Source organism: Haemaphysalis longicornis, unplaced genomic scaffold, assembly GCF_048455015.1.
Source record: "Haemaphysalis longicornis isolate Haplotype H1 unplaced genomic scaffold, Haemaphysalis longicornis Haplotype H1 scaffold_4, whole genome shotgun sequence".
Lineage (NCBI taxonomy): Eukaryota > Metazoa > Arthropoda > Arachnida > Ixodida > Ixodidae > Haemaphysalis > Haemaphysalis longicornis.
In genome coordinates, this window is record NW_027526361.1 from 139,699,911 (window position 1) to 139,988,268 (window position 288,358).

General features: G+C 46.5%; 1 protein-coding gene and 1 long non-coding RNA gene across 2 annotated transcripts; one reads left to right on the forward strand and one right to left on the reverse strand.

Moving 5' to 3' along the window:
• Window positions 1-28,435: 28,435 nt before the first annotated feature.
• LOC144179419 (uncharacterized) lies at window positions 28,436-160,553 on the reverse strand. Its single transcript, XM_077707774.1, has 3 exons — window positions 160,190-160,553; window positions 86,284-87,284; window positions 28,436-32,033 (listed from the first exon to the last, which is right to left on the reverse strand). Exons 1-3 carry the CDS (start codon window positions 160,267-160,269, stop codon window positions 31,441-31,443), a joined length of 1,674 nt encoding a protein of 557 aa, XP_077563900.1. The 5' UTR covers window positions 160,270-160,553; the 3' UTR covers window positions 28,436-31,440.
• Window positions 160,554-196,591: 36,038 nt separating this feature from the next.
• On the forward strand, window positions 196,592-200,593 carry LOC144180600 (uncharacterized). The gene is made up of 3 exons (XR_013324468.1): window positions 196,592-196,807; window positions 197,887-198,056; window positions 200,318-200,593. It is a non-coding gene; the product is annotated as an uncharacterized LOC144180600 (long non-coding RNA).
• Window positions 200,594-288,358: the final 87,765 nt, after the last annotated feature.

The following is a 288,358-nucleotide window of genomic DNA, read 5'->3' on the forward strand; positions in this document are numbered from 1 at the left end:
TCCGAGGTTTTCTTGACTGCCAACTCTTATTTATATATATATATATATATATATATATATATATTGTGAGCACCAGGGATGTGCATTGAGACTGTTCCCCGTGAACCTGGCATCATCATCATCCATTCTGGTCACCAAGGGGTATGCTCCTCAATCAGTCACAGCTAGCCGCCCATCGTGATTATCATCTGCGGATAATCATCATCGTGGGTTCGGCCTCCTCGGAACGGTCGGAGTCAGCAGCTAATAAACGCGGCCTCAAGGAACAACCCGTCTCTCTCAAGTGGTGGAGGGTGCTTTTCGTCCCGCTGTCTACCTCTCGAAGTCGCACCACTGGAGCTCCGTTCAGGTCGGAGGTTGCTTCTGCCCACCACCCCCATGCAGCACGAGAGCAGCCAGTCGGGTAGCACCGCTGCGGCCCCGGTCCAGCCAGTTTTTGCCCTCACCGGCCGTGAGCGCGAACCTCCGTTTTTCTCTGGTCTCCGCGGTGACGATGTTGAAGACTGGCTTGATCAGTTCAACCGGGTAAGCGCATTCAACCGATGGGACGACAGATTCAAACTTCAGATCGTCTCATTTTCTCTGATCGAAGCGGCGAAGACCTGGTTCCGCAATAATGAGAAAGACATGTCTGATTGGGCCTACTTTGTCTCAGAGCTGCGTCGTATTTTTGGGACGTCCTCGGAACGGTCGGATGAAGCCAAAAGGCAACTGGCGGTCCGTGTGCAGCTCCCGAACGAGGCGTACGCGTCGTACATCGAAGATGTCATCGCACTGTGCCGTCGGGCTGACAGTAACATGTCCGAAACAGACCAAGTGCAGCACATCATGAAAGGGATCGCCCCTTTCGCCTTTAATGCTCTGGTGGTTCAAAACCCTACCACCATTGCGGATGTACGCACGATCTGCCAGCGTTTGGACCACCTGCAGTCTATTCGCCTCCAACATGATTGTACGCGTTCTTGCTCCCTTCCGGATTCAGAACTCCGTACTCTAATCCGAACAATCATACGAGAGGAGCTACAGCAGCGTGACACTACCTGCTCCCAGAACACTCCCGTACAAGCCCGTGGGCTGCGTGACTTAATAAAAGAGGAGCTAGCGTGCATGACCGACGTTCCACAGCCTTGTTGTCCTGCTCCTACGCACGTCCATTCGTACTCCGAAGCTGTTACGAGACCATCCCAGCCCATGGAGCGAATTTCCCCTCCTACTACTCATGGCCACTTGACGGCTATTTCTGCGCCTTCGCCGTCGCCCCCTCCATTCCCAGCGTGGCGACCACCGCGTCCAGCAAGCGAGCGGCCAGTGTGTTATTACTGTGGCATCAGAGGGCACATTTCGCGGTTTTGTCGGCGACGCCAGCTGGACGAACGCCGGGGCTACGCACCGTATGAGCGCGACGCCTACTTTGGATACGCCCCTCGTCAGCGTCTGTACTCGCCACCTCCGCGCCAACCTTCGCCCGTTCATGACGTCAGAAGCTTCCCTCGCGATTCCCGCCCGACACGACGTCGTTCCCTTCACCCTTCCGTCGTGCTCTGTCGCCTCTCCGTCCTGTCTCTAACTCAAATGTCCCCAACCAACACCAGGAAAACTAGACGATGCAGTTTTTGGAGGGAAAACTGCATTTTGTGGACCGACTACAACTCTTCCCGAACTTCCGTGTAACCTGTTATCTGTTCTCGTTGAAGGAATTGAAGTGGAAGCGTTGGTGGATACTGGAGCTAGTATTTCTGTGATTGATGCTGATCTGTGTTCCCGTCTGCGAAAGGTCAAGACTCCGTATGGCGGTCCCTATTTACATGGCGCAAATAACCAGGACATCAGGCCCTCCGCTTATTGTACCGTGCGCGTATTAATTGGAGAACTCCGCCATTCTATTCAATGTGCTGTTCTTTCACCATGTGCTCACCAGCTTATCCTCGGATGGGACTTTCTTTCCTCTGCCTCTGCCGTTATTTCCTGCCGTGAACCCGCCATCAGTATTGACGACACTGAAAATTCCAGTTGCCTAGATTCGCCACAGCACACACTCAAGCTGAAATGTGATCATGTTTTGGAAGCTGGTTGTGAGGGAATTCTGTCGGTCTCCTCGGACGAAATTAACGCTGGTGATGTTGTGGTGGTGCCCTCTACCCGGTTCTTACACCAGGGAATCGCCATCCCAACCTGCCTTGTTCGGTTTGCGCGCGGGTGTGCGGTGCTTGCTGCACTGAACACTACGAATGAGGCGATATTACTGGCCGAAGGAACCACTATAGCTTCAGTTGCCGACCATGCCCCTGCGTCAGTAGTTTCCGGTGACGTGCCCCCTTCCAGTCAGAACTTATTTGGCCCGCTTGGTAATAATTCGGCTCTTGCGTCCACTATCAGTCAAGACCTGACGCCTAATCAGAGAAAGTCATTACTGGACGTCCTAACGAAACACCAAGCGTCTTTCGACGCACACTCATGTAGCCTCCCACAAACATCTGCAGCCGAGCACAGAATTAAAACGGATGGTTCAGCTGTGATCCGCCGCAGCCCATATCGCGTCTCCTCGTCTGAACGGGAAATCATCGAAGACAACGTCGCTGACATGCTCAAGCGCAATATTATTCGGCCGTCGACTAGCTCCTGGTCTTCCCCAGTGGTACTCGTCGAGAAGAAAGACGGTTCTGTACGGTTCTGCGTCGACTACAGGGCACTCAATAAGATCACGCAGAAAGACGTCTACCCTATGCCCCGCATAGACGATGCCTTAGATTGTCTACAGGGGTCCGAGGACTTCTCTAGTCTGGACCTTCGGTCGGGGTACTGGCAAATCCCGATGCATGAATCTGACAAAGAAAAAACCGCATTTACCACCCCCGATGGTCTTTATGAATTTAATGTAATGCCATTTGGACTATGCAATGCCCCGGCTACATTCGAACGGATGATGGACACTGTGCTTCGTGGCCTAAAATGGAAAACTTGCTTATGCTATCTGGACGATGTTGTTATCTTTTCGTCCACATTTTCACAGCACCTTGAGCGCCTTGACGAGGTACTTACTTGCCTGTCCAACGCGGGACTTCAACTTAACACAAAAAAATGCCATTTTGCGAGCAAGAGTATTAAGGTGCTGGGACACGTCGTCTCCAGAGATGGAATACGCCCGGATCCGGACAAAACAGCTGCCGTTATTAATTTCCCTCGACCCCTTCAACAAAAAGATCTGCGAAGCTTCCTTGGCCTGGCATCATATTTTCGGCGTTTTATACGCAACTTTGCCACCCTTGCGTCTCCCCTGCATCAGCTCTTGCGCGTCAACGTGCCCTTTATATGGACGGATGATTGCCAAGCCGCATTTGAAGCTCTGAAAGATTCACTTACCTCTGACCCCGTCCTGTGTCATTTTGACGACTCAGCGCCTACTATATTACACACTGATGCCAGTGGGTGTGGCATTGGTTCCGTTCTTCTCCAGCGCGATGCTCAGCTTCGAGAAAGAGTCATAGCGTATGCCAGTCGTTCACTGACGCCCGCTGAGAAGAATTACACCATCACGGAACAGGAATGCCTCGCCGTCGTCTGGTCTATACAAAAGTTTCGCCCGTACCTCTATGGTCGTCATTTCACCATCGTTACGGATCACCATGCCCTCTGTTGGCTATCCACGATGAAAAACTTATCTGGGCGCCTCGGCCGATGGATACTGCGCTTGCAGCAGTTTGACTTCACGGTTACATTCAAGTCCGGCAAAAAGCATTCGGATGCGGATGGCCTTTCGCGATGCCCGTTATCCTCCCCGTCGCAAGCTGCGTCTTCCGGGCCACGGCCGCCACGTTTACCCATGGCACCCCTCAACCATGCTGCAGTAGAGACGGCCACCGAGCTGCCTTCGCTTCAGCGGGCCGATACATACTGCCGAACTTTAATGGACCGCCTGAGTGGCTTGGCGCGACCACCCAATAGCCGGCTGCGACGCCAACTGAACAACTTTCGGGTTATTGATGGCGTGCTCTACCGCGCCAATCATCATCCTTCCGGTCATAAATGGGTGCCTGTCGTTCCTCGTCAGCTCCGCCTTCGCATACTCGAGGCTCTTCACGATGACGCAACAGCTGGGCACCTTGGCTTCCAGAAGACTTATGACCGTGTTCGGAGTCGATTTTTCTGGCCAGGCCTCTCCACAAGCGTCGCCAAGTACGTCGCCTCTTGCGCGTTGTGTCAACAGCGCAAGCGACAAACGACACCTCCTGCCGGTTTTCTGCAGCCGGTTCCTTGCCCTTCTGTTCCATTCGACACAGTAGGCATAGACCTGTACGGGCCGTTACCTGTAACATCGACTGGATGCCGCTGGATCGTGACTGCTGTCGATCACTTGACCAGGTACGCAGAGACCGCTCCTTTACAGTCCGGGTGTGCTCACGAAGTCGCCGACTTCCTCCTGCGCAACATTATCCTGCGACATGGAGCACCTCGAGTTTTGCTCAGTGACCGCGGCAAGACGTTTCTTTCACAAATTGTTGCAGAAGTTCTTCGCGCTGCCAGTACCATCCACAAAACTTGTTCTAGCTACCATCCGCAGACGAATGGACTTACTGAACGGTTCCACCGCACGCTCTCTGATATGATCTCCATGTACGTCAGCCCCGACCACCGAAATTGGGACATCATTCTTCCCTTCGTTACATTTGCCTATAATACCGCTGTCCAGCGCACCACCGCTTACTCGCCCTTCTTTCTCGTTTTCGGCCGCCTCCCCTCTTTTGCGCTCGACACCGTTTTTTTCTCTGCCCCAGTCTCCGCTACTTCGCCACTTCATGAACAGTTCATCGATCGGATCGCCCATTATCGACGTATGGCGAAAGAAAACACAGATGCGAGCCAGCAAGAACGAAAGGGCAGATATGACGACACCCATCGCTCCGTTAAGTTCTCGAAAGGTGAAGAGGTCCTGCTTTGGACACCTGTTAGAAAACCGGGACTTTGCGAGAAGTTCCTGCACCGGTACATGGGTCCATACGTCGTCATCGACCAGACTTCTCCAGTCAATTATTGCGTGTCACCAGTTAACCCTTCTTCAGACCGTCGCTGTCGTGGGACAGAGATAGTGCATGTCTCCCGCTTGAAACCGTTCAACCGTCGCCAAACGTAACCTTCTGCGGGCAGGCGCCCGCTTTCAGCCGCGGGGGGAAAAGTGTGAGCCCCAGGGATGTGCATTGAGACTGTTCCCCGTGAACCTGGCATCATTATCATCCATTCTGGTCACCAAGGGGTATGCCCCTCAATCAGTCACAGCTAGCCGCCCATCGTGATTATCATCTGCGGATAATCATCATCGTGGGTTCGGCCTCCTCGGAACGGTCGGAGTCAGCAGCTAATAAACGCGGCCTCAAGGAACAACCCGTCTCTCTCAATATATATATATATATATATATATATATATATATATATATATATATATATATATATATATATATATATATATATATATATATATATATATATATATATATATATATATATATATATATATATATATATATATATATATGTGTGTGTGTACGTGCGGGGTATAAAACATCTATTCGGTGATCATGCACAGCGGCTACAGCGTTAACCGTTGACTTAAACGTGCCTAACTACGTGCATAAAAAGCATATTTACGTGCTTGTGCACGCTGCCACTAATGTTTGCATTTATGCAGGTAGATTTGGTAAAAATCTAGCCTGCAGCAGCTCCATCGTAAAAATTGCAGGCCTCGATACGTTTCATGTAGAATGGTGGAGCCTGCACCGACTTGCTATGAACTGGCGCAAAGGTGCATGTTTAGTCGTGCGTACCCTGACCTTTGAGTAAAAAAACGTTATTTGCGGGCCAGAGGCATCCGCTCTGCCCAGGAACTGGGAAATTTGTTTGCTCTCCTTTGGGTGGACACTGAAAATAAGGAGTTCCAACAGAGGCCCGGCGATAGGCACGCTCTTCGTTGTGTGCTCGTCCGGCCCCCGTTTACTCCCCAACAGCACCAAACAACGTCTACACTGGGAAACGGTGAGTTCCGAGGAGTGCTTTCCCGGGGGCTGTTAGCTATGCCCAGCGCGAACATGGGGAACTAACTGGTCCGCTGAGGCAAGACTTTTCGGCCGCTCGGCGGTGGACAAACAAGATAAGTGAGTAGGACGAGAACAAAGAGGACGAGTGACGCTACGTCGTTTCCATCGGGTTACAAACGGCCGGAATGCGGTTTCAAGGTGAGACAGGATCCATATATATGAAAAAAAGAGTGCGAACGTCTTATGGAGCCCAGTCAATAAAATGCGGTGTACCTGACCTAAATACATGTCCGCCATTGCCTGAAATAGCACATGAGTCAGAGGGAATTGCTACGTTTAAAGAACGTTTAAAAGCCCTATTGCTGAGTTTTTAGTAATTCAGATTCAGAGCAAGAAATGATTTTATTAGGCAATTGATAAATTACACAATTGTTGTATACAGGAGGAGGTCCCATAGTCAGAGACTGTATCGGGACCTCCTATATTAGTGAACATAAAAATCTATTTGAAACAGTCAGTGTGTCGAACCGAAAAAAATACCGGTTTGGTTACTGTTCTGGTTCAGCCGAAATCATTCCCTTCCGTTTCAGCTCCGGTTCGACAAAATCACGTAACGAACCGGTTCGCGAACCGGTTCGGGAGCTTGAACCGGTTCGCGAACCAGTTCGAAGATCTGAATTGTCACTGAAATTAGAAAAAAAAAACATTTAGTAGTTTAAAACGACAGTCAAATGAAAACACAACCAAAAATTCAAAATGCTGCTGTTCCCCAAGGGCAGTGGCGCAATGGCGAAGCAAACTTTAAACAATTACGAGGTATTAGAAAAACAGATGAAGTGTCGATGATTTACCACCTACTTTCTCGCCCAGACTTTATGTTGTCCTAGCGACTATTCATAAAGCCACCGCCAAGAGATATGACGGTGGAATATATTTTCTGCCCTTTCCTATTTGTTGAAATCGCAATCGTCACTATGAAACCTCCCATCACGCTAACCTTGAAGCCTTAAATTTAGGCCTGCGTACTGGCGCGTTTAAATACCAGCGCTTGATACCAATGGCGCACATTTTTTTATATTTGTAACAGAACAGAAAAATCCTACAACAGGCGCATAAATACTACCAATGAATTAGATTATTTGGTCACCCTGAATAATTTGTTAGCTGTCACCTTATCGAATGGGTTAGCCACAATGTTGTTGAAGTTTTGTGGAATCTTTAGTTAACGCTCAGTCACTGCATTATTGCTCTGATCACTGCAATTCCTTTTGCGATAGCTATACCGGATGTGTGCATTACAATCAGTATGTCATCGTACCGCCTGACCCCAGGTCATCGTTCCGTGTGCTACATTGCGGAATCTTATAACAGGTTATGCTGTTACAAAATGAAAGGGAAATTTGATGCGCGGAGCATGAGATGGGACTTTTTTGGATAGACGCTCTTTAATTAGTCCACAGCAGTACTCCCCTTCAGAACGAGTAGCAGTAGAAGTAATGTTGCGAGTTAGGCAGTCAGTACAAGTGCACCTTCAAAATAAAGCAGATCTGAAAGAGACAAAACTGCAGAAAAAGCAGAAAAGATGATCGCTGGGCGAATGGGGCAGTGTGAGGTACGGGCCTGCCTTTCTGCACGTGTCTTCTGCTGTAGCAATGTTTCTGCTTCCAAGACAACGTCGAGAGCTACAGCTTCTTGCCAAGGGTTTAAGTGCGCACCTTAACAGTTTTCCCTTTGTATCTGTAAAAAACGGAATTTGTCCACTGCACCGCCCTCAAAAACTGACCACAGAACCCACTTCTTTCGCATTGATGGGACGCTTGGTTGTGAAAGGCAGGACAAATAAAATTATAGAGCAATATCCACGTTTTGGTGCTTTTTTTTACTTATTCGGTTTTACTTAGTTTTTGCGCAATATTTTAAAACAGCGTGATTCGCCTTTTCTTTTTTGTTGTTTCCATGTAAACACATTTTTTTACAAAACTGGCGCATTTTATGCCCTGTGCCATATTTCTGCTCCGAGGCGCAGCTTATGTTGCAGGGCGGCAGACTTATTTTAACCAGGTGGGGATAATAAACGTGAATCAAAATCTCGATAAACGAGCGTTCTCGATTTCCATCTGCTTCAGAAAAATGGTCGTGAGAAAGGGAGATCGAGGCCACTTGTGGTCAGCAGCAAACGGCTTAGCCATTGAGCTCCAGGTGTCGGACCTTTTAAACAAATTATGAAATGCAAAACGTTTGCACACATCTAGTGTGGGTTTTTTCTGTTGCGCAATGGAGCACTCCTGCAGCCTGATTGCTCAAATGAAGTCGTAGTTAGAGAAGGAGGGAAACGCAAAGTCGTTTTACATCCCCTGCAAGCTGCCGAGAATGACATTTCGTTTGGTCAGTTTGCACTACGCTCGCGCTTCCAGCAGCAACAGAGCATTGCTATATTGGTGCTCCTTCATTTTCCCTGTTGTTACATAGAGCGTGATAATGTTCAATTGTCTGGAGAGGAAAGTGCGCGAGCGGGTACGAAGTTGATGGTACGTGAAAAGAAAAAAAGGCCTGAATTGCATTGACTGTGCAATATCAACAATGGAGGGTCGAACCGTTTCGGCATGAACCGGTAACCCTTGTTTCTTTTTTCGGTTCAGTTACGGTTCGGGTTCAGCGCGCTCAAAAGATAACGGTTCGAGTTCGGGTTCAGTTCCGGCAAAAATACAGGTTCAGATCCGGTTTTCGGTTTCGTTCGGTTCCGATTCGACACCCTGGAAGCAGCAAACAGTAGTAGCGAAAACAAATAATAAAATTCATCGTAAGCAAGGCAAGGTATTCGACAACAGGACAGCAAAAAGGAAAAAAAGCGAAAATTGTACAGCAAAAAAGAAAAAAAAGCAAGGGTGATTCGGGATTCCTAATTAATTGTGAGATTGTTACAAGTTGAAAAAATACAAAAATGAGAACGCAAAAAGAAACTACATTTATTTGCAGCAATATACAGCAGCCACCGATGAAGTGATTCATTGGCAGATGGTTGTGGAAAGTTTGGGGTGAAAGAGAGAGGGAGAAAAAGTATAAAGGGAAACAACGCGAAGAAAAGTGAAATCTAATCAAAATTATGCTGATGGTGGCATGTGTGTGAGGAAGGTTTTCAGTTCTTTTTTAATTTGCTAATTGATTGGGAAATTTTGATTTCCGGTGTATGGTTTTCCGTAGCCATTGTCATGTGTTTGCACATCCTGTCTGCTTTCAGTTTCTTATTCTGTTTCTTGTAGTTCCTTTAATGTGCAAATTTCCATCCTGTTCTTGAAGTATGCTTTGAAGTGGCTTGAACTGCGCAGTGTTCATCGCGTTCACTGCAACAATCTGTTATTTTATTCCAATAGTGCATAGCAGTGCAAAACATACAGGAAGAGAGGCCCTGACAGACGTCAGGTTGTTACCCTTAATAATAAGAATTATAGTCTTTATTTCCATCAATACAAGTGATGGAGGAGGTGGGAGTAAAAGCGAAAACAAAGAAATCACTGGACGAAGCTCTCACCACCCTTACCACCCTTTACATCGCTTACCATTCCAGCAGTGTGTATTTTCTGGTTAAATTTGGAATTTATTATGACTGAAAAGATTGTCCGCTAGAAATAATTTGAACTGTACTGAATTGAATTGAATTACACTTAATGCGACATGCTGTATTGAAAGTTCCAACTACCTGGTCCTCGAAACGCGATGCCCCACAAACCTGCAAAAGAATCGACATTGGTGCAAGCAAGTATTGGTTAAACATCAGGAACAGCGGCATAGTAGACGCAAGACAAGAGAAAAAATAAGACGGGACGACAGGACAACAGGAAGCTTAGTTCGGTTTTCTTTCTATCGTGTTACGTCTACTACGCTACCCTTCAAGTGTTTGCCCAAAGCTGGACTTGCGTCCAGGTGGCCGAAGTTAACGCGCGTTGCTTTGACTTCGGACTCCGCCATGATGATATCTTTGATGACATGAACTCAATTATTTGTATTCCATTAATTGTCAATGATACTAACAAGGCGTCGACAAGGCGCTCACTAAGAAAACAACACTGTAAATGTAGGAATTCAAGAAAGTGCATATATATTTGAGGGTGCATAAGTGCGTAGAAAGCGCCACAGTAATGGACCGTAATGGACATTACACAGCAAGTCCCTTGTAGCACATGCCATAGTGGCTGGCAAATGTTATGGCGCGAGGTTATCACTGAGCTTCAAGCCTACACCTGTACATAGGCACTAGGCTGTCTTAGCGGAAGCCTTTATTGCCGTCAACCGAGGACACACGCACACCGAGGAAGAAGGCCGGGCAGGCCTCCTCACTATAAAGTCTTGCAGGTTCCCTGGGATGGGCGAAAAGACGAGGTCACTAAATCTGTCGATCGTCGAAGAACGACTGCGGATGATGATTTTGCTCTCAGAAGAGATGCGGAACATTTACGCGGCTTTGATTCCCGCTCCTACACCGACAATGAGCAATCTTGCAACGCCTCTGAAGAAAAACAAAAACGGTCTAACGGAATCCTCAGGTCATTTGGAGTACCCGCTGTGCGCACACGTCAGCTTTTGTTTTCAATCGTTCCATTGACTTTGCGTATTCGTACCGTCTATTTGTTGATTTGTACTTTTATCTCCTCATAATGTCCTTCCTCTCCATTTTTTCGTTCGTGATTAGGTTCTCCCTTCTCCCTAATCCAGAATCGTGCGTATACCCCACTCCAGACCGCACGTCTCCGACGTCCCCACAGATAATTCAACTCTGCTACAAACGTCCGTACATACTGTCTGGCAGAGGTACTTTTTCATCAAAGTCACGTTAGGCTGTATTCGCTGCATGATTGCCTCTTAACGCTTGCGAAGACTACGTGGCATTCTGAAGGTACTGGCAGACAGAAGTGGGCACAGACGTCGATAGTTTTCTCATAGCGTCTTTCCATCTGCAGATTGTTTTGGCTTGCACGTGTGTATTAAAAATGCAAGCCATGTCTCACCGCAGCCAGTGAATGACATGAGATGTTAACACTCCAGTATCTATGGCAGGCGAATGCTTTGTGATCGGCTTTCATGTTTCAAACAGCATGCAGTACACAGATCGCCATGGACGCAAAGCGATACGCGAAGCGATGTGAAGTGTGCTATTTGAGCGTGCAGGGAATCTGTTTCTTGTGGAACTTGTTCACGCTGAAACGAGACGAGTTGTTCAAGCGACTAGGGACTACTCGGGACTACTCGGCTGGGACTAATAGGGACTACTCGGCTGGAAGTTGAGAAATTCGTTCGATTTATTTGCTAGAAAATTAAACAAAAATTACCGTGAACTGGCACAAATTTTATCACACAGCCTAAGATACGGTTTGTGGCATTACAGCGTTTTTTTTTTGTTTTATAGGCGACTCATGCAGATATTCTGTACACAGCAAATTATATTTTTTATACATTTTACGTCGGCACTCACTCGTTAACTGCGATGAACGCCCATGAGCGCAGATGGAGTAATAATAAAGAATTATATGTCTAAAAATACGGATGGAAATGTGGCCGGTGCATTGTGAAGCCCAGCTTCCAAAATGCACAATTTTAGCCAAGGATTGCCTAAGGCTTACTCCCCATTTTTGAAATAACCTTGAGGGATTTTAGGTGAGACCTTGAGCACATGTACATGTTCGCTATCATCTTCGCATATCTACTGGCTGGCTTGCAGCGGAGTGAAACATAAAAATTCCCCCGCATTTCCCCGAGGGGGAGAATGTGAAAGTGCGAATGCACGGTTGTCGGCCCGCTTGTGGCGCTTGCGCTCGGCCCCCGCAGCCCACCGCCTCGCCGCCTTCTCTTCCATCTCTTCCATCGGGTTTGTAGTATCACGTGTACACCACGCAGTTATCAAGCCGCTATAACGCCGCTGAGTCGCCAACGCACGCCGCTGACGACGTAGTTTGAATGCGTTAAAGATATAAGGCGCGTTACTAACACTGATATCGGCGTCGCGTCCGTGGCTTAGTCGGTAGAGCGTCGCGCTGCGGCCGTAAAGTCCTCGGATCGGAACCTGGCGCCGGATGCTGTTTTTTTTATATAGTGTAGTGGCCTGGCTGGCGCGCCGAGAGAGGGTGTTGCGAGCTGGAGAGTAGTAAAGGGGCTTTAGGCGAGTAGGCGAGGGGGGAGAGGAGGCCCTATGCGAGCGCCCTCACGCGTCGTAAATCCGGCGCCGTTGCTAGGCACGCTAGCTAGCTCCGTTGCTAGGCTGCGGACGGAGGACGGCGGTGGAAGCAGGAGTAGGCCCGACTAAGAAGTGCTTCGCACTTAAAATTAAATAGATGGGCAGTAGATGTGCCCAATTCCAAGACGGAGATATCTTAAAATAAATGCTTGGCAAGTTTGGAAGGGTGTGTGAATTGGCTAACGTTCATTACCTATGACTCAGAAAATAGTTTCTCAAAAGAATATTGGGGCTACATCGCGACGGTTAACCCATGAAATCCATACAATGAGTGTTTATCAGTAGTCTACAGCCTTGGGACATCTGTAATCAGTCGTAGAAAAAAAAAATCTCAAGTCTCACACTTGCGCACCCACTTATAACTAGCGAAAAGTTTGTATGACTTAGCTTTGCAAATACTATGCACACAGTGCTTTATTAAAATTCTTCTCTTGGACTATTAAATTCAGCCTGCCGCGTGCGTTGAAGCGCACGAGCAGACGGCCAAGCCGGGGCCCCATCCTTGGCAAGATTGAGCGACAAAGCGCCGGCGAAGCATCTGATAAACCTTCGCCTAGTCACGTGGTATCGAATCGGTCAGGCTCCGAGTGAGCGCGACTGCGATGCCTCCCCGCACCGTATCCCGTAGATGACGTCACACCAGACACACTTGTCCACCGGCACCTCGAGGTCATTGCGACGCGATGAATGACACTGCGAGACATGGCGTAGTAGACCTTGTGCTTTAAAAACCACTCGTTGTTTGCTGCTTTTCCACCCACTACTGAAAGGACGACCAACTAGTTAGCCAATTATTTTCATGCTGCCAGCCTTGAAAATTGTGGTTTTAACTCATTGCATGGTGAAAAACGACTTTTTGTGTGTTCACGCGTAGGTTGTACAGCATCTAACCTGTCAGAGAATCGGCTTGGATAAACGGGCGAGGGAAGCGGCTTTTTAAAATTCGTGTAAATAAGGCGGGCAAACCTTTCCCATATATTACGCATTCACGTCTTTTGTATTGTAAAGTGATTAGACAAAGTTTGCAACTCACTTCTGTATCCCTGCAACAGAACTGAATACAAAAAGAAAAAAGCTACAAGAAACACCTCGAAGAGCGCTGGTTTCATAAAGATTCATCTTTTATTAGTCCTAAAAAATAAGGTGGGCGGCCACAGGAATACTGGAAGCTGTAGGATAAGGCGGGGGCGATTAGTTCCCTCCACCTTTTCTGCGATGATAGGGCAGATCGTATACCGCAAGTGATTAATTTTTTTAACCATTTGAATATTTCTATGCAAAAAGAGACTGCGGGTAGTTTTCAAGCTGCATGCAGTGCAGCTGATGCTACGCGCTTCTTTACAATCGGCCCACATCAGCGTGTTTATTTCACCCTGACATTTTACGGTGGTCAGCGGAAGAAAAGGGCAAATGTCGTCGGGGGCATTACGTTTCGCCTGCCAAGTGGGGGATGGAACAGTCTTTTCATGGCCTCAACGGCAGTTGTCGCTTTTGTTCAGCCTCCCACCGTATACGTTGAGTTGCATGCGCCGTCGTTAGGGACCATGTAGCATTTTTGAAAGCAGAAATTTGACAGCGTAGAGTTTGGCAGAAAGGTGAGCTTTTAATTTTTTGTAAACATATTAACTATTTTTGTTCAGTGTGGGCGCTGTCGTTTTTACGTTAGGAAATTTCGAAGCCGTACACTGATCGGGGTCTTTACATTCCAGGCAAGTGAGGTAAAGGCAAAAAGAAGACGAGGTAAACACACCTTGGCAGTGCTTAACGCATGCTGAAGCTGTATTATTTTTATCCGCCCAACAGGCAGCGGGCAACCCGCGGTGCTCTGTGGAAGAGGAAGGGAAATGGAGAGGGACATACGGGTTCGGGATGGGGTGAGTCTGAGGAAACGGGATATGTCCCCGCCGTGTTTGTCTGATCGACACGCTCTATGGAACCCCTTGCTCACAGATCACACGGCCGGAGGAATCTGCTGACCATTGGGGTTTAATCGCGTGTGTGGTGCGGCCTTAAATTACGTTACCCCGGGTCGAAGTCCAGGCGATAGGGAAGGAAAACCTCAGCGAGTGGGAGAGACGGATAGGGAAAGAGTAAAGTGGTAGAGAAGTCCGAGCTATATTTTTGGAAGCTGCGTGGTGGCACTGTTATTGTTGCTTTGTATTAAACCAATACTGGGGTTTCTACCTGAAGGCGCTTTTCACTGCGTAAACTCTGTAGAAAAAAAAAAAACAACTGAACCTGATTGAAGAAAAAAAAGCAGGTAGTATAATTTTCTCCATGCTAATTGTGGCTGCCTGTTAACAGTCAAGTTCGACTGCGCAGAAAATGCTTGTCACAAAAACGAAACAAAAATGAAGAAATGCAAAGAACATCCACGTGTGTGCGTGCTACTTAAGAATGGGTGGCAAGAGGGCGTGGCGGCGGGGTGTTGCAGGGTTAGTGCGAGAATGCGACAGTTTCCGCGTGGCGGATGTGACCACGGCGCAAGTAATTCGTAAAGTAATTTGCAACCTTGTGTAACGTAACGCTATTTTAAGAGTATAATCTCTAATCACGACACATTTTACATCCTTTCTGTAGATACTAGATGCCTCCCCTTGCTTTTTGAGAACCCAATGTCAATTGTGGCCTAGGTTTGCAGTTAGGTGACTAATGTTTGGCCTGGCATCAGTTCCGGAGGGAGGGGCGCTTTCGTGTGATGACGCCAGTTGCAGGCGCGGCTGATGACCGTGTCTGCCGGGCACCGTGGAACCATCGACGAGTGAGGAGAACAAATTTGCGCAGGTGATGCTGTTGCTTGCACCACTTGTCCAATCTTCTGCCTCTGCCTTGGTGTCATGTCACTTTTCTCCCTTGTGCACACGTTTTCGCTTGCCGGATTTCAGCTTCAGGCGAGCGCGTGTATCTGGCTGTCGTTGTAAAAGTTACACATTGGCAGTGATGACGTCCTTTCGTGGACGCTTGATGAGCACGGCTGATAGCGGACGTCTAGCGCCCAGGGCAAGCAGCTGAACCAGCCTAGTAACTCTCTCTCGTTAAAAGTGGCGCCAGAGAAACTTTCCCGAAAGCCTAAACTAATGCCCGAAGCTGTTCGTCCTACCCTTTTACGGAACCGAGCATAAAAGCAGTGTATAAAGAATGGTGAACAGCGGTGGGTGTTTATTAATTTTGCGGGAGATCGTCCAACTAAAGCCAGCTGAACTGCTATTGGCAGGTCTTCCTCGTATCGCGGTTTTACAGGAAATAGGCCCTGTTCAGGGACCTCATTGGGGTGAAAACTATGAACATTTGATTTGTTCCCAATGGTCTCTGCAACACTTACGATAAACGCCTTCACCTTTTCCTTAGGGAATGGAAGCGCAGTGAAAACTATAATTAGCGCCTGCGCAAAGCAGCACTGCGTGATTTGTTCGTCGCATCAGAACCGTTTTGTGTTTCGGCTTTGCATTTGTGGCTATTATTTTAAAGTGGCTACCGAATGCACTTCGTGCTCTAACAAAAGGAACCCGGCAAGCAAGGAAGCAAGCTTCAAGTTGTCTGATGAACATTGATCAGTAATTTTTTCTGAGGTACTTGGACCCATATTCTAAGACTGGATGTCTTTTTTTACTACAGTCTAAAATCCTTTGAGATTTAGAGAACATTTGAGAAATGTGTTGCGCGATGCCTTTAAAGAATCGGATGCCGTCACAGCCCATTTACCAACGAAACTGTATACTTTTCATGCATAATAGTCCGCTGTCTTTCTTCTTCATTTATTGATTTTCTAATCACCGTGCCCTGAAAGCCGTAAAGTTGCCAGGACGGGTTCAAAACGACTGACCCCGATCCCATGTTGGCAGCCACAGAAAGAGCGGCCAACATGGGTATTCCTTCGTATGTGCAAGCATGCAGACACTTTCATAAAAGATAACTGGAGCATCATAAGTGTCATCCACGGCAGTTGTGACATTGGCTAAAGGATTGCAAATCCTGGGGGGATATGACAAAACACTTTCTTCCCAACCTTTCCCGTGCCCCTTTTCATGTGGGTACCGAATTCGTGCCATCCCCACGGTGGCATCCACCGGAAATAATGACTGCCGCAGGGCTCGTATCGCTGCTGCGAAAATACTTCTAACTTGAAAAAGCCAATGAAGGAACCTTACTAATCAAGGGTGGTTTATTAATCCAATTCCTGGGTCCATAGCACTGCTCAGAGAAAAAAAAATAATCTGGGCTTCGTAAGACGACAGACATATTTTAACAGCCGAGAGAGCCGTAAAGGCACCGCCTTTTTATTAGCCTGACATCGAGCGGTGGACAAGAGTGGCAACTTCCGGGCTCCCCGCAAAAGCTGTACGCAGAGGAAATAGGGTCGTCGGTGCTTAGGCTTAGAGAACGGCCCACTCAGACCGTCAATCCAATTAGGCTGCCAGCGGCGACCACAGCATTAGTAACCGACCCCGGGTGCGTGGTGGTCTCCGCTAAGCGGGGAACATAGAGCGGCCGTCCTAGATTCATTAGGCTCAGAGGAGGAGCAGGTGGGCCGCCTCCGGCTGTCTGGGAGGAGCGCCGCCATTCTCATTGTGCTCCTTACACTGCATCCGTAAACGAGTACAGCAATTCTCATTTTGGGCGGGAATGTTTCTATTACTTATTTAACCAAATTGTTTCTCTTAGAGGCTGACATCGGGCGTAAGGAGGCAACGGTTACTGTAGTTTCGATGAATGCGAAACATAAAACGCGTGCGCATAAGACATGTTAGAGGGCGTTTAAGCAACTCTATGGTGGCCTAAATAATTTCGCTACTGTGGACGCCTCTATGAGCATTCGGATTGGCCTAGCCAAGATGTCTCCTCGCCGCGAACTTAAGTGGAACGTTTAAACATAAGCTTGCATTTTTAATTCTACCATCTGTGTTAATCACTGGGGCCGATAGCTCCCGTGGGACGGTTAATGTACCTCTCCAGGTCAGAATGCTGCCGAGCCGCGCTCGATTCCGGGAAGTTCAGGGGTATACACCTGTGAGTGCGACCTAAAGCGATTGAAGTCGTTACGCATGTCGTTCGGTGCTGCTGGAAAAATAAATGATGCAGTGAGCTAACAGTGTGGGAGAATGCGTGGCATTTAAGTGTGGCGTGCGATGAAATTTTTGTACCCTTAGATCACCTTGGCCTCACCGATACAAGTACTCAGCGCCCTCGTTCACCCAATTTCGTGGCATTCTCTGACGCCAGTGAAATCTTTTCCCTCTGTCGCCAAAGAAAAAGTACGGCACATAATTTACATAAGCACAGAATGTGGATTGGTTATCACTGTTCTTTGCGCAAAGTTGAACATGCGGGGTATGGCATAGGAAATATTTACTAATGCAAGCACTCCTGGGCGTTGCGACGCGCGTTTTGCAGTTGTTCATGGAGTATTTGTGACCCGTTGTAAATAATGTGTGTGTGACAGCGATTTCCGTTTGTAGTAGATAGTGGCCATGTTATTAGTTATGCGCTCTTGAACCTGCAGTGCCTGTAATACGGATTTAAGGAGGGCGAGTTGGTACATAACTGAGTTATAAAACAGCGCGTGAAACAGGACTCCAGGCGCGCTTGTCTGTCCCCTTTCTGTAGTCGTGTTTCACGCGCTGTTTTATAACTCAGTGCCTGGAATAGTCTGGACCATCTGCTTAGCCTAGTCGCAGATGCACTTCCTTCCCTGGAAATTTATTTGCAATACTGGCTAGACGCAATTGTCTGATGTGATTGCTTTCATGTCTTGAGTATGCTTGAAAGAAACGCTTTTTGGCGTTTATTTTTATTTTTTGTAGTTGGTTTGCCCATAGTAAGCGAACTCTGGGGTAGTTTCAGACGCCTAACTTGGTTTCGTCTCGCAGTCAGGGTGAATTCCGGTAGCCGCATGAACTCTGATAGAAGCCTTTTTGAAAACGTCCTGTGTATTTCAATTCATTCAAGCACTTGAAAAAGGCGGGGCCTGTGGCAGTCATCGGAGCCCCATCCTCGCTCTCCTGGCCGTTCAACGTTGAATTGGAGAGTGTTTTGTATGCTGCCCGCGTGATTTGGCAATCTGCCTGGAAAACACACGTATAATGAAATAATATAACAAAAAGGTCTATAAATCCGAAAAAAATTAGCGAGAACATTTCGACGAGTAGGTAGTGCAGCTCCGCCGGCAGATAAAGTCTTTGTGTGGCTACGGAGTTTTACGGGCCCTGAAAGTTGAAGAGATGCGTGTGAGAACCGCTGAAAATATGAGCCGCTGTTGTTACTCCCTAATCTTGTCACGTCCGCTGAAAGGACAGCTCAAATGTGTGCAAGAAATCAAGTCGAAAGCGTTCTACATTAGCAAATAGAGGGACTTTTTTTTAGTGGTGCGGATATTAAAACTGCAATACTTTTTCTTCGCCAAATATTTTGCTAAGCCTACACAGTTGAATGTTGGGACCTAAACAATCCCTTGCAAAAGCTTTCTAGGCAATATTTGAAGTAGCTCCTATCTAAACAAAAATTCCAAGCCATCCTATTGTCTGAAGGTGGATAACCAGCGAAGCTGAGGGATCACAAAATGTTGAACAAGTGTACGAACTCCTTTATTTTTTTATGAATGGTCATCGTTGTGAAAAGTGCGGCCGCGCACTTATTACCTGCTGCCGGCTCAAAAAGGCGGATGGAAGAAGACACGCGTGACGTTTCGACGTGCCCGCAGCCCGGCGGAAACTGCGCACCCTTGGTGTACGCACCGCTAGAGAGCAAGGACAAGAAACTAGGCATGCTTGGAACTACGTAAAGTGAGGGTGGTGCTGGCGTAGACATGGCCCACAGCGATCGCACATCGGCAAATCTTTGAGAATTCTTTCTCGATCAAACGACTATAGTTCATACCACAAGCTGCATGCAGCACTGTGGAGGCTACATTGCTGTCCATGAAGTGCCCACTGAGGGCACCTAACTCACCGTGAAGGGGGTTTTGAAAGGACCTTTCAGTTTCCCCTCTCGGCAGGTGGAACCGCAAGGCCCCGGCCGCTATTCTCGATTTTCTTTGCGGTAAGTTAGGCGCCCGCAGTGGTTGCTCCATCGACAACAAGGTAGCCTCCACAGTGCTGCATGCAGCTTGTAATATGAAATATAGGTGCCTAAGTAAAAGCAGGCAATCGAGGAAGCACATAAACGAACAAACAAACAAAAGACAAAGTCACTTTTATAATAGATGAATCAAACACGAAACGGCGTCGGCAGTGTAGGAATGGAGCAGTCGGGTAGACGTTGCTTCATAATGCGAGGGACCCAGGTTCGATTCCGCCCACTGCAAGCATTTTTGTAGCCTAAGCTACGCTGGCCGAGGTTCATCAGTTTCGCATGGACTTTGAATGGCCGTGCTGCGTTAGCGCGAGGAGCATAAGATTGGATTGGATTTGATTTGGATTGGAATAAATTGCATTGTACTATTGGATTGCAAAATCCAATCCAATTGGAGTACGGGGGCGTAGAGACTTGGGTCTGCACATTCGCCGGTCTGTGCATTCTAGAGGAGTGACGTCATAGCCGCGGCAGTCGCACTGAGACCGGCGCGTGCCCAGCTGTGCGCCTCCGCTGCGCAGTAGCAAAGTTTGACGCTGCGCCGGACCCGCTTGATAGCCGTTTCGGGAGGCTCCAGGAGAGTCGTGCTGCGCATGCGCGAGGAGCGGTGATTGGACTGGATTGGACTGGATTGGAAATCGTTTTAGCAGCAGTAAGCATGATAATCATCTAATCCTAGACAACCAGAAAACCTTAGAACAACCAGCTGAACATTAGCTCACGGTACGTATATCCAGGCATAGCCGAGCTAAGCCACTGCTAATTTTTTCTCTTGAGGCGCGTGATGTGGCTTCGCTTATCACCATCATTGTTTTGTGAAACCCACTGTGTAAAGTTGGCTTTCCTGCAGTGCGTTTTGGTGAAGGGACGGGCGCCATCAGTTCGGCCCCAGTCCTTTCACCAAAACACACTGTGAGGCATCAGTGAGGCATTAAAAGCTTCTGTTTAATAAACAAGCAAACAAAGCAAGCACTGGAGCCATGTGTCTTACAATCTGCAAAGGCCAGGTACCACTTGGCACCAGCATTAGCGGCGGCATGTTCCCGTTCTAAGATGCATTTCTCCTGTTAACTGGGCCTACTCGCGCTTGGTTTCCCGTGGTATCAGTGACCACCATGGATTATCTTCCACGAACGCATGCACAGATCGCAGGAAGTCGAAGAGATTGACCCCTGTACTGTCTGCTGCGCCTGCTCGGACTCGATACCACCATCAACGGGGACCATATAAGAACGCCCCAATGGCACAGCCTTCGCTTTGCAGCAGCAGTTGCCACGGCATGTTCACGTTCTCAGACGCATTTCTTCTGCCAGAAGGTTGGTTGGTTACTTCTGTACTCTTATTTGAAATTTATGGTGTCCGCAACTGCTGTCCAAACCCTTGTTTTGTAGCGAAAGATACACTACGCTACCTCAAGCAGTCATCACGGGGTGAGAAGTTTTGACCTTGAAAGCTATAGGTCAAACCACACCCCCTTCCTGAGGCGCCCGACATGGAGAAGCGGCCGGATGGTGTGGAAAGATAGGTGGCAGGGGAGAGATAGGTGAGGTGGGCACGTAGACGTGCGCGGTACCCGTGTCGCCACATGGCGGAGGAAGGCGGGGAGCCCACCGCCGCAGCAATAAGCTAGCGCCACGAAGGAAGGCCAGGAGGCTACGTTCGGCGCAGAGCCCTGTGCGATAGAGGAAGACGAACATTCAACTGCTGTCGCTCGTAGAGTGGCGAGGTTTAAACAGCGCCGTGAGGGGAAAAAATATTATGAATAAACAGTGTATTCATTGTCAACATGTCTGCGTATTATTGCGAAAACAATTCCTCGACCATACCTCGAGAATGGGCCTAGCCAGGACAGTGAAGCTTTCGCTATCAACTAGGGTTAACCAAAGCTAAACCGCAGCAATTTGTTTGAGCAGCATTATGCCTACTCTGGCGCGAATAGCGAAAAAATCGAATCTCTCGAAGAACTTTTGAATAAAGAGTTGGACTTACTGATTAGTGCTTTAATGTCTTAAGTTGACATCAAGTCGCAAGATCTTGGTCTGGGTGAGCATGCTTTACTTTGTGAAAGTGTTCGTTTCATGAGAAAAGAATTGGACGAAATGAAGCTGAGACAGGAAGAGCTGCTGGCCTCGAACAAAGCGCTCTTGGCACGAAATGAAGCACTCGAAAAAAAGAGTGGTGGATGTCGAGCAATATTCGAGGGTGAATAATGTTGAGATCAAGTGTGTTCCTTCATCGCAAGGTGAAAATTGCGGATCCAGTCTGACACGAATCGGCAATGCTGTCGAATGCCCCGTTTTACACGCCGATATCAATATGGTTCACAGAGTTAGTTCTAATACCAGCAAGAAGAGTATCATTGCTCATCTTTTTTCCCAGAAGTAAGGTTTAGTACACTTTCTTGTTTCATGGTCTTGATTACTCCGGAAAGTGTAAATTCTCAACTTACCGAAAGGAGGCGTTCCCTAATTTACTTCAATGCTCGTAGCCTTCGTAAAAATATAGATGAGATTACTAACTCTATTTCCTCAGTTGATACTGCCTTCTCTTTCAACTAGATATCAGAGACTTCGCATTTTGAAGCTATGAAGCATCAGCGGTTTGCCATCTTATCAAGCTGAATATTGCCATCGATAAACTGACAGTCATAGGGGGGCCGCAATTTTTCTTTTCCAGGATGTCGCTTAGACGCGCAGGTGTAACCTTGCATTCAGTGTGAATCATTGCGAGTCAGTGTGGGTAGAGGTTGACCACTCGTTCCTTAATAATGAACAAATTTAATTTTTAGTTGCGTATATCGCTCACCATCGTCTTTCCTTACCGATTTTTTGCATCGTCTCAGTAAAGTATTATCTAAGCTTAGTTTTGAAAAAAAAAACATAGTGATTGTAGGTGATGTTACTATTAACTTGCTTGACACTGAAAGTACTTCTCATGCAAATTACAGTGATTGTTTCACTAGACTTGGTTTCGAATCGCTTGTACAGGGCCGAGCTAGAGGAGCATCTCACGGGACCGGTACACTCATTGATCACGTATTATCCAACATGGCGCCGCCACTTTGTGCAAGGTTTTTGACACTCATATTACCGACCATTTTTTTTATTTTTCTTGCATTGAAAAACTTAACCCACACACGCAATACCAGCTATTTTACCTCTGTATTTAGTTCCGATTACTTTGTTGAGGCTATCAGTAAAACTGATGGGGTGCCAATTATGTCTGTCGGATTCCGATGCAGCCTTACGAAAAGTTTGCTCATCGTTTTTACTCGTTGTCCAATTTAAAAAGAAATACAAGTATCCGCACAACCTATGTATGATAACTGGTGTTCTAATAAGTTTAAGGAAGAAAAAACACGTATAAGAAATAAGCGTCAGCCCTTTAACATGAGTCTGGCTAAACGATACAAGCCCTACTGCAGTCTAATAAATACCTTGTCCAAGCAAGCGAAGAAAGGTACTACGAAAACGAATTCGACAAGAATTGGAATAACCCCAAAAAGCAGTGGCAGCTCAGCAAGTTCTTCTTTAAAAAGTCGTCTGCTCATGTCCCTCTAACCAAAATCGACGACAATGAATCCACCCTCTCCGAACCCAAAGAAATTGTCAATGCTTTCTCAGAGTAATTTTTTTTCAGTTTGTACTTATCGCCGCCCCCATGCGCAGTCTCAGGGACGTACCACGCAGCCATTCTTCCTTTTCCCAACAGCACCACTTGAAGTCTTTTCCGCGATTGCCAATCTTAAAAATACAGAGCCTAGGATAGATGAAATTTGTGCAAGGCACTTAAAACTGGTTGCACATTTACTGTCCCACAAGATTTGTCATAATATAAACCAGGTGTTTAAACACGGTTTATTTCCTTCATTCTTAAAAAAAGCTCCAGTTTTTAAAAAAAGCGACAAACAGTTACCAACTACCGTCCAATGTTATTTCTTTCCTTCGTTAACAAACTACTCCAAAAATTGTTCTTTAACTGTCTGAATCCAAATTTAGGTTGCTTAAAAACAGCCACGTTGGTTTCTTCCAGAGTGGTTCTACTGATCTAGCTCTGCTGTCTCTGACTACATAAAGAAATGTATCGATTCGGGAAATTTAGTGGGATCCGTTTTTAGATCGCACTAAGGCCTTCGGCAGAGCAAATCACCAAGTCTTGTTTCATAAAGTTTAGTCCTATGATATCACTGGACATGCGCTGACATTTAAAAAAAAATACCTAATTGACGACGCGGCAAATACCTTCTCCGCAATAAAATCTTTTAACCAAGGTGTACCGCATGGCTGAGTTTTAGGTATTTTGCTTTTATTTTATATATCAATGATCTTCCAGGTGCTCTTATAACTGGCACGCGGCTCTTGTAACTGTGGTAACTGTGTTTTATACCAAGATGACACAACCATATCTTCATCTGAGAAAACTATTGGTGCCCTTATTTCAAAGTTTAATGTTGCTTTAAGTGTTATCATGAATTGGGGCAGCAGTAATCTCTTAGTTATTAATCCCACAACAACTAAATTTATGGTCTTTAAAAGCACTCAGAGGTCATTATCTGTTATTCCAATAATGCAACTTGGTATTCATTCCATTTTCGCATGTACTGATGTCGTCTTTCTTGGCATGCCTATGGACCCGAGCCTTATCTTTCATTGCCACTTCAGCCATCTTAAGCAGAAGGCTGTGTTTGGTATCCGTGCATTGGTGAAAGCTCGCCCTTTCTTTTACCGCGCAGCACTGCTGGCGTTGCATTTTGCTTTCATTCACAGTCATATTACTTACGGTATAGTCTCGTGGAGTAATACATATGCTTGTGACTTATCATCAATACAGCACATTCAAAATCAGTCAATACGCATTTTCGCTTCGAGTTATTCGCAGTCAAACACCTACACGTTACTCCTCTCTTACAATATCCTGCCTGTAAATGTTTTGTTTCAGTTGAATCTCGTCACCTTATTCCATAAATGGCTTCATAATCACCTTGCATTGCCATTTATTGCATCTTACCTTTTGCAGAATAATAATGCGACCAGATTTGTGGCTAATGAACATTTACTGTTTCCCCTCGCTCATACCAATTACGGGAAAAAACGCACCGCATTCAGTGCGATTTTCTTTTGGAAAGAGCTACCTTAAAGTATAAAGTCCTGCACTTCATTTCCATTGTTCAAAAGGTCTCTCAAAAATAATTTTCCAGAATAGCTGTACTTGTTATATTATAACTGTTTGACTTGTTTCTTCTTCGTTTCTTTTGATACCATAATGAGTGTTTTCGGCTTGATTTGTGATGTAAAAGTGTATTTGCATGTCCGTATGTTGTAATAATGTTTCAGTTGCTGTGTATAAATCTTACCGTCAAATTGTATCTACGAACCGAGGGTCCCACTAAAGTCTTTGGCTCTGGGACCCTCCTCTGTATACCCTTAATTTTGTAACTACATCTTTTTGGAAATAATAAAACCTGAAAATTGAAAATAAAGTCGAAAACCTCGTCATCTTTCGCCTCCTTTATTTTTTCGCTTTTTTGTATTCGGCTTTTAATATCAATGTGGCTCCCAGAGCCCATTCAAGTAAACAAAGACGTGAAACGACAACCTACGAACTTTAATTGCTACAAGTAATGCACCAAACCCCTCCTGAACGTGTCGACTTTCGTTGTGGAATTGGAATTCTCATGCCAACTTCGCGCATTTTTATTTGAGTCATGCGAGCGTCCAATGACGCCCGGACCTGCATACGACTACAATACTGTATTCCATGACGTCAATCTTTGGTCGTTTAGAGGAGGCCGAGCGGTAATTGTTGATATTTATTGCTTGTATGAGCTCATGTTGCACAGATTACTTAAAAGGATCAAGACCTGCAGGCGTCTCGCCGAGTCCGCTCACTGTTCACATCGCACCACCCGGACCTCGTTCACACCGTCCCCGCAGCGTGAGAGCTTTTGTTGGCATCTCCAGTGGCCCCCCGTTGCTCGGCCAACCGGTTTCAGTTAACCACCGCTGGGCTCGCGAACGCGAACGTAACACGAGAGCGGACGCATTCGGTCGGCTTCCCAGCAAGGACCCCGGAGTGTACCGTCATTAAACGTACTCCTTGAAACTAATTTTCCTTCAGCTTATCTTGTGTCGTTTGTAGGTGACCTCCAGAACACACGTCCTCAGTCACAGAAGCTCTCACGTTTAAAATTTTTGTACACTTATCGGGGCAATTGTTTTGTGGACGGACCGCAGTCAGCTTCCGGGTTGCTTATTTTGATGGCCCTTTTTGATTGGGGGTCTCAAAACTTGAACGGTTTACGTGAAATACCAGATGAATAAGCTGTCGCAAAGCTCTCGTTATGCTTACTTTTAGTTCAGTTCCTGAATTCTCCTTCTGCCTCCAAGGTCATTTGTCAGAGAACTGTTTGGGAGCGCGTATTCTAGACGTAAGACCTCCCGCTGTGACAGTTTCTCAGCCGCGGGGTGTGCGCTGCCCCGTTGTTGAGTTTTAATTACTGGCAGCGTTGCCCTGCGTTCGCGCCCCCAGTGAGCTTACTTCCACGTGAGCTTCTCAGGCGCTGTGCCGTTCGGAATCCAGGCGCACCGTTTTCTTCCAAGGCACTCTGTCGGCGTTGGTTTGTATAGTGCAGGTGCTTGCAAAAAAAAAAAAAAGACAAACAACAGTGGCCAGTCAGGACGTGCCAGGTGACGTGAGTCGCAGTTAGTTCTTCTCGTCCCGCTGTGTATGCGTCTTGAAGTAGCATTTGTAATTTTATTCGATGTTGCCAGTTAAGTAACAGTCAACTTTGTATTCGTCACATTAGAGTACTAAACGATTGCTGCGAGAGAAGCGAAAACTCTCCTCCCCATCAGTTGCCCGAGTTCTACTTTCAGGGTAGTGGTGAAATGCTTCGTCGGCAGGTGGCTTTCTTAACGCCCTGATAAATTTTAAGCTCTGCTTTTGATCGCGTTACCTTTAAATCTTGCTTATGAAAAGAAAAACCTTAACAATATCTCGCACATAGTGAAAAATTGGCAGTCTACCCTTCTACACACAAGGCCTACAAAACTAGGAAATTACCATGCAAGTTGGGCTATATATTTATACGTGGCAACCATTGGAACACACGCGAAATAACAGGCGTAGGAAACACTCGTCCGGGCATTTTTTCATGTTGGTGCTCCGAAAGAGGTCACGGTCGCCATCACCCTGGGGTTTACTTACCTGAAGTTCAGTCGCCGCTCCCTACGCTCTTTAGATATGGATGTGTCCGGGAACTCTACGGAGGACGCAGGAAAGGATATCGACGATACCACGCAATGTGGCAATGCTATGAAACGTCTTTCCAAAAACCTATGAACTGCCGTTATTGGAACGTCCCGCGACAGAGCGCATTCTGTCCCATTCATGTCAGAAAATTTTCAGCAAGGGCGTCTTCATTCTTAGCTGCGTAGTGTTCATCTTTCTACCATCGACACTTAGTTTTGCTATGTTGCGAGCAGCAACTTTTAGATTAACTCACAAAATGAGCACCCCCTACTTGTCGAAGAATCACAAAATTTTCGAATGGTTGTGGGAAATCAGGTATGTATGGCATATACGGCATGTATTAGGCATGTATGCGGCATAGGTTTTCCGTACACGAAAAAGGAATGACACTGCGCTTAACTTCACATGTCGGAAGCTTCTCTGCAGAAAGTCATCCACTTCAGGATGTGAGGCGCGAAGCAGCCTTTTCTCCCATGAAGTTCAATTTTGCAACTTCTAGTGGTGTAAATGCCACTTTTTCGTGCACCGCCTGCTCGGTGAATATTGCTGAACTTTGACTTCACTTGGAGTCTGAATGAGAGAAAAAGACGGGCCATCTCCACTAACGTAAAAACTAGGTGCGCCAAATATGCAGTGCATGAGTGTATTGAAATATTGTAAGCCTGGTGCTTACCACACGGCGCGCTCTAATTGGCCGCCGGAGAAGCGCCAGCGAGAGGAGTAATCGCGCGCTTGCTGAGGCTGTGGGGCCCTCTTTCGTGTTGAACCAGGTTTGCGCAACTTTATGCCTCATCTGCCCCAGTTTAGGGTAGTGGCAAGTCCCTTCTGCGGTGATCGGTGGGGCCCCGGCCCCAGGTAAGTATGCCTTGTCTTGCTTTGACCGACCACCCAACCCGATCAGGCATAGCGTCGAGGGCCAGTGGCTGCTGAAGTGTGACACAAATTATAACCCGTCTACATACAGCTTTTGCTCGTGCTTGCCGATTGCTAAAGCGGACAGGGAGCGTTCCACAAATCTTTAAAACACGCTAGTTTATTTTGAAGTGGTTTTATTGATTATACGCTCTTCTTTCTAGTACGCTGTGCGTTCTAACGCCAGGCCTTGGAAAACGAGTGCCCCGGTGTTATCGAACCGTCACTACAAGAGACGACAGGGGACGCCGACAGCCAGAGCCCCTAAAGTGTTTCGCCCCTAAAACGGTACTCGGCACGCATAATGCAAGACGCCGGCGCGAGCGACTCAGCCGTCTGAAAACAAAATAACAGAAGTAACGATTTGTTATGAAGTGCACAGTACTTTATGGGCTCACCTTGTCTTCGTAGCTCGCTAACGGTCGATGTCAACCGACTGCCGCAATCAGACGGCGCAGCGCGATAACGGAGCCCAGTAGAGTCTGGTGTACCGTCGTCAGGGAGTCACGTTGAAACTTCGAAAAGCACATGGTGAAACTGCAGTAAAACGGACGGCGTTTCGTTGTGCCGAAACACCATGTTGTGCCGAAACACTATGACATGCTCAAAAATTATTTTGACTCTCAGCAAATGTATCTGATTGAAGAAACTATTAAGGAGACCTACCAAGGAGCCGAGGGAGTCTTCCGCTAAATTTGTCGTCCTGTTGGTCTTTCACCAAACAGGAGCAATTGACTTACTTCATGCTCTCAAAAAATTACACGCCTTTGCAGTTAATTTACCGGCTGACCGACTGGTGTATGTTTAATCAGGAGGCTGTTTTCATTCGCTACTCCGATATTTTTACGTCAATTAGATAAAGGTTTTAGATTAGATTAGATAAAGGATTTTACTAACTTTATGAAATGGTAGGCTGGACCGTTGAAAATTAATCACTCTCGCAGTGGAGGTTACAGTTTTCAGCCTTTTTATTGAATGCATTCTTTTGGTACAAGGTGTTCTTGAAAGAACGCACAAGCATTGCGGTTCCACAAAATTGTTTTTTTATTGAAAGTTAGGAAAAATCACTTAACTGTTCCGACTGTTCCACGGAAATGCTTAAGATGGAAATGGATGATGTTTGTTGGCAAAAGCAAGAAAAATACTTATCACGGTACTACGATTACGCACTTAGCGAGAAAGGTGTGCGCGTGGTTTTATTTCTGGCAAGGGCAATGCCGTGTGGCCATATTTAGAGTACAAAGCACGTTTCAGGCCAGAAAACTTAGTGGCATTATGATTTTGACAACTATGTGACATTAATTGTTCCGGCAGTGTCAGTTCTCCAATATTATGGAAATAAATATCAGTTCTCTCCATCCGACTAGCGTAACACACCTCAAAACTCCACAAAGAAACAAATAGCAACATATTTTGTTAGTCTGACCGTACAGCACGGACCTCATGCAAAATGAATAGTTTTGGTGGGTTTTAGTTAGAGTAGGAGAGTCTATTTTGATGGGAAACATAATATCGGTGCTCTTGAATGACGTGATTATTGTTCTTTTAATCGGCAAGAATTTGTGCATCTTCTGACCAAGATATCAGCATCAATCCGTGCTTACCAATTTCATGTCAAACGTGAATGTATTTGTATTACTGTTGCTCTGAGTTTGCTCTGAATAAAATTAATGCTCGGTCGATGGATTTGTTGCGAACGCCTTTTCTGTTCATCGTATTACAGAAGCAGTCTTGAATTTGGTATCAGGTAACTTTTTCAACAGCAGTACAGCACCGATGTCGCCATTGTGGAACACTGTGTAATAAATTACGCTAACCAAAAAAAAAAAAGAAAATACACAGTGCTCACATTTCAATGAATTTTTTGCGGGTCAATGAGTCTTGTGACTCTGACGGCGTAGTATCGTAATCTTTGTTGACCTTTTTCTTTTTTTGAACGACCACATTCTTAAAGCGATCAATTCATTTTTCTCCTGAAAATATTAGCGCTTGCTAGATAACAAAGTTGTTGAATGTTGACCAGAACAATCAACCTAAAATTAGGCTAGAAAAACAATGAGGTTCACCTATGCCAACTGAAGAAAACAGCTTGGGGTATAGCCGAAAGATTTTAGTAGGGAATTTCACACGTGCTCTCATCGTTTTGTCACCCAACCGTCGCGATTTTTCACACAATTACGGAGTTCTTTGGAAACCAAGACATATAAACGACAACACTAAGATCCTAGCCCAAGAATGTGCCCAAATACAAATGCTGAGTGTCACGCACAGTAGTGGTGGGTCACGCAAGGCGTCGACTCACTTCAACATTTATCGGTTGTTGATTCATATGGATCGTCAGAGCCAACGAAAGCACGCAGCCCGACAGGCCCATAAAACACAAATGAATAAGGCCTAAAATGCTGAATGATACGATTGTGGTTAAGAAGTTTGGAGCTGTTCTGAACAAAGCAAAAATGTAAATGGGACGTGACTTTACACGAATATTGTGTTTGCGGCAAAACCAAGCTACGATATATGACGCAACTGTTTTCTACCCGAATTATAAAGTTTGTTTACGCACTAGGTTTTGGTAGCGCTACTACCACAACCTATTATTTCAATCATGTGGGTGCACCTCGAAACCACTACGTAAGTTTATCTATATAATAAAAAGCACACCATTTGGCAAGGAAAAGAAAAGAGGCTGAAGCTGCTACTTCATTAGTGCTTAAAACGCAGTGTTAGAGCGCAATATTATTTTTTGCCGCAGGCGAGCGCAATGATAGTGAATTGGGACAATGGTGCCAAGAAAGGTACGCAAGTTGAAAAAGGTTTTTGGAAGCTATGATTTATGTTCAAAATGAGATAGTGTAAGAGGCAGTGCCAAGGCCATCACACGCAACCGATGTTAAAATCCTTCATTGTAGCCGAGAAGAAAACTTTGTTAAATATGTACATAACAACTTAACATGCGAGTTCCACATTTCAGCTGCCATGCCAAAAAGTTAAAATATTCGAAATCTAACTGAAGGTTTGGCCAATATTTATACAGGAAACTCAAGACAAACATCTCTGGTTTTAAGCGGTCATCCTGTTAGTACCTGCTAATAAAATGTTACTTATCTTTCAAATCCGCATCAAGTTATGCTCTTACGTTTTAGATGTATAGGCGTAAAGCGAAGACTAGCTACCCGGACGTTAGAGACAAATCTTCCTGAGTGCAAATTAAATGCTGGAAGACCATGGAGTGTCTTCCGTAAAGTACAACACTTCAAGCTTCAGAATATTTGGGCCCGTGTTATGCCTGTATTGAAGCCTTGTGTTTTTCTGCAACCGGCTGAACAACTGGACGTGTCGCAATAGGATGAAGTGTTACTACTTTTAACCTTAGATGTTGCCCTAGCCGCCGCGTGCAGTTGGGAACCCTTACAATAATTTAGGAGCGCACTCTACACGACAGAAACTCGGACGTATACTGTTCTGAAAGTATATCGAAGTGTTTTTGTGACATCAATTCCAACCTTTCAGTAGGGCGCATTCATAATACGGTTGATTAAAAACGGCTGCACAACGTGTTTTGAAGCCGCTAGCAGTGCTGCGCTTCCATCTTTTTCAGAGCCGTCGCAGTAGATGGTATAGAGCATTACCCGATTTTGAACTCGGGCTGACGCCTCAACAAATCTTGCGGGTGCAGGCACACAGGGAAAACAACACATTCAACTTCGCACGTAACAAGCACTTCACTGAGGCAGCCTTCAACAGAGATCACAGTTGTGGAGACCCTGCTCATCACATTTCTTTTCTTTTTTCCCTCTTTGACTGTGCAGTCGGTATCCCAAGCTCCCCTCAATGCTCGAGATTACAGCAAGGGGGGCGTTGCAAGGGCAGGAGAAAAAATAAAATCACTCGGAAATACGCTTGCTGAAGGCGAGTATCCCGGGTTGCCCTCCTCGTTGCGAGCCTCAACTAACTGGATCACCTTGTCTTCAACAGGCCCAGCGCTATCACTGTGGCGAGGATGTGCGTCACGCGTGACGTAGAGGTGCTGGGAACGCCTCCTCCAGCAGTCATTCCGTTTGGACGGTGCTGCTGTTGTCGTGGTGGCTCTTTGCTCAGTGCCTTTTGCTGGCTCAACACGGCATCGACGTCGTTCGCTAGGGTCTGGTCGTCGTCGCGCTCATGGTCGTGCTTAGCCGAATCTGAACCATGCCCCGGCCGGAATACTGGCGGCATGGCAGAGCTCTCAACAATGTCTTCGCTGTGGGCGGTAAAGCTCGAATTTCCTCTGTTCCACAACTTAGTTGGTTCGGCATTAGCTGGTGACAATACTGAGGGCGGGGATGAAGAAACCTCATTGTGGATACGCGGGTGCTCGTAGTCCTCCTTGCAGCCGAGTTGCTTCAGACTAAGCCTGATGACTTTGGAGCTGCTGGCGCCGGACTTGCTGGTTGTGCCGGCGTCAAACTCGCACTTGACGTGGCGCAGCTCGCGGCGGAACTTGTCGCTTCGGGTGTTGTTCTCGAGGTACAGCATCCATGCAAGCCTGCAGTCGCAGCCGAACCGGTTCCCTGCGCCAGAAAGAAAAAAAAATGTTGCTCGTATTATTGGAATTGAATGCGAATTGATCAAGTCAGAGATGCGGTGTATTGAGGATAGCTGTGCTAAAGATTAAAACAAACCAGGCAGCCTAATGGCTTTTGTTTGCTTTACCATGGCCAAGGTAATTGCTGAGCAAATGAGGCATATCAGCAAAGTGAAGTCATTTCTGAATAACAGATGCGCTCTTCTGAAAAGGCAAATTGTTTAGATATTTGTACTTTTGTGGCCTCTGTGCGTTTTGTGGCCTCTGTGCGTTTACATCAACAGCATGTGCTAAGTATTCTGAGAATGCCAGTAAAGTCAGCGTAGCCGCTTGATAGTTAAAAAAATTTGCCTCTGCTGCTCTCTGTGAATAACAAAAAAATCAACGCATGCCCATTTCAACATTTTTTCCCCTTCTCATTTATTATTATCACACAAAGAGCTCGCGTACATGTTACCACGTTGATTCCTGTATGTGAACGCAGAACCGAAAAAAGCAGCTGGTATTTTTGAGGCCGGTAAGACCAAGGACAGTTTGAGTATTTTAGGATTTTTTGTAGCGTGTGATTCTGTAGTCACACTTTTCAGGTGCGTTGTATCACAGGGGCAGATTTGCCGACCACTTTTACAACCAAGACAATGCCAGTTATCTCTGAAAACACCTTTAAACACGCCTTGCATTCAAAGAATTTCAGCCCCAAATTGAGAGCGCATATTTCAAATTAGAGGCCTTACTTCCTTGCGTACTGCCTCATCACATGTACAGGTGCCGTAAAAAGTAATTGGAGCACGGGAGCTGTGGCCGAGCCGCATAGGAGCGCCGTGTAGCTGCATTGGCGGTAAACTACAGCAGCAGAACACGCATGCGTGCCGGCCGACGCAGATGGCCCTTCTATGAATCTCAACCCACTTCTTTTAACGCGGCTTCGAGCGTTGCTCACGACATACTGGTCTCAGCGTTGGCGCTGATAGCATACCCAGCTAAAAATATTAGAAAAAAAAATTGTCACTTCAGATCCTTTCGATTGCGACTCTTCTCCAGCAGCTCGCGTGCGCTGAAAGTGTGTGCGCGACGCTGCCAGATACCGCCTCTACTATCAGCGCCATCGCTGAGACCAGTATGCTGCGAACAACGCTCGAAGCCGCGTTAAAAGAAGTGGGTTGAGAAGTATAGAAAGGCTATCACCGTGAGCAGGCGCGCATGCGTGTTCTGCTCCTTTCGTTTACCGCCGGTGCAGCTACACGGCGCTCCTATGCAGTTCGGCCACAGCTCCCGTGCTCCAATTACTTATGACGGCACCTGTACTATCGATGAAACATAATGCTATAGTAAAATATGCGTGGTGACATTCCCGCCGTTTTTGACCTAAAGCTTTAAAGGAGAGCTAAGCAGATGGCTACGTGTACAAAATTATTACATGCTCGGTATCGCCGTGCTATTCCTGAAATAAATTAGTTTTCCTTCATGCTGCATACATGGTATGCAAATGTTTGTATTTTTAAGTATACCTTTATTACCCACGTACAATCTGTGGCTGTTTACAAAGTGTACCCAAGCTAACAGGAGTGATGTCCGAGGTAAAAGTGGTTGATGGATATTTACAGCTTTTGCGCTACACTTCAACTGTAGTAACTGCAGTCTGTGCACATAGTGACTCGTCAAGTCTGGAGCATTAGTGACGAGGGGCTATCACGCCCTTGAAGGCGGCATATATCTGAGCTATTTTGAAGTCCTCGATTGTTCAAGTACGACGAGACAACCTGTGATACAAACTTATGTTTCCTGATAGGTTGAAAGAAGTGGTAGCCATATTTTCCGGCATTGTACGCTACGAACACTGGTCTAAGGTTACCATTTATTTCATATAAAGTATTTGTATTACCGCACCATGCATAAACATTTGCTACAGGATAAGCTGTATGAAGGTGGGTACCAACTCAAATCTTCTTAAGAACTTTCCGAAGATTGCGAAATAGCAGGTTTCTTTCAAACAATGCCGGAAGAATGTGAATGTATGTAAAAAAATAAACCACGAAAGTCACTCGCAGAAAAAGTTACACCATCTTCCCGTAGGGGAACCCTGAGTAGTATGCGAGCAGCCATGGGGTCGACTGAATTTCCCATTAGTTTTCAGTTCGTCGTTTCCGTTGACGTTCAGCTTTGCGTGCCTTCATTGTATCAGTAGCTTCTTGACGTAGTTTGAATGAGTGAAGGACATAAGGCGCGTTCGTAGCACATGCTCCCGTCTATGTTTGTAGCGCAGTGGGAAGAGCGCCACGTGGCGTACATCCCGTTGCGGCCGGAGAGCCCTGGAATCGAAAGCGGGCGCCGCCTAATTATTTCTTTTTATAGTGGACTGCGTTGACATCAGCCCGAACGCTGACGGGGCTGAAGAGACGCGCATGCGCAGTAGAGTGCGGACGGTGGACAAGGGAGAGAAGGACACAGCCCCGAGCATGAGATGCTCCGCATCTAAAATGTTCGTGAGCTTTTTAGGTAAATAATGGACTGTTGAGGCAACTCCTACGTCTTCGTTGTTAGTACGTGGTTCTCTTTCCTCGTTGTGCCCGTCTGTAACGTGTCGTTCTGCTGCAGTCCCGTTTATCGCGCTATTAGGTCATGTCTTTTAGGTCATGTCTATTAGGTCATGTCTATTAGATCATTAGGTCGCGCTATTAGGTCATGTCTTTGCCGCGTGCTGCAGGATTGCGTCACCAAGTTATGTGTTATTTTTGTCATGGTTTATTGGCTGAAAGCTATTCTCTACTAAATGCCATCCCAGGCTAATCCTACGCGGCGCTATTTCGTTCTCGTCATCATGACCACCACCGTAAACTTCTGCAAAATATGTGACCATCGAACTACTTCAGTACTTTATAATCAGTTCTGAAGGCTACGTGGTGGGTTAAATTTTCAAATTTTTTCCCATTTCTTCGCAATATACATTCAGTGATGCATCTGATCACGGTCATGGAAGCTCTTGAACCATCGTTTCGAAGTTCTATCAAGAATTGAAGAACAAGGAGGCGACGTTCCTAAGTCTCAACTGGTTTAAAGAGACATTGCGGCACTGCCCATAAACACCTTTTCTCATGCCCGGAAGCTCTGCTATAGCTATTCGCCAGCACAGAGCGGCACTACGATCTACTCGCAGCAGCAAACACGTCTTCTAGTTTCTGTTTTGCTTTTGTTGTACGGTTAAGGGGCTATCGAATGCATTTTTTCCTGGAGATGAAAGTATGCTCGAGGGACGTCACTAACACACTGAGTGGAAGCGTTCAAGACAAGACACACAATAACAAATGTTCTGGTGGGTGGTTGGTGTCGCATCGGGAGTGTATTAATGCATGCCTTGGGTGCCAACTGTCTCTGAGAACAGGCGTGAGAGACGATGTGGCAGATTGTCAGCCAGCGGTTGGGGCTTGGGCCCCCTGAACTGATCTGGGACCTTTTTTTATTAGGTACGACCTTTATAATAACAGGCAAGGATGCACGAAAGCTGATATTGTTACGAATGCTTTTTCGCAGATGTAGGTAGTGATTGAGACGTTCAACGCGTGGGTTTTAGCAGAGTCCTTCAATGCTTTACATTGAAGGACTCTGGTTTTAGCCAAGACAAATTGTTTTAATCTGCTTTGTTTAGATTCGACGTACACAATTTCTTTTCGTTTTTGTCAATCGAGTTATTGGTCAAGGTTATTTTAAAATAAGAGTTGAGTTCGCAGTGTCAACGATGTGTATTGTAGCGCTTTCTTGGGTCCTGGTCCAACATTTGACTGTTGTAAATCTGCTATCTTACCAATGCTTGACACGCTCGTAACTTCTGTCTTGGGCAGCAGTGTGTAGATTTCAGAACGTCTTTTGTCTCACCTCACTGCAACTACTACTGTGGCTCTACATTTACACTGTACCGTAACCAGTTCTAGAGTTATCTTTGCCTTTCCGATGACTTGGAGATTAAGTGAGTTATGCTTCGCCTCTCTACGTTTTGTTTGGTTAAAAAAATAAACAGCAGAACTGACGGGACGTACAAGTGTTTAAACTGACAATTTACAGCACCGCCGACCCATTCTTTCAGGCCTAGTTTGCGACCGGTGACCGACACAACGGCTGGTGTGTTTACCCTTTAACCTGTTGTCCCTTCGGTGTGTTTCCCGCTGCATATGTGCGCTATCGAAGTTCTGCAGGTTAGTGCAGTTTTTATACTTCTTTTACGTGAAAGCTAACACAGTTACGACCATTTCTGTGCAAATATAATCGCATGTAGACGTAACGTGTAAGGTGAACTTTTATTTGCTGTCTTTATCCGGGGCCGCCAGTGCTTTTCATTTGATACCAGGTTCACAGACATGACGTGAGTAACTATAATTACTGCTGCGCATACTCTGAAGATTTAATCCTGACTGGACGGGAATTGGACTCAGGGGAAGTTGATATACCTAGGCGGAAAAATGTGCGGTCTGAATGCAACATGCTGTCTTCTCCAAGTTTCTACACGCTGTCTTCTCCAAGTTTCTAATGTACATGCAACTATAAAAAAGAGCTCTGTTAGTACCGCTAAATTTCGTTACTGTGTTTTTACGTCTACACAAGTTATTTTGGATGCTCAACGGTGATCAATAATGCGCTGACAACGTAGTCTCTGATCTTAATATCTTGCACAGCGCGACCTTGCTAGCGTGCAGGCGCATCAGTGCGGCAGTATAAAGTCGGTATAATGTCGGCGAAGTGTAATGTATATAATGTATAAAGTATATGTCGGTGAAGTATAATGCCGGTAAAACTGCCGTCGTTAGCTCGGCGACTGCCTTCAACACTCACAGAAGAGCACAATTATCGCGTTCTACATTTTTTAAGTGCGAATGCACTTTATAAGCGACCCTGAATTCCGTTGACCGCCGTCCGTCCACATAGCAACAGCTGCGGGTGCGCGCGCTCCTCGTCTTCCTTGGCAACGGGGGGAGATGGGCGACATGGCACATACCCACGTGGGGGATTGGCCAGGAATCTCCTCGTCTTCCTTGGCAACGGGGGGAGATGGGCGCGCGCTGCCTGGCCGCTGACATGGCACATACCCACGTGGGGGATTGGCCAGGAATCGGGCGTGAGAAGGGCTAATGCACCCGCTTAAAGGAGTACTGACACGAAATTTCAAAGCTGAGATCCGCTCTAGCAATCAAGTACAACGACAACACAAATAGGTGTCTGTGCATGGCACATACCCACGTGGGGGATTGGCCAGGAATCGGGCGTGAGAAGGGCTAATGCACCCGCTTAAAGGAGTACTGACACGAAATTTCAAAGCTGAGATCCGCTCTAGCAATCAAGTACAACGACAACACAAATAGGTGTCTGTGAATAAATGCATCTTTCTTTCTTTGTAGTTGTGTGTGTGTGTGTGTGTGTGATCTCTCTTTCGCGAACATTACCGAACCGCGCAAATTCAACTCCTGCATTCGCACTTTCACATTCTTCCCCTCGGGGAAATGCGGGGAAATTTTTTGTGTTACACATTGAGCTGCTTATTTTTATTGCCCCCTGGAAATGCTTGCACGTAACAGGGAGTATATAAGGCTTCCGTTACATCCATGGACTCCGCTACATCGTCGAAAAATGCTTTGCGCGAACGCAAGTAATCGGTTGAGGTTGAGGTGCGTTCAGCTTTAAGGCGAGCCTTTAAGTTTAGTGGCGCGCATAGTGCAGATTTCAATTCATCGCGATTCCACAGCTGGCTCAGATCGCTTTCCATCCCTTTTAATAACATTCACTCATCCTCGCCATGCGCAATGCCATACTCTTCTTAAACCCTCAAAATGATTCGCTCCCTAGCCTAACGTAACCTAACCTAATCTAATGCACCCAAAGGAATAATTTAAAAAGCGCAAATTAACCTAAGCCATCGAAACTGAAACAGAAGCTGCATCTACAAAAATAGAACTGGTAAGCCCCGGACTAGAATTACGGCCCTTCGGATTCCGGAGCTAAGATCAAACTTTGACACCACCATAACAAACGTTCCTATTCCTGCCAGCAAGCCTTACAAATTTTAATGCTGTCAGACGGCTCTCTAGCCATGCATAAGACACTGAGTTGGAGCCACGTCGGACGGCACTGGAGACACTGCGAAAATTTAAATGTTTAAAAATCCAACGTCTAGCGATGTTTTTAATTATCCAGATGGAACCCAACACGGAGAGAAAGTCTTTTTAGCGGTGGGCAAGAGATTCTGAGGCACGTGTCGGAAATGCTATAGCATCATCATTCCAGGTTCATTCTCGGTTGTGACAAGCTTGTCTGCCTCAGTGAACCCGGCCAAAGCCGAAGCGCTGCGCTGTCGCTTACAGCCCCAGAAAGTGAGAGCGCAGACGACAATTAACAAAGATGGTAACCCCGACACTGACTGCGAGAGCGACTAGCGGAAGCGCTGTGCCACTCAGAAACAGATGCTGCGCGCCCGGTTATAGCATCGGCGACCGAGTAAGGAAGGCGGGAACCGCCTGGAGGACATTTTCGGCGGCGGTGGAGCGTCGCGACCCGAGCGATCCGGGCGGAAGAGAATTTTGTATGCACCCGTGCGACAAAGGCTGGGAGCGCACCGCTTGTGTGGTTGACTCGAGATCTCGGGGCACGCGCGTGACTATTCGGCCCCTTTTGTGGTCGAGGCGAAACAGCTGCCGGTGGTCTGGAGTCGTGGCTATGCAAGTTGCCCGTCAAACTGTTCCGTGAGGGCTATGCATGAGATCCACTGGGCGTGCGGCATCGTAAAGCAACCGCCCGCTGAATAATGGCAAAGCAGTGAGCAATGACGCTCTGGGAACCATTTCGCGTTGATTTCATGTGTTCTGCGTAACGCGTGCGAGCATGACGCAAAGAACCCTAATGCGGAGTGCAGTTCGCGAGTACAACAAATTGCACCCATATGACGCTTTGCGAGATATCCATCTCGTGGCGTTGGTTAGACTAGAAGAGACTGTAACCGTGATTAAAAATAAAGAGCCAGGCTGGATTCTGCAGGCTTGAGCCAATGACTATTCACCAATGTTTGCTCGAAATATATTACTTTTCATGAAGTATGTGTGTACGTTTCAGTGTTGTGTAAAGACGTGGTACAAAATGTTGGTAAGGGGGATTCCTCGTATGATAAAACAATGTAAATATGCTCGTAAGACTGTCATTTTTTCAGGACATTTCTTTGAGTAGTCGGCAGTTGCCGAACAGCGAAGAGTTAAATTTAGGTAGCAGGAAAAAAGGCATGACGACGCTTTCGTTTCCACGTCCTGAGCTCTTGAGATTTTCGGGTTGTTTCCACAGCTACGCACACTGCAAACCTCAAGTATATCAGCCGCATATAACTTGCTGTGAAAAGGACTGACCATGCAGTTGTCCAGCCGGCCCCGAAACGCTATAAAGGAATGCTCACATTACTGTGTTAGGTGCCACAATAAATATGAGGTACGTAGTAATGGAGGTCGAATGGTGAGTTGGTATCACATTGGAACTTTTGCGGGCGCGGAAACTTTGAAGCCAAGACATATGTAGAGCCAGTGATGTTCTTCAGCTGAAAGGGCACCAATATTTACGTCGTTTGTAAGGGTGTGTGATGGTACGACACTTGTCGACGTTGAGTATCACGAATTTATTTTAAAATGAAAATATTCACAGCAAGATGTGTCGTTTCCACCATAATGAACTAAACGGCGTAGCGGCATTGATTTCACGACATGAGCACGTATTAATTGGACCCTTGGACTATTCCGATGGATCATCGGCCTAACCCCTGGAGGTCAAGACATCATCTGTGTTTTGGGCATAGATGCCAGCGGTTCTCAGTGCAAGTACGAACACCAGGTGCGAATAATGGTAAGGGGAGCAACCGTCCTCGATAAACAGGTAATGTTGTCCCACCTTAGACAGGACAGGACTCAACAATACGGCATACGACACCATGATACCTAAAGGTAACAATCAAAGAAACTAACACCAAAGCACCACCAATACTGTAAAGATGCTGCTCAGTGGAGCCATCTCATCTGGGTATATAAACAAGACGAAAACACAATGTATAATACGTTTTACTCTTAATAAACACCCAGCGTCAGTTCTAAGTTCAAGGCCTACTTAACACGTCCCACCCGTGTGGCGACTGCAACGTTTGTACTAGTTGACCGCGAGGGCCAGATAAACAGCAGACTCCACCCGAAATCAATTACAAAAATCAGGTCCCTTACACTCTGTGCAGACGAAAGCCAGCAAAGCTTCAACTATGGTAAGTTTTGCGATGTTGTGGTTTTTGTCTAGTAAATTTATATTTTTACGTTCTTGGCTCACATCAGCGTTCTACGGGGGTAAGTCGCCTTTCATTTGGCGGCATTCGCAGCTGCTCGGCGATGTACAACTTGAGGCGGCTACGGCGGTGGCTGCACTTTCAGCGGCAGCGGTTTTTCGTTGTTTTCGCGCCTGTTCGTGCTTCTGTGCACACCGATGATCCTTCAATTCCAACTTTTAGGTGCGGAGTACCTTAGGACCGCACAATGTCCGCGAGCCTCCTTGCGCATAGCATTTGCAATCGCAAAAATCACACAGGCAGCGGAAGGATTTGAGCTGTGTCTGGCAGACCAGACAAAGATAGTGTCAGTCGTCTTACCCATCGGGCTACGACCGTGAGTTAGTAAGCCATTTGACCGAGATTCAAATGGCTTACTCCCTTGCCCCTAACGGTGCGGAGTACCTCAAAACCTCCCAATGTCCGTCCGCGTCCATCCGTGCGCACACCTCCGTTAAGCGAAAATCAAGCGAAATTCGATTTGAGCCGTGAGGTGCAGTTCTTTTTAGGGCATAATCAAGGTGAAACGAACGGCTCAAATCGAATGACGGTTGGGGCGCAGATCTGATGTCACTTGGGGCGCAACTTTGATGTCATTTCGAGTCCCCGTACTCCGCACCCTCGCCATCATCCGCGGAGTAGAGATGCTGCCATTTTTTCTTCCTCCGAGCGACTGACATATGCGTCCGTGCCACAGTGAGTTAAAGTGCACCTGCTGGTAACAGGGTTGGCGTCGTTATCAGCCGATCTCGCAATTTTTGAAAGAGGCATCGGTGGTGGCGAGGAGTATAAAACATGTGAAAGACGTGTCAGGGTGGCGAGGAAAAGATAAAAGGCGGTGCCAAATAAATCGTCGCCTCCCGAAGAGAAACTGGGGATCATAGCTATATACAGCGTCGATGTGAAAAAACTTCATTTCTTCTACCGGTAATGTAGTGCCGTAAATATATTTTTGTTTTTCTGTACTGTCGTTTTAGTTAGACTAATCTTATTCATTGCTTATGATGATAAGAAAATGCGTATAACCCTCTACCAGTCATGCCTGCACCATCTACAAAGGACAGATTTTCGCGTATCCCATCGCACATCCCTCCATGAGTGGGCCCTTCCTGTCCACTGCAGTCTGACCGCACTGAACCTACAACGCTTTCTTTTCGGATCAAATTAAGCCGAAGCATGATGCTGGACATTATCATTGGTAGCTGTGCAGATTCCCAGTGCATAAAGGCCGGATGCTAAAACACGCCGAACGCAAAATGCTAGCCTGCAGTGTGTGCGACAAAGCGCAGGATGCCGAAAAGGCTGGAAGTGCGCACTGCAACACATCACAGACGGCGTCGACTGTGCTTAGCGTAACCGATGCTGGCGCAGCGTCTGTTCTAGCTTCGCATAATTTTAAATATGAATGGCAGTACACAAACCACTCTCGTTTTTATAAAAATTGTACTGAAAATCATTCTAGAATAAATTAAAAAGCGATTCGGTATATTTTAGATTGCTGGTCTAAAAGAGACTTGAAATGGTCGAATAATGCTCGCCTGGCGATTAATTTGTGTTTGCAGGAAGGTTGGGCAGTTGCAGCAAATGACGGCACGTTCAGTACCGCCAAGCAAGCAGTTCAGGGCAAGTCAACAAAACTACCGCAGTTAATGGCGACCTTGTTTTGCTTTGTCTGTAGCCTCGAGGACAAAACGGGAAATGAACATATGCAGTAACCCAAAACTTAGTGCCAGTGAGTGAAGCTAATGCTCATCCTGCTTACATTATTCAATCACCTTTGAAACTTAGAGGTACATAATAAAACGTGCAAACGTTATGTGATCTCTACGCTCACAGAACACATTAGCCGCACCACGGGCGAAATAAAAATAATCGCGGAATTTCTGAAGAGTAGCCTCATTCCCGGATCTAAAATGCTCCGCAGAAATGCAAAATTAGGGCAACCAGCAGTAGTCTAATTGCCAGACTCTATGTCTCACGGACGTGCAAGAATTTAAGCAAGAAAGAGGTCAACAGAACAGGGAAGAAGCAACTTAGTTTTCTCTCCTATTACGCATCTGGGAGGCAAATTAGACGCAAATTAGACGCAAATGAGAGGTCGAAGCCGACGTGGATAAAGCCGGTGCCGTTGTCATAACGAAGGCAGGGCAGAAGGTCGTTCCACGAATCAAATGGCCTGACTACTCCCACCTTCATATTCCAGACAATTCAGCTTGCGTAAGAACTGTAGTGACCATTACACCTAATAAAGCGCACTCTCTTTATCGTACGGCTGGTCGGAACATCACAACCTGGAAATGCGCCGCCTGGACCCCATTAATATGCGGCCTCTAATGCATCTGGGACATCCCAGCCCTCGGAGTTCATCGAAATTGCTATCTGAAGGTACTGGGCAGGCTACATCGCGGTTGCACTTTTATCGGGGCTTTCATCCTCGCAAAGCGCGACGACGTCGGACAACGCGTGTTGTTGGTGCTTGCCGTTACCCGAAAGCCTGGCAATATTGAGCACCTTAATTGCGTTTCGTTCCCATCGAGAGTCATCTGCATTCATCTGTTTTTATCCCACATCTTGTTTCTTGCACCAGGGCTCAGGTCAACACAAATAGGCTTCGCGAGTGGTCTCATCGCCTTCAGTCGATTACAATTTGCGAAGACGTTTGCGGTAGCCAAGAAATTGGTGAAAAATAACACCTGAAAACACTGAAACACAAAAAGGCGAGCACAAAGGCGTGCCGGACACTCGAAAATATCCAGCACGTTTCGGGGACAGGGTGTTTTTGACGGGCTAGAAATTAATTTAATTTAATTAGTCACGAACTCACTATCACTTGCGAAAGCATAGGGTCATAAATAATACATGCAGCGGCAAGTGACAAGCCAACGAAGTAGCTCTTGCTTCCTCAACCTTTCCGTTTTATGAAAACAATCTGGGGGGCAAGTTGGGGCAACGTATTTAAGTAGCAACGCGCTATGAACGGGACCAAGAGAACGGAAAGACGCACCACACATCGCGCAGTGATGTTTGTGTATGTTGCTGTGTGTGACGTGTCTCTCCTGTCGGTTCCATTCTTAGCGCACTAAATTCTCATCTCGTCATTTATGGTTATGTTCTGCTTATACCCTCCCGTTTCGTCAAAAGGTTTTTTTTTTACAAAATTTAGCCTGTCAAAAATCCCCAATTGTAAGGCGGGCGAAACATTTTTGCGATCTGTAGCACTGTTACTTGAGTTACAGTGCTAAAAAATGCTCTAAAAAGTGTGCAGTTAACACTGAGTGAACGTGAGAACTAAATGGTGGTCACTTAAGTGTTGTCCTTGCTAATATAATTTCCCCGCAAACACTCGGATTAAAAAAAACAAAAAGAAAAACACACTGAACCTTAATACGCACCGTAAAACAACAATATATGCCGAAGCCACAATACAGTTAATTCCAAAGGCCGTGCTTTGCTTTTTGAGGCTAGAGCAGGTTGCTTGCAAACTAAGAATTTTGTCGGAAAGTATACACAAAATGATGTGGTCTGCGTGGTCTGCGGAAAAGAAACAGAAACTATGCCGCACATAGTGTTAGAATGCAAGGGTATCCATTCAAATCTATACGACGGAAATATTCGGCTTCCAGAAGGCTTAAGATTTAAGGGTAGCACGGCGGGAGTTAACTTCAAGGCTGTCGAGCGACAAAAAGATTAGAATGCTGGTGGACGAGAAGCAGAGAGGAACATATTGCCTAGGACAACTACAACCTGTAACAGAAAAAACAAGTATTTTGTGCCTAATAACTTTCTTCTGCCTGCCCTAAGAGCAGCGCTAGTGTTAAACGAACAGTATAAACATAGAAATAGGGGTTGGCAGTCAAGAAAACATCGGAAAGCAAAGGGGAGGAAGTGGTGGGTCATTGAAACAGATAAAGAATTTGGAAAGACAGAAAGAAAGTGGAGAAAAAATGCCCGCCGGGTGGGATCCGAACCCACGACCTCCAGAATACCGGTCTGGTGTGATGACCACTACACTACCGGCGAGGCTATTTTCCCCTCCACTTTCTGGGAGATTTATGTTAAGGTATTTTTGTTTCCTGTGCTTGGGGGTGGTAGCCAGTGCCACTCCGACTTAACGGGGTGAAGGGGACCTTCTTTTTAACCCCCGGACCGTGACTAGAGTGTCTACGACATGTCGAGAGTGGTCGACCAGCGTTGCACCCTCTTAAGCTACCTTTGGCACCAAGACTGCAAGAACAGAGGCCCTCGCTATGCATGTAGCGAATCAGAATAGGAAATGAGGGGCTCGTTGAAATAAGACAGAAATAAGGGTTGGCAGTCAAGAAAACCTCGGAAAGCAAATGGGAGGATGTGGTAGGTCATTGAAACAGATAAAGAATTTGGAAAGACAGAAAGAAAGTGGAGAAAAAATGCGAGTCACGGCCCGGGGGTTAAAAGGAAGGTCCCCTTCACCCCGAGTAGTCCGAGTAGCGCTGGCTGCCACCCCCAAGGGCAGGAAACAAAAATTCCTTCACATAAATACCCCAGAAAGTGGAGGGCAAAATAGCTCCGCCGGTAGCGTAGTGGTTATCGCACCAGACCGGTATTCTGAAGTTTGTGGGTTCGGATCCCACCCGGGGGGCATTTTTTCTCCACTTCCTTTCTGTTTTTCCAAATTCTTCATCTGTTTCAATGACCTACCATATCCTCCCCTTTGCTTTCCGAGGTTTTCTTGACTGCCAACTTTTATTTCTGTATTATTTCAACGAGCCCCTCATTTCCTATTCTGAGTATAAAACATGTACATTAGCTTTCTGTTATAAGATGGCACGTCATCATCCCGCTACAAAGGGGATACCACTAGCAATCATCATCATCATCATCATCAGTAGCGTGGGATTAAACTGAACACAGCCGTTCGTTGTGAGATACAGAAAAACGAAAGCCAAATGTTGTGGAAATGCCTAAAAAAACCGTATTGCTCCCACGAACAGCCGCCATGGCGACAGTGCGTCGCATTTTGTTTCCGGCCGGGAGACGGCGGGAATTATTGAGGCGTTGCCGCTTGGCTCTCCTTTCTGCTTTCCCTGCTTTTCGTGCTCAGTTGTCCAGAACGAACATGTACAGATGGTGTAGAGGAATCGGACATCCGTTCGCTCGGTACAAGCCGTCACGCTCAAGAGGAAAAGAATCGGAGGAGCTGCCGGCGTGACGTGGCGTGAAGGAGGTAAATGGAGCAAGCAAAAAACGGGAGACTCTGATGCGAAGTTTAAAGATGACTCTAAAAAGTTCAGCAGAACAGCGACGTCGTGCTGCGGCCGCATCACTAACAAAAGTAAACGAAGGAACAAACTTTTCGAACTCAAAGCGTAGCGAAGTTTTCTCATTGTCGGCCATAGCGGAAGGAGTGAGTGAGTGAGTGAGTGAGTGAGTGAGTGAGTGAGTGAGTGAGTGAGTGAGTGAGTGAGTGAGTGAGTGAGTGAGTGAGTGAGTGAGTGAGTGAGTGAGTGAGTGAGTGAGTGAGTGACGGAGCAAGCGAGCTAACCAACGAAGGAAGCTGCATGGCATTGTTGGTATTATCCTTCTTGACGTTCTGCCATTTGCCGTGGCTGAATGTTCGTATAATGGAAAGTTAGGAGGTCTGGTGCAAAGAGACTGTTATGAGCTTTGCACAATCAAACTTACTTGCTTGAAAGACAACACCAATGGCGCCACGTGTAACTTAATGAATGGCTGGACCTTGTTGCTTTGCTGGGAAGGAACTGCTCCGAACTAGCAGCCTTCCTTTCCCTCCTTTCCGCGCTCATTTGTCCAGAACGAACATGTACAAATCGCGTAGAGGAATCGGAATCCGCTTTACCTTCGAAAAACTCTCCGTGAGAAAAAAAAAAAAATCCGATAACAGTTCTTTATTCACAAGGTTGTGATACCCTCTATTCACAGGGTTATCACAAGTACTTTTATGAGGAGGAATATAATGTTTATTTCGGGTCTTAGGAGAAGCCAGAAAGCCGTTTTCAACAAATCAGACAAATAGTAAGCGAACCCTTTGTTCCCTTTTAATGTACGCATGCTTAAACTCATAAGTTAGGAACTGAGCTTCCACGGAATAAATGTGCAAGCGTAAACATTACAACAACATGTCCTTTTCAACGGCGCATTTGATTTGCTACATCTTAAGCGCCCGACTATGCAAAAAAGCGGCAATGTTGTACGGTGCAGAAAAGAGACGTGCTGCAAAGAATAAAAAACACTAGAAATACATCAAAATTCGTGCCAAAGCAATTATGTGGGATAATTTCGAAATGGTGAATCAATTAGTCGGAATATAAATGGGGTGCATTGAATCTGTGGTACTGGTGGTCAGTTGTAAAGCCACAGGTGGGATCTCGCTGCATGAAACATCCCGGGCCTCCGCCACTTTAAGTGGGAGATGAGACGTTTAGTGTCACCGAAATTATTAGGCAATTGTAAAAGTGAAAGTAACATCTCTTTACAGCAGTGTTCGACAATTAAAATTCCTGTATTTGGTACTGGCACAATGGCTTGGGCAGATGGTGAAGAGTTTGATGCGGGTGCATTGTGAATAAATGGGTGTACCGGAGAGATAAATAAACGACTCGGTGTGTACATCCTGCGTATTGTGGAGGATGGAGTGTACAGAGACCGACATCCGCGTCGTAGTTTATTAAGGTGTCGATCCTTATTAATCCGTAGCATATTTTGCCGAATACCACACGAGCCAGGATTGTGTAAGGCCCCTCATTACCGGAAGCTTCACCCATAATCGTTATAATAACGTAATTGTAAATAACTGGTCGAAGGAAATTTAGAAAAACTAACAAAATAAGAAAAACAAAAAATACGAAAAATGGCGAGCCGTATAACGCCGTGCATTTCCACAATAATGCAGATTTTGCAGAAGTTCTGCCTGCAATCGTTATAATAGCGTAAATGTAGATAATTGGTCGAAAAAAGTTTTGAGAAACCAGAAAATAAAAAAATATAAAAAATTGTGGAAAGTGGTGAACCGGGTGACACCCTGCATGTCCACAATAATGCAGATTTCGCGGAAGTTCCTGCTGTAATCGTTAGAATAGTGTTAATGGAGATAATTATTTTGGTCAAAGGAAATTTTGAAAAACTAGAAAGTAAAAAAAATACAAAAAATCACAAAAAATTGCGAACCGAGTAAGGCCCTGCCTTTCCACAATTATTCAGATTTCTTGGAAGTCTCCCCTTTAATCATTATAATAGCGTAACCTGAGCTAATTTGTCGAAGGCAATTTTGAAAAAAAACTAGCAAATAGAAAAAAATGTAAAGAATTACGGAAAATGGCGAACCCTATAACGCCCTTCATCTCTAAAATAATGCAGATTTTGCAAAAGTTCCGCGTATAATCGTAATAATAGCGTAAATGTAGATAATTGGTCGAAGGAAATTTTGAAAACTCCCTGTATTTTTCCACAATAATGCAGATTTCGCGGACGTTCTACCTGTAATCGTTTTAATGGAGATAATTGGTCGGTACGGATTTACAAAACCAAAAAAAAAACTGGCTCTAAAAATACTGACACTCAAGACAAGCGGCATAAGAATGCTACGCATTAGTAGATAATTCTCTGGAGTGATGGATGCCACCATGTCCAGCTGAAGCTGTCGAGCCACTCCCGTCACGGCAAGACTTCCAGCACGGATCCACCCCACCCTACGGATATGTTCTGGGGCTCCATTCCAAGTGCGTGGTACTGAGTCGGATGGGCCAATTATCTGGAAGGTCTTTGATCCAATTTTTTGCCTTTCCGGCTGACGTAGGCGATCGCCGTTTCAGTTGAAAGAACATTTACATGCCCGGTCAATGTCTTTATATGTTCCACCAATACGTTAAGAGCGCTACCAGCGCGATAGGTCAAATTGATAACTCAGCGCATAAGCCGCAATCATCTATTGTGCCAAGGTTAGGTCAACTGCATAGGTCTGATGAAACTATGGGCGCATATCCGAGATGAAAGTCCCACAAGCGAAGGATTCAGTCATTTAATGAGCTTGTATTGAAGACGATAGTCTTTCTTGGGCTACTCAAACTCAGAAATTTTGGTCTGTCTGTATGTCTGTCTGCCTGTCTGCCTCTGTCTGTCCGTCTGTCTGTAACTCGATTCAGCCACCCGGCCAAAGCAAAATTTCTATTGCGCAATAGTCTTAATACTCACAGCCAAATGTAAACGGCTAAGCCCGGTTTATATGTTCATACTTGTCAACTTTGTTGAACAAGAACAAGACATTACCCAAATATAATACAAGAAATTAGTACACAATGGATACTTACAGTGTTCCTTTATTAAAACATTCATGGATGCTTGGTTTTTTGATAGCAAATGATATTCTACATCTACTGCAGAAAACAGCCGCCTCCTGGCGGCATATGAAAAAATTGGGCCCATCTCCCCGCGAGGGGGACTCGAGTAAATGCGTCGCATAGGGGGTGGGTGTATTTCGTTAACGTTTAGTGTTTGGGGAGTTGGTGGTAGTGAATGCGTTGTAACAGCAGCTTCTTGACGTAGTTTGAATGAGTCAAGGATATAAGGCGCGTTCGTAGCCTCCCATTCTGTGCCGTCTTTGTGGCGCAGTTGGTACAGCACCATGTACATTGCGTTCCGCCCGCAGGGTCGAGGGATCGAAACCAGGCGCCGGATAGTATTTTTTTTTATATAGTGTAGGGGGAGGGGTGCGGACTACGACTACGAACGTCAACGCGGGTGAAATCGTGAGTTACTGAAATGCTCGGCATTTAAAAATCACGCGGCAACAGCAACGAAAGGTTCAACTAGCTAGGTCCCACGTTCGGCTTGGAACGCACGTGGGGCACGGCCACGCGGTTCTATAAACCTTGAAGTCGGCCGCCTCCATTCACGCGCGTCTCCGCCGTACTGCAGCGCTGGCATCGAGGAACCCGGCCTGTAGCAGTGGAACGCGGTAAATTCAAATCGCCTTGCGCAAACCTTTAGTGTGTTTACTTTGGAGATGAGCGCGACGGTACAGGAACAGCATGAGGGGTGAGCGGGAAAGCAAGGGGGGGGGGGCATTTCTTTGGCAAATGTCTACAAAGACTATCCACTTGCAACGAAGGGAGCAGATACGCGGCCAATTTTTTTGGTATGAGTAAGGTAGGTAGGACCACGACCGGCTATATTTTGTACGACCTGCGCACGCCGCCGCCTCCAACAGCAGCGCGCGTCCCCAGTAATATCACGTGGTCTCGCTCTGGCGCCTGGCGCCCCCGTCAGGTGGCACTGTAATTGATCCTCAGCTTCGCTTGTTTACGCGCTGCCCGTCATGGTTTCCACACGGTCTGCGAAGTTCCACGTTTACAGATAACGTAAACATAGCGGAACTGGCGCGCGATTTTCGAAGTACATTATGGAATTATGCACCTAAGCCTCGTGCAAATGTATTTTTGCTGTGGAGCGCGCTGACAACAGCCTCACTCGTAACTGTGGCTACCGTATTTACTCGCGTAATGATCACACTTTTTTTTCCAAAAATATGATGCAAATTTAGGGGTGCGATCATTACGGGAGGTAAATTTCTCGCGAAAGAAGTTTCAGCGCAGAAAACGCAAGCAAGTGGGAGGTCAGAATTTTTACGGTAGGTCTCATGAACATAACAAAGGTAATCAATGAAAACCCAATAAAAACTTCACGGACCACCGCCAGCCGCGTTGCAAATTGGCTCAAAATGTCGTGTTTTCATGAATTAAATGCGCCGGAACGAGTTTTCTGCGAGGTGAGAACAGGTCGACCAATAAGTGGCTGTTGCTGTCACAGTGCGGGACACGGCTTCCAACGCAGCAAGCTGAGCGCGTTTTCATCTATGTCTTGTGAGTACATTATGTGCATTTAGTGCGAGTTTCTTCCGCACCAATAATGAACTCATGCGTGCCGATATCACTAATATCGGCAAGTCTGCGGCAGTGACGTAGCCACATCCGCTTTGAAAGAGGAGGAAACATAGGTAAGCACGACCATCGTCATTAAACTTGCCACACACACAGCATATGGCTGCGGCAAGTTCAGGGTGCGATCATTGCGCGGGAAATAAAAAAAAAGCGTAGTTTGACGATGAAGTTCAGGGGTGCAATCATTACGCGAGTGCAATCATTATGCGAGTAAATACGGTATATTCATGATAGACTTCAACTCCGTTTTTTTTATTTCAAGCTTATGAGAGAACATTCAGCTAAATTATAAGTTTACGTTCGGCTACTCTCTTTACGGAAGGAACGTTTCAGATATGAGTGAGCATAATTGCATCATAAATTTACGTTACGAAAACGTACACGGCATTATGCAGTAAAATGTTGCCTTCTCGAGAAAGTAGTAAAAAAGCGGCTCGGAACATTTACATTCAGATTAAAATGGTCTTCGGGAAAGTGTTTATTATTTAGTTGATAAATTGTTGGTCAACGGGAACTCGTGAAAGGAAATTCGTTTGGCGGAACGGATGCTCGATTTGCAGAACGCAGGGGTCGCGATCTCTTGAGGTGGAGGGCCGAGTTGCATAAATCCGACACGGCGGAGGGCGGAACGGCAAATCGGGGGGTCGGGGGTGCTTTGCAGGCAAAGAGAAAAAATTCAGCGAGTTGACAGTACTACTTGACAATAATCTGGCTAAATGGTAGGTCACAGGCTAAATGGTAGGTGGGGAAGCGGTCAATTCTCTGTTGTTGTCTCCCGCCTCTCACCCGGGGCATTTGAGGTGAAAACTGGCACGTCGCCCTTCAAATAAAAATTAAAAGCAGGGGCAGGGGCGTACGTACGGTCACAGAACAGGTACGCTTCTGACGACCGGGCCGCATGCTGCCCGAGGGCCGCACGCGGGTGGCTGACCCCTAACGGAACGCAGCAGTGCGCCATTGTCGACACGATGACGCGCTGCGGTATTCAAAAAAGCATTCTAAAAAAAAAAGTAGTGAAAATAAAGGTGTTGTCAAAAAGGTGAAATAACACGACCACGCACAATTCATACAGTGCGCGCGTGTTGCAATTGCAATTTATAGGCCGTCTACGCCCGGCGCGACACGGGAGACATGGCCCGAGCCCGACAAATTTATAAAATATGACCCTGCTCTGGCCCGAGCTTGACTGAATGTATATAATAAAAGAAGCCTAAGCCCGCCAGTCTGTTTGTAAATATCAGCCGTAGTCGGAAACATGAGCCCGAAAAAAATTTGCGGTCTTCTACCTAGGAATTATACGTAAGCATGCTGCAAGTATATTGGATTTAAATGTCTATTAAACTTGGACTGAGATTTGTACAACCAAACCAAAAATTCCTGACTGTATTTTGTATTTTCAAGAATCTGGGCGGATGTGCTTCACTTGCGACGTACTCTTCGAACTGAAGGTACTCCGGGGATCATTTAAAATATTTTGAGAAAAGGGGATAATCTTCCTTATTTACACATTTATTGAACAAATATTCTACCTTTCGTTGATTCATTCAAATCGTTCCACAGAGAAACTCTCCTTCAATATCCTTTTGAGGAGAAAAAAAAAGTTGTTCAAAAAGCGCTTTATATCAAATCAAACAGGCCTATCTTGCTTGCATGATATAGCCCGCCGCGCTGAAGTTCCGTTTGCTTTTGTTTTCATCCGCTTTTCTTTGTGTTCACTTCACCTAAAGGGTAAATGGGCAAACGTTTTGTTATCAACAATTTAAAATTCACGGGACGCGACTGCCGGGCTTCAGGCACTGCGACGGCTCGCGCCGGCACGACCAGAAAAAAATTTTGTCCAAGTTCGAGCCCGGCCTGAGCCCGACAAAATGCGTGCTACACCGTCCGAACCCGGCATGTAGTCAGAGCCGGGCTCGGGATTTCGGCAGTCCCGGGCCCGCGCAGTTCCCTAACACAATGGGGTAGCGAAGAAGATGCGACGACCGGCCGCGTCGGGACGGGGGTCAAAACAAACCCCCGCCCACTGCAGGATCGATGTGTATAAAGTCCTTTCCAGTCCAGTCCAGTCCTATGCGACTTGAGGATCAAACGCAGCGCCGTAGCTTGCAGTGGCGCTCCGGCGAACTTAAAAGAACAAGTCAAGCAAAAACAAATTGCGCGAGCTGGGGAGCGGCAGCGTGCGCAGGTCGTACAAAATATAGCCGGTCTTGTGTAGGACGAACATTTGAAGTTTGTCGGGACTTTATTGTTGAGTTCCGCAATCGGTTCAAGGAGCGTGAGTTTGAGAGCTTCTGGTATGGTGCCCTTCATCCACTGGCCATTACGACGTAACATCGCAACTTCAGTAGGGTCATTACACGGAATACGGGGATACTACCGGGAGCGCGAGCCGGGAGAGTTTTTTTTTTTTTTTTTTTGTTCGGACTGGTTTACAACTCTATATAACTGAACGGTTGTATCAAATTCGCGCCCGGTGCGTGCAATTAAGTGGTCCCTAGCGGAAGGAACGGAGTCGAGGACGTATGGAAAAATTAAGGTAATAATGAGGTGGTGCTATACGGCCGCTGGTGGATTCATCAGTTCGAGCGTATGAAAGAGCGTGGAGCGGCGTCTACCCCAGCCGGAATGTCCAGTATAAAAAAATTAAAAAAAAAACGCGGAATGGACGACGACAGAGAAACACACGAGACCGGACGAGCGCTCGTCCAGTCTACTATGTGTTTCTCTGTCCTCGTCCATTGCACGCTTCTTAATTTTTGTAGTCATGGACCAACTCACCCAGCAAAGAATTCTATTGAGTCCAGAGTTCATCCAGGTCATGATCTTGACTGGGGTTGGGGAAAGTTATTCTATAAATCGTGAGCCATTGGGTGTGGATATTTCCGGGTGTATATGAATTGACGGTGCAACTTAAGATCCTTATGTGCATTACCGATAGGCAGTGCTGCTTGCTACGAGTGGAGAGGAAGTGGTGTGGTGGGGAATGAGAGGGGGCTTAGGGGAAGCACGGGAGGCCAAGAGGGGCACTCCTTCTAAGCGCGCCTTCCCCGACTGTAGCGCAGTGAATTACCTGGGTGTCCACGCGATGCGTTTATCGGGTATCGGCCGCTAGGTCACCGGCTCGAACGAAGCGGAGGCGGTCAACCATTTCCCCCCGTTCCTTTCTGCCACCAAGGAGTACGGTATGAAGGAGCGCAGCTGCCGAGTGCAGACTCGGTAATGGACACGGGGAACACGGAAAGAAAGGAAGCCAAAAGAAGATCGGGCCCTCGGCTGATTGGAACCGACGGGGCGCAAGGGGTATTCGCTGGCCGAGAGCACGAGGCGGCGCGAAGATGAGGGCATCGGAGTTGGGACAGCTTTTACCGCCGACCCCTCGGAAGCACTTGCGATATATGTTCGATCTGAAGACTCCGCTTCAGCAACGATGTCTAACCTGTCGTGTTCAAGTATCGTCGATCGCAAAAAGTAATTGTGTGCGCGCGTAGGTACGCGTGCGTGCGTGATGTAGCCTTATTGAATAGTAGACACGCGCCACGAAACCTTATTACCAAGGTTATGGATACAAGCTCAGCGAAATGCTGGCCCACGGTTCTGGTCTCGTAATAGCAACGCGATCCTTAATTATTGCTTTTTAACTTTATTTCATGCTTTCACCCTTGCTCTACGCTCCAGGAAACGCTGCATATTTAACATGAATATTTTCTAGAGCCCTGAAGGAAAGAAATGTTGAGCCGAGCGAAGATAGGTGGGGCTAGGGAGACTATCAAAACTGATCTGCCGTGAATGTTTCAGGCTTCTATATCGATTAGGGTCCAAGTTCAGCCTGAACGTGCAAGCTGGTCGCCATTTTTGTATTTTATTTATTAGGCGTTTTTTTATTTTCTGAATAAGCAGGCAGGTGCCGCCCTTGTTGTTGGTTATAAACAGAATATAATAGAATAGAATAGAATAGAATAGACCAAGAGATGCGACCTTCGTGTAAAGGTTGGGTGCAAACAGAGCTGCAGTTTGCTCAGAAGAAAAAAATATAGACTGTTTTTTCGATGCAGCACCCTGTATTTGTTTTTGTAGGAGGAAAAAAAATGGTGACGGCAATATACAATTTTCTTTGTTGCTTTTCTTGAAACAGATAATACAATTATTTTTAACCAATACGCAACCGCAAGGCTGAAGTACATTTCCCATCTTAAGCAAGTTATAGACTATTAATTGGGCCCCCATAATATTCATTGTTTACAGTGAAAACGTACGTACACGCTCACTCGTTTAAATATTCAGACTACAAATAGGTTATTTCATGCAACGGTGGCCCATTTTCTCTTTTATCAAAACAAGCGGAAAAGTGTCATGACTATGCCGTGATATGTTTCATCGCGAACTGATCACCAAGAAAAGAACACGTTACGCACATTGGCACTAAACTACTTAGTGTGTGTTTTTACCAAAAACATCTTCATACACCCCACCTTACTGCTTTCAAAGTCAGCTGTAGAAGCTCGCTCTCATTTCGTATGAGCGGAATGGTGTTTTCATGATCGCTGATTTGTTTCAGCATTAACAGTGCATGCATCGCTGTTCCTCTTACAAAACTGCTTTGTGTAGGGTCCCCTATACATTTTTTAGTGCACACAATTTATACAACGTACCCCGAAGCGGATTACGCTGCATTTAGAGCCTTCGAAACAACTGTAAGTTTGGTTCGAACAGAGTTCTTTTAAGAAGTGTGATCCTGACTGCCATGTATTGCCAACTTTTATGCAGCATACAAGCTGACACGTTTTGATCGTAAGGCCACGTGAAGTCGTCCTGGGGCCAACATCGCCGGTACTGTTCTTCTAAGGCCATGACCTATCATGGATGATTATCAAACAACGATGAAGGTATTTGCCGAAAACCCAGTACGCACTGCGGTAACACCTAACCCAAACGACGCGGCTAGAGATAAGAATTTGCGCAAATTCCGCGTACTTCTTCACTTCCTATAACGGTTGTAATTCAGTCCTTAGGAATATGCGTACATATTCATATATTGAATTAGCTGTTCTTCGAAACGCGCGGGTTAGGAAGGGGGGGGGGGGGGGGGGGGGCTCTCTGGCGCAGTTGTCATGCTGGAACATAACTCGATCCTTCTACCGGACAGCATAAAGGTTACACCTACTGCACTGGTATTCAAAACCTGCACACCGCCGCACAGAGAATATTCAGGCGAAGCGGTACAGTAGCTTTCAGGGTACTCGCAAAACGCCCACTGCGCATATAAAATAGGATCTGACGCCAACAGCACTAATTTTTAGCTCTTTGTACATTCGTGAGAGTGTTGTTTGCAACCCAAAAATTGTTTAATTCATGAATTACGCTGGCTCTTCCTTCTGTCATTTATATTGGTTTTTGATTCCCGTGCTTAACTCAAATCTCGACCCGTTTTAACGGACACTGGAGTGCCACCTCACGCATTTGGCGCTAAACAAAGTTATGCACAGCAAACAGAAAACTGGGTGGAAATGTTTATGCTGACTCGATTTAGCCCGCGGATGCCACGTCGCCAGTCGGTCGTCTAAATGCGGATGTTTATCAGAGATGACACCCTGCCACTAGAAAGAGGAAACGTGCCATGCACAAACAAAGAGAAAAGGCCGACCCCACAAGACTGCTTTACGAGCACCCATTAACGCGGAGGGTGCCAGAAAAGAAAAGAAAAGCACAACGGAAGCTCGCACTGCGCACAATAATAAAAAAGAAACAAGCAAAGGCGCGCACTGCTGTGACAAACGTGTGTCTGCGCGAAATTCCTTGCCGCAAGTAGGCGGCCGCCCAGGAAGGCGCCGCAGCAATTAATTATATCTGTCCCCTTCCCTTTCCGCTGCTCCTCCCTCTTTATGTATAGCTTTTCTCGACGGCATGCTCCGGAAAAGAGCAATAAGACGCCGTTACCAAAATGAAACGGCGCGTGCCAAGCAATGAGGCAAACACGTCCGTAGGAGGAGCCAAAACCACTAAACAAAAAATGATTCACAGGCTAAATACTTCAAGACACCGCGTTGCTAGTCTTTTTCTTTCCGGAAACGCACCAAGCTCAGGAACGGCGTCATTAACTTGTAATGTGTGCGGCCCCGTATGTCTCCCGTTTTGGCTTCTAACAATGCTAGGGTAGACCGGCGAAATGCGGTCGGCCTGATTGTGGCGTAAATTTCTACAGTACTCTCGGTGATTACGTAGCAATAGGTTGCCGTTAATTGAGGATGCGAAATATCTCCCTCTCACGCAGAAAGACGGCGGAGCCGAGAACCACGAATTTCGCAGTCTTGAGTTTGATAGGAACATAGAAATGCTTTCAGAGTGAATTAGCAGCTTAGTGTAGCCACAAATTTAGGCACCAGTTTTGGAGAGAGTAATGTCGTGGTAATACGGTTTCCGTGTATGGTACTGCATGCTAGACGTGCTGACGCACTCCCGAATATTGATTTAAAGGGACTATTCAACACTTCCGATGAACGCTTTCACTCTTTCATTCCCGTGTGGAGGCACTGCGAAAGGTATAGTTATCGCCAGCACGGAGCGGCGCTGCGTGATATGCTCGTCGTAGAAGATACGCCTTCCGTTTCTGCTTTGCTTTTGTGGCTTTAGTTTTTGAAGTGGCTATCGAACGCGTTCATTGCTGCAACTGATGGAACGCCGGCCAATAGCCGCTACACCGCTGTAATGTAATTCCAGCGGTCAAAGAACGCCAAGACCGAAAAAGAGAGAAAAATCTTTTGTGCAACTTCCTAAATTATCTGATCCCCATGGGGCAGTAATTTTTGGCGAATGTACTTTGCCAGCCTTATTCTAAATACCCGATGTGTTGGCCGACTACGCTTTGCAAGCATTTAAGATTTCAAAAGAAGTTGAAAAGGGGTTGCAGGGTCTCTTTAAAAAACCCTACCTTAGGCCGGGTTCAGACTGTTGTCGCAACTGTAGTAACATCTTTAAATAATGACGTCATTTCACGTCTCAGCCAGCCGAACTGCGTGAAACACCGTTTTTTTTACGTCCATAGCGCGCATGATATGGCTGTTATGTCGGTAGTCTAAACGTAGCATTACTCGTTAGCGCGGCCGTTAAAAACAAAATTGTATTCTGGAACCGCCAAAGCGAAAGTTGTTTTTACCCTTGCGACGTGTTTTTCGACTGGCATTGTTCAGTACTATCCTACGCTTCTTCACACCTAAAATGCGATAGATGCGGCATAGCGCTCCTGATACTAAGCTGATAAGAACTAGCCCCATGGGGCTCAAATAAAGTTTCTCTCTCTCTCTCTCTCTCTCTCCTGATATTTGTGGCACAGGAGATAAAAAAAAGCTAACCTCGGACAGGGCTGTAAGTGCGTGTACGTTCCCTTACATCATTTAGTGTCTTTGCGAATTAATTCCTGCCGAGCAAACCAAAGTAAAACATCTGGCTCGGAGTTCGTAGCCAAGAATTGGGAACCAAGAAGCACGACTTTAGTAAGTAGTAAATTAATGCGAAGAAAATAATGTTTAGGTGTCTTTTGATTTCTGTATGTGTCTTCTAGTCATATAAAACAACGGGTCTATTGCACATCTACACGTCAGTAGCCACGCCGAGTTATGGTTTTTACTGAAACCTTAAATGTTCAGCGTTTTCGGTCACCACAACAGCCTCGTAAGGCTCAGCGTGATAGCAAAAAATATACGTTATTTTTAATTTAAATGTGGAGGGTATTGAACTCAGCGAAGCCACACCTGGCCGGCGTAGCAGGGGTCTATGGCATCAGTTGGACAAACTATACGGTTCTTTTACATGTGGTGAAATTCAAATTTTGTGTTCAACGCAGTGTTTCCTGCAGGATCCCATGAACGTGTAAATTGGTACACCTGTAGTCGCACAGGTCGAGGATAAAACTCGACAGATCAATTGCGGTGTTTTATTACACATGGTTCGGTATAACCACGCGCACATGGGACATGAACCTTCGTTTTTTACAAGGACCACTCGGCGTGGAAGTGACTTCACTCGACACCCGCTTTGGCAGTCTTCTGAAAACTCCGGTATCGAGTGGACAAACACCAACGTATTCATCCACCGAATAGAGATAATGAAGATAATGATAACCTCAGATTAATTCGTTCCAACTCACTCTCTGGATTCCTCAAGGAAGGTTACAGGGTTCATTACGCCAGTCCAGGTCACATCTGCCATCGCGTGGACGATGGAAAAACATGGATGAACATTCAGCCGTTCAGGGTGGTGCCATGGTTTCCTAAGGCACCCCCCGGCCACAGGAATATATCAGCAGGTGGTGTGCCAGTCGTGCATTGGGACATTCCGGCGACTTGAACTTGAGCTTTTAAGGAGAAAAATTGAACACGTGGCTAAGGGAGGTGCTTTTTGACTAAGCTATGCAATTTTCTACTAAAAACTGGTAAGCGACGAGGTTAAGGAGTAGTTTTTCCAAATATCCAACCAAGGAACGTGTTTTATATACCTCCAGGGCGCCGACAACCTAATACGGAAGGAATTACAGCACTATTCTTGTGTTCGCTGAAGGTAGCTTGAATGGAGTTGAATGGTGTTCACCTCCACGCAGGTAGCCAATTTTCACACGGCCAGAAACTTCCCATCTCATGAAGGAGAAGGAAAAGCTTTTATTGTTATAGAGAAAGACTTTGTTTTCTTCCTGAGGTGGTGGTTCTCATCGTCCAAGGTACCAGAATCTTGCGCCGTTTCTCTAGCAGTTGTGATCAGCATAAGGTGGTCGCTCAGGTCCGAGCTGGTGAGCGAGCGCACCGTTCAATTGCTCAGAGGATTGGTTGGGAATTTGGAGGGACGGATTGGCTGTTTTGGCAGCCCCACGTGGTGTGGCAGAGAAATGCGTATTTGTCGGTTCAGTGAGGTCACTTGTTTGAGGGGAACTGGGCCGGGTAGATGGCATGTAATATGCGAGTACGTGTTAGTCTGTAGACGTCGCCAGGTATTGGCCACTTCTACGCTGAGTTTTTTGTGTGCCAATAGAAGCTTCTGGCGTGAGGGACCGTAGTGCTGTAGGATTTCGCGGCACTGAGGTGGCAAGGTTTCGGGACTTCTTGGTCTAACTAACGCTGGAGCAACACCATGTGCTTGCTGATTTCCGCCGAAACCGTTGTGTCCCGGCGTCCATACAAGGCGCGTGGGTGGTAATAGGTGGCTTGGCTTGCTTTTGAGCATTCTACAAGCTGCGTGCGATATACGCCTCCTGCCAAAGTTACGGCATGCAGTTTGTGGAGCTGCGTGATGTCACTGGTGATTGCGCTCGCCACTATAGCTTGGACGCCCGGGTGGCTGGCTGCATCCGTGTAAATTGTATTGCAATATTTCCCATATTGTTCTTAGAGGCATTTTGCTCGTGCTTGTCTTCGGGGTGCAAGGTGTTCCGGATGCATAATGTCGAAAAAGACCTTCGTAGTGCTGTGAACATAATTAGTGCAATGAATGAATAATGGAATGAGTAAGATATTAATAAAAATATTGAACGAAAGAATTTAGCTAATGTGCTGCGAGCTCTATCTTCTACTGCTTTTTTTCTCTTAAGGGCAGCTGATGAGTCAATACAAAAGTGTCGGCAGGGCAGCATGCATATTACTACTTCGTGAAATGAAGATAGCAGTGAAATTCCCAATAGTTACAAAAAGTCTGGCGATTGTGAAGTCCCATTGCCGTAGAAATAAATTGGTGGATATAACCGAGGTCAGATAGTGCATGCAGCGAATTTCTGTATGGGATCTTCACCGCAAAGACAAATCTACGGAACCTTGTCTTGGAGGCCCCAGGCCCAGAAGCCTTGGGCTTTCGTAAAAAAGCGTATTATTAAATACCCTCTATACCTGCAGAGTGCATCGTAACAAATGTTACGGATGGTCGCACGGGCTGGCAGGTTTCAAGGAAGCGGTGGGAGACGCCTAACATGCTGAGACATAAAAAAATTTATGGAGGAAGATAAATGCAGAGGGAGGGATTGCGGCAGCTACAAAGCATCAAAGTTACGAAGACCCAGAGCACATTTCTACATGCTATGAAGATAACACCTTTCGGGGCTGTGATAACACATAACAACAAAAATGCTAACAGGGAAACACGGAAAATCGTTTCAGCAGCAAGAAGCTGTAACCGCAGCTGCGAAGGATAAGTTTTTCGATGGATTTTACAACACGGGCCGCTGGCTGGTATGTTTTTTTACGGCGTAATATAAACCAGCGGACCCGCCAGGCCAGCTGAGCATACGAGGAACACGCCCAGGCGGTGAAAGGGGAAACCTAAAAAAGTGTTTATTTCTTAGGCACGCTCGCTCGTCTCAGAGCGGTGCAGGCTCTCGCATGTGGCGTGCTGTGTACACGATATCTACCCTGATGCTTGCAAGAGGTTGAAGGACACTGAGAAAACAAAAAAAGCTAAGAAAAAGCATTTCAGAGCTGTTACGGAGCTCCCGCTGGGAATATTCTCGCGTAAAGAACCCGGACAACCTGACTACTGCTTACTGGTTTGATGAGTTGTTGGCTGCAGAATTGTAGTTCTGGGACGGATGTATCGGCCCGATCTGGTATAAATGCAGAGGCGGCATTTGGATCAGATCAGTTCGGTTGCCGCTTACGTACCTCACATAGGTATATCAACCTAATTTGATCGAGGAGTTTCCTCTTCTCATGGTGTTCTGCCGGAGGTTTTCACGTCTGTACCTTGGCGTCTTGGCTGGCGTAAAGAACTAGGAGTTGACGAAATCCAGGAATGGCGACGGTGGGGGTGTTACTTTTACCCCATTGGGGTTATTTTTTGTTTGCGCTGAGTGGGGAGGTGTTGGATTTCTTACCTACGGAGCAGCACAAGCGTCGGCGCGGAAACTCTGTGGGTCTGTACGTTTTATACAGGCTTGGATGGGTAGAGAGGGGCGTTTGCTGCTCTTATAGAGGTACCATGGGATTCATGTGTCCTTAGGGAAATTTTACACCGCCTCTCTCTCCTGCTCACACGCACACGTACACCGTACAAAAACGCACATACGCAGACGCGCACACCACACACACAGACACGCACAAACGCACATACTGACACAAACACGCACATGCAAGCACGCGTACACGTACCCACATAATTATATGTGTGTGCTATCGTGTTCTCAGATGCTATTGTTCATTCGCAGAGAAATACAGTTAAGCCTGGATGTAACGAACCTCTATGCAAAGAATTCCTGGATGTAACGAAGTTTTTCAATTCCTCATTGCCTCCGCCATAGTAGCCCATGTGTTTGCGACCTCTATGAAACGAACGCGTTGCGGCGGTTAACCTTGATGCAGCGAGCTCGCTCAGCTGACCAGCCATTGTTTCATCGACGATGATGATGATGAAAGGAGTGGCTAGCGCCGTCGTTTGGCTATCGTAGCATCAACTTGAGGTTTTGCTTGTGTAGCGCCACAACAGGTGGCAAGAGTAACTACACTTTTTTTGGACGACTTGCTTCGTATCTCATCTTGCTCTCCTCCTCTCTCTAATCCTTTTCTCCCCTTCCCCTTTCCTCCATCTTTACTTCAATAAAGTTTATTCCATCAGTCCATTTTTTTCGCCCGTACCGCTAACTACCATGCGTTTCAACGTGGGAGCGCGGTGTCGGTTCGAGGGTTACGTTTTGAGGGGCTAGCACTGCTTGTCGGCGTGTAGTTGCGTGTCTTCACTGCTATCTGTGGCGTCGGGTCGCCGGTAATGGGTTCTGTTTCCGGAAAACGAAACGTTCTCTCTTTTGCAAGACAAGCTCGCATTTTTAAATGCCGTCACCTCCAAGAGCACAGTACCCAGCTATCGTCCTCACAACAATTTTGAGTGGGAAAAGAGTGCCAAGTTTGCGAAAAGGCGCCCTTTCAGAATACGTTTGGCACTTGAAACGTGTTTGGAACCTACAAAGTGTCAAAGGGCAAACGCGATACTTAAGTTACGTTTGTGAATACGGGAGTAACTGATCCGGCTTCTTTGGAGCATCGTGTAGTGTTTAAGCTCGTGCGAAAGCAGTAGGCGCGAATACCGCAGTTTTTTTTTTTTCATTGTGAAATATACCCGTGAAGGGAGAGTTCACCTTCACTGATGAAGGGCATTGTTGTTTCGTTTCTGCTTCGTTCACGCTAACCTTAACTCGAAACGCGCATGTAACGAAAACCTGGAAGTAACGAAAAGTTGCTCACTTCTGTCAACTTCGTTGTATCGACGTTTAACTGCATACTAATTGTGTTTCTTGCCTGTTCTTTCTACCTAGCGCTCTAGTGAATGGGCATTCCTATACCTGCAGTTACAGTGCGGTGATATCCTTTCGTATACAGTTCAAGCCACACTTTCTGAACCTAATAGGCGACACCAGAAATCATCCGAGTTAGCCTCTAACATTCCACAGAAATTTGTGTAATTAACTGCAGTGGGCAATCATTCCCACGCGTTTATAACAAATTCCAGCGGATCAAGGGCCTTCAGACGTTGCACAGTTTGCAAAGCACGTTAAAACCAGTTCTTTGATTTCCGAAAGCCCCCACTTAAAACAATTATCACGCAGCCGTTCTCGCCGTAGTTCCGTCCCAAAAAACTACCTCAAGAAGTGTGCTTTTCACATGATATGATGCAGAAATCCTACTGAAAACTATGGCGTGAAATTGGAGCATCGTATCATTTTGTATGTACTTTTAAGATATTTCTCGTGTACTCACAATAATTTACGATTTTTATGCTGTTATTGTACTGATTATTCGAGAAAAAGGGCACTTCTTCTTCGCCGGGCTTGCAAAAATGTCTAGATTGTAAGGCACAGTTTCATCCTCATGGAACGCAATTTTACTGGAGGTAACCGCAACGGTGTGCTAAACTTCGCTCTCGGCTAAATGAAGATATAAAAGCGCCATACAGCACACTGAAATAACAAAGTGCCAAGACTGATGCTTGGCGTTTTGCGTTGACAGAAACTGACTTGTTTTGTTGACGAGTTGAGGAACTTCGTAAAAAGAAAAAAAAAACGTAAAGCCGTTTCAGTCAACGTGAAAGCTGTCGGAAGCGCTGAGCAGTGATTCGCCAAAAAGGGCTGTGGCGCCATTATCCTCTCCCTGTTACCACCCATCACGCTCTTCGCCTCCCTGTCTCACTCCTCTCTTTATGAATTAAAATTAGGTTTGTCCAATGCAATTCAGATTTCCCGCCTTCGCACTGCTCGCGCGCCCCCTGCCTGGAACAGCGCAACCGGGACATGACACGTGCCAGCGCCTTTTCGCGCAGTTTAGAGCGCGTCGTTCTGGCGGCCAATTTTTAGATGCAACGCTGAGAGCATCTCTTGTCGGCGGCCCTGTCCTTCCTGTGTGCGTCCGTCATCGGCGTCTGCACTCTCCTCCGCTCACCGCCTCTCCTCTCCGATAGCGAACACTCTCTCGCGAGGGGCATTGGATTGGATTGGATTGGATTGGATTGAATTGGATTGGCTTGGCTTGGTTTGGCTTGGCTTGGATTGAATTGGATTGGATTAAAGGGGATTGTGTTGGATTGTGTTGCGTCATAGCCGCGGCAGACGCACTGGCGCCGGCGCGTGCCCAGGTTAGAGCGAACACTCTCTCTCAACATCTGCGGGTGTGCGACCCAGCGCGCTCTCACTCCACCGGTTGGCGGCGCTGCGCGCGGTGCTGCGAATGTGCAGTACTCTCTCCGCGATCTCCTCTCCTTCGGGCGTGCTGCGCATATAACCGGTGTGCCGCTCTCCGGCGGCCTTTCGGTCAACGGTTGCTCTCCGCTTGCGCTTGAACCCCCCTCAGCGTCGCATCACACCAGGGTTCCCGCTAGGGGACGTGGGCGTAATTTTTCCGCTCACTATAGTAAAAAAAACAACAACTTAACGGGCGTTTCCAACTAAATGGATGCGGGGGCTGCTGGTTATTTACACAGATTTTGTCTCAAGTGTACCTGCCGTTTTCTTTGCGCTAAAAAACGGGGAGGTTTATGACAAATGTCAGCGGTTCAAGAGTTTCGAAACGTTGTAACTATATAGACCACTTGGTTTTCGAAGCCTCTGTGTTACGCCATTACGGTATTCCGTGGGGCTGAATTTGGCTTGGTTATCTCGCTGCACTGCCTGATTCCGGTAGTCGGGTGACATCAAGCATTACAGCGAGCTACGTCGACAACGCGAGCCCCTAAAGTGCTGTGCACTTTATATCCCTTAAATCCCGTACACTCCGGCACGAGCCATTTCCATGATATATGAGTCAACTAGCGAGCCTATATAATAAACAAGCTGCTAACCTTCACTGAAGTACTTTTGCCAGACAGGCGGAAACGGCACGAGTTTGCAGCGCTGTGCTGGTGCGCCAAGGAAAAAGTGCTTGTAATTTTTCTTAGCTGAATTCTCCAAAAGCGGTCTTGGAGCAACTTTTGCGTCCTCTTAGCGTGCTACCTGCCGCCTCGTAGGCCCATAAATATTCTGCATGTTCTTCGCGCTCGCCCGACTGCGCACGTCCTTGCATCAAATGGACCGCCCACTGCATCTGGGTGCCATTGCTTGCCTGTTTTGCCGTTCTCGTCTGCCCGGTCGTAAATATGCACGGCGGTCACAGCTGATGAACACCCAACCTGCTTACGCACTTAGGTTACTCTTTCAGGGGCGTCCTCATGGTACAAAATATTTTTAGCGCTGCCTAATTCATTTTGGCGCTATCCTACGGCTGAGTGGCCGCGCCTACATGTACATTTGCAGCGCAAGGATGAAACAAATCATAGCGTCGCCTGATGTTCAAAATCCTCACCCTCAGCAGTACGCTCTCATTTTGATTTGCTACCAAAAAAACGACATTTGTTTATTCTGTGTGCGTTTTACTTTCAAATGAACCTGGGTGAATTTCATGGTTAAGGGACTGCAGGTGCAAAATAGATAAGATTTTGCTGTTACGTCATTAATTTTGAATGATTCACGATTTCAACAGTTTCCGCGGTGGAACTGCCTTCGTCAGAGTTTACGTACAATAAGTGATTGCGATGCTATTATATAAATTTAAACCTCTTGTGCGGCTAGCTCTTTCCCGGACCCGCGAAAAAGAAGTTGCACGGAGCAAGCGAAAAAAACAAAAAAAAAACAAAAAAACTCACTCGTAAAAAAGAAGGAAAAGAATAACACCCCCCTCCTTCGAAGGCGCGAAGGAATGCAAGAATCGCGGTGGAACGAATCAAGTCGACCGGGAAAATGGCCAAAAGACTATTTGCTCCGAGGAACCTGCTGCGCGGAGCTTTTTATACAGTGTATTTTTAGTTACGAGGCTCGCCTCGTAGCAAGTTTCGCAAAGTTTTCTTCCTGCTTTAAACTTTGTTTTTACATTTTTTTTTCTTTCAAAGTGTGTGCAAACCCGAAAGGGGACCTTTCAGCGCCGTGGTTCCCGGCATGATTATTTATGACTGTGCCGGCTTGTTTGTGCAGCGTACAGCGTATACGGCAAAGTAGCGGTGCTAAGATGGTATTTAGCTTGTTTCGAAAAAAGAGCAAGCAATATTCTGAGATTTATTAGTATAACCAGTTGAATCAATGACCGTGCGAAAAGAAGATGCGCATTTAAATTTTTTTCTTTTGACAGAGACATGAAAGCGTCAGCCAAGTGAAAGAAATAGCTTTGTTCATAAAAACGTCTTCGACCAAGGACACATGACTGCTCATTCTGTGTGCTTGTGTATTTAATACCCTTAGTTACTTCAACGGCAAGCTAACAGCGATTACGAGTTTAATCAATTAGAGTAACCCTTCATTTAGCCGCAACAGTATGTATACTAGAGGACCATAATGCAAAATCGTTCATTTGTAAGGGAGCCTTACATATGATCCACGAGCACCGATCTATATGCAGTCGTGTTTTTTTAGGCTCCGCGCTATTACAGCTTGACGGTTGCCCTTTCAGTGAGTTTTTATTCAGAGGGAGAACTCAGCGGTGAAGTGATACCCAATGCGAAGCAGATGTGGAAACGGTGTGCGTGAGACGTGCGCTTTTCACATTAGCGCCGTTTTTCTGGTGGAGGCGAAAAGCAAAAATGCCCGTGTGTACGAGATTCCGGCGCACGTTAAAGATCCCCAGGTGGTCAAAATTAATCCGGAGCCCTCCACCACGGCACGCCTCATCGCCTGCGTTGCGTCAGCGCGGTAATCTTTACATTTGTCACCACTGGGTCAAATAGTAGCGTTTGGCTATAATGAGCAGGAACTTTTCATCGAGCACTTGAAGGGGCCCGGTATTTCGTCGTTGCTCGCCCACGGTCGCGGCTCAAGCCACCGTAGTCACGGCGTCATGCGCTCAAACAGAGGCCTGAAAAAGATTACTGCTTCCCCTGGTGGGTATTGAACCTGGGCCCCTCGCATTACGAAACAAATTTCAATCCCGTTGCGCCACAGACGCACAAGTTGCTCGTATGTGAAGTGTTGGGGGTGATCTTTGCGTGTTGGGGGTGATCTTTGCGCTGCGCCGCTGACACGGAGACTGCCGTTGCTAGGCGGCAAATGCGCACAGAATAATATGAAATGAGGAAATAATGTTGAATAATGCACTACTTCCCGCAAATTAATGAAAACTCAATCTAGTGTCTCTTAGTGTCTCATATTTTGATTTGAACATGTCATCTGCTGTGAACGCCTCTGTTGTGAACTCCAGAGCGCCAAGAGCCCTCGTCAGGAACTCAATGCCTTTAGCTCCTGCCCCTTCAACAGGAATTGTAACAACGTCTGCTGAAAAATAAAGTCTTCTTCTTCTTCTTCTTCTTCTTCTTCTTCTTCTTCTTGTTCTTCATTATATGCCTTTAAGGGGCTGCGGCGCCCTCTCCCCTACTTTCGGTGTCAACGCCAGGCTGATACTGAAACTCGTCAAGAGAGGGTGCCACATCCCCTCTGGCAAATCATTGCTCCTCGCTTCGACAGCTTTCACGTTGAGTGGAAATGCTTTATTTTTTAAGTGCGAATGCACTTTATAAGCGACCCTGAATTCCGTTGACCGCCGTCCGTCCACATAGCAACAGCTGCGGGTGCGCGCGCTCCTCGTCTTCCTTGGCAACGGGGGGAGATGGGCGCGCGCTGCCTGGCCGCTGACATGGCACATACCCACGTGGGGGATTGGCCAGGAATCGGGCGTGAGAAGGGCTAATGCACCCGCTTAAAGGAGCACTGACACGAAATTTCAAAGCTGAGATCCGCTCTAGCAATCAAGTACAGCGACAACACAAATAGGTGTCTGTGCATGGCACATACCCACGTGGGGGATTGGCCAGGAATCGGGCGCGAGAAGGGCTAATGCACCCGCTTAAAGGAGTACTGACACGAAATTTCAAAGCTGAGATCCGCTCTAGCAATCAAGTACAACGACAACACAAATAGGTGCCTGTGAATAAATGCATCTTTCTTTCTTTGTAGTTGTGTGTGTGTGTGTGATCTCTCTTTCGCGAACATTACCGAACCGCGCAAATTCAACTCCTGCATTCGCACTTTCACATTCTTCCCCTCGGGGAAATGCGGGGACACTTTTTTTACATGCAGGCAGTTACGCGTCTCTCATTACCTTGTTCTCTCTATTAAACGAGAGAGGATTGCTTGCCTGCCAGAAAATTCCTGCCGCAAAGCGCCAAACATTATCCGCACTGGTGACTGAGTGGTTAAGGCGTCCTGGTGCTGAGCCGAAGGACGCGGGTTCGACCCCGGCGTCGGTGGCTGCTTTTCTAATGGACGCAAAAGTCGGAAACGCCCGGGGGTCGATGTTTCGGCGCACGCTAATGATCCCCAGGTTGTCGAAACTAACCCGGAGTCCTTCACTGTGGTGCGCCTCACAGCCCGGGCTCAGCTACGGCGCGTTAAACCTTATAATTGATTAATTATTAGCGTTAAAAACCTATTGCTTCCTATCTTGTCGCTACTTGAAGGAACGACACCTTCATCGGGCCAAATTACCCCTGGAACTCCAGAGTATCATTGCATTAATTCATGGCCAAACCAAATACTCTTCGCACCCATAACCTGCTTTGTACCCGTGACACTAACCCTAAGGTTGGTCACCTTCAACTCTGTGCCCTTCCTTACACAAATTTTGGGGTTCGAAAGGGCTGGCACCACCATGCCAACAAAAAAAGGTACGCGCTCTTGACACCACGCAAAGAAGGGTAAAAAAAAAACGGCTTACCAATAAAACAACGCAGCTGTATTTGTTCCCAGCTTTTGAAACTGCGTATTGTGCCCCTTCATGCACGACAGAATGCGCCCTGACGCCCGGGCTTTGGCACTCCACTGTCAGAGCCTTTAATCTGTATCCTGCCTGCAGTCTCCTCAGCAAGCCGTTCTCCTCGGCACTTGAACGCGCTCCCGTGCCGTCGGCGTCTCGTACACCGCCAATATATTTCCGGAGCTGCCGTCGTAAATAGCCGTTACAAGCTCCAGCCGATGCTGTCAGGTGTCACGCCGCGCGGCCGGGCCGTCTCCGGGCCGCGTTGGTCCCCTTGCGGCTCGGGCCACTTCACTCAGCGCTGGTTTCTGCCCCAGTAGCTGTCCTGTGGGCGTTGGCAGGCTGTGGGAATGCATTCTTCAGGATGCTTTGCGGTTTTTTTTCCCAGAACGTGTACACCCTTAGGACACTGAAATTGGAGCTGCTATAACGAACCTCGAGAACAAACCGGCCCCTGGCCACCAGGGGGTCGCAAATTAGCTGCTAACGGTAGTTCCATAGCCGCAACGCGATGCATGAGCCAATCTTGGGAGAGCGGAAGATCCCACCGTCTTGAAAAGCAGCCAACATTTCCATGATCCCAAGCTGCAAAAATGAAGGACGCTCACACTACCACGTAGAAGTTGAAGGTAGCGAAGCTGTGTGCAACCTTCTAAACATTACGAAGGTTTAAGTCCCCGATTGCAGCCGATTTGCTTCTTCACTGCTTGCAGAACGACCTTTACTCCGTCATTGTTGCTATAAGTGTGAATCTTTGCATATCACCTTGGAGTGGCGTACTCAATGACATGTCTTTCTCGTTCCGAGCACGTGTTGCCCCAGTTACGACGAACGCTAGAGTTGCTCGTTCCGAACAAGCGTTGCCACGATTACTGCGAGCACTGGAGTTTTTTTTTTGCCAATCTTGGCCAATCTCCCTAAGGAGGTATGCTTGGCTTGACAAACGTGCGCCGGAGACGCTGCGTATTCACCGCGAGGCACGCACACACGAGAGCTCGGCATGTCCTTTTTTTTGAACTGCCGGGCGGTCGACTCAATGTTGGCCAATCTCCCTAACTGGGTATGCTTGGCTTGACAAACGTGCGTAGAACGCTGGGCAGTAGTCGGGAAGCACGAACTCACGAGCGCTAGGCATTATCTTGGTTTTGTTAACTGTCGGATGGTCGCCGCGAGGCCCACGCTCTCATGCGCGCGCTCCGAAATTTCTTTGTGTTTTTAACCGCGCACACGAAAAATTACGATCTGCTAAACAGCTTCGCTTCTAAAAAAATCGCAAGCTAGAGAACTTGCGTCTTGCATAGGGATGCTTGCAGCATACGTGGTGGGGAGTCGGCTTTATCAGCAAATATAGACAAACCGTTTGTTTTGCCACCAAATGCGCGGTTACAAACCCAATCTTTGAGACGCAAGATGTCACGCTTCGACTAACACATTGAGTTCTGGACAACCCGCAAGGTCTGGTCCTTGACACGAGGGTTATACTTGGACGACACTAAGGGTTTCACAACATTAGACAGGAGGCCATTTTACCGCATTATGGCGGCGATATAAATCGAACGCCGCACGTATATATCATAAGAACTATCGGTCTCATCGTACAAAACGTTTTACGGTATGGGTGGATTGCAATAGGAGCTCATAGATATAGGGAGCCAGGAAACGCGGCAGTGATCTGTACTGTCACCCTTCATATTCAAAGTTCCTATGATCAAAGTATAGATATACCTCCAATATTAGAGGGAAATCCAATCTTGGAGGCTATCCCGGAAACCAAAGACAGCCTCCGCGGAGATGGTATTACAATCTTGGCGACTGGAAACGATGACGTGACCTGAAAGACAGGGTGCAATCTTCTGAGGCGGTCCTTGGCTACACCACACCGAAAGGCCTGCCCTGCTCCCCTCAAAAGTCTGACCTCGTTTCCCACCCGATCTGACTCGCAAGTAGCGTTTTATTGAAGAGGGCCACACATATAATCTGTTGTAGTGGAAACACAAAATTGAAGATAAAAAATGATGCGAAATTACGATGTCCTAATTCTTGTTTTCTTTTTGTTTCAAATATTTCAACGAGTAGGCTATATATTTGGGGTCCATTTCAATAAAATACTAGGTGCGTGTCAGCGCTGTTCCTCTTCCCTTTTCCTGTGTGCTTCATCTGTTTGTGCTGTACGACCTCAACAGACCTTATCACTGTTAACGGTTTTCGCTCTAAGACATCGTCTGCGGTAGCGTGGAGGTTAATTAATTTCATTTGCAGGAATAAATATCAGTGTGATGTGAGCAGTGTCAACAGAGTTGTATTTGGTAAAATTACTGATGAATGCAAGTCGTGAAAACGCTGCTACATTGGCGTATACTAAGTTTTAAGAATTTTCGTTGAGCAGCTCCTGCAGCGATGTCTCCATTCATGAACGACCCTCCACTTGAAAACCGCTTACGCCACAAAAAGGTTCACCGCATAAAGTAGAGCAGAGTCGTCCCCGAGTTTTAAGGATGCCTGTAGTTTTCCTTGCATGAAATATCATGGCTACATCGGCGGTAATTTTACCTGCCATTAGCGCTTCCAACTGCTTATGAAATGAACTGAGCGTGGCTTAACCTGACGCACCGATAACGTGGAGGGCTCTCACGGTCCGCTGAGAACCACCCAGACCTTTCGCGAGAAGGTTAGTTGTCAACCGCACTCCCGTATAATCTAAATTTCATTGAATATGCAGATGAGGCGAGGTGAGCTGGAAGCGCGTTCTGAGCTTCGACCAATTGCCCTTTAGATTAGAAGTTTATGGAAGTGCAGGACCGGAGTCTTCAGTTCCGGCCTTGGCGTACTAAGCGACGCAACACAAGATGTCGCCACCGCTGAGCAGACAATGCTTAGCACAAGTCACTTCGCAAACAGCGCTGTTTTCTAACGAATACCCCGAACCTTGCCTCCAGGATGTTACTCTCCGACCCGCTATCTGTGTGCTGGCTGAGCAGGCACGGCTAACTTATAGTGGATGAGGCGAGCAGTGCATCTTGGCGGGACAATATTACCTGACAGGAGCTGAACAGTGATGTTCCGTACGGGGAATTTTCCCTTTTCTGGGGTATTTTCGGCTGTAATTTTAGGCAAAACGGGAAAAGGGCATGTTTAATAGATGCAGGAAATTTTAAGAGTCATTGAGTACAAGGAAAAAATAATGTCGGTGAACCGAACCTAGCATGATTTAGCATTTTGTTTTCTTTTAAACAGTTCGCTTAACACTTCGCGGGATTTATGTCCAAATATCTGCAGTCGTGATCCCGAACGCTAAAGCATCCAAGACCGCTTCCAATCCAGTTCATAAAACCGGAGGGAGCATAGAGAAAACAGTACTCCATTAGAATGAGCAAGTGAAGCGTGAAGCGGTGGCGGCTGAAGGGATGAAGCCTGTTCGCATGCATTCCTGCGCAATATGCAGATATATGTCGGGTGCGCCATAGTACGCGTTGTGTCAACAAGAGATCGCGCCAGTACTCCCGGTGCTGCGCTAAAATTATCCGAATTACCCAACAAACATTTTGTTCTTGTTCACACGGGTAGTTTTAACTTAGAGCATTAGCATGCAAAGTAAGCATGCTGTTTGCTACAAAATGTAAATGCATAGTCAAATGCTGGCAGATGTAGTCGATTTTAGTTCACGCTGAAACTCTAATTATCTGAATGGGGTCTGCGTCCCGAAGGCTACGTAAGGTAGACGTAGGTGGCGCTGTCTAACGTCCCAAGCCGATCTGGAATCCAAGTAAAATCTATCAGCTCCAAAAAGAGAAATAAGGGAAATTTTTAGGCAGTTCTCCAGAAACCGGTGGGAAAGAAATGCTAAAAATAAGGAATTGGGATTTTTTCTTCCCAGTACGGAAAATCACCGGCGCTGAATGAAGGATAAGTGTTGAGTATGTTGCGGGAGAATTGGATTATTACAGTCGCGCGTGGTAGCTAAATGACAATACAAAACACTAACATAAGATAAATGTTTCATTCCCATTAATGAATCTCTCTAACAAAACTGTCCAAGCTTGTTCGATAAGCCTGTGATTGTACAGCAACGCCAACAATCAGCGCTAATTGCTGTGCAAAATACGAATCTTACTTTGCACCATGTCTGAACCCTCAGTCTCCGAACCTTTGGCAATGCGACTAACATCTCAAACGTCTCCCTTTGACCCGATTCCTTTATTCCTTTTTTAGAAATTGCCTATATACAGCCCTGCATGGATTTCTACTTCTCTATTTTCGATTCTGCCGGCGGCCTGTGGCATCGGCCTTACCGTCGAGATATAGAAATTGTTTGTGATGGTTGGGGTGTGAAAATGCAAATGGGACTAGCCTTGATCGATTGCCAAAAATTGCACCAACGATGGCGTGGTCTAGAGAGAGAGAGAGAAAACCTTTTAATGAGCTCAAAAGTGAGAATGGTGGAACCCTAGTCCGGGAATCCATGCGTTCCCTAGCCATCTTGGCTCGTGTCACCAGGAGAACCTGGTCTGATTAGGAAACGAGTTATGACACTGAATTCATCAGTGACGTGTGTGAACCACTGGACCAGTAACTTTGGAACGTACGCGGACAAACGGCTGACCACAGCTTACACGGGAAAGGGGGGTACGGGTACAATAAAATTGCGTTTTGTGAGGATGGGTCGCGTGAAATATTGCGCAGTGAAGCTACGAATTCTTAGTCAATACGCGGGTGCCGGAGGGGTCGCTGGAGGTCGTTGAATTTCCATGAGGCCACACGGTTGGTATACGTATTGTCGTTTCATAGCTTGGAGCTTAAGGGACGCGACTTTGACGTACCGGCGATATCAGACACCTTTTGCTGTGAGGACTGTGGCTGTACCGCTTAGCAAAATAACTGCAGTCATTGTTCTGGTTTTTTTAGTACAGCAATCGTCATATGTACTGCCACGGAGAAATTAAATACGAACACGCAAATATGAACGTGAACACACAATTAGCGAAACTTATTTTCATGCATGTCAAATTGTCACACGGATATGAACGTAACGAAATTTAAAAACGTGACTTTCCACATATATACCAAAGCTGCGCCTTTGAAAGGGCTTCAGGAAATGTGCTCGTACATTAGGTGTGTTGTGGTTCGTATTTTCGGGTTCGCATTTCACTTGTCCATGTGTGCACGTGACAAAGGCTGGGAGACCACATACACGGAGTCTCCGAGCCACCTGAACCGCGTCGTTGCACGGGCCCACTTGTTCCTTGATATTCTCAGTTGCTGTATTTTAACAGACAATAATTTTCGGCGTTTCTTTCGCCTGGATTTTAGCGCGCACGGTATGCAACACAAATGTCATCACCTGGGCAGGGTAAGTACGCAATATTCCCTGTGAGATATTCAGCGCCCTTTCGACGAGTAGCAGATCTGATTGTGTCAACCTGCTCACACTGCATTTTCTGCAGCAGAGGATAAAGGTGAATGGCATTGTATCGACGCACTGAGCATAGGTTCCGCTATGCACTGTAAAGAAAATTGCTTGCTGCGGTAGCGCCCGAAGGGCTAAAGTGCCATGTTACGCAGCACTCCACTCATGGCGGCAGATGGCTATGCCAGTTTCTGGCTAGTAGTTACAAAGAAACGCACAAAAACACACCGCGTCTGTACCTCGGAGAAATATTTTGCGTAGCTAGCAATGAGGGCTTCTTTGTTCCGTAGCATCGACTATCCGCGGTAAGTGCTTGTCGCCAGAGGGGTATTCACAGCATGTGACGAGCACGACAAGCGCGCGTTCACGTGCCCGGAAGAATCTCGCTTATGCTCAGCGCACAATGTCCTCCGTAATAGCAGTTTAGCAGGGTACGAGCCGTGCTGCTGCGCTTTTCGCTGACGGAGCGATTGAGACGGAACTTGCACAAACGGCGAGGCACATTGAGCAACGCCCTTTTCCCGTATTCTACGCAGGAAAATGCAGCGATATGGCTGCTCGTTTTCGCCCCATAGAATGCGGGAAAACTTTCTTCCCGGAAAGACTGTATCGCGTCCCCGCTCTCGGACCCATAAAAGCATAACAGTCATGCCTGCCGTGTTGAAACGTTTTTTGCGCAAATTGCAAGCCGCACGCGCGCCACCCAAGCAAACAGGGTGACAACAGCGGATATGAAATGTTCCCGTGAGCACCCCGAAAGTCTGTCGGTTGGGAAGCCGTGGGGAGATCAGGGAACATTTGTGCTCTGCTGAACCCCCTGAATGACAGAGAGGCACAGGAAGTATCTCTGTGGTGCTCGGTGTTATTTCTCATTGGTCGGGAAAACGATTGGACGGCAGCGCGGACGACCAAATCACGTAATGGAATGTTAGGAAGGGAAGTGGAGAAAAGTTAGTGCCCTGTTGAATGCGAGCCCACGGTCCTGGCATGACGTGTCCGACACTTTAGCAGTTCAGCTAGTGTAGACGACTGCATTTCCTACCACTTTATGATGTGTTTATGCCAATTTTTGTCTATCGCGCGCTTAGGGGTTGTAGCCAGCGCCACTCCGACAACTTTGAAGAAGGAAACCTTGTTTATTAAAGCCATGGATTGCCTTGGATCGAGTATCTACGACCTGTAAAAAGCAGCCGACCGAAGGTGAACGCGTTTACGCTGCCTCTGGCATAAAAACTGTAATGCTTGGATTCTTCGGAGAATTCTTTGTGCACAGAGATGAATTTCAGGTATTTTTGGTAATCCACCAAAACGATGGAGAACAAACTCTTAAACTAATGAGGCCCGCAAACTATATTCGTCTGGCGATGACACTGCTTTCCGTAGCATGCTGTTCTTCCCCTTTTTTTCTCAATAAGTTCCGTTTGTACAGAGAGGATGCATAGTGTGATATACGCGGGTCCAATCTAATCTCAGAACGTGCAATCCAGAAATTGGACATCCGAACTCTGCAAATTTGCACGCCCTTACGTTCAAAGTAACGTTAATCGTGCATTCCTAATCATGCAACGGTGAGGCCTTGTGAGTACAAAGGATGGGCTCGCAGGGCCGGCTGGTGGATGACGTGGAAATTCAGTGCAGCCATATTGGCTTTGATCAGTTTGAACGACTTGAGAGCATGAAATAATGGCATGTTAAAATGCTTTCATCAGGAACAGTGAACGTATTTCTATGAGTGCAAATATTGCCGCGAACAATGTGTGGGTGTGTTTATTTATTGTTTGTTTTTACTGCCGGGCCACGCCCGGCTGTGTTATCTGCGTTCCAAACGAAGCGCGTCTTACATTCTTTACTTTTATGCCGCACGGGCTATCACATTCAGATAAGCACACTGTTTCGCCCTAACGTCACTAGCCCAGAATTATCTTCTGTGATCTACAATGTTCTGGATGTGAATCGACGTTTCCAGAAACACTTGCGCCGAAAGATAAAAGCCTGCAGAGCAGGCGCCGCGGCATTCATTCGACGACACTCGCCTGTGCTAGTCACTTTGTTGACCGCTGCTTCACCGCCTCTCTATTCTTTTGAGTTGTTGGGGGAGCACAAGTTCGCTCCAATAAACTTGTTTCTCCTTCAAGACAACTGCGTCATCCTTGGCTTCGTGACAATATCGTACCCGAGAAATACATGAATACCATGCAACCTATTTTCAGCAGTGATGCTTAATTTTGACGAAATGTGGGAGTTACGCGCCACTACTGGGACTAACAAAATTCCCTCACTGGTTACTTGCAAAAGTTACTACCCTGAGTTAGAAATTCATCACTATGCACTGGCCTCCGTCCATGGTACCTCCCTTTTAGGATGTGACTCGCTTTATAGCATGCCGCGCGAAATCACCGACCAACTACTACGAGCCAAAACTAAAGCGTCCACTTGGGGCGTGGTTTGTAGGCGCAACGCCAGCAATGACTGTACACATTAACGCTTTATTGTCGGTAAAACGCTAGACTATTACAGCAACTTCAATTTCAACTAGCCGCATCTGAAAACTGCCGGAACATACTCTTTACAAATATATTGGAGACAAAATGGGGCGGGCTTAGAGTTCAGAACGCCGCAGTACCTCCTTCAAATCCAGCCCAAACGAGGAAGGTTAAGGCGGAAAGTACGAAAAATGTGCTTTAGACAAGTGCTTCCCCGACTGGATGCGCGAGAGCTTTAGGAACCCTAAAGTGCAGAAACCATTATGAAGCAGACGAAGCCGTGCAAGAGCTCTGCATGCAAGAGAGCGCTAAAAATCCTGCTGTTGGTATTTTGCAAAGGACAGCAAAAAGTGAAATCGTTTAGCCTGAAAAGATTTTCCACCATGGGTCAGCCGCCAACAGCCGCCATTTTAAATCGCAAAACCCCGATTCCAATTGAAGCTGCCGATAAATTTAAAATGAGCCAAAAAGTAGGGCAGAGGACCAGGGGGAACGAGGTAGTGACGCGCACATGTTTCTTTCTCTTCCTTCTGAAATGACGCAACGTAAAGTGGGCGCGAGTTTTTGTTTCCGGTGTCATCAAACAAAGTGTTCACTCTGACGCAAGTAGCTGTTCAAGGGTGCAGACTGAGCTGCCAGTCGTGTTCTGTCGACGGCTTCCTTTGCCCAGAACTGATGATCCGCTCAGTGCGCAGTACGGGACCCGAGCAGCTCTCGCCTTCCGAAGGCTAAGACAGCTGGAGGTTGGGGCCCGTCGCGCCAACGTTACGGAAATAGAATTCGTGCCCTCCATCGCGCCTACACCCGTCCCTGTTCTCTCTGGCGTGTGGTGAAGTCGGATTGTGTCAAATCGAATACTGAGTGTAAATAAAGCATGTTAGGTCGGGCGGAATGCCATCGAAAGACGAGGACCTAAAAGTAGCATGTGTTGAGGACGTATATTGTAAAAGCGCTGACTGTTCTACTAGCGTACCGTGGTAGGTGTGAAGAACTAAGAGCTAGATACCAAGGCTGCAGCTGGGAGCGCTAGAAATATCTTCGATCGCCGTTTGAAAGCGGCGTTCGTTCTATCCTTCGCGAGGAATTCTGCCAGCTTTTGCTGGAAGAGTGCCTTCAGTATCGAACGACCAACTTTCCCGACTTCCCGGGTGCATTTGTCTTTCTAGCCGCTTCGCTGACGACAGCGAAGTCGTGGAGATGAAATAAGAGGATTGCGTATCCATGACAAAGGGAGGCACGTGCGCTGCGTTTGCACGTAAATAAAAGTGTAGTCCGCTTCGAAAGGGTGCTTCTTAAGTTTTGTTCGTGTGCGTTCTTCACGTTCTTCTTACGTAGTTGCATGGTTGTTCGTCTACGCTGACGTTCTCGCAGGAACATATTCGTAACATTAAATTATACAGGCACGGCTTATGACATCAAAATAGTACGTGTAAGATACAGACCTGATTTATTTTAATTCACGGAAACAAGCTACTGCTTACGATGAATGCTCTTTATCTAGTTTTTTAGATTAAGTGCACATTAGTTAACGGAATAGACTGGATAGAAACGTAATCACGAAATTGGCGCCTTCGATTTTACAGCCGAAGTGCTTATAATGGTTTGTGCCGCCAACCTTAGGTAGAAGTGCGCTTCTACAGAGGTAGGCTAAGTAGCAACTCTTTCCCCAGGAGGTGAGAGAGCGAGCTAATCAGTAGGCAGACAAGAGTGTCTCAGGGTTCATTTTTTTACGGTATTTTATACCAGGCATCCCCAAAACAAAACAGACCGCCAATATATATCACCATCGTGGGTTTGCAATTTGTTTATTCAACGTCTACGAAAAAAGTATATTCAGCTTCTTTTTTTAAATCTCAAGCGCCTTTACAAAATGCTCATTAACAGCGTCCATCTTTAGAATATCCTTCGACAAAGCACCTGGGCCAAACATTACTGCTCTCACCTGTCTTGCAAGTCGGAAACTTGCTCAAACAACTTTTCCTCCGCTTACGGCTTCCTTGAGAGTCTGTGAAGAATTTAGACGCTTATTAGACGTCAAAGAAGTAATATCGCCGCTGTTGGCCGGCTTTTGTCCAGCGGTAGCAATAAAGTTCGTTCTTCAGCCGACAGCATAAACGAAATCGCAACGAAACAAAATATCGGTATAAAAATGTCCGTTTGAGTAAGACTTTATGTATGTAATTTCATTTCGTTAGCTTCCTAAAATCCCGCTATGAGGACCTGTCCAATATTTGGGACATTACGTAACAAGGTAATACTCCTCTGACAAGAATTCGTCATCAGAAAAACGACGCTGTACATTAAATTGGACACCTGCTGGCGCCATCTAGGCAGCATTGGTAAAAATACATGGTCCACATTTCCGCAAAACTGTTCCAGAATGGCGGCATTCAGCAGCACGGCGTTCTACGGTGCCGGCCGAAGAAATTACTGTTTCTTTATTTCTACCAGATTCGAAGGCATATCTTTGGTTTCACAATAAACGTAATGCAACAGTGAACGTGCAGAATGAAAATTTCAATTGTTCGCGCGGTTAGTTTCTTCTGCACTTCTTTTATTTTTCGTGTCCAGTACGTTGGACGCCAGGACTCCACATGAACATTTTGACCGAGCCTTTGCGATGGCCTTGTTATGAGAAGCAAACGAGTGCTGTTAGTATTTAGCGGCTGGTGGGCAAAATCGCGCGCCTTTTTTTTTTCTTCGGGAGACTGGCCTTGCGTGTCTGATGAGACTGCTGAAGCAATTTTATGAAGTTTCATCAATCTGTTGCTGAGACCCTCGCGGCTCCACGGAGAAAGAAGGACAAAACGGAGAATGAGGACGAAGCCGAGTGGTATCTGTCATCAAAGAATGGCTCGAATATCTCCAGGAAAGCCCAATAAAAGAGCCCTAGCCACTTCCCAAAGTAGGCAGACACTGCTAAGGCTACCCGTTACAGACTGTATGGTTGCGACATAAAAGCAAAGTTATTTCGCCCCAAATGTAGACCTGTATTATCTCCATCACAAAAGAGGGAAGGTGTTTTGAAATTGGCACAGAACGTTAACACAAAAGCAAAATTTTCGTTGAGCAGAGGAATACTCTTTTCATGTCCATCCACTACGTTGCCTTTCGAGCTAAAGAAACATCTTTGGACATGAGTTTCAGGGCAAAGTCTCCTGTACGTCAATACATGCGCGACAGGAAAAAAAAACCTGGTAGCATCCCAGTGTCCAATATAATGTACATCTCGCTGACCTGAAACTGTGAGGGCTATTGAAATACGTCTTAACACACTATGTGGGCTATTGAAATAACCCTTACAACTTTTCACTGTCATAATTCTACACACTTATTCTGAAAGTTTAGAAAATATTTGTGCAGATAAATGTATCCTGGGTGTCAGGGGTTAAATAACTACTTTCATATCACTGTTTTGAGGAAAAATGTTCCAGTAGTTTATGAGATCACTTGTTTTCAGTAGAGCACTAACGGTGACGAATAATTCCGGATTTTTCTTCTGATGCACTCCCTCAAAGGCGCCTTTCACTATATTCCGCATAAATGGGATGTACAAGCGTGCACACGTTATTTTATATGTACGCCAAGAAACATTTTCATAAGAAGTGAAAACCTTTGGCAAAAGTTGCATTGTGCATGACTTCTGGAGCCTTAAGATTTCGTTGACAGAAACGCCCTCATGGATTCCGTCTGGTTGGAGTGTAAAGGCGGTGTTTGTCTTACTGGCAACAACCGCCGTCCGCAAGCAGCCTACCGAATGCTGTTGACTCGAGGTATGTGGTTTTCATTCAGGAATGTTTGCACAAAAGCTTCGAGGGTGTTGAAATCCCCTTGCGGCATAATTTTTCCTGATATAAGGTGGATTATAAAGGACAGTGAACAAAGCGAATCTCGCTTCTGCCTTATTTTTGTTCTTGCAAAAGCGTCAAACATGTTTTATGCATGCTTCCACATGTGGCCCATCCAGAGCGCTACCAAAAGCACTTATTTTCGGGACGCGCATCTGCAAATGAAAGCTCTTCGAGGCTGCTTGACTAAACTTACGCCGCCTGGGGCATAAAGAGCTCCTGCATTTGTTCAATGTGTCTGGTTTCAGTATAAACTTGCAAACCTTTTATGCGCGCATTTGTATTTCCTTTTACAAATTTACCGCGTTAACCGTGTGGTATATACTATAAATTCTTGAGGACATGTTTGAACGAATGAATGAGAATGCGCCCTTACGTCTATTTTCGTTGCTGTACAAAACTGCTTTTGTTTATATTCCTTTCTTCGTATTTATTTTCCCTCGATACTTGCAACTGGCACCTAGGCAAGGAACGTCCACGTCCCCAGCATCCCCATTGTCCTCTTACGCAGACATAAAGAACAAAGCCACGCCTCCTAAATCCGTGGCTCCTTCTAGCGGTGCTGAGGAGCAGTTGATGCGATATTGCCCTACCCGAAGAGAGAATCTATGCCTGCATGCTCATTGCATTTCATTCGTTGTTGCTTTGCTTCTTGGTATTTGCTAATGACGCTGTTTCATCACAAGTAGCAAGTGTGTAGGGAACAGGTTGGAGATTTTCAGTGACGAATATTCTTCCATCTTTTTATATGCCCGGAGAAGAATGTACCTCCCTTCGATGCCGGTACTGAAAAAAAAAAACAATTTGTAGGGCGGTTTACCCTACAACGATGACTTTGTAAGCGTTTACGAGTCGACAAGCCTTGGGATCTCCCAGCAGTACTTGTAATAGCGATGTAGCAGTTCCCGTTTTAAAAGAGCAGTCATCATCGCTTCGAGTGCCGCAAATTCAGTTAGATCCCCCTCTTTTGTTCCTATGGGTGTCGACGTCTGCACCTATCGGGTGCGCATCGGCAGGTTTTTTGCCTGTCGTTCGCTACAGTGCCTCTCTCATAGCCGTTTCGCCGCTGGAATGAATTTAATCAGCGTTCTCGGTCCGAGGCCCTCGACACTACTGCTGTCCTCGTGCTTGGCACTGCTCCTGCTTTGTGCAGGTGACGTCGAATCCAACCCAGGGCCTAAGATCGAGGACGTTTTAACTTTGTTAAAGAACTGCCATGAAGAAACAACGACTACTTTGAACGCAATCAAACAGCAAATCAGCACCATTGAGGCCCGTTTGACTGATATCGAAAAAACTGTGAACAATGTATCGGAATTCCAAAAAACTTTTGACGTAGTGGCTGATTCCGTGCAGGAAGTTAAGGCGAACGTTTGTAAAACAAATGAAGGTGTTGCGGATGTCGTTGATGACATGAACAACCGTATGAGGCGTAACAACCTTATCATTAAAGGCCTACCGGAAGAAGAAAATGAAGGATACGCAGAATCTGAACGCATTGTCAAAGAGTTTTTTTCAACCCACCTTGAAATCGAAGCTGGAGACATTGAGAGAGCCCATAGACTTGGGAAACCCCGGCCTGGCTTTCACCGTCCCATTATTGTTAAATTTCTTAACTTTAAATCAAAACTGGAAGCCCTAAGTAACGCCTCAAAGTTGAAAAATCTTGAAGAGCCCAAAGTCTGGCTAGAAGAAGATTTTTCACCCAAAGTACAGCTAGCCCGAAAAAAGCTGCGCGATTTCACGAAATCGAACAGAAAAAGCACCGAGAAATACACCGTGCGCTTTAACAAACTGCACATGCACAACTCCACTTTTTGTTATGAGGCTGCAAATGACTGCGTTGTCAAGGTGGCCTCAACGAAAGCGCCTTCCCCACAATGAACTTCTAAAGGGTCCCTTTACAAATCGAAGTCAAGCAAACCGTTATCCTTGCTCGTAGCAAATTTTCGTAGCATCTATAACAAAATTGACGCCCTAAAGGCTATTTTGTTCACGTGTTCGGCTGATATATTTGTAGGCACCGAAACATGGCTATCTGAAGATGTTCCAAACACTGACTTGACACTTCCCTCGTCATTTATGCTCTTTCGCAAAGATAGAGCGGGCTGCCGAGGGGGAGGAGTTATAATCGGTGTGAAATCTAGTTGTCACCCATCACGTATTTTCATTTCCTCTCCTCTTGAAATCGTTTGGGTTTCTTGCTATTTTGAACACGTTCATTGCGTCATCGGTGCCTGCTACCGGCCACCTGATAGCCGGCAGGATTTCGTAGAAATTCTTAACGATTCGATCGATACCATTTTCCCCAAGTTCCCGAGTTGTCTATTAATTCTTGCCGGTGACTTTAATTATCCTGACATTGACTGGGCCTCCCTAACCGTTCATGCTCAACGTAATCGCCATGAACAACTAAGCTTTCTGCGCTTACTTCATTATCATAATCTCAAACAACTCGTACATGAACCGACGCGTGGCGACCACATACTAGATCTTGTCCTCACAAATAACCCAAAGCTTGCTAAAACAAACGTACTGGACGAAATCAGTGACCATAACGCCGTACATTGCTCGTTGCTGTTACCACGTGCCGACAAATCTAAAGTTAAGAAACGTATCTTTAACTGCAGCCGAACCAACACTGAAAAACTAAACGGTTTGTTGCAGAGCTTCTCTGAAGACTTTGAACTCAACTTTGCAAATCGTTCAGTGCAGCAAAACTGGTGTTTGTTCCGCGATAAACTAAAGGAAGTAGAAGAATTGTGTGTACCTAAACTATCAATAAGCGAAAGAGTAAATGACCCTTGGTTTACTCGAGAAATAAAAAGAAGCTTAAACAAAAAGAAAAGAGCATACCAGAAAGCGACTAAAACGAGCGACCCCGACGACTGGCTTAAATACAAGAGTACATCCAGCGCGTGCGCGGATGCAATTCGCAAGGCCAAAAATGATTTCTATAATTGCAGGCTCCCAAACCTTTTAAAAACGGACCCTAAAAAATTTTGGAATGTTATTAATCCAAAGAACAAAAACTCTGCCCCACCCCTCACAAGTGAAGATTGCAAGACCTTGCCTGTTGCAGAATGTGCTGAAAAACTGAACACCTACTTCTCTCAAGTTTTCACTGTTGAGCGATCACTAGATAGCTCTCTCGATTTGCCGTCAGTAACCATTCCACACCCGTCCTCCGCTATCGTAATCACTACGCATGGTGTAGCCTGCGCAATAGATCGTTTGGCACTCAAGACTAGCCCCGGACCAGACGGAGTTAGCGCGAAACTTCTAAAATTAACAAGTTCCTTTTCGTGATATTTTCTTTCTTTGATTTTTCAACAATCACTTGATTCAGGATTCATACCAGAAGATTGGAAATCAGCGCATGTGACCCCAATTTTCAAATCGGGTGACAATACAATTCCCAATAACTACAGGCCAATTTCGCTAACATCAATCTGTTGTAAATTACTCGAACACATATTATTCACGCATATAATGAACCACCTTAACCTGAACAAACTGCTCTTAAATAACCAACATGGGTTTCGTAAAGATCTATCCTGCCAAACACAACTCTTCGAATTGGTAACCGACCTTCATTCCGCTCTAAACCTGTCCCGTCCTGTTGATGCAATTTTCATTGACTTCTCGAAAGCCTTTGATCGCGTCCCACATAAACGTCTGTTACTAAAAATTCGCCACCTCCAACTTGACCAAAACACAACACGATGGATAGAAGAATTTTTAACCAATCGTTTCCAGACAGTCAAATTAAACAATCATATTTCTAACCAAACACGTGTTTCATCTGGGGTCCCTCAGGGGTCTGTGTTAGGTCCTCTTTTATTCCTGATTTACATCAATGACATAGCATGCAGCCTAAAATCAGCAATTCGCCTGTTTGCGGATGATTGTGTAGTATATAGAGAAATATCTAATCCAGCCGATACAATTATCTTGCAATCTGATCTGATTAAGCTAGAGGAATGGTGTAGCCGCTGGCAAATGGAAATCAATGTAGAAAAAACCAAACATATAATGTTTAGTCCTACCCCCGAGGCAGTTCTTGCTAACTACAAAATAAATGATACTCCAATAGATTTAGTTCAATCGTTTAAATATTTAGGTGTGTTCTTCACGGCGAATTTAACGTGGACGTGCCACATAGAATACATAACTACTAAAGCCCTAAAAAAACTTGGCCTTCTCAAGAGGCGCCTACATTTAGCCACCAAGGAAACCAGGTTTCATGCGTATAATTGCCTTATCCGGCCCTCACTAGAATACGGTTCAATCATATGGCATCCTCAGGGCGCAAACTTAACTAACCTCTTGGAATCCGTCCAGAACAAGGCAACCCGGTTCATCACGTCCTCGTACTCGCGTTACCAAAGCGTATCTTCTTTAAAGGATTCACTTCATCTTCCCTCGCTTGCCACGCGCCGAAGGTTGGCTCGACTATCTTTTTTTCATTCGCTGTACCACAGTAGCACGCCGTTTTCCCAGCTTCATATCATTCCACCGCCTCATATCTCCGCCCGGGTAGACCACATTTTCAAAGTTAAACCAATTTTCGCTAAAAAAGAAAGATATAAAAACTCTCCTTTAGTCCTTGCAATCGCAGATTGGAACTCGTTACCTGCTCACATCGCAGAACTGTCCGATTCATCATCCTTTCAACATGCACTCAAAACCTTTCTTGAAGTTATTTGATGTCGCATAAATCTTTCTTGTGTTTTTTTTTCTCTGTATCTTTTTTGCCCCCAGTAGAGTGTACTGTTTGCGCTCTTTTGTTTTTGCTTACTGTTTTAAGTGTATTTCGCGTGAAGCCCTTTTTTTCATTCAATGTAATGTATTTTTGTTTGGCGTTGTTTCTGGATTGTACTTTGCAATAGTCATGTACACCATCTCTGCCTTCATTTATGTTCTGCTGGAAAAATGTACTGTACTTTTGATCATAACCCCACTGTATCCCCCCCTATGTAATGCCCATTCGGGCCTTTAGGGTATGTAAATAAATAAATAAATAAATAAATAAATAAATAAATAAATAGATAAACCAGTGTAAGACGAGCAATACCATGTAACTTAAACGTTCTCTAAAATTACTTGCTAAGATCAAAGTACGGCTTACTAAAATTCACCACACACAAGCCTTAATTGCAAGTTAGCATGAATCGTATCTGAGGTTATCATTATTCTTTATCATCATGGTGTATACGGAACTTTCGTAACCTTGACGGTGGGCTACTCAGCTTAAGGCTGTAGTCGCTGCTCGCGGTTTGTGACGTGTAGTTTTCACTGCCGCCATGTTCTGCAGAAATTGTGACTGTTCGCTGAGTAATTGCACTACGTCCTGTAACACGACCTCGCGTAGTCTTCACAGCACGGCGCACGTCGCCGTCGAGCCATTAATGTAGGATGCCGCCTTTTCCCCCTGCGGCAGCATTTGGCCCACACTGCGGGTAAAACAGCCATGTGTACTATTTGCTTCCCATTTTGTAGCTAATGTTTTTTTTCGGAATACGCCAACACATTGCAGCTAACTTTGTAAATCGTTCGCACACTGAGGCCACAGACCGGCCGTCTTATAGGGAAGAGACTGTGGCATGGCGAACGAGACTGGAGCTGTTTATACTATGAAGTTTTTTTCTGTCTCCCGTTTTATGAGACTGAAAAGTCGCCAAAATTTTATTTCTACTTTATGGCGTCACCCTGCACTCAACGTTACGGGATTGTCATGATAGGGCTGTTTCGGTTGGCAATTAGCAAAACAGTACTGCGCCAGTTAAAACTCTGGTGAGCAAGTGCAATTACAACTTGGGTGCGGGCTGCACCGATCACGGAATAATGGTTTGGTTAAGTGAGACAATGAAAACGTTACAGACTAATCATATTAAAAGCTGACTAAAAAGGGTTGGAGTAATGATGAAACAAAAAAATGGCATCAATATACTTTCAGCTGCGGTGCTCTCGTCTCTACAAAATTAAATTTCGACTGTAAACTCCGGAAGCCAACTCATCTTACCTGTTAGGCTCAAGTCAAAGGACGGCCCGTCAATCTTGCCGAGGTCCTGAAGCGTCCTCCAGGTTAGCGTGACAAGCTGGTTCTGCGATAAGTCCACGGTCAGAAGATTGGGTGCTCCAAGGAACATGTTTGCTGGCAGCACGCGAAGGCGATTGTAGGAGAGATACAGGATTGCCAGCCGCGGAAGCCCGTCAAACGCCAAAGGGTCCACTTCCACGATGGCGTTGTATTTGAGGTCCACCTCGACAAGCTCGGGAGCTCCAGCAAACACTCGCGCCTCCAGCCTCTGAATCTTGTTACGGAAGAGGTCCAGGCGGTTCAGTTGTCGGAGCCCCTTAAAGGTGCTTTCGGTGAGGTTTTCGATTAGGTTGTCGCTGAGTTCGATCTCTCGGACACTTCCCAGGTGAGCGAACACCATGTCTTCGATGCTCGATATCTGGTTCCTCTCCAGGAAGAGGTGCGTGAGGGAAGGGAGTTCCGTCAGGACGCCATCCGCCAACCTGGTCAAGTTGTTATCGGCGAGCTCTAGTTTGCGAAGCCTTGGGAGGTTCGAGATGGACTCCTTCTCTAGAGCAGTTATCTCGTTGGAGTCTATTGATAGCACTGTCAGCCTACTCATGTTGTAGAAGGCGCGCTTGCTCAACGCGCCCAGGCTCATCTGGGAGAACTTGACTTTCTCCAGTCGGGGCATCTGGCGAAGGGCGTTCGTGGGCACGAAGTTAATCCGGTGGGTGCTGGAGGCGTACGTGGTGAAGCTGACTGATTCCACGGATGGTGCGCCCTCGAACACTTTGAAGAAGGCGTCGTCCGCGGTCATTGGGGCAGTCACGAAGCACTGGACGTCGGTGGCCTCCTCTGCGTCACCCTCCTCGACGTCGCAGCGACAGTACATCGGTTGGTAGGTGGCGTCGCACAGCGTGGGCGAGGCACCTTTGGAAGCCTCAGTAGTTACTGCCGTGCAGAAGATGGCGGTAGCAATCAGTACGCATGCGGCAGGGAGCCTGGAAAGGAAGAGGAGATAAATAGGATTAACAAACAGATTGGCCGAGTTCCGTTAAAAACTCCTCCTCTATTAGCCAAGTTATTAAACCATAAAGCACATTGATGATATTTTAAATTTACAACATGTAATTGCGTCCAGCGAAATCTTGCTGTCCCAATACCTTACTTTAAACGAGAGAGACGTACCCATAGTAAACAAGCTGTAAACGCTATTGATATTTCATTTTATCCCGATAATACAGTCATCAGCCTTTATTGCGTGATACGTCTCGTGGGTCACATAAAACAACCCCTTTATTGGGCGCGTTGATTTAATTTGCTGCACTAATATGTTATTGTGTTAATGTAACAAGGCTGAAAAAACAAGTTGAAACTTCAGGTGAATCTATTCAATGAACCAAGGATATTAACGTAACGTACTATTATTGTGTGCTAATGGATAAGCAACATTCGAAATGAGTAACGCAAAGTCTAAATGCGAGCACGGATTGGATACATTGACAGGAACTGTCGACGTTGGATAAACATTTTGTTATTAAGATTGCCAGACCAGTCTACTGGTCAGTTAAATTGCCATTTGGTAGCAATCAATTGGGACCCCAGCAGCGGTCTCGTCCTGGATTTTTGCGTGAAACGGGTGCAGTCTTGTACACAATCAAAAAGACTCACGTTAACCCCAGATTGCTATTTTAAATATATTGGCGGGCTACGTATATACTCCCATTCACACAATTTTGGTTCTAGCGTAACTCAACAGCTGTGAAAGTTATTGAAGGCGATTGGAAAGACAGAATTCCTGGTGTGACCAATTTCTTTATTTTATTTACAAAATACTGCAGGCATAAAGCTGAAGCAGGAGTGGTAAGCGCAATAATGAACAGATAGGGCACACGTGAGGTTTAGCATAACACGAAAACAAACTTACAAAACGGGTTACAAAATGGACGGATTACAGTAAGAGAAAACTCAGAAAAAGGAGGGGGTGGCGAGGATCCTAACGCCGAAAGAAAACAATGCAACCAAACAATACACTAGTGAGGGGAATAATGGAAATCTTTATTGCGTCCCTAATAGAACATGCGCGTCAATAGGATCTGTCGACAGCAGGGCGGTGAATGGAAAATTGATCCACTCGGAGGATCTATTGAACCTAGACCCCCAAAATACCCTTGTCTTCGCTATGTTTTGTAAACGCCTCACCGTTTTTGACTGTGCGTGGGTGTGTACAAAATGTCGGCTGACATCATCATCATTATCATCATCAACAACAACAACAAGATCATCAGCCTACTCAAGTTCACTGCAAGACGAAGGCCAGCGTACACATTTTAAATGCCAGATTTCCGAGAAATCTTGCTTAATCGAGGTACAAAAACAGAAAACGCCTCATAGCGTCAATCTGACCTTAAGGATTCGCCAAGGTCAAGCCAGCGACTCGTATACGATATCACGTAGTGGAAGCGTCTAATCGTTTGTCCCTTCCATGGAGAGGGTGGTACAGCGGGGGATAGGGAAAAAGTAAGGTCGCGTGCCACCAGAAAATGATTGATTGATTGAGAACACGTTTATTTCATTTTATTGCACTTGGGCGCTGCTATGGATAAGGGTCGGTAGAGGATTGGTAGAGAAGGGGAAAGTGAAAAAGGATAATTATTCCACCATTTACTGCGTCAGCGGCCTGGACGCAACACTGTGGTCGCCTGGAGTCGCAGCCACTCTACTGTCCTGCGCGTCGGCGCAAAGTCGGTCACCAACGACTGGTGCTGCGGGGTCCAATAGAAAAAGCAGCTGGGCGCGACACAAGCTAGTAGCGTACTCAGCAGGAGCTCTAGGTGGCAGACAGGACCAAGACTGGACAGACGTGGGCCAGGGTCCAAGTCACACGTTGGTGAGGGCACGGTACCGAATACTGTAGTGGGGGCAGTCCCACACTAGATGTTGTAGGTCTTCCCTGGTATGGCAAGTGCTGCAGGTGCTCGGGACACTGGGAGCGGCCCCATGGTGATGAAAACGGCGGAGACAAACGGTGGGAGCAGTGTTTCCGTCTGAATCCGTTGGATGATCACAGTTTCCCGACGTGAGAACTCACGGGAAGGAACTGCAGGGATCTGGAGAGGGTTGGCCATGGCTACGAAGTAAGCTGTCTGGCGGGCTTGACTAAGCTGCCGTTCAGCCGTGAGATCGGCTTCTGCTTGAGGGACGGGCAAGGACCACGTAGCCACGAGTGAGGAGGGGCTCCGAGCTTGCACGGAGAGTAAATGCGCGCATGCTAGTCGGTACAATTTCTAATTTCCAGGGATGCCGCAGTCTGCTGGAACCCAGTAAATGACACCACGCACAGTTCAAGCTCATGACGCAAGTGGACTGGAATCGGCTGGAGACGTTTAACAGGGCCGTCATGCGCACCTCGCGTAAAGCCAATTCCAAAGCTCCCAGAAGAAACCCACTAAACACGCTAGATGAAACCATTCATCAGCCTCGTTCCGCACGCCTGCTGAAACGTGGACTGGGTCCAGAGGCAACAGCTCTCGCCCGGTACATGGGCCCGCCACCTGATACGATGCCAACCTTTTCCACCGCGAGGCCACCCCGGTTGTCCCCTCAGGTGGTGGAAAACAAGCCTCTGACCGGGCTACATGTCCGTACCTCCGGCCTTCAACAGCCCACAGACGTAGTCCTTGAGTTCCCTGACTGGGAGCTGCGACAGAAGCGCTGGTTGTATCCGGGCTTTTCTGGAATCCGTGGCCTACGACTGCTTCATCACCCCGGCCTTGACGTGTCCCTCTTACCCTTCCCTAAACCAAAGCTGCGCGTACGAGTCACTCCGTGGACCGCATAGCTTGCTAGCAGAATATAACCATTCGGGATGGTCTACCGGCGCATGTATTGACATTGACATTGACCAACGCAAACTCAAACAGAGGCAGGGTGATCATATCTAGTGCAAATAAAAAAAACTGGTTTGTCTTGAACACATTTTAAATTATGGAGGCTAAAAGCTGTAAATAGGTCCCGATATTTAAAAAAGTTGAGATAACACAATATTGTAATGGGCTAACAGGTCATCAATTATGACAAAGTTGTAGGTGTATGCTGCAAATAGTAAAGCCGATGCTAACATCGACTAGACGGCTACAAGCATGTCACAATGTTCTAGTCGCTGCCTTTAAGGCAAAGCTCCAATGGAGTTGGCACGACGAACACTGCTTTTATGCTGCCATTTATGAATGACATGATTCGCAATGGAAGTAGTACAAGGACCGCCCCAAAAGTAGAAACTTTTTTCTTAATAGCATATGCAGAAAGATACATCCCAGGACTTGTTGGGATCAAAGTGCAATCAGCGCGACCACCGGCCAGCCGCTCTAACTTCTGAGCCACAGGGCCATTCCAGCATACACTCGTAGACAGGGTTACTGTGATATTTATAGAGCACGCGAAGAATGCGAAGTGGGATCATAAATTATCCACGCCCGCGGGCAACGATCCACCAAGCACGTAGTGGAGCCCTGGTAATCAGCGTTATAGGAGCTTGACGAGCCGTGGGACGAGCCGCGGCGTCAAATAAAGTACCACGGCCAAGTGTGATTCATTTCGGCGTCCCAAGGTCTGGATCGTAAACGAGTTCGGGGAGAAGCTGCCGGCTTCGTAAACGGACACCGCAACACCCTTTCGAGACCCAGCAGTGGCTAAGACATTGTGCTAAGCGTTGTGTGGCTCAGTGGCTAAGTCGATGAGTGGCTGTCGCCAAGGGCAGGGGTTCGATCCCCGTCCCGCCCGTCTATTCAACGATGAAGACAATAAAGAAAAACGCTCGCCTGTCAATACTGCGAAGCACGTTTAAAGATACCCGTGTTGCCTGTATTAGTTAATTTAAAGCCATCCTCGGTGGCGCGACGCATGGCAGCGGTGTCGCTTCTGCGCTCAAACCACGTTTTGATTTGCGTTGACTCGAGCACCATTTTGTTCATCAGACCTGCTCAGTAAATATTGGAAGTCGCGCCAGTGGGGAAGGAGCGCGTTTCCGTTTCTCACTGTCCAAGATAACAGTGGCTATAACAGACGGCGAGCAGTGGTAAGTGCGGAAGCTGTCTCTAGCGTGCATTTATCTTTGTCCGCGCAGGCCTGTTATTGGATACGACGCTGAACACAACGCTGCTCGCACTTATCTGTTCTTTGTACGGCGCGCTGAGACACTGTCACTGGCCCATACCAATTCGCAGTCTCTTTCAGTGGAAACGATGCGACCATGCCTCATAGATGAGACTCCAAACAAGCATCCCGCTGCAATCGAGCGAAAGGGCCCGTAGAAGCGCGCCTGTGCGCCTCGTACAAGCATGAGGCTAACAGACAGACTGCGAGTTGGCGTTGGTCACAAGGCGGCGACCAGCAGGAAGTGAGGAATCGGCCTAATAGCGTAAATAACTTCATGCTGTCTTCATTGTCTTGACCGCAGAACAAATGACTTGCAAGAACGCCCATGCTGCTGCCATATGGGGGAATCGTGTGGAAGGTGAAAGGTTCTGAATTTATGTGATGCTTGCCTCTCGAGCAGCGGCCAAAAAGCTGGAACCGGTGCACCAGAAAAGGCGCGGTGATAATATAAGGAGAAGATGTACTATTTTCAAGAAACTTCTAAAGATTATTTACCGAATTTGTTGGCCTCCATGAGCCGAGTCAGGAGCAAGACTTCGGTAATGATGCCATTATGTTTTGGCATAAATAGAGCCAGCTTAATACTGCTGTGCGCCAAACTTATTGTCCTAGATCAGAGATACCCTTGGAGTGTGAGGCAGGCTGTAAAAAATAATGCGAGAGGCAAATCTTGTGGGGGTATATATAGAATGAAAGAACATCTGGATGTTTAGCAGCTGAAAATTTTTTATTTCACGACTGTAATGAAATGAGTAAATGATTGACAAGGTTCCATACTGGCTATGCAATAACAAAACATCCGCACTAAAATGGTTGGCGGTAATGATGCGTATCGCTTGATTTGGAAGTTGTTGGGCTCATTTTGACAGGCATTGGTTTTTCCACACGTGATGAGGTAAAATGTGTGTGGCTCTGTATAAAAGGGAAAAAAAATCTCATGTAATGTAGCTGATACACCTCGCTGGAGTACAAAAATATTTCTACAAGTGCTGTTAAAGTTATTTCGCTTAGTAGCTTTCAAAATAAAATCATAAGGTAAAGTATTACCTTCCTTGATTGTTCGATGTGAAAAAAAGCGTTTAGACGTAGTTGTCTCCACATTGTGTGACATAATATAGTCCATGTCGTTACTTTTGTATGAACGAGAATAAAAAAAATATGGCCTTTCAAAGTACCCTTTTGTTTTCAAAGTTCAAGTGATGTTTAAACATTCCACAGAAAAGGTGTTACCTGGAAATTTCGCGTCGCTGCGAAAGCAGTAACTCCTTTAAATTGCCTTCCATTCCAGTTACTGATTCTTTTCAGTACTTTTATATAATCAATATTGTCGCTCTAGCCTTTGAATTATTTCCATATGATCAGAACGACCTCTCATTTTGCCCACGAGTTGGCCCGCGTCAACGATGTGGTAAGTGGCGTCAACTTGAGTTAAAGGGGTGACATCTGCATCTAAATGGCAAACAAAGCAGATGAGCGGAGAACTACGCGTTATTGCACGCATTTTTTCTTTTTTGAAACCGACCGGGGAGCGCTCAGAAAGGTGGGTGAAGGCTACAGGAACGGCAAGGGAAAGGGGAAAAAAAGAGTGCGGAAATGCGCAGCACTCCGCACATGTGTTTGGTACTTAAAGGGACCCTGCAACACTTTTTTCAACTTTTTTTGAAATCTTAAATGCTTGCAGAACGTAGTCGACCTACACGTCCAGTACGTTAAATATGGTGCCGCGGAGTACCTCTGCTAAAATTACTGCTCTATGCCAATCAGATAACTTAGAAATTCGCTCAAAAGATTTTTCTCTCTTTCGCGGTATTGGCGTTCTTCCACCGCTAGAATTACGTCACTAAGGCCATGTAGCGCCTGTTGGGCAGTCTTACGTCAGTTGCAGCAATGAACGCATTCGATAGCCACTTAAAAAAAAAATGCCACAAAGCACAGCAGAAACGGAAGGCGTATCTGCTGCGACAAGCAGATCACGCAGTGCCTCTCCGTGCTGATGATAGCTAAAGCTTTCGTACTGCTTCCAGACGCGAAGGAAAGAGTGAAAGCGCTTATCGGAAGTGTAACAGAGGCCCTTTAAGAAACCCATCATCTTCGTGACGGTGCATGCTCGAGCAGCTGAAAAGTGTGGTCTCTCTAACCTCAAAGTATGCACAACCCTATTATTGCACAAGGCGGGCACTCATGCACACTGCGAGGAACCACCGCGGGTTCGAGCTAACTGAGCACGCTCACGATACTGAAACGCCGTCGCGCCAACTCAATACCGCCTCTATTGGGCAGGTGGAGTAGGGGCGACGAAGGAATATGCCCAGTGTAGTTCATCAGAAGAAGGCGTTTATTTGCGCCAACCCCTTCAGTTACATTTCAAAATCTCCGTGGGTGAAAAGGGGCGATGGGCGATCTGGCGCCACGCGCAAGTGTGCGCGTCATCGGCGCGCTGAACCGGTGGGCTCAACAATAAGGGCAAAATCTGGGGTACTGGCCGATGGGCTCGCAATAGAAAGACACTGTCCTCCCGTTCCCAGGCGCGTACCGCACGGCGTGATCGTCGAGTGTCAGGTACGGGTAATAGGTGGGCGAAGGGACTGAGGATCAACCGAAGGCACGGGCCGGCAGCCGGAAGGGCTTGCGGGCTTAGAGCCGGCGCAAAAGAGCTGCGAGCGGACGGTGAGGGAAATCGTTACGCACCTTCGGCTGTCGTCGTGAGCGTCTCCCCGAGTGGACCCCCGCGCAGGGCGCGCGTTTGCGTCCCGGCGAGAGTGGGGTTCGGGAATCGTTCAAACAGGCCAATTAGGTGAGGTTAGCTCCAACACCAGGGCGGAACGCCCGCTCTGTGACAGTGTTTTATCGCCGCAACGGTCGCTGCAGCCTTCACCTGAGGCCGGAGTTTCAGAAGACGGCTCGGCTCTACACCGTGGCGCCGAGACGAGCAGGCATTTCGAGGAGAGAGGGGGAAAAGCGCCGCGCAATGGCACAAACCTAGCGATCGCGCAATGGCTCGGGCGCCAGGATCCCCACAAAAGGCGCGAGCCAGACGTGAAAAGAGAACCGGACGTAGCATCGCATAGACTGACAAGGGAAATACAGTGGAGGGCGTGAACAATTTCTCCGATATGTGACGTGCTCGAACGGCGTTACTAATTCTTCAATTTCGTTTAGCGCCAGCAAATCACTTTAAAATTCCGTACTCCGAAAGTGCTGGAAAACGTTCAGCCGTCGAAAATGGCACCCGTACCAGGAGCAGCAGAACCGCACGCGCTGTTGCTCGTTTGGACAAATCTCCGCGCCGGCCTTATTGCTCCGATGCACGCTCTCTAAAGCACAACACCTTCCTTTTCGTTTGCGTTGTTCAGTACTCTCACCTCCCCACCTCCGTAATTGTGCTCATTATCTCCGCGCGAAATACAATTTACGTTCGCGGCAGCCTTCTTTCTTATCTTTTAAACGCTGCCCTTAATGGCACGCAATTTGTCCGCACAGATTGAAATGAGCATTCGCTGCGCTGTTTTCGCGCCGCTACAAGGTTACACGGTGTTTCGGCGAGCGAAGCGAAATCGATGGAGGAGGAGCTCTGGTCGGACATTTGCTCGCCGAGGGGAAGGAGGCAAGCGCCCCCCTCCTGCGCTCGTTTACCTTCACTTAGCACAGATGTACCCGCGTCAATCACCCCATCATCGTCCACGTGCGAAACTTACCGCTCTACGCGCTGATCGAGCACTTTCGAGGTGTAACACTGGTGGAACCGTGAGTACGACTTTTACGGCGGTGTTGATATTACATATTGACGCTTCAAGAAAACAACCTTTCTAACGCTTAGGCTCCGTACTGCCCTGTAGACGCGTGTAATGACCAGGCTCAAGTAATCAAATCGAATAAAATCAAATTAATTCAAAGTTTATTTCAACACTGGTTACAATGTTGCCGCCTCTCTGGCAAAAAAAAAAAAACTATAACAACGGCTTGCCAAGGCCAGATAGTCGTGACACTTAACCGATCAACAGCGCATGACGGCACTTTGATCTACCGTAAAAGTTTGCAGTGCAACAACAGAAAAAAGATTGCCTTCCGGTACATTGATCATATAAAGAACTACCCTACACAGGAAAGTACGTGATACTACATACAAATGAAGAAATGTAGTACAACTAATATATTGTCACGAAGCCAAAGATAAGGCAGTCGTCTTGAAGGAAAAGCACGTTTATTGGAGCGAACTTGTGCTCCCCTTACAACTCAAAAAGTACACAGGCGGCGAAGCAGCAGCCAACAAAGTGACGTTCTTGGGCGAGCGTCGGGTAGTAGAATGAATGCCGCGGCGTCTGCCCTGCTGGCTTTTATCCTTCGGCGCGAGCGAGTGTTTCCCGAAACGTCGATTTACATCCAGAACATTGTAGATCAAAGAAGATTATTCCAGACCAGTTGACGTTCGGGCGAAGCGCTCTCCTTATCCCAATGAGATATCCCGTGCGTGCGGCATAAAAATAAATAATGGAACATGCGCTTCGCTTGGGACACAGATAACAGAGCCGGGCGCAGCCGGGCAGTAAAAACAAACCATAAATAAACAAACCAAATGCATGGTTCGCGGATGTATATCGAAATATATGGAATATGTATATCGAAATATATGGAACAGAATTACAATACTATGAAAACACAATCTTCACGACCACTCTTGCCAAGTCGAAACAAAAAACAAACTACAAAAACAAAAATACAGACATACCAATTAACTTAATTGGTAGCTGAAGCAGAGGTTGCGAAATTCACCACGTGTGAGCCTGTCACATTGGGTTAATTGACATGTTTCTTTCAAAAATGGGGCACTCTACTGTAAAGGCTGTAAATGGTATTCTGTGCGGAGACAAGGGACGGTATATTGTTCGAATTCTGTGGTGCGCCCCCCCCCCCCCCCCCTAGCATGATTCAGCTTTACATTTGTCATTTCAACAAGCAGTTTAAATGGGAAAAACAGCCGAACAAGCTATTTTATGGCTGGAAACGTGCTCTAATATCCCCGTGCAGACACATAGACCTAAAGACACGGCATATTGAGCCTATGGGTGCGATTTTTTTTTTTTTTTGCGGCAGAAAAGAGGATTTTTAGCTGTGGAGCATAATTTACTGCCACACCTCGTAAGAGCCCCATTTTTTATCTTTACCGGCTATATAAGAACCTGCGAAGCTGTGGTTTACCGGCTATATCAGAACCTGCGAAGCTGCGAAGAACAAAATCTGGAGGCTGCGGTGATTCCGTGCCTTCCTGCGGTATTTCTTATATACTGGGTTACTAGCTCCGCGGATAGACGAAGCCTAACAAAGGTTTTCGAAGTCAACTCTTGCGATGCGACCAATACCAAACCATATTTGATTTACATTCAAGTTCATTTGTATACGTCTTAAGTGTTCTTACTGAAATGACGCTGGCACCGTCTGTCAGTGAGTATTGCTCACTTTCTGTGCCCTGAAAGGACAGCTGTGACCGGGATGCCCTGTTTGTGAACGACGGCCACCCAAGTCTCAACACCAATCAGCACCCGGTGGGCTTTAAAAATTTGGTTGATCCCTCTTTCATAGGAATCGGTAAAACACGAAAGTGAGATGTGCCTTCACAGGATCAGTTGAATGTTTATTCTACGTCGATATGAACTTGCACATCGGTATTTATATTTCGTCGGTATGGCACCGTCAGTCTTATCAACATCAGACACTGGACTGCACGCGCCGGAACTCTGCGTGAACCCGAACGAAACCACACGCGCTCGCAAACCATGCGAACGAAACCGAACGGAGTGCCAGCGAGTCGTTTGGTAACCTCACGTTCCGCTGCAGTGAAAGAGCATGATTTGCGGGGCTGTCTTGTGGGTGTGCTTGGCGAGCGACAGCCTGCTAACGCGTCGCTTTCGCAAATGTGCGACCACTGCGTCCCTGCTCCGTGGAGTGTGCGGCAGACGGTTGCGTTGCGACGAGCTCAGCTGGCGCCAACCTTGGGCGCTCATTAGCGCCGTGATGCACTACTTCACTTCACCTCTCTTAGGTGGCAGCATCATCGAAATAAAAGAGGTCACATGAAAGATATATGGCGCGTTCACACGGCTGTCTGCGCTTCAGCTCGTGGCGGAGTCGGTAAAGCGCCAGGCACCTCGAGTTGCGGCGACGGAACATCCAGCTAGAATCCTGGCACAGGTGCGTTTTTCTGGCCTTGTTATTTCCGTGAAGGATATGACGTCAGTCAGATCTTGGTGGATGCCGGCATAAAACACTTTTGTGTTTAAAAAAATAGCTTTCAATGTAGCAACAAATTGAAAAAGTAACCATGCGAGATGTAAGGCTATGAATTTATTTCGAACGCAATATGGTGTTGTTCCTTCAATAAACAGAGTCTGTGCGACATGGAGGGAATGAAGTACCTCTTCGAGGGCGTAGGCGCTGAAGAGCGAAGCGACATGACTAGAGCGATCTTGTTTTCACGAGCACCAACCAGTGAAGGGTTTGAGGCTATAGAGTTTCTTAGTAAGTATACTAGAGAGGAAACTGCAGCTGGTAATCCATGTCGTCGTGAGGGTTTATGGGAAGACCACCGCTTTTGGCTAGGGCTTGGCATGACAATTGTATTTTTAAGCGGTTTTTGGTATTTGATTTCATCACTATGCATTAACACGTGTACGAGTTACGAAGAAGCCTAAATCCTCCCTGTTCCGTGGTAACCGTGTTCGGCGAAAAGGCAGGCAGTGCATGATCGTACCTGACGTTGGTCATGCCGCAGTCGAAAGACGTATGACTGAACGGGTAATATGGCGCCGCGAATGCTGTAGCTGACGAAAAAAACCCGACGAAGACAAGATACGACAGATACGGGCGCCTGTATCTCTCCTATAATTCGTTCGCGACTGTTTAACGCCACGTTTTCTTTTTTCTTCGAGTATCGACCAACTCGCTCAGCAACAAGTTTTGTTATACTGTAGCTGACGGTCGGTGCACCGGTTCACCACGAAGACGACGTTTTCATAGGCACGCTCAAAAAGGTTTCCAAACTCTTCAAACAACTTATTATCTGAAATAATGGTAAAATTAAGAACATAGGAGTCCCTAACCAGTTTCCCGCAAAATATTCACATGGCTGTTATCTACCAGCTTGGCCTGCAGAATAGTAGGCATAACCGTTGCTGCAAAAATACGGTTTACTTTATTTTTGCCTAGCTTTAAAACAGCCTGTTTTATTTTCCCCATATAATAACACACCATTCTTTGCGTTGTTTGCGGCACTGCGTTCGAATATACGGCCACTAAAGCGCTTCAATCCAATCCAATGATGAAACTAAGGCAAGCGCATGATGTAATGGCTGTCCATAACTACACAGACGGCCTTGATGTGAGCCGCATAGACGCTAGCGCCAGCTTCCTCTCTAGTGTACATTTTAAGAAACACTATGTTTGAGGCCGCATGGCCAGGGAGGAAACCGTCAAACAGTACTGTTCCGCTGTTGCGCAGCTCGTAGCGATAAAGCCGCGTTTCACGTAGCCGGGACGTCAGCTGCGCCGCTCCTACGGGCGGAGCATAAAAGCTTAGTATTTTTTTAACCCTGTTAACCGTTTTTATCCTTCACTTCCCCCACAATCATTAATCATCATCGTCAGAGAAAGTTGGCTTTCCCGCAGAGCGTAGTATTGTACAAGGGCATTACAGAGGGCACCCAAGCTTCGCTTTAATATTGAGATTCTAGATTACCAGAAATTCAATTTGCCTAACCAATCTTTTTGAAGATGGCTGAAGTTGCGCCCGTTAACAAAGCCGGTAAGTTAAAGCCATGCCTCTGTACGTCTGGCTTCAGCCAAGAGTAATCGATTTCTGAAAAGCGATTGTGTATGTGAGTAGAAAATTCATAGCAAAATGTAAAGTACAATATTGTAACCCTCGGAGCTGTGCTGATATAGTTGACCACTGGTGAAACCAAAATATTGGGGAAACTCTTCCCGGTATAATAGTCCAGCCCCCTCACAGAATGTTTGACCAGTGTAGTTGTCATCTGCTGACATAGACCAAACTGGTTCCATTAACCCTGACTGAATTAATAGTGAGCCATGTCCTCCAACAGTCTAGTTCCCATTTATTTACGTGAATGAACCTTTTTGCGCCATAACAATACAATTGTGAAAGTCGGACAAATGACAGCAACCTTCGTAATTCTATACCCTAACTCACTGTTTGCACATCTCCACACAAGCAGGCAATCCCCGCAGTTCTGCGTCCCGACATAAAAACCAATTAGTGCCCTTACACTCTGTTAAGAAGCATGACCTGCGAAGCTATACGCAGTCGACGGTGTGCACGAAACAATACAAGTTTGTTTGTGATTTGCGGTAGAGGATAATTTCTAGCCAATGAAGTGAATGACATTTGGATTGACCCGAACTTTATTCTAGCGGACAAACATGGAGCTGAGTGTTTCGCTATACTGTGTTCAGACGCTATGTTCAGACTTCCGACGCGCAAACGCCATATCGTGGTCTATGGACGTATAAAAACGACGTGTAATGCAGTTCGGTGTGCCGAGACGTGAAATGACGTCATTCTTTAAAGTTATTACGACATTTGAGGCAGCAGTCTGAAGCTGGCCTCAGGCGTAATATACAACGGTGAAAATATCGCTCGGAAAGCCTTTCAAGCTGAAGAAAAATTATGGGCTCGCGTCGGCGTTCCAGCCGGCCAAGTTGATTTTCAACCGGGCGGGATTCGTCGAAGTGGAATTTGAGGTGGCAACGGCAGCGGCTGCATGCTGGGAAGCGGCGGCCTTCCTCCATTGGTTCTCCGCAATCACCTGATAATGGCGCTACCGCCGCTGTGAGCCTATTGCGGAACTTGTGAAAGAGGCATCGGTGGTGGCGGGTGGAATAAAAGTTGTTAAAGAGGGGTCGGCGATGGCGAGGAGGAGCCCCGGAGTGGCGCTGAGTAAATCGGCTTCACCGGAATGAAAATTGGAGACTAGACAAATAATGTTCCGCAGTAAAAGAGTTCCTTACTGCTGATTTTAAATTTACTGTAAACAAACTGCCCAAGTACCGCTTAACGAAAAACGACCGAGCAATGTACAAGTTATATATATAATAAAATAAAGTTTGGCGATAACTTGTTTTATTTCGCGAGCGCAAAAATGTGTGGGTGAGGGGTGCCGCAGGGCTCTACTCTTGGGCTCGTAAGTTTTTGTTCTACATCAGTCATTTATTGTATTTTCTAACCCGTTGAGAGTACCGATGTCCGCTGACACAGTCAAGTCTCGTTAATATGGACCTCGTTAATATGGACACTCCGCAATATAAACGAAAGTTCCGGCAACCGGTCTCTCGCCACACAATTCTGCCCCCGTCAATATAGGAACCCGCAGTACGACTATAGACGGGTATTTTGGGGACGAAACGTGTAAATACAGGCATATTTGTATCGTCAATATGAACACGGGTCCACAAAGAAAAAATAGAAAAATTGACTGCAGACTTCCAGAGGCCCCAGCGCGCATAAGGGAATCACTGCTGGCCGAAGCATACAAGGCCGAAGCATGCATTTATGTTGGAACGCTCTTCCTTCCAGTGCCATCGAATTAGATGGAGAACATTTGCGACCAACTCTGAGGTAGTGATGACAGGGTGACACCCCTTCCTTATCAAACAAGAGGCGGTCCTGACGCTCAAGACAAGATAACAGGATGGCAGTAGTTCGTTCCAATATTCGCTGCGCGTAAAGGGCAAGGCTGTACGCTTCTCTAGTCAGTTCGGCGGACTCATTGGCTGGTGCTAGGCGTAAACGGACCGAGCTTTCAGCTCAGCCGAAAAAAAAAAGCTATGCAATTCAAAAGTGAGACGGCTTCAGGATGTGTTCCTTGTTTGTGTTTTTTGCCTTCATTCGTTATTATAGACAACTCACATAATGAACTACTTTTCTGTGGCAAGAAGGCGTCCATATAAACTAGATATGATTGTTGTAGTTCTATTTTTTACAGGCGAGGCTATAGGTAAATATAAAGTTAGAAAGAGGAAAAAATTCCCAGAGTTTTAACCTTGCCTACAACAACCAGCTTAGAGACAATACAATTAATTCAACGCAAAGTGTTTCATGCCTAGCGAGAATAACTAGATTATGTGGGGATCCTGACGCCCAGGCCATTGCGCGATCACTGGGTTTGTGCCATCACGCGGCGCTTTTCCCCTCTCTCCTCCGAAATTCCGGCTCGTCTTGGCGCCTCTGTGTAGAGCCGAGCCGTCTCTCAAACTCTTGCGTGAGGTGAAGCCTGCAGAGACCGTTGCGGCGATAAAACACTGTCACGCAGCAGGCGCTCCGCCCTGGTAGCGGAGCTAACCTCACCTCATTGGTCCGTTTGAACGATGCCCGAACCCGACTCTCGCCGGGGACGCGAACGCGCTCCCTGCGCGGGGGTCCGTTCGGGGAGACGCTTCCAGGACGCCGAAGGCGTTGGCGGAAGGTATGTGACGCTTTCTTTACCAGCCGGCTGCAAGTCTGTTGCGCCGGCGAAAGCCCACCAGCCTTCCGGCTGCGGCCCGTGCCTAAGGCTGCTCCTGTTGCCCCTACGCTTGCATATAGTAAGGCCGTACCTACCACTCGACGATCACGCCGTGCAGTACGCGCCTGTGAGCGAATGGGCCCCGTCTCCCTCGCTGCTGCGAGCCGATCTGGCCAGCACGGCGATGCGCGCGCACAACGTGCGTGCACCCCGGAATTTGCCCTGACAGAAGAGCCCACTGGCTCTGCGCCGACGAAACGTGCGCACTTGCGCGTGGCGCCCCATCGCCCCTTTCACTTAACGGGAAGTACGTATACCTGTGCTGTAAATTGTGAAATTGGGACTGTAAAATATGTGACTAGAATGTTAGTATAAAATAAACGTCTTCCCTCCGTACCCTGGGCATATTCCTTTGTCGCCCCCTTCTCCACCTGCCCAACAGAGGCGGTGTTAGGTTGGCGCGACGGCGTTTCAGTATCGTGAGCGTGCTCAACTAGCCCGAACCCACGGTGGTTCCTCGCAGTGTGCATGAATGCCTGCCTTGTGCAATGCTAGGGTTATGCATATTGTGAGGTAGAGAGACCACAATTACAATCTCTTAAACATACAAATAGGCAGCAAAAGAATGAACGCGTTTCAAGCGACAAATAGTTGGGCTGCCGTTCACTGAAAAAAATTAGCAGTGGCTTAGCTCGGCTATGCCAGGATATATGTAGCCTGAGCTAAGGTTTAGCTGGTTACTCTTTGGTTTCCCGGTTGTCTAGGGTTACCTGATTATCATGCTTACTGCTGCTTAAACGATTTCCAATCCAATCCAATCCCATCCAATCCAATCTAATCCAAACCGATCCAGTCCAGTTCAGTTCAGTTCAGTCCGGTCCAGCCTAGTCCAGTCCAGTCACTGCTCCTCGCACATGCGCAGCACTGCTCTCCAGGAGCCACAAGAAACGGCTATCAAGCGGCTCCGGCGTAGCGTCAGACTTGGCTACTGCGCAACGGAGGCGCACAGCTGGAAACGCGCCGGCGCCATTGCGTCTGCCGCGGCTATGACGTCACTCCTCTGGAATTCGCAGACCGGCGAAGGTGCAGACCCAATTTTCTACACACCCGCACTCCAATTAAACTGGTTTTCCAATCCAATCCAATCCAATCTAAACCAATGCTCATCACGCTTGCGCAGCACGCCCTTCATGGTCCACGCGAAACTGCTCGACCTCGGCCATTGTAGTATACCCTACAAAACCCAATTAGAAAGTTGAGCTGCTCGTGCAGCGGGTGCCCGACCTCATCGACCTGGAGGGCACCGAGCGGGCCGCCCAGCTGGCTGCAGACCTTTTACACCTCGTGCTCCCGCCTGACAGCAGCCCAGGGGGCCTCAGACTACGCCTCCTGCTGATTCGACGCCCCTTGCTCACCGGCCATCCCATACGGATACGCGTGTATCCACACACCCGGCACCCGTGCGGCACAGACAGCCGTCCCGGCAGCTGTGGTCCGCCGTCCCAGAATCCTTCTGGCCGTATTAGCCTCCTGCGTGTGAAGGCTGTCTGGGCGGCGGAGGGGAAACAGCGCCTGAAGCTGTCTGTGTTTGCACGTTGAGCCCCTCACGAATCTTGCTACGTGTGTCCATAGTCTAGGTAGAAAGGTGGCGGTGCTCGGAGGAATCCTTCTCGTGTGTCGCTCTCGCCCGACAGGCAACGCAAGGGAGCGCGACGGAGCGTCGCTCTACGTCTCACTCAGCGGGACTCTACGGCGTACTCCGTTTTGAACCGGTAGCACAAGTTTCGTTGCTTGTCTCTTTTTTCTTTTTTCTTTGCTGCATGGATGTGTTCTTTTTGCTTTATTTTGCGCCTGTGAGCTGCGTTCATTGTTTTGGTAAGTATGCATTGTTCCTTCTCTTTTTCGAAATGTATCAGCCCGTACGTCTGTCTGACAATCCATCCGTCCAATCACGCGCGTGTGTTTCTATCTTTCCGTGCATCCGTCCGTCCGTCTGTGCGTCTGTCTGTCTATCTGCCTGTCTGGTAACCAGGCGGCCCATTACTCATAAATTCTCTTCAAGTGTATGCAGTCATTTGTATAACAGATCCATCAAAGATGCGCTCTATAGGTATTCGTGGGCCACACGGACCACACGAATGGCCGGTGTACATGCCGCATCCTTCCAGAGTGCGTTTAGGCACGTAACGGCAAGATCCTCGCACTTCGTGTGATGTTGTGGTGCAGTTTATGTGCTTGGCGGTCCGTTTGAGTGGTCCTTCCTATGAGAGAGCAGCTCGTAGATGAAGGGTGACTCCGCCAGGGTATGAAGTGCATGATGGTGCAGTTTATGTGCTTGGCGGTCCGTTTGAGTGGTCCTTCCTATGAGAGAGCAGCTCGTAGATGAAGGGTGACTCCGCCAGGGTATGAAGTGCATGATGGTGCAGTGTATGTGCTTGGCGGTCCGTTTGAGTGGTCCTTCCTATGAGAGAGCAGCTCGTAGATGAAGGGTGACTCCGCCAGGGTATGAAGTGCATGAGAGAAGTGGAGCAAACACTGCTCGATCACTATCTGAAAATTTTCATTTCTGCATCATTTTGGTAAATGTATTACGTTTTCGTGTATTTAAAGTAGTCCACGGTTTTTATGGGCACACTGATTCCAGTTTATATCCGTCTGACAACCCGATACATCTAAATAAACATTTACGGCAACATCCTTGCCCCATGATAGCGTTGTTTTCTCTTTCTATTTTATTTAAGTTTTGCCTAACTGATGAAACCTTGTTGGCATACTTTTCCTGCGTTCAAGAGTCTCTGCGTTCTCCATACCTGTAAACATTTTGGCCAGTAGGAGGAAATTGCAAAAGAGAAGAAGGGCGTATATCGCAGGGACTCACACAGGGCGTGCTTTTTCGGTGTTAGCCGGGAGGAAAGGGGTTGAATCGGGTGACAGAAAAACAGATAGTTTATCACGTTCATGTAACCAGAGAAAGACAATCGTGTTTAATAAAGTGAGGTTTCGAAATACGGCGAGATGTAGTTCATTTCAGCCTACGAAGGCCCATTGTTCTGTATGATGTTGCGAGCGGAAGCTGGTGCCCATCTGACCCTCACGTACCCGTCTGCAGAAACTTCATTCGGGCACCTCTCCAACGCCTAACTTCTCCTTCTCTGGCCCTTGTACGCGAACAGGGATTGACCTCGTTGAGACACGCGGAGTGTTCGGCCAATGTTGCGTGAGCGCCATCTACGCATTCCTTGAAATTCAGTTGCGGCATGTGCGGCCTAAGCTGCGTCCGAGTCTAAGTTCTCGAAACTGCGCGGCCGTGGTTACGTGAGGTACTGGATCACTGAGGGGCTAGAAGAACGGCGGGGGGACGTGAGAGCCATATCCGGGCAGCGGAAGGAAGAGGCTACCAGAGATCGTCCGCGTCACGGTTTGTTCCGTTGGTTTCGGAGCAACGAACATCAATTTTCCCTCGCCACCGGTCAGAAGTGTGGCGCCTTCCCGACAGTGGACAAGTCCGGAAAATGTAGGCGTTCATTTCGATTCGTAGGGCCGTTCTTTGAGTGGAAACAAGATGCCTTTCGAACACAATAATCTTAACAAAACTGTGATGCTTATGATTCCTGAGGACAAGCGGTCATGCAATATGTTTTAAAGCATCGGAATTAGAATCTATATTGGGGCTATGTACCGCAGCCCTACGCCCTCCAGCCGGGTTTTAGTTCCACGGCCTCCGTATATTGCAGCTTCATTTATAATTATACTGCAATGCGCAGGAGTACTCCTCTCTGCTCACACAATAAATAAACAAATTACTGACCCTTGCTGCCTGTGCCTGGCATGCAGAAATTTCTAAATCAAGGAAGTCTGGTAAAGACCAATAAAAAACGGCCGCCTGGCATTCCCCAACCACGTGTCGAGTATCACAATATCACAAATAACAAAATGAATATCACAAAATATTTTTTTACTGGCTTTATCACAGCTATCACAAGTATACAGGAACCTTTTGCTGTTAGGGAGGACTCCTTGAAACGCACACCAATGCAGCCAGGCAGTATCCGGAAGGAGAAATTCCTGTACATTCACGACACCGTGTTAAAATTACTTGTGACGGTACCTGTACGCGCTGGTAGTCAGTAGACATGGCAGGTGCAATCGGGCACTCGCATATTCCTTTTGACAGCGCTTGTTCCCCACGACGAAATGTGTCAATGAAACTGAAACTAGAAAAAAAGTCACGACCAGTTATAAGGCAGTCGATTTTGATTGATTGTGGGGGTTTAACGCGCCGACGCAGCGCAGGCGATGAGGCGCGCCGTAGTGGAGGGCTCCGGAATAATTTTGATCCCCTAGGGATCTTTATAGTGCACCGAAATCTCGTACACACGGGTGTTTTTGGTTTTCGCCTCTAGCAGAAAAGCGGCGGCCGCGGCCGGGAATCGAACCCGCGACCTCGTGCTCAGCAGCACAACGCCTTAGACACTGAGCCACCGCGGCGGGTACGGCAGTCTATTTTGATTACCTAATTGCTAAGTCTGGTACCTTTTATAAAATACCTGCGAAGGAGGTAGGTTTTTTTGACGTTTAGATTGCTTACATGTCAGTGTTGACTGAAATCCTGTTTCAGCGTTACACCCGCCGCGATAGCTCAGTGGTTAAGGCGTTGCGCTGCTGAGCACGAGGTCGCGGGTTCGATTCCCGGCGCGGCGGCCGCTTTTCTGATGGGGGTGAAAAGGAAAAACACCCGCGTGTACGAGATTTCGGCGCACGTTAAAGAACGTCAGGTGGTCAAAATTAATCGGGAGCCTTCCACTACGGCGCACCTCATCGCCTGCGTTGCGCCTGCGCGTTGAACTCTACAATCAATCAATGTCTCACCGCTCTAGATTTGTGACGTCACAAATCGTAGTGCTGAAATGTGGTCCGGGGGCCAATATTCGTGATCGCTTATTTGGCAGTTAATGGGTCAATAATTAACTGCAGTGCCGGCTATTCTTATATATAGCACTGCAATCTGCCGACGTGGGCGAAATGCTTTCAAATTTCAAAGTCCATTTAGTTTTGCCCCTTGACACTGGTGCAGTATTGGTGCTGACGCATTAATTACGAATTGCAACAATACTGAAAAACTACGCCGCAGAAGAACAGTGTAGAGAGGGGACCCTCCACGCACCGTTTCACGCTGACAGATTCAATTTGAGTGTGACCAACAGTTCCAGCACCGAGGGCGGAGACGTTGGCTATTATCTGCGGCGTGAAAAATGGCCGTTCCTGTGGCTGAATTATTAACGTGATAAATCGGGCTTGACGGTGACAAAGCTTCCTAGCCCGACGAACACGGGTGCGCTAGAAAGATCGATGTGCGTTAAAATTTAAAGCAACTCGTATCTATATATTTGTTCTTCCCTAGTCGTCCGCTGTGCGTCAGTTTTGTACAGGCGAACTTTTTCCAACAGAAGTTACGTGATACGATTTTTTTACAATTTTACGTTAGCGCCGATCCGCATGAATAACACAGGAGCACAGCAGTACAAGCGGTAATGGGTCAGGGAATAGCTATAAAAAACCAACATGCTCCAGACCATACAAAAATTATTACCCGTTGGAGCACCAATAAAAACGTGCGTGCCTAGATCTTTGGGACCATTTACCGGCCTATTTCTACGGACAGGCAACGCACGTTTAATATGCCGCAATACTGTTAATGGTATTGCGGCATATGGTATTGCGGCAATTGATGGTATTTGAATATTTTGATTTGAAACGGCAAGTTTAAATTCTGTTGAAAAAAATAAGAGACCCGTAACATAAGTAATAAGACATGTTCTGCATCGGAAATTTGTTCGTAGTAACATTTGTGATTTGATATACGTTCTGCGTCAGAGAATGTCTTCCCGCGGCAAGGCAATTTCTTGAGCAAAAGGTGAAGAAAGGTCGGCCTGGCTTCTTCTATTTCTAAACATCAATGTGTTCTGAATTTCGTAAGAAAAACGACGATTTTTAACGACCTGTATTTGTTTCAAAACGAACGTGATCGTTCCCCACAGATGAATACAAAGCACCACTGCACAGAGCGAGGAGACGAAAGGTCATTAGGGTCCTTCAGAAAAAAAAACGGCGCAGATGAAGATGAATCTACAAACAATTTAAGCGAGAACTCGACCCACTTTGTTCCATGCGCTCTACACTCGACGACAGAAGCGGCACAGCCTGTGCTGACCCTATTTTGTTCGCTGCACCACTTATCGACGTATCGATCCGCACTCTTGGCGCTGGCACCGAGGACACACAGCGCTCCTGGTCTTGTTTTCCATTTATATAAGATTTTCGCTACGCTGCCAACCAGCGAGATTCTTCGGCACAATCGGCCCGGTCTGGTGTCGGCACGACAAAGGGGGCGAGGGCGCCGTCAGAGCTTCATTATGCTTATAGGCAAGTTCTCATCTGTATAATCCAGCAGAATGCCATTTAAATCACGCCTATAAACAAAGAAAAAATGAGGGAAGCTCACACTAACGCGTAAGACGTGAAGGTAGCGAAGCTGCAGGACGCAACCTTCACGACTATCAGGACGAAGTCAACGATTGCAGCCGATTTGCTTCTTCTTCGCTGCCGCGGCGACCTTTACTCCATTATTGTTGCTCCAAGTGTTAACTTTATTTTTTTAAAGTAACAATGATTGCAAATCACCTTGGAGGGGCGTACGCAATGACGTGTCGTTCTCGTTCCGCCATGGTTACGACGAACGCTGGAGTCTTTCTCGGTCCGAGCAAGTGTTGCCAGGATTACGGAGAACGATGGAGTTTTTTCGCCAATCTTGGCCTATCTTTTAATGTGGGTATGCATGGCTTGACGAACGTGCGCAGGGGACGCTGGGCAGTTGGTGCGAGGCACGCGCACACGGGCGCTGTGCATTTTCTTGTTTTTTTTTTTTAACTGTCGGGCAGGAGCCGCAATCGTGGCGAATCTCCCTAAGTGTGTATGCTTGTCATGCCGAACGTGCGCAGGGGACGCTGGCCGGCTGTCGTGCGGAACGCACGCACTAGTGCTAGGCACTGCCTTGGTTTTGGTAAATGGCGGGCGGTCACCGCGAGATCCGCACTCACATGCGTGCGCTCGACAATTTCTTAGCTTTTTTTAACTGCGGACACAAAAAAATTACGATTTGCTAAACAGCTTCGCCGTTAAAAACACCCTGTTTTTGGCCTGGATTACCATACATAAACCTATGCGAAGTCGGAAAGCAGAGGCGTCGCTTGATCGAGACTAGGCATTGATAAAAGTTTCTCTAAATTGAAACTGTCAAGACGGTTTGCCCTGCTTAGTAAGTGTGAGCAGTTGAGCAGATTTCGGTCCAATCGATTTTTGCAGTTTATCGTCAGTACCCTGACAATTGTTGCCGTCATTTCTCATGTGTCAGCGGCACTGTCATTTGTTATCTATTTCCTATGGCGTTTCAAGCTCTGTATGGGATAAGTAAGGCGTTTGTAGGTCATATTTATGAAAACACCACGTAGGCGCCTTGGCATAAAACCGTTATATGAACTCACCCTTACGGGGCCGACAATCTCGAGGACAGTTTGTTTTGCTTACACCTCCCATAGCTCTGCATTTCCACATCATCTTGAAAAGCCACCATATACACCCCTGACTCGACCTCGACTGGAAGCCCAGGATACTATTTTCCAGTAATGCGCTAAACCTTGCCGCAGGTCACGAACTGAAGCTTTTATGTCTGAACTTGATACTTCATGTCTTGGGTGTCGACCCAGTAGGGCGGCAAGGAGAAACTGGTTTAGTAACTGAGTACGCGCATACAGATTTAGCGGCACTTAAAAGTGCCGATGCAGAACACACATGAAGCTTTTCAAGATGCGGGACGACCATTTATAATAGAAACGGCAAGTTATCTTGGCACAACAAATTTTGATTACTGGGAAGAAACTACAGCGGGAAAAGAAAATGACGAATATCACGGCGCCTTTCGAGACTGGTCACTCAGATGGTGTTTCCTTTCTTTCGGCAAGTGTTGCATCTTGCACCCTTCAGCGTGAAAAATATTTGCTGATATTTATAGAAGTATCTACCAACGGGCAGCATCCTTCTGCCGCTGGTGTTAAGTGTGAGTTCTTTACAGCCTGATTTGGCGATGAGTAGCCAAAGACTTTGGGTTATTCAGTTGTTTTCAAAGTTTTTTGTTCTGTTTCGCCGAAGACGTTAATTTATACTATTATAGCTGTTAAGTGCCATTGCTTCGCCATTTATGTATCTTCCCGCAGAAACAAGGCGTAGGGAATAGCTTCCGTTATTTCTTATCCGCATTTCCAATGTTTCCTTTCAATATTTTCGTGTTTACCCTTCGATTGTTGAAGAAGATGTATAACTTGCACGTTTTTCATTTCGTGAAATCCTTTTTGGAAAATTTTTACTCTTTCTATTTTACTCATTTTAAAAATTTTCGAAATTCGGTTAGACAAGTTATCTCCAGTTACGTTGTTAAAACGATTAAATGTGTTACTGGCGCCAGTTATACATGCTCATTTTCGCTATTTCTTTATTCGTATTACCAACGGCCTTTTCTGACATTTTCTTGTTCGTTCTTCGATTTTTGGAGAATGTGTATATGAAGAATATTTTGGATTTCGCAAAATAACTTTTTTCTATTTTGCTTGTTGTTTGGGGGGGGGTTCAGAATTCTCTTACATCAATTGTCTTCATTTGTGCGACTATAACTATTATGTGTATTACTTCAACCAATTCTTCCTTTCTGTGCGAATGAACGGCGTTACTAGGTCCAGGCTTGGGGGTGCTCGGCAAGGAATGCTATGCAATAAAATGAAAGCAGACAAATTCAACGGTGTCTTTCCGCACGTTGCGCCCCTTCGGCGCGTGGACGGCCGGAGGAGTGCGTAAAAGGTTAGCAATATCATCGAGGACTACGACGTTTGTGCTTACCAAATATCGGAAAGAAAAGAGAACGGAGACGCCGTCTCAGCAGCGCGCCACCAAAGAGGATCAGAGGGAACACGCCAGGGATGCGTCCTGAACGCGCCGATGAACGATTGCTTCTTGCGTTGCTTACAGCAATGCACATTTCGCCCAGTGAACCATCTCAAAGTGCCGACAATGCATTATGTGACCTACATCGACCTGATCTTTTGGGGGAGGCCTAGACGCGCACCCCAAAGTTTGGGTCTAAGTGTTCTGTTATAAGGCGTGTTTGTTGTGCATCCGAGAGCCTTTGCAGGGTTTGGTGGTTCGAATTGAATATGTGCGCATGGTATGCTTGAGAATTCGCACTGTCAGCTCTCTGTGTACACAAATTGGCCGAACAGCGTTAACGGAGTTGGAATATTTACCGAGTAACACCAAATCCTCGCAACTCCTGTTACCGTAACAAATCTCGATGATATATTTGTAGAAGCGCCGGTATCATCCCCGCGACAAAAATGTGGACGTTAATGAATACGATATCGTATAGTGGGATGGGGATGTAACCAGGAGATTTCTAAATAAGAGTTCCAAATCTCCAATATCCACACATCCACACACCCGAATGCGTTTCCGCACGCCTCGCGGCCACGTCCGGGCGAAACGGAGAGCAAATACCCTTGCCGGAAAATAGACTGCCGAGACGATACGTGCGCGCAAATGACCCCAGCGTCGTGCTTTTCGAAGAGCCATAATACCAGGAGATAAATTATCGACGTCGTCAAAGGTACGAGATCCTACCCCCATGCGGCAGAGTAATGCGCCATCACAAGCTTCGCACAAAGAAGCCTGACGTTAATTGAACAGCCGGGGATCAAAGCACCTTGCCGAAGCCGTACCAAAGCCTGTGAGCGGTAACCTAGGCCCCCACACGAAAGAATATCGCTACGCAAGGCACGCAAGTGACGCCTTTTCCAGAGCACCGCACGTGCCGGCGAAACGGTCGATATACTCAGCCCGGAAAACAAGAAATATGACACGAAAAGAAAAGCTAGAAATGTGGATGCGGAAGTGCCGCACAAAGCCGAGGAATGAAATCTCAGCTGCCAAGGCAACATCGGCAGGCGGAAGAAGCGAGAAACGGTCGAAGCGTCTGACACAGACGCGGAACGCCAATCCACGCCACCGAAGAAACGACATCGGGCGCCGGTAGGCAGGGAATAGCTTTATAAGGTGCCAGGCGTAGAAGCGCAAGGGTGAGAATCAACGGCGACGGAATAGCGCTGGTACGCTAGGTATGCGCGTAATGCGGATGCCCATGCCGCGTACGGAGTTAGGAAGCGAAGCGTAGGCTCGGCATTGCCAACACAATGACACTGGCACGAAGCCAACGGAAATGAACGAATAGCATTTTGAAGCGTAACATCAAACCGGTGAACGCTAATCACAGGCGAGTGAAGAAAACACTTTATTGAAGCTCTGCAAGAAGGCGCGGAACTGTAATCTGTACGTCGGGGTCAATATAGCGGCAAAACGATTACGGTGTGAACACCTTGCAGGAAATAAAGGTGTAAAAAACGGCGTAATGGTTATTAAACCTAAGACGTAATGTCAAGGGTATATGAGGCAATGTCTCCGTTGCCACAAAAGAAATCGGAAGCAGCGTGTAAGCATGACACGCGTGCGAGGTACGCGTAGATTGCCTAAGGGGCGGAATGAACGAAGCACAACTCTAAGAGACGCCTTAGGAAGCAGTGTTGGACACCTTAAGGAAAACGAGCGCTACAAACCAGGAAAGAAAAAAACGAAGAACCCTCCCAATAGAGGCAAGCGGGATTTCGGGAAAACACTGTGGTTTTACACATTCGTAAATAACCACCCAGCGAGTTGATATCTCCCACTCGTTTTTTCTCGAAAATCCTGCCCATTTAATTGCCCGAAAACCACTTTCAGGATTTTGTCCTAACATGCGGATAAGAAGGCCAGGAAGATTTTTTAATATGCATCGTTTTTGGACGTAAAACTCAGTGGAGTTTTCCCGCGTTCGCTTAGCGGTCGCTATCTGTTGACACCTTCGGCAACTACGCGTTTCCCGGAGGAGCCGGTGTCATATATCATAAATGTAAAAGAGAAGATGTACCAGTAAAAAGCGCAAAGGTTAGCCCTCGGCATCTGTTGGGACTCCCTGCAACCCCGCGCTCCCGGAGCCCACGTTACTTATGATAAAACTACTAACTGATTTATTCCATGGAAAAACAGGGATATGAGTAGCTTATCTATAAACACACAAACATACACAAAATAGATCTAGAAAGATACAATAAAAACAAAATAGCCACTGCTGAAGACTACAATCACACCTTTTTATCGCACGCTGTCTAGGATCCGGTACTCATTTGAAAACAGTGATAGCGATGCTTCATTGATACAGCCTGCTCTATTTTTCTGGATAAGAAACGCTTCGCGCAGTTCTCGCGCCACGGTGTCAAGACTCTTTCCTATAGTGATTGTTTAAGTCAGTCGCGGAAGGCATCCTTTGCCACACTCGCGGCAGTGATTAGGCCAATGCGACCCGGTGCCATTCTCTTCATGGAAAGATCATGTTCCCTGAGGCGGCAATTTACGCACCGGCCGGTTTGCCCGATGTAAGCCGAATTTGGTAAATGACGCCAATTTGGCAGTCCACGTATTGCGCATCGCGCTTCTTTTCGCAACCAGTTTTCGTTTTCTCCTCGTCGATGCGCTTACATAGGCTCGCCAACTTGCACGGTGCAGAGAACACAATAGGCACATCATATTTTTTGCCCACACGCTTCATATTATGGGCCACTTTGTGCATATGAGACCCCACCTCAGGTCGCTTTTTCTTTTTCCTGGTCACCTGACAATTCGAGTGCCGGTGTTTCATTTTCTTGAGTAGCCACTCAGACACAACTGACAGTAGACTGCGAGGATAACCCGCGTCCTCAAGTCGTGGCACCTGGGCATCCAAACTGGCCTGCATGCGATGAACGCATGATTTGGTGATGGCACACTCTAAGCACGTAAAAGCAATCGCTCGCTTCACGGTTTTTGAATAAGCGGATTCAAATGGAAGATGGAAGAATCCCTTTAGTCGCGCGTGGACAGTACATCCAGCAAACGGGTTTTTCTGCTACGCACACGTCTTTACCTAAAAATATAAGGTTCTGCCCTTTCTGAAGCTCATGAGTGAAACTGACGCTGCCTCCTAACTTCCTAAAAGACTCTAAAACCTGCGCAAAACTTTCGTGGTAGGTTGCAGATTCCCGCATTGTTAAAACAACCAGGTAGTCGTCGACGTATCTAAAAACATTAAGATCTATGTCATTTTTACCCCTGTCAAAATATTGTTCAAAATATTGATTTTATTCAAAATATCGTTCAAAATATTTTTACCTGTCCTAAATATTGATTAAATTACAAATACGGAATCTAATACGTCAGAACGTCAAATGTTGAACACGCTACGGAATCGGGTTGAGGAAACTACAACACGGCAACTGCTGATGTAGAGTATATGTCAAATTATGTATCATCTTGATGATACAGCGTAAAAAACGGGGACACTAGGAGAGAAAGACGACAGGACGACGCTGTCTCCTAGTATCCCCGTTTTTTACGCTGTTTCATCAAGATGATACATAACCAGTACCAACTCTCCCAAATGTTGATCCTTCTGCAGTATATGTCAAATGTTTTACTAGGCCACGCTAAATGTTCCTGGGCCACAAGTAATTCAGAGGGAATGCTTAGCCTTTAAATGTGACCAACCTAATTGATTACGTGGAGAACTGAGAGTGCTTGTGCCAACTTTGTCTCACTCGAGAAGAACGCTCGTACGTTGAATTCTCTGTGGTCTATAAACTTTGGCATGGCCCAGAAAATTATGACAAAGACTGTACAAACACCGTATCCGCGCCTCCATGCGGAAATCTTTCTCACTTTTACCTTTTTGCCGCCATCTCGAAAGCAGCCACCACTGCCGGCATCGCACCCGCGTCCTTGGGCTCAGAAGCACAACGCCTTAGCCACTGAGCCACCTCGGCGGGTACGCAGATGGCCTTGTTAACCTGAGCAGTTCTGGATATCCCGTTGGTGCAGGTCTGACACCGTAGTCGAGACTGAGACTGAGACTCAGACTGAGACACAGACTGAGGACCAAGACTGCGAACAAGAATTTTTCGCTGAGGCGACTTTTTACATCCCGGATATTTTATATCGCTTAAAGATTTCCTTGTGTGGGGTGATACATGCTGCTATTTATTTGCCTTGTTTTGGAGCTCCGCAAAATTGATTCGCTAACGGAAAAGGCACTGCGCGATTATCTCGCCGAAGCAGGAGCCATTTGTGTCTTAGCTTCACTGTAGCAAGTTTCTTTCAAGCTGCTGTCGAATGCCTTCACTTCTTCTACTACAAATCCAGCGAATAACCGCTATATTATTTTCGCAGCACCACATCAGCATCACGAGAATTCTCGCACATACCAAAGCGCAGGAAAGTTAAAAAAAAGCTCTTTCAAAAACTTCAAAGCTAACTGGACAGAGCAGAGCAGTTATTTTTGGCTGACATTTCGTGGGGACCTAATCTCTGGACAATACCCGCTTATGGACCGTTTTTCTAAAGCGCTTTCAATAGCTCAAACTTTGCAAGAATGCAATAGGAACTTTTTAAAAGAACGCGTCTCGATTCTTCTTCCACATTCAAATATAATCCGCTTTGCGAAAATCGGCCTATCTTTCACAATGACTCAAATTTGCTTGTACTGCCTGCCGTAAACGCATTTTTCTGTAGCGGTTTCTTGAGCCTCGAGCAACAGACTGGTTGGGAGCCTAACGAAGAAAAGCTGCTATGCGAGACAAGAGCGAGAAAAGCAACCTCCAGAGTTTACAAGGCACACAATAACTTACGCGTGGAGTTACGTCTCTTTTGAGTTAATAACATATTTGATTTTTTACTTGCGTCAGCTCCTTGATACTTCAAATGTTAAAAGCTTGCAAAAACTAGGTCTCCTTTTTTCAGCGTAGTTAGTAAGACCATGATTATGAACCAACCGAAGAGTCCACGCTGCAGAGCCACCCTGTCTCCAGGGCCTGTAGGAAAATAGCACACGTTGTCTGTGTGCCAAATGAATATTGAAGCGAGTGTAACCATCGGCGACTGTATTATTTTTCGCGGAAAGCGGACCCAGGAAAACGTCTCTCCCGCATTGCACTAAAGAAAAAAAAACACGCCATTCTTTCTAGTTGCCGCTGGGGATCCAGTATGGCACGTACTAAAATCGTGGATGTGACTGCCAGTATGGGTAACACGACTTTCATGTGGTGGAGAATAATATCCGCCTTAATTACCCCCCAAAAACACGACAAGAGAACTTTAGTAAGATATACAACCTTTTCAATACCAATTTGTGTCTTGACAAAATAAATTCATGCATCAAAGTATCCTTTTCTACCAAGAAAGTGCCGCATTGAACTAGTTCTAAGCAATTCTAAGCAAAAAAACGAAAGAAACAAATATAACAAATATAAGGATGTGACCTAAAAAAAAGATTCATGGGTGCCTGTGCTTCCTCCCTTTAGCACACAGATTACCAATCAGGAGATAGTTGACAGAGTTGCATAACTGCTGAGCAAGCATATACTGTTTATTCCCGTAAATGGTATTACTCGACCTGTCTGATCGTTTATCTATCCTGATATAACGAGTGTATTGGGCATAACAAGACACAGCTTATTTCCGCGCGCTTGAACGCCTCCACTGCTCTGCGATGACTTGTCGATCGTTTATCTGTCATGTTTGAAATAGCGAGTGTGTTTGGCATAACAAACCGCAGCTTATTTCCGCGCGCTTGAACGGCTAAGCTGCATTGCGATGAGTTGTCCCAACGTTAGTGTCAGTGTTTAGACACCACGTCACCGCCTACTGTCGTACCCAGTAGAACTGCAGTACATATAAAACGTCGAATAAAAATAAGTCCTACTTAGCCAACGTATTTAGATCCTTCAAGCGTGATAATTTTTCAAAGTTAGCTTCAATATAAACTACGAGTTCGAACCAGTGTGTGAGGTATTTTTTGCAGACAGGTTCCGGTTAGTACCAAAAAGCCCCAAAGGAAAAGCAAACTTAAGAGATATTAGGAGTAAAGGGAAAGTTTACAAAAAAATCATTAAGCAAAAACAGTATACGGTGGGACTTTTTCTTGACATCATGACGGAATTCGACTCCGTGAAGCACGATATATGATTTAACGAGATCGGTGTGTACGGTATAAGAGGAGATGGCCACAGATTTATCAAAAGCTATTTGACAGAAAGGAAACAGTTTGTGTTATTAGATGCCCCCTCCTCCGATTTCTTTCAATATCACTAGGAGCGCCCCAAGGCTCGATACTCGGTCCTCTGCTTTTCTTGCTTTATATTAGTGATATTCCCAACATTCCTCACACGCAAGAAATACTTTTGTAGGGAGACAACCCAAGCGTTTTGTTTTCCTGAAGTGACGTAATGAAATTCGAAATAGATGCCGACATTTGGCTAAGGGAAGCCTCTCACTGGTTTTCGGCGAATTAATTGCAGTTAAACATAAACAAAACAAAATACATCGTGTTCAGAACTCGCAATACACACCGGGCCGACAACTTTCGACTTTGCTTCCACAAAAACATAATACGACCGACCAGCAGTATTACATTTTCAGGGGTGTTTTCCAACAAATATTCATCCTGAAATGAACATATTGATAATATGAAACTAAAATTGTCACGAATAATAGGGGCACTGAGGAAGGTTAGAAATCGAATTCCTGCAAGGTTTAATATAGTATGTACTCTTCCATGATTCAGTCTCATTTGCAGCATTGTCTACTAATCTGGAGAACTACAACAGATTCCAATTTACGGGCACTGTTTTAACTACAAAAAGGATCTGTTAGAGTATTAGAAAACTTAACATATACGGATAGCGTTGCATATTTTTAAGTTAGATGTGCGTGAAATACGGTCTAGTCGATGTATATCAGCTCCACAAGTGCAACCTGGTGATGTGCCTGTATTCACAGATAAAGAAAAGTCGGGAGGACTTTGAACAAACACATCTTACAAAAAAACAGTTTTTCGAAATTAGCACTAGGAACTACAAAACCCCGAAGATCAAAACCAATTACGGCTTTCAAAGTTTACAGCACCTAATTCCTAGCCTCTTAAATAAAAACAGGGGCTTAATGAACAAAAATGATGTGTTCCCACCTCTTATTTGTTTTAAGAAAGCATTGACTTCGTTTGAGTTTCTGCATAACTTTTACTGCATATCTGTTTTTGGTGCAGCAGGGTAACCGCGTTTTTGTACTGCATATCCGCTTTTACAATTTTTATTAGCTATACATACCATGCGTACGTTTTTGCATGTGTTTATCCATTGTAATTATGCGAGTTTCTGTTTCCCGACATGCAGAATGCATGGGGTCAGGGACCCAGTCAGGTGAGGTTTTGTACCTTTTGTTCTTGATCCTTTAGTTTTCTGTAATGAAGAAACTAAGGATTTTGATAAAGAAAAAAATGAATGCCGTCCACTCATTGCTGCTAGTGACCCTTTGGGGTGACCGTTCTGGTACTGCCAATCTTCGGGCTATTGACATAAGCCTCTCGCAGTAATGAAAATACGACGCCCTTTTGACGGAAGCCAATACACTTCGTTTGTTCGGGCAGTTAATTTTATACATTTGTTTTTAAGGGATAAGCTCACCGCAGGTAAATTTGGGTGCTGACTGTGAACTATTATGGGCGTGTTCTTCAATCGTCCATCAAAAGAAACGGCAAATCTGCGATGATGCGGCGTACAGAGAAAGTCTTTCAAGCTGTATACCTCTGTATCCAAGCTGCATACCTCTACCCCCTACGGTTTGACCTCCATGGGAAAAAACGCCAAGTGCAGGCCGGGAATACACTTATACACTGCATGCTTCACCCCTCTCCAGGTTTCACGCTAATGGAGATGGCGCGGCATCCTCTGCGTGCGGATTTGCTTGGCATATATGAACATTGTTTTTTTTTACAACTCACCTATTCTGATGTCTTCATTCCCTTGACGAGCCAACACTTTTCACAATTCCCGTAGATTCCTATGAACTCTTCAAAGTAGACTGGGCGACTAACGTATGAATCAGTAACAATGAATGACTTAGCGAAGTAAGGAATATTTATTTTTATTTATTTACGAGAATTGCAGGAGACTACCGACCTACTGCCTATAAAACTTCAAACCATCCTTTAAATGACGTTCGTAATCAAATTACCAACAACGTAGGGGTATTCTTAGAGTGTGGGTGTTTTAGGTAAGCTACCTAGATACCTCAGAAGAGTCGAAGCTTGAGCCGGTTGGAACATAACTTTCAGAGTAGAGGGCAGCGCAATGAACGGGACGTAGCGAAGACGAGACAAACACAAGCGCTCGTGTTTGCCTCGTCTTCGCTTCGACCCGTTCATTGCTCTGCCCTCTTCTGTGAAAACTAACTAGGTCCCGACCTAATGCTGCTCCCAACTGACAACTTAATCGAATGGTCAACTACACTATTGCGTAATAAATGGCGGCAGCAGCAGGCACAAAAAAACTTGCTTGCTTCGTTCACCTTCAATGATACGTAATCTTCACTGTCATTTCACTTAACATTAAATCTGTATAAAAGAGCTAAAACTCTGACACTTACCGTCACAAAAACAAGTGTGATGCGTACTTCCAGCAATAAGTGCTATTAGATTCAGTAAAGGATGCATAGCAAATAATAAACAAATAAAAGAGAGGTGGTGCGACAATTATAGTGGAGGATGCCGGTAACGACATTGGACAGGAAGGGTATACAGACAAGCAATTTTTTCGAATACTTACCGCATTGTCTGAAACACTACAACCAAAATATACATATATTTGCAAATCCTCTGTTGTTGCATACGCATTTGCTATTGTCTTATTTAATACGTGACATTATCTTGTGGAATCCATTTTTGCTACCGTAGTTTGTTGTATAGTGTGCTTCCATTCGTAGTTCCGCTCGGAAGACTACGCACAGACATCAGCATCCGAAAGCTTACTTTGCTCTTGACAAGTTTCGTTTCGACAATATTTTACTTGGGAACCACAAATTTCATGATGTGTTTCCTTCATCCCACGTCCCGCCTTTAGGATAGTTATGTCATATACCATTTCAAAAAATTAAACACGCAAATTTTGCGCTTTATTTCCCACTTAAGCCCCCTCACGTCGGGCGAACCCCTTCAATATCTGTCTCTTACAGGCCTAATTTGGCTGCAAGGGAGTCTAGCTTTTGTAAATGTATGGTGAGATAAGTAAAAACTTTGGCAAAGCAAACAAAGCCAACTCGCCCATTGCTAGCAGCGGCTTCTGGCTAGGGGAGCTCGTGAAAAGATATCGTTTCGCCCCAACTTCTCAACAAACAGCTAATTCATCATTCCAAGCTTGCTGTCGGTTCTCAACACTTGATTGCGTGAAAGTAACGTCTAAAACGCCGGAATAATTGCCGTGTGGCGTATCTCATTTGTAGAATAATGACTCCTCCATGCGTCTGCATGTTTATTTGTTAGTTCCTGCGCCACCGCCGGCTGCTTGTGTTGAAGAAAGTATTAAGTGTTTCTGCCCGCGCAGCGCACTTCTACGGTGGTACTTGAAACTCACCCTCACCTGGGACATCAGTTGAGAAACAACTTGTTGAAACCATCGATAATGGTGAGTTCGATGTTGTAATGCAGTTGGGTCATTCAAGCCTACGCAAGAGGCGTTCTTGCGTCGCACATGCGAACAAAGCCAGAAGACTGATTGCGGCCTTTTTGTATGGCCACTTGTCTCCTTCCTAAGTGCAAAGTATGATCTCCATAGTGTCGCAATTCATTATCCCGACGTCGATAAACGTAGCCCGTGTACTAGTAATTTTTTCGCGATTGCTACACCGAAGACGACGTTGCAAGAGAATCGTGTGCATGCTTACGCAAGCACATGGTGCGCAAGCCCCGAAACATCAAGACGTATTTAGTTTTTGCTTGAAAACTTAAAAATAGCGTCTGGATAGTAACACCAAAGAGCATTCCCCAGCTTGCCTTTGAAAAGAAGGTTAAGGAGAACAAGTTAATGTTTTCTCCAAAATGTGTTCAGGTTTAACCCCAGGAGCCTATGTTCCACAGAAATACATTTCTTGTAACACGCGAATTCTGAATGATTGACTTTTAGATGCGACGCATCTCATTCACTCGCCTTGTCCCTGCATCCATCCGGCGTTGTCGGCGTTGTCGGCGTCCACCCCTCCCCCATTCTCCTCGCCGCGCCAGCTGCGCTCTCCGCCGCTCACCCCCTCTCCTCTCCGATAGCGAACGCTCGCTCGCGAGGGTCATTGGATTGGATTCAATTGGCTTGGCTTGGCTTGGCTTGGATTGGATTTGATTGGATTGGATTGGAACTCTGCAATGCTTCGCATCAGCTCAGGGTTCCCCTCGGGAAGATGGTGTAATTTTTTTATCAGTGATTTCTATTGTAGGAGTATTTAAGTAGCCCATACCATCATAACCCGCAGTCATTCTTTATGTGATGCAAGTACTATTTGCACATTTGACATCTTGCGTGTTTTTTCGCTCTTGAAGAGGGTTTTGCTATAAAATCTCTATCTTATGCAGACGTCATCATCTTTTCTGAACCATAGTTCAAACACTTCACGAGCATAGGATACCGAAGCTTCGCGTACACACAAAGAAGCCTTGAAGCCGAAATTACTTGTCTGCTTGTCTGTCTCTCCCTGAAAGGTGAAAAATCTCGAAACGAGCAGTTTATATAAGCAAAAGATTTTCAAAGCCATTATATGTGGAAATATACTTTATACTTGTCAACATTGCTGAGCAAAAAGAAAAACGTCAGGCATATTTGAGAAAAACCAAGAGTACATAACACCCAGTGTTCTTGTAATTGAAAATAGACGTTTGCTTGAATTTGTGCGATGGTGGAATAAAACACGTGTTTGAAACAATGCTTGACTCAAAAAATAAGAACAGGGCTCATGCGAGAGCCTAGGCCTCCTGACGACATTCAGAGTCCAGCAGTAAAAAAATTAAAGCCGTTCCACTCAATGTGAAAGCTGTCGGAAGTGCGGAGCAGTGATTTGCCATAATGAGCTGCAGCGCTGTTATCCACTCACTGCTACCACCCAATGCAATTCAAATTTCCCGCCTTCGCAGTGCTAGCGCTTCGCTTGCCTGAAACTGCGACAGTAGGAGTTTATTCTTTTTGTGCTTGCTTTTCCTCCCGCACGTGCCGGTGTTGGGGAGCCACTTTTTTTGCCTACTATCGTAAAAACCAATCCAACGAGCGTTCCTAACTAAATGAACGCGGGCGCTGCCGGTTAATTACGTATATTTTGCCTCAAATGTACCTAAAGTTTCCTTTGCGCTAAACCACGGGGGGATGTATGACAAGCGCCAGCGGTTCACGAGTTTCAAAGGCTTATGACCATATAAACCATTTGGCTTTTGAAGCCTCTGGGCTACGCCGCGACGAAAGCCGCTATGACGGAACGCCGTGTGGCTCTACGTGTGTCCAGCGAGCGAGCTACAACGATAAGGCGCGGCCCTAAAGTGCTGTGCACTTAAAAATGTTCATACCCACTTGGAGGTTTGATCAGCAGTCGGGAGCTTTGAGGGGCAACATTCGCCCTTTCCAAAAATCCCAAAGCTGCGAATTTAAAACGCCAATGTTGTAGAGTAGTTTGTGCCGCGTGTCACCGGAACGTGATGGCACGTGAGGAGAACATGCGCACACCAGCTGCGCCGAACACTGATTCCCAGCAAGCTAAGGCGTAGCGCTGGTCTGCTTGCTTACGTAAAAGCCGGTTGGGCAATTCGCGTCAAGAGACAAAGAAACGAAAGGGACAAAAGAGATGCAAATACGACGCAGAAGGGAACAAATATGCACCCCTCCGTCTAACGCCGACGATGGTTGGACGCGAAGCTTTCTCGTGATGGATTATCTGTTGGCCAATGGCTGACCAATCCCACACTGCGAGCATGTATTAATACGGAGGTGTGGACCACTTTCCTAGAATACCCACAGCAGCTGTCTGGTGTGCATTCCGGAGGCCTCACGTTGGAGGTTTGGGATGTACGGCGCGAATTGTTACCTGCTGCTCCTTCAGTGACCAATTTCTTGATTGGTTGTCTGTTTGAGTTCTTTAACCCCAAGATATGCCGTTAAACCTAACGTTCTAAACCGCAAAATGGGAAGTTAGGCCTAACAACTTGTGGCTGACAGCCTTACGGCACGCAGAGCCACGCCATTCTTCTCGTGACAGGTTCTTGGCTGTCGTCGGAGTTTGCTAAACCGCTTCGACCATGCCGACATGGAAAAAGTGCACAGACGCCGGCTTGATAACGCGAGGGACCTATAGATTCGATTCCGGTCCCTTCGCCTACAATCATTCGTCATCATCGTCAAAGCAAGTTGCCTTTCCTGCAGGGCGTACTGATGGTATCAGTGAGGACAATAAAGCTTCACTGCAAAATGTTGTTAATAAATATCACCGAGATTTTTCTGGAAATAGTTTGTGCTGTCCGCTTTCCTTCTAGTACCGAAATATTAGCATCGAACATTTCCGTGTTATTTTCGCAAATGCATCAACTACCCCAGCTTATTGACGAGAAGACCGTAGTCATAAACAATCGTTAAATGGTTCTGGAAGCCGCAAGAAATGAAGATGTTTGCGTGTTCCGGAACTTCGTTTGCCGACAATGATTCACTAAAGAAAGTCCTTCTGCTTTCAACTGAATTGCATCGGAAAATGAAAGGCGCCTGTCCGAAAGGGTTCGCTGATGTTTTATTTATCTTCTTGGAGGCGGCGATGTGACGCATCTCTCTTTTCCCAAGACACGCTGTCAGAGCAACGAACGGCGAAGACGGAAATGGCTGCCACGGCGGCACACGACTCGCCTTCCCCCATGCGCCCGAAGGCCAATTCAATAAGCGGTCGACGGCCGGCGAAAGTTGACAACTAGCGAGGCCCCGACATTCGCTGCGTGCCGCTCGGCGACAACCATATATATGGGCAGCCTTTCGACGCTTCGGCCGTTCCGTGCGATGACAGGCAATGAACACTTAAGCGGATGGCTGCAACAAACTGGACGGTTGCACATACCCCGAGCAAGGGGCACCTTTAACAAGGCCAGAAACAAAACAAACAGAAACTGGTTGACTTCTCCGGAGCAGCGTTTAAAGATCGCAGTAAAGAGGAAGTAAACGATAAGATGCGTTAAACATCCAGCTGCCCAAGAACTTTTTATTTCTTTGTCATGGAAGCGATCAGTTGAACAGACTGTGAAGCGCTTTTTCCTTGAGGCGATTAATGTTGGATTTGAACAAGGTAGAACTAAATTCACTTTCTATTTTTATATTCCATGGCAGTTTGCGGAGGGTTTGGAAACCCTTAGGAAAGTACCTTTTTTATGAGCTTCCAAAACAGCCCGCAAATTCTCGTTACTTAACATCAGCTGTTTGGCTGTATATTTCCAAGCGCAGACCGTAATGTGTTGCAGGATCATATTGAGTTCTCTATGGTGGCAATTGCACGGTTGGGAATGACAATATTGAACTTGCACTTCTGTGTTTGATGCTGCAGTCAATTTGTGTAAAGGGTTTTTCAGCAAGGGATAATTTAATGCGCTCTACATATATACACACTGTGCAGTAAAGAGATACGCAAATAATTTCAATAAAACTCTTTACGGATGCATACGCCAGTTGTGTGTGCATAGCGCGCGTAGACACCCATTGGCATGACCATTGCCCACTTGAAATAAGGAAAAAAGTTGCACCATTGTTACGCCATTTGTCAGGAAGAGCGTCCTTGTGCTGCAAAAACGAGCGCTTTAGAATTTAGAATTGATTTATGAAAGGTAGATATTTTTTATTATAGAAACCATGAAAACTGTTTCGCACGAAAACAGTGCGCTAATTATGACCCTAATTTCCTTTCCTCGAAGCTCACAGGAAGAATACACAGCAAGTTAAATATCGCAGAATGCGTTATTATCATTTTTGCTTTTAGCCAAAAACCCTGCACTGTATGCAGTTATGTACCATTAGGCCCGGAGGTGTAATTTCGTTCTTACCGCGGCGGCCATTTTTTTTATCGCAAAACAATGATTGTTTTCCGCATAATGGGAGCCTTCGCCTTAAAATACCCTTGATGAACAGACCGCGGCTATCTTACGTAGAAATCTGGTTTCCCCCTATCGACCCTTGGGTGGCTTACGGCTTGCTTGACGCCGACATGTCAGCGCCGAACCCTTGTACCCATGTCGCAAACCCTTACCCTTCCCACATCAAAGCTGTCAGGAATAACTCAATCGGCTTCCGTTGTCTGTAGACCACAACTGGGAAGTTTCTTAAAGAAATAAACAAGGATTTGAAGTTTTATTACCCTACATTTATATATGGAAACGAAAGCGGTGAAATAAAAAAGCTACTGAAATCTGATTCATTTGCAGGTCATTATCGTTCAGACACCTCAATTACTTGGCCAAACCTTTCAGCCCAAACTTTTGAACCGTTGCACTGTGATCAAAGGTTGGCTCAGCCCTTTTGGTTTTTCTTCCTGTCGCTGCAGGCCAGGAGAATGCGCCCTGATGGCTGCTAATGGGGATCGGAAAAGGCTGATGCTCGCGTCATATCATATTAGCATTCCTTACTTAAGAGCAGTGCCGCATCAAGGCCCTGGGTGTTTTGTCTCCCCTATTTCAGGTAAAAATGCTTTCTTATTCAAAGCGACGGTCCATGCTTTTAGGGTGTCCCACTTAGTTGTCTCACACAGATCATGAAACGATCTGATTCTTCGCGGAGATCTGCTCGCAGAGGTTTTAATCGCTGCTTTTCCCTCAGGACATACACATTGAACCATAGTCAAGATAATGACGTTGCCCCTGTTGTCACCACAGGCCTGGACGGAGGCGCACACAGGTACGTCGAAAAAAAAAACAAGTAACAATTATTTAAACATGTTTCTCCCGTTGAAATCAACTGAATGTGATCGCCACCACTAAATCACCGCCAACGAGTAATACTTTGAGCAACACAAACGAGAATGGTTTATCAGAGCTCCGTGTGGCGGACTTGCGTTAAACTCTGCTTCGCTGTTGAAGATCGTCAAACTGACGACTGCGGTGTTATTAAATAGAAAATAAATTATGTTTGCTGCCGAGGTTGTGAAATTTCACGGCTAGTGCGCCGTGCGACTTTGCCCAGCAGAGGCAATTCGACAGCCAGAGAAGGAAAGTCCGCACTGGCAAAACCGCGGTTATTCGACCATAACTAAGAGTGCTTTATTTCCCCTTGAAAGAAATTGTGATTTTTATGCCACGAAGTTTTGCCAGCTGGGTGACGACTGCAATAAAAATAGATGTTTTTTCTCTCTCACATTATCTACAAACTATTCATGCTTTGATGTGATAGCTGGGGGATTCACAGAAAATCCTCCAGAACAGAGGCAACCAACCAAGCCAGAAAAAAAATTGGCATCCTCCTAAAAACCAGGCAGCTAACCATAGATTCTCAATCAGGGGCACCTGAATGCTTTTAAATCGTTAAGCGCTTTGATCGTTTTGGTATATTTCGCTCATATGCCCATTATGTGAACAGGATATGTTTCAACCAGGTGTATTCACTGTTCAGTTCCGGAAAATAACAGCTCATACGTGTATTGTGTTCTCTGTCACGTGTTTTTTCATGTGTGATCGACGACAAAGCCTTCAAGTGACATTTAGTATAATGTTTTAGGCAAAACAGTCAAGACAGCATTGATGATGTTTGTCTGTTCCAAACTGTTTTATTTTTTCCTACTAAGCGGTGTGCTGTCCTAGGCAGTGGTGTACCAGGTGCTTCTGCTTTCAGAAACAAGGGGGAGTTGAGGTTTGGTGTCTTTCTCCACGAGGCTACAATTTTTTTCTGCAAGGTCTAAATGACACAGCTGCGCACAGAAAGCTGCTTCCTAGACTTTATTTCCACAGTACTCACCACTTCATTTCGGTCTTTGAATGTCGAGTTTAAAACATTTCTGTTTGCTCGCCCTCCACTTTACTTCTTATTACTTATCAGCGATCATCAATCGTGACCGCAATAGCTTAGGTCAGTGCTCCCCAACGTGTGACAGGCCAGCCATTATACAGATCATGTTGTGATTAGACAGTTCTTGAAATATTTTGCTTGATGCTCACGCTGAATGCCAGCGCCGTGTCACCAGCTGACTCACAACTACGACACAGATAATAGAAAAAGCAATGAAGAGCAGCGCAACTCGACAAAGGGTGTTCTGGGTTCCTGGGCACGAATGTATCATTCGAAATGGGCGCGCAAACACGCTCACCCGTGAACTGACTCCCGGGCACCAGTGGATGATCACTCGATGACAATGCCCTTCGCATGCAGCTGCTGTATGTTGTCGAAAGAGAAGCCCTTCGTTAGACCCCATTTCTTCGCACTCCTCACGTCACACACAAACTCCGGAAAATACAGGGTACCTCAGAATTTTACATCTGCAATCAATACCGGGACACCTACCACAAAATTTGGACTTGCGCCCACAATCCCGCCCTCCTGTGCATGCCTCACGCCGCCTTCGCCAAGTGGAAGGAGTGGCTGGCCGGCTGAAGCGCTCAAGGCCAGCTGGCCGAACGGGCTGAGCTAGCACCAAGCTCCATATCCGGAGTCCCGGGCTATGGGCACCTTCTGCTGACAAAGTTACTTCTCGCTCTCAGTAAACATTGAGGTCGGAAAAATTCAAGCCACAGGAGGACAGTCATACTGGCAAAAACTTGCTGGCGTGAATTTACGACATGCACACTTTGATATTGTCATTATTCCGCTTTCAGTCATAACACAAAACCTTATTGATAAATTCATAACATATGAACCGTTTGTTGTATCTGATGAACCCTCTCTTCCGATTTCGTGTGGCTGCGGCTCGAGCCATGCAGAAATTCACGTATTCAGAAAGAGCTCTCAAACAACTAGTAACGCCTGTCCTACATTTTTGTCTTTTACTTCTACTACTTTGCGGGGTATTTCGTTCACTTTGCTTTTTTGAAGTCATATCTTGCCCCTGTAGTAAGAAACTTATGCCATATTTAGCGGAAATTTATTCGGAAGAATAACAAATTCATGCCATAAATAAACCTCTCTTGTGGGTCGGGAAACGACAAGAACAGGAAAAGGCCTCTGCGTGTTTTAACATCGCCTCCTGTATTCCTTTAATGTCAAATGCATCGCCCGCTTTACAATTGGAGTGAGTGGTACGCCTAATTCGCCACATGCCGTAAGGTGGCGCCCCGAGATTAACCGAAATCCTCGGTCGTGTTCCAGAGCGTAACTGAATTCAAGAGCGGCTTGTGCCTGATTGCCAAGGCAACCGATGTTTGAGACCGTTGAAGTATAGGCATACAGTTTCTTGCAGTACACACTAGAGAGGAATCTGGCTCTAGCGTCTATGCGGCTCACATAAAGGCCGTCTGTGTCGTCATGGACCGCCATTATACATCGCGCTCGCCTTAGTTTCATTATTGGCTTGGATTGAAACGTGTTAGTGACTGCAAATTTAAACAAAGTGCCACAAAAACACGAAGAATAGTGTGCAATTATGTAAGTGGAAAATAAAAACAGGCTGTTTTAACACTAAGGAAAAAGGAAGTTAAGCGTATTTTTGCTGGAACGATTGTGCCTGCTTTTCCGCAGGCCAAGGTTGTAGTTACGAACAAGGTTAATGGGAGAAACTCATTAGAAACTCTGATTTTATTAATTTTACCATTATTGCAACTAATAAGTTGCTTGAAGAGTTTAGAAAGTTTTTCAGCGTGCCTATTAAAACGTTGCTGTCGTGGTGAACCGGTGCACCGACCGCCAACTAGTGTAACAAGAAAAACGGAAACATGGCGTTAAACAGTCGTGCACGGTGACAAGATAGGACACATACAAGCGCCCGTGGTCGTATCTTGTCTTCGTCGCAGTACGTGTTGTTTCTTTTCGTCGAATACAAATTTCGCGGTGGTATATTACCCGCTCAGTCAAGCGTCCTTCGACTGCGGTATGAGCAACGTCAGGTGCGATCACGCACTGCCTGCTGTTTCGACGAACACGGCTACCACAGAACAGGGAGGATTTCGGCTTCCTTGTAGCTCGTAAACGTGTAAATGCATAGTGAAGAAAGCAAATCCCAAAAACCGCTTAAGAATCCAATTGTCATGCCAAGCCCAAGACAAAAAGGGGGGTCTTCCCATTACCCCCACGACGACATGGCTTACAAGACGCAGTTTCCTCTCTAGTATACTTAATAAGAAACTCTATGAGTATAGGCACTCTGGCCAGCAATAGGAACCTCGGCGCTGCGGCCGGGCACGGTTTTTCCTACGTTGCCGCTTTCCAGCATACGTCGCCCTAAGATTAACCGGTCACGTGACTAGAGCACTGGGAAGGCTAGCAATTGGGGGTGGAATAGCCTGAGTAGAAGGAAATGGCTTGGTTGACCGCTTGGTGCTGATGCGTTTGGCATGGAAGAAATACAGGAGGCGATCGTTTCAAAAACTTTCCTCAGGGCGCCCTTATCGAAGGTACCCTTTTCGTAGCAACTTCGCCACCTTCAAACGAGGCTAGCGCCAATACACGTATGGTATGTTGGCAGGACCTTTGCTACAATAGAAAAGGATGCCACAGTGGCGCCGGCCTTGAAGCGTTCAGATCAGCCAGCTCCGTCCGCAAATTGACCCGGTAAGGAACTCTAGGCTTAACATCGCGGATGATATTCGATCGCCGCTTTCAATACTGCCGCGGATGACGATTACTTCCGCATTTTCTCCCACACTATCACCTCTTTATCGCACGTGTAACTTTGTTTCCGCATTTTCATTTAAGCGAGCGACGAAAAACTCTCTCCGCATTTATTTGCGTCGTTCCAAGCACGTAGCCTCGCGTTCCATGCGGGCTGGTGTGTGCACGGCAGCCTCAGGGCGGCTGGCTAGCGTGCGCGAATCGTTTTATTGTGCACAAACAATCAATGAATAATTCTGCTTTAATCTTAGTTTTAATTTTAAGCTTTACCAATTTCGTACGCAGGATGGGCGAGAACTGCAAAGTCCGCTACGCTATTGTCGTGGAGTGCAACCTTGGTCGTGAAAAGTCATGTGTTGAGGTAGGTATTGCGCCGGTAAGTTCACTAGAAGGCGCCCTTTCAGTATAAATTTGGTTCTTGAAACGTGCTAAGGTGCCGAGAAGTGTCGAAAGGCAGAACAAATACTAAAGTTAGGTTTGGCAATAGGGGGGTAATTTCAGTGAATGCTTTATGGTCGATATCATTTTTACTGGTATTGTATGTAAAAGGAACAGTGTTCATAGCATTCCCAAAGAGCAGGCATGAGCAAGAGATTACAGATATTTGATTAAAATGCTTTCTAACCGCGGTTTAGAGAGAGAGAGAGAGAGAGAGAGAGAGAGAGAGAGAGAGAAAGACTATGCAATGCCAGCAGAGGGGACCGGGCTACGCAGAGCAGCTCCCTCCCCCCAACGCGTTTACGCCGCCCTCGGGACTAGGCCCCGCCGGCGTTGGCGAGGGCGGCGCGCGAAAGGTACTCGGGAACTCGTCCCTTTCCCCTCCGTCGGCGCCTCTCTCCGCCTCTGCCTGGCCAGAGCAGCCTCGAGCTGCTGGACGGCGAAGGTTTGTGATGTCAGGTCCGGTGAGTTCACGGCACTGACGATGGTGTCCGGCAACCGGCCGTAGAGGTCGGCTGCTTCTACAGGATGCACTGCACAGTCCCACAGGATGTGGGCCAAAGTTGCGGGTTCCCGCTCACATACACTGCACACATCGCTGACGTAGACGTCCGGGCACACGTGGCGTGCGAGTGCCGGCGTGATTACCGACAGTCTGTAACTGGCGTAACAGCACTGCCTGCGAACGCGTGAGTCCCGGGTGGGGCGGTGGCGCGGTGCGGTGGCCGAGCCGGTACCACTCCAGCACCTCCCCGTAGGTGAGGAGGGGCTCCGGGTTCCACCCGTCGTCGTCGTCGTCGTCGTCTTAAGCTAAGATACCAGCTCTTCTTCCCGAATACATCTCATAAAGACTGCCTTGTAACTCCACTGAGTTTTCAGAATTTCTTCGCAAAGAGCATGTATTGTACATGAAATACCTTTTTCCTCGAGGAATTTAAAAACGCGTTTACGAGCATTGCACGTATAAAGAGGAAAATACCTTAGCGCATTCTGTTTTGTGATAGTTTCATACTACGGCTACGAAGGCCACGTCTTTTCGCCGCGTTGTCGTCAAGCCACTGAAGGAAGTCATTGGTCCCGCAGAGAGACCCTCGTTCCAGCCATTAGACTCATCATTAACTGACAAGATCCGGTGCCGCGACGTTTTTAGTTGCCGGTGCGAGGATTCCTTCTACTTCTATTGCACAACAGAAGAGGTTAGATCGCTCAGTCCTTTGGGCGAACAAAAACGACGACGAGTGGGTCAATGTTGTTATTAGTGCGGACAGCTGCGACCCGCCCTGTCGGATCAATCGTCATGTCCATTTTTCACTGTGTTTAATACTGTCGTCGCTAACTCTTGATCCTGCAATTTAACCCAAGGAATGCTGGAGTGCAGTTACGGCAGGGCTTATGTTACGACCGTACGTTCTTCAAGCGCCGCCAATAGAGTTTTTCGGGAAGTGACGCCAACTTAACCTAACCGAAAACTGCAGTTGCAAATGGAGGGAAAAATAAATAGTTGTTGTTAGTAATACAAATGTAGGAGTTCGTTGTTATACGTAAGCGTCGATAATTCGGCGTCCCTTTTTGACAGCGTAGTCTGCAGCAGTATTCATAGTTTCAGGCGAGGACATATTATAGTTTATATTTGTAGTAATCTCCAGTAACTTAACAATCTTTGTTAAATAAAAAAAACTGTGCTGAAACCCAAAAATAGCGGTTAAAACCCCCTCTGCACTACACTATAAAAAGTTTAAATGCTTATGTATTCCCGCAGTACTTTTCGCAGAATTTTTTGTAATTGTCGAGAACAAGTCCTAGAAGGGCCTGACGCTCACATAACGTGAACATAGCGAACATTCATCGACGCTGCATGACGCCGCCCATGCGCCTTTCATAGATTGGCATTACGCTAAAGCAGCGAATGGACCTTTAACACGTGCTTTATGCAGGACACTTCTACAATGCCATCTATTTGACTACGTCTATGGCCACAAGGTGACAGAGTGAGCAAGAATAAAACTAAAACACTAAGCTCTGCTTACATTAGTATTATGAAAGTGTCTGGCTTAACCAAACCCAGTGAAGCGCGGTGAGAGTACAGGGACTTAACAATTGTTATACATTCGCGCCAGACGTGCACGATTTTCCATGTTCATGTAAGCTGTTTATATGCTTTCAATACGAAAGCATTATGGCTTCACGTAGGGATAGTTCATTGATTTATATATGGCGCGTGTATCCTGGTGGTTCCATTAAGCTACCATATAAAGTTCGAGGATTCTTAGTACGCGGTTCCGAATTGACTGCTGTCGAGTGAGCAATGAAGATAATAAAAGGAGGAAAGCGAACAAGAAACAGCCCTTTATAAGTATCGCCAAGGGAATGCATATTTCTTTTGTTTTCAATGCACGCGAGGGACTGAACTGTCCTGAAGAATTGCTGTCTGCATAAAATTGCCACACAATATCTGCATGGACTAACTGCATCCCTTAATTTATAAAAAAAACTAGTTATGATGCAAGGGCCCATATTCTTCGTGCCTTTTTGTATTAATAAGCAGCACAATATAATATTTGTAGAGAAAATTCAATAATTTGTTTTGCATATATACAACCCAACGTGTCGAACCACGCTGAATTCAGCGCACTAGGATCTCCGAGACAACGTATATATGATCTATATTCGCTTCCCATTCCAACCATGTACTTGTGGTTTTACTAGGAGTGCGCATTCCTGTGCAGTGCGTAATGGAATCTACGACTTTTCGCCCTTGTCCGAGAGAGTTCCACGAGCCACACTTCAGACAGCATCACGAGCCACCATCGTGCGAAGAGATTGAGGATGTTGCTGTCACGTCTCGTGTACTGAAGACGCCTGGCAGCTACTACGACAATCCCATGAGAGGTGGCCCGAGTGAGGATAAACCAATCAGTGTGGGTGCCTTCCGTCTATTTTCTCTTTTTGCTCTGCATTCAGGGAGGCACAAATGTATGTATGTATGTATGTACGCATGTATGTATGTATGTATATATATATACCCAAAGTAAAAGTACGCTCTTCGGAGTCTTTATTTCAACGTTTCCACCTGAGTCAGGTCTGCTGATTCTTGAAGAAGGCCTGAAGACCAGTCTCAAGCCACGGCATATGTGGGGCTTTCCAGTGCGAAACTCTAGCAGCGTTCAGTGACGCCCGTGCGTCCCCAATAAAAGGGGCCACTGCTACTGCCACTTTTTGTGGGCGGCGATCACAGCCGAGCAATGCTTGGTCAAATTGGAGCAGCGTTGCTCGCGCTCGGCAGGAACTTGAAACAGCCAAAGGTCACTGCCTTTTTTGCACCTGAATAAAGTTTTGCTTCACTGAATACATTGTGCTTTGATTCCTCGCAGCTGTGCGGTAATAAAAGCTAAACTGATCTGGCTTTTTTCGAGTGTAGGCTTATATCGAAATGCCGCTTATAACGAAATTTTTCGCCGTCCCGCTGATTTTGTTGTAACAAGGGATTCAAGCAAGTAAGGAAAGCAAGTAAGGAAAGCAAGTTCTCTTTGCTGAAACGTAGGCCACAATCGTGCTTTTACCTTGTTCGAAGTTTTTCTTCTCTTATATATATATATATATATATATATATATATATATATATATATATATAACGTAAGTAGAGACAGCGACACACGAGAAAAACAAAAAATAAAAGTTTACTGATGTTTCAGGAAGAGGACGTCCTTTCTTCAGTTTCAGTCTTCTTCCTGAACCCTCAGTAAATTTTTATGTTTTGTTTTTCTCTTGTGTCGCTGTCTCTACTTACGTTATTTTCTCTTTTTTCTCTTGCTCTGTGTGAGTTTTTGTACTTCCAGACTATATATATATATATCTATATATATATATATATATATATATATATATATATATATATATATATATACACATACATACATACATACATACCTACATACATACATACATACATACACACCCACGCAATAGTAGGGGCATTTTTTTTACCTGAACTGGTGCAGATTAGTGCAGTGTCGTGCAGACCAGTGCAGAGTGCTACTGGGGATATCAATTAGTAAAAAAAATGAACATATGCTGCACTGCTTGCACCAGGTTGGACCAGTGCAGCCAGTTCAGGTAAAAAAAATGCCCCTACTACTACCGGCGCAACATCTAAATGACTAAACAAAATTATTTCACCTCAAGGACGACGTGCACGATTTTTTGCAGAGATAAAGCTGAAAAATGACAGCTTAGTACCCGCACACGTATTTTGTTTTGATGTGATAACCTTACATCCCGACGGGAGAAAGCTCACAAGGCTACTGGCGGCGCAACGATTGGTATGTTTCAGCTCGGAGAGACCGCAGCGGCTAAACAGAGACGCGATTGCGAATGCTTAATAACAAACATTGTCGGATGCAGCGTGGATTTCAAAGCAGTTGGATTCGAGTGGCGGCATCAGTTTGGGTTTTATTTTAGCTATAGGCTGCGTTTCTTCACAAAATCATAAAATCTTTATTTCATGAAGAAGTCATACGTTACAAAAAATACGTGGAAAGTAATTTGGATCTTTAACCCGCATGGCCGGTCATGAATCTATAACATAATATTCTTTAATAAAAAAAAACAATCCAAGAAAAATTAGAACAGGCTGAAATACAATGCACGTGAGAGAAACATGTGTATTTTTTAATTTGGTGAAGTATACTGCGTAAATATGACGGATGTTGTTATCGAATGAGTGCTTTTTGTGTTTTGTTTAATTTTGAGTGGGATATTCTTTGATGGTATGGGTCCCAAAAAATAAAAAGAGCGGCGATCATACATATAACGTACTCTGGTAGATTTAAGTTTCACTGGCGGCCTGTCTGGTGTCTAATTTAGGTTGTAGTAAATTGAATGAACGCTTAGGTACGTTTAGTGTTTTTTGAGCAAGTAATGCCGTTTTTTGGTCTCTTTCTGCATATATGGCATAGTGTTAAGCGCCGAAAAAGAACGGGGGTGATTGTGCAGTTGCAGGGGCAAAGGCCATTGCACTGATCACCCTTTGTGGGAGTTTGGCTATAACGGAACTGTATGATGGGTGTGCAAATTCTCAAGGCTATGAAGAGTAAGTGAAGTGACAGGGAAAAATACTGAAGTATAGAACTCTTAGTTTTAGTGTAAAAGTGTTTGGGCGCTTGAATGAATGTGTAGCCCTCAAACTACATTTTTCTTGTGTCTGAGGCGCCCAGTTAAGGAATTCATCAACGGTTACTTCTAACTATTTACGCTTTTCAACCCTTCTAAGTGGTATATTTTGTATAAATAATTTGCAGTCTTAAGTAATGCTTTTTGTTTGGAGGAAAAAAAGTATAAATCGTATTTTGGTAATGTGCAGAACAAATTGATTAGCTGTAAACTACTGTAACGTATTACGTAATCTAAGTTCACTGAAGTTTCGGGTTCTTTTAGCTTTTATGCGAGATGCGTAACGATAGTAATGCTGGCGTGTCTTAGGTAATTTGGGTATTCGCTGAAATATACAGAAAATAATATAGGATTGGGAACAGACACCTGAGGTACCCCAGCTTCGACAGTTTGTAAGTCAGATTTGCTTTCGGCCATGTGTATGAACTGTTTGCGGTAATCAGGTAACTTTCGAAAAAGTTAAAGGTTGACCCTAGAAATTCGTTACGATCAAGTTGTCGCAATATAAGGTTGTGGTAAACGGAATAGATAGCCTTTTTAATATCAAGAAAAATGCCTTGTGTAATCCGATTGCTATTCAGGGCATGGTTACTTCATTTACTGCCGTTGTCGGTGAGTAATTTTTGCGAAATCCATGTGCGTTTTTGTTAAGCTTTCATGTTTTATAATCAATTTTATTACAGTGTTCGCAATTAGCTTTTCAAACCAGATGTTATTTTTACGAATAGGGTGTTATACGCCTCGAGCACGGCCTGTAGGGGCGCCACTGAAATCCCCCTAGCGGCCCGTTTCGAAAGCAGGCGCGGGAGTGGGCGTCCGGCTCCCAAGGGCCGCCGCTGCTTTTGCGGAAAGTCCACGACTGAGTTTTACCCTGCGCGGGTGTTTGAAATCCATGTTTATGTGAAGCAGTCACTCTGTTCGCAACTGAGGCGTGTTTAAGAGAGTGTAAATGTTTCTGACGCGATCTTAGTGTGGTATATTCGGTCTGTATAAGCGCCAGGTATGTGTCACAGGCCAGCGGCGCGGAACCGGCGTGTGATGGAGCCGATTGTAGTTGCTCTGACTTGAGTTTACTAGCCGTGTCTCCGTAACCACTGGTTCCTCAGATGTTCATGCTACGGCTGTGCACAACGATTTAAATTGGTTTTGTGCGCTTACGTAATCAGCGGGGCACTCATACCTGACAGCACGTCGGTTACGTTTGCCAATATTATACCTCAGATATTGATCACCACCATTTACAAGCCAGTCTGTGTTAATTTCGGGAATATTCAACAAAAGTACAATGGACAATGAATAATTATACTCGGGGATCAGTACACGACAAAGTCGTCTTGTCGTGAGGTGAGCGCCCGCAAACATTCATCTGCTCCTCTGCGAGCAGCGTGGAGACGGGCTTAGAACATAATCCGCGTCCGCGACTAATGCTTCTTAGAAATATCGCCATATGACACAGGGAGCCAGCAGAATAAAGCATAAACTGAAATCAGAGGGCCTTATGACATACCATCAGATACCACTCTCTTCTTACGACACCTTTCATCGCTTGTTGAACAGCCTACCCTGTATACTTCCAAAAACGCGGCCGCCGTATGATCAGCTCTTCGTTGAAATAGAAAAACAAAAGGAAAGTGAACGCAAGATTTGTGTGTGTGGGATTACTAAAACGTTCATTGCTTGATTCCGCTCCGCATTTGTACACAGCGTCCCCCCCCCCCTACCGATGTCTCGCGAAATAGCAGTGCATTTCGCGTACAGTTGGTCTAGTGAACCCTACCTGGCTTTAGTTTCGACGAACGTCTTTAGCATGTCAGAAGCTGCACTGTTTTTTTTTATTTCCGTCAGAGAATTATGTTTCTTAATTCCGCACTTGCACAGCATTTATTTTTCCGTGGTTTCATTAACTTGCCTTGGTGTGTGGGCACATATTTAACGACGCACAGCTAGGCTTGGAATATACTTAACATTTTCGCATGGTTTATATGCTCATAAAAGGCATAAGTTATTGTCCGGGATTGGGTAATCACATCCCCGAAACAAAATTTTCTGCGACGTATATATTCGAAACGAAGCCGCGTTCGTTGTCCACGCTGCAAAATGAAGCCAACCTCTCATTGTGCCAGTATCAGGTCTAAACGAGGCGACAGTAGAATTCATTTGTGCCTGATGTTTTGGAGGTGACAGGGGTGATATGTTGCTACCGTCGCCAACGCCCGGAAGAGCGGCGACGAAGCGCGCAGCACCGCGTCTCCGGGTAGCTCTTGCAGGCGATCGCGTACTCTACGAAGACACAGCTGCTTTTTAAGTGACCTAAACGTACTCTTTGCCTATAGACGTCACCATAAGAAATTTTTTTCAGGGCGCGGAAAGGCGAAAGGAAGCGAAACAGAACCTAAACACTGCACGCGGCCCAATCAGCCACGCAGCGCAAATCCCGTCAACGCCGCGAAGGAGCGGCGGCAGGCGGCGCAGCTATCGCGAAGCTCGAGGCGTATAGGGCCGTAGCTTTTACTAAGGTAGGGTAACCTCATTTAAATACAGCCAGAACTCTTCGAAGATTTATCTGCTAGGGGTCAATTCCAGGCAAAAACGATTTATTAAATGTTTTTTTCTGTGGGTAGCACAAGGTGTTAATAATTTTCTCTAATATGTTAAGTGATATTTTGTCATAGCCCGCTACCTTGTTTGATTGCATCTGTCTAGCCAAGGCGATCATTTCTGCGTCCGTTATCTCTCTGAATGCGAAATTGTTAATATATGGCAGAGGTAGTATTGGGGTTTGTTCATTACAGGAGGCATTTGATAGGTTTCTATTTATATTAAAATAGGAGCCATTGAACTTCGTGACAAGTGTAGCGTGGTCATAGATTAGGACGCTCCAATTTGGGAGAATACTGAGCTTGAGCTCGTGCGACGACATTATAACCTAGTTTGTGATGCGTGAGATTTATTTTGTGTTTCCGCTGTTTTTAAGTATTAGTTTACAATCATAACCTTTTTCTTCTTGCGTATCAATGACAGCGATAGGTTACACATAGTTCCGTATCCGTATTTTTTCAGTAATTGTTATCTTTGTGTTGCTTCAATTTACTGAAGCAGCACAATGTTTCTTACCTATGTGGTTAGCGCAGTGAGTTAGAAAGCTGTCATGATCAGATATAGTTGATTATATTAGCCATGCAGAGTTGAGACAATTTGCTGACAAGCAGCAAAAATTAAGTATGCACGTATCATTCAACAACAATGGGGTGGCTGTAAATAGAGCTGGTGACTCATTCTTTTTTTTTTGTAAGCCAATTACAAAATTTACTGTCTCTAGTTCGAGATTTACAAAGGACAAATTTTTTCATAGGCAAATGACAGCTGGGTTTTGCGTGCAAAGCATCCTTAACTTGCAAATTTTTTCTATCTTGAACGCTTTGATATGTGTATAAAACAAAACGGTCTGTATTCAAATGATTGTGTCGAAAAATTCGAACTATTATTGGTATCAGTGAGCGTAAAAAGAGTTAGAACGCTTACAAATCAACCTGGAAGCGCAGGGATATCTAACAAAATAAAATAATTTTAATTTAAATATCCGTACGAGCAGGAATGTATTTACAGGCCCAGTTTACGCTCCAATGAGGGCTTCACTCAAAACAACGTCCGGCATACACGACACACCAAAATCTAGATTTTCATCGCATAATAACTTATTTCAACGTAACAGTTCTTTTTTTTAAAGCCATTGCTGATTAACACTATGGAAATGTAACTTTCCGGAAATCCAATTTACGTACTTATTTGAAAAATGTTATTATCGAAATGTGTACCAAGAATCACACTACTTTTCCTCCTCGATGTGCAAAAAAAAGGCGCCGAGAGATTTAAAAGGCCACGCAAAGCACCAGAAATAAGGGGCCGCTGTCGTAGTGGGCAAGAAGGTGGAACCTGTGGGAGATAACGCATTGCAATCGCTTACAAATTGCTGTTCCGCATATTTTTGAATGCGCGACGCACTATTCCCAGGAGTTGAGCTGAGAGCCGTCTTGCTAATAAGACGATAAGCTTTCTCCCCACTCTTCGATTCTTGTTTGATGCCCAGTACTTGTTGTAGTTGTGTACGGATTCCGTCCTGACAGGGTTTGCGTCGGAAAAAACCTGATCGTTATCTAATGCCCGCAATCTGGCCGACATCTGTACTGCAGCGGCTGGGGGCCACGCTTGCAAAGCAGTGCCTTTCGAATGACTCTCCTGTATCATGCAGGCGGCGCGAGAAGACATAGCGAAAATGGGTCGACCGCGAGCGGCGTTACGCGAAGCAGAGTCGTTAGAGCCGGTCTGCCATCTTGCTGCGTTAGCTTTGTGAATGCGTGCTCGTTAAGTAGCTAAGAAAATGGTGAGCGTCAGCGTAGTTGCGATCTTGAGGACGCATCCGGAATAACTTTTCTGACTTTTCTTAAGACGTGATAAAAAAAAAGATTGCTCAGTGAGAGAGTGAGCGTTTATGCAAAACATGAATTTGTGGGATATCTTTGCTGGCAGTGGTTCGATTAAGGTGAAGGACCTAGATTGTAAGCGTAATGGGAAGATTATGGAACGCACACGTTAGATGGACGTGGTTTGCATGACGATTTCATAAAAGTGCGTATAATCGATTTGCGTGATGCAGGTCATTGGGACGTAGTTAATTGTCTTGGGGGATGCTGAAATTGCGCTTAAAGAGGACTCATTTTTGTGGGCAGGGTGGGATATTTTGGTGTATGAACTTGTGCCAGTGAGTCGGAGAAATACTTTGTTTTCCGAGTTTTCCGTCCTTTTGCCAAACTTTTATGGAAAACTAAAACATTGCTAATCTTTCAATGGACTTGGCACTCACAAATACCACCGAGCCGTCACAGCACATTACCAAACAATCGCCTTTTTGTCAACAGCGACAGAGAAAAAGCAATTATACAGATACGTAGCTAACAATCCAGGCATAATTTTGTAAATGCACATTTTCATCGTAAATCAGTTTAAAGAACTTTTCAAGAGTAACTACTGTTTCACTGAACAACTGTAGAAGCAGTATCCCGCCATTTCTTTAAAAACTTAGATTTATATATGTCTAGTGTGAATAAGAACGGCTTGGTTAGAATTTGTAGCAAGGGTCATACACGATACGACTTGTTTTAGGCTGGGTGCATTAATCAGTACAAAGTTGTAGGTATACGTTGATCGGTACCACATGACTGGATCAGAAGCTGATCTTAACCTGGGAAGGTGAGAAGAATTCTCAAATGTTTTGAGATCCATACAGGATTCACAAGAAAGAGCACTACGCAGATATATGGGCATTATGTTTACATGTAAGTACGTGAATCGCAGCATACCAGGAGCGTCCGTGAACTGAATGTATAACAAGCACATGTATCAAACACATACACATGCCCGTACACATAAACAAATGTGTCATTGGTAAAGTCGTGCGCATTTCCTCCATGTAATTTATCTTAACCATCACGCATCACACTCGTACACCACCGCTGTGCCTACCCCGAGAAGGAAAATGCAGCGAAATGTCAAATATGCTCACAAGAGGGCTACCGAGCGAGTCATCGTAAAGCTGGCAAAGCCTATCTCACATGGCTTTCCCTTTAATAAGTAATTCAAGGGGTTAGTATACTGGATTCAACTTGTGTTCCCGTATGCTAGTATGCAACAAAAGCACAATTTCTCAGGTGGGTTTTTTGAAGAGTAAGTGTAGCGTCATTCTTTCCGAGGCAACGAAGTCTAAAGCATTGCAGGCTGGCACATTTTCTGCGTAACTTACACGCTCTCGTTTTATTTTCATCATTCATCATCATCAGCGTCATGATCAACTCCAACAACAACGTCGTCGGCGTTGTCATCCTCATCATCATCAGCATCATCATCATCATCATCATCATTATTATTATTATTATTATTATTATTATTATTATTATTATTATTATTATTATTATTATTATTATTATTATTATTATTATTATTATCATCATTAGTATTATTATTATTATCATCATCATCATCCCTGTCGTCGTCAGACACTGCGCATTCCTCGTTTCTGGTCCCAGACTAAACCCACTCCTGCCCGCCCAAACTTCGCTGTACCAGACCATGCATGCTTATATTAGAACCAGGACTGGGCTCCATGCCTCAAAGACCGTGTCGGGCTGTGACCCGCGGGGTCTAAGCTGGGGCTCCACTCCGGCAACCTTGAGCTACAGCTGCGGAAAAGCCCCTCTTCTCTTTTCCTTCCGCTTCTACCTAAGGGACGCCGAATGATTGCCCGTGGTTCTTCAGGACTTATTCAGCTAATGCCCTAAAGTCACCTCTGAACCCAGGCGGTCCCCATTTCTTCGGAAATAAATTTGTTCCTCCTGCTTGACCAAGTTGGAATGAGGGAAGCTTATCGTAAAGCAGCTGTTTGGGGACAACATGACTAAAAATCCCCACGACCCGGAAATCCTGCTGTGTGCCGCCAGAAACCCGCTTCTCAACCGCTTATAATAAGACGGAGGAGAAACCCGTCCTAGGTAATCTTGACGCCAACCCCCCGCCCCCCCCCCCCCTTCTTCCCGTTTTCAGATCCCGCTCTGAAAATGTAATCGAACAAGAAGAGGGAAGAGGAAGATCTCTAAGCACCTCGTAATTAAAAAAGAATTCTAGTGATTTTCACTCTCTTCTGTTGATTGGCCGATCCCCTGATTGGGCATGTGCCATACCTGAAGGCGCAACAACAACAACAATCTCTCGGATGTCACCATCACGGGCCTATTAGTCGTAACCTACAGCAGGCATTGTGCGGCCATAATTGCCTGCACGATTGACAGTTGAGGTTGCCTTTTTACAGGACAATTCTATCACCGTGGTCAAATTTTGTTACACCTAGCGGCCTGCTCCCAAATGTGGGGTAGGAGAAGCCCTCCAAGGAAGAGACTAGGAAGGAAAGGGAGGGTCAAGCTGCACGTTTTTGAGTGCATTCGTATTTTTACTTGTACCTCATACGCTACCCTCCTTACCTTACATTTGGGCCAATTATTAATTAAGTTTTTTTCTTGTTCATGTCACAATATGTCCCTTTTTATCGCTGGTGACACCGACGAAACACAAAACCAAATGAGCTTTGCACATCCGCGAAATAGCAGACTTGCGGGAAGGATCAGAGCTTGCTCTTTAATTTGCTCAGCGCTTATTTCATCAGTGCATTGCCCTTTCTTTTAAATTCATCCTCTCGTTGCGAGCGGCCTGTTCAGAAAATTGAATCCCCTCAAAAACCACACGTCTACACACGGCTGGCTCGTCATTACGCGGCGAGTTTGATTTCGTGAAATCACCGCTCGTGGCGGCGTACGTGCCCACATGTTTCCACTGATTTGCTTTCACCAGTTTTGCTAAGGCCACTTTTTCTCCCTGCAGCGTGTTCTGGTCCGAAATGAACACTAGATCCTCACGCCTGGCATGGGTGATTCGCTGCAGGAAAGTGCTTCTGCACAGATGACCCCATTTCTTGGAGTAGTTATTGAGAAGTTGATCGGAATTAATTCGGCAGAATCGCTATGGGCGTGTCTATGAAGCGCGAGAGAACCTAATGTAGAGAACTCCTTAGCGCCATATCACTCCATAAAACGCAGAATAGGGGTGCGCCACGCCATTTTCTTTAAATGAGCTCATTTCCTCCCGGCAGTGGTCACTTGCCAGGCCCCATCACGGCAGACCACAAAGCCCTTCTGCGAGAGCCATTCCCTCTGCCGCTGTATGCCCCATCCCGGAAGTGGCACAGAGGCGGCTGTGGCAGATGTCATTTTTTATGCGGTCAGACGTCCCAAAAATCAAGGGAACGTAGAGAAAAACGCTCTGAGATAAAAAAAATGTCAACAGGCGAAGCTGTAACCTGCGGCCGGTGTTAGGCATTGTCACGTTGAGCTCGCTGTGACTACGCTTCGCTGCGAAGTGGATTTTTTTTTTTTCGTTCCCGGGATGCGCCGTTCCACCTTGCCGGTGTCGGCAGATGCGAGAGTGCGGCTACTTCATATTTAAAACCAGGCAATCTGCAGGCTTACTTCGAAATCCTCCACAACCTGTTTTCTTTATGCGCATGCGCGCACGGTTGCGTCGGTCAAGTCCTCGGTGCACACGGGGCCACTGGATTTTACTTTCCCATAGCCCTATAAAACTTCGTTATAAAATTCATCACAATAATAGGAGACGAAAAAAAAATGAAGGAAGCTCACTATTACGCGTAGGACTTGGAGGGAGCGAAGCTGCACGCCACCTTCACGACCATCACAGAGGTTTAAACCCATGCTTGCAGCCGATTTGCTTCTTCTCCGCTACCGCAACGACCTTTATTTCATAATCGTTTCTGTAGTGTGAGCTTCTTTCATTTTTTTTTTTGCAAGTGTTAATACCTGGACATAACCTTGGAGGGGCATACACTATGACGTGTCTTTCTCGTTCCCAGCAAGTGTTGCCACGATTATAGCGAACGCTGGAGTTTTTTTTTTTTTTTTGGCAAATCTTGGCCAATCTCCCAAAGTTGGTATGCTTGGCTTGAAAAACGGGCTCCCGGGACACGGGATGTCACCACGAGGCACGCACGCACCAGTTTAGGCATTTTCTTACTATTTTTACATGTCGGGTGGTCGCCGCAATCTTGGCCAATCTCCTTATGTCGGTATACTTGGCTTGACAAACGTGCGCAGGGGACGCTGGGTTGTCGTCGCGAGGCACGCACGCACGATTGTAGGCATTTTCCTGATTTTGTTAAATGCCGGTCGCCGCTGCAAGGCCTGCGCTCACGTGCGCGCTCTCGGCAATTTCTTTCTATTTTTAACTGCGGACACGAAAAATTACGATTTGCTAAACAGCTTCGCTATAAAAAAAAAAAAAAAAAAACGTTCGAGATTACCAACTCTTTTGAAACGATTAGTTAGAACGTAGTGTCGAAACTCCCAACGGCTGTAGTCGTTCGTACGAAAACATCCAGACGCTTTTCTCTATTCAGCTACTGATGTTTCTGAAGACCGGATGACAGGACTATGTCGGCATGTAGTCGTACGCCGCATCCCGGGTGGGGAGAAGAATCTCCCTCCCCGTCTCCATCCGAGTCATAATGGAAGTGACAAACGGGGTGGCCCCTCCCCGAATAATGCTACAGTTCTTTTACTCACCACGCTTAATTTGAAGCAGCCTACGGGGTCGTTTTCAAGTGTGGGGAACTTTGGCACTCCGACTTGTCGTCGTATCTCGTCCAGGGTCAGGGCATCTAGCCACCGCAGTGACGCGGCGTCACGCATCCAAATCATCATCATCATCGTCATCACCACCAGCCTATCTACGCCCACTGCAGGGCAAAGGCCTCTCCCATTAATCTCCAACTACCCCGGTCCTGCGCTAACTGCGACCAATTTATCCCTGCAAACTTCTTGATCTCATCTGCCCATCTAACTTTCTGCCGCCCCCTGCCAAGCTTGCCTTCTCTAGGGATCCACTGTGTTACCCAAATAGAGGCTCCGAAAAGATCACCGCTTTGCCTCGTCGGGACCGAACCTGGATCTCTCGCATTACGAAGCTGACGTCAATCCCATTGCGACACACAGGCACATTTTACACACATGCAAATGCGTGGGTGATCTTTGTACTGCGCCGTAGCTGGGTCGCAAGTAAGTACACAATAATAGAAAATACAAAAAAAAAAGACGAATAACCGGGTTAAAGCCAAATTATTGAACATTCAATCCAGTGTCTCTTTAAAGGCCTTTTCAGGGGCTGCGGCACCCTCTCTCGACAACTGTCCGTATCAACGCCAAGATGATACTGAAAGTAGTCAGGAGAGGGTGCCACAGCCCTTCTTGCGAATTACTTCTCCGCACTTGACAGCTCTCATGTTGAATGGAACTGCTTCAATTTTTTAGTGTTAGCCAAAGATTAATCGAGCACTCACTACAAAGAATGATGTCATGGTTTTCTGCGGTATTCTATGTTGAAGAAACTGGTTTTTTGGAAAATTGTTTTTGCAGTCGTAGCGCGAATTTTTGCTGCTTATCAAACATTCTCTGTCTGGGAAAGTCTCGAGAAGTTCGGGGCATGCGAAATATCTGATTGATTGATTATGGGGGTTTTACGCGCCGAGGCTACACAGGCGATGAAGCACGCTGCAGTGGAAGCCTCCGGATTAATTTCAACCACCTGGGGATCTTTAACGTCGCCGAAATCACGAACACACGGGCGTTTTTTCTTTTCGCCTCCAACAGAAAAGCGGCCGCCGCGGTCGGGAATCGAACCCGCGTCTCAGCAGCGCAACGCCTTAGCCACTGAGCCACCGCAACCGGTGCTAAATACCTGGAGTTACGTCCAGCGGCGTCGTGAGTGAACTTGACCACCGCCCCCCACCCCTCGTCTACGCCAAAGAGAAGTGTAAGTCGTTCGCATGTTATTCGCCATTTAGTCAATGATGACGATGGCGATGATGATGATAATGACGACAATGATGCACCGTGGACGCACTTATGAACACCGAAATGTTCATGCAATGACTGGTACCTACAGCCTTCCATATGCAAAGTTACATGCATTTAGAAAGTGTTCAATCGAAGGTAGGTCAGCTTAGAAAGCAAAACGAAAATGCTAACCCGCACACACTCCCTCCAACTCCTCCATTCCGGATGAACAAACGGTGGGTTATGGCCGACAATCTCTACACCAACCATGAATGCCCACACTCAGGTTAGTCAGCAGCTATCAAAAATTTCCCCGCATTTCCCCGAGGGGAAGAATGTGAAAGTGCGAATGCAGGAGTTGAATTTGCGCGGTTCGGTAATGTTCGCGAAAGAGAGATCACACACACACACACACACACACACACAACTACAAACAAGAAAGATGCATGTATTCACAGACACCTATTTGTGTTGTCGTTGTACTTGATTGCTAGAGCGGATCTCAGCTTTGAAATTTCGTGTCAGTACTCCTTTAAGCGGGTGCATTAGCCCTTCTCACGCCCGATTCCTGGTCAATCCCCCACGTGGGTATGTGCCATGTCAGCGGCCAGGCAGCGCGCGCCCATCTCCCCCCGTTGCCAAGGAAGACGAGGAGATTCCTGGCCAATCTCCCACGTGGGTATGTGCCATCTCCCCCCGTTGCCAAGGAAGACGAGGAGCGCGCGCACCCGCAGCTGTTGCTATGTGGACGGACGGCGGTCAACGGAATTCAGGGTCGCTTATAAAGTGCATTCGCACTTAAAACTGGTCACTAATAGGCGGTGGCGGTGATGACGAAGATGCGGCGATGGAGGACTTGGCGTCCTGACATCCGCGCTTCCCGGTACATTTTGCGCTGCACAGCGACGTACACTGTATCCGGATGCAGTAGTCCACCTCAAGAACCTAAATTCCAGGCCATGAATCAGATTTTCTTCGGAAGAAGTGCCATAAAGGGACCAGAAAGGTAGCATAAAAGTCCGAATCATTAAACACTGTCGCCTCGGAATAACAACCACGCCAGTTGTAGCGCCAACAAAATTTGGCGCTAAATAATAGCACAGGCGGATGCAAGTGTGGGAAAATAATAGCCTCTTTTTCTCGCTGCCTGTATGAGGTCAGAAAAAGTTTGCGCGGGGTGGGGGGAGAAACCTTCATTAGGAACAGATGGAGCAGGCTGAAGGCGACTAATGCAGCTCGTTCAAACAAGATTTCTTGGGTGGCCAGGTGGGAGATGCCCAGCGCCTCCTCCCACTGCTCGCTGCTGGTGATTGGGGGGAAAGGATCTTGAGGGCATTCCCACATGCAATGGGTGAGTGAAGCATGCGCATCGCAAAGGGGACATTCAGGAGACGGGAATTCTGACGGGTGAATGTGATAGAGAAGGGATCTTGTTGGGAAGGCTCCCGTTTTAGAGGAGTCTCCATGTTCGTACTTTATGTTGTGTAAGAGATGCGTGGGCTGGTGAGTAGAGACGACGGGAGAGACGGTAGTGCTTTGTGATATCGTTAAAAGTGATCAGTGTGTCTCTGGTGGACCTGCCGCCGTGTTGGGGGAAGGGGTTCATACCGGCCCGGTGTGTAAGCTCTCGGGCCTCTGTGTGAGCCGCCTCATTCCCCTCTAGCCCTACATGCAGGGGCGTAGCCAAGAAGAGCTGAGGGGGGGGGGGGGAGACGCCGAGCCAGTGCCCACCCCCCACCCCCCCGAAATGTTTCGTGCCAGGCTGGGGTGCGGTTGAAGTAGCCTGAAGAACCGCCTGATGTCGCCTGCAGGCGCGGAACCAGCAGTTTCAAAGACATTATTCTTGATATAAAGCTGAAACCAAGGGCTACGTCTACGTCTGATCCCTGTGTCCGCTCCAGATGCTGTGCATTTCAGCTTATATAGCCCGGCTGCGTTTCGCGCCGGATACACCGAGCTGTGCCTAGAACCTGCCGCGAGCCGATCGAGGCAGTCCCGCTGTTCCGCTGGCGGAACAGCACGGCCGGGAAATGGCGGAACAGCAGGAAAAGCCTCATTTAGGCATACATGTGGTCTGGACTTAAGCGTGTCATTCCTTGTACTTCCGCTGGCGGAACAGCACGGCCGGGAAATGGCGGAACAGCAGGAAAAGCCTCATTTAGGCATACATGTGGTCTGGACTTAAGCGTGTCATTCCTTGTACTTACACTGGTACAAAGTGTAATAACATGACAGAGCATGTCACTGTATTTTGATCAGTCAACTATCAATCCTTGATATGTTTATTTTTAAGTGCAGAGCACTTTAGGCGCTCGCCTTGTCGTCATAGCTCGCTCGCTCGACCCAAGTATATAGAGCACCAAGGCGGCATCCCGGGGTAAAGCTGTTGTTTGCGGCGTACACCAGAGGCTTCGAAAGCCAAGCGGTTTATGTAGTCATAAGCGTTCGAAACTCGTGAAACGCTGACGCTTGTCATATATCTTCCGGTTGTTTAGCGCAAAGAAAACTATAGGTACATTTGAGGAAAAACATACGTAATGAACCCGCAGCGCCCGCGTTCCTTTGGTTAAGGACGCCCGTTGGGTTGGTTTTCACGATAGTAAACGCAAAATGTGGCAGTGCAACGCCGCCAGCATTCAACAGCAGTGCAATAAGGTGTTCCGCTAAGCGTAAGCTTACTATTCACGTTACTAGCACAAAAAATGACAAAAATTACACCATCTTCCCGTAGGGAAACCCTGAGTAGTATGCGAAGCAGCCATGGGGTTGACTGAAGTTCCCATTAGTTTTCAGTTCGTCGTTTCCGTTGACGTTCAGCTTCGCGCGCCTTCATTGTATCAGTAGCTTCTTGACGTAGTTTGAATGAGTGAAGGACGTAAGGTGCGTTCATAGCACATGCTCCCGTCTCGGTTTGTAGCGCAGTGGGAAGAGCACCACGTACCTACCGTTGCGGCAGGATAGTCGTGGGATCGAAAGCGGGCGCGCCTTACTATTTCTTTTTATAGTGGACTGCGCTGACGTCAGCTCAAACGCTGACGGGGCTGAAGAGACGCGCATGCGCAGTAGAGTGCGGACGGCGGGCAACGACAATGAGGCAGGGAGGGACGCAGCCCCGAGCATGAGATGCTTCGCATCTAAAAAGGCGATTACTTAAGGACAAAGACGCACGTTTGCCAGCTTCACCACCATAATACGAATGTGCCGCACGTACAGTCCAGTGTGATTCGAAGGTTATCACGGGAAAGCTACAGATACTCTTTAAAATGAAGCAGACAGATCACCAGCTTTACCAAATCTTCCATGCCAGTTTCCTTATCGTCGGCGTCGATAAAAGGCAACCAAGTGTGCACTTGATAATAACGATTGTAAAGCTTGAAACCCAAACGGTGGCAAGTCAGTTATGCGGGCCATTGTTGTAGCATGAAACAGCCAAGAAGAGAGAGAAGAGTGCGAAATCTTGATTTTCATGGTTCCAAAACGAAACCGTAGGCGGCCTACGCTTTCGTTTCGGAACCGCCACTCTTGCCCAAGCATGCAACCGGCGTACGAGGCCGGTGACACGCTTGGCCGCTCGATGCTGGCGCGATAACCTTCAAATCGTACTCGTCTGTACTTCATATTATTAGTTCCTTTCCTAAAGGAAAATCTGAAATACGCGAATCTTGATAGTAAACACCCAGTGTTGGCCTCCACTTCCGCCTGACGAACTTTGGGGACCACGCGCCACTCACGAGCACACTCATGATCACGCTCACAAGCGCGTGCAACCGCCTTCTCTACGGACGAACGAATCACCCGTGGAACGGCAATTTAGTTCATCATCATCATCATCTATGCTCCTTAAGGTGGGCTTTACTGTTAGCGTTCAGCATACACAAATCGCATGTTCAAGTCAGTTATTTTAGGCTTAGTTACAAAAACAACACGCAAGAAGCCTTGCGTACACATTTCTCCCTCCCATCTTTTGGTCGAACACGCCTCTCCCCCCCCCCCCCACGAAAAAATTTCTTGACTACGCCCCTGCCCACATGGGCAGGGGCCCAGACGACTTCCACAGAGATAGTGGGTGGATTTTGCTTGAGAATTTAGAGATATATAGCCTCGTGCAAAATTTGCTTGAGAGATATAGCCTCGTGCAAAATTTTGAATGGCCAGTTTCGAATCTGAGATGATGATTCTAGGTTGTGGCCGACAAGTAAGAGCCAGAGCGATTGCTATCTCTTCCGTCTCAGTTGAGGGATCAGTGCTCCGTGGCCGTCAACAGAAGCTGCCTCCAACAACATGACTATGGCAGCAGTGGGGCTCGGGTTCCGTTTCATCGCCCTATTCTGATTGCTGGCATGGGGTGAACTCATGGACTGGTATGTTTTATGTGCGTCGCCTATTTAGGCGGACCCCGGCCGGTTTTCTGGTGTTGTCTTCATGAAACCGTTTTTGGCTGCCGGGGAAGAATGTAGCGACCCATGTAACAAAGAGCATCAACGCAAGGTATAGCGTGGTTTATACATGCCAACAGTGTTTGTGTTGCGCAGACGTATATTTCAGGCAAAACATTGTAAATAGACACAGACTTAATAACACGTTATTAAAAAAATACACTTGCGATTGCTTTTCACCAAAATAAATAAAGCCAGGTGAGAAACGACCACCGAAGGGGGCGAGGTAAAATCACAAAAAAAGAAATCTAAAGACAGCTGCCTCACGCTTTCCGATGAAGTGGTGTCAAGGTGAAGAAATTTCTTGCTATACTTAAAGAGAGAGACAACCAATTTTTGTGGAGTGCATGTCGTCGAGCTCGTATAAAATCCAGCGTTTTATATAAACTCCAATAGGCACGAAGAATTTTAAATGCAGAGCATTTCTTTAACTCACGATGTCACCCGGCGTTGTCGGCGTGCCTCGGCGTCCGCAACAGCCGTTCCAGGTGCGCCCTCTCTCCCACTCCTCCTCTCCCGCATCACGCTACCCTCCTCGCTCTCAACAACAGGTCCGCACCCCTCCCCCTACACTATATAAAAAAATAATACTTACCGGCGCCTGGTTTCGATCCCACGACCCTGCGGGCGGAACGCAAGGTACATGGTGCTCTACCCACTGCGCCACAAAGCCGACACAGAATGGAAGGCTACGAACGTGCCTTATATCATTGACTCATTCAAACTACGTCAAGAAGCTGCTGATACAACGCATTCACTACCTGTGGGCGGAACGCGAGGTACATGGTGCTCTTCCCACTGCGCCACAAAACCGACACAGAATGAAAGGCTACGAACGCGCCTTATATCCTTGACTCATTCAAACTACGTCAAGAAGCTGCTGATACAACGCATTCACTACCACCAACTCCCCAAACACTAAACGTTAACGCAATACACCCACCCCCTATGCGACGCATTTACTCGAGTCCCCCTCGCGGGGAGATGGGCCCTTTTTAAACAAATTGGCTGAAAAAAATTTAATTTGGCATTAAACTTTTATAAATCTGAAAGGCGGCGCCATATAGTGTCGAAACGTGACACTAACGTACGTATACAAATAACTCCATAAGTTTCAATTCGCGATTCAAATAACGGCATGAATGAATGGGAAAGACTGCATCTTCTGATTGGTTAAGCTGGGGACAAGTTTGTATACACCTCTTTTCATCTCACGTGCAGTAAAAAAACAGAAGTGTTGTTGCACGGCCCACTGTTATTGTTGCCAGGGTTTGTTTTGCAGCACGCGTAAGGCAGGTAGATATAAACATACGGCTTTCAAACTTTATTTCTTCCTATCAAGAGAACCGTTTGGTTCAAGGTGTTTTTATTCATGCCTTTTTATGTAGGATAGATGGAGTATACGCCACAAAAACCAGTCGTCTGTCCCTTGAAGTCTTATTACGTGCTTTGCAGGTGAAAATGGGGTGTGCTATTGTGACAGGTACCCTTTATTTAGACGTCCATGCGAAACAATAGTCATGCTATTTTGCCGTTCCTTAATCCTTTTAACCCACCTTAGTTCACCTTAATTCATCTTAGTCAACCTTAACCAACCATAATTTCTCTAAATCGATTTCAATTTTTATTTTTACTGAGTCTTCTATATACCATGATAATTCACCTTGTTCCCACCGTAATCCACCCTAATTTCACATTATTCTACTTTAATCCATTTAAGTTTACTTTAATAGAAACTTATTCATCTCTATTCATCTCAATCTCCCTTAATCCCTATTTCAGTCTACAATATTCCACTTTAAAATGTCCTATCGCAGCTTAGTCCCTACATTAATTAACCACAAACCGTCTAAATCATGGGTCTAATTCGGTCTTATGATTACCGCCATTGGCTGTAAAGAGCAACTCTGCTGACGTATCTCTCGTGGGAGTTCACTTCGTTTCATGATTGCGCAGCCCCGGACAGTCAGCTGCAGGCTCCGGTCGAGATAACTTTGAAAGACAGGAGGATTCGTGCCGTGTCAATTGGCTAAGTCTTCACAGTTTCTTTTCCAGAGCATACAGCTTAGGATGTTGATTTATCTCTTCATTTTGGGTAAGATCACACGAATCGATACTTCCTCTAGGTTGGCGCTTGGGGTCTAACTCAAGAACCCGCCTGCTGTTCGGGCCAGCTGTTGTTCCTTAGCCTGTGTCGTCAATGAATGGTGCAGCAATCGCTGTCTGAATCAAAGGAAAGAAGGAAAACGCGTTACTTTACCCTTTACGTATACCATATACACAAATGGCTTGCGACCGCGATGTCAGATCCGAGCACTGACGAGCCATGCCTGCCTCATTCTGAGGCCAGCGCATTCTTCTCATCTTATTCGGCACCGTGGCCGACTGGGCAGCGTTCCAGCTGTGGCTTGGATATAAAGGGCGGAACTCTCATTGATTGGCCTTAACGTCATAAGGGGCACGATGGCATAGCTGACATCTGGCGCACACTGCCGAAATTAAATTGGGGGATATTTTCATTTTGATACAGCGTGATCCTAGTCAGAATCTTGGAACCCTCCTGCTAACAGTTTACGCTGGAAAGCGCTCCACAGGACTCCTTGTGGTGTATTGGCCACGTCTGCAGGGTACGTCATCCAATAGTGTGTACGAAACCAGGTAAAGTCATGGTAGAGAGACCATATGAGCGGGTGGATTAGTTGTTCGATTCTGAATATCATCATATTGTTTCACAAAAATTAAGCATTTAAATTTTACCACTCCAGTTTTACAGGAAGCACCACTTATAAGGAGAAAATAAAAGAAAACTGTGTAGAATGGAGAATCGGAGAGATCGTCTTATGGGAAAAATGCATAACCGTTCGAAAAAAAAAAAAACATTTGCGTCGTCGACAAGATATCTGAAATAAAAAAGAGGAACATAGCACTGGACAAGGTCATAAAATATGAACATGCTGCTAGGAGAATAAAGCTATCAGTAGAGCACCACATGAAAACTACTAAAGGATGGCTTCAGGCTGCATAAAAGAAAGAACAGCTGACAGTAACTATAATGTTGGTGGTGTTCGTGGCACGCTGATAATGATGCCAATAAAGCTTTCTGTTTTTGTGCACGTGTTTCTACTGCCTGCAATGAGGCAAGCGAGTCATTTGCAAAAGTCTGCATACAGTGACCGTTTCGGAACAGAAAAGAAACATGCTGATCCTACAAGATGAAGTATGATCAGAAATATTCCGATAAGAAATAAGGAATGTGTTTGTCAGTGTTTACCTGGCGAGGGCTAGTTGCTTTACCCCACGTTTTGCTGTTTCATTGTGCGTGAGGGAGAGGGAGAATGAGCATGAGAGCGAGAGAGGCAGACAGGGAGGGAGGGAGCGAGGGAGGAAGGGAGGGAAGGAAGTCGGAGGGAAGTTGGATGGGAAGGAAGACCAGAAGGCTAAACATGAAATGCAGAAAGAACAGTGGAGAATCCAAGACAGCCAAAATAACCAAGAAAGAGGCAAGGCAGGCAGAAACGAATAAATGGAGATAAAAAATGGAAGCTAAAACTTCGTTTGAGATGTACACGGATGAGAAATTAGACATCAGAAAGGAAGATTTCTACGATAATTCCCAGGGCAGTGCTTTGGTTTTTGAGGCTAGAGAAGGTTGCTTGTGAACTAAGAGCTTTGTGGGGAGGTATACACAAAATGATGAGGTATGCGTGGTCTGCGGAAGAGAAACAGAAACCATGGGGATCATAGTGTTTGATTGCAAGGGTATCCATCCAAATATAGATGGAAATGTTCGGTTTCCAGAAGCCCCAAGATTTAAGGGTAGCACAGAGGCAGTTAACTTCAAGGCTGTCGGGGCGAAGAAATGAGGATTAGAATGCTGGTGGACGAAAGCAGAGTGGGGAATATTGCCTGTGACAGTTACCACCTGTAGCAGGAAAAATAAGTATTTTGTGCATAATAAGTTTTTTGCCTGCCCTAAGAGCAGCGCTAGTATTAAATCAAGAGTGTAAAACAGGTGTATTAGTTTTTTTAGTTTTTTGTAGGTAAGATGACGCGTCATCACCCCACTACAAAGGGGGTGCACAATCACAATCAATCAATCAATCAATCAATCAATCAATCAATCAATCAATCAATCAATCAATCAATCAATCAATCAATCAATCAATCAATCAATCAATCAATCAATCATCATCATCATCACCATCATCATCATAGAAGTATCTGTACGGCTTTCCCCTTTCTTCTACCCTGCTCCATCTCTTTTTTGGAAGAATGAACTTGACCCAAACTGTGCTGCCGGCATCAGAGTACAGAAGACATATAGCGACTGAATTCGTTTTGTCGTTTTTCACCTTGTAGCAATGCATGTTCGAGGGCAGAGGAATAATCGCTTTAACCTGATGAACTACATTACTTGGTGCTTTCATCTTAACTCGTTTACCATACATGCTTTTGCGCAAATGTTGTTTTCTCCTAAAATAACATAGCCTATACGCGGACGGTAATGGTTTCTTTACATCCCAACATTATTTAATTTTGTGGTGTAGAATTCCCACTGCATCTCCAGTTTTTACAGTACGTATAGTTAATATTTATCAGGGGTTCTTTAATCGCCATCGCAACACCAGGGAGAAAGGAGTCCAAATGCTACTCATATACCCGCAACAAAAAAACCCAAGTAAATTCGCTCGATAGACTTACACTTTGGTGGCTTTCACCATTGTGAGCAACTGACGGTATTATGACCAACTCCAAATCTGGGAATGCTTTACGGCTTTCCAGCCTGCTTGTTTACCCTTAGATTAATGCATCCGGCCACCAGACGCGGAAGGCGGCAAAACTGAACTTGGTACGAGTTATTACAGCAAAGCCCTCTATGCCTCGCCGATGCCGTCGTTTATCGCGCCAATACGCGCTGCTGGAATGGGTTTCACAAAACAGTGATGATGATAAGCGAAGGCACATCAAACGCCTCAAAAAAAAAAAAACGCTTTCTGTGGTCTCAGGATCCAAAACTGCAACCTTCGCGTTTCGTGTTATTTGTTTATTTAGAATATCTTACTAGCCCTTTTTGATCACGTTCAGTAAGGCGGTAATAAAGTGATGTGTTACAGATCATACAGCATAGAATCGCGAGCTACACAACATAGCAGAACAACTAATGAAGCACACGCCTGTCAGAAAGCGCCATTCCGACACGGTCGAAGTTATTTGTATTTTGGTCTTTGATTCAGGTTGCACAGGAGAAAACTTCACGTTTCAATCCTCTTTCTTACGAAAGGGGATTTTATATTTGGGTAACGTTTATTATCCGTAGAGTAGAAAGGAACTCTTACCTGATTTCACGCGCACGAAAAACATACGCAGGAAGTAGAAAAAATAATTACGCGAAATTTACCCCCCCTTTTCTTGACAGACGTTGTTTTTTTCCGGAGAATTTCTTGCAAGATTACAACTCAGCATTACACCGAATCTATTTTAATGAATTGAAATTATTTGAGATTACATGTGGTGTCTTCGTAATTTCTTACAATTGCTAGAAGTTGCCGGAAATAGATTCGAATAATGCGAAATTGTTGAGGACTACTATGAAAGTTCTCGGGAATACTTAGATTTTTTGGCATGTATTTGAAGATTCTTGTGTGCACCGAAATTACTTGTCACTTGCACACCCTTTCAATTTACTTGCAATTACTTTTCATTACTGAAACATTCAGAATTCACTAAGATCGCGGGTTCGATTCCCGGCCGCGGCGGCCGCTTTTCTGATGGAGGCGAAAAGCAAAAACGCTCGTGTGTTCGAGATTTCGGCGCACGTTAAAGATCCCCAGGTGGTCAAAATTAATCCGGAGCCCTCCACTACGGCGCGCCTCATCGCCTGCGTTGCGTCGGCGCGTTAAACCCCACAATCAATCAATCAATCAGAATTCACTAAGAATTCCTTGGCATTCATTTGAATGCAATGTTCTAGAAACTATGCGTAATTACTTGGAGTTACCAGTAGTTATCTAAAAGAGATTGGGAAAAACCTAAAATGACCCGGAATTTATACCTAATAAAGACAGCTTCCTGGGCGTGTTGGTACTCCATTACTAACAATAATTTCGAAAAAAGGGAGTACTCTATTACTAACAGTAATTGCGCAATTACTTTTAGTAAAGGAATTTATACGTCTTTGAATCCCTTGGAATTACTGGTAGTATGCAACGTTCTTGTGAATACCTGCAATTGTTGCCTAGTTTGGTAGATTTATTCAAGGTATTACTTGAAAGTTCACACAGACTCCCGTAGGTCAAGATGAGGTCATGGTAGTGGTGATTTGGATGATGAGGATGATGATATGTGTGTTCATGTGTGTGTGTGACAGTGTATGCGCATGTCTGTGTATCATCGCATGTGCGCGTGTTTGTGTGCGCACTCCTGTGTAATCCAGCGTGCGGTTTTGTGTGCGTTCGCGTGCGCGCACGTCTGTGTATGCTTTCGTGCGGGCAAGTTGTGCTCGCACAGCCACACGGGTAGCGCTGCTTCCACTAACAGCAGCTGCGTTGTTACGAGGCCATACAGAGGCACATATCGGGAAATCTAGGTTAGGTAGCTGAAGCACGCTCCCACATCAAAGAAAAAAAACAAAAAGAGCACGGAAGCGGAATATCTCGCTGCGTTGCGATAAAGTACGTTCAATAGAAACACACAAAACTGAACAGCGTTCATCCAACACTTTCTCTTTTACTCAAGTCGTCGCACGAGAAAAAAAATGGAATTACGTGTCGCAGAAAAAAGAAGAAATAGTCGTGTATATACATACTACCCAATAAGCAAGGTATATACAGATACTCCTTGGTGATGGTAAACAGCACGAGTGCTCGCCATAGGACCGTCTACGACGACGTCGCGTCTCACTTCCCTATTAATGGAAGGAATATACCGCCGGCCTTGTTTTTTTTTTTTTTTATTCCCGTATATCGACGCAGGGGTAAAGAAAAGCAACGCGAAGACAGAGGTCGGAACACGTATAGAGCCTCTTTTCACTCACGCTTCCTGCGCTATCTTCTCCTTCCGATCCCGTGGCAACGAGAACGTGAGCCTTGAAGACAGCCGCGTCCTTGGACAAAGCCCTTCCACGGGAGCACCGTGCGTGCCGTATAATAAATTTCATTTCCCGAGACCAGAGTGCGCGGAGGCCCCGCTGTCTTCTTGTACGGGGCTCTTCATCCGATGCAGCACGGGGCCGGCGGGGGGCCCCGCCTCCATTCGCACGACGTTATTGCCAGACGCATCAACCGAGGCTATGTACGCCACCAGTGTAGGCGAGAAAACAGCAGCCGAACAAATTGGCTCATCATTTTAGACGACTTTGCAGATCGTGGCTCGCAGTCGCCGTTCTGACGGTCTGTGGTTATGGCGCGCGTTTGCTGGCCCTGGCGCTGTTTTGCTACATTCAGTCTCTACTTCTTAGGGGAGCAATATTCCCCATAGGCAATTTTGGGTCGCTGATGAAAAAAATAAGGACAAGCACAATACAAAGCACAGTAACGGCAATCTTCGAATTCGTGTGTGGATTCTATAGGGTTATTAGACAGTGTTGAAATCAAGAAGCGAGGATAATAAAAGCGCATTTCTCTGTTTGTAAAAACAGACGAAGGGCGCATTAGTTCAATGACATAAGTCAGAGAAGAAATAAAATGGAAAGACGACAGGGGTAAGTAGGGCAACAATTGTAACCTACGCACTGTCTTTTTCGTGAGTTTTGTGTGCGCTGTACTGCTTTCATTTCGATGCATTAATATGGAAGAACTTAAAAGAATCCACATCAACGGACAGCTTGTGACTGCCTCTCTCGCGACATTCTTACGTGTGTGCGTGTGTTTGTCCGATGCTTTTTCTTTTTATATTACTATTTTTAGCTTTTAATTCTCATCCCATATTCACCAACCTTCTAAAATAAGAATCCTAGCATTGCGGAGGAATCACCTCTCCGGCCTTACTAAAGGAGAGGGTCTCCACCATGAGTGTGGCGGGGAACATTTTTTGGGTTTGCAAAAGTGATCGAGGACCTTCGATGAACTCTATAGATTCGTGTCATAACGCCAAAAAATTCACACGCAGCTACAGGCAACCACACATATTCAACGTCCGTCTTTTCAAGCTGGCGTTTATGAAGCATCGTCCAACGATTTGCTGTTGCAGCTAAGAGTTGACCAAACATTTACATGCTGACTTTTGGGTGTCTGGCTTTTTTGCAACGCTGGCGCGTTGTGCAAAAACCGCCGCTAAGTGGTGTGATGAGTGGAAAAAAAATAAACGTATACGTGTCGTACAGCGAAGCCTTACTTTTTCACAGACAGCTAGGTGTAATAAAAGGTGTAATAAAAGAGTAATAATAAAAAGAGTAATAATAGAGAAAGAGTCCTGGGGAGGGTTTCGTGGGCCACGATTGCGAACCAATTGCCCTAAAGGATCCTCTCCTCCTAGAGCAAGCACTAGAGCTGGAGGGCGTGGTGGTAAGTTTGCGGACGCCCTTGGTCCTCAGAAAACAGGGCGAAAGACTCGGGCAAACAAGCGGACGAATCAGGCTCTGGCTAGCAACTGGTCAACGTTTGCTAAGGGAACCATAATTACACAGTTGGACTCATAGCATGATATGCGCACTGACGCAGACATGTCGACCGTAGGAAAGAGCAATACACACAGCCTTCATGATAGTCAAGAAATTTTGTATCTCATGATTTATTAAACATAGGACGTGTTATTGAACGCTATATAGTATTACCAAGAATTAACGTTAATTAGTTAGTTGCTGCTAGTAAGCCCTGAGTTTGTCTGCTTTCTGTTTCGTTTGATAGGCGCACCTTTCGAATATGGCAAATCTAGAAACTATTTACCTTGGATGCGTATTTTTGTCCCTTACTGCATGCGAGTAAATGTCTCGCTGTAATTTACAGAGTTAACAGTGAGCGGATGATGGGCAATAAATTATTTACGAAACTTTTCTTCTATTTTCGTTGCGGGCTCGATTCACAACAGCGGCGGCCGCTTTTGTGATAGAGGAGAAAATCAAGAACGCCCGTGTGTGCGAGATTTCGGCGACGTTAAAGATCCCCAGGTGTTTAAAATTAACCTCGAGCCCTCCACTACGGCGCGCCTCATCGCCTGCGTAGCGTCGGAGCGTTAAACCATGCAATCAATCGATCAATCAATTTCTTTTTGAAAAGCTGCCATACACCAAAATGGAGCGCAGTTTGAGAATGTTGCGATTTCATATTGACAATTTCGTGCATCCTCGAAGAACACCATAGTGTGAAACACTAGTGCGTGCTAAAGCTGACGAAAGCACTGTCATAAATACCCCCGCTTTCTTTTTCAATAAGCCGTTTTTCATTATTAATATTCCGTCACTAAAAACTCTTTTACAAACTTTGTATGGAAAAAGCACCGTAGCCAATTCAGATATAAAATGAGGGCTTCTACTGGCTCTATAAACCTGCCTACACCACCTTGCTGAGCTTTAGTACCCAGTAAATAACTTCGTGATATTAGAGAGGCCGTTGGGATAGCGCAATTGGCATATATACAGCCAGCCTAAAAATCTCATTCAGCGGTTGGTCCGGCGCGCCCAATGTGTTTCCTATTTTCTGTCTAAAAGCTAATTTTGCCTTACCTAATTTTTCATACCCTACCTAGTAGGCTAGTGGTTTGCCTTTCGCCGTCTCCCAGTTCAATGTTTGAATACTGTCTAAAATAAGTTTGGAAACAAATGGACGCAAGGGCCATTTGAACATTTGAATGCGACGTTTCAGCCTGGAAAAGTTATGCGTAGCGATTCATTTATATTATTCTGTCCGCATCGCCCCTGCCCAATCGGCCGATGTCCTGACTCGCATCCCCGCTTTCTTAGATCAGAGCGGCAAGGACACAGTTCTCCAAAGGACCGGAAGGAGGGGCGTTGTCACCTGAGCAGTCGTCCAAGCCGCGTCGATTGCACCGGCGTCATCCACGGCGACGCTGGCCGCAGGTGGTCCAACCGTGTCATGTTGCGAGCAGCGGCTGGGCACAGCGGTGTCTCACAGGCTCACTTGGGGGACGTCGTCGTTGTTCGTTATCCCGGAAGCGGCGACGCCGAGCACAGACGCGAGCGCACGCGCGCCTTTCAAGCTTTTCCCGCCCCACCGTCCCAGGTGCAGGTTGATCGGAGAGGGAGAAGAACACAGGGGAGAGATAGAGAGAGAGAGAGAGAGAGAGAGTGGCGGTCGACGCACCGTCCCCCGTTTCCGACGCTCCGCTCGAGTCTCGCTCGGGCCACCGACTGAGCGGCGAGCCGTTCGCGCTCTCGGAGTCCGCCGCTGGCCGAGGGGGGCGCGGCTAGGGCGAACCGCAGCTCCCATGCGCTTCGGCGGCCGCCTTCACCGGCTGGGCTTGCTTTCTCTTTCTGTTTCCCCCTTTGTTGGGGCCTTTTAGCGGCGTGACCTTTGAATGCGAACCCGCCGCGCTTGCCTGTGAGAGGGCCCGATCGTGTTTCAGGATTTTCGAGGAAAGCCCCCCCGAGCCGGAAAAATATGCGGTAACCACAATGCGAGAATAAAAGGCAGAGCTCTGCCGGGTTTTGTTTTTTTGTTTCTGGGTCTTCCGGGGGCGAGAACTACGGGAGTGGCTCGAAGAAAAGGAGCAGCCAGCTGCGAGGCCGGGCGAAATTTATTTAGAATGTGCATAATCTGTGTTCCTTGTTTCTTACCTTTAAGTCATTTTGCTCCCCGCGCACGTATTTTCATGCCTCCTGATCGCGTGGTTTACGCGAGATGTCTTGTTGAGGGGCGTTACACCGAAAGCAGTTTTCAAAGAAACGCTTAAATCTCTGGAAGTTCTTGGGACTGAAATTGTTTTTGGTAAAAACGCGAAAATTAGAACGTCTGATTTCTCATCCGCCCCTGTAGAGGTGCCAGTTAGTCGTAAGTTTATATAACGCGCTCGGCAAAAAGGTATAGTGTGAACGGACGTGTTGAAGATGTTTGAATTCGTGAGTTTATTTGCTGAAAGCTAAAACAGCCAAGCGAGACATTTTTTTTCTGTCAATACTCATCCATAAAAAGTCCTCTTTTATGCAAAGATGATGCCTGTGAGGTGTAATGGATCTTATTAAAAAAAAGTAATTGTAGGCAACCGGTAACGTATGTAAAGGTCAGATAAATAATGTGTGTATATTTTTTATGCACACATGCGTATTTCTGTAAACACTTTTGTGCATAAAGCTTAGTGGATACTGAGTATATCCCAGGTAATTGCAAGCACACCGAGATAACACAATGAGTATTAATGAGGGATCTATTTAGGGGAGGGTTATCTATGATTCAAAGAGTTCGACTGAACCCCCCTCCACCCCCCACCCCCTGAGGGCTCGAAAAAATGTCAAACTTTGTGGCCTGTCAAAGAGTTCGTAAATGTTTAGGCCTCCTGTTGATTTCCCCTGATTAAAACTGAGATTATCTATTTAACTATTCAACGCTTCGAAATGGCTGTTGGTTTCATAATGTGCACAATCCTGAAGTCCACTCACAGATGTTCAGTCTGAGCTAAAAACGCTGAACTCGCCCGAAACCATGCATCGCGTAGAGGGGCAGAGCTGATACAGCTTATGGAGACAGAGAGCAGCCGGACTGGGATTTGTTGAAGGGTAATGTTTAAGATGTCATCAACAAACTGCTGGAGCAAAGGGCCCAAAAACGCTTGTAAAAATGCACATACCTTTTTTTTTGTTAAAACAAACAAACAAAAACGACAAAGCATAATAATACGAAAAGCAGCATCATTTCAAGGTTGAATTCCTGCGGAACATAAAACCTATTTTTTACCCTTTGTCGAAGCAGAAATTTGTCGTGAATCTTCTGAATTTGTCCCGCAATTGAATTGCAGAAACAGCGTGTGCAATATGAATGTATTTTTTGCTCTTACAGAAGTATATGGGGCCTGAAAAAATGTAAATGTATTACCTCATTGAAAGTTAACAAATTGTGCATAACTGAAAATATGTATGATTGCTAATTCGAGTTTTAAAAAAAATATTTTTTTTTGTAAAAGTTTGGTACCGATCTCGTTTTCTGGAGGCGCCACCTGTTCCACAATATTTATCTCCCCACATGACGAAAACATTTGAATAATAAACCATTCAAATTATTTGTTGTGCTTATTCGGCATATACGGGATAAATAATATCAGTGTTTGTATGAAAATGCTGCCTTAGGATAGCTTCGATTTGTGTTGGTGGATTAAATCACAAACCAGCCAGTCGATTGGTAGCGTATTTCCTGTGCGTGCGAACGGTTCTTCCAAGAGGGCCACCTATCTACTTCTGCAGTGCTGACAAGCAGGCAACCAAAGCCTGCGCTGTCGAATCAGTGAAGCAGATAGAGCAAGCAATTTTTCACGAATGCGCTTCCTGACTGTTGAAAGGGTGCGTATTGAAACAATAGTAAACTGCGCTAAAGGTAAAAGACGAATGGGGGAAACACATATGACACTTAGACCGCACTTCTAGGTGTGGTATATATTTCTTCCTTTCGTCTTAGCTTGTCACGCAGTTTACCCTTCTTTCAGTACGAACCAACTTGCCCGACAAATCTTAGTATTGTCTATGTCTCTTCGTGTACCTCGGTATTGTTCAATTCCGGGGACAATCTCTCCGCGTGCTCTGCGAGAAAGTAGACGCCCAGGAGATGCCCATCAATAGTCCGGAGATTCGTTCAGTACAGACAGCAATCACCAATCCAAGATGCACCACTGTGCTTAGTGACTCGAAGACGGCGATCATGCATTACGCTACAAACTGTGTCTCCCCCAGTGTTGTGAGGGTGTGCGGGGCCCTACCCCCAAGAACGACACCAGTGACTTTAAGATGGTTTCCGGCACACGTGGGTCCACTGGACTCACGCGATGGACACGGCAACCGCAATGAGGAGGCGGACCGGGCAGCGCACGCGCTCACCAGCCGCGGCGCTCCTGAGAGTCCAAGCCCCCGATTTGCGACGCAAGTGCCCGAAGAAACGGAGCCACTCACTGCATATAGAGACATTCTCGAGTGGTACCGCACCAATCGCCGAACTTTCTCACCACCACACCCTAACCTAACTAGACAAGAAGCAGTGATTTATAGACAATTACAGACTTGTTCATTAATGACTCCAGTGGTAGCCAAACCCATCTGCCCAGAGGTGTATGTTAGTGATATGTGTACACTATGCAACAGAGAGAGAGCCACCATTGCCCATATCCTATGGGATTGTGAAAATCACCCGCAAGAAGCCAGAAACACTACAATTCCGCCAAGATTCATGGACGCCATGAAGAATGGAAACTACGAAGACCAACTCCAGGCTGTCCAGCTGGCAATGGCTGGCCTCGAACGCCAACGGCCTGCAAGCGCTGCCTCCACGGAGGTTGTGTGAGCAGGCCTGGCAGGGGCTCAGCTATTGCGACGTACTAGCCGCGTCTTCACAGCAGGCTCTAATAAAGGTTGTTTCTCTCTCTCTCTCTCTTCTTTGTAGGTAATTCTATAAAGCGTCAGGTTTCAAGAATGACGAGAAGATTAGGGGGGTGGGGGGGAAAGACCCCGTTTGTTTTTTAAACCGGGCCCATAGCTCTGTTAATCTGGCCTAGAGCTGGTAATTGAACGTATCTGCTTTCGCGTGCGATTGTAACTAATTTTACGCGGAACTTCATGCAGCTTGCAAATCAATTCGATTGACAAAGTAGGTTGTTTACGCGCCACCACCCGCGGCAGTCATGAGGCCATTTGAAAGAGGGAGAGGCTGAAATATATTAGCCATGTCCATCATTGGGCATGAAATGTTTAAATACTGGGACATAGGAGCACGTTTGGGCCCGAATCTAGAGTCATAGACCACTGAAATCCGCCCACGAAAATATCAGCAATATAAGCAAATTTGAAAAATACAGTTCGTGCAAGTCAAATAATGGCGCGCTAGCAGTGTACCTTGAAAGGCACATTCCCAACTTTGTTACTGTAATTAATTATTAGAGGCGAAAATAACTTGCATGGAAAGAAATTTGACGATTTGTGTGGTTTGATTCATGTCTTCGTGACCGCTTTCATTTTTTCCGGACTGTACATTACTTCCCTTTGGCAAACGATGTCTTGCTCCAAAGGCAACTATGTGACACGGTCTGATAAATTTCTGCAATGAATTTTTTTATTTCAACCGTGGAGTATTAAATAAGGTTGTTAGAAATCTGTCGAAATGAGTACAACACGGTATTTCAACGGTTGTCAGAATTTAATTTCTGGGGAAAGCTACGCAGAAACCAATAATATCTATATTTGCTTCGTTCGGATACACCTGGCTTGAGCTGTTGGGAGTACTTGTTACTCATTGGCAAAAGGTTGATAAACATGACGCAAGTTCAGAGCCTGACCGGTATACCGTAGTAGTCGACTATTTAAATGAGGCAGAACTTCTATTCGCGAAGCGTAAACACAACCTAATCGTTTCCTTTTTGGTGAAGACATTTTTGCTGAGGAGGAGCGGAATAAAAGGTTAATGCTCCCAGAGAATGGGAAGAAATTAGCGGGGTATAGTTTACGGTAATTCATGGTGGGTGTTGTCTCCAGTCCGGGATGTCAAGACCAGCTGTAGCTAAAAAATAAATAGTGGCACTTGGTCAAATTGGGTTCATCATAAGGGTAGTGCCCTTGTCGCAAAGCGAGGCAAGCAGTGCTCGGTATTATACCATTAATACATTACAAAACAATGCACAAAAATAGTTGAGGCTTCCAAAATTGCGGAATACGGTAGCCATGCGTTGTCTGTCGTCAACCCACAAAAAATTACACCATCTTCCCGTGGGAAACCCTGATGAGGATGCGAAGCATCATGGGGGTTCCGTCTGGTTCCACTGTGTTGCCGTTATGTTGAGTCATCTGGTGTTTAGTAGCGCCAGATGGAATTCCGCGTCCGAGTCCACACCGGTGGCAAAGGCACGCAAGTACTGTTGTGTTACGGTGAGTAGGCGGTGGTTCTAAAGGCAATGAAACTCGTCCATCATGTTCTTGTTGATGTTGTCGTCTCTGTGGTACTATCGGTAGTCTCCGTCAGCGTTGGTGAGGTAAAGGTTGTTGTTGTTGGTGCACCGGCTGAGAGCAACGTACACGCCCTCCTCTTCGCAGCTTTGACTTCTTCTTCTTCAGCGGTTCCCCTACGGGAAGATGACGACGGTGGTTTAACGCGAAGCTATCTCGTGATGGATTCTTTGGTTGGCAAATCCCTAGGGCGAAACCCTGTCACAATCATCATCAGAGGCGCTGCGGACGGGGCACGGACGCGGGACACCCGCCCCCCCCCCCCGGGCAAGAGATGCTTCGCATCTAAATATTATCTTCGTTGACTAGCGGGAAAGCGGTTGTTTTAAAGTTGACAAAAGCTGGATGGTCGTGCTTCTGGAAATGTCAAGAACATCAAAGATCATGCCGTCTCCTTACCCGCTACGGTGGCACGAGGACGCGGGTTCGATTCCCGGTCGCGGCGGCCGTTTTTTGACGGAAGTTGAAAGCAAAAACGCTCGTGAGTACGAGATTTTAGCTCACGTTAAAGATCCCCAGGTGGTCAAAATTATTCCGGAGCATTCAACTACGGCGCGCCTCATCCCCTGCATTGCGTCGGCGCTTTAAACCCTAAAATCAATCAATCAATCAATCAATCAATCAATCAATCAATCAATCAATCAATCAATCAATCAATCAATCAATCAATCAATCAATCAATTATTTATGAATCAATTATTCAATCAATCAACGTCTGCGCCTTCAGTACACTGTATACCACGCTAAATATTCCATGAGGAAAACCCTTGCGTTTGGTTTGTTTTGTGTCAGCAAATATTAGAAATACTTCTGCAAAAAAGGGAGCGACATTCAGCTCGGAAGACATATTGGCCCTGCTCCATCACCCGACCGTCAAGACGAGACGAGACCAGACGGACAAGGCCCCTTGCCGGGATCCCCCGGCTTGTTGACAGCAGCGGGTCGCAGAGCTGCAACGTTTCTTCGCAGTTGTAGCGGTTATGGCTGTTCCGGGGTCATTGTTCAGTTCGTCCCTCCATCCCCCCCTCCCACGTCCTCTCCAGCTCGCTTTACTCACCGGCAACGGCTAGGCTTTGTTGTTAGTCGTTTTCATCTCATCGGTCATTGTCACAGCACCATTCCACTGGCTGCGGCCTCGCCCGGGACGTCATGCTGCGTAAAATGGCAGAAGTGTGCCGGCTCAGACCTGCCCTGCTGGGACAGGCAGGTAACCTATGGAAACAGCACACCTTCTCGCATGGGCTGCCTGAAATACACCGCTACGTGCCACTAGACGTCAATCTGTAGTCTGACTAACTGTCAAACTAATCAGCGGGCTCCTGCACAGCAGAGAATCTCCTGAACGTCGTCTTGTGGGGATATTTCAGTTCCGCGATCTCTAGTTTATAGATTACACCAAATGTGACTATTTAAAAAAATCCGATTGGAACAGATCTGATTTTTGTATCATGCACTCAACGTGGAGCTTATAGGTTTATCAGCAGATGCACATCGGAATAACAGCTAATATTTATAAGTTGTAACCACGTCTTGTGCAGAATTCGAGCCGTCGCAACGTGTGGTTGAGTTGCCGTTGCAGAACATTTATTTGACTCAGGGTCATGGAATGCTGCGAAGTTCATTGATTCTTTGTGTGTACAACGTTACTGCTGAAAGCGTCGACATGTCCTTAATTCAAGGAATAGAGCAATTTCTAGAGCCCTAATTCAAGGAACAGAGCAATTTCTCCGGAATGTTTTGCACTGCGACGTTAGGGTTTTTGAACATTTGCCCGTAAAGGTGTAATGGTCCGTCTGGTCCGTGCCAACGTGACGGTACGATTAAGATGTTACTGGGAAGCGTTATGATTCGCACCAGGCGAACAGTGGCGCTGTCAGCAGCGGGTGCTACCGAAAGCCCGCGCGCCGTCATCTTACTGAAAACACCTAGGCAGGATTCGGCAGTGAAACGCTGGCACGCGCGTGACAGATAAGTTACTGAACCACTGCTCTACGCCGATGCACCGGAAAACACGATTTTCGAGGTAATTCAAATAGACATGAAGGGTGCGCCATACAGAAAAAAATTAAACATTAAACGAGCGCACGCGCCTTGTGGCTTTTGCAGTAATAAAACACAAAACGATACCGTGCCCATAGGGAATACAAAGCGCGTGCTTGGAAAGAATTAAGTGCGTTCAAGGCCAAAACATATCGAGGACAAAGGCATCAATCTTCATGTTCGACGCTACACGTTTCATTGAAACCTCTCTTCCCATGCTGAGCGAGTGACGGTAACACCACGATTTCATCTTCATATGGCCAGCATACATTGGTGGAAAGGTTGAACGTTCTTGGCGTTGATTTTTTGGCATTTGTTTCTCGCGTCAGTTTTCCGTTTGATGTTTGAAGTGCTCTAGAGTTTCTATCAGACGAGAAATCTACCTGTGACGCTTGATGCCTCACACTTTGCCACCGCCGCATATGAAAATTCTTGTATTGAAAGATCCTAAAGCCTTGAAATTTTAGTATAAAACCACTTATATTAAATCTGAAGAATGATGTTTCGGCAATATATTTATACAAGAGATGAAACTGAAATTTAAGGGCTTAGTGCATGGTCCAGTGTACAGTGCTTTATAGGGATACATTGGCTCTATGAAGGTAATGTGAAATGAGCTAGTGACAGAGAGAGAGAGAGAAACTCTTTATTAAAGAAGAAAGCCGAGATGTTTGCCAGAATATCTACACTGACATGCTACTCGGCGGGGGATTGGGTAGGGGAGGGTAGAACAGCCCTATAGATTACAGGGTGGAAGAACGAGGAGAAAAGAAGTAAGAAAAAAAAAGCACAGATCGCGGAGTTTGTGGGAACAGTTCGATGAACATCGCGATCTCCGTAGTATGTCAGATCAGTTCAGTGACACTGATCTCGTCCAGGTATTCAAATAACGCCACTAGTACTTTGTGATGAGCTGAAGGGGAGGGCCATGGACCGAGGAGTACTTTTAAGCTGATTGGTCCTGGGCGTACGTGCTTGATCTCCTGCTCTAAACGGCACCTTGCGACTATGTAAGCGGGGCACTCTAACAGTAGGTGTTCTACGGTTTCCGGCGATCCGCAGTTATCACAGTACGGATTCGAGGTTGCACCGAGTCAAAGCAGGTATGTTTTTGTGAGCGCTGCATTGAGGCGTAATCGGTGGTATAAAGTTTCTAGTCGGCCCGGAAGTCGGTCTGGCAGCTTAATCCTTAGCTCAGGGCTACGTAGCACTAGTAGGCATAATGGTGCTCTGGCAGAGACCAGAGACGGTTCCGCTCCATTAAAACAAGTGCCTTCGTCATGGCTGAGGCATCATGCTTGCTGAAGAAGACCGTCCTCCTGTTATGCATTTGAAGGCCCCTGCGAGCTGCTGCATCTGCCTTCTCGTTCCCTGGAACACCACATTGGCCTGAAGTAGCTTGGGCCTTGAAATTTTTATATTAGATTGACTATATTATTCCTCTTCAATTGCTTTATAGTAAAGCAGGACGCGGGATCGATTCCCGGCCACGTCGGCTGCTTTTCTGATGGAGGCGGAAAGCAATAACGCCTGGGTGTACGAGATTTCGGCGCACCTTATAGACCCCAAGGTGGTCAAAGTTAATTCGGCGCCCTCCACTACGCCGACACCGATAAGGCGCCGACGCAACGCAGGCGACTTATCGCCTTCGTTGCGTCGGCGCGTAAAACCCTACAATCAATCAATCACTCAATCATCTTTTCAGTAAAGCATTTCTTTGCATATTTAAGCCGAATTTAAAATAGGTTGGTCTAGAGGGATTTAGAGGGATACACGGGGTCTGAGCGATATAAAAGTTGTTTAGACCACACACGTTGACATCGAAATACCTTTATTTCCCCTGACAAAATGCCTTTCAAGCAAATTATTTCCGCACTGTACTTAAACCGGCTTAAGGTTGTTTCGCTTCAGAGCAATAATCATGCCTCATGGAGGTACATAATGACATTTTACAAGACACCGATTTGATGCCACTCGTGGTGGTTGTTTGTATGGTTGAGGTAAAAACGAGAACTCCAGTGTTGGGAGATTTCGGCGAGCGCTTAAGAACTCTTTGTGCGCGAACTTGTAATCCGGAGTCCTCCACTACGACGCCCTTCATAGCGCAGCTCTAGCTTCGGCGCGTAAAACAGCGAAATTGGAATAAAATTTTGCAGCACATTTATAATTTTGTATCAGACTCTCTCTATACCCCCGAATATACGTTCCCAACAGTGAATCTTTGCATATTAGTAGAGCCCAGTTTTAGGGGACTTGGTGCAAATTATTGTGGTTTGCGTATGTATGTGGCAACTTTCCTCGGAAATTACTGAAATGTTTTTCAGCATAACAGCTTCGTCCCTTCTGCTGCTGTATGGTGTTTTTCGCAGCCTATTCTTCACCTTGTGACCGAACCACTGCAAATACCATTCTGCCATAAGCGCATACAGACGAAGAATAAATGAATACTGTAAAACAACTATCTCTCCAGCTAGCAGGCCTGAGTTGATTCATACTCGTACACAATATTTAACGAAAAGCGAACATACACGGCTCATTCAGGGCTGAGCGCAAGTACCGAATGAAGAATAGCCGTGTTCTTAAATTTGAAATTACACACTGGGTAGGCTTTAACGTAGAAAAACAAAAAACACTGCACCCAGCTTAAGAGCTTACGAAGAAACAGCACCAAGAGCAGGACGTAAGGGCGATGAGAACGACAAACACGGGCGTTTTCATCGTTCCTGCGTCCTGTTCTTGGCGCTATTTTCTCGAAAGCATGAACCAACCATTCCAGCTTCACGCTCTAGGTTAAGAGGTTTAAAAAGTTTAATATATCTGAAAGAAAAATTAAGAGGATGGGGCATACTGACTGCATCACAGCTTCAGTGCCGAGGCAGTGCCGAGGTCCGGTAAAGTTCTTCCTGCCGAACAGTGCAAGAAAAAGTGAAAATAACGGTTCTACTGCGCCATTCTTGCAGGAACTGCTCTTCTAGTATCCGATTCTGTAAGGAAGTGCTGGGTCGCTGTCCACGCGCTAGCAATTGTGCCACACCATGTGCTGGAATCGGTCACTATAGTTCCGGTGAACACCATCCCGTGGCCATTTCCAGCTTATCCATCCCTTGAGGCAAGTAATGATTGAAATTTCAGGTGGCTAACTGTTAATAGCCATATGAGCTGGCTGCATTTATCACCCATGGTGGGTACCATGACGGCGCCCAGGGGTGTTCCGCGTAATTTGCATCTGCTGAGCGACGGTCGGGTGTGTCTGGTACTTTTTCACCGCTTTAATATAAGTTATTAGTGACAGCAGGGATTTGCGAATGGTTAGAAGGAATTCTTTAGGCGCGAAGTAACTAAACCGTTGATTGATTGTGAGAAAATAAAGTTAACTTTCTGATCATCTTCAAACGTCTTAATGGTGAAGTGGCTCTGCCACTTGCGAACATGCCGCGAGCGTCAACTAAATAAAAATAGTAATGATCTCAAGATAGCGTGATTAGTCTACTTCGGCAAAACACGATGATTACAAAGATTTCAACCAGACATAACGACACAAACAGGCTGTACTCTTGGCGGAACAAAAACAAAGGCATCTCTTTTTTGCGAGTTATTGAATCTACGCCGCCCTGCTCATCTTGAGCCGGAATGTTTTTCAGGTAGAAGTATTTTCAGCATGGGCATTTACATACATTTCCTCAAACGACACATGTTTAGCATGTATAAACCATCTCGCCGTGATGCCAGCCAAACGCTTTGGCCCAGAGCACTCTCGAAAATCACGGGATACAGCCCGCAAATGAAGGTGTGGGCTCACGTTTGGTTGCGTCAATACAATTTCTTACTTTCTTGGTGTTTCTTCATCGATATGTTAAAATGTAGAGCTTGGAAGGTTGCAAAACAAACACAGAATAAATAGACAACCGAAAGGTTGTCGCGGTTTATTCGAATTATATCTCCAACGCATGGTATCCGCGCATCAACCGTTTCGTTTGTCCGTTTGTTCTGTGTTTGTCTTGTAAGCCTCAGCGTCCGACGTTTTAACCTGTTACGAATTACGATACCAACCAGCCCAACACCAAGCTTTACTGAAGTTAATTTTTTCGCCAACGTTGCAGCGCAACGCCGCGAACCTCTCGAAGGATCTGGCCATTTCACACACTTCACCGTATGGGGCGTCGGAAGCACATTATTTACATATTTTCATTAATTGACAGGTCGTGCCAAGGGACCATTTTTTGTTCTAAATAGAGGAGACTTCAATTTTGCTGCGTATTTTGAAATCTCCGTGCAAATATGACTGCACTGACACATTTAGTGAATGGCCGATGTAGAGCAGCTGGCCCCGACTTCAGCTGCAGCTCTCTAGTTGCCGTTTATGATACGACAAACGGAAAGAGACAGCAAACGTAGCTTCAACAGCAAGCCGATAGCAATTGCTCCCTTTGTGAAGGGGGACGCCGAGCCCTCCTCGCCATAGTTGGCGTTTCGCATGCTTGTGTCCAAAACAATATAAAATTACATCTGGAAAGTTAGGTAAATAAGTTCACTGAGTTCAGCTAAGCTTAGTGTCAGGTTTTTCTTGGTCAAATCTATTTTGTCAACCTCGTAATTTCTCGTACGGCGTGACGTTAACTTGCCTCTGTTCAAGGTTTGTGGGTACCGCCTGATTTGATATGCGATCAGCATGCAGTCACCCATGCTTCTACACGCTAAAGCTTGCCCTAAGACTCGCTGTAACGAGCCGAAAAGTGCCCCCAGGCTATGAATCCGCTGTCCACCGGACCGCGACAGCAACCCTTTCAAGCTTACGTGCTCCTGACAGCTGTCAGCAGCTGCTGACGGCCCACACGAGTTGACGCAAGCAGCGATTCCTCGAGGCCTTACAGGCAGCCATTTCGATGCCCTGCCATGGTTGCTTGTTTAGGAGACATTTGGATGGGCCGGTATCTTTTCGGTGCAACCTTGGGTGATGAGCAGCAACAGATTTTGGGGCCGCCGTCTCTGAAAAGCGTTATAGGAGGTGACATTTGCTTGCCCCTGCTTGTGCATGCTTTTAGAACCAACCGCACAGCAACAAGAAAGATGTCTACGCGAGCAACGTTCGTTGGGGCTGGCTGGTCTGCCCCTGATGGCTTCTTGAAGCTTGCAACTCTAGAGCTCCAGGCACGTCGCTCCTGCTGATTTAACCTACATAGGTATTGCGAATTGTCAAGGCGATGGGAGGAGGCAAGCAGCGGACTTGCCAACGCACACGAAAACGGCATCCTGACCAAGGTTGGCGGATATGGCAATAAATAGTCACCTTGGGTTGTCTGGCGTCAGCGTCACGATTCTGTTCTTGCCTGGGAACGTTTTTTGTGACATATAGTTTCTGCGAACAACTTTCGCTTCCATCCGTTTCGCAAGGTCTAGACTTGATGGTTCTGCTCACCGCTGTAGCTCGTCGCGTCCACAATCTTGACATCTGCCGTAACATGTATTTAGAGACGGATGAAATGTTCTCTTTTTTTGGAATTTGTTGAGAGAGATGACACTACGTGTCTCAATAAGGGACAAACAAATGGTAAGCAGCGATTTGTGTTTGAAGTGCACAAATCCGCAGTTAATCGATTATTTGCCCAATTTTGCAAAATATCAATTGGAAGCGTAAAAGTTTCAGAGTAATGCGCGGCGCGAGACCCCCGAACGTTATGGAAGGTGAGTAAAACAGGCGCACATCTTGGCGTGCTTTTCTGCTTGCTGGCATGATTCGCGCTGTAAGACCAAGAAACCAAACCGAAGAAAGATGCAAACACGGGGCAGCAGAAAAGAAGCCGGTAGAAAATGTTCGTGCAAAAACGCGAAGAAATGAAACGGAACAATGGATGCAAATGCGATCAAACAAAAAAGAACTTGTCAATAGGTATCGCCAGGCTTTCGCCTTCAAACACGCAAGCTGGCTTACATGTCACGAGAAATTTTTGCTAGTTCACAGACATAACAATTACTAAAAGATTTGTTAAAACACATTTTTCCACTGTGTACAATTTAGAGGTCAAATTTCTCCAAGCCTTCAACATCAAGGTGGAAACAGTTCGGCTTTGCTGCTGCCGGCAAGGACCGTACGCTGAAGCACTTGTTCCATAACACAACGTCTATCAGCTGCTCACCACAGTTGTTGCTGGTCTGTCGTAAACCGCCGCTAGGGACGGTCTTCCAAAACCGGTTGGAAATTCTAGAAGTATGGGTTGCGGGGCGTTTTAGGCAGGCATTAGCTGCGGTCAGTAGCAGTCGCCAGTGCTCTCGTCAGTAAGCTGGCTTGAAGACAGGTACCGTTCGAACGTATCCCAAGCCTCGGGATGTGAGGTGGTGCACTTGTGCCACAGACGACCTCCTTAGACCCCAAGGTCCTTGCAGAAGGCGCAAGAGTGGCAGGGTCCCGTCGGTAGCTCGTGATCCGTAAACATGGTGTCCTGTTCAGTCTTCGGGGGCTGTGTCAGAAAAAAAGCCCTTTGGGCAGACCCGCAGAGCCGTTATATATTTTCTTCTTGGTCAGCGCGAACCTTCTTGCGCATGGTTGATCGCGCAACGCATTCCTGGCGTGTGCGGTTATGACGGTATACGCAGTCGCGCTGATTCCGAACTTTCACGTAACCAAGAACACATCTGCAAGCACAGAAGGTGCATCATAGATTCCTACAGTGCTTAGAAATTCGATGTGTAATTTTAGCAGCGGCGATGTTTTACCTGGTCGTATTGTGTGACGTGTAATGCGTTAAAAATAGCAACAATATGCAGAGCGCTCGTGAGCGCGTGCCTCGCCGCGGCCGGCGAGCGTCCGCCACACGCGCTCAGGCTGTAAAAATTAAACAAAAAGAAAACCTGGCGAAAATCCCGTGCAGCAAGAAAATGCTGGGCGCTCGTGAGCATGCGCTTCGCGGCAACCGCCGAGCGTCGCCTGCTCGCAGAGTGAATTTAGCAAAAAACAAAAAAAAAACGAAAAAAGTCTGCCGAGAACCCCGAGGAGCGCCTTGCGTTGCCTAGCAACCAACAGCGCCCTAGTTTTGTAGCACTTGCTCCACGAAACCTCGACACGTCTCCAGGACGCGACGCGACTTGGCATAATGAACACGACGATATTTGTGCATATGACGATGACTACTTCTATCACAGGGCTAAGCGACGACAAAGCATGTAAATAAGAAATTTCAAAGTTGTACAAATGAGTGGTGATGGGTTTTTCAGTGCTCACGAAGAAAGAAATTTCGCAGCTTCGGTGAGGTTGAAGCCTTGCGCGACTTAGCGCAAGTTTCGCCAGTTTTTAGACACAAGAACAGATTGCATCAGCCCATGTTCCCAAGAGATACGCTTAAGCTGCATGGTTTTAAATTTTATGAAATCTGGTGAAGTAGTAGCCCCCTATTGCACGCGCAACTTTTATGCTCAAAAAGCAATTTGAAAAATTTTCTGGCGTAGACGGCTCTTAGAAAGGTTACAAACAGGTCCAAGCCACAAATTCTTTTTTTAGGACGGCCAGGTTGAAAACTACAAAAAGGCCTGGTTTTTTAAAATATTTCTTTGAGCCATTTCCGGCTCTAAATCCAATGCGACAATTTTAGGTACTTATTTTGAGAAATATTTTGGAGTGGCTATGAACTCTGTTCATGATGAAATCGCGCCTACCCATCAACGTGTTTCTGCCGCATGTGTTGGCACAGGTTTACATGGCTTAGACGTGGTGGTCTCAACGCGACCATTAGCCATTAGGCAATGCCCCTGAGAAACGAGGTGATCAAGCGGAAGATGGGCTGAAGTACGCTCGCTGCCCTCCGAAGTTCTTGATTTTATCTTGAATCAATTTTTTGGCTTTTCTCGCTTTTTACTTTCTTTTGTGTCGTTATTCTGTTGTCCCTTAAAATTTCTAAAAATATACTGAGAATAATGAAACTTTCGCCTGCGCGAACATAATTTTTTTTGTTGCAACGGAAAACATTTATAACGACAACGTTCGCCCATATTCATTAAGAGTCATGCGTTTATACCGTCATTATTAAAGGCAAATTATACGCGCACACACATTTCAAAACAGCGACGGTAACAATTATTTATGACTATTCGGCTCACGCGAAGTCACCGTGCCCAAAAAGCTTCTATTAAGCGTGCGGGCATGACTTTTGCACCCCCTTAAGGCAACGCTACTTCAATAAAAAGCAAACCCTGAGATCGGTAAGTGCTTGCCTGCAGCTCAGGTAAATAAAAATCTAGTGCAGATCTGCGCTCAGTTTACCACGTGCAGCCTGGTAGAACAAATCCATCCTACGTGTCTCCAAAAAATAACTACTCACATATAAAAGCTCCCTGGTTCGCAGAAGCACATGAAGTATGGAGTCAGGTTCCTACCATTCCCTTCTTTTAATATAACCGGCTGCCCAATAAGAAACCAATAAGCGCTACCCAAAAATAACAACCAATGCAACAACGTCTTAACACAATCTCTTCTTTCTTAACGGAGGTAAGACTCGCTGCGTCTCCAGCTAAGACTGTTTTGTAGCAGTGGAAAACAAACGGCTGCATAAACAAAACATAAAGTACCAGTTTCAGCTCACCATGAATGGAGTACAAATCCAAGAACGACCTACTGTCCGCTTTTCGGCCTTGACATAGACGGGTATGGGGGAGCCACCAAGTAGCTCACGAAATTGACCACTACGTGGAAAAGCACCCTTGCGTCGCGGGTTCGATTTGCGGCCGCGGCGGCTGCTTTTCTGATGGAGGCAAAAAGCAAAAGCGCCCGTGTGTACGAGATTTGGGCGCACGTTAAAAATCGCCAGGTGGTCAAAATTAATCCGGAGCCCTCCACTACGGCGCGCCTCATCGCCTACGTTGCGTCGGCGCGTTAAAACTCGAGAATCAATCAATCAGAAAAGCACCCTTGCCCTCATCCGTTAGGTTACTTCAATGAAGTGGGGCGCCGATGAAAGCGTTCTTCGCATTTTGGTAACCGGCCTGTTGATTGCAAAGGCGAAGTACAGGTATAGCTTCTATAGACTCACAATAAACACCGGAGTTTATAGAATACCTTAACCGCGAAGCCATGCGAGTTGTCTCTAGACTTCGTCGCTTCGCAATGGTCTATAGTCTCCATCTTCACACAGGAATGAATACCATAGAAGACAGAGCAGAACGCTTAGAAGCTTCACTACTATACTACGCATCGAAAGCACTTAAGCCGGCAGGGCCATTCTTCGCCAACTTTGTCACTCTCTGGACACGAAGCCTCCGATCTACCAACCACCTGGACCATGAAAACAAATAGTTATCGTTGATCACCGGCCCATGCCCAAAAACACAAGAACAGCACATCCGACACGTCGTCAACGAGCAGCAACGACACGCCTGAAAGAGCTCCAGCGTAGCGACGACGACAAAGGGGTGCGCAGGATTTACATTGATGCGGCTCTTCAAGACGATCAGGTTGCCATAGCGTGGTACTGCGACAGGACCAAAACTAAAGGAGCCAAGGCTCTCCGTGCTACTCCATCTGTGAAGAAAGCCGAACTGAGGGCCTTACTACTAGCGACAGAAGAAGCGCACAGGATTGCCGTCGCAAACCCCCTGAGGCACCAACCACTTCCCTCCTCTATAGGGACTCCAAAGAAGCCGTGATAGAATGAGTAAAAAATAGCACGCGCAGTCGGACGGTCACGAGAATTCATGCAGTCGCAAGAGACCTTCGACAAGAGGGCAACACAATTTCAATTCTGTGGGTCCGTGGCCATAACGGGATACCGGGGAATGAGGAGCACACAAGGCAGCACGGGAGGTGCATTACAACCACGGTAATTGCCAAAAGTCTCCGTCGCGACCGACGAACGTCTTCCTCGCTTTTCAAACACCGAGACCTCCATCTTTGGAGCTTTTGCCCGACGATTTGGAAGAGGAAGGGTATGACTACGAGGAAGCTATTGCCAAAACACGTGCTGAGCGATGTGCTGCGCTTCGACTCCATTTACCCAAACAGGATTACCCTATCCCATCCGGTTGGGCAACGGTGGGCAACGGTCACACTCCGACGTATTCGGAAGAACACTGCCGTAACGCCGCACCATCTGGGCACGCTTTCGTCTACACCCCGGCGACGGTATCTGCAAACAGTGTGGATCCCCTAACAGCCAACAAGTCGCTGGTCTTAACCATCTGCTATGGAGCTGCCCTGCCTTGAAGGACCAGAGAAACCGCGCACATGCTCTCATTCCTAATCAAGTCAGGCCTCATACGCTGCGGTAGTGGACCCATCCCGAAGGGTCCACAGAACACAGGAAGGTGGTCCTCGACTTTCTTCTCGTATACGTTCGAGAATCCGCCATACAAAACCACATTTAGTCGGGACACACACTTCCCCTCCCCGCTTCCACCCATCCTCCAACTCCCTTCCTCCATCTACCCCTCCGGCGATGTCAAAGGTCAAGGCACCGAGTGTAATTAAGATAATTAAATGCATATTACAAGAACTACATAAGTTAATCGAGAAAATCTGTATGTACTCCATAAATTTTGCGTTTTTTTCCCGCGACATGCAATCCCAAGTCCGACTATTACCCGCCCCGGTGGCCAAGTGCTTAAGGCGTCGTGCTGCTGAGACCAAGGACGTGGGTTCGGTGCTGGTCGCGGTGGCTGCTGCTTAGATGGAGGTGAAAAGTGAAAACACCCACGCTGTAAGATTTTGGCGCAGTTTAAAGATCCCCTGGTGGTCCAAATTAATTCGGAGCCCTGCACTATGTCACGCCTCCTAGCCCAGGGCTTGCTTCGGCCCGTTTAACTCCGTAACCCATCAATAGTCAGAGTATTTCGTTGTCCGCAACTGTATGAATGCTAATGAAGCGTGGTTCGGGAATAACGAATAAATGTAGACACACACTGCGTTTAGTGTGTTAATGCTTTGCCTTATGGTGTGATGTTAGTTGAATGAGGAAATAAAAGCTAGCGGACCCTCTCAGTACGCTCTGCATCACACTTCTGCTGCATGTATGACTTAATTATGCATTGCAGTGGAAACCAAAGGCAAAATAAGGACAACCAATGAAAATCACGGAACGATCACGCGAAGGCTACTGCGATGCTTACGGTCAGCTGAGACAAGTTTTACAAAACAGTAAACAAACCGGCTGAGTGATTGTGGAAATTTTTGTGAAATGATGGCAACTTGCGGGACGAATACATGTTTTTTGGGGCTTGCTGCCAAATCTCGGTGTGTTTGGGTTTATTTTTGCGTTTGTTTTTCACCACTCGCTTCCTATGGAATTCTTCATAACCACGTGGGTGGTTTTTTTTGCTTTATTTTCTAGGTCCCGCTTATCTCCTCACTGTCAAGAAAATCGGTCATTTCAACCATTTTTCAGTACAACACCAGGTGACAAGGAAATACTTATTCCGATATATTACCTGTCCGCGGACATCACCTAAGTTGAAAACAAGCTCAAAAGGTCTATTGTAGTTTCCGCATTCTTCTAAATCCGGACATTCTTTGGACGCCTAACTGACCGGACACAACCAATATCAACACTATTGGCCGGTTCACTGGACGTCTAAGAGCTAAAAGCCAGGAAAGCGAACTCACGATAAAATTGTCTGCCCTGCAGTGAGCAAGTCGAAAAGCACTTTTCAGAGTTCGCAATAACTGCAGCATTCGTAGTGCTCGCAGCAAGGAAGAAATGAGTTTCTCAGTTCCAAGATACGACCGTTTGCCTTATATCAACCTCTTGTGCAGGGCGCCTTAAATAGTTCACAGAAATTATGATGGTTAGATTGTACTCTTATAAAATGCAGTAGGCGATTCTAAATGGTATTGCCCGGAAAGAGTACGGAGGAATAATTGCAGACGTAAGCCAACAGTTATTGGGTGACTACGGTTCAGAAACATGCCGCTCTGCCTGGTGTACTGAGAGCAGACTGCCAGATCGAAGGTTGTAAAAGGAAGAATAGAGTGCGTAGAGGTAAAGAGTGGTGCGACGGTTTGCAAGTTTGCCGAGGTTTACTGCTGCTTTTTATAGCAGTGACTCGGAGGTCATTTCAGCCCCAAAGGGTGATAAAAGAAAAAAAAAGCTCTGCTTGTAATAGCTTTTAGTTTTTGAAAAAGATGGGCTTGCGAAGGGTTCTAGACGGACGAGGCGTGCTCAAGCTTAGCATGTGTTAAATAGGGTACTTTGTTTGCGGCGGTCAATATCAGTTTTGGTTTGCGCCGTAACTACCCTAAAGAGCAAGTGCAGAGCCGCGCCATGATTATAGCATCTTGGTTTGTTCTAGACGGTAGTAATGCTGTCACGAGAACCGGAAGGCTTCATGAGACGTCATTTGACGAATAAGAATGTGAGATATCTTCAATACATTACGTTCTTTTAGGCACTACTGGACAGGTTACCTGCAAGGAAGTGAAAGAGAAATGTTAACAGACACGTGCTTTTGGGAACCCATTATGTTGAGGCGTAGTTTGTGGTTTAAACGCCTACTGACGCTTTAATGTCATTGTGAAAGACAATGGTTCGGAGAACGAAGGTCGCGAATCTCAGGAAAGAAAGCACATGCTTCGCTTCTTGGCCATTCACTCGTTGGCAACACGACCACTGCAATGAAAGCGCGTTTCTCGTATTAGAGCTCAATTGGGTTTTATTTTGAAAGGCTACTCTTATTTTCTTTGTCGAATCCCCGCTACGAATTTGTGACTGACCGACCTGCTGTGAAGATACACACCGCCCAGTTAAAGCGCGAAGGGAGAGCACAGGTTCCTGTGGAGGCGGTTTCTGAGTTTCGCAAGAAGAAATATTTCGTTTTCCGGGTTTTCTCGCGTAAGCGGAGACGGTAACACAATGAGGATGATGGCCATTGCCCACGGACTGCTACTAGACGAGGGTTTTCTATTACAGGTACTGCCATAATTTTGATTTATTAACCCCATACATTGATCACGATACATAAGTTTTGCACCCAGCACACACAGAAAGGCCGGTTGTGAAGGCAGGTTGTGAAGGTGCATTTTTTTTATAGGACGGACCACACGGTTCTCCGCGTTTCGTCGGAAGCCACACAAGAAGGGGTCACTGCCCTCCGGGATACCACTGAGTCGAACGGAAGGATGAGAGGCGGGTTGCCGGGGCTTTTGCACTTTGCGTCGCGTGACATCCCTTATTGAATCAGCCCTCCGACGTGGCAGCCGGGGTGGCGGCGGCGGCAATCCCTGTCGCTGCCGTGTCTTCGGCCACCCTGCCTGTAGAGTCTCGTGATTGACATGAACAACACTGTAAAGAAGAAGTTTCTTTGAAGGCTTATTGTCTGGTGTTTGTATTCTTGGTAAATGCCATGTAAGTAAACGGAAATGAGTATCAAGCAATTATTAGGAACCCAAGCGTGTGCCAGCCGTGTTGGCCATGACTTTGTAGACAACGTGAACTTGAGCCACGTTGATCAGCTTCAGATGAATGAGGGGATTTCCCTGTGGTCATCTGTAATAAAAAGACTGTATAAAAATAGGCATATTTTTTGATGTCTTGGTCTTTTCTTCGAGGCCCAACTGATAATTTGCAGTCTCGCCGTTTTCCTTGCAATGCGAGGGAGGTGAAAGAGAGTGGGAAGATGGAAAGGTAAGAACGCGCGAATCCAGATAAGCGAGCCTACATTGGGGAAGATGTTCAAAGGCTTCAGGAAAGCGATAAAAAGAGAAAGGAAAAGCAGTAGTTAAGGCACTCACTAGCGGATTACTTTTCTGATGGGTACTACCAGAGTCCTTCAATGCTTCTGAAGGACTGTGGTACTACTGATGTTCGCGTTGCTTGATTTTCTGGAGATTGGTGTTACAGTTTAATGAATACTGTTAGACAGAACAGGTTTGCTTGCATACTCACAAAATGGAGCAGTTCAGAGAAGGGCAAAGCGATATGCATCTGACAAAGGTTCAAGAAAGTTGACTATATCAAAGAAAAACTTGTTCGAAGGCGTTATCAAGTACATACTTTGAAGAAGAAAAGCGATGGCACAAGAATGCAGTGCCATGAACAGCCCATTATACAGCTGTCTGTTCTCGATGGAAAGCTGGAATTTCATAATATTGCACTTCGGGTGCACAAGTTTCTTCCGCACCACAAGCGCAAAAACGAGTTTGGGGCCGACCCGGTGAAGCAGTAGGCGTTCATGGACGGTAGTGGCAAGCACAGTAGACTTAATAATGTCACCTCGCAACGAAAAAGATCAAACGGGAGGTTGCACTGCTGCACAGAAGACAAGTAGTGGAAACGGAAATTCGAGAAGTCCAACGAATTCAATTATTTACAAGAGTACGGCATGAAAAAGAAAGAAACAAGCACGCGACACTAGCAGATGCGCGAAATCCAGTAGCTTCATATTGCAAATGTTTAAAAAGCTTCACAGATTCAATATCTATCGATTTAAGCATAATGTAATTTCCGTTCATGGTATTCTCTCCTTCAATTTACTATTGAACACGTCACATGAATTAATATTGATATTAAATTGTTTAATGAATTATTATTGATATTATTACTATTGATTGTTTTCCTCAAGTAACTTTGTATATGGTAACTACCCTTGAGTGTGAAATTTCCCAGAGCTTACCAAACAATTATTTCCATTAAACTGCACGCATGTGCAGTAATACAACGCTGTAAATTTTGAAACTGCACCGATGGTGTGCACACTGCACTGGCGTTAGTAGGTAGTAGACCAAGGAGAGAACGGAAGGAAAATTGCAATTTGAAGCCTGTTACGATTCAGCGCGCGGCTATTCTGTGCGCACGTGCTGCGAGTGTGGTGTAGGGCGGGAAAGCTTCGTGTGCTTGGCGGTAAAGCCGCACTCCTTAAAGAAAGTGTAACACCCGGAAGCGTTTCCGCAGCGCGAGTGCTTGTTGCGGTGATTCCCTCCATGGCAGTTGCAAAATTTAAAGCAAACTATTCTGCATCTAGAGATTTCAAAGTACCAGCGGACGCTGCTCGCCTAGATATCCTCTCTCCCATCTCCCAGGCTGAACGTGCGCCGCTACCGCCGCTATCATGAGACTGGTAAAAAAGTTCTTGTGTATCGGTACCGTGCTTGGCCAACGCGTAAAGCACTAGGAATTCTTTTTGACCGTTAGCGCTTCGGGGTATAAATACCCGATTCTTGCAAGCGCATTGTTCATTCGATCGGCACCAGCATCCTGTGGTTTCTCTGTCCGAGTCATGCTGTAAGCTCTCCCTATGGGCGTCCGGAAGGGGGGGGGGGGGGGGGGGGCAAGGGGGGGCAACTGCCTCCTCATGGAAATTCGGACATTTTATGCACTACAAAAAAGCTGCACAGCTTGGTTGACCCATAATTAAAATAACTTTGCCCTGAAAGACGGAAGCGAGGAGAGAACGACACCGACGTTCTATCGTTTGTCCCGTCCTTTAGCGAAGTTGTTTTAATTATGTACGTGAACCAACTAGCCCAGCAATCTACGCTACTCAAATGGTTAGCACACTCAGGTTCTGCGTATCCGTATGGAATGCCCTTCAGGACTGCAGTAAACATTGCACTTTAGACACTGACTAACATTGCCGGTAATGTGATGGCAGGGAAACAGACTGCCTGTGCTGGCTATTGAGGATAGAGAACAATTCTAAAAGGTTTGATTTTTTTTTCTTTTTTTCTTAACTCTAGATTTATGCAGACCTACCGCAAGAACTTCAGTTTTCGGACAAATTTGCAGCTATATCTAGCAAAAAATCTTCACCGCTACACCTGGTAGGGAGAGTGTAACATCCTCCCGTGCCGTCCCATCACCTTGTGCACCATCTCCTTCGAAATTGCGAAATGTCGGCACCACTCAAGCCCCGTATTTATAGGTTTCGTTTCGAGGCCCGAAACAAAACCTATAAATCAGCCCCTCAAAACACTTGTACGCCTGTACTGCATTGAAAGCCGGGGAGGCCAGTAGTATCTTTATTGCGTGAGCCATTTCAACAGACTCCATCCCGCATGCCATCTCGCAATTTGCCCAGAAAAACCGAGGCATCTGCAGCTGCTATTCAAGGAAGATTGACGGAGTGCAGTTCTATGTATGTGAACGTATTGTGCAGTGTGCTGGTGATCCGTTTGCGTGAGTCGAGAACCTTCACGCAGCGAGACTGGCCACTCTTCTTTACAAAATGACAGTAACTTTTCGCATTTCTTTATTATTTTTAGTTCTTTGTTCGGTAATAAAATCAAATGTATATCCTCGAAGTCTGGTTCTAATTCGCTGTTTGTACTTTTTGTAATCACAAATAGCGCCTTCTTGGTGCTATACAACCTTACTCCTTCGCTTCCCCCCCCCGCTAATGGATGCCCCCCCCCCCCCCCCCCCCCCTCTTGCAAAAAAGTTCTGCGGACGCCCTTGGAGCCTCTCCCTAAAGGGTGCTGTTCCTGTATCGTCGCTGTTAATCTTTCGTCATGTAGTAAAACAGTTAAGTTTTACTCTCGGTTGTTGTCGCACCATTCTCGATTTCCGTGGAGCCGAAATAAACGTGTATGCGGGTATGTGTCTTTCTCAGGGACGGCCGACATAACCGATGCTAAAAAATAAAATCTTCTTGAATTTAACCTACATCGTGTCACCTCTATGTCGTCGGTTAATAAGCTTCGCTGGTCTGCCACTATCCCAGTTTGGAAGGGCGAGTTATTAGATGCGACGCTCAGAGCATCTCTTGTCGGCGGCCCTGTCCTGCCTGCGTTTGTGACGCAGTGTGCGCGGACGGTCAGACGCTACCGCCGCGAGTGAGATAGTGCGTGGAGTCCGCGGACCCGAGTGACCAAAGGAGGGCCGTCCAGCAGCTCGAGGCTGCCCTGGCCCTGCAGAGACGAAAGGGCGACCGCCCGAGTAGTCCGAGCGGGGTAGGGGTGCACCAAAGCCTTGGGTCCTAGGCCCGACGTGAACTCTTAGGACTATAAGAGTAGCGTAAGGTAGGGTGACCCCCGCGCCCTGCGAGGCCGGAGGGGATCCCGCATGCCGGATGTGTGATAATAAAGTCTTTTTTCTCTCTCTCCTGCCTGCGTGCGTCCGTTGTTGTCCGCGTGCGTCCATTGTTGCCCGCAGCCACTCTCTCGCTCTCCTCTCCGATTGCGAACACTCTCTCGCGAGGGGCATTGGATTGGATTCGATTGGATTGGCTTGGTTTGACTTGGATTGGATTTGGATTGGATTGGATTAAAGTGGATTGGGTTGGATTGTGTTGCGTTATAGCCGCGGCAGACGCACTGGCGCCGGCGCGTGCTCAGTTGAGAGCGTGGGCGGCCCAGCGCGCTCTCACTCCGCCGGTGGGCCGTGCTGCGCGCGGTGCTGCGCATGTGCAGTACTCTCTCTCTCCGCGGTCTCCTCTCCTTCGGGCGCGCTGCGCATATAACCGGTGTGCCGCTCTCCGGCGGCCTTTCGGTCGACGGTTGCTCTACGCTTGCGCTTGAACCCCCCTCAGCGTCGCATCACACCAGGGTTCCCGCGAGGGGAGGTGGGCGTAATTTCTTTTTGTCTTAATTTTGTTATTTGTCTCTCGGGGACGCAGAAATACCAAATCCTATAGGCCTGGAAGCGTCGCGTGGTATATTATTAATAAAGAGGTCCGGAATTATAAGCGTGGATACTTGGCTTCTGTCGCTCACGCCTTCTTTTGCGATCACGCTCTTCCGATTTGGATAACCGCCTGCCGCGGTGGCTGACTGGCTAAGGCGTTGCGCTGCTGAGCGCAAGGTCACGTGTTCGATTCCCGGACGCGGCGGCCGCTTTTCTCATGGAGGCGAAAAGCAAAAACCCTCGTGTGTTCGAGATTTCGGCGCACGTTAAAGATCCCCAGGTGGTCAAAATTAATCCGGAGCCCTCCAGTACGGCGCGCCTCATCGCCTGTGTAGAGTCGGTGCGTTAAACCTCACAATCAATCAATCAATCAATTTGGATAACCGCCATTCGGACTCCGGGCTAGCTTTCCTGGATTGCGCTACGTCAGGTAAGCGGCTGCCGAAAACTGAACTTGAACCACCACGAATTAATAATCAGTTTTAAACCAGCTTCTCCGTTCTGATCGGTCAAATTGTGAAAACCACACGGCACTCTACCTGTTGCAATGTTTGTAAACACGGGGTGCGCCACGTCATCTAACGAAGTGATGGGTTTGTTTGGCGCCGAAGCTGCGCTATAACTATTTGGTGCCGTTTTGGAGGGCAAAGTATTAATTTAGACTAGCTGGGGATTTTCACTGCCGTACTCCATCTCACCCTTCGCTTGACGATCCTCTCCGTTTTCTTTCTTTCGTCGGTGCTGCGCCCACCCACTCGGTTACGCGGAGAGAAACACACACCGCTCCCTACAAGCACAGGTAACGGCTGCCAAAGGGCTTCCCCCTAAAACGAAAGAAACCCGCCGTCGCCGTTTCCGCTAAAATTCCACTTCGCCACGTAGCTGTGAATCCCTCCAGGTGGAAGAGAAACTTGCCCACTTGAAACGCCTGCATGCGCCCATATTTTTTTTTTTCAGGCTGGAAGGCCTTCCAAGCGGTATTCTCGCCAGTGCCTTCCACGCCTAAGTATACGCCATCACCGGTTGCCGGTTTATGCCTGCGCTGTTTGCAGGTGGAAAAAGGGTGGCGTGCACACACGGCTAGGCTTCGTGCCGCTACCGATGAAATGCCGGTTGGGCTGGTGGCAGATTTAGATAGCGAAATTACATGCCTCAGTGCGCTTAGTCGGCGGTCCTCCTTAATAGAGTGGTTCGGGTGTGGGTAGATGTGTTACACAGACATCTTACACAGGTGGTGAGATGCCTATAAGGGGGAAGGGGACCGGGCCGCCACATGTGTGTACGCCAGAAAGGAGCTCAGGAGCTTCCAGGTTTTAAATCGTTATGACACAGATGCATGCCGTTCCTTTGTAGGAAGAAGAGCAAGGATTGAAGCGTTGGCTTTTTTTTTAGGTTTCTAAAGCGAAGCTTCTTACGGTGTTTAAGGGTTCTTAAAGCAAAACTTCTTACCTCTACCCCCCAAGAGTTCTGTCCGGACCATTGGTGTCAACAGAAAACTACCGTGAACAAATAAAAAGCTACTGGCCCCCGCCAGGGATTGCACCTGGAATGAATAGAGAAACGGAGCGAGAATCCGTTCGCTTACCGAATGACCTACGAGGCCACGCGGAGAAGGTGAAGACAGACAGACAAAAAGCACATCTGCGGATTTACCCCCTGCGTTCTCGCTGAATAGCACGTCAAAGCGTCACAAGACCTGTCGCGCCGCTGTGCGCTACGCCCACGGCACGTGTAGCGGCCATGTGCGCGCCTTGCACAGGCGGTAGGAGGGATAAAAATTAAAAGAAGCTTACACCAACGCATGACATCGCACTTATCCGTCCCTGTCGCCCATCTCGTCGCCTCGGTCGGCGGCGGCAGTGACGGAGGTGAGGTAACCTCGTCTAACACCGGGTTTGAGGTTCCTTTAATTTTATAGAAAAACGTTTCCACTCATGCGCTCTATCAGTGCAACTCAACCAACTACTGTTCATAAATCATGCACTCAGTTAACCTTAGAAAATATTATCTCTTTGAAGTAACAAAGGGCGTAGTTAGTGCATTTCACTTGTCTGTGGTTTCGCCCTTTGTAAAGCCACGTGTGTGAATTGAAGTGGCGTCGCATGAGTAAACGTTGTGGGTGTAGTTTAGAGCTTCACTTTCAGACCACCTTCGCAGGGTGAATTGGCGCACATCGTTTTTATACGTGCATTTGTCGCCGAAAGAGGAAGTACGCGTATTTCAAGAAGCAGATAAGGATGCAGTGTGCCACCGCTCAACCCTTCCTCTAGTTTTCTCCATAAGCCGGAAGTTGCGCCCCTTACGGCTACTGTACTGGCTAGTCCCACAGCCCACTTCCTACCATCGTTGTTTTCTGGGGAGCGATAAATGAGCGAAACGATGGGGGATTTCCTGCGCGGCGAAAAGTAGTTCGTCTCTCGCGGCCTCGCTCCCCTTTTCGCTCGCAAAATCGCTCCATGTGGTTAGCGCTAAACGTTCTCTCTTTTGCGGGGCGTTGCAGGGCAGCAAGGCTTGTCAACCTGCGTGGTGAAATAAATTGAAATAGAGTGGAATAACAAAGCAGAAAGTGTGGTCGGTGAAACGCTTGTCCAGCGATTTTAACTTCAGCTAGTTAGTTGCATTTGAAAACTGCCGAAAGACACTCTTTACAAGCATGTTTGATAGATAGGGGGTTAGCTAAGATTTCAGAACGCCCAAAATGTTTTCTTGAAATCCCGCTCGGGCAAAGAAGAAAAAAAGATGAAAGAACAAAAGCCATGTTATAAGCAAGCGCTTTTCCGGCTGTGCGTGAGATTGGCTGCACTGAGCCTCCATTTTGAATTTAACAAATCCGCGTCTCGCAACATAACATTAGCGGCTTTGAAAATATTTTTAGCTTGGTCCATAGGACTGAATCAGTGATTTTACTCCAAAAGTGACACCCCCATACTTGAAACAAGCCATTTTGGCCCTTGAAAAGAGCTAAAATAACCTATGCTGTGCTATTCATTCTACTCAACCAAGACGTCATTCTACACATGGAGCCCTCTCCAAGCACATCAGGTGGTATCTATTATTTCGGAGCCCTCCAGAATTATCACGTTCAGATCTCCGTTTACCCTTCATATAAGATGACTCGACGGGGCGGCATGCAGCAGCTCGTGTCTGCGAAACTCCTAATTATATACAGCGAGCGTCGTTTAATTAGTAGACGAGCACCTTATGCGGAGATAGGCTGCTCCAGCGACCGCGACAGCGCCCTCCTTCCCCTTAGCCTGTCGTCACCGCTAACGGGGTTAGTGCGTGAGCTTCAGGCCATATTTGTTTGTGCCTGCCTCATAAACAGGTGACGCTCTTGCGTGTCAAGTGGATTACAATAACAGTGGCCGTGTGATATCCCCGGGAAGAGCCGCGAAGTGTCTGTGGCGCAACTTGAGCGTTTTTGTTCAGGGACGCCTACTCTCGCTGATTTCGCCGCTTCACGTCGTATTAAGGCGCTGGCCTAGAAACCAATAAACTTGTCAATCCATAAATGTAGGCCAGTTGGTTCGAGCTGTGAAACATGGTTAAGTAGCGTGGTGCAGACGGGAGAACAAAGAGGAGACCACACAGGAATAGGATATCCTGTGTGGATATCAACAGGATCACACAGGATATCAACTGAAATTTTTACCACACACTATTGAAGACATACGTAGGAACACCGCGTGTGTGAACATGGCCATAGCAACCAGAAAAAAATCAGAATATATGGCGATGAAGTCACGTGGTTCGTTTTGTACGCCGATGGCAAGTGCGCAATTAGATATTCTATTTCTCTGGGAGAAAGTAAAGATGCGTGCTTACACAGTTATCACCGTCTTTTACGATGCACCACGCCTAATGCAATTTACGGCTGGCCTGGTCCTTAAAACAGCGCAATATTAGTTCTTCTCCAAACGTGGGATACTGTGTGTAACGCACAGGAAGCAGCGGTAACGTTCAGATGACTGATTGTAGGGTTTAGCGCACCGACGCAACGCAAGCGATGAGGCGCGCCGTAGTGGAGGGCTCCGGATTAATTTTGACCCCCTGGGGATGTTTAACGTGCGCTGAAATCTTGTACACAGGGGTGTTTTAGTTTTTCGTGCCTCCATCAGAAAAGCGGCTGCCGCTGCCAGGAATCGAACCCGTGTCCTCGTCCTCATCATGACAACGCCTTAGCCAGTCAGCCACCGCGGCGGGTCGGTCGGCTAAATGGCCCCCCTGTGCGTGTCCTTGAAAAGCTGTACGCTGGTCTTGGAGCATTTCAGTGATGCACTTACCTGTCTTCCAGACATAGCATCCTCCACAAGATAGAAGCAATTTTTATACCACACCTTTTTTGCAACCAATAAACTGTATGGTATGCCTCTTAGCACAGCGGTTGCTCTTTTTCTCGCCGTTCCCCCCAGAGCACATTCGTGCTATATTTTTTCTGGGGCGGAAAACACAATGTCTACACCACACTACCGGTTACCTATTTAAGGTGGTGCACGTAAATTGTTCACGCAAGGAATAACCACAGGCCTCCCTTCTTTGCGAATTTTATCTCGCCATAAATGTCTAGCGCCTGGCGTAACCTCACGCAAAATGCTTTCCACCACAGATGCTATTACTTAGCGAGCGAAGCCGGCATATTTTTAACGTGCAGCGGGGTGCTGAACAGTATCGGCGGCTTGGTTGTTACAGGGCTTCCGGAGGGCACCACGAATATAGCTAACTCCGATACCCCTTTTCACTATCGGCTAATGCGGGGAACGGTAATTCGAAATTGCCTTTTTTTTTTACCGCGGCCCATACGCCAACACACTTGTTCGACCCTAAAACTGGAACACACATAGATAAACTGCCAGGCACCTTCAGTCGGTAATTCATGAGTGAATTTCAGGCCATCCGAGCACTCCACAAATGTCTCCTCAACCACCTTGATTAAAGGCCTCCTTCTTCTGACTTGAACGTCCTAGTAATAAACAAGTGATCATCGACATAACTAACTACATTTTCTATGTTAGCCGTGTCAATACGCGTCTCGATACTCCTATCACACTTGGGTAAAAGCAAGGTACTTAAAACCGGTGCAATACACGGCCAGATAAACGCATTGTTTCTGCATAAAAGCTTCATTGTTTTAATGTGACAATAGTGGGAGAAAGATAAAATGAAAGCAACTTTATAGGGTTACCTACAGTTCGACTCGCCGAGTTCTGAAATGCCACTGGCCCAGACGCATCAATTGCATGTCTGACTGCAAGCAGCAGTCCCCTTTGACGAATTGAATAAAAGAGCTCCTCTACGTCGATAGAAAAAGCAAGTAAGTGGTTCAACACACTTTCACTCTCCAGAAAAGATCTGCGAATTTCTTCCGACTTAGGTTTTTGCAGCAACATGTCTGTAGTCTAAAGGTGAACGTATTTTGTCTGTAACTTGGAAGAACTTTTAACATATTTTCCAGAGAGTGAAAGTGCGTTGAACCACTTGCTTGCTTTTTCTATCGACGTAGAGGAGCTCTTTTATTCAATTCCTCAAAGGGGACTCCTGGTTGCAGTCAGACATGCAATTGATGCGTCTGGGCCAGTGGCATTTCAGAACTCGACGAGTCGAACTGTAGGTAACCCTATAAAGTTGCTTTCATTTTATCTTTCTCTCACTATTGTCACATTAAAACAATGAATTAAGCTTTTATGCAGAAACAATGCGTTTATCTGGCCGTGAATTGCGCTAGTTTTAAGTTATTTGTTTTTACCCAAGTGTGATAGGAATATCGAGACGCGTATTAACACGGCTAACATAGCAAAGACATTTACGTGTGTCGATGATTACTTGGTTTGTTTCTAGGTCGGTGAAGCCAGAAGTAGTCGGTTTCGCCAAGATGGTTAATGATACATTTGTGGGGTGTTCGGATGGCCTGAAATTCACTCATGAATTACCGACTAAAGGGCCCTTGCAGTTTCTCGACGTGTATTTCAGTTTTAGTGTCGAACAAGTGTGTTGGGCGTATAGGCATCGGGAAAAAAAAGGCAATTTCGAATTATCGTTCCGCGAATTCGCAGGTAGTGAAAAGGGGGTATTGGCGTTAGCTGTCTTCGCGGGGCCCTCGGTAAGTCCTGTAAGAACCAAGCCGCCGATTGTGTTCAGCACCCAGTTTCACGTTAAAAATGTTCCGTCTTCCCTCGGGAAGTAATAGCATCGGAGTTAGAAAGCCTATTGCATAACGTTAAGTCAGGGGCACGACGTCTAGGGCGAGATAAAATTCGCAAAGAAAGGAGGCCTGTGGGCATCCCGTACGTGCACAATTTCTGCCACCGCCTTAAAAAAAAGTGGCAGGGAAGTGTGGCGCCGATGTTGTGCTTTCCGCCCCAGAAAAAACTAGCACGAATGTGCTCTGTGGTGAACGGCGAGAAATAAAAAAGCAACCGCTGTGCTAAGGTGCCTACCACACAGTTTGTTGGTTGCAAATAAGGTGTTGTATAGACTTTTTAACTTCTTCGTCCTGGCCGGTGCCATTTTATCAGTGGGCTGTGCTAGCAGCCATATGATTGGCGCAGTCGACAAAAAGATGTCCCTGCGCATGCGCAGCACAGCCCAGGACATGCCCTGATCATTAAAGATTAACCGATGAAACGCTGTATACAAAGTGCCTCTATCTTGTGGAAAATGCTGTATAGGGCAGATAAGCTGATGCAATAACGATAGGCTCCGAGAGCAGCATACAGCAGTTCAAGCGTTCGCTGCGGGGGGCAATGTAGCTGACCATTGCCGCCGCGGCCTGTGCGTCCCATACTGTGTTCCTCGTTTTGAAGAGCTAATATTGCACGAGTTTAAAGACTAGGGAGTCGTCATTTGTTTCAAGCGTGGTGCATCATGAAAGCCGGCGATAACTGTGTAAGAACGGTATCCATGCGTCTAAAAAATATTTTATCTAAATGCCCACATTCCACGCGCCTAAAAATTAACCACGTGACTTCGTCGCGATACTTTCTGATTTTTTCTGGCTTCTTTGGCCATTAACGCATGCGCGGTTCCTCGGTATGTTCGTTTGTGTGTGGTAAAAATTTTAGTTGAAGTTGAAGTTGTTTATTATTGTGCAGCTTTCACATGTACAAAATACAAACAGCAGTGTCTGGGTGCTTAGCCTAAGGCTAGTTATGGATCCATTCAAAACATAGAAATTAAAATAGGGGAGTACCAACACGCGTACAACAATGCAATAAAAAGGTATAAAGGTAAAGACAGCTTGCGAACACCACAGCACACAAAAAACAAATAAAGCAGAAAGATTAGGAATCACTAGTTAAAGCCTTAGGATACAAGAGAACACTTGATAAAAATATTTTACAGAAAAAAACCTCAAGAAATACAGGGAATATTACAAGAATATTCCAATACATAACGATGATCAGCTTGCCGTACCAACTTGCCGTGGTGAGCAGCGCTAGTCCTGTGTTCTCTCTTTTGTGTTGTCCCGTCTATGCCGCGCTATTTAACCATGTTTCTCAAAAAACCTTCTGGCGCAATGTTAAAGGGACGCTGAAGTGATTTGTAAACTTTGGGCTATTATTTTTGGTAATAGGAGTCTGTAGTACCAAGGCCATGTTTCGACCAGTCTCGGTGCGTTGACGGGAATTTATTCAGTACAACAATCAATTCAAAAGGGCTGTACTACTCTGCATTCTCAGCGCCGATTACCTATGGTGTTGCGTGTGACGCTTACTCGTGCATTTCGGCTTCTTCGGCAATAGGCGTATAGATACCGTTAGCGGGACGGTCCATTAAAGAAAAGCTAAGCTCAGCCACAGAACATCCTCTACACCTACTGAGCTAGCAACTGTCAGAGCAGCAGTTCTTTACATTATAGCAATTCTTTCCGATTCCCGGCCAGCCTTGCAACTACTAAATAAGCCGCCTGATTGTCGCAATCAACTTGCCTGCGATATGAACGAAATATTTTCAAGTGCGGTGCGCGAAGGACATGACATTTTCCTTCAGTGGATACCAGGTCATTCTGGTATAACGGGCAAGAAGATCTCCGATGCGGTCGCCAGAGAAACCCACGACGTCAACTTCACCGTTGGAATCCCGTTTTCCAACGAGGATAGAAGAGCAGCTGCAGTCGCTCTAGGATGGAACTCCAGCTGCCGGCTTGGCAGGATCCTCTGAGCAGTTATGCGCCTCTTCATGCTATAGACCCTCAGTGCCATTTCCCATATCTACGGGGTATCTCAAAGCGCACTGAAGGCATGCTACACCGGCTGCGACTTAATGTTGCATACACCCGAAGCTTCTTATTTAAGCTGGGCTGGGTAGAGTCGCCATTGTGTACAGTGTGCTCACTACAGACAACATCAGGCACACTGACAACATCAGGCAACATCAGGCAACATCAAACAACATCAGGCAACATCAGGTAAAGACAACATTTTAAGCCCCTGCTCGCGATATGCCAGTCCGCGGCCAAAGCATCGAAAGCACTTTTGCGACTACGATGCGGATGACCTCTAGAACCCTCACACTTCCTTGGACCCTGGCGAAATCGTGAGGAGGCAGTGCTGGGTATAAAAACACTGCTTACTTTTCTTGCGGAAACAGGGCTAGAAGAGGTTCTGTGAACCCTCTGAGCATGTACATTTTGTATATGTGTGCATTTCCCCTCTTACTCCCCTTTCTTTTCTTTTCTTTTTCTCTCTATTTCTCGCTGTCACCTCACTGTATTCACCCCATCTGGGGTAGCAAGCCATACCGTTAGTTGGGCTGACCTCTTCAGCTTTTATTAAAGGCGTTCTCTCTCTTTTACTCATGCAGGCCTGGATTGACGAGCGGCTACTAGGGGGCTCGCCGACCTTCCGGCAGTCAGTCGGCTGCCCGCCGGTGCGCCGTCGCAATTCGTTTGCTGGTTTGGAACAAAGCTACGACACGATTTGTTCCCGGATGAATGTCGCCTTAGAACGGTAGCTTGTAGGCAGTATCAATTTCAGTAAAGTCGATAAAGTGAAAATAGCTTCACACAAGCGCACATGCGATGCTCTGCTGATTTCGCTTCACTGGAGCTGTAAGCTGCATTTGCCCGCGCGACTGGTACTCTAGTAGAAAGTCTAAGGCCATTTCAAGGCACGAGAATTGTCAGCAAAGTTGATATAGGTCATCGGGAAATAAAATCAACAGAAAACGTTTCTGTAAAGCGTAAAAACAAGGTACAGGGAGCAATTTTTGAGCCTTATGAAATAGCACGGCAATCAGCATTACTACGACATTTGCGATCGCTTTTCTTGCACAAGGAACGTATTCGTAAAAGATAATGTATTCGTGAGGACTTGACGGATGCTCACTACACAATAGCTATTCAAGAAATACTCATCTAGGCTGCTCGGATCGCTGAAAAGAAAAAAAGAAATGAACAGACTGTACCACATAAATTTTCTATATCCTCCCCGGCAGCCGTGGTAGTACGAGTGATCTGAGGCATCGGATGCAGTGGGTTGCAGTTCGCAGGTTCGAATACCCGTTGGTGCTTACTTTTTACTGCAAAGCAGTATATGTCTAACCCCCCCGTGTCATCGATTTACTCGGCGCCGCTGCGGGGCTCCTCCTCACCATCGCTGGCACGTCTTTCGCAACTATTTTCCCTCTCGCCTCCACCGATGCCCATTTGGCAGGTTGTGCAGTCGGCAGCTAACGGCGGTAGTGCGGTTATCACCTGATTGCGAAAAATAAACACAAGCAGGAATGGGCGTCAAAAATGCACTGACGGTTACTATACTCCCTAATATAAAATTTTTGCACAGTGCGAGCTGCAGTCTTCTCGGTCACGGCGCATTCCTGCTGCGTCTCAGGAAGTGTTCGCGTGATCAGCGAACGCACGGCGACGTGCGCTGCTCTGCTGCTACCACGCAGCGCGCCGCCGCCGCCGGTCAGCATGTTGCAAATCGTGTTTGAACCTCCCGCGCAAAGGTCAGGTGGTTTGGACTAGCGGAGCATGGTACAGTGTCTGGGGAAAGTGTCAGGGGGAGGGCGCTCCTTGGTGGGGAGGCATGAGACATGTGCGAGGGAAACGAAGTGAGAGAGATGGCGCTGTAGCCGCACGCGTCCTACTCCACCTCACGCTTTGCGAGATGCTCTTCTCCGTTTTCTTTGTGTCGTCGCTGCTGCGCCCACTCACTCGGTTACGCGGACACAAACAGACACAGCTCCCTCCAAGCCCAGGTAACGGCTGCCAAAGGGCTGCCCCCTAAAACGACCGAAACCCGCCGTCGCCGTTTGCGTCCCTCCAGATAGAAGAGAAACTTGCCCAGTTGGAACGCCTGCGCGCGCCCATATTTCTTTTTTAGGCTGGAAGGCCTTCCAAGCGGTATTCTCGCCGGTGTCTTTCACGCCTAAGTATACGCCATCACCGGTTGCCGGTTTATGCCTGTACGGTTTGCAGGTGGAAAAAAGGGGGCGTGCACAGACAGCTAGGGTTCATGCTGCTACCGATGAAATTACGGTTGTGCTGGTGGGAGATTTAGATGTCGAAATGACGTGGCTCAGTGCGCTTAGTCGGCTGTCCTCCTTAATAGAGTGGTTCGGGTGTGGGTTGATGTGCTACAGACAGGCAGTTAGATGCCTAGGAGGGGGGAGGCAACCGGGCCGCAACATGTTTGTACGCGAGAATGAAGCTCAACGGCTTCCAGGTTTTACATCGTTATGACACAGATGCATGCCGTTCGTTTGGGGGAAGGAGAGCAATAACTGAAGCATTGGCGCGAACAGAAGCGCGACTGGGGGCGAAAACAAAGGACAGCTGCTGACGCCGCCGTTACCGCGTCGTGTACAGCTCGTCGAGTAGCGGCGAATCCCTCTTGGATGAACAGCAACTTGCGTGCTTTCAATGTCAGCGTGAACCAATGTTATTTCTTCAGAGGGCTTTTTGGAAATATTTTCGACGCGTCTGTCACTTCTAAGCCCGCGCACATGAACGGCTGCTGTGTTATACGTGCGAAGGTTTGTATTGTAAAACAGTTGGATGGAGGGGGGGGGGGGGGGGGGGCGTGCACGCGCAGCTATAGGTTTCATGCCCATACTGATACATGGCATGTCCGTTGTGCTGGCGTGAGGTTTAAATACGGGCTTTAAACGGCCAAATGGGACCTGTCCCTATTCCTTAGTGGTGGAGCGGGTTGGATGTGTGTGTTACACAGAGTAAGATGCTTACGACGTGGGGAGGGAGGGGGGTAAGGGAGACACATGTAGCTCCATGTTTGTCTGCAAGAACAAAGCTTGGATTATTCAGAGGTTCATTCAGCTAATTGGAGGTGTGCTCCATCGGAAGCGGCTAGGAAGTGCTCCATCGCAAATTAGAACAAACGCGCTTTCTTTCTTGTACTCCGTGGTCTGCGTACAGTTTTGCAGGTTATGCTTCTGCACAGAGTGCGAGGGCATTATTTTTTTCTTCAGTTAATTCTTTAGGGCGTAGCATTATTGGTGGTGTAACCAAGAGCCAGGACCGTTGTATCGTGTCAGTTGCGGATGCGGCCTTTGCATCTGCCCTTTGTGTATGACTGTTTATATACAGCCTGGCTGTGATAATGCAGCTGCGTCAGGCTATATGTATGGCATGCTACCACAAATAAACGTTCTTTTTTGTTGCTTCAACACTGCGTGCTTACTACTGGACGCCGGAAGATGGTGTAAGAAGTGGGATTATGTTCGCCAATGCAGTAACGACAGGCAGACGGTCATTGTCGTGCACCTTCATGATAGAACTATTGAAGCCGCCGAAGCCCTTGGTGCTCTCTGGAAGTCCAGCATAGAACTAGAACCCTTTTAGGCGCAGGTTCCAGGGGTGCCTGCAGGCAACGGAGTCGTCGAACGAACCGAGGTTGTAGGCAGCCAAGACAGCGCCCCTGCTCAGCGTTGCCGGAGAGGACGTCCTAGAGGTATTCAACAAATTTGCATTTTTTTGAGAATGAAAGCAAGTAAGATTACGCAAGTATTACGCGAAAGTTCAAGGCATACTGTCAACCGCAGCAGGACCAATTATACGAGCGTTATGTTTTGCCCGCAAAAACGCCAGCGGAGGGGCAGTGTTTTGTAGCATTTCTCCCGGGACTCACGGATGTCTTCACGAGATTGAAATTTCAGAACTTTGAGCGACTCCACGGTCAGGGACCATATCGCCTTTGGAACAGTTAGTGCGATATTGTGCGAGAAAATGCTCAAAGTTATGGTCCTCGCGCTACAAAGAGCGGACGACCTTTCTAAGGCAGATAAATTATGTGCTCAGCAAAATAATGCCTGGGTTGTCACAGGTAAGGAAGTAGCGCCGATCGGGATGCACAGGTAAGTCAAACGTGCAGCGTGTGAAAAATTTTCCGAATGTGCCGAAGAATGTGGGGTGGAACCCGAGAAGGCAGTTGCACAAGACACGCAGACAATTCAAGTGTTCCAGATGATCAAGACAATTCAAGTGTTCTACCACGCTGAACACGAGCGTGGTAGATGCCGAGCCTTTCGGCAAAATGTGCTTTTTGTGCAGGAGGGCTAACCACTTTGGTGCGTGCGGTAAGAAAAGGTCTCAAGTCAGTGAAGTACGCGACGAGCAAGATGGCTTTGGCATCCTCGATGTCAGCGTTTCCAGCAATGCTGATTGCCTGATCAATGCAAAAATGTCTTTCAAACAAGGGTCCCTTAAGTTGGGCACAGGCTCACAAGCCAACGTGTTGCCTCACTATATGTTCAAAAGCCTAAAAGCGAACTCCACGTTATGGGGAGCTCCTCTGTTCTGCGGTCATACCGTGGCGGCGTTATTAAGCATATCGGGGTGGCTATAGATACGCTACAAGTTGTCGCAAAGGGCCAGAGCTGTTGCTTCGACTTTTTCATCGTTAAGAAGAGCAACTAGGCCATCCTGTGGCTGTCGGTTAGCGAAACGTTAGGACTGGTCTCTCGTCCTGTCGGCGTTGTAAATGCAAGCAGCACCGTCGAAGTAATGACCGAATTTCCCGAGTTGTTTCAGGGGATCGGCTGCCTAGCACGCCACTACAACATGGCCCTGTGGGAGGATGCAACACCGGTGGTCCGGCAGGTACGACGGGTGCCCGGGGCGCTGCTCCAGCCCTTGCTGAAAAATCTGGACCACGTGGTACATGGAGGCATCCTGGTCAAAGTCAGCCAATCGCGGATTGGGTGAGCCTCTTCGTCGCGGTTATATGAAGTATCGAAAACTGCGTGTCTGCGTTGACCCCAGGCGCATTAACCGGCGCTTAAAACGAGAGCACTACCAAATTTCAAAAAGACGACATTGAGGCTCAGCTTGCCGGTGCCAAGTTTTTCTCTCACCTGGATGCATACCCTGGGTTTCACCAAATTCCCTTAGATGAGGCCACTTCGAAGGTGTGCACGATTGGCATTCCATTTGAGCGCTACCGTTTTCTGGGGCTACCCTTTGGGATCACTTCGGCATTTGCGGTTTTTTGAGAAACCACGAATAAATATTCGAGAACTGTCCCAGGCGTGCTAATATATATCGACGATATATTCATATGGGTTATCAGGGGGGAAGGCCACGACGGCCGCCTCCGCACAGCCTTGCAGTTGGCCAAGAGAGCCGGCCTAATGCTAACTGCTGCTAGGTACAGATTGAGGGTCACCGCAATCGACTTCTTTGGTGACGCGGTAAGATAAGAGGGTATGAGACCAAACACCGCAATTCCGCAACCAGTTGACAAAGCCATCGTCCACCGAATGCTGGGAGGGGTCACTACTTTGGAAAATACATACCGCATCTGGCGCAGAGAATGGCGCTCCTGGGAAGTCTCATGAAGACAGTCTTGAAATGCTGTGAGAATGATTCCCACGAATGAAAATCCGTTTGCGCCTTACTGAGCAGTGCACCATTGATAGCTTTTTTATCCTACCAGGGAAACAAAGGTCGTCGCAGACGCTGCAAAAAGCGGCATCAGTGCGGCTCTTCTTCAGCGTGACAATGACAATTGGCGGCTAGTAGTCGGCGCATCACGAACCGTGACTCAGAAAGAGCAACTATACGCACAAATCGAAAGGGACAATGGCGTTGAATTTTCGGTGCGAGAAGTTTTTTCACTTCGTGTACGGCCGCAAATTCTTCATTGAAACGGACAACAGAACGCTGATAGAGATTGCTTCGAAGGGAATTTGTGACCTGCCATTTCGACTTGAGCGGTTGTTTCACCGATTGCTCAGGTTTGATTATGTTCACTTTATCCAAGGTAAATAGCTGTTCCTGGCTGATATGTTGTCTTGATCATCGCCAGTGGAACCGGGAAATAGAACCGGGGTTGACTTTACGGATGACGTCTACTCTCATGCAGTCAGGGTGGGTTAAGAACTGGGGTGCAAGAAAATCTGATCGTCTACAGTCGCTGATCCAGACTTACAAACTGTATTGCGCTGCCTAAGGAACGGAGAACTAAAAGGCCGCTTCAAACCAATCGGCCCAGAGTTGACCGAGGTTTAAGGGACTGTCCTGAAAGAAAAAGGTCATCACCCCTAAGGCTATAAGATGAGATACTAGGTCGCATTCATGAAGGTCAGTGACGCATAAATAAGTGCAAAGCAAGAGCCTATCGACTTGCATTCTGGCTAGCTCTGAATATGGATATCGCAAACCTTGAAAAAAGCTGCGCTGTTTTTAAAAATACGCCTGCAGTCAACAAAGTGAAGCGCTAGTTCTTAGGCCAACCCCAGAGCAAGCCTGGTACAGAATAGGCGTTGAAATCTTTACGTGAGCCGGCAGCTCCTACCTTTGAGTGTTTGACGCGTTTTCAAACTTTTCTGAAGTCGAAAGGCTTGGGACACGACGACAAGCACTGTCATAGATAAACAGTGCTAAATATTATCTACATGTGGAATTCCATTCAAAGTCAGCACCTATAACGGCCCCAGTTCGCGTTCCATGAGTTCTCTTTGCATCATGATATGGCTTCATGCGCTTGACTTCCAGTTGAAGGTTGACGCGGTCAAACACATAAAAGCTAAAATGGTCAATAGGATCATGAAGACTGGTTAAAGGAAGGACGTCTTCTGGCTGGGTCGACTCTGCTATCGCTCCACGCCACTGGACGATGGCAGATCTCCAGGGGAATCGCTTCAGGGCAGGAAATTGCGCAATTGGCTGGCGGAATTCCGATTGCGCTCTCGACTCCAGGAATTCAGGCCCCAGTCGCTCAAACAGAAGTCGTCGAGAGGGAAAACTGCCAGAACTGAACAAATATGCCGTCGTAAGAGTCCATGGGGATACATGTGATCACTAGGCTCGTGTTTTGGATAAGGTGGCGCCAAGGTGTTGTCGTGTCCGTACTGAAGACAATCGGGTGCTTCGACGGAACCGGCCACACCTTCTCGTCACGAGTGCATCTTTCCAGAGGGACGTAGCGGAAGACGAGTGTGACGGTGATGACGTGTTCCAGGAAAATGCACGGTCTCACTGAACGGCATCAACAGCGAGTTCGCCGGAGTCAACGTCAACCCCAAGTGAGGCGATCCACTCGGCAAAGAAGATAACCCAGCGCCGTTCAGTACGACGAGGTCTTCAACCAAGCCTCGTGTATCTTGATGTCAAAGTTCTAACTATCGTACGGCAGGAGATGGATCGTGCCAGTTGCGCATGCGCCTTTTGAATCTTCCCTTTTCCTATCACTGTTTCTGTTCGGCTTGGCTGGGATAATGCAGCTGCCTCAGACTATGTGTACCTGCCTATACGAATAAACGTTCTTCTTGCTGCTTCAACGCTGCGTGCTTACTGCTGGACGCCGAACACGTGTAACACCCTCAACGTCCGCAATAATGCCCATTTCGCGGAAGTTCCATCTTTGAATGTTACAATAGCGCAAGTAGAGATACTTGGTTGAACGAATTTTTGAAAAATCAAACAATAAAAAAACTGCAAAACAATAGCGAAAATGGCGGACCGTAGAACGCCCTCCTTTTCCACAAGAACGCATATTTTGAGGAAGTTCTACCTGTAATCTTTATAGTATCGTAAAAGGAGATAATTTGGTCGGACATAATTCAGAAAAACAAAACAATTGGCGGTAAAGAACTCAACCCCCAGACAAGTGGCCTAAGAATGCTACGCCTTAATGCATTAGTAGACGTTTTTTTATTCAGGCAATGATTTCTGTTTTACATTCACCTTTTTTTGCGGTAGCCTTTATTGCTTCACAAGCGAGTTGGCAGACTGCATGCAGACTGGTACTGACGTGCTGGCGAGGTCTCGTAGGCGTTGTGTTGACAATAGAACAGACAGCTTGTGGGCACAGTGCCAAATTAGCCGACTGTCTGCCCTGCGCTGGCACGCTTTTCTTACCCATTCTACAGGCGACATTGATAAATCGCGTTATGCCGATGCCTGATATATCCAGAATGGCCAACCAGCGAAATCGTCGCATGCCAATAGTATTGTTGCACGTAACCGAAACCAAAATTATGTAAACTTCAAGCCTAGATATCGTCCAATCACACCAAAGGAAGATTGATTGATTGATTGATTGATTGTAGGGTTTAACGCGCCGACGGAACGCAGGCGATGAGGCGCGCCGTAGTGGAGGGCTCCGGATTAATTTTGACCACCTGGGGATCTTTAACGTGCGCCGAAATCTCGCACACACGGGCGTTCTTGCTTTTCGCCTCCATCAGAAAAGCGGCCGCCGCGGCCGGGAATCGAACCCGCGACCTCGTGCTCAGCAGCGCAACGCCTTAGCCACTGAGCCACCGCGGCGGGGCACACCAAAGGAAGAAGACGCGTTGTCTGTCGTAGTTGCGGCCGCCGCAAATGTCACGTTGTACTTTTTCTCGTTTTTAACGCTTTATAAAAATAAATCTTGGTTTGTCATTGGGATGAACGATGACAAGTGTGTTTATTTGAGCCGGTACATGCGGTACAAACAATAACAGAAGAGGTTTGACAGATTCAATAAAGACCTTGGATTACAATGAGAAGGGGGGGGGGGGCTTTCTTGCACACAAAAACCTAATTGAATGAGAGCATTTCAGCACCCCAAATTCGAGACATTATTTCGCCGAAAAATTGTAGAGTACCAACATTATATACGGACATTGTCAGCAAACACGCCCAGTTTACTTGCGTTTTTATCGTTTCACCTTGGATTGTTCGCCGCACGATTTAAAAGGTTCGCACTATTTAGCGGTTTGACCGAACAGCACCGTGCGGAATTTACGGTGCTGACTTTATAGGCAGTAATTGCCACGCACAAGCAGGACGTAACTGAACACACGGCCAAGACGTCCCTCACGCCATCAATAGCTGAATGCGTGTTCCATGCTATTTAGTATCTGCAGATATAGTTTTTATCCACACCCACAGCACGAATCCCTTGCGAGCAAGTGACTTTGAGGGGTCCTTGGAGTGCCTTCTTTATATCTGCAACTCTTAAAAGCCTTGTAACGGAGATACAACTGTCGTATAGTTGCGCGTAAAAGGCCATGTAGCTTACACTACTTGCATCAGGTGGACACCAGTGGCTCTGCCCTAACTTCGGTGTTATATACGACACCAGCTCTGTCGCCAAAGCACACTTTGAAGTTAGGTTTGGGTCAACTTTTTGCTCCGCTTCAATTCTCCGACTGTTATGCAATACTGCTTGCGGATATTCCTGCTTACAGGTTCGCGAAATACATACCGCATCTTAATCTATATCTCAAGATTAATCTATATCTTGCCATCGTGGCGTCAAGCACAACAACGGCATCGCCCACAGCGACAATGAATAATGTCGCATCTTCTCTGCATCACCAAATGTGTGAGGACGCCCATGACAAGTGCAGTAATATATTTCCTGCGGGTTGATTTATAGGGGGGAAAGGAGGGAACACAATAGGAGGCGGAGTACAATAGCTTCATTGCAAAACTCGTTGGGGTTGCTATTCGAAAGCAGAGTACTGCGATGACACATAGCTTCACAGGGGACATCTGAAGAAAATAAGCGTAAGCAAAACGCTAGTGCTATAAGATTCGTTGAACACAAAAGCGAGGCGAACGGTCCAAGTGGTTGTCTGAGTGAATGACCGAGACGTTACCTCTTATAATAGACTTCGTGTCGCGCACTTATAGCAGAGGCGTTACATCTTCTGGCTTTTGTAATTAATGTTTTAAACTTGCCTTTGTGTGAAAAGTGAAAAGTTGGATACGAAATTATTCAAGGGGGGCATGCTTGCTGGGACTGATGTGCTTTTCTGTATCTGTTTCAAAGAATGCTGCATAAATATGCGTAGCCGTGCTTTTTGCGGTAGTCTAACAAAAGTTTAAATATAACTGTGAAACCCACCTCCTCTCAATTCTGTAAAGATTCGTAATAGCAGCGGGCCTGTCGTATAAAAATTGTTGATGTAAGCAGGCTCTATTAGCGTTGGGTGTGCGCGACGTATGTCTGCTGGGGATTTGGTGCTTTCTTTTATGTCAGTAAAATACTCGGGGGCTGTTTTACTACCGCTCAAGAGCTTTTTTCTAGGGATGATGACCCAACTTTTGGGACGTAAGATTTGTAGTCTGGATTTGCTGTACCGTCATGCATAGAATTTCTCACTAGCTCAGCTAGATTGGAATCTGGCGCTAGTGTCTACGTGATTCGGTGAAAGCGCTCTACGCCTGTATGGCTGCCGCCATACCGTGTAGTTCGGCCTGACGTTTGGTGCGGCATGGCCGGCAACGACTTTGTGGCTACGCAAATTTAGTTTTTTGTTGAAAACATTGCTGGCAAAAGGGCCGCTCTTAAGACATTTTATTTTGTATAAGACACTGTGTTAGCGATCTTATGTTGCAAAACAAATTTGGGGGTTACAAAGAAAAGAAGAAAAAAAGCAGAAGTCTTGCCTTTGGTTCACGCCGCCAGATACAGCGGGCCTTTCCGGATATATTTTTAAATTATTACATACTCCAAACCGGGTGACGTTTTGTTGGATTTCTTGTTATATTTAGCTTAAAATATTATTTAGATTGTCTTAAACTGTGTTCTCAATACAGTATCATTATCGTATGCTACGCCCCTTTCAAAAATGCTTCTTTACATTCTGTAGACATTCTGTTGACTCCTAACAACTTTATTGCTATCCTACATACTCTTACATTCTATTGACAGTTGTCTGTAAAAAGTCTATTAAGTATATGTTGACACTTGTCTATTGACTGTTGTATATATAAAGTCTACCTAATTTACGTTGACATTTGTCTGTTGACGGTGGTATATAGAAAGTCTATCTAATTTATGTTGACATTTGTCTATTGACGGCCTTCTGTAGGATGTCGCAAGTTGAATTGAACGCAAACATCTGATTCCTTCGTCCTGGAGTACGATTTGAATTAATTCATATTGTTTTTTTTTCTAAATACCTGGACAGGTTGACAATATCTGGGGACAAACTATTTACTTGACTTTAACCAAATTACGTTACTTTGTTTCAATCACGATTTAAACACACGCACGCACGCACACCACGCACGCACGCACGCACGCACCCACCCACCCACCCACCCACCCACACACACACACGCACACACACACGCACACGCACACGCACACACACACACACACACACAGACACACGCGCGCACGCGCACACGCGCACACGCGCACGCACACGCACACGCACACGCGTACGCACACACGTATCTTTCTCCCTCTCTCCCTGCGTATATCTTCACACTTGTGCACTCCAAGCAAGCCCTCAGCCGCATGGTTTGGTCCTTCACGACTTGCTCGCTTTCACTCTTCACGGTGATAAACATGGCTAATCAGCGGTTCCGAACAAGCGCCGGCCAGCGGCATCAGCCACTCGCAACCGCTCGTCGCGGTGTTTTGTTTTACGCAAGCTAAGTGCTACATGGTTGAAAGGAACAAATTATTTGCGGAAATATTTCGTGACAGGCTGCTGGACGTGTCTCTAACAACGGCGATAATCGAGAATCGCCCGCTATGCTAACCTAATCCGGCCACGAGGAAGCAACGGTGCCTAGGAAGCACCGAGGAAGTAACCTAACCTAGGAAGCAACGAGCCCGTAATTGAAATAATACTGCGAGCTTCAGTTGTTTACAAAGTCATCACCAGCACCACTGCGCACTGCGTCAACTAAGACCGTCATCCAGATCACTTCCTTACTTCGCTTCTTCCCCTCAGATTACACAGAATGTGTAGAAACAAACGCTGAGTGAACACGGGAGACGCTCAACCCTGAAGACGTCAGCACAAGTAGCGCACATAATCGGTAACAAAAGCAATGGGTTGCTCTCACATTAGGATGCTTACGGGGCTCCCATGTTGATTGCTTCGAACAGAGGGTAATGCGGTATGTTGTGACACGTACACCGTGCCATCCTTCCGTGTTCAGCGAAGGCAGGGCTCTCGCTTGGCGGTATTCAAGGCACGTCTGCCCCGCATCGTCGCGCACGGGCACGGCAAACTGGATCACGGCGTCGAAGTTACTCGCTACGTCAATCACTCGCGCTTTCCCTTTGCCCCACTGAAGTGGCAGCTGATGCAATCTGACGCTACTCAGAAACTTCTGGACCTCTATTAGGTTAGCGAGTAATGGAGTATTTACCGTTGGGTGTGTTGTGTCATAAGCCATGTAACAAAATGTCATAACAATGAAAGTAAGCGATTTACTGAGGCAGGGTTACAACAGCAAGTATAAAAACAAACAACTTCTTTATTGCAGTGAAGCTGCCACTGCTGTAGATAGGGGTAAAAACCGTGTGACGCAAAGAGCGAAAAAGGTCCTGTTTCTGCGTTCTAATGTGCTAGCTCATAAAAGCGGCCATTTTAGGTCGTTTCAAGTAATAACTCAGGTATTTTGCAGGACGTAAATGTTCTAAGTATGATTCGAAGCAATGATCATAGGGTGGTTTGATGCAAGGTAATGCTGAATATTAAAAGAGAAAGAGGGAAACTCGAGAAAAGCAAAAAAAAAAAAAAAACCCGCCCGCATCTTCCCACGGGGGGAACTCGAGTAAATGCGTCGCAGAGTGGTGGGGGTATCGCGTGAATGTTGCGTAATTGGGTATTGTTTGGGAATGCTTAATTGTTATTTCGTCTTTATAATTCTTATTTATTGAATGAAGGAGAAGCGAAGGCAAGGAGTGTAAAGTTAAAGTCTGTCTTTATTGCTTGGTGCCGTCAAGCAAAGCGTCATGTCAAGCGAAATCCAAGCAAAGACGCCCTTGACTGAATTCCGAACGCGCGCTCCGCCGCTTATATACACACCGCCCGCGTTCGAGGGAGAGGAGTACGGGGGAGAGACGTGCATGCGCACACTTCTGTACACAAGCGCGCGAACTTTCCACGCACCCACCACGCCGTTATCACGTGTACACGCCCTGCCGCCGTTACTGTTGAGCGCGACGCAGCGCACGGGTAGCTACGACGCATGCGCGCACAGACGCGCTCCCCCCGCACCGCCGCAGCTGTTGTTGAGAGCGCCGGAGCGCACGGGGTACACGCGCTCCTCCCGCACCGCCGCACCTGTTGTTGAGAGCGAGGAGGGTACGGGGGAGAGAAGCGCACCTGCGCCTCGACGCGACGCGCATGCGCAGTGAGCGTGTGGACAGCGCCGACAACATCGACGAGTGACATCGCGAGCCTAAGAAATGCTCCGCATTAAAAAAAACCCAGCGTGCTGTCACTCAGAGCCAGGACGGAGGTGCTTGAAATACCTTTTCAAAAGAAATTTGTGCTTCCAAACGAGGACGAGGATAGTGTAGACAGGCTAAGTGAGAACCTAAAAAGTCCATCACCGAATATGCTTCAGCTGTAGGAGAAGCAGCATGCGGGAAAGAAACTGGAAAACTAAATAACAAAACGATAGAACTGATTCAGAAACGTAAGAACATAAAATTGTCAAGCACGGCGGGTCAAGGTGAGTTAGAAGAGCTGCATTAATTGATTAAAAGATGCAAAAGAAACAAAAGTCGTGTATAAAACATGGCAGTGATCGAAAAAACGCTGCAAATAGGAGGAAATTTGAAAGCAACTAAGAAAAAGCTGGCCCATGGCGAAGACAGAATATATGCAGTCGGAAACGAGCGGTATAACATTACGCGGAACATGGACGAGATAATAGAGGTAGCAGAATAATTTTACACCAGACTGTATGACAGCAACGTTAGATCAGCGGAAACTACTAAGAGTACAGGCTTAACTTCCGACGTCCCACTGGCTAATAAAGAGAAAGTAAGAAAAGCTCTAAAGGGCATTAAAAGAGGAAAATCTGCTGGTGACGAAGGTATAGGCGTGGACCTTTTGAATGAGGGAGAATATACTGTACTGGGAACACTTGCTGCAGTATTTCTTGCATCCTTAAGGACTCAAAAAGTGCCCACAGCATGAAAAAACGTTAACGTTATCCTGATTCATAAAAAATGAAGATATAATAGACCCTAACAATTTCAGACCCATAAGCCTGCTCTCAGTTGTTTACAAACTGTTTACCAAAGCTATAATCAGCCCCATTGGAGACAGCCTGAATTCACAGCAACGCAGTGAGTAGGCAGTGTATCCAGGAAAGGGTACTCAGTCATGGACCCCGTCGATGTTGTCAGTCAAGCACTAGGAAAATCCGCACAATACACTAAACTCCTTTATATGACATTTATAGACTATGATAAATCTTTTGCCTCAGCACACACCGCCGCCGTGCTAAAATCATTAAAAGACGAGGGAATAGAGCAAACCTACATAAGACTTCTAGACGACATATATAAGGGATGTACGGGCAGGATAACCCTCCTAAACAAAGCGATAAATTCCCGATCCGAAAGGGGGTGCAACAGGTAGACACCGGCTTTCCAAAACTATTCACAGAATGTCTGGAGGGGGCGTTCAGAACGCTTGTCTAAGAAAAACAGACAGGATTAGGAACAAACGGAGAATACTTGAGTCATCTGACGTTTGCAAACGACATAGTCCTGCTGAGTAATACTGCAGAACACCTACAAAGAATGCTTGGGGAACAACAATCCGAAATCACGGACGTGGGGCTAAAAATAATTATGAATAAATCTTAAGTAACGAGGAATGAGCATGCCGAACGCGCCGTCTTCAGCTTAGGAAACGAAACGATAGAAGAATTTACAGAATGTAACTACCCCGGACAGATGCTTAGTGCTGACCCCAACCACGAGAGGGAAATCCGGCATAGAAAAGGTATCAGCAGCGGAGCACTCGGCAAGCACTCCAAAATAATAAAAAGTAAGCTACCTCTATCACTCAAACGAGAAATAGACGACTAGTGTATACTGCCAGTGATGACATACGGAGCTGTAACTTCGCGCCTCATTAAACAACTTGAAAACAAACTTAGAACGGCTCAACGGGCCACGGAAAGAATAATGATAGGAGTAAAGCTTAGGGGTAGGAAACGAGCTTGCTGGATCAGGAACAACCTCGAGTAGACGATACCATAGTTTGAGTAAGGAAAAAGAAATGGTCTTGGGCTGGCCATGTGGTTAGGCAAACCGTCAACCGGTGACCAATTGGGGTAACGGAGTAGATACCAAGAGATGGGTCTACTAGAAGGGGAATGCAGCAACACGATGGAACGATGAAATGCGCGAATTCGGTGGCCAACGGTGGACTCTAGCGGCGCAGCACAGGAGGGGTTGGAATTTATTAAGTAAAGGATTTGCCCTGCTGTGGACATCAGTATGCTGTTGATGTGGCTGATGATGATGGCTTTCCGCCCGGCAAACTTGCTTTGTGAAATGAACCAAACTTGAGCGCCAAATAATGCTACATGTATTCGTAAGATTACTTAAACTTCGAAGCATCATTTCTCGGCAAAATGTGCAAGCAGCTCCGCTTATACAACAAGATGTTTTGAAGTTGGCTTCACACCTATATCAAATGCGTTGTCGAGAAGACCTTTTGGGGGTACTAAAGCATCCTAATATGAAAGGATGAAAGCCCGAGGGCCTTAGTACCTCCGTGAGACGTCAGGTATGCCGATTAAGGGCTATACGCTGACTTTATAAAATTTGCCTTTACTACTAAAGACTAATTCATTGGTTGAAAGACAATACGTAGGGAAATGTGAAGGCTTGACGGCAAAATATGGGACTCAATAACACTGTATGTACCGTCCACTACACGGAAAGCTTCTTGAAGGCGGCTTGTTGAGAAGGCATTGTTAGCAGGAACAAGAGAGTCGGATTATAACGAAGGCCTGAGGGTCTACGAGTAAATATCTTTAGCGCAACCTATGCATCGATGTCCAACGCTATCACCAGACGGCCGAGACTAAACAACGCATAAATTTACAGTTAAGCCGGAATAGTAATCAGTCGCCTTCGTAAGTACGCCTAGAAATGCTAATAGAGTCCATCTACAGAGCCATGGTATTGCTACGTTTGTTCCGTAGCGTAACGAACTTCGCTTAATTCCCTGAGAAATGGCAATGTGCTAGATTATGTTATAGCGCATAGACTTATAGAAATTAGGCCTAAAGTTGGAAAGATGGTGATAAAAATGGCGATGAGCACAAACAAAGGCACACACAATACTTGTTGCTGATAGGAAGCTGCGCCGGTGGAAGTAGGCCAACCGAAGTGTCCTTTTGTTAGAAGTGTCCTGGCGAGGATAAAAGAACACTGTGTAGTGCCAGCACATTCAGAATGTTTAATCTCGGCACACGCACACAAAAGATGTAATCTCGCAGCGACTTCATTTCTTGCAAATCCTGCTTAGCCTCGCACAATATCACCGGGCAGAAGGAGATTTGTCCTACGCATTACGCTGAGCCTCGCACTTCATGCAGCCTCAATTTGTTTTCGCCCTTTGTTGCACACAACCCGCTCTAACAAAAAACGCTACCGACTGCAGCGCTAAGCCTTTATAAATGAAAATTGAACGCCAGGTGTCCGTGATGATGGTGCCGAGTGGTCGGGTCGATATGTCGTTAGCAGCCCAGTAAACAGCTTAAAGGAGATTGCATGTTGTATTGCGTCTCGCTGTTGGCAATGGAAAACTTGGTCCGGTTGTTGGAAACTGAAGGGCTTTCAGATTCGTTCCTTTCCCCGTTGTTAACGCAGAGTGCATGAGGGCAGCCTGAAAGAGTTGTTATCCCCCAAAATAAGGCTAAAGTCCTCCATTTTGAAGGCGTTGCCAGATTATGACCGAAAGCTTCGGTTCTAGCTGCGTGACCGAATACGAAATGCTGGCACTCTGAAGCACGGCTGTGAAACGTAGAGCGGCCAGTTAAATTTTCTTTCAGCGATTTCAAGTGCCGCGGCTAAGCGAATTAGTTTAAGGAGCCCAAATTGTATTGTTGCTCGTTTACTACAACTATTGTTCGGATAGAGCTACGTTTTGGGCGTTGCGTTGCAATTATTGTAAGCCAGAAAGTGCGCCATGACGAGATCCTTCCAAACAAGCAATGCTTTTTTCACGAAGCCAAAGACGACGCAGTTGTCTTGAAGAAACAGCAAGTTTGTTGGAGCGAACTTGTGCTCCCCTAACAACTAAAAGAATACACATGCAGTGACTAAGCTGCAGTCCACAAAGTGATGACCGCAGGCGAGTGTCGGCGAACCGACTACCGCGGTGGCTGCGCTGGGAGTATTTATCTTTCGGCGCGACTGTTTCTCGAAACGTCGAATTAGTACGAGATTAGTGATTGATTGTATGGTTGAACGCGCCGACGCAACGCAGGCGATTAGGCGCACCGTAGTGAAGGTCTCCGGATTAATTTTGAGCACCTGGAAATCTTTACGAATTACAACGAGAACACTGGAGATCAAAGAACATTATTCTATACTAGTGACGTCAGGGCCAAACACACTCCATATCAAAATAAGACAGCCCGTCGGACCTTCGAAAGAAAGGAAAGGATACATGAGCTTTCATTTCTTTTAAAGGCTCCAGATCCGACATCTCGAGAACCTTTTGTTATCTTGAGCCATATTCTACTTCTTGGGAACACCCCCTTCCTTCCCCCGCCCAAAAGAAGACATAAATAAGTGTGGGTGCCTACCCAATGACACACTCCTAGTTACTGTTCACGTTGCCGCCTTGTAAGCAAACATCCGTCTTGTCGAAGGGATCGAATATATTTCAAAGGCTTCATCAGAGAACCCGCACCAACATCAGCTAGAAGGGTACATACCTTTGTGAAGACTAGTGTTAACTTTTAATTATTTTGAGTTTGATTCGTCTTACTCCTTGAAAGGTTTTTGGAACCAGCATGGGTACTCCTTTCGCGCCGACCTAAGCCAATATTTCAATGGGGCAACTTGAAGCCACCGTGTTAAACTCGTTTCTGCGTAAACCTCAGGTTACCTCCACTATATAATTGACATTTGTATGATTTCGGAGCACGGATGCGCGACTTTAGAAACGTTGTTATCTCGTCTCAATTCCTCGCATCCGACTATTCCCATGCCAGCATTCTGAAAAAGAAGTGAACTTCGTGAATACTAGCGTCATTATAGAAAAGTAAGCTTAAAACCACTCTTTTAAGAAAACCAAATCACAGGCAGCAGTATATAGACTTAAAAAGCCATCACCCAAGAAACTGCATACGAGGGATCTTTGCAGGACAAAACACCAAACTCAGAAAAGTGTGCAGTGATAACAGGGACTACGTAAAGCATCTAGACGAACTCAGGCCCACCCTTATAAATAGGAAGCACCCGAAAAGCTCGCTTGCTAAGGCCTACCAATGTGTAGCTAATCTCAAAAGGGACGTGGTGCTCAACAAACAGCGTCAAAACGAAAGCGCCAGGGCGCTTGCTCTAAAACCTAATTTTTCAAACGCCCTCCGTAACGTAAAAAATATCCTGCGGAAATACCATCCCATTTTAGCCAGTAACGACTGACTAAAACCAAAAACGTTCCCGGAAGGACCTACCGGAGAAATCGGAATCTAAAAGGTATTTTTGCGCATTAAAAAATGAAGCCTTCGAAAAAACCCAGCATAAACTCCGGTTTCCGTCCCAGATGCAAAATTTGCAGGCACCTGTAGACAGAGTACATTGTAAAAAGCCCCGCCAGTAATTACGTTCACAAGATTAAAATCCAAGTTTTACTCGCACTTCATCTAACATTGTATATACGTTAGAATGATTAATGCGGCACAAGCAGTGTAGAGGAGAAACGAGTCAACCTATGAGCTTACGTCTGAACGGTCACCGGGCAGATACTCTTGAGAAATCCTCTATAGCTGTTCCGCAGCATTTCAACCAACCAGGGCACAAAATTGGTGACCTTAGGTTGCATATACCTCAGTCAAATTTTAAGTCTCCTAGGGATAGGAAATACCGAGAATCTCATTTACTTCAGCAATTCAACTCCCTGGAACCTGCTGGAATAAATGCTTGCAGATGCAACTTTTTATTTCTCGATATTCATCGGGAATACAGCCTTAGGAATTGGCTTTCCAGTACCTTTATCCGAACAATATGATTCCACTTCTCCACCTCTACCTAATGTCTTTCGCTTTCCTACTTTAGCTTTCAGTTTTCTACGCAAAGGCAACACTTCAGTCATTGCTCCCATTGCTCCGGAATTATATTCCCTCGTTTTTTTGAACGACTTTGTCTTGTGATATACACAGGGTTCTAATTTTATCTTTTCGTTTTTTTTTCATTTCAGAGAAGGCTCTCTCCAGGAAGGTTGCAACTTGTAACATGTGCAATTTCAGTTGTGTGCTCTTTTTAACCTTTTTTTTTCTTGGCCTAGTTACTGGCACCTTTCTTGACGTGGAGCTTACAGAAACCTTCTGATAACGACTTCCCTTACCACCTGTTATCATCCGGCATTTTTGAGAGCAGTGCTCTACGGCGCGATTCGTGGCAACAAGCACCTTCTCACCCTCTTCTTCCATGAATCGACCAAACCTGACTTTCTTCTTTCCATCTGCGCAGCTAAAAATATGACCCTCGCTTCCTCCTCAATCTCTTCCCTCACAATGCCAAACCAATCTTCCTCGCACACTCTAATTTCTCCTCTCTCATTCCTTTCTCACCTGGGGAACTATCCCTAAATAGGTCGTGTCAGCCAGGCGAGTGTTTGCCCTGACGAAGGCAAGTCTCCTTGCTGAAACGTTGGCAACAGTCATGGTCGCTAATTTGTTCGCAATATTGTTGCGCATGCACGCACGCACGCGCACACATCCACACACGCACACGCACGCACGCCATACGCGCACACGTATGCGCACACGCACCCACACACGCACGCACAAACACACACAAGCACACTCACACACACACTCACGCACACACGCACCCACACGCGCACGCACGCACACACGCTCACACACACACGCACACATACACACGCACACATACACACGCACACACAGGCGCACGCGCACGCGCGCATTCACGCAGGCACACACCACTCGTCAAGAGGCCCCTCCGCACCGCCCTGCACCACCGCCCGCCCGACCCAGTGTAGTCCAATACTAGACGCCGAGGAAGACCGACCTGTGGGGAACACCCGATAAAGATCTGGTGTGCTACCACTGCGGAGAGGCCGACCACATCTCCCGTCGCTGCCCTTACAAGAGACTCGGATTTCCAGGGTGCTCCTTCGACGCACACGCCACGTATACTGAACCAGCACCCTACTGAAATCGAAGAATACCCCTCCAACATCAACCGAGGTTCAGCGCCCTTCTACCGTTCACCGTCACCCTTACCGATCGCCAATCCGTCGAAGCAACGCAGACTTTACGCGTGGAAGATCCCCAAGGCAACGTAGAGAAAATAAAAGCAGCAACGTCTGGAGGTTAGTTGCTGTACGGCGAGAAACCGCAAACCCTTCAGCGACGCAACGACACACCGAAGACCGCAATTCACGACATGCCTACCGCCCGGACATCCGATTTAACCCTGACGTTACTCCCGAACACGACGATAGCCACACGGCGTGACGCGTACCCGACATGTTATCGAGCCTGCCGCTGAGAATACGACGGCAACGACGACGCGTAGTGCCCGATCATAACACGCACAAGCCGAGATACGACACACCGACACACCTGGAACTGGAGGACAGCGACGTCCGACATCGAGTTGTCCATCGACGGCTTTGATGTTGTCGCCCTCATAGACACGGGAGCCGACTACTCATAATTTGCGTCTAAGCTGAAGGAAGTTACTACAAGATGGCAAGGTCCGCGCATACGCACAGCTGGAGGCCACCTCGTAACGCCGAGTGGAACTTGTACATGGCGCGTCACTATAGACGGCACCACGGACCCCGCTGCATTCGTCATTTCGCCTAACTGCTCCCGCGACTTCATTCTTGGAATGGACTTTTTGAAAGACAACGGCGCAATAATTCATCTGCAGACCAAGTCGACAAGTTTTTCCTCATATCACCCCATGACGCCGGAACCGAACCCCGAACACCGTCCTGCTGTAAGCATTCGATGATCATGTCACCCCCCCACCCCTCGCAAGCTTTATGATCACCGTCTACTGTGAAGATGCTGCTTTTGACGTCGACGCTCTCGTGGACAGTGAACAAAGGCTGCTTTTCGACCGTGGTGTCTCCGTCGCACGAGGCAATGCACGCTTTAAGCAACGCCAATCCCACGGTTTGGTCACTAATTTCACCCAGGAGTACTATCATTTAAATAAGGGTGCTTCCATTGCGTTCCTCAAAGAAACACATAAAGCAAGTGACATGACCGCGGTAACCGACTTTGAACGGGCGCACTAAGATACCTTCAAGCTTTCGCATTCCTTCCGCGTGAATCCAGCGCTAACGCAAGAAAAACGGAAAAAAACATATTGGCGTTCTGCGTGGCTACAGCGGCAGTTTTTTGTCGAACTAAAAATTACGTAAGACACCTCGCGCGAAGCCCCGAATAATCCCCGAAGATGGAGCGCCTTCTTTAGGCCCTTAAGCTCCTTCTTCAGGCTCTGAAAAACGAGCTTCTGACTCCGAAACTGTTGGCAACAAAAACGGAAAACGTATCTGTCGACTTCTTCACTACGTACATACATGCATACATACATACATACATACATGCATACATTCATACATAAATACATACATACATACATACATACATACATACATACATACATACATACATACACACATACATACATACATACATACATACATACATACATACATACATACATACATACATACATACATACATACATACATACATACATGCATGCATGGATACATACATTCGTACGACGTACATACATACATACATACATACATACGTAATCATCATCATCACGAGCCTGTTTGTGTCCACTGCAGGACGAAAGCCTCTCCCAAAGATTTCCAGCCACGCCTGTCGAGTGCCAGATGAGTCCATGTCTTCCCCCCAAATTTCCGTAGCTCGTCTCGCCAACGAGTTCTCGGCCGAGCCCTAGTTCGTTTGCGGACTATTGGCAGCCAGTCTGTCAAAGGGTTCGTCTACTTGTTGTCTCTCATTCGCATTACGTGACCAGCCCATGCCCATTTCCTTCGCTTATTTTGAACTAGTATACGGGGAAAGACAGATGAGTAGTAAAAAGAAGAGAGTAGGTGAAAGAGGGGAAAAAAAGAGAGGGTCATATAAAGGGACATGCGGCGTAGCATAGACTGACCGCTTCAGGGGGGCTATAAAGTCTCGGTGACGCCAATGTCTTCAAGATACCCAAATAACGCATCCAGGACTTCCCGTTGAGATGACGGAGAATGCCATGGTCCAAGTAGCAGGCTCAGCGTAATTGGTCCAGGGTGAAGACATGTGATCCTTTGCTCTAACCGACTCCTTGCGTCAGTGTAGGCGGAGCACTCTAGCAGGACATGCTCGACGGTTTCGGGGGCGCCACAGTTGTCGCAATGTGGGCTTGTACTTTGGCCTATGCGATGTAAGTAGGCATTAGTGAACGCCACATTAAGTCGCAGTCTATGAAACAGTGTTTTCCGCCGGCGAGGTAGTCGTTCTGGCAGCCTCAGTCTTATCTGTGGGTCAATTGCGTACAGAAAATCATGATGATGTTCCGGAAGGGTCCATAGGCGGTTTCTTTCTGCTAGAGCTAGGGCCTTGGTCATAGTTGAGGCATCATTTTTTGTAAAGAAAATCTTTCTTTTGTTTTTCATTTCTAGGCCCCTGCGTGCAGCCTCATCTGCTCTCTGATTTCCTAGGACACCACAGTGTCCAGGGAGCCACTGAAAGCTTACGCGATGGCCAGCAGCGTAAGCGAGATGGTGCAGGTATTTTACTTCGCGCTGGATGTGGTCGTGGATGCTGAAGCAGCTAGCGCGTCGGAGGCTTTGTAGGGAGGCTTTCGAGTCTGTGAATATGGTCCAGTGTGTCGGTGGATGAGGAAGTATGTACCGGATGGCTTCTTTAATTCCATAAAGTTCAGCTAGCGTGGACGAAGTCGCTCGCTCAAGCCGGCATGACAGTGATTTGTTAGCTGACGGAATAAAAATTCCTGAAGAACTGCGCTCAGGTGTTGCCGATCCATCTGTAAAAATATGGGTCGTTGCGGAGTAAAATTTTTGAATATGGGCAAGTGTAACCTGAAGTAGGACAGTTTGGGATATGCGCTTTTTTGAATCAATTCCAGGTATAGAATGTTTTATGGTAACAGGTGACAAAGTCCACGGCGGAAAACCCAGTGGCATGGTCTGCGGTGCTTGATTTGGCACGGACGCATCAATTGCCTTTATTGTTCGTCCAAAGCTGGAAGCGTCTTGATCCGCACTGCGAGCCAGGAAATGAGTTGTGGCATGTAGTCTGTACCTCAAGTAATTTCGTAGCGTCTCTTGAAGCCGTAACACATCCATGGGCAGGCAGCCAGCTTCTGCAAGGGTCCCACAACATGACGAGCCTGCAGGGAGGCCAAGGCACTTCCTCAGACAGTTGTTCCTTGCCGCTTCCAGCTGTTTTCTGCTTGTCGGGGAGAGTGTCTGCAGGACGGGAAGGCTATAGCGCAAGATACCATCAACATATGCCTTGAAGAGGAGCACCGCAGAGCGACAATCACTGCCCCAGTGAGTGCCACAACGATATCCAATAATTTGGGATGCTGCTAAAATTCGCGTGCGTGATCTTTTTATTTCTGGGGACCCGGAGAGGTTTCTGTCTATGACAATGCCAAGGTATCTTTGGGTGCGTACGTAATGCAGAGGCCGGCCACTGAGGATTAGAGGGTATCGGTCCATTCTCTTGCGGGTGAACGCTATTGCGACACTTTTTTCGGAGGAAAGATGGAGTCCTCTCGGCGACAGGTATGCCTCTATTCTTGAAAGAGCCTTCTGCAGCTTCTGCTGTGTGATCTGACGCGATCTTGAAGCACTCCAAACACAGATATCATCCGCGTAGAGTGTGACTTTGACACCCCGGGGAAGAACGCGTTTAAGGTGAATAAGCGTAAAATTAAACAGCAGCGGGCTTAAAACTGCTCCTTGAGGGACGCCTCTATTTACGTCGTAGCATGGTGTGGGGCCTTCTTCTGTGCACATGAAAAGTTTCCGTCCGTCGAGATAGTTCGCAATCCATGCATATAGCCTCCCTCCTAACCCGAGTGCAATAAGAGATGCTAGGATAGCATCATGGTAAACCGAGTCAAATGCTGACTTGATGTCTAAAAACACTGCAGTTGGGATATGGCCAGAATTTAGTTCTTCTTCTAAAGATGATACGAGTGCAATTATGTTGTCAATGGCCGATCGATTCTGTCGAAAGCCGTTCATTTCAGGGGGGTAAAGTTTCCTGGTTTCGACATACCAATTCATCCTTTTGAATATCATTTTTTCCATTAATTTTCCAATGTAACTGAGTAGGGCAATCGGTCGAAAAAAGTCATAACGTGTCGGTGGCTTTCCAGGCTTCAGAACGGAAGTAATCTTCGCTTACATACATACATGCATACATACATACATACGTACATGTATGGCAACCTGGCAACCTGGCAACGTTTAACACGAGAACCTTATCTAGCGAAGGGAGTCTAAGGCGTTCTTCGAGGAATTAAAGGGCAGTAAATGGGATGTCATAGGCCTTAGTGAGGTTAGGAGGATAGGTCAAGCCTTAACTGTGCTGAAAAATGGACACGTCCTATGCTATCGTGGTTTAGTGGACAGAAGTGGGATTTATAGTCAATAAAAGTATAGCTGGCAACATAGAAGAATATTATAGGAATAACGAAAGGGCAGCAGGTTTTGTAATTAGGCTCAATGAGAGGTACAAGCTCAAGGTGGTAGAGGGCTATGCGCCCACATCCAGCCACGACGACCAGGTAGTGGAACGCTTCTATGAAGATGTGGAATCGGCATTGGCTAAAGTAAAAACACAGTGTACCGTAGTTATGAGGGACTTCAATGCTAAAGTAGGCAAGAATCAGGCTGGAGACAAGGCAGTTGGGAACTATGGTCTGGGCTGTAGAAATAGCAGCGGGGACCTACTAGTTGAGTTTGCAGAACGGAATAACCTACGCAGAATGCATACCTTCTTGTGTGAGCGGGAGAGTTGGAAATGGACGTGGAGGAGCCCGAATGGGGACCATAAAAATGAAATAGACTTCATATTATGCGATAATCTTGCGTCATGAAGGATGTGGAAGTGCTCGGAAGGGTAAGGTGTAGTGACCACCGTATGGTAAGATCTGAAATTAGGCTACATTTGAGAGGGACCACAACAAGTTAGTACGAAAGAAGCCGATTAATGAGCTAACAGTAAGACGTAAAGTAGAAGAATTCAGGATCGCGCTGTAGGACTGATATTCAGCTCTAACCGAGGAAGCCGAGCTTATGACACAGGAAGCCGGTGACAACCTTCCACGCATTATCACAAAGTATGCAGTAGAAGTCGGGGGCACGATGGCTAGACAGGGTACTGGTAAACGTTCCCAGGAGACGATGGATATAATTAGGAAACGGCAGACCATGACAACCTCCACCCCAGCTGACAGAATAGAACTAGCGGAGCTTTCAAAGTTCATCAATAAGCGTAAGACAGCTAACATACGGAAGTGTAATATGGAGGGGAACGAATTCGCTGTAAAGAACGGAGGTAGCCTGAAAGCAGTGAAGAGGCGTCTTGGAGTGGGGAAAACTTAGATGTATGGACTTAAAGATAAGCAAGGCAATGTTATCACAAATAGGGATAAAATAGTCACAGTGGCCGAGGAGTTCTGTAGGGATCTGTACCGTTGCCGGGACATCCAGGATAATGCCGAACGAGAAAATAGCTCCGAGGAGATAGGCATCCCACCAGTAACGACCGCAGAAGGAAGGCTTTGAAAGAAATGAAAGGGGGCAAAGCACCTGGTGAGGATAAGATAACAGCAGACCTCTTGAAGGATGGCGGAGAAATTGTACTTGAAAAACTGGCAAACCTGTATACGCAATGCCTAATGACCGCAAGTGTACGGGAATCTTGGAAGAAAGCGAACATCACTCTAATCCGTAAGAAAGGTGACATGAAGGACTGTAAAAATTACAGGCCGATCAGCTTACTGTCAGTCGTCTACAAGGTACTTACCAAGGTAATCGCTAACAGAATTTCTGCAACCTTAGATTTCAGTCAACCTAATGAATAAGCAGGGTTCCGTAAAAGTTCTTTAATATTAGACGATATTCGCATGATTAATCAGGTGATAGAGAAGTGAGCTGAGTGTACTGAACCCCTATATATAGCCTTCATAAATTACGAGAAAGCATTTGACTCGGTTGAAACTCTATCAGTCATTCAGGCATTACCGAAGCAGGGGGTAGATGAGCATTATGTAAGAATACAAGAGGATATCTACAATGGGTGCACAGCTACTATCATCCTCCATGCGGAGAGCAGTAAAATACGTATAAGTAAGGGCGTCAGACAAGCAGACACAATCTTTCCAATGCTATTCACAGCATGTTTACAAGAAGTATTCAGAATGTTAGATATTGGAACAGGTGGGAGTAAGTGTTAATGGAGAATACCTCAGTAACCTCAGATTTGCTGATGACGTTGCCTTTCTAAGCAACTCGGGGGCGAATCGCAAAGCATGCTTTTACACTGGAAGAACAGAGTAGAACCGTGGGCCCGAAAATTAATATGCAGATAACAAAAGTAATGATCAATAACCTCGGGACAGTACAGCAGTTTCGGATAGGGGCATGGTAGTGGAAGTAGTAAGCGAATATATCTACTTAGGCCAAGTTGTGACCCCGGATCCCAACCATGAGGGAGAGATAATTAGACGGATCAGATTGGGGTGGAGTGCATACGGCAGACATTCTCAGATAATGAACAGCAGCCTACTATTGTCCCTGAAGACGAAAATGTATGACAGCTGCTCCTTACCGGTACTCACCTACGGGGCAGAAACTTCGAGGCTCACTAAGAGGGTTCAACTTAAATTGAGAACGACTCAGCAGGCGATAGAGAGGAAGATGATAGGTGTAACATTAAGGGACAAGAAGAGAGCGGAGTGGGTCAGAGAACAAACGCGTATTAAGGACATATTAGTAGAAATTAAGAAGAAGAAATGAACGTGGTCAGGGCTTGTAACGCGAAGGCAAGATAACCGTTGGTCATTAAGGGTAACAGAGTGGATCCCTAGAGACGGCAAGCGTTGCAGGGGGCGGCAGAAAGTTAGATGGGCAGATGAGATAAAGAAGTTTGCAGGGATAAATTGGTCACAGTTGGCCCAGGACCGGGGTAATTGGAGAATAATTGGAGAGGGCTTTGCCCTTCAGTGGGCGTAGATATGTTGTTGATGATGATGATGATGATGCATACATACATACATATGTACATACATAGATACATACATACATATGTACATACATAGATACATACATACACACATGTATATAGATATACATACACACACATACTTACACACATACATAAATACACGCATGCATACATACATACATACATACGTGCATACATACATACATACATACATACATACGTACATACATACATACATACATACATACATACATACATACATACATACATACATACATACATACATACATACATACATACATACGCACATACATACCTACATGCGCGCAAATCTTTCCCTATTAACCTAATAGCTGAAGCTCAAGAAAGATGTCGAGACTGGCGCAGTGCTACACTGTGCTGCAGTGTGGGCATTAATTTGAAGCCCTTATACATACACCGGTATGGCGATGCGCCTGTGAACGAATTGCTGTCCCGACTGAAACTGAGCACACGCGGTGTTTGTGTGCGGGCGGGTCTCAATGCGGAAGGAGGAAGGCGGGAAGCGGCGGCGCGGCCACGAGGCACATCTCCCACCCTGGCTGAATGCCGATATGGAGCGGCCCCTTTGTTGCAATGGCCGATTACGCCTTTTCTAACCAGCGCCACAGCAACAATGGGGCTCCCGAGGGGCTCGATAGCTGACAATGGAACGGGCCGCGCCGTTCACTACGAGCCAAACATCTATTTCGACACGCACTCTCCAAATACTCCCTATTGCAGCTTCTTCTGACTTTGAAATAGATAATACACTCACAATCTCGGACCGGGCGATCTCAGCTTTTCCTGGTGAAATTTTTTTTATTTCAGATCAACTGTGTCTTGATTTAGGCAGAGTTGCCGACAGCGTGGACAAGATCAGTGGAGGCTGTTGTAAGTAAGAGCTTTTATTGTGGTCAGTGTCTGGGTCAATGCTGGAAATCACGGCCAGTCATAATAGCAACCCCCAAACTCGCTAAAAATGGCAGCGGAACGTACAAAATCATTGTATGATTGTATAAAACTCGCTTGAAGAAAGAACAAAGGGACCTCAACACTATACTTCTCTCAAAAGTAGTCTTGAATAGGCTCTTTTTGTCTGCAAATCGTTGACCTCCTCCGCCGCCTATATTGGTGCCTTGGTCTTAAACTAATGTGTCGTGTATTACACACCTACACAGCATTGGCGAATCACCTCACACATAAGCGAGAGAAATGACCGCTCCATTCCCCTGCTTTGTTGTAAAATGCCGCAATGTGTTGGCATATTCGTCACAGCCGCGAAAATCGTACGTCGCAGCTTACAGGGACACTGAAGTGATTTGTAAACACTGCGGGATTACTAGCGCAAATTGTAGTCAGGAGACTATAGGGCATGTTTCGGCCACTCTGCGCGCGTTTGCGCGAATTTTTTTAGTAGAAAAATCAATTAAAAATGCTGTCGTCGTCTCTGCACCCTCGCCCATTTTCTGTTGCGTTTTCGTGTGACGTCAGGAGGAGATGAGCTAGCAATTGGCTGCGCTACTGCATGGCTCGCCGACCTTCCGACAGAGTCAGTCAGCCCAGCGTTTAGTCCGCCGGCCTACGCCAGTCTACGCAGTGTACGCCAGTCTACGCAGTGCAAGCAAAACCGGAAGCTTGACAAATTCACTTCAGTGTTCCTTTAAGGGGTGTATCTCAACACGATAATGTCGTGCATACGAATTTGCTGCCATAGAAGTAATATCCAAAGTTGAGAATAATAACTGAAGATTTGCAGTAAAGAGTTCTGCGCTCGAAATGATCTCACGATTGCCTGAGCAGGTTGAAATCTGTTACAACTTTGTTTCTACTGGTGATATTCTGACGTATTGTTCGTGCATATAGGTGGGAACGTATCTGCCCTCACATTCTTCTGTACCTCTCATTGAATAACGATAATACTAGTATAGTGTTAGAAAAGCTAGTCACTGGTCATAGTGACTCAGTGACATAGCGTAGTCGCCCGCTACTCAGCGTTATACCCTACAAGCTTTGCGATGGTTGCGCTTCCTGCCACCGCTTCTCCGGAGAGTCTACGGGAGGAGCACTTAACGGCTGATAGGGGCTCATACAATGATTTGCTTCTCTTTCGCTTATTTTTGCTTTCAGCACCCCAAACAACTCGTTATGGTCATGTCTGTTAGGAAATAGTAGGTTTATGGCACTTTAAGAAGTAGCTGCGGCTTGTTATAGTGCTCGAATGCCAACAAAAGCAATACGGGGACGCGCTCCTGTGCACTATCTCACAGCAATTATGGGCACCAGCGACGGCGGCAGTACATCACCACTGTCACCTTCGAACTCGTCAGGTGCAAGTGATTTCTATTGTCGCCTCGTTTTGATACTGGCCCGATGAGAGGTTGGTTTCGTATTGTAGCGCGTACTACGAATATGGCTTCGGTGCGAATATGTATGTCACGGAAAAAAAATGTTTCGCGCATGTTATTATTGCCCAACGCCTGACAACCACTTGTGCCTTTGAATAGATTGTAAGCCACGCAAAATGTTACGTGTGGTGCAGAGCTCTGCGTCGTTAAATATGTGCACACTTCCGCCTTTAGGAAGAACCAAGGAAAGTGATAAAACCACATAATGATAAATGGTCTGCGAGTCACGAAGAAACAGGAGAGGTCGTACGGAGATGAAATGAATATACCCAGTGCAGCGTCGGTAATGCTTAAGACGTTCGTCTTAACTTAAGCCAAGTAGGACTCACCAGACCCAAGAAAAGCACTGCTCTTTCTCACATTGGGGGTAAAGGGAGGGTAAGGTAAGGAAATAGGACGCTTAACTATCGTTGTCTCCGAATGCGCTACAATATCTAGGAATGAACGCTTTAGTCATCATGTACACAAGCTGCGCATTGACATTCCTCTTGTTTTGTGACTTCAACGAACTACGGATCACTCGGCGGTTGTATTTTATGAGTACAGGCTAGGCTGTTTACAAACGATAATAGGTGTCGTTGGGAAAGTGCGGTTTCTGCGAAGGCCATCTGATTTTGGCTTGTATTAGTTTTTGCATGCCATTTTTGCATGCTAGTTGTGTATTCTAGTGCATGCTAGCACTAGTTTTGCATTCGAAGTACGTTTAGTCGATGACGCGGCTTACTGATAAGTCCGTCGCCGCACGGATCGTGGAGGATATATGTAGATGATTAATGTGTCCGAGCGCTCACCTTAGGGCAAGACGACCCAGCATTATATTCTTCATCGAGTGCTTATGCACGGGTACATTTTGTATAATACACCATACGGCTTGCGTAGAATCTTTGTGAAATTTATGCCACATTGCTTGTCTAGGTAGTGATCAATACGCGTGGCAAGCGTAACTAATGTGCAGTCGAGTGTGAGTGCTCCGCTAGATTATGTGGGCACACAAAACTCGTTTACATGGTAGTGTATAGCCGTACTGATGACAATCTGAGGACACGCTGCTTACGGAGACACTATTGTGTTCGATATTTCCGTGGACGTGAAAGATCCCCAGGTGGTCAAAATAATGCGGAGCCGCCCACTACGGCGCGCCTCATTGCCTGTGCAGCATCATCGCGTTAAACCACATAATCAGACCGATCATAATCAAATATCACGCTTACAGCTTTTCGTGTTGAACATGGCCTCGAGGAATAATTCATTGAAGGCGGATACAATAAACGTCCCAACCGCGCAAAAAATCGGGCGTATACGTTGCGAGCATTGTTTTCCGAAATGGCCTTTTGCACTAAGAAAGTAAAAGTAAAGAAACAAAGTCGGGGAGAATTTGTGTGTTGGTTTCGATTCCGCACCGGCGGAATGCGACACCAGCGCGGTTCCCAATACACCCCAGCCTATCTTCGGCCCCAGACAACTAACTGTAGGCGTCGCGAAGCCGTTGCGGCTTGCAACTTAAGCGCTTGTGTTGGAGACACGCATTTAGGTCAACAAGAGTAAGGTGAGCATGTCGAGTACACAAGCAGGAAAACGCTTTCACGCTAACAGCGCGCATGTATGTCTTGCAAGGGTGAAGGAAATAAAGGAGAACAAGGAAAAGACGGGTATATTTCTAAAAAAAGCCATGACGATGGAAATGACAGAACACATTCGCACCCCTGGAAACGTTTCTGCTATTAATTTTGCCTCACCTGCCAATAGGCTCTTAAGAGTCTACCTTAGCAGCGGCTGTGAAACGCCCGTGCTAGTGCAAGTTCCGCATACTATAACATGCAAGGGAACAGGAAATGCCGTAGGGCGAGCAAATAAGCAGGAACTGGTAGCAGGAAAAAGCACCAGCAGCCAATACCACCGCTACAGTTGCGGCGCGGAGATCATAAGCCGGACATCCATCCATCCGATGACTGAGATACTGACGCAACAGAAGGCGACAACATCATGGCATACTTGCCTTTGACATAGAAGATCGAACGCGTAGACTGAAAGGAAATGTTTTGCTTTTGCGTTCCCACACGCAGGCTGTCTAGTGATGTCCACATTTTATGGATTGGGTCGCAAATATTGAAGCTCTCATTGCGCAATCGCGATTGCAGCTTTACAAACCAATTTACCCGCAAAGAATAGCCCTTTGTGTAGGCGGCGTTTGAAAAAGCAAGATAACGGGAACATAATTTCTGATTAAGCATGTTCACTGTTGCCTAAAACGACTTTTTCGCACCAAACCATCAAACAAGCAATACTTCTAAGGTTACGCTCGTAATTGTGAACTTTATTCTTTCCTTTGCCGGCGCATTTTTCGGCACAATATGGGTTTCGGGCACACCTTTAGTATAGCAATTTATCTTTTGCTCTGCGAAGGTAGAAATCCAAAGAACGTTTTAAAAATGACAGCTAATCCCAAGTGACCTTAGGTCCCCAATTCGAGCTTTATAATTATCGTTTCAAACATTCAGCTGCACGTCAGGCGCAGCGGTGAACGGTAAGTTGTAAGGTTGTCGTCGAATTCTTATTAAGTGCAGCTTGCAGTAGTTAATATGTGTAAAACTTCGCTGTTTGGTACGCCTGTAAAGAGGACTTTTATTTACGCGCTCTCACACATTGGCAGACGCTGCTTTTCGAAGAAGAAAAAACACGATGCTGATTGGAAGCAAAGACCGTGATTCCTTTTTGGTAATACCAGGGCCATGGCAACGGCTCGAGAAGCGACTGTGTTCAGGATTTGCATTTACCGAGCCTCACAAAACACGCCCCGTTACACGTGCGCGAAAGAAGAAAAGAAATCTTTTGTAACTTTTTCCTGTGCCCTGAGGTACAACGTTTATTACAGGCGCCAGAACAACTTCCGGCGCCATTGAGAACATTTACGCCCTCCCCGGTCTCTTCATGTTCGTGTGGGACGCCGGAAGTCACCTCTTTGTTCTCTCTGCAAGCGTTCTCTGTGCAAGCGAGCGATGAAAAGACAGCCAACTCCCGGCTGCCTGCCCTTCTCTCTTCTTTGGGAAGTAATGAATAGAGGAAAAACAACATGCAAGCAAAAAAGTAACTTCTTCTTGGACAAACGCAGCTGCTACGCGCGGACGGGCAGTACGGCGTGCCTTTGTCGCATCATTTGGGAAAACTGAGAAAAAGCAAAGCGCCCGTTACACTACAGCAAGAACGTTTAGTACATAGGTAAACTTTAGACGATGTAGCTCTGTAGATAGGTGTAGCAGAAATAATTTTTAGTCGTTCAACGTTTTAAAGGCGACCGATACCTCACAAAGTGCAGTCAAGCCTGCAATAACATCACTGAATTTCTTGCTAGGTGACAGCGAAGTGTCAGAGATGTGACAACTATAACGTCTTCAATTCACGTCGTTTTTGTCTCTTCCTATTAAAAAAATGACGCCAGGTGAGAAAGTCGGGTTAAACACTGTTGTGGGTTTATCGCCTGCTTGCTCCTGTTTCTTGCCTTCCCAGGTTTTCTTCGTGACCAGCGACGCAGCCGTCGACGATTTTCAAGTTTTACTGTCACGGGCTGCTGACTTCTGGATGTACTATGTTCCCATTCCTTCAGCTTATGTACAGTCATGGAGAAACACAATGCAAATGCGACAATATGGACCGGAACGCACAAATAACGCAGTTCGTCCGCATGAAACTCAAATTGTCGAATGGCTTCGTAACAGCAACAACGTGAGTCCATAACAGTCCCCACGACTCCATAACTGTAACAATGTGACTTACCAACTGTACTAAAACCGCGTCCTTATGTGATTGCCGCTAACCATAATCGTCGGTTTTGTATGTTGTGGTTCCTGTTTTCGTGTTCACTTTTCATTTGTCCTTCACTGTACGGCTAGGTTTAATATGCCAAAGTTGTGGTTCGTCAAAAGTGTAAGCAAAGAAGTGGGGACCAGCCTATGCACAGAGCGGCCCCTTACGCGGCACCACAGGTAGTTACTGAAGAGCCTGCATTTGGAGGAGCATACCACTGCTCCTGGGCATTTATTTACCATAAAGCGGCTTGTATACGAGGGTAGGGAAATTTTAAGAAGGCGAGAAGGGGATAGTGCAATGGCGTATCCTTATTCCATCAGCCATAAATATCTTTACTTTACTTAATATGACTACTTTATAGATACTGCGTAATAACGGGTAGGGTAGAGTATGCCCCAACGAAGATGATTCGCAACAAGCTAATAGGAGACAGGCAAACAGGGGCTGGCCATTTCTCCAGTAAGAGATGCCCCTTTTGACGCTTCTGCAATGTGAAATGGTAGAGATCCGGCAGTAGACGTAACCTTTTGGTCACACGTGATGTTTTGAATCGGCATCCACGTACACTTGAGTACGTGGGGGCCCATTTAAAGAATGTGGGTTCATTGTAGCGTTTGCTTTAAACTTCAGTGGTAATTCTGCGTTTGATTACGTTTTAATAATAACGGCCTCGTCTTGCTTCTTGAGGGATTGTCATCCGCGGGTATTTTGAGGATGTGTGCTATTTCCGTCGCTTGCGTCTGACCTGTAGTAATTTCTCTGGATAATTTCATGAGTAGAAGTGCTGTTGAACGTGCTGAAATTTATTACTCCGGGTTGAGAGCCCGGCAGCTCGCTCTCAGCGTGTGCTTATATATCAAGTGGCTATTCCACTTCACTGCCGCTGTGGCACAACAGATTTGTAAGGGCACCTGGAGGTAGTTTTATTTACATTTATTCGAGCAAACATATTTCTAATGTGTGAGTTATACGCCTTGGGTGGTATATTGGCTTCCTAGGAAGCAGCCGTCGATGCGTGTACGAAAAAGGGGGATGAGGCGAGGGGCAGAGCCCTGCAGCTGGTCACATGGACGAAGTTCTCTCCACCACCGTCGGGTAATAACGGAGGATATACAGGGTGGGGAAAGCAGCAGGAATATTTTAAAGCAGAGCCTTACTGCTTTCGTCCTGTGATTGCGTTGAGGATGCGGAAGGTCACCATTTGAAGGAAGACATACCCCGGCGACACACCGGGCCCGCTGTTGGCGCCTGCGGGCGCCGACAGCGGTTGCATCGCCGCTGCGGCCCAGGCAGCCAACAGCACGCGCAGCCTCCCGTGGATGCGGCGCTGGGCCGTTTCGGGCAACGTGACTCGTCTCGCGCACGCCGAAGAGGAACGGTGCGCTCGCCATGAATGAACGCCGTGTTATACGAGGCTAACTATATCTAACTTATACGAGGATCGACACATTGTACCGAAAACTCCCCAACTGATAAAATCAAGCATTCCCGGCCCGACCCACTGCAGAAAAAGTAATGCATTGAGCATTCACGTCCTGAAAAAGCAAATCAAGATCTGTGCTCCCGATCGATTCCGCTCGCAATCTTTTTTCCCCTGTGTTCTCTTCAATAGGCGGTATAAAGCGGTCGGCTCCGGGATAGCAATCTTGTTTTAACGTGGAATAAATCCATCCGGACTTATTCGCAGTGCTTACGTCTTTCAGCTTGAAACTGAATTTGATTATCCTACGTGCCCTCTGTCCTCTGTTTCTTTCTTCAAGCCATCCTTTAAACTTCAAAAGAGGCGATCGGAAGCCTACATTCGAAGATGCAAAAGCTGCTATCTCCTTCCCATAGCGTGTAGGAAACGCACAGGAACAACTTTGCAGGCCGAAGATCTGCACGTAGGATGAATGGCCTAGCCTTGGCCTCGTCTTCCGCTTCCATGCCGCCCTTCCGCTTTCTCTCTTCCGGTCCCCAAACAACTGAATTGTTCCGCCTGTTCAGGGGACCGGACAGGGTGGCATCACGAAGCGACACGCCTCAGGAAATGAGTTTTGCGTGTTTCTTTGTTTACTGCTATTTTGGTAGTTTCCCTCGAAGTTCTTGCTGCGGGCCTGCGAAATAGCGTCATGCCATCTCAATTCTTTGATGTCCTGCATTATATTTCTGCTTAGTGCTCAGAGAATGCAGATTTAGAAAGGTCTGCTTGCAGATGCTTCAGTCTCGCGGTTAACCTAATTAAGCTTCCCGCGGCTATTCATGACGTCCTGTATAACCGAAGAGGCCGCGTTGGAAGCGCTACGATACTTGGATGAGTGTTATTGGGCCGTTTACCTTAGTTCCTTCGATTGCTTGGTTGCATGTGTTGCTAAGGAAAGTTGTACAGAGCCACTCCGACGCTGGCGTGCTTAGATAAAAGGTACTAGAAGCGCAGTCAATACATTTGGGTTCGTGCTGTTATAAACAACCTAAACGTAACCTTACATGCAAATGCAGAGTTTGGGTTTGGTATAATTGGAAACGGTAATTCATGACTTCGAGTAGCGCAAAATTGTACGAGGACAGGAGGAGGCGATGGGCACATTTGAAAATATGCAGATGTTTTGCGCTAGTGTAGTGTTGCAAAAAATTAGGTGCGTTAAAGGATAGGGTAAAGGTTGCAATCGGCTGTGCGGAACTGAGGAATGTGTGATGCCAATCTGTGTTTTCGGTGGAAATGTTTTAGCATTGATTTTTCCCAGAAGTTTTTGACGCTGTATGAGAGAGTAAATGTACAAAAACGGCCAAGGTGTCTACTATCGAAAGGATTCAAAGACCATGCTTAGTGTTCTCTTTTCTCTCTTTCCCTTTTATGTAACCCTTTCGCATGAAAAGATCAGTGCCCACTTAGAAGCACGAAATATTCTTCTAACGCACAGAAAGCGTTGGGCGTATTTAGATGCCCCTGCGTGCATAATACAAGTACCAATAATTAGCTAATCCTACTTTGCATTCTATAAAATATATCATTAGTATAAGTATAAATGTAACATTCTGAATTGTAATATTGTAATTCCAACTATTTATAATTTGTATTTAAGTTATATTTAAAGAATAGCCCTCAAAAATATTGTTAACACTTTTTCCGAATTTCTTTCTGAGATTTATTTCTGGTAATTGCTTCGATAGCCGGTGGTAGATATTGGGGTGGGCTGGTGCTTTGTAAGATGGGCAAGAACTGGGCTACAAGTACTTATCTGTTATCTGCAAGGATACGAATTAGCATTATCTCATTTCTGGGAGCGCTGAACAAAGGACAGCAGCACCACACAAGTTCAAGAAAACGGACGTATATCGACCGCATAGTGAGAATAAAGTGTAGAAGAAACAAAGGCACCAAGAGCCGAAAAATGGAACTATTAGGGAACTTCACGTGTCACGCATGACTTTATATGGTTTGGATGCCACGAGGTTACTACTATCTAAAATAGGCTCTAATTAAATACAACACTTCAAATCACACATGGGAACTGGCTGATGCAGATCAGACATTTCTGCTGATTGAATAAGGGAGGTTGGAGGGTAGGGAATAATCCACAGCCGACGCTCTTCCAGAAACACCAAGTCCCGAGTACGTAATCAAACCTGAGCTCACGGGTCACAGCGCAAAGCCTTCACGGTGGATGAACCTATCGTTGAGTGAATTTGCAGCTCTCAGCGGTGGTTCAGTGGCTAGGGCGTTGTGCTGGTGAGCCAAAGGACGCCAGCTAGATCCGCGCTGCAGGGCCGTTTTAAGTGTAGAGCACTTTATGGACTCCCCTTGTCGTCTTAGCTCACTAACGGTCGACGCAACGGCCCGAATCAGACATCAAAGCGAGATAACGGACCCAAGTAGAGCCTTCTGTACCAGCGTCAGGGAGTCATGCTGAGGCTCTGAAAACCCACGCGGTTCAAATAGTCATAACTGTTCCAACCCCGTTGACCGCTGGCGCTTGTCATAGATGTCCTGTAGTTTAGCGCAAAAAAGATTTCAGGTACATCTCAAGCGAAATGTGTTTATATAACCGGCAGCCCCCACATTCCTTTAGTTAAGAATGCTCATTGGGTTGGTTTGAACAATAGTTAGGGAAAAAAGGGGCCACGCAAGAAAGAAATGGCGCGTTCGAAAAGACGCAGAAAGGCTCCATCCGCGCAAGAAAAGAATGGCGCGTTCGAAATGCCACAGAAAGGCTCCATCCGCGCAAGAAAAAATGGCGTGTTTGAAATTCAGCAGAAAGGCTTACACGCTCAGGACAAAAATGGCGCGTCCGAACTGACGCGGAAGGGCTCCAGCCGTGCAAGAAAAAACTACGCGTTCGAAATGTCGCAAAAGAGCTCCAGCATACGAAAGTAAAGCAAGTGCAAAAAGAGCAGAACTCCCGCTGGTGCAGTTTCATGCAGGGGGGGGGGGGGGGGGAAGAGGAGGGGGCGCGAGCACTGCGAAGTAGGGAAATTTGATAAGTATTCGGGGGCAGCAGTGAGCGGATAACGGGGCTGCAGCCTATTATGGGGATGAATCAGTGATGTGTACTTCTGGGAGCTTTCACATTGAGTGGAACGGCTTTAGTTTTTTTGTGAAGGGGATAAAGAAAACACTCGTGTGTCGCGATTTCGGCGCATGTTATAGTGTCAGGTTCGGGGGACAATAATAAAAAAAACATAATAAGCAGTGGAAACAAGACTTTCTGTTTATGTAACCCGACACCCAAACAAATACATACAACAGAGATAAACTAAAGAACAGCGGGGAACTATAGAATAAACACTGAGGAACGCTGAAAAAACGGCCTAGAACACGGTAAAGAGTTGAAGCAAACGGGGAATAGTCAAAGTCCGGGAATGAACGGCGAGGACTAAGTACGGTAATGAGTCCACAATACGTGTTAGCTGCCGGAACAGAGTTGCCCTACCTCACGTCCCAGTGGCGCAGTCGTAATGGTTCGGTGTTCAAAGGTCTAGGTTGCGTGTCGAGGCCGCAGCAGAGGTAGGGCGCCCGAAGAGCTCCCGTCGCGTAGTAGCCAACGCAGCTCTCTTGGGGCGTCGCGTTCCTCTACCGATGTCTGACGACCCGATTTGTTTGCGGAGGAGATGTCTTGGAGGTTGCGCCTCTTGAGGACCTCTTGGGGCACGGCACGGGACCGGTTGCCCGACCACCACGCATCTCGGTCATGGTCCACACTTCACAGCTATCTCTTCTCTCTCGGTGTTCTTCTCAGGCTCCCTGCCTCCGCCGGCCGCTGTCGCTGGCAGGTTTTCATTGACCGGCTCGTGAGGGGGGGTAGAATGACCCCACAAGACGCTGATGATGATGGTGCTCGAAGTTTTTGAAACGTACCCGCAGAGCGTGTCACGTTCATCGACTTCGTCTTTCTCTTCACTTCATAACAATAGATTGCCACGAGATTGCCACGGGGTAAAATCTAATCCGGAGAGAGAGAGAGATGGAACTTTATTCAAGCATCCGGCGTGCAAAGGACACGATTCCCGGCCACGCAGGGCTCGGTCGCGTCCCCTCTATCTAATCACCCTAAGTCACAAAAGTCCTAGGGCGTCGGGCTTAGACCATGAGGCGGTTGGTCTCGGCGTCCGCTCGAGCTACTCGGAGCGCTCCCGGCCGCCACCGTCGGCCCCCGACCCCTACCTCCCGCATGGGAGGACGGAGTGGCAGGAGGGACGGGCGGGCGCGGGGCCTCCTTTTGGCTTTGCAGAGCCAGAGCCGCCTCGAGCCGCTGGATGGCCCTCCTGTGTTGTTGGGGCTTTGCAGAGCCCACGCATTCGCGCACGTCCGCTGGGTACGGGTCCTGTGGGTCCTGTCCATCCCCCCCACCGTCGCGCACTGCACAGTCACAGCCCCACATGATATGGGTCAGGGTCGCAGTTTCGCGTTCACACACACTGTACCGAGCACTCTCGTAGAGGTCCGGACACACGTGCCGCGCGAGCGCCGGCGTCAGAACAGTCTCTGTCTGTAATTGCCTGAGCTTCACCGCCTCCGCCCGAGACAGGTCCCGGTGCGGGAGCGGAAAAGCACGCCTCTGGTCCCGATGCCAACGAAGCACCCCGCCGTAGTGGGTGAGGGGCTCCGCTTCTTCGTCGTCGTCGATGTCAGTTGCTTCACCGCAGTCCTCGAGGGATGACGACAGCGGACGGGCTGTCGCGACCCGGCACGTGGCGAGACCACGGGCCGCAGCGTCCGCCTCCTCGTTGCGGTTGCATAGTCCGGGTGCCAGCTCCGTGCCCGCGTTGGCCGGGAACCACTTGATGATCGTAGTCTTCGTGACCCCCTGCGCTGCCGCCCCCGTCGTCTGCCAGGACTCCAGGAGCCGCACAGTGCCACCACACACCACGCCGCGAGCAAAGTTGCGGATGGCCGTCTTTGAGTCACTGAGCACCGTGCGCACACCCGGCAGGCCCAGGGCCAAGGCGATCGCCGCCTCCTCTGCCTGGCTCGGCGACCGGGCGCACACGCTGCCCGCCGTCAGTAGTTCACCGGTGGAGGCCCGCACGGCCACCGCCACGAACGTGCACGGTCGCCCACAGCACTTGGCCGCGTCCACAAACACCGCACCGTCGTCCTCGCTGTACTGGTGAGCCAGTGCACGCGCGCGCGCGGCCCGTCTGCCGGCGTCCCTCTCCGGGTCCACGTTCCTCGGGAGCGGGTACACGATCAAACTTCTGGCGATCTCGTCCCGAAGGGGGACCAGCTCGTCCGCCTCCGAAACGCCGCCGGCAGCCGATGATGCCGTGGGCCCTCCGCAGCCACCCGTGTCAAGAGGCTGCAGGCCCGCTCGTGCCAGGATACGGCGTCCCACGGCAGTGCTGCCCAGGCGCGCCAGTTGCGATGCTCGTTGCGCCTCGCTAATCTCCGACAGGGTGTTGTGCACCCTTAGAGACAGCAAGGCCGACGTCTTCGTGCCGTTCAGGAGCCCCAAGGCCCCCGTGTAGGCCTTGCGGATGGCCGCGTCGATGCGCTGCCGCTCCCCCTCGGTCCAGCGGTGAAAGGCCCCCGTGCACGCCGCGTGGCTGACCACGAAGGCCTGCAGCAGCTGCAGGAGACTCGCCTCCCGCATGCCTCGCGAGCGGGAAGACACCCGCTTCACCAGGCGCGTCGCGATGCCCATCTTCGTCACGATGTGCTTGACCGCCGTGCCGTTGGTCCAGTGCGCGTCCACGAACATGCCCAGGACCCGAAGCCCCGAGACGTGCGGGATTGGCGCCCCGTCGGAGTCCTCCACCATGGCCCACCTCATAGGCCAGGCGTAGCCCCTTTGCGGAAAATCCAAAAATTTGTCTTTATTTTTTGTGAGGATGAAAATGCAGTCGATGATAACAGTGCCTAATGCTCTTCGCTTGATGAGGTTTATTGCTCAAAACTAATCTAACACCCTAATCTAACATCCATCTAGGAGATGCGGGTGTCAATAGCTTCGAAATATGCTATCTACGCTTTTCACTACTTCTATTCACTTCTACCAGTAAACGTTACGTATGTGTAGTACACTGCAAATATTTGTGCTTCCTCTAAATACTCAATCATTTTTTAGGTGTCCGACACTCACTTTTCAAAAACGAAAGGTACTGTCAAATTCTGTTTCTATACAAATGGAGAAAAATTTTTAAACAAGTCATCATTGAAAAATTACGTGGAATAGCGGCCAGGTTTTCAAAGTGACAGAAAGAGCGCAAGGAACACAGCGGAGAAAAGAGGCGACGAACAAAACTGCTTACTAAGAAATATTTATTTTTTGGCAAGTGGTGAATACGTAGTGCAACGTTTAAGGACTTCCCATGCGAAACAGTCTGGTAGAATAATAAAGTTACAGGAAGCGAATTCACACAAACGGATTGTAACATGTAACAAAGGAACCTAGCGACCTAAGCAGACAGTTTTTCCACAAACGCCCGTGACGGTGCGTCTACAAAGGAGGTTTCTGTATTTTGTATGGCGAGCGCCTCATACACTTCCCACGTACGCCAATAAGTGTTTTTATTTTGCACCCTTTCCACACTTTATATTAGGACCCATTTTTTCTGCGTATATATTCCACACGTTCTAACGAAAAAAAGATTGATGACTCAGTACCAGCGCAAGGTCGTTTCTTCCCTGTCCTTGTTCATTCCATTGTTGCAGTCATATTACGTTCAAAAAGGCTTCTTTTATAGGAAATCAGGTAAAAAATACAAACAATATTACACTTTGGGGCTGTTTGTACCCGGCAAATTATCGCCGCGGTGCGTAAAAATAATTGCACCAGTTCTCAAACTACCAGGAATCCTAGAAATTCATTTCGCGCATGAGAACACTTTTGTCTTGCAGTTTAAGGTTGTGTTTGAAGCATTGAAACCACACACGTCGCCATTATACTGTGTCACCAAGCGTATATTTCCATATCTGGGTATAGCAGAAAAACAAGAAGAGCAAAGATTACCCTAAGAGATTACTTACCCTAAGATTAATTACCTTACGCTAAGATTAAGTACCCTGAGAGATTACCTTACAGCCCTAATGCGTCGGTGACATGTTGTGTCAGAAGGGTGAGACACTGCTCGTTTAAATTTCTCTTGCTCGACAAAGAAAATGACAGACATAAGACCAAAGAAAACACAAGCACAGAAATGGTAAGCGCAACGGTTCTGCTCGGTTCTGCTGGACCTCTACGGTTAACACAAGTAAGATTGCTTTACTACAGCTGCTTTAACAAGCGTAGAAATTCGTATTTGTCACATTCAGACATATTTAAAGGAAATTCCTAGCATAAAAAGAAACTGTTCGTGAAAGGGCGAAACATAAAAAGTATTCAAATGTGATTTTGGGGATCCTTAGGAATGTGTTACCATCGCATCCGCCTCTTTCGCAGACTTCATGATCCGCCCGGCGGGCCTCCTTTCTTTACGCTTCTAATACGCGCTACCCAGGATTTGTCGCGCTCTAATAATAAAGTGTCTTAACTTCATCAGTTATCCTCTTTTGTTAAAATATAACATGTTTTAAGACTAGCCGCTATCATTATGTTTTTTTTTCAATTCGTATTTTTTAGGTTTTGTTGTAACCGCGCGAGGACGGTAAATTAGATAGTCCTTTGTGGTTTTTCATTTCATCTTTACACTTCAAATTTTCTGTTTGTTTTACTTTTCCTTTGGTATACTTCGCAAGAAATGTACAAAAATGTACATGTAAACACTATTTTAAATATCTCATCTTCCTCAGTCATGAACCTGTGACGAGATAGAAGGCATTGCACGACGACTTCGACTTCCTTTTCATGTGTGTAGTGTTTCTGTGCGCTTTTTCGGCATTTTTTATTTTAGTCTTAATAGCATGACAGTTATGAAATCTTCTAGAGCACTGTGATTTTATTAGTTCATGAATCTTTTTTTCTAAGGCTTATTCTACCACAATACATGACATTAACCCTACTATAACGATCAGTATTTTGAGTTCGGCGTTTATTCATTTTTTTTCACCTACTCCTACAAGCCTCCGCGACTCAGCAAAGAGTGCTTAGAGGATATATCAGGAACGCGGATACGTCATGTATCCAAAAGTTGGTATTGGCCACGGTCTGGTAGCACTTGCGCGACAGTAATAAGATGCTGGAATTGTCGTGTTTTGGGAATCCGCAGTGGGAATGGGCGTGTGGCGTGAACTGGAGCAGCAAGAACATGTATATTGTTGTGATGTTTCTAAATGCGCGAAATCTACAAATCACGACGAACTTCACCTCTGCCTCTTCTTTTCAGAGGCCTTGCAACCGCCTACAGAATAAGCGTGGCCTCGTGTTCAAAAGGTCATAATGTGCGCTTCAGGCACAGATGGGCGCGGTTTTAATCCCATGTACCTATTTTATAGTGTCTAAAGATTAAAATTTTTTTCTGTTTGTGCTAACAGCGCATCCGCTGTGTTCCGGGTGGAGAGAACATTGCGTGTTAGTTTCCAGGCAGTAGTATCGTGAGACTTGAAGCTTTCCTAATAAATTGAGGCCAAAATGAAAGTTAGCGCATCAACGTAAGCTTTTATTATATTACGTAAAATTCATTACCTTCGGAGACCACAACTTACATGATCGAGCGTTTAAAGCATAAGCGTTCTTGCCCGCGCGCCTCAGAACCCAGACTGTGTAACGCCGGGCATTTGTATAAGAATGGGTAATTCGAATTACATCAAATCAAAGTTTATTTCAACATTGGTGACACTGTTGTCGCCCTCTCTCGCAAGAAGTTCTAACAGCAGCTTCAAAAAGCCAGTTTTCGAAGTTGACGCATAAAGTGGTGATGGTAGTGTAACTTAGCTGAGTTAACTGGCCGAGAAACTTCACAAAACACAGAAAATGAAAACTGAAAACAATAACCAAAATAAAACTAACGACCTTAATAATATGTACTTTATATGCCTTGTAAACATTTATCTCACGTTACCGGAACTGAGCACCGGAAGCGAAATTTTGAAGCAAGAGGCGATATACACAATCTCTCCGGTTGTGTATGTTGTTTCGCCTAACAATGGTTCGATTAGTTCACTCACTTAAATTGCTGAACAGTTTTCTCAGAGTATAACGGGGTTTAAGAGCATTTAGAAATAAGTCCCCTTTCGCTTTGTGAAGGAAGCTTATCAGCGAAAGTGTTCTCAATCCAAGGCGTGCACTGAGCAAAACACGTGGTCGTTTGTTTGTAGTAATAGCAAATGGGCATAGTCTGAATAATTAGCTATATAAAAATGAAGCAAGCTCACACCAACGCGTCAGACTTGAATAGCGAAGCTGTACGGAACCTTCACGTCCACAGCGAAGGTTTAAGTCCACGACTGCAGCCGATCTGCTTGTTCGTCACTGCCCCAATGACCTTTACTTCATCATTATTTCTATAAGTGCGAGCTTCCTTCATTTTTTTGGAAGTGATAATCATTGGAGATAACCTTGGCCGGAGGGGGGGGGGTGGCGAAGGGGGACGTTAAGCCGTGTCATTCTCGCTCCAAGCGATTATTGTCACGATTGCGGCGAACGCTGGAGTCTTTTTCGTTTCCAGCAAGTGTTCCCACGGTTGCGCGAACGCGGGAGTTTCTCTAGGCCACTTTTGGCCAGTCCCCCTAATTGGGTATGCTTGGCTTGACAATCGTACGCCGGGGACGCTGGGTGGTCGCCGCGAGGCACGCGCACTGGAGCACTCGGCATTTTCTTGGTAATCTCAAGTGGGGACGAACAAAATTAGGATTTCCTAAACAGATTCGCTCTTAAAACTTACAAAGACCAGGGTTTTCTTCGGGCGGACAAACATGGGGCTCTTCCTTCCCCTTCCGCAGAAGTGAATGGGTTGGCAGCAGTTGAAAATCACACAGTATTTACGTCTACACTGTGAACAAAGGTATTATCAAGCGTTGATGAAACTCGGCGAAAACTTAGGGACGAGTAAGCAGCTACAATTTTACGAGTAAGCAGCTACAAAGAGTAAACATACAATTTGTATCAGGATAGTTTCGACAAAGCAATGGTGAGCCGTTTTCTGCAACCACACTTTCTCCATGGACGGTGATGTGTTGACAGGAGGCGGGAATTTGGTGACGTTTAAAACTTCACTGTGAACTTGTTAGATAAGTAAAGGAAACTCGACAAAATGACAAAGCAGCTTAGCGCCCCTTGGTATGTTTTCGTATTCCGATACATGACAATTGAGAGCTACAGAGCATTTTATAGGACCTCTAGAGCGCACGCATGAGATCAGTGTCGCCGTGAGTTCCGTTGACGCACGCTATATGGGGACACCGAGATATATGTAACTTCCCTGCAAGAGCAATGCAATATGTGGTATTTAGGAACAAAGTAAGGAAGTTACACATAACAGGAGAGGCGAGTGGCTTCGTATCAGGTGAACAAACGTCGGCAAGGAGGGATAATGTATGTCTACGGTGGGCAAGATGTCCAGTCGTTTGAACACATTGCAGGGGGTGGCATTGTTTCTCGCCCGCCGATCACACGGACAACTTTTGCTTTATTTTTTAAGGCCTGTTGTACCCATTCATACTGGTAGTGCAATGGGGGCCAGTTTTATGTGGTATCGTGGGTCTAGGGGACTTAGGGAGGTACCTTTTTTACCTTTTGTGCCCTTTGTGCCCATGTACCTTTTGTGCCGCTATCCTAAGTTTTCTTTGATGGAAGACAAATAAAAATAAAAAGTTATAAAAAATGTGAAGAATAAATAAATAAATCTTCGACTCAGTGTGGGTCCTCACCGTTGACAGTTTTAAAATATATATATTTCTGTTGTAGCTTGTGTGTATACAAAAAAGGGTTGTTTTCAAGCTTCATTTTCGTGGTCGTGTTTTCTGAATTTGTGAGGACATTTTTTTTAACTTGGTTAGTAATTGTGAAGCTATCACATGCGAAAAACTATTTTGTGATATTCCTAATTTTGTCACAGCTTTTTTAAGGGAAAAAATCTTATATTTTATACCGCCCTTTTCTAGTATACAGAGCGTTTCTGAACATACGAATAATTAATTGAAATTGAAACATATAATTTGAGCTGTTGTTGTGAAGCATTCACTGTATTCTAGTTTGTTATGCGTCTTTACTGCTATACGGGTAAGGGTGTGTTCTAACTCAATTCCTGTCCGATGTCGTCAAACAGCATTCCATCACGGATTACACCCCCCGCCTGCGTTAAGGGACCACAACGGAGTGAATTTATGTATGGTATCCACTTTTATTCATCCTAAGATACTTGGATAGCGTGTTAAAAAATAAAAAAAAATATGTAACTTTAAGTGCATAAAATTTGTCTTCCCTATTATGAGTCAAAATAAAAGGAACAGCCTTGAAAAACCAAGTCATACAAAGCAGGATTATGTTAATTGCATGAGGGACATTGACGGAATATTTTACTACCGGGAATGCAATGGGAATTTATAGGGTTTATGAAATAAAGAGACAGTTTTTAATCAGAATAAATGCGGCATATTTGAAACCATATAATCGTAAAGAAATACAGAATTTACGCCTACAAACCACACAAGTCAACTTTCTATATAATACCGTTCCTTCCGGCACCCAAATGATTCTAAAAATGGTTAGAAGGTCACGAATAACAAAAGTGACAACGCGAAAGCCATCGCCTAATTCTCTGCTGAGAACGTTCCCAACAAACGCTGCGCACTTATACGTAATCTCACATGAAATGGTGAGTACAAATAATTTGGAACCACGTACCCCCCCAGAATGAGCTATTCAGAATGGCTATTTGCACTATTCACTATAATGCAAGTAGAACCATGGCAGACCACATTAAAGGAGATTCATAATTCGCCCCTGATGGAATTAAATTGTGTGGATGCTGATTACCAACAAGCTTAGAACTTGTCCTGGGTTACCAATTTGTGGGCGATAAAGAGTGCGGGCTGCACGGAACGATGCCGGCTCGGAAGGTTTTTTACGCCTGTCGGCTTCAGGCACATGCGCCGGATTTACGAACTACGCTACAATATTGCCGCATCGTGTTTGATACTCTGTGTTTTTATTGTATACGCTTGATAAGTTGCAATGCGTTTGAACATTCGACGCTTTATTCGATTTAATGTTCGATATAGTGTGTTTTGAGCGTTTGAGATTTTGCAATGTGGTTTGAACTTTGTTGCGTTCATGTGGTCTGCTGCTTGTATTGTCTGGGGTCAAAGGCCCAGTTAGGTAGCTTTCAGTCCCGCCTGTCACCTTGGCGCCAAGACAGACCGCTACTGAACACTGTTTTGTCAAGAAACAATAAACAACAACAATAAATAGTAAACAGTAAGGGGGTATAGGATGGACATTGTTTGAAGCGCAGTTGATATATTTTAAGGGAGATTAGAGAAAGATGACTCGCCGTAAGTAGGAAGGAACAAATGTAGAGGTGCCTATAACAGACGCCTGGATGCCGGGTGGGAAAAAAGAATGCTAGGAGGATATATGAATGTCATAAAGAGCGGTTACGGAGCCGTGGCACCTAAGTTGACCATGCAAAAAGAAAAAGATAGAAAGGCCATCGGCAAAGGAAAAATACTTGCTGGCAGAGAAGTGCGAAATAAGAGAAAAATGCCATCGAGTACTTAACATGTACATTGCTTTTTTTAAGCTTTGGCGGGCTACTTGTAAGTAAATACATTTACAATTATGAGGAATGTGCGGCATGTATAAGCGGAACAGACTATTTAACCCAGTTTTTTCATAATGGGATACTATTCGTTCAAATCCATGTGAAGTAAATGTGCATATCTTAATTGCGGATTGTTTAAAGCCAATGAAGAGAAAGTTAAGTGAGAAGCAGTGGGGCGATTGAAATGATGATATAATATTGGAAGTAAAAAGCACGGACGAGGATATGCTTTAAACCAGCATGCCCTAAGCCTGCTACCATTTGTTAGAAGACAAATCAAGCATCTCACAGCTGATCTAACTTGAGAGAGTACTATTAAACGTAGACACATCGAATTTGTTATGAGATAGCACAATCCATTAGCTCTAACACAAGCACTGAAGGATGTCATAAACAGTAACCTCTTTGTTCTTCTTTATGTCGAATGCCAGAGGCTTGACTTTGACTTAAAGGAGCCATGAAGAAAAAACAAAAGTTTGTTTTATTCGAAAGATTAGGTGCTTCATAGTACCCCAAGCGCTTTCCCGGAACCAAATGATGCTTTATTCACTGAGAAATAAGGCAATTATAGCCAAAATTTTAAATCTCCCGCTAAAATTGCACATTTCGTCACGTGAACAATGGCGTCATACGAGCCGGTCCATGAAATAGATACTTAATATGTCGACTCCATATAGCACCCACACACGGGAGTCGACCGAGACGGCGGCCATTTTAAAAATACTAGTAAAACCTAGTGCACCCGCAGCCCTAGTCATGGAATCGCCTGATCCGGAGAACAAAACTCTCGCCGAGGAGCTCGGGCTTGCATTTAACAACCTCACACCACTTGAACGCTCAATGTTTGTAAGTGTACGAGCGGCAAGAGTTGTGGGATACACGGTGGACGGGAAAGTGACCATTCCGCGATAGCCACAACACACGAACGCCCAGCCGTCGGCACCGCTGCCTCGTCAGCCCCGTCGTGACGGACGAATACAGACTGGTACGTATGTGCCGTATTTTCAATTTCAGTAGCTGTATCGCTTATGCCAGTTGGCCGGTATCGTGTATGGAAAGCCGTTCGCTCGAGCTCTCTGCTCCGACCAGAAACATTCGAGCGTCAATGCGCGGTGTGTACGGCAATTTTTTTCCCCAAGGTCAGAGCGCTTTTGACGAAGTCGGCGACGAGCGCCAGCATGTCCGGGTCCCTGCCGTAATCACTTCTTCGGAAATGAAGCGAGCACACTCGTACTTCCTTTAGCTTTCTTTCTCCTCCGTTTGCAAAGTTCACAAAACGTAGCACCTTGCTTCGCCGAGGTTCGTCGTTGGGCAGCACATGAAAGGAGATCTCACCGGCGGGGATGTCGCACTCCCTCGATGATTTGCCCGTACTACATGGGCATTTCAAAACGCAGCAACGAGATTTCATTGTAAAGTACTCGAACAAACTGAAGTTTTCAGTGGTTGTAAACTGTAAACGAGCTCGTAACTACAGCAGCAAGCCAACACGACCTCCACACCGAAACCTGTGCGACGAGTGGCACTATCTCGTTGCTGCTCTGTGTTCCTTTGTCCCCTTGTTTCTATTTTTACCTTTGCTGGTTGGCGATATGACGGCCAACCTCCTGTGAAGGGATTACGATACCAAGCAAGGTCGCGGCTGTGCGTGCTGGGACGGTTCGTTGGCCCCGAAGAGCCTTGTACCCGAAAATTCGTCTGCGTGACGGTGGCGACGGCGAGATGTCGAGTTCGGCTGGCGGTAGTTTCGTACGCATTGGCATACACGCTTGCGTGTTCGTTCGGAACTTCAACCGTTTACTCCACCGTTCTTTGTCATAAAAAGAATGTGCAGTATGTTTCACGGGCATTTAGCTCGCTATGCAAACTGTACGCCCTGCCTAACATGCGTTTGCTTTTGCCGGCCTGCGTCAATCGCAGAGCATTCTCGAGTGACATCATAGGTTCTGTTGCGGAAAATGAGCTGGTGGGTCGCATGGTCATTTCCTTTTTTCCTAATTATGTAGCTTATTTGAGCGAAGTTTTCGTTATAAGTGGTGTCGTTATGGTTCTAACGAGGCAATCTTTCGAACGAACCAAACTTGTGTTTTCTCTTCATGGCTCCTTTAAGTGCAAACTATGGTGCAAGCGCCGGCTTAATAATGTATGAGTCTCTACACCTACAAATGCCCTCCTACCATTATTATTTCAATTGCGAATAGCGTATACTGTGTTTGTTGAGGCGTAAGGCAGGACACCTTATAGCCGTTGCACATGCAGTGTACCTGCAAACATAAAAACTGCGAGAGGTTTTATTTACGAACCCTTGGCTTGTTTGAAGGCTCGAAGTTCGGTTTAGCTAAATTTCAAACTATTGAAACTTTAAGATTTATGTCTGATTAACGTAACGTCCTGTAATTAAACAACACAGTTTAATTCCAATGGTATCTTCCAACCTTCCATTTCTATGTGGGTCGTGAACGTGGCTCTAACCATTTAATGCGTGTTTATGCGAACAAAAAATCCCACCGGTACTACATGAGTTCTGTCGCCTAGCATATATCCTATTTTTTGTGATATCGGCAACAGTATATATCCGCATGAGGTACTTCTTTGATACATTTATGCTACTGGAAGCAAGTAGCTTAGCTAAACATGTTCTTATAGCAGTCCAGTTATAAGGCCCCTTCTAAAGCTGTGGTTACTGACAAGTTCGTCGGTGTCACACAAAATGTTGGAGCTTAAGAGTTGCTGCTCGCAAAACCTATTTTGGGAACTAAATGACGATGGTGAAGGATTTTCAGAAATGGGGGCTTGTAACATCTTTCGGCAGAACTGTTGTGGAAGAATTATCAATTCAAAAACAGTTCACTTTTGCAAGATAGATAACTATTTTCTTCAGCATTTAGGCCTAACGGGTGCGCAGCAAGACATTTGTAAAGTTGTTATTTTAGGTTACGGGCCTGTGTTTCTGTTGGTGTAGTCGCTCCGCTTGCCGGGTTTTGTCGCAAGAAATATTGTATTGGCATTGCCTTGCCCGGAGGATGGTGTTGATAAGAAAGAAAGTAAATGTAAGCTAAAATAATGGTAGCCACCATTTTTGTCCACGAGAGGCAGGAGGCAGCTTTGCATGGCGGTCATTGCCATTTTCTACACCGAAGAGAATTTACGCACAAAAAAAAAAGAAATAAACGCGATGGGCGTTGTCCGAGCACTCACACCGTTCTACCGGTTGTTGCGCTATTCAGTCGTTTAGTGTTGCAATGACGAGATCATCGTACCAAAACATTTCATAACGATTGCCGACATCATCACCTTTGTCCGAGTCGTTATCGACGTATTATATCTTCCACAAAACTTGACCTAAACGCACTAATACCGCCGTCATTGAGGCAATAGATTAGAGGCATACCATCTTTTTGGATCGCCAGTTTTCCCTACCCGGGGCTGTAGCGACAAGGGCAAACTTAATTTGTTATTCTTTTAGGCATTGTTGTTGGTCAACCAGGAAACTGTTATTGTTGATATGGCGTATTTGAGAATCAGCTGTATTGGCCACCACTCTGTTGTATCTCATGCGATAGTGCGAAAATTGTCAGATTTTTCTCATAAAATATTTGATACTTTTAAAAGCTTCTTGGAACGTTCGCTTCGACATGTCAGTAAACGGGTTCTAATATAGGCACAACGGCGTGCATATAAAACATGTAGAGCGAGCATGGTTAGTGGGGCATAAAAACCGCGTGAGTGAGCACAGTGAAGTTGCCAGTATATAATAAAGCCAAACATGCCAAAAAATGCAGTGCACGGTATCGTCAGCAATGAGTGAATGGGTGGCAATATATAAATCCGGTCGGGTACCCGTCTTAAGAGGTGCATATAAACTAGCGCGGTTGTAGACAAAGACCACGGCAATAGGAAATGCGGTGCTACAAGTTAGCTTGTTGCTCGTGCAATTCATGAAGGTACAATCGATTAGGCTATGTGTACCCCCAACCAGGACGCTATAAGCTATAAGCTTGCGTGGTTGCAAGTACATCCTAGGAGTCTTCACTTGGAGCGAGCTTACAAACTCTTTCTCGAGCTGCAGTTGTCAAGTCCCTTAAGCCTGCTTACCTTCCCAGATCGATTCCCTGAAATGAACCCGTCTCTGCGACGAGCCGCGGTACTCCTCGAGGTGTGGTTCCTACTCCAAAGTCGTGGCGATGTAGCCTCTTGAACGTTTAAACAACGTGAGAGGAACTTTCAGAGCATTCGATATACATCTCACCACAGCACGTGATGTGTCCTTGGCTTCGTGGAAGATCAGTGCGTACCGGAAGTCTCTTTCCGAACTTTATACCGTTCGTATATGTTCTAGGGTGGTGTACCATCTGCGGACAGTCACGATGGGCCCATTTGGGAATAGGATTCGACTTTGTATAAGAATAGGTGTTGGCGATGACAGATTGCATGTCCGGAAAGTGCAGCCATTGTGGTTTGCCGTACTCTGCGCACGATATGCCTCTTGCTTGCTTCTGTAACGCCTAAAGCCCAGCCGTAGAGCCCCGGTATTCGAAATCAAATTACGTGCATCGTTTTCTATGAAACATTTACTCGCACAGATCACACAGCAATCATGCGTGCTTTCAGATTGCTCTTTAGAAGTTGGGTTAGGTACAGTCCCTAGTATGAGTTAGGCACGTTTTCCCATGTAAAGGCGCCACATGCATGCTGCCTATACCAAAAATGTTGCACCCGCATTAGGTGACTTTACTTGGAGCGGAAGTGACGTGACTCCCATCCGTCATTTGTTGAAAAACTAGAGCGAGAATTAGCGCGTAAACTAACCTTACTTGAAAGCCCCCAATGCGGCAGAAGCCGAGAGACTGAGAAACAGCCGCCAATGTTTGCATGAATAAAATCTCATACCTTGCTCAGTACTAACACTTTGGTTGACATGTGGACAAGATATTTCCTTAGATTGTCGATCTGTGCCACCTCAATACTGCATCTAATTGATAACGTTAACCCTTCTGCACACCCGCAACGCAAACCTGATTTTGGTGGAAATATTTTTGCAACACTATGGATTCTGTGGACTAAAATCTTACATTAAAAATGCTGCGTTGTGAATCAACTAGGCTTAGCTTAAATATCGTCCACACAGTGCAGTTACACTGCTTTTCTTGCCACAGGATATGTTACAATATCTGTTTTGTAACCCTAATAAATTATTTCAAATAACATAGAAAATTTTGATATTATTGAGTGTTTTTCTACACGGCCAAGTGGGAGGCAGCAGCCCAAGAATGATCATTTTAAATCGACTATTCCTTCTATTACAGCGCAGCACTTGCTCTTCCTTGGAAAGCAACACGGTGTCGAAAAGAGCCACAGGCTCTTGTGAAGTGTTGGGATAAGGATTTAGGCAGTAGCGGGACAACAAGGAAGATGTCAAGCAGAATCAAAGATGATATGAGACAATTTTATCCAGCCACATGCACATATACTTTTCAAGAACTTTCACCGCCTACTATCACATCCTAGGGGCGAAGGAAAAAAAAGTTCGGAACCGAAGGAGTTTTTTGACAGTATTCGGAGCGCTCTAATTGATTGATTGTAGGGTTTACGACGCAACGCAGGCGATGAGGCGCACCGTCGTGGAGGGCTCCGGAGTAATTTCGACCACCTGGGGATCTTTAACGTGCGCCGAAATCTCATAAACACGGGTGTTTTTGCTTTTCGCCTGCATCAGAAAAGCGGCCGCCACGGCCGAGAATCGAACCCGCGACCTTGTGCTCAGCAGCGAAACGCCTTAGCCACTGAGCCACCGCGGAGGGTTTGGAGCCCTCAATAAGGATGATGAGAGTAATGGTAATTTAAACGTTGAGCAGCGAGGCTAATAACAGGTATGTCACAAAGCCAAAAATAGCTAACCTTATCAGTTCTCAAATGTCGCAATGAGAGATGTAGTAACAAGTCTGTTCGATTTCTCCAAATTCCTAAATGGGTTCTTGTATGCTCCCTAAGTATTGCTGTTGGTTGTCAGAAGGTGGAGAATATAGAAGTTTATGTTTATATTATCAGAAAAGGACTTTCTTACTACTTCTTGGGATTTTCTTCAGTCTTTGTCAGGTGCAATGTGTGCAAAATGTGCGTCCAAAAGCATGGCAATAACAAGCAACAGCACAGCAGGCACCGAAGTAACGAAGCACCCAGGGTGATCAGTGGCATTCATTTTACTATGAAGCTGAAATACAGTAGAAAATTGTTTTAACATGTCAAAACTTCTTATCAAAAAGCAGTGCATTAGGCACCTTAAAAGTACTCTGAGTAATTGCTTCTCCAAATTCTCTGCCAGTTTTTTCTTTCAGTTGTGCAGATGATGGCCAGCACTGCACTTTGGCGCCGTCAGTCAACGCAAAATACGATCACCGCCATTTAGTGTGAAGATCAGAGGTTCAAGTTCTCCTACCTAGCGAATGTACACCGTGGATGTAGTGCTTGTAACGTCTCTCGAACTCAGGCACGTAAGAGTCCTAATAAAAATAATGAAAGAAATATCATTTCTTCCTGGGGTCTCAAATGCTTGTGTGCCCACTGAGTCTGTACGCACACGGGTAAAAATAATAATGTTTTCGATGTCAAAAATGCAAGGTACTATCTCAGAACAAAGCTATCCTAGCTTTAAGAACCAAACGAAAGCATCCTCAGTCACATATTTTGAAACGTGTTCACGTTGGTGCGCCTTTCATATCTAAGCGGTGCTTTTGCATGGTAATCGAGCGTGCCGATTCAGGTTCTGAATTGGTTTATTGGCCGTTCAGGCTTTGTTCCCGTTGACTGGCAGTTTACGCCGGTGGAGTGTTTCAATTGTTAACACCAACTACAATTGTTTTTGAATCACAATGCATGCATCGGACATCCTTCTACTCGCACCGAGTATTGTTCTTCGGCACGGCAGGGCACGGCACTTATCTGGCGAAGAGTATGAACAAAGGACTCTTGCTACTTTCCCGATGGTGCCGTAGAATTGGATCTTTACAGCGTCATCAAGGAGCACTCATGGAGCACTGGAAATCTTTCAAGTTCATCGTCCCGCCGACGTGAGGATGGTTGCCTTACTGGATTACCAGAGGGCGTCGACAGTGACGTCATCGGCCGCAAGACTACAAAAAGAGCAGCCCTACATACACCACATCAGAGGGCACGGCACCTGTCGTGTCGAACAGTAAGAACAAAGTACCCTAGCTGCTTTTCCAACTTAGTTCTGGAAATTATACTGCTTCGTACTGTCACGATGAAAAATTTTTTATTTTGCCGTGCCCTCGGCGGTGTTGTTCTCTAGTGATTGATGTTTGGTCTGTGATGCTATTGTTGCTGACATTGGGAGATTTCTAGGAAAATCCTGGGCCTGCAGTGAAGCAAATGATGAAGAAAGTTATGGAAAACCAGGCAAAGTCAGACTTCAGGTTAGATGCCATCAAAGAGGAAATGTTTGGCCTAAGCAGTAAAGCGGACCGACTAACTGATATTCTTGAGGTATTCCAGGAAATGAAAGTGAAAATGGATTTTCTTGAAACAGCCGTAAAAGACCAGGCTCACCGAATAACGGAGTTGGAAAATACAAGCAGGCGGAGCAGCCCTCCAGTTTTTGGCGTTGAGGAGACAAACCAAAGAATCGGACGCTGACTTCATGGAAGTTGTTGTGGGGGACTTATTTGAGAAGTAGTTGGGTGTTGAAGTGAAGTCAATGCAAAGAATTCACCGCATTGGTAACAGAAATCCAGATAAATGCCAGCCCGTAATAATGAAATTTTATGTCTATAAGAAAAACTACAGCGTGCTTCATAACTGCAAAAAGCTGAAAGGGAGTTCTGTTAGCATCAGCAACGATTATGCAAAGGAAACTGAAGTAATGCGCAAAAAAAATGTGAGAAAGTGCTGCTGCTGACCGGGCGAACGGAAAAACGTAACGCTGCTCGGTGACAAGATTAAAGTAAAGGAACAAATGTACTCATGAGACACCACACGAAATGAGCAGTGTCCGTTCAGAATCGCCGAGACAAAGATAATCAGGGAAGACGATTTGAAGCCAGCACATCGCAAAACGCAGATCTGTCGCATTAACATATGCCAGAAGCATAGCTACACTTGATTCTGTAAAATCACCGTAGCATTGTTAATGAAGTTACCGATCTGGAATATGTACTTCTCTCAGCGAACTCTCATGCAGTGTTAATAACCGAAACTTGGTTGAACACCTGCGTACCATGTGATTGTATTGCTCCACCAGGGTATACGATGTTTAAATGGGATAGAGATGCATGAGGTATGGGCGTGGAAAATGTTAATAAATAAAATGGGCCCATCTCCCCACGAGGGGGACTCGAGTAAATGCGTCGCATAGGGGGTGGGTTTATTGCGTTAACGTTTAGTGTTTGGGGAGTTGGTGGTAGTGAATGCGTTGTATCAGCAGCTTCTTGACGTAATATGAATGAGTCAAGGATATAATGCGCGTTCGTAGCTTTTCATTCTGTGTCGGTTTTGTGGCGCAGTGGGAAGAGCACCATGTACCTCACGTTCCGCCCACAGGTAGTGAATGCGTTGCATCAGCAGCTTCTTGAAGTAGTTTGAATGAGTCAAGGATATAAGGCGCGTTGGTAGCCTTCCATTCTGTGTCGGCTTTGCGGTTCAGTGGGTAGAACACCATGTACCTTGCGTTCCGCCCGCAGGGTCGTGGGATCGAAACCAGGCGCCGGTAAGTATTATTTGTTTATATAGTGTAGGGGGAGGGGTGCGGACCTGTTGTTGAGAGCGAGGAGGGTAGCGTGATGCGGGAGAGGAGTAGTTGGGGAGAGGGCGCACCTGGAACGGCTGTTGCGAACGCCTAGGCACGCCAACGCCGACAACGCCGGGTGACATCGTGAGTTAAAGAAATGCTCTGCATTTAAAACTTTTTTCGGGCCATAATGCTTGGAACATATATGGCTGAGCCCGTATGGTGCAAATTACCTTTGGAAATATTGCATACCTTATTCGTGTAGTTTTTAGACCACCTGCTACTTCACCTCAATTTTCAGACGACCTCAACGAATTTCTCTGCACCCACGTAAGCGGTAACACCCCACTAGTGCTGGCCGGCGCCTTCAATACAGGGCACATTGATTGGGAGTCTCTATTATGTCCCCACACCGAGACGGCAAATTCAAAGAAATTGCTGTAAATCGCTTTTTATCATCAATTAAGGAAGAATGTTAAAGAGTACACGAGGGCAAGGCCTGAATCCCGGTGAATATTGAATTTGGTGTTCTTGTCCAGTAAAGTCGGAAATTATTGCGTATCAATTCAAGCTGGTATATCGAACCCCATAATGGTTTCAGTGTACAGGCGGCCACAGAATAAACCGGACCAAGCGAGCGGTGCGCGAAAACTATCGGCGCGACGCCTTACGGCCCAGCGCCTGCTGTCGAGATAGTGGAGGGCGCATGCGTGTCCCTCCCTATAGTTTGTGCATGTCGGTTTTCTTGATTGCGGCTGCAGCACTTCGTTTCTCTCGAATGCGACGCGCGGCGGCGCCTTGACAGGAGGGCCTACCGTGCGGCGTGATGCTTGGCAGCAGCCGGCAGCGTGCGCTATGCGCTGATGCCGCGTAACTGTGAGTTCATCCGAGAATATTCGTTCGGCGCCCTTTTTAAGTATGCACTTTATAAGCGACCCCAAACCTTCCACCGCCGGCGGCGGCGGCGGCGTCCGCAGTCCTCCTCTCTATATAAAAAAAAAAGGTTTCGATCCGAGGACTTCGCGGCTGCAGCGCGACGCTCTACCGACTAAGCCACGGACGCGACGCTGATATCAGTGTTAGTAACGCGCCTTATATCTTTAACGCATTCAAACTACGTCGTCAGCGGCGTGCGTTGGCGACTCAGCGGCGTTATAGCGGCTTGATAACTGCGTGGTGTACACGTGATACTACAAACCCGATGGAAGAGATGGAAGAGAAGGCGGCGAGGCGGTGGGCTGCGGGGGCCGAGCGCAAGCGCCGCAAGCGGGCCGACAACCGTGCATTCATACTTTCACATTCTCCCCCTCGGGGAAATGCGGGGGAATTTTTTATCACTTTATTGACTGGAACGCAAACTGGCGTTGAAGAAAGGCTACGATAAAGATTCCCACGTGACTGAACTAGTGCTGGTCATTATGCGACGAACACACAGTTGATAGCAAGAACTGAAAACAGCGATGGTTTATTCGCTTCGGAAGAATAGAGTGAAATACACAATTGTGCGTTGTAAGTGAATTGCTATCGAAAAGCAATGAGGCGTTTCTTTCCAGGTCACCCATTGGACAGTGATAGGTATGAAGCGCATAAAGCAAGTAACTCGTCCTGTATGACCAGATTCATGAAGAACGCCGTCCCGCGTCCCCATCGAGCAACGGAGGCACATCGTGCGACTTTTCATCGAAGGGACTACTCAGCGGGAAATTTGCCGACTCACCGGGAGGTCTAGGACTTCTGTAAGCCGCATTATTCGAGCTTACCGCGATGATCAGGGCAGACTTATTGACGCAGAGCGCAGCGGGCGGCCAAAAGTCACCAGTGAGGAGCAGGAACTACTGATTGTCGCAGCCGCTGTGGCAGATCCCTTCCTGTCTGCAAAAGAAATTCGGCAGGAGCTGTCATTGAATGTCTCTTGCGAGACCATTCGAAGACGATTGAAGGAGGTGGGGCTCGGGAGTTGCGTGGCAGCGCAGAAACCGCACCTGACGGACCGCCAGAGGCTGGAAAGGCTTGAGTTTGCCCGGGCGGTGGAGCAGTGGACAACGGACGAGTGGAAGGAAGTTATATTCACAGACGAATCGACTTTCTCCACTCGCTGGGGTGATCAGCGGCGTGTTTGGCGTCCGATGAGCTGCAGGTACGAAATTGAACTGTGAAACGTAGCTGGTAATGTGCATTCTAGACGATACATAAAACACTATAGCGCAAGAGGTCAAATTGGGAGCACGCTTTAATGTGACAATTGCTGAGCATTCCTTGGGGGGTCCCGAATGCAACGCTAAGCGTAATTGTTAAGGCTAGGAATTCGTAACTGCCTGTTAATGCCTATATTTCGGAGCAACCGATATACAATGTCCCTGTAAATTTTATTCAGCTGGGTTCATTTGAAACGTTTTAATCGTAGTCTTATAAGCACCGTTTGTGAAGCGCTGTTCAGCGCTTGTCGCGGTTTTTTTACGAAACACTTCAGCTGACCCACATCAGCTAACGGGGAATTTTTTTAAATCCCGCAATAGAAAGTGGATGAAATTGAAGCACAGTTTTATACAGGATACTGTTCGCCTACGTGGCAGTGGGGGTGCAGCCTCCCGCTAAAAATGTGTGTCTGTAATTTCAATCGATATAAACTATCAAACACGGCTAGTGTCCTTTCATTGATTTAGCTAGTATACCCTCCGAATATCTTGGGGGTATCTTTCCTCGGAGATATCCTTCTTGAATATATTTCTGTATTTAGAATACGAATTCGCTTTATTCATTTTTCAGATACCAGCCAAGCTGCATCCAAAGCGTCCTTTCCAGTGGGCGGTGCTCCGTCAGCGTATGGGGTGCAATGAGTGCGGACGGCCTCCTACCCTTCGTCAGAATTTCTGGGCCATTGAATGCTTCCCAGTACTATGACATTATTACTACAAGTCTGCTCCCCTACGTCCTGGACGGCCCGTTCATGGACGGGTGCTTCATCCTGCAACAGGACCGAAGCCCTGTCCACACAGCACGAGTCGTGAGCTCACTGCTTGAGGACCACGCGGTGCGACAGCTGCGGTGGCCTCCGTGCGGGGCAGACCTAAATCCCATAGAAAATGTGTGGGTGATTATGAAGATGAATCTCGCTAAAGGAAATGACTGCGATCGCACGGCGGACGAGTTGTGGCAGGCAGTGGAAGATGAATGGGGACGCCTGCGCTCCCGCCCCGAAATCATAAAGTCGCTTTATGAGTCGCTCCCCCGACGCATTCGTGAAGTTATCGAAAACGACGGAAACTTCACACACAATTAATCAGGGGAACCACTAGGAAAATTACCGATGTTTTTCTTGTTCCGAAGCGAATAAACAATCGCTGTTTTGAGTTCTTGCTATCAACTGTGTGTTCGTCGCATAACGACTACCACAGGTTCAGTCACGTGGGAATCTTTATCGTAGTCTTTCTTCAAGACCAGTTCACGTTCCAGTCAATAAAATGATAAAAAGAGCGCCGAACAGTCATTCTCAGATGAACGCATAGTTATGCGGCATCAGCGCATGGCGCACGCTGCCGGCAGCTGCCAAGCATCACGCCGCCCAGTATAGGCGCACCTGTCAAGGCGCCGCCGTGCGTCGCATTCGAGAGGAATGAAGTGCTGCAGCCACAATAAAAAAAACCTACGTGCACAAAGCATAGGGAGGGACACGCAGGCGCCCTCCGCTATCTCGACAGCAGGCGCTGGGCCGGAAGGTGTCGCACCAATAGTTTTCGCGCGCCGCTTGCTCGGTCCGGCTTATTCTGTGGCCGCCTGTACATACTGCCCTCGTCATGGTAAATGCTACCAACTTAGGAAAGCAACACGTGTCGGTCAAACATTACGAAAGAGCAGACGATACTTCTGTTTTGGATTACCTAGAGCAATCACTCGACGAATTTGAAATCTTTTCTCAGCGTGAGTCAGTTGAGGAATTGTGGCAGAGATTTAAATACATTATTGCAACGTGCATTGCTACATTTGTTCGAAGTCGTTATAAAAAAAAAGCAGTGAAATCCATGGATAACTCGAGAGATTATTCACATGAAACGAGAAATAAAACGCTTGCGCAACCAGCCAAAGAAGCTAACTGAATTCGCGCAGGTACGTAGGAGCCTCAAAACGGCGTCATCAGAATGAAAAAAAAATGTTTTCGATGACACTATCGGCATCTTTATGAGAACATCGGCACAAAAATTTTGGCGTTTTTTGGGAGCAGAGAAAGTAAAAATAGACCGGATAACAATGGCTGGCAACGTTGTGACAGACGCGCGACGAATAGCAGATGATTTCAACGAGTTTTCCCACTCAGTGCTTACCCGAAGCATGCACAGTGACGTTGCCGCCATTGAAAGCCATTCCTGCGCATGTACCATGGAGCTTCTTTATTTTTACCAGGAATGTGTGTTTCAGCAGCTGCTGAACTTAGATGCAAAGAAAGCCAGTGGCCCTGACGGGATACCAAGGGCATTCCTAAAACGATACGCCGGGTGGATGTCGTTTCATCTAGTAATTATATTCGAAAACTCCTTGCGGACTAATTCCCTTCCGGAAGATTGACTGTGCGCTGCTGTTATTCCTGTGTTCAAAAGCGGAAATGGCCTGTTTCCGACCAACTATAGCCCTGTTTCTTTGACACCTGTCTGCTGCAAGTTCATGGAACATGTAATCGCGGAACACATTCTGCACTGTCTAGAAACAAATAAGTTACTTTATGCAAACCAACATGGCTTTAGGCGGGGCCTCTCAGCGGTTACGGAACTAGTTGAAACAGTCCACGACTTCTCGGTGGCCTTGGACGAGCAGCGGCAGACAGATCTGCGTTGATTTTAGGACAGCATTCGATAACGTGCCTTATAGCAAACTGCTTCATAAACCTCGGCAAGTTGGTATCGCTAATGATGTTTTAGAATGAATACAAGCACATTTAACAGATCGGAAGCAGGTTGTACTGTTAGTAATCCCGTATCGTGTTTGTTGGATGTACTTTCTGGAGTACCACAAGGGTGGGTACTCGGCCGGTTATTGTTGTTGCTTTATATTAATGATGTTGCTACCGTTGTTCAGCCGCCAGTGGTGATGGAGTTATTTGAAGGTGACTGTTTACTTTATTCCCCAGTTAACAGTGAAGATTACCAGATCAAAATTAACCAGTGTCTCGAGGGTCTTATGCTTGGTGTCGAAACTGGGACATGGAAATTAATTATACCAAAATCACATTTGCACACATTACCCGACAGCAAAGTGTTTTGTCCTTCCAGTATAACATCGGAAGTGTTATTTTGAAAAAGGTCACTAGCTTCAGATACCTCGGTGTAGCGATCGCTGATGACCTCAACTGGCGCCGCCACATTGGAAATGTGTGCTCGGTAGCGTCTAAAAAGCGGTGCTTCCTTCGGGTAAACTACGAAACGCAACGAAAGACGACAAGCTAATGGCATACAAAAAATTTATTCGCGCTATTGATGGAATACGCCGGAGTAGTTTGGAGTTCCCATCAGAAAGGTCTGAAAGCTGAACTTGAGAGAATTCAATGACTCGCCGCCAGATTCATATGTTCAAAGTACAGAAAAACTGATTCGGTTACCGACATGCTAAACACGTGCAATCTGGAATTGCTACCAACTAGGTGACACAGGAACAGGATAAAATTGTTATTTCAAGTTCTCCATAGCCATATAAACATTGAAAAAATTATGTACATACGAGCACCTGGTAAACATATTAAGCGGTTAAACCATAATGCAGCAATCCGAACTTAAGCCGCCCGTACAAACGTTATGCTTTATTCGTTTTTTTACAAATGCCATCGAAAACTGGAATGATCTAGCTGCACAAATTGCAGAGTGCACCGATGTTAAAGCGTTTGATACTTCTCCTGATACTTATGTTCCTTGAAATCATGTTCCTGGAAACCACTTCGATGTTCTGTATTTCTTCGCAGCTCTTCCATGCAATTTCTTATTTGGTGATATCGATGGTGTTCGATGATCTCTGTGTGTATTTGTTTGTGTTTTTCTTTCGTTAATTGTAAGTGAAGTGATGTAAGTGTAATGTCTAATGTATTCTCTCCCTGCATTGACCCACAAATCAGGCTTGACAGTGTGTTTAAATAAATAAATAAATAAATAAATAAATAAATAAATAAATAAATAAATAAATAAATAAATAAATAAATAAATAAATAACGTTTTCCCCTACCACCTGCATGTTTGCAGGAAAGAATTCTATGCGCAGTGCTTGCAGATAGGGACACAAACGAAAACGACGAGAATCGCTGCTTGCCTACGACGTAGACTTGTCGCTTTTAAAGCGCAGCCGCAAATTCACATATTCAGCTCGCCTCATTTCCTGCTAAGAAAAGTTGTGGGTAAGGCATGTGCTAGCGCTTATAAAAGAGGGCAGAAGAGGTCACTCTGAGTGTTATTCAAGAGAGGTGATGGCATACTCAATCCCTCGAAGAGTACTTATAGAGAGTGTCCTCTCTTCTCTCATCTGTAATCATGCGCGTGTGTTGTCAACAGTTAGGTTACTGGTAGAACCTGGCCAGTGCAATTTAGCTACACGAGAATGTTCAAAGGAAAACTTCCAGCTCCTCCATGACATCGTCGTTCATCACAAAAAGTTATTTTTTAAATTTATACGTAAGCTTAGTTTAGCTTACCAAAGTATCTTCTAACACGTACGCTGCTCAATGACGTTGCTTTATTCCAGTAGATTATTTAGGCACCTAAATATGATGCAACGTCTTTAAACACGGTTGGAACCAAAATGACTTCCGTTCTAGTTCTCATATAGCTTTAAGGGAAGCAGTCAAGAGGCGCAGAGACAAAAACAATTCTACCTGTAGGATGTGCAAGGTTAAAAACAAATATTTTGTTCATCTCAATCTACTGAGTTGTTAAAGGAATAGTGGAAGCTAGAGGGAAAATAGCATAGCATCAGCTCAAGCCGATTCAAAAGTGTGCGCAAGTAGCACGTCACACTTAGTGCACCTTGGTACAAGATGATCGTAATAGTGCCGCGTCATTATTCGCTTGGCTGCCAGATACATTTTAACGGCAGATGTGTTTAAGATTTTCGTTGCGCGGTGAACCGTTACCAGCAAATTCTGCCAAGCTCTGCGCCGCCTTGCCTAGCCTAGCAACTACCCTCGCCAAGCGCATGTGAGAGCACGAGACACGTAATCTCCTTGCGACCTTCGCGCGTAGGTCGGAGTCAGCGGCGTGTGTGCGCTCAGCTGTCCTCCCTCCCATTCACGGACGACAAATGTGAAGCCAGAGCTTCACCGTGAAGTACAGACGAGTTATAGCTCGGAACAGCAGGCGCAGATGCAGACCTTTTGCCTCCTCCATTGCGTGTGTACGTGCTGCAGCTAGAAAGTCCGGACGTCCAAAGGAAGTCTAAAGAAAGTCCGGACGCCCGAATAAGAAGCGGCTTACAAGGAAGAGCGCCGCACTGCCAAGGGAGAAGCCATGCTTCACCACCGAGCTGATCCGGCGAAGATCCAGCGAGTTGCAAAATATCCGGAGTTACGAGCTCGCCTACATTCTACATACTTTAATGAACGAGTTTTTATTGCTCTTTTGGGGGCTAACGATGGCATTACGCTGAAAACTTGACGTCTCTCGAAGCATAACCACGCAGATAACTTGGCAGAGTCTCCAAGCATAACTGCGCCTAAACTAATCCGAACCGAGAACCAGCTGGGTAAGTCCGACAGCTTCGCTGCTTGTCCGAGTTTTTGAGGCGCTAGTGGGAAGCTGCCCCAATTTTTTTCGGATAATACAAAATTTAGCGCCAAGGATGCCTTATGAAAAAGGAGCGAAAAAAGAGATTTGGGCAAACCAGAAGATGGCTGAGGACACCGTTGCTTTAATATGACAGTGCGTTAGCGGGCAGGCCATATACGCACCTGGCCACACACTGCAAGGGGTGCAAAGTTCAACGGTGTAAACACGTTTCCCAAAAGAAACAACCGTGATGTTTATGCATATGCGCAGGGAACAAATGGAAGATGGTGGAAGCTTGGGAAATCCGCTGGGAAGGGCCGATATGCGTTTGCCACCCGTCACTCACTCTACCGAGCACTGAGTTGGCGTTCCTGCGGCGGCACGGGCTGACAGTAAACTGTGCACCTGAAAGTTCGTATTTTTATTGTCCCTGCTATAATTGATAGTTCTGTGCGTCTGCATATGTGCGTGTGTGTGCGCGCGCGTTTTTTGGGTGTCTGTCACACTATACGTCTCTGTTCCATAGTAAATTTCCCAAGTGCTAGTAGCGCGTCGTCCCTATATTTTCTATTCTACGTCGCTGTCGTTTTCGGGCCTTTCTTTTAGTAATGTAGCAACCGCAACTCGCCCAACATTTCACCATGCTCAAGAATGTTTGTTGCACGTTGTGTTGAGTGGCAGGTGCGGGAATGCATACGTGTGAGAAAGCGTTCTCGGAAAGGCCTTGATTATTCTTCACCCAACTGAAATACGTGAGCGTTCCTTGGAAGTTGGTGCTTCTTGGCAGTATTACGACTAAACAAACAATTTGGATGTTAACACGGCTTGCTGACTGATACTGCCGTCTAGACTCACACTATGTTTTTTAATAGCGAAGCTATTTAGTGAAGCGTAATTTTTCGTGTCCACAGTGAAAAATACGAAGACATCGCCGAGCGCGCGACCGTGAGCTCGGGTTTCACGGCGACCGCCCGGCAGTTAGCAAAAACAAGAAAATGCTTAGCGCGAATGTGTGCCTGCCTCGCTAGAAACTGCCAGCGTCCCCTGCGCATGCTCGTCAACCAAGCCATACGAACTTAGCAAGATTGGCCGAACTTGCGGCGACCGCCTGGCAGGGAAAAAATTAATGAAACACCAAACGCTCGTATGTGCATGCCTCGCAGTGGCCACCCAACGTCCACAACTCACTTGTGGAGATTGGCCAAGATTGGCCAAAAAACTCCAGCGTTGTCCGTAATCGTGGCAACACTTGCTCGGAACGAGAAAGACGCGTCATTGCGTACGCCCCTCCAAGGTGATTTGTAATGATTATCACTTACAAAAATGATTAAAGCAAACACTTATAGCAACAATGACGGAGTAAACGTCGTTGGGGCAGAGAAGAAGAAGCAAACCAGCTGCAATCGTTGACCTTTTCCCGTCGTGTTGGTCGTGAAGGTCGAGTGCAGCTTCGCTACCTTCACGTCTTAGGCGTCAGCGTGGGCTTCTTTCCTTTTTTATTATGGATGTCAATTTGGTGTAGTCTTCAATGTTGGCAAGTTTGTTATTCTACCATAGAAATCGTTTTATTTGATGCAAAATTCGATGTTGCATTTATAGTCACTTTAACGCTCTTGGCTTGCGAGGGTTCCATACCCTTTTTGTGATTATTCCGGCGAATATAAAGTACAATAAAACCACTAAGAAATTTCGCGAAGGTGCCATACTGAATTCTACTGCCTGGCCTAATAATGACGCGACCAAAACCCTAAAGTTGGACTTTAGGTTTTATTTCGGGGTGACAAATTATACAACGTTGATATTTAGTTTATATAGGTGACTATGGCGTTCTCCACATGTGCCCAGGGACGCGGGTTCGATTCCCAGCCATCGCGGCCACTTTCCTGATGGAAGCGAAACGCGAAAGCGCCCGTGTGCTCCAGAGTTTGTCCAATGATAAAGATCTCGAGGTGGTCAAAATTAATCCGGAGAGCCCTACTATGGCGTGCCTCACCGCTTGTGTAGCGTCGGCGCGTTAAACCTCATAATCAACAATTTAGTTCATATATCTTCTATCCCAAACGCCGTTTTTTTCCTGCGGTCAGGTTCTTGGTTCTAGAAATGTTACGACACCCTGGATTCACAGAGGATGCATAGACGTACATTGTTTATTTTTTCCAGTATTCATACGAGGGTGCATGCCAGTGCGCAGTAGGAAAGGTTAGGTGGGAATGCGATTTCCTAATTTGGAAATAACTTTCAGCATTTCAAGGTTTATTTAAAAAATACATTTATGTGCGATCGCATAATGCAGATATAGAAGCGGAGGTACCAAGGTAAGAAAACGGGGGCGGGAGTTCACCTCTTTGCGGAATATTTCCAGGGAAACTGCTTTTTTGGCATTCCTTACTGGGACAACAAAGTTTTTTTGCGGATTAGCAACGCTACTAGAGGGACAAATCTTTCTCGCCGGCATACCAAACATTTCATAATTCACAACATAGTTTATATTTTGAAATTACAAAACAAGATGACATAAAAACATCCACCTTTAAGGTAAGAATGCCGGGCTTGCGCCAGCAGTACAAACAATCATTGACCAACGCAAGTGCGGAAACACCGACTCTCCCCCTCATTCACTCATGTTGCACTGCATGGTGAATGCTTTCGTCGCATTTTCAGCCCAGACGGAATCCTCGTATTTCCCATTTCATCTCAGAGTGCAGAATGCTTTCTTGTTGGAGGCGAAATATTATTACATTTCGAAATATTATTACATATACATAAATGGTGCATTATATTTTACCCAGACGTAGCCCATGTTACCACGCCCCTTTGTGGCTAGCTCGGGTTCCCGTCACGGAATTACACTGTGCATATCACACATAGCGATCTCTGCTGGCCTGGGCGTAGTGGCAAAATGTAGAGAGAGCCCCACTAGCTTTCGCGTAAACGCTGAAAGGACGGCCTGATGGATAATGAAAATTGTTGCTTCCGTTTCTACCGTATCCTTTCCAGCTTTTGTGCATCATGTAATCCTTCTCTGCTTACATTCCTCTGTTTTTTTGGTTACAACGTGGCTGCATAAACCGAAAACTATTCCACGAATACCTTTACGCAACCAAGGGTGCCCCGTCACCCTTGTACCGACTCGCTTCATCATTCTTCGTGGTTTTGTAGAGAACGGGCGTGACGGTGGCCTAGATTTTTGGCTCGAAATCTACAAAATACCCTGTATCATGTTTCGTATTCTCTGCAAGCATTGAATAATGTACTCCAGTTTGTTCCAGATACAGTAATGCTTTTTGCAAGTAGAAAGAAGTAATGTGATTCTTTCGGGAGTGTTTAGAAAAAAGAGGCACGTTTTTGGAAAGATGGGAAGTAATGAGTATTGAAAAAGTAGAAGGAGGCATTGTGTTAGTCTTCAAGATGCAAGTTTTTTTTTTTACTTCTTGGCGGCACCCGCGAGACAGAACCGATATGGCTACAACCGCGACAGAAAATTTCAAAATATCTTCACTTGCGTACCGTTACATCTACGCTGAATACAAAAAAGTGAAACGACGAGGGGGGGTGGAGCAGTTGGGGGGTGTGGGGAAGTGTATATAAAGAAGGATAGTGGGTAATAGCACGTATTGCAGCCAGCTTACAGCAAGGCGAAAACGCATGTAGGTAACGCCTTAAATGCGTTATAATCAACCTGAACATAACTCGCTTACGCTGATTCGAGAAAAGTAGTACTTTTACTAACTTTGCCCGCGCGTATTTCTGAACGGAGAAAACGTGCGAATTAGTCACGTAAAAGAACATACAGACACCATTTATTAAGACTTCAGGAAATCACGCACGTTGTATGTCGTAAGGTGATAAGGATAAATCACGCGTCTCTGCAGCTGTTTCTTACGTGCGCCTTCTGCGTGTTATTCCGATTTCATTATTACAAAAAGGACGCTGATATCTACACGGCAGCAGTGTTTACCTTTTCGCGTATAAATGTGGCGAGCATAAATGTATAAATGTGTAAATGCAGCGGTGTCATCCATCGCCATTCCTAAATTGACTAGTACGTTACTTTGTCCTTTTCTTTGGTCGCGAGAAACTCTTGTCGAAAGCATTGTTCATTACACTACCACTGGCTTGGTATTCTGTAAATTCAAGCATACGCTCGCCTGAGTGGTTGTTTGAAGTGCTCTACCTTCTCAAAATATGTGCCCTCAAAGCCGAATAAAACAACTACATCACCAGCCTCATTTAGTAGGTATGTGTCAGGATTATTATAGCACATCGCACCTATTACGTAGACTACGTTTTCGCAGAGCAATGAATTGCTCATGTCACGTGCTGATATTTCCTCATGGCAAGTTATTTTTTTTGCCTCAGTGTGCATGCTTGGATAGTCTGGTAGGTACGCTGTCCTTATAGTGAACCTATGAAATTTCCCTTCAGAGTGGCTCTACCGCATCGTACAACTAACATAAGCAACTGACAGGAGAGAAGTGTGCTTACCTGAGCTCTCTAAAACAAAGAAAAGAAAGAAAGAAACGCAAACAAACAAGTAAGAAAATCAGAGCACGTGGGTTCAGAAAACCCAGCGCGCGAGAAATTTGGGCAGAATACAGAACACGTGTGAGCAGTAGCTGGTGGCCATTTCTGCTCGTTACTTATTTGGTCCTGTCACATGCTATTATATGTGTATTCGTACAGGCTGTTTCGTTCGCAACAAGCGGAAAGAGGAAGTTTCAGTAGAAATAATAATTACCCTGTCACTTTGGTGCTGAGTACAGTACAATACAAAGTACATAGTACACAGTGTACTTTTGCACAATTCACTAATTATCCATGTTTCTGCCTATACGCAGCAGCTATATGACGTATATATACAACTCAAATAAGCTAGCATTAGTTTCAATGTGCGGCATGTGGAAGTGAATAAAGTACTCGTTTGACTTAATCAGCGGAAGAACGTTATTTACATGTGGCTAATGTATGGCCCAAATGACCTACAAGCGTTTTCGCGATGCCATTACTCTCCCGAGTTACGTTTCTTTTCCTCGTTAAATGTCACTTTTGGCAAAATATTTAAAGCCTTGAATCCGGATGAAATGACTCATTCTCAGCTTCACCAGCTCTTCGTGTGACGAGGTTCTCAAATGCGGCAAGTGTATAATGAAATCACTGGTAATACTTTTAACAAGTATGGGGGAAAGGTCGCCTTGGCCAGAGGAATCAGCAGACACGCCCCCGAGACAGACCGGAGCAGGTGTGTAAATGAATGTGTGGAAGCCCCTGCTCGTACTTCTGCGGAAGGGGGGGGGGTGGAGGTGAGCCAAAGGCACACACAATCCAGCACAACCATTAGCTGAGTACTTTGTTTTGCATGGTCTTCGGGCTATCGTTTCTGACAAGGAGGGGTGCGGTTTTTCTTTGTTTTACCTAAAGGCACGTATCAGGACAAGGCGCTGCCTGCAGTACTGAAGAACTTCAAGAGTGAGGGTAAATCTGGCAGAAAGGAAAGAAGAAGCTTTAGCTTTGTCCCTGCTTGGAGAAATAAATCTTCAGGGCTTATCCAGGTCTTTAAGGAAAGCACCCTAATTGCATCTTGAATTGTTCAGCACTGCCAAAATACACAAAACAGGCATTCCCTCCCGAGAAGTGGTATCTGAGAGGGCTACTTCGCAGGTTCACGTGTCCACTTATTTGCAAAGATGCCGCTCGTCTTTGAAACTTGAGCATCTGTTTCTTGTGAAAAACTCTGAAAATATCATTGAATATTTAGGGAATGATTGCCCTGCCATTGCAGGTGCCTTCACCATTGATGTTGAGGATATGTACTATTCTCTGCCTCAAAACGATCTTTCAGTTGCTCTAAAAAATTGTATAAAGAATGACAATGATGAACTGGCTTTCCGAAACAGTAGTGGAAGAAGTGTCGAACCTTTTCTAGAATTACTTTTGTTTCACTTGAATTCAACCTATGCCGGTTTTAATGAAGACGTGTTCTTGCAAAAACCTGGTGTTTGAATTGGGTATACGGTGGCACCCACATAAGGTGATATTTTTTTGAGTAAAGTTGATCGTGCTTTGGATGAATGCTTGTAAGGAATGGTGAGGAATGTTTTAAGATATGTGGATGATTCTTTAGTGATTGCTGATAATGGCTCTATTCTCCGCTGCACTGTGGATGTCTTGAAGGTATTTAAAGAGAAACGTATGGGTCTGAAGTTCACATGTGAAGCGATGAAAAACTCGCGTATCCAATTTATGGACCGTTCATTAACATTTGGTAACGACCATGTTTGCTGTCAATTCGCACCTAGATTAGTAGCACCATTGTTGAATTACATGGCCACAGTAAACAGAACTCAATGGCCTTGTCTAGCATTCGTTCAGCGTTGGCAAAATCGTGCATGCACTCAATGAAGGACAGTTTTAAAGAACAGGTAAAAAAAATAAAAGAAGCATATTTTTCAACCAGTGTTTTGGGATCAGCGTGTAACTACCTTGACTGGCGCACAAAAGTAAGTAGTACAACAGAAAAAGTACGGATTGGTCTGATATGTTCACCGGGCCACTCAAAGCTAAAGCAAAGTTGCTTCCAGATATGGGGTGCAGGTACCTATATCGGCACCCAATAAACTAGGTAGAATCTGTGCCTTAGTAGACAGAAGGAAGCAAGGTTAGGAAGCCGGCAGAAATGGCAAGTGCTCGGTTAACCCCACGAATAAGTGTGTTCCACGCTGTGTTGGTGTTGTTTACGAAATCCTTTTGTCATGTGGTCAGGTTTATGTTGGCCAGACGGACCCGTGTTTAAAGGTTTGTTTAAGAGAGCACTTTAATTACTTGAACGACACACCTACATCTCATTTGTCGGATCACTGTCGTTCATGTTCCTCGCGCGTCTGTCAGCACCATTTAGAAAAAAAACCGTTGTACTGTTCCGTCATGCCGTTCGGCTTTCCCGAGAGATTATAGTAGCTTTAACATAACCAGGATTGGTGATACGTGCACTAGTCCGGCCTCCGTATGTCTACACGAGAAACAAGTGGCTTTTCTTGATTGTTATCAAACGCTGGAGCAAGGGTAAATCGTTCCTGTTGTGTCTTTCAGTGTTTGGGTGTGATTCTCACCATAGAGCATGCGACGATTATGATTTTTATGTATAAATACTTCGTTTTTTTAATAAATCTCAGTTGATAGTCAGCGCTCGTCCTGTCTGGTTCTTTTCTTCGTGGTCCTGCTTTAACGCGCTGTGTCCAAACGACGATGTCGCATAACAACTCGCCCAACTTGCCATCCTGCTTCATCCCGGGGCGATAATAACTGGCGTGGTAAACTACGCGAAATTTCGTTCCTCTATACGCACAGCCTGGCTGCTTCTGATGATGATTATGCTTAGCGGCCTCCCCTTGTTAACGGAGTGGCGTTGCACAGCGGCCTTAGGTTTCATCTAGTTTTCCTCAGCCTTCTGGTTCTTTTCCTCCACTGCGTGTCCACGCTTTTCATGTAAAGATACCGTAAAACCTTGGCTGCCCATCTCTGCTCATCAATATTTCTCAGCCGTTCTTCAAAGCATATTTTGCTCTGTGCTTCCCTCACTTCAAAAGGAGGCCCATCCCATGTCTTTCTACACTGCCTCATTTGTTTTACTTGTTTTCCTAATGCCAATCGACCTACCACCATCTGATTTAGTTCTAGCGCTGATTGAATCTCTGATTTGATGCACTCTACTGCGTTTCAAAAGGTGAGTGCTGGTACCATTACTCCCTTCCAGATTCCCCTCACTAGTTCATATCTGATATATCCCCACAGTGCTCTATGCTTCGTGATAGGGGAGTTTCTTTTGCGTTTCATTCTTGGATGCTTCTCATGAGTTGTTACATACGCCTGACCTTCGTTTATCCATATGCCCAGATATTTGTATTCCGTTACCCAAGGTATTGCTGCTTGTTGAACGAATACCGTTACGGGCGTCGTCATTGAAAACCAGAATTACGGACTTTGCTGTGCTAACCTCTAACCCCAGTTCAGTGGCCTCTTCACCGAATATATCTGTGAACTGCTGCAGATCTGCAGCAGTGTGGACACTGTTTTATATCTGCTAGTAGTACTATGTCATCTGCATATACCAGTCCCGGGATATGTTGTTCCACTTCCTGTCGTTTGCGGCTATAACGCAGATTGAAACCTGGGGTAATTCAATCCTGGCTCATCCTGTTACGCCAGAGCCATCTAGTGGTTTTTATTGGCGCTACCGGTCCTCTTTTCAGAAACCGATAAAAAGAACTTAGTTCTGACACTATCAGCCTTTAAGAAGGCTTTTTTGGGGAAGTGCAATAAATATTCTTTTTATAACTTATTTGCATCTATTTTTGGCATTCTTGACGCGAATAAAAGTTGGGTGGTATTCTTTAGGCCTATTTAGGCGTGGGGCGCAGCCTAGAACCACGTTCAACGACCTATCTGTATCGCGAATAAAGTGTCGGTGCTGTACCTATCATGGGAACAGAATGTCACGTCACGTAAACTACATGCAGGCATGACCCTGGTAAGTTACGTATTCTTCAATGAAATGACAGTCTCCCGCTACAGGGAGAGGGATTGTTTGGCCAATGGTGGGTTACTTTCCGCAGAATTACTAAAACTAAAGGTAGGCGTTCTTTCAAATTTTGTGATAAATAATTAGGTCTCGTATTTCGCAGTAGTTCACCTTATCTGCAATCACTAATTCAAAGTACACTGAGTAAAAAGGAGATTTGCTCACCTTGTATCAGAATGTCGAAACAGTTCTGGTACAGACGGCTTCATTTTATTACGGGCCAGCTCCGGCTCGACCGAACCAAGAAGTGGTGGACCGTTTCTATAACTGATAAATCCAATCCAATTAGGTCATATCGAATCCTGCGTAAATGTAAATTTATAATGCATCGTAAACAAAGTGAAATTTTGGGGCTTAGGTCTAAAAATGAAATAGTGCAAGTAGTTGCCGCAGAGAATAGAGCAGAACACATAATTTGGTGGTGGCTGCATGGAGTTACCTTTCCTCTCCCCACATGCACAAACACATACACACACATGCAGGCGCGCGAACACGCACGCATACACACACATACGCACATATACACATATACGTTGCGGGATGTAACCGCACTTTTTTAAAGAGGATAGTCTTTCTTGAGCTACTTGAATGTGAAAATTTTGGTGTGTCTGTTTCTCTGTGTGTGTGTCTGTCTGTCTGTATGTCTGTCTGTCTGTCTGTCTGTCTGTCTGTCTGTCTGTGACTTGATTCAGCCACAAGAGAAACAAGAGCTGCGCAATGGTGGTATACCCACAGCCAAATTTAAACGTCTAAATCAGGTGGCAATGTTCATACTTGTCAACATTGTTAAACAAGAACAAAACATTACGCAAATGTGAGGAAGAAATCAATACAAAAGTGATATTTGCAGTGTAACTTTATAACAAGTTTACATACGCTTGATTTTTTCGACAGCCAATAAAATACTACATCTACTGCATAAAAAAAATCACTTCGTCTCCTGCTGCCACTATAGCTTTCAGAGGCATTTTGAGAAAACAAACACAAACAGTTACGAAAGTTTCGAAGAGATAGGTTCCACGTTGCGCTTAAAATGCACGTGGAGCAAGTCAGCGTCGTCAACGTTGAAATTAGGCGTCGTGATTCACTCGTGCCCCTGCCGTACGGCAGCGCTGGCATCTACACACCCGCCCTAGGGCAGTAGAAAGCGGTAAACTAAATTTACTTGGCCGAACCTCGAGCGTGTTTAGCTTGGGAGGAGCGCGATGGGAGAGGAACAGCATAAGAGGTGACCGGTAAAGCTAACAGAGGCATTTACGTGGTAAATGTTTACTTGGGTAAGACTGTGGTCTTTCGTCTGCATTTGCAACGATTTACACGGCTGATTTTTTATGTAGAAAAAATGGATTAAATTCTCAATATTGCGCCAAATCGTCTAGTGCCGCATCAAGGACCTCACTAACGATAGCACTGAAACCATCGTAAGGGCGCAGGCAGCAGAGCAACCGAGGGTAGTTTTGGTATTTTGATTAAGATGATAGTTTTTTAGATGCGACGCTAAGAGCATCTCTTGTCGGCGGCCCTGTCCTACCTGCGTGCGTCCGTTGTTGTCCGCAGCCACTCTCCCCCTCTCCTCTCCGATAGCGAACACTCTCTCGCGAGGGGCATTGGATTGGATTCGATTGGCTTGGCTTGACTTGGATTGGATTTGGATTGGATTGGATTAAAGTGCATTGTGTTGACTTGTGTTGCGTCCTAGCCGCGGACTCTCTCTCCGCGGTCTCCTCTACTTCGGGCGCGCTGCGCATATAACCGGTGTGCCGCTCTCCGGCGGCCTTTCGGTCGACGGTTCCTCTCCGCTTGCGCTTGAACCCCCCCTCAGCGTCGCATCACACCAGGGTTCCCGCGAGGGTAGGTGGTCGTAATTTTTTTCAATAAGCACGACGCTTTGGAATAGAGCACGTGCAGCAGAGGGCTGTTGTAGAGGGGGCACTCCAGTTTGTGCTGGGTTTCAACCCCCATTTCATCAAGCTACAAGATAACATTCCATGCGTCGTTGATCAGGATGGGATGATCGATGGTGATGGTGTAAACTGGCTCAATGATGATGATGATGATGGTTGGTGTTTAATGGCGCAAGGCCAACGAGGGCAAAGAGCGCCAGAAAAGAAGTTATATAATGAAGCGAGGTGATTACCACAAAAAGGTAGGTATAAAAACATGTAAATTGGACAGTAAAATCAATTAAAGGTAATGGTGATGGCTGGTGTATAGGGCCAGATTTGATTATGCGTGATATGAGATAAGGTTTAAAAACTTAACACCTGACAAATATTCAAACACACGTTTCATAGAAACACTGGCATCGTCACCTAGAAACAGCGATGGATGTAGTGGGATATGTTGTCTGTAGAGTTCTCTGAAGTGTTTGTGTCGTGTTGTGTGAAGTGCCTTGCATGTTATTAGTATGTGGACTACGGACAGGCCCTCCCCGCACCTGCTACACAGGGGTCTTGGAGATCCCGTGAGCAGGTGGGAATGTGTTGCATGCGTGTGGCCTATCCGTAATCGAGCCAGGGTAACTTCGTTGTGTCTGTTGTGAGTATCAGTGGTGTATGCTCCCAAGAGTGGCTTTATAATGTGTAGTTTGTTGCATTCTGTTGATTCCAGTGCGCTTGCCATGTTGTGTGAAGGTGTTGTCTGATGTGTGATTTGAGGTCGGTGTAGGGTATTGTTGTTATGTCAACGGTAGTTGTAAGGGCAGCAGCGGCCGCCATTCGGTCCGCGGTCTCATTACCTGGAATTCCAGAGTGCCCTGGCACCCAGCACACGGTCACCTCGAGGTTTAACGCATGCACAGACATAATAGTACTAATGAGAGCATTGACCACATGGTTTTTAGACTTCTGTGAGGATAATGTACGCACAACACTTAAAGAACCAGTATAAATTACAGATTTCGGAATTCGACTTAGAACAATATGTTGAACTCCAAGAAGTATGCCATAGGCCTCTGCCGTAAAGATACTTGTATTTCAATTGATAGTTCCACAGACATTAAAGGTGCCACCATGCGCAGCACAGGAAACAGTTGTGGCAGATTTTGAAGCATCCGTGTAAAATTCAGCACACTTATATTTGTGCTGCAGGGACAAGAAATGTTGCACGATCGCGCTTCTAGGCACTCTGTTTTTCTCGACACTTATAAAAGATACATCACATGATATCGGGCGAAGCTGCCACGGTACTAGAAGTTCAGTAGCGGAGGTTTTGGTGGTGTCTGAGAACATGACATCAAGTTGCGACGCTTCTTCTCTTACTCGGAAAGCGAAGGGAGCAGAGACTGATGGACGATTAGTAAGAAGTAAGTAAGAAAGAGAAAATTAGTAAGAAGAAAAAAAACTGATGTAAAAAGATGGTGAGGCATTGATGAGATTTTAAAAGCATAAAGCAGGTCTGTGTAGGCTCGCTGACGTTCTAGGCTCCATTTGTTGCACTCAACATACAGACTTTCGACTGGACTAGTCCGAAAGGCACCACATGACAAGCGGAGCCCTAGATGAAGCACAGGGTCCAGCATTCTAAGGGATGTTTTAGTGGCTGACCCATAGACAACGCTACCATAGTCCAGTCGTGAGCCTATCAAGCTGGTAAAAACAGGTAAAAGAAGTTGTTTGCCAGCACCAAAAGAAATGTGCGACAGAACCTTCAGGATATTCATTGTTTTTAAGCATTTATGTTTTAGTTGTTTTATGTGTGGGATAAATGTGAGATTTTCGTCAAAGATTATACCTAAAAACTTGTGTTCTTTCTTCACAGGAATCGAGACACCATTGAGATGAATGTCTGGATCCGGCCGGATGCCACGCCTCTTGGAAAACAAGACAAAAGTGCACTTCCCTGGATTAAATTTAAAACCATTGCTGTCTGTCCAACCAGCTAGCTTGTTAACACCAAGCTGGACTTGGCGCTCGCAGACAGACAGGTTACAAGACTTAAAGGATAATTGAACGTCGTCTACATAAATGGAGCAGGAAATCGATGGCGGTAGCGCCTTCCGAAGAGAATTCATTTTTACAATAAACAAAGTGCAACTCAAAACTCCACCTTGCGGCACGCCGTTTTCCTGCACATGAACCCTAGAAAGTGCAGTTCCAACTCGTATGCGAAACGTTCTTTCAGACAGGTAACTGGCAAGCATGTTCATCATGTTACCCGACATGCCAAAGGACTTCAAGTCGGTAAGGATGCCGTACCGCCAAGCAGTATCGTACGCCTTTTCAAGATCAAAGAAGACTGTCATACAGTACTGCTTGTGGAGGAAAGCATCTTTGATATAAGACTCTAACGCAACGAGTTGATCGTTGGTAGATCGCCCCGCCCTGAAGCCCGCGTGGCAGCTCTCGAGAAGACCATTTTACTCTAAGAAGTACACAAGTCTCCTGTTTATCATCTTCTCGAAGAGCTGACACAGGTCAGGGCAATGGGGCGATAACTGGCAGGAGAGAAAGGGTCCTTCCCTTCCTTTAGGAAAGCCACTACTATGGCCTCCCTCCAAGAGCGTGGAATGTGCCCCGAAAGCCATTTGTTATTGTATAGGTGTAAGAGTGTTTCAAGAGTGTCTGGGTGTAGGTGCTGTATCATGGTGTATGTAATCTTGTCTGCGCCTGGAGCTGAAGGTTTGCACGTGCTCATGGCAGCCCTCAACTCATAGAGAGTGAATTCAGAGTTGTAAGAAGTTTTTGATTTGTCTTTGTTGTGTAAGGGCTTTTTTTCTGCAGATGTTTTGTGTTTCATGAAAGTGTTTGTGTAGTGTGCTGAACTAGACACGTGTTCGAAGTGTTGTGCAAGTGTGTTAGCCTGGTCTTCCAGTGTGTCCCCTGTTGTGCTAACCAGGGGCAGGCTGTGTGCCTGTTGTCCTTTGAGCTTGCGTATACGTGTCCAGACTTTGTGTGTGTCTGTGTATGAATTAATGGATGTCAAGAAGGTGTGCCAACTCTCTCGTTTTGCCTCACGGCGCACACGTTTTCCAAACGCCTTGGCCCGTTTGAACAAAATAGGGTTACCCGACGTGGGGTACCGACGAAGGATACCCCACGCCTTGTTCTGGGTCTCTCGCGCCCGCCTACAGTCCTCATTCCACCACGGCCTCCTCTGGTTGCGCGGGGCACCAGAGGCGTGGGGAATGGACTTTTCGGCGGCGTCGAGGATGTGCGCAGTAGGGAGTTGGGTAGCTTCTTCAACGTGTAGGTGTCCTATGGATGTGTGGTGTAGTTTGGATGTCTCTGTAAATGTATTCCAGTTAGCTCGTGCTTCATTGAACCTATTATGGGAAGATGGACTGCATGGACCTTTACCTATGTATGTTGTGAGGTGGGGAAGTGGTCACTGCCATATGGGTCGGTTCCCACTCCCCACTCGACAAGAGGAAAGAGAACTGCGGAGCCAATAGCCAAGTCAAGACATGAGTATGTCTTGTGACCTATGTTATGGTATGTAGGCTGTTTATTGTTGAAAAGGCATGCTCCAGAAGATGTAAGAAATTTCTCTATCAGGCGACCCCGGGAATCCGTTCTGGAAGAGCCCCAAAGAGAGTTGTGAGCATTAAGGTCGCCTGTAAGGATGTATGGTTCGGGCAGCTCGTCAACCAGCGCCTCGAAGTCAGAGCTCAAAAGTGTAACATCAGGAGGAATGTATATGGAGCATACCGTTATTAACCTATTAAATATTATAAGGCGTAATGCTACAGCCTCAAGGATAGTGTTTAAAGTGACAGGGTGGCATGCTAAGGATTTCCGGACGATTATGGCCACACCGCCAGAAGAGTGTGTGCAGCCATCCCTGTCTTTCCTGTATACCAGGTAACTATTCAAGAAATTTGTGTGTTTAGAATTCAAATGTGTTTCCTGAACACACATTACACTTGGCTGATTGGTCTGCAGAATCTCATACACGTCGTCAAGATTATTCAGAAGGCCTCTGCAGTTCCATTGTACTATGTTCTCTCTTCCCATTATGAAGTGTTCGGAGCTACTGGACTGTGTTGTTTATGTGTCGTCTTTCGGGGCTGTGACTCTCGTCTTTTTTGGCTTGTCGGGAGGCTTTGGCGTCGGGACGCGTTCCTTGCGGTGCACCTCAGACAAGAACGGACCGACGTCCATTTCTGCCTCGGACGTCCATTTATGCCTCGGATCAGGCTCCTTGGACCGCGAACCCTTTGGGGCGCGCTTTTCCTTGCCCGCAACCACCGAGGAATTCAGGAACGCCTGGGATGGCGCAGGCGGTGCGGTGGGGGTGGGAGCTACCGCTGGCTCCCCCATGTCCATCTCCTCTGCGCCCTCGCCTGTGGTTTGGGACGCTGGAGTGGAAGTGGAGGATGCAGCATTGCTTCCACCAGACGTGGTTGCCCCCACAGCCGCTGCTGTCTCAGCGAGCGGTGCGGAGGCGGGTTGAGCTGCCTGAGGCAACCCAGGGGGGGGGGGGGGCGGGGGCGGGACCAAGTCCGACTCGCGGTACTGGGTACCCGCAGAAACCAGACGCCGCTCCGCCCCCCGGCGAGCTGCGTCGGCGTACCTCCCCAGAGGGAAAGAGGCGAACCTCTTCCGCGCCTCTGGGAAGGTGATGTTTTCAGTGACCTTGATGTTAATGATTTTCTTTTCTAATTGAAACTTTTCACAGCTGCGGGACCATGCTGCGTGCGGCCCCTGACAGTTTGCACAGGTGAAGGTAGTAGAGTCACAGTTTTCAGTAGGGTGGTCATGTGCGGCGCATTTCGCGCAGGTCGTTTTGCCGCGACAAGAAGTTGTAGCGTGCCCGAATCGCTGGCACTTGTAGCAGCGGCGCGGGTTAGGTATGTACGGACGTACACCACACCTAATGAAGCCAGCATTGATGTGCTCAGGAAGTTTTGATTTGTTGAATGTCAAGATTATATGCTTTGTGGGAATTTCCTTATTGTCTCGTCTGATGGTGATACGCCTCACTGCAGTTACACCCTGATCTTTCAGGCCTTCCAACAGATCAGCTTCGGTCTGATTCAACAAATCGGTCTCCGAGATCACACCCTGAGAGCTGTTGAGGCTACGATGGGGAGTGACTCTGATGGCCAGATCTGCCATGCAGGTTTGCGACAGGAGGTTCGTGGCTTGTTGCTGCGTCTTGACATTGACTAGCACTTCGCCGGTACGGAGTTTCTTAGCATCGAACGATTTTCCGAGGATGCCTTCCAGGAACTTAGTGATCAAGAATACGGACATGGAAGAAACAGGGTTTGTTTTGTCAACTGCCTTGATAACCAAGAATCGAGGATAGTTGTCAGGTTTCGGAATGTGGATTGTTGGAAGGGAGGGAAAGGAAACTTCGGTGCGGCCCCTTTTCTGGGGCCGATCACGTCTGGGGGGGGAGGGGGTTTGAATTATCCATATGGCATAGGAAAAAGCAGGGAGACGGGGGTACTTTTTTTTACCTTACCCTGGTAGTCAAAGAGGTCCCGGAGTTCCCTGCCTGGTGAACAGACAGGGAGCCCATCCGCCGGAGCTTGACCTGGGCTCTGACGGCCACCGTTCGTGGTTTCTAACCCTCCACCTATAAACACATCGCCACGGTTGGATCCAGCTTATGTTTGGGGGCTCGGGGTCCGCGGTATCGCCAGTACTGTCACCAAGATTGCTGAAGGTGCCCCGTGCGGGGAAACTGGCTCAATGATCGATACACCCGCAGATGGTGGTCTACTTAAAAAAAAATGTATACATTTTAAAGTTCTAGCTATGTACAACTCACAGCAGAGAATATAAAAAGCCTAGCAAAGCTCGCATCTAGAGTAGGTCTAGTTTGTATTGCGGAAGTTTGCCAGTAAGTATACCCAAACCGAAGAATCCGGAGAAGTGGGCCGTGATGTGGTCGCTGTGCCCACGAGGGGAAGTGCGGGGAACCACCGGGGCGCTGCCATCAGGAGGCGAGATGCACGAGAAGTAGTCTTTTCAGAGCACGGCCGCTCCACACCAAGTGCTATTCTGTAGCCTGCTCAGAAGGAGGTGGGCAGAAGGTGCACGTCAACTCACATAGGGCATGGTCAGGTCCTCGTAACAGCCGGAGTGAGGGCCACCCCCACCGAAGTCATCGTCGGAGAATGTCATGTAAGCGGGACGAGAGGGTGAAGATAAAAGATTGAAGTGAATGTGGGGATGGTCGCTACCCCGACAGTTGGGCTCCCGCCACTAAGAAACTGCAAAAGGACCAACCCTCCAAGCTAGATCTGGTGAACCTGGAGGCATGCGAGTGGATGTGGAGCGACGGGTCGACTGAGCCGTCTCATTCGGTAGAGTGAAGCGAGCATGCTCCATGGTATTGAGCAGATCTGTACCTCGCACATTCCCCGTGTCATACCCCCGGCTGGGTGCGGAGAATCGAAGTCACGGGTGATGAGAATAGAGCAAGCAATACGTTGTACTCGGAGGTAGGAAAGGTAAGAAATCCACCCATGCCCAACATGCGGGGCATGGCCCCTGTGCGGACGCATATAACAGGCCACAAATCACAGCAAAGTGACCAAACTGAAATTTCACCGCAACAATTTCTTGGAATGTTGAGCAATACCTGTGAAGTTCAACGGACGTGTGCTGAAGGCGCGCGAGGGTATACACCCCAGTTTGACCGCGGGAAATCGATGGTTTGTGACGGCGGTCAATGATAGCTGGAGACGAGTAGCCAGTAATAGAAGGAATACAGGGTAGGCCATGAATTCCTTATTAGGCCATTCGTTTTCTGGAATAAAATGCCCATGCGCGCAATGAGACTAGGCTAAGGCGTTTCCTTAGTTCACCCAGGTTTTGAGGCAGGCCCCGCCAGTTCTATTGTAGTATAGTGTCAGTTGTGGGTGTGGTGGGAGCAGTATTTAGCGGGTGCACGCTCCCAGAGCGGTGGTTAATTGTAGTTGCTGCCCAAGAACAGCTGAGAAAGGAGCGTGCATCAGATGCTGACGAGATGGAGGATGCTGCTGCAGTGGATGCTGGAGGAGGTGGAGGCTGAAAGAAGTTGACACCGCAGCTGTACCATCACATGAGTTCTCTTTTGCATAAACCTGTTTTGAGCGCCTTTGGGCCAGCATCTGAGCGCGACAAGGGGATAAACTTTCAAGCTCTGTATGTGGTGCCTGGAGACGAAGATCAAAATGTTTCAGGGCAGACGAATTCTGGTGGGTCTCCTGAAGACGGGATCACTGACGACGACGACGCATCCGCATCACCTGGTTGTATGACACCGAAAGGTGAGGGAAACTGGTTCTGACCCAAGATCTCCAATATCATAGTCGTCGTAGTGGGAAGCTAGATTTTTACCCGTTCGAAAGCGGGCAAACGTTGACCAAATATGGAGTTGATCACGCGGGTGCGCGGCTTGGCGTTAGGCTTTGTAGGACACTTTCTGTCTGTGATATGATCATGATACTTGGACAGTCCAAAACCAAATTAGGACAGCCTCCTATTTCGTGGCAGCGTTCGGGTTGGCTGGGATCACAGTGGGGTTGCATTGGGTAAGGCGGTTTGCATGTGACCCTGTTGAATTCATTGGCAACAATATAGTGGCCTCGTCTTGTAAGGCCAAGGGCGAAGGACGCATTTATTGTATATAAATGGCACCGGCGGTTCAGGGAGGCAGAGAGCAGTAACGAGGCATGCAGGAAGACTGCGAAGATATCAGGTCAGGAGCACATGATGCGTCTTGCATCGGATGGTGTGCCGGAGCAAGTCGGAAGACTCCCCGGCATCGACGCCCGCGACAACATAACGTCAGAGATGAGTACCATCTAGGAGGTAGGTTTGTACCGGCATGTGAACTCGTCACATAAGGCAAGTCGTTTTAGGCCATCTCGCGTTAGGGAAACTCGTAACCTAGGGCAACTGGACACTTAGCCAACTCGTCACAATTTACGTTTTTCAATCAATCAATCGGTTTATTTCCCAGAAATACATGTGGAGAGGTCCATGGGCAGACTTAACCGCTTGACTGGGCCCACGAACCCTTACACAACAGTGTCAGTATGACTCACGGAGCTTTTATACAAACTCTAACAAAATGAAAAATATGGATACACTGATTTTCACACAATGTAATACACAGCCGGTAATAGTTTCAGTACATAATTTTGAAAAAATGCAAGTTCACAAATTTAAACAAAATGCAAATATGCAACGTCATAACGCTCTGAAGCATAAAACATTAAAATGTATAAAAATGTATAAAATTTATAAAAACGCATCAAGAAAATAGGAATGAGAGGGGAATGTATAAACAAGAGAAATAACTAAAGAAATGGGGTATCAGCAAAACCATTTCCACTGTAGGGAGTGATGTTTATCAATCAATACATGACTGTTTCCAGTTGATTATTTGGTGGCAAAAACACTTTTAGCTGTCCTAAAGAAAAATTAGCGGCAAAATCGTATCTATTTAGAATTAATGGCAAGTAGTGCTGTAGTGATTGCAACTTGTAGTTATTGCGGAATTTTCGCTGGTGCAAGTTATCTGTGTTACGGGTATTTATAGGGTGAGTTTGGGCCTGTAGTGATGCCGAATGTATGAGAAAGTTTTTGATCGGTAGCCAAGAAAAGTAGAAGGAGCGCAGAATTCGGACGTCGTACATGTAATTTGCCTTGATTATGTTGTAACGTGGAAAGAAAGTACGAGTGGAACACAAATAATCGAGGTTTGCAATATGGCGAACGGCTTTCTTTTGGAAGATGAGTAGTTTATTGATGTTTTGTTTAGCTGCAGTAGTCCATACTAAGCTGCAGTAATTTATATACCAGGCAAGTACTTCGTGTATCGTGTTCAAAGAAAGAGTACAGAAACTCCTATAATTGGCTACTAATGTGTAAACATTCTTCCACACCCCTCCTTCTATTCACGAATTATAATGTTTTCTTTGTGGGCTTCAAGGAACACGCCAGAACAGACAGCATATCTTCTTGCTTTTTTTTTTACTTTGTGCAGCTAATCACATGCGTCCTTTAAATAGATTTCATTGGCCCGTTCGGTTTTTCTAATAAATTTTTTTCCGGTATTGGGGCGACCACGCTGTATTGTGTATACCTTTGCGATTTGTTTCTGCATTTCCCGTTTTAATATTTTGATCTTTTGTTTTCATGTCTTCTGACAAACGAATATTTTCAAGCCCGTTAACTTTCGGTCCATTATTTTTTTGTTACTGCGACCTGTATAAAAGAGCGAAAGTCAAGGCTAAACTTAAAAGTTGACACTCCTACTCCTCCCAACACACATAAAAGTGTGACGAATATGTTTTGGAAGGAGAAGAAAAGTAAAAAGAGACACCGGAATGGATGCAAATTAACAAGAGGCCAACACAGGAACTACGAGAGGTCAACGTGGGTCGAACTGTTAGGTTGAAGTCAGTCAAGTGCCCCTCTGGTGCCCCCTCTGCGATATCCATAAAAAGGAACCGTAGACAACAAAGTAAGGTAAGAAAATGTTATATTGGTGAAACAAAATACAATAACAACAGCAGCGAAACTGAAGACAGGAAAAAAAAGGTGGCCCCCTACCCCGTAAAAAACTGTGAGCCTTTTCTTTTGCGACAAGAAGGGAAAAAAGAAAAGGACAGAGGAACTTGTGTTAAAATGGGAAAACCATTTCAACCACCAGCTGGAAACAAACAAAAGAGGAGGATCCCATGAACACTGACGAGGTCAACCTAGGAGTAATTATCAAGGTAGAAGCCACTAACTCCCTCTACGCTTCTTATCGGCATCTGCGAAAAATGGAACTATGAGAAAACATTTCTAAGAACGACGAAGTCAGTGCTACCACTTTTCATAGTACGGAATCACCTAGAACGAGATGCCCTCTTTGACCAGTTGCCTTATGATTAGGTTTCCTAAGACGAGTGGGCTGCAACGAGTGGGCCTGTTCCCTCGACGGATCTATGAGTGAGGTTGTAGAGCTTACGGACTGCCTCTAATGAGGCTACCCACACAAAATTCGAGTTGGTGTCTCGGTGGAAGGTGGAGCCATTGTGGCCCTGATAATGTAGACATGATGACAGTGTCTGCAGAAAATCGTTCGTCGTAATTTGGCGAATGTCCAAATTCTGCATCGGCTTAATAGCTACCTTTAATGATGCTGGTTGAGCATCTTTAGTTCTTGGTGGCAGCGTCAACGGGATTCAGGCGGCAGCAAATGATAACACGCGGAAAAAGAGCAGTCGCAATTCCACTTGAAACTGCAGTAACTACAGCGAGCTACACGAGAGGGCGCTGCGGTGCAGTGCATATATAAGCGCGATCAGGAATCAAGCGATGACAATCAGGGTAACGTGCATAGACCTCGTCTTTGCCAACTGCAGTCTAGCCCCGCTCGAAGAACCACTGTCTTTGCACTTCACCGATCAGAAGACAGTGATCGTGAAGGGGAAACGCAACCCAGAACTCGTCACAACGTACCACCAATACCATCAATAAAACAGTGTATATATACACTCCACACACGTTTGTCCATTCATTAACGCATTTAATGCACGATAATTCATCTCAATTCAGCCCAATTCAGGCCAAAGAAATCACACACCCCCCGCCGTGAACGACGCCGAGGGTGGGAAATACTGGGACGCGAATTGTTTTTCGTGAGGCGCTTGTCATTTACAGTGCATGACCACACCTCAAAATCATTTAAAACTGAGTTCATCACCATGAACGGACGATGACGCTTATCACACAGAGAATACACCACTTGCGAACCAGTGCTTCGCGCCCTCGGTATCGTTCACAATGTGGAGATGTGTGTTTGCTTTTTTGGAAGACAATTGTCTATCTTGGGCTACTTGCACGCCGAAATTTTTGTCCATCTGGATGTCTCTCTATGACTCGATATAGCCACCCGGCCAGTGAAACACAATCTACGCAATAGCCTTATATACGCACAGCCGAATGTAAAGGTCTGAGTCCGTAGTCAATGTTCATACTTGTCAACATTGTTAAACAAGAACAAAACATTACTCAAACATAACACAATAATTCAATGCATAAGTGATATTTGCAGTATTCATATATTCAAAAATTTACGGTTGCTTGAATTTTGGGACCGCAAATGAAATACTACCTCAACTGCAGCAAAACGTCGCCTGCTGTTGCTCGCGCTACTATAGCTCCTGGCGGCATTTAAGAAATCAAACAGCAACAGTAACGAAAGGTTCCACTAGAAAGCTTCCACGTTCAGCTTCTAATGCTAGTGGAGTAGGGCAATGTGTTACTGTAAACGTTGGAGTAGGGTGCCTTGATTCACGAGCGTCTCCGCCGTACTGTGCGCTGGCATCGAGGCACCCGAACTGGAGCAGTGGTACACTGTAAATTTCAATTGACCTGAGCAAATTTCTAAACTGTTATCTTGGGCGGAACGAGACGGAACAGGAACAGCATAAGATGTGAGCGGGAAAGAGAAAGCAGGAATTTACTTGGCACGGGCGCGATTAAAATATAGTATTTCGTCAACATTTCAAACGAAAGGAACATATACGCGGGCATTTTTTTTTTCGCGCGTGTTCAATGGGTTGTGTCGAAGGAGATTTCTGCGTGCATGGGACCACGGAATTTTTCTTTGGCCTAGCCAAATAAAGCTTCCTTTTAAGATTCCCATTGGTTGCGATGGGTGACAGGTTGCGTGCCTCAAAAGTAAAACACAAAGCAAATGGCAGCCATCTCCAAGGAGATGCCTGGGCACCCGCAGAGTGAGGCGCAAAAACGGGCTGAGGTGGAGGCGGGGCCAGCGCCAGCTGTCCGGATGCCGCTCTTATCGCGGAGATGTTCGCCACTTCGGCCGCAGCCACCCCTCTCCTCCTTCGGCACAGCAGTCACCAGCGAACAGCGTGGTTTGCGGGGCCCACGACACCTTGAGGCCTTGAATTGGACACTCCATCATTATCATCATCATCACCATCATCAGCCTATCTACGCCATGGAGGAAAAAAAAAGTTTAGGGGGGAGCGTCACGTGACAATCGTGAAGCCTAGTCATAAAAAATAAAAAGGAAAGACTGATGGGAGGTGTTCTATTCACGTGACAGGCAAGCGGTAGTTCTTTGCGCCTCATGTGGCCCTTCGCCGACGCTGCGTGCGTGCGTCTATCCGTTTGGTTGCCGGGCCGTCCGCGTATTCGAGTTTCGGCGACGAGTCGTTGCGCGTAGCTCTGCCTGCAACCCGAAACGCGCAGCGGCCTGATCGTGCGAGCAAAGTGGTCGGACGGGAGAGGCAGAAAACATCTTTGTTTACTGAGCTTACCGACCCCTCGAAGTTCACGCCGCAGTCGGAGAGTTGTGTGCCGCCGCCGCGTGCAGAAGTGGAGATGATCGTTTCAACTTTTCCGCTCAGGCAAAGTTGAAAAGATCAACCATTTCAACCATTTCTTTAACCATTTATTGCCAAGGCGCAGTCAGTCTACAATTCAGCAAGGTCCCTCCCAGGCGTAATCTAGCATTCGTTTTTTTTTTTTTTTCATATACCTATCGCACTGATCGAGCGGTCCTCAGCGGACAGCCGGCGTACTGCTTGCGACGCGAGGTGGTCACACCCAACATAAGGGTTCTGAACCCTTTGTTTTCCAGTGCACTGACGTAGATAAAAACGTACGATCACGCCGGAGCACCGGAAAGGCGAACGTATGCAAAAGCGCGCGCGAGCGAAACCAAAGCTAGTCTCACCACCTCCCCGCCGACACGACACTCGTTACGCGCGGTAACTCAGCAGAATTGCAAACGCAATCGTCACAGCACACCTGGCAAACACCGCGCAGCTGTAGGCCGCTCCATGCTTGTGAATGTTACGGCGGCGCGTTCGAGCGATCCAACGACAGAAGTGAAATTCGGCTTGAAGCTCGTGAGGGTGCTTCGTAAGAAGGCGACCGAAGTCTCGCCTTGCTTTGAACAGCGACAGCAGCAGTACTTCCACGATACGAAGCTTGGAGCGCAACGCTGGCGAACAATCTTGTACGGCGCCTTCGGCGACGGCGCAAGCCTCCATCTCCACCGGCAGTCAGCCGGAGCCACTAAATGCTACCGCGGGCCTGAGAGTGGTGCTTTTTCCATAATGCATTGCGCGGGAGGAGCCCGAGGAGAGGAGAATGCGGCGTCAGAGGAGGTTGGCTTGCCAAAGCTGTGCCGCCTGACGTCATGCTCCCTCCTAACATTTTCTTCCTCCATGATCTACGCCCATTGCAGGGCAAAGGCCTCTCCCATAGATCTCCAATTATCCCGATCCTTCTGCTAAACGCGACCAATTTCTTCCAGCAAACTTCTTGATCACATCTACCCATCCAACTTTCTGCCGCCTCCTGCCACGCTTGCCTTCTCTAGGGATCCACTCTGTTGCCCTTAACGACCAATGGTTATCTTGCCTTCGCATTACATTCCCTGCCCGCACCAATTTCTTCTTTTCAATTTTCACCTAATATGTCCTTCACACGTGTTTGCTCCCTAATCCAGTCCGCTCTCTTCTTGTCCCTTAATGTCACACCTATCATCTTCCGTTCCATTGCTCGCTGAGGCGTCCTCAATTTAAGTTGAACCCTCTCAGTGAGCCTCCAAGTTTCTTAACAGCGTGTGAGTTCGAGCTATTGGTAATCCATTATACGAATTGAAAGCGCAAAAATTCAAGCAGGCTACGAACGTGACTTGCGCTTGTCTTTGTACCGTTCGTCCCCTGTATGAATTTTTGCGGTTTACAATCGTAAGGTGCAGCTGTAATACACTTCCTTCTTCGAGGACAATGGTAGGCTGTCATTCCTTATCTGAGAATGCCAACCTAATGCACTTCACCCCCTTCTTATCCTTCTTATCCTCCCTGGTGTAGTAATGGCCACAACCTCTCGACCCTCGACCCTCAGTACGCGAGGAGAGACCAGTACTTAAGCAAGGGCGCTGCACTTGCGTTCTCCGAAGAAACGCAAGAAGCAAGTGACATGATCGAATTCGCATACTTTAAGCCTGCACTCGATTCCTTCAAGCTTCCGCATCCCTTCGACGTGAACCCGACGCTGCCAAAAGAAAAACACTCCCTACAGCGAGTGTTTTTCAGCGAGCTCAAAATTACGTCAGAACTGGGCACTTAACGGTATTCAATTGAAGATTATTCTTCTGCAGTCACAACTCGAGCAGGAGCTTTGGTGTCATTGCAGTATTCGGTCTTTTTCGGTTTTATGCTTGTGTTCCTAGTTTCAGATCTTGGTAGTTCACATTTGAAGTGCCTTGCAAGAACTGTCGGGAATGTGACCTATCGATACTGGAGTTTCTATTCCCGCTCAAATTGCACATCATGCGTGTAGAGCTTTTGTCCAAATTCTCTAAACCTCGACAAGAGTTTCTGGGACGTATGCATATTTAAATGCACAAGCGTAACGCCTTGCGATCAAAACGATTTATGAGAGCAAGTGAGCGAGGTTTTCGCCTGCTTTCTGCAAAAAGCATTTTAGTCTTACTGTTGAGGTAACCTTGTGCTAGGAAGTTTTGTCGACTTGGTCTTGAAAATTTTGCGGCTTGGTCTTGAAAATTTTGACTTGGAGTGTCGGTCGGTGTTCACCCTTGTTCATATCAGCGCTAATATCCCCACATGATAGGAAAGAAATTCCGCATAGGAATCAACAAAAGACTCAGCTTTTATTGTCTACTGTACGTTGGCTGGACAGCTAGCTACAAGTCAGGCGACGCTAGATTAAAAATTAAAACCGCTTGATCGCTAATGTCGCCCTAATAAAACGGAAGCACGTGTGTGTAGCCTTTCTGCAGAGGGCGGCAAACTTCAAAGCGACGGCAAAGCACAGATTGAGACAAAAAGAAACCAACGCATCTACTCGCAAGCGCAACGCCCAGCCAAAACAGGTAAAAATGGCACGCGCGTTTGCATGTCCCAAATAACCCTGAACGTATTCGCGCAGAGGAATTAAGGGTTTTCATTAAGCCTTGCTCCGAGAGGACGTTTCTTTGTACTTTTATTATGTAGGCGGAAATTTCATTTTTCTCATTTGGGGGATTGCTAGGACGGTGGCGTTCGCAAACATAGGTGCAGCCGAAATGTCGGCTGACTTTTTCAAACTTCTCTTTGCGTGCTCTGTTTCGCAGAGTCAGATAAAGCAAAAAAAAAAAAAAAAAACAAAAAACAAAAAAACAAGGCGTTAACCGTGAAGGGAAGGGATTAAAGGTCTTTCGGTCACGTACTGGTCCTCGGATAATGAGACGCGTGCCTGTAGCACGTTCCCCGTGGCCCTATTCTCGCCCTTCCGCCCATAAACAAGCCTACATCACCGTGCCCTTTTGTGGCCCGGATAACCTACAGCTCATGGGAGGCACTATGTCTACGCGCATGATTTCTCGCTCAGGCCCTCTGATACCCACGTCGAGAGAAAAAAAGAAAGGGAGGAAAACTGCAGGCGGACGGCGGACATTTAACAAGGTGTGGTTTAGCATTCGTGGTGTGGTAATGATTCCGGTGCTAAAGGGGTTCAGTGGGAAAATGATAAGCTGATTACGAAATGCAAGGTAAGCTGATAAAAAAGGGAAAGAAAATTTCCCCGCATTTCCCCGAGGGGAAGAATGTGAAAGTGCAAATGCATGAGTTGAATTTGCGCGGTTCGGTAATGTTCGCGAAAGAGAGATCACACACACACACACAACTACAACGAAAGAAAGATGCATTTTTTCACAGACACCTATTTGTGTTGTCGTTGTACTTGATTGCTAGAGCGGATCTCAGCTTTGAAATTTCGTGTCAGTACTCCTTTAAGCGGGTGCATTAGCCCTTCTCACGCCCGATTCCTGGCCAATCCCCCACGTGGGTATGTGCCATGTCAGCGGCCAGGCAGCGCGCGCCCATCTCCCCCCGTTGCCAAGGCAGACGAGGAGTTTCCTGGCCAATCCCCCACGTGGGTATGTGCCATGTCAGCGGCCAGGCAGCGCGCGCCCATCTCCCCCCGTTGCCAAGGAAGACGAGGAGCGCGCGCACCCGCAGCTGTTGCTATGTGGACGGACGGCGGTCACCGGAATTCAGGGTCGCTTATAAAGTGCATTTGCACTTAAAATGATCAAAGACAAGCGCATAACTTGATCGCATAAATTGAGCGATGAGATGCATATAGCTGACTCAGGAAACAGGTGATTTATTTAATGGCTTGCGGAAGTCCACGGCGATGCTCCGTCGTGCCAGTTTAAGACTGGGGTAAAACGCGGAGTAAAACGCAAAGTATGTAATTTGCAGACACGCTTGTATTCACCGGATCAAATATTGTTAGTTAGGAACCTTGAAATTAGCGTGAAGACATTGGTAAGCGTTACAATTATAGGAGCAAGGACCGGTGTGATAGGGATATATAAACGGCACTGGGAAGTAAAGCAGAATTGCTTAAAGAAACATTTTAGCCTTATCCTGCGAATCAATATGCCGATACCACCAAACAGCTCAATTGTGTGCGGGGTCCGTAGAGAAACATTCAGCAACCACTCCTGTAGCGAAAACAGGCGCGCACGCGAAGCTTCTAGGTTTAGGACACACTGAAGAGATATGGTTGTTGGAGCAGCTGGTGTAGCTTATTTGCAAGAGTGCGCTCTAAAAACTGAGAATAATAAAAATAAAAGTAATAATAATAAGATGACTGTAATTAGAGACTTGGGAAAGGGATCTGAGAGACATTGTCGCTTGTACTGCACGTCAGCCGGTCTAGTGGATGGTTCAGCCCGACGTTGCCTTTGTACATCGATGATCGCAGCCCTAACCTGGCATAGATTGGCAGTCGTCATTTGGCTTGCGTTTTTGCTCCCCAGACCCCTTCAGTGGCCCGCGGTTCTCCCATATCCTGGTATTATAATTTCAGAAACTGAGGTACACTGCGCCGAGCACGTTCATGGGCCCACTCCTGTCGCTGTGCTATCAGGGATGCCCGCTCTTTGACGGAACGGACCAAGCGAGGCCTACCCATCAAGCAGCAGCCTGCAACTGGCTGTCCAGAAACGCGCGGTACGCATGAACCTACCAATCCATTCTCCAGAGGGAGAGAGCGCCTGTGATTGGCTGGGAGTATGGCGTGTTCCAGCGCGCCACTCCTCCCATACAAAAATGCCTTATGGGCGTCTATTGAAAAATGTATAGTGAGCTATGGCTGCCTATGGGTCTCTATGGTCACCCATAAAATAGCATAAATTAGGCTATAGCCAGCTATTGAAGTTTTTATAGATCCTGCACTAAAGACTGTAAACCATACAATTCTCTTTAGACGAGTATAGAACATCCTAATGTGTTTAGCCTATAGAGTCACAGCTATTCAGGTTACTGTAGCCAGTTAAAGAAATATGTATGGCTTTAGTTCTATAGACCATCCGCGGCAAAGCTCTTTTGACTGGCCATAGACCATTGTTTAAATTTAAGTCTACAGACTCGAAACCATTCAGCTGTCTTTTGCCAGCTATTGGAAAAAATATGTCCTCAAGCTAAAGAGAGACAGCCACAAAAGCTCTTTTGGCTGGCTATAGGCTGTTGCTTACCTCTAACTCCACAGATTCAAAACCATTTAGCTGTCTTTTGCCAGCTATTGAAAAGAGTTCGTTTTAAGCCTACAGAGAGAAAGCCATAACAGCTCATTCGGCTGGCTATCAGCCGTTGTTTCGCTCTAAGTCTACAGACCTCAAACCATTCAGCTGTCTTTTGACAGCTATGGAAAAGAGTTCGTCCTAAAGCTATAGAGAGAAAGCCATAAAAGCTCATTTGGCTGGCTATGGGCCGTTTAGCTCTAAGTCTACAAGCTTGGAACCATACGGCTGTCTTTGCCAGCTATTAGAGAGAATTTGCTTCAAAGCTAAAGAGAGGCAGCCATAAAAGCTTCTGCGGCTGGGTACAGTACAATATATAACTGTAAACCTTTAGACGTGATAATTAAGCAACATTTTGCCGGCATTAACGAAGCGTTTGGCACAGAACTTGAAAGCCTGCATCCATAAATGCTTCTTTAGCTAACTACATAGTAACATAAGGCTCCAAGTCTCCAGCGGCTAATCGAAAAGTGTTAGCCTATAAAGGTATAATTCGAGCAACCATTCAATCCTATTCTGCTGGTCTCAATATGACTTATGACGCGAAATTCATATACTTATGATGTACCTAGCTAGATCTATAACAAAGATTGGATAACGATGATGAGGTTGATCGGCCGGTTATATGGACGTATTTGTTCAAGAAGGTTAGGTACTTATTATACCAACAATAGGGTAAAAGTACAATTAAAGGAAGCTACTAATTAACGCTCAAATTCAGGTTGCAACTTTGGATACTGCGCGTAGGCAAAGCTTGCAAATGAACGTTGACCGAAACACGTATAATTTCGAAGAATTCTTCCTCTACGGCCCCTCGCTGCCGCGCTCAAGTGAAAAAGCGGGCTTCTCTGAAAACGGCCCTCACAGCGTTGAAGCAGATTGGAAATAACTTTCGCGGCCCACGGTATGCTCTCTCTGAAATATGGTGGAAGCTGCGAAAAACCGCATTCTTTCTCCCGCGGAGCCCACTTTCAGATTAGTCATTGAGAAAGGGGGAGAGCGACCCACGGCGGACGGAAGGAGGCACGGTGAGGATATTCTGGGAAGCGATGAAAAGGTAGAGGGGACACCCCTGCTCATGTTTTATTTTCTGTTGTTTGTTTGGCATACTGGTTTTGGCGATGGGTACCGAAGGACACGGCCGTGCGGCCCGCGCTGTGTTAGTATTCCTGCGCGTAGCAATACTAGTGACAGACAATTTTCCCTGAGTACTGAGAACAGATACAACTTTTTAGGATGAAGAAAACAAAACGTTAAGCGATCTTGTATTTACCAAAAAAAAGTAATTTCAGCGAACAAGTTAGAAAAAGATCGAAAGATGGTCACGTATCTCCGCACTATTTGCTATCGCGATGGACCTGCTTATACCAGGATGTACTCAGTCAGCCACATTTCGTCTCCTTGCTCATGTGCGCGGGCATGGCACGTGTTGCCTGGTGCTGGGAATTTACGACTCGACGGCAATGTGCTCGTGTAGATGGTGTGACGCCAAGCAAATGTGTCGTTTTTCGGTTTCGTAAATTTCGGTGTTTACGGTGACAGTGTTACGATTAATTGAACATCAACTTCAAGTCATACGAAGATGGATACCTGCGATACTGTGACAGGAATTTCATCGTACGCAAAACTCCAGGGTTAGTGATCTTACGAACTGAAGAGACTCTATAGCGCAAATGCAGGACTTTTTTTGGTGTTCACTAATACTTTTCTAAACTACCCCGCACCACATGGGCATTGCAACGTACACAGAACTGAAGATTTGGCCGCAGTGATGTGACAAAAATAATTATTTTTTCGCGAACTGAGAAAACATACAAGGAACTAATTGAGTGAACTTGGAAAAACGTTTTTATCATTGCATTGTGTGCGACAGACTTCATTGTTTTATTGAGTGCCTTTCCATTTTAGCCACCATACTTGCAGCTGTGTGCGTTGAGTACTGAGTGTAATGAATGACTTCTGAGTGCTCTCTTTTCTGTGGACTACCCAGCACCTGTAGGTATTTGTGCCTCGGCGGGCGTTCGCGGGGAATGTGCCGCGTAGTGTGGCTGTCGAGCGAATGGCGTAAGCGTGAGCCCGAGTATTGGAATGCGTCTGCTGTGTTTTTTGATCGGCGTATGTGAACAGCTGTTTACTGGTGGTGAAGTAGCGTAGATAGTAGCCCTTTAAGTAATGAAAGGGATAAATAAACCCCTTGATTTTGCTTCCTTGAATGCCTGTGTTTAAGCCTTTTGTGAATGAAAACTGGCGAAGTGTTTGCAATCGCAACCTCGCACTTCCCCTATATTGCTGAAGTGTTCACAGAGCGTATATTACAGAATGCAGCTAGGCACACAACCTAAATGCCACAGGAGAAGTTCTAGAGATCTGCAAGGCTCTATGCCGGCATGGCAGCGTGCTAATAATTTCTCAGCGGCTGCTGCTGTCGGGGTGTTTCAAGTAGTTGTGATTCTCTTCTGGCTGCAGCCCATGCAAAAATATTGTATGGTCGGCTATTGAAAAACCTTCTAATGGTTGTCTTTAGCTATTTGGCCCAATTATCTTTAGACATTTATATGGCTGTCTTTAGCCATTCCTATCGACATTCCTATGGGTGTCTTTAGATTCTTCTATAGCCATAGCGATATCGAAAGAAGAGCTAAAGACAGCCATAGAACCGGCCATAGAAGAAGCTAAAGACGCCCATATGGATTTCGATACGAATAGGTAAAGACAACCATACAACCTGGTATTGAAGAAGCAAAAGACACCCATAGGAATGTCGATACGAATATCTAAAGACAACCACAGAACCGGCTATAGAAGACGCTAAAGACACCCATAGGAATGTCGATACGAATAGCTAAAGACAACCATATAACCGGCTATAGAAGAA

What these genes read in the sequence shown, in the direction of transcription:
- LOC144179419 (XM_077707774.1), bottom strand. Translation starts at nt 160,269, where the DNA reads ATGACACGGTTGGACCACCTGCGGCCAGCGTCGCCGTGGATGACGCCG. An exon ending in CGGCTTGGACGACTGCTCAG is followed by an intron (nt 87,285 to 160,189) that starts GTGACAACGCCC and finishes CTTCCTTTCCAG; the next exon opens with GCTCCCTGCCGCATGCGTAC. An exon ending in CTTTGACTTGAGCCTAACAG is followed by an intron (nt 32,034 to 86,283) that starts GTAAGATGAGTT and finishes TTTCTGGCGCAG; the next exon opens with GGAACCGGTTCGGCTGCGAC.